This window comes from Falco cherrug, chromosome 2, assembly GCF_023634085.1.
Source record: "Falco cherrug isolate bFalChe1 chromosome 2, bFalChe1.pri, whole genome shotgun sequence".
NCBI classification, from domain to species: domain Eukaryota; kingdom Metazoa; phylum Chordata; class Aves; order Falconiformes; family Falconidae; genus Falco; species Falco cherrug.
In genome coordinates, this window is record NC_073698.1 from 74,488,077 (window position 1) to 74,768,718 (window position 280,642).

The 280,642-nt window shown below is 41.4% G+C and overlaps 2 protein-coding genes across 5 annotated transcripts; both read right to left on the reverse strand.

Moving 5' to 3' along the window:
* Positions 1 to 13,469: 13,469 nt before the first annotated feature.
* DHRSX (dehydrogenase/reductase X-linked) lies at positions 13,470 to 183,018 on the reverse strand. 2 transcript variants are annotated; one of them, XM_055701347.1, is made up of 7 exons: positions 181,232 to 183,018; positions 143,570 to 143,677; positions 129,291 to 129,359; positions 110,819 to 110,926; positions 75,447 to 75,548; positions 60,600 to 60,807; positions 13,470 to 13,931 (listed from the first exon to the last, which is right to left on the reverse strand). In XM_055701347.1, exons 1-7 carry the CDS (start codon positions 181,548 to 181,550, stop codon positions 13,820 to 13,822), a joined length of 1,026 nt encoding a protein of 341 aa, XP_055557322.1. In that variant the 5' UTR covers positions 181,551 to 183,018; the 3' UTR covers positions 13,470 to 13,819. The 2 variants fall into 2 exon arrangements, with proteins under 2 accessions (XP_055557322.1, XP_055557321.1); XM_055701346.1 differs by lacking the exon at positions 110,819 to 110,926 and adding an exon at positions 43,795 to 44,002 and having other exon boundaries at positions 181,232 to 181,556.
* ZBED1 (zinc finger BED-type containing 1) lies at positions 168,919 to 228,600 on the reverse strand. 3 transcript variants are annotated; one of them, XM_055701345.1, is made up of 2 exons: positions 228,580 to 228,600; positions 168,919 to 173,886 (listed from the first exon to the last, which is right to left on the reverse strand). In XM_055701345.1, exon 2 carries the CDS (start codon positions 173,833 to 173,835, stop codon positions 171,748 to 171,750), a length of 2,088 nt encoding a protein of 695 aa, XP_055557320.1. In that variant the 5' UTR covers positions 173,836 to 173,886; positions 228,580 to 228,600; the 3' UTR covers positions 168,919 to 171,747. The 3 variants fall into 3 exon arrangements, with proteins under 3 accessions (XP_055557320.1, XP_055557319.1, XP_014134925.1); XM_055701344.1 differs by lacking the exon at positions 228,580 to 228,600 and adding an exon at positions 180,527 to 181,189; XM_014279450.3 differs by lacking the exon at positions 228,580 to 228,600 and adding an exon at positions 180,306 to 180,513.
* Between the last annotated feature and the right edge of the window lie 52,042 nt (positions 228,601 to 280,642).

A 280,642-nucleotide genomic window follows, 5' to 3' on the forward strand; every position in this document is an offset into this window, starting at 1 on the left:
GACACCAGGAGCTCCCTGCCAGTCTGAGCTTCCCAGAGTCCCTGCTGGCAGCACAACTGGCTCACTGCTGTCTGCACCCCATCAGTCATTTCTGAGTACACAATATCAAGAAAATAAGCAACCATGTATCGTAAAGTGTGGGAGAGGAAGAGGTATTTTTATATGAAATCAGCCAAATAAAAATCCTCAGAACCGCTTAACTGAAGTCAGTAGGAAAGCTGAAGAGTTTAACCATGGGAATTTTCCCCAGTTCTTGGAAGAGAGAGCACAGGCCCACACAGCATTATGTAGGGGTGCTAGGGAGCTTCTAGCCACGAAAGACCTGTGATGTGGTCAGGACAAATGTGTCAAAACCTGTGTTGTGTAGACGTGGATTTTAAACACTCAAAACCAGAATCTGAACTCAAAAGAGCTGCTGAACTCAATTGTTCTTACCAGACTCTGCTCCCCCTGCCTGCCCCCCACCTCCTTTTCCTTTCTTTTCTTTTCTTTTCTTTTCTTTTCTTTTCTTTTCTTTTCTTTTCTTTTCTTTTCTTTTCTTTTCTTTTCTTTTCTTTTCTTTTCTTTTCTTTTCTTTTCTTTTCTTTTCTTTTCTTTTCTTTTCTTTTCTTTTCTTTTCCTTTTCTTTTCTTTTCTTTTCTTTTCTTTTCTTTTCTATTTTATTTTATTTTATTTTATTTTATTTTATTTTATTTTATTTTATTTTATTTTATTTTATTTTATTTTATTTTTCGACTGAGAAGAGCTGTCCGTGCTGCTGGGAACACTGCAAGGAAGGTTAATCCAGACACTTGCCACTTAAAAGTTTACAGACTGCTTACATGTATAAGGAATGAAAAATCACCAGAAACAGGGAAACACCCAGCAATCTGTTCAAGAGCAGCCCTTTAGCATGCCAGAGATCAAGTTCACTTGAAGAGAGAGAGAACTCCAAAGCAGCAGTAGGGGATTCCTCGGTTCCCTCGTTATACTTGGATGCTGAGCTCCAGCACAAGCCTTTCTGCTGTGGTTTAAAGCAAGAGTGTCTTAATTGCTTCCTGAATTACACTTATTATAGAAGCCTTCATTAATTTCTCCTTTCTGTTGCAATTCTAGTCAGTGCAAGAAGTCTTTGCTGGTGGCAGGCTTGCCTAGGGCTGTCATTCCTAAAAGCTCTTCAACAGTCTTCACAGATAACCAGCATTCACCAGAAGGCAAACTGCACTGTCTAGAAATGCGTGATGTTAAATGTGTCAAGGAATTTAAGTTTGAATGAAGCTGCTCAGGTCCACTGCTGTGTATATACCTGTCCCTGTTTTAATGGGACTCCAGTTTTTTTTAAAAAAATCAATTTCTTTAATCCCCTTAATCCTGTTAAAACTATTCCTGGGATGTAACCCCAGATTGTAAGAAAACTTCTGTTGCTGTTCAGCCTAATTCATTTATCACTGAATTGTTTGTCTTTGTCCTGCCACCACTTTCTTTGGGTTTAAACAGTCCCTTTTCCCATGGCGTTTGTAGGTAAGAGCTAGAGTGTCTCTAGAGAGAAAGAGATGCTGGGCTATTTTAAAGAGAGACTCCGGTACCCACTGTGCTTGGGATGTATTTAGACACCTAACATTTGGTTCTCACCTGACACAGGTGCTGTTTGTAATTACAGCTGTCTGATGCTCTGTTGGAGGAAAGAGGGGAGGGGAACAGGCGCACACAAGAGTACAATGGGCATCCCTTGCAACAGTTTGGCTTTTGTGTTAGCTTCATGTTTGTGCCAGCGATGTTTCTGTCACTTTGAATTGCTCCTGGTGTCTCCTGGTATTCCTTTCCATGTTCTAAGGAGGATATCTGATGCCTAAGGCAGGCAGGTGCCCTTCAGCCTTCTATCAGCCACTGACCTGTTCTGCTTTCCCATGGGTGAGCAAAGTATCTCAGATCTGGCTGCTCCAGCACTGTGTGCCAGCAGGGCATTCCCCGGGTTCTCCCTAGCCAATGTGAATTAGCAAGGTTCGGATCTGAAAACAAAACAAACACACAAAACCTCTAAAATAAGACAGAGATGAACACTGTAATACCAAAATATCCCACCAAAAATACTCCTGCTCAGGACTCATCTAACTTTAGGAGGGCTTTAACTCACTGGAACCCTTCCTGTCTCACCTGCGGTTCCCTCAGGTGCACAGAACTCTGCTGCTGTGCATGACTGGGACCTTCTCCATCTTGTCAGTTGATGCTTTGCTCCTACATGAACTCTCTTACCTGGGAACTAGGGAGATCCATGCTTAAATCTTCTGACAATCTGAATTGTGTTTTGTACTCTGAGTTCTTGTAAGACCCTCTTGCAGGGCTAGGACCCCCATAACAGGCACTGGGACTGTTTTGTTCATAAAATACCAACCATACTGCCTCTTCAGTGCTAGGGGAGTGAGTCAGGTCGTCCCCCCCATCCTCCCTCCCACAACTAATCTCCATCTTTCCAGGAGTGTAGCACAAACAGCGAGGGATTAGCTGGGTGGGCGGTCTCCTCTTTCACAGCCAGCACTGAAGATCTACCAGGCTGCAGAGAGACACAGATCCAGGAGAAAAGCAAAGCAGCAAGCCTGAGCCTCTGCAGCCTCCTGTACACACACTCACCTGCAGCAGGGAGCTGCCAGCCCTGCTGCCTCCCCCAGTCCCAAGCACCACCTCGGCCCATGTTTAATCTAAGCACGTGCTTACTTTCATTGCTACTAAGAGCACTTGCATGCCACATTGCCCACATCTTGCCCCACCAGCATCACTGTGTTTTTAGAACACCTACAGAGCAGCTTTTAAAATTTTTATTTCATCTGAAGCAACACCCAGGCTGCCTAAATCCCATGAAAACGTATCCCACCCCTTAGTTTCCTCCGCCCAACTATCTCCACCCTCTGGTTTGAAAGTTCTTGCTTTCTTCAGCCAAGAAGACTCCCTCAGGCCCATAGCTGCTCATCAACCTTTCTCTTGAGCTACCTACTTGATAAACAGAATGAATTTAAACCAAGAGCAATTAGTCTTAAGATCAGTACTTGTGTTTTTCTGAGACCCACGGAAGGGCTTGTGAGCCAAAAGCCTGGCTGTTCTTCCAACAGCTGTGCCTGCTGGTCTGGAGACTGACGTGGACGACTCCTGTTTGTGAGCTCCTGACAGCTACAGTGCAGGCTCATCTCAAATACACAAGTAATTGTCAACCATGTTTCATAACTTTGTGTGCATTTTGGAGAAGGTAGATGGAAGAGGTGGCAAGAGGAAGCTATTGTTTTGCCTAGCAGAGGGGATGTGAAAGGCAAGCCAGCTGTAGGTAATCAGGGTGGAAAGCTGCTGCTGTGCCATTTTAGAATTGGCAATTTGCAATTGGGAGAGACAATTTTTCTATCCTGCCAGCTGGAGGCTCTTGGCAAAGTGGTTATGTTTTTAGAAGCTAAACAAATTAATCTTTCTTATTTTTCCCCAGAGTTTTGGATTTTACCTCAAGAGGTTTGATCTAAAGCTTTTTATCATATCTGACTAACAAAAGACTTATTAAAAATGAAAAAGAATGCAAGAAAAATAGGAAGAAATACAAGTGTTCAGCTGTATTCAGCAAATCAACTGCTTTTTGAACAGCTGAAATCTAAGTGGTTCTGAATTTCTTTATTTTCCATTCATGAAAACAAACAATTTTACATTGACACACAGTTACCACTCCAGTTCGTGTTCCTGTAAAGAAGTGCAGAGCTTTGAGTTGTCTTGTAGCACTGTACATAATCAAGTACTGGCACATAAGAGTCATCGTATTTATAATACTCTGACAAGGATATCATTCTCCCATGTCTTCTCCCAAAACTGTTATCCTCAGTGAGCTTTGATGTATGGTTTGAACTTGTGGTATACGACTATTTGTCCCACAATATAGGGTTGGTTTTGTTTTTCTATTTTAAAAATATATTTTAATGTCTCTATTATTTTCCTCTGGAGATTATGCAGACACAACGATTTTTCCGATAAAATGCATTAAACTAAAAGACTTAAAGTTGAAACATATCTTAGGGTTAGTTTTGGTGTTTATGACAAACTGAAATGTGGAGACCATTGGACCTGGTCTTTATTACATATAAATATTAGCCCTCCAGTTTGTGCTGTGTATTATACCTACCAGGGTGTGATTTTAAAACCCTTTTGTCACCTGTCCCACATGTGCAACACATCACACTGTAGCCCTGAGTCGGTAAAGCACGTGCTGAAATGTGAGCACGTGCCTAAAAGCAATTTACTTACAAGAATATGCTCAAGCACACACTATTATACTAATGTGTTTTGCTGAACTGATGTGATGAATAGTCTAACTGCAGTGTCCCAAAACATCTGCTCTCAAGAGAATTAGGTCATGTAGATTTTATTAACTTTAGGGAAAGGAAAAAAGTCAGTCTAACCTATTACCCAGACCTTTTCATTTGCTTTAGAACAACACAGGATAGGAAGGTATTTGCAGCATCAAAACATTCATAAAACTGTTTTGCAGATATTCAGGTTTGAAGGTTGTTGTTCAGATGACTGCGGTAGTCCCTCCTGACCTCAGAGCCTTTGAAATAAAATAAAAATGGTTTTGTAAAAATTTGTCAATGAATTAAGAGGATATTTCTAAAAAGAGCAACTCCCAGAATTCAACCTTTTCAGCTGAACCGAAAACAGCAGCTACTTTGTGTCACCACCGATTGTGAAACTATGGTTGAACAAGCACGGGAACTAAGGTTCTTTCATTTCAGGAGGAGGTAAGTCACAGCTCCTAACAGATGAGACCAAATTTCCCAAGTCCTGTGACCCTGAGAGCTACTCTTCAAGGCCCTGTTCAAAACTGATATGGAGAATCATAGAATCATCTAGGTTGGAGAAGATCTTCAAGATCATCTACTCCAAACATGAACCTAACACCTGCCAAGCCCACCACTAGACCATGTCCTTAAATGCCACATCTACATGTCTTTTGAATACCTCCAGGGACAGTGACAAAACCGGTTCCCTGGGCAGCCTGTTCCAGTGCTTGACAACCCTTTCAGTGAATAAATATTTCCTAATATCCGATCTAAAAAAATCCCATTGAACACATCATGGATATGAAGTGCTTGGTCTGCTGAAGATTTGGATAACTGCTCTTCCATTTTTGCACTTTTGCAATGGAAGTACATTGCTGCTGATTTCCTTCTGTTTTCTTTTCATGCAGCCTCCATATCTGAAACAAGTGGAGGGAGAGGAGACAAAAATTTGAGCAAATGTGCTGTACCTTCCTTTGTGGGTCTTCCTTGGCCACAGCAGTGTGATGTGGAAGGCAGATTTCTGTGCAACAAATCCTCTCTTACAGTTCAAGTCACCAAGTCACCTCCGTCAAAAGAACAATCTCTTCAAAGCACAATTGCTTAAGATGTAGAATTTTATTTTTAGAACAGAATGAAAGACATGCCTTTCACTAACATCCTCTTCCTTGAGCTTGTTTAAAAAAACCTATCTCACTGCAAAATGCTGTCTAAAGTGAAATGGTATGAGAAACACAGCCATATCGATCCAGAACACTTCAATCTTGAATATATTTTTTCTGTTTACAAGGTATTAAAAAAAAAATGAGTCTGCTGCTATTTTTCATGTTCTGAAAAACAGAGTATTTTAAAATTTTGATATTAATATTTCTATTTCCTTTTTAATGTTATCTGAGTTTAACTGTTTGATTAGACCTTTTTGGTTTTCCAGAATAAATACTTCAGAACCAGGAAATACCAGCATCTTGGGGTTTTGTTCAGATGCAGGATGACAGCTGTACTTTTCAGCATTTCCCAGAGAATGAGCTGGTGGTAAAATGCTCTCTGCTCTACAAGAAAACTGTTGATAAATGCAGTAACAGCAATTGTGTATTAAGTAAATGCGGTATGAAATGTGGTTTAGAGTCCCATAAAACAGTTTGTAATGATTCTTCTCCTAACAAGCGGAGATGCTGTGAATTTGCAGCTTGAATTCAGTGTCCAGGAAAATAAGACCCAGCAGCGCAAGAGGGAGTTACCATATTGTGATTACAACTGTTGCGCCAAGCAGATGCACAGAACAAAACCAGTTTCCATCAGCTTTGGGAGAGTCACCTACCTACACAGTGGGTTGCATAGAGAAGTTGCATATGAAAGGTATAGAGAAGTTAAAAATGAAGATGAAGAATTAGGAGTAGATTAAAAAAAAAATATATATCTCTGAGACCCTAATCTGCTTTTCTAAATCACTGCTAAGTTGCTGAAGCTTCAGCACTGTGCTGAAGTGTTGTGTAATTGCCGGGGATCTCTTCACCTCACAGGTGCAGAGCAATATGCATTTGTACAGCTAATCCTGGCTGAGATGAGAAAGAAACGTCTTCTGGGAGATTCTGTCAGAGTGATAAATAACAGAAAATTTTCTAAAACAAAGGAAATTACTGATCTGGTGAAATTAGTTATGTCCTAGATAAGGCAGGTCACTACTTAATACTTTATCTATGGTTTTAATTGCTGAACTATGGCATGTTTTCATGATGTCAGTGCCTTGACTCTTGATGCCTGTTGCACTTCCTGACTCAAAAGCTCCAAAATCCACCCAAGCACTCTTTAGTGCAAATTTAGGGCTTTAAGAGTGGAAATAAATCACAATAAAAGAAGCATTCAGATTTCTATTAGATCATACATCATGAAACAAATGAAGTGGGCTGTATTTATGGGTCTGAAAGAGGCTTATAGAGTCTCCAAATCTAAGCTCCTCTATGATGTTTCAGGGAAGAAGGTCCACATTGCCTTGGGGTGTAGGAACAGAGGAAAAATAAGCTGACTATTGAGGCTAGATCACTTGTGTATATTCAGCTGTTGAGATCTTGAAAGCCGGAGGGAAGTTGAAAAACTGGATGAGATTCACAAAGAGACTGGAAAATTATTACAAGATGTAAAACACAACTTCTAATGAAAGATTTGAAGAACTTAATCAAGCTAGGTTATTAAAAATACACCAAGAGATGACTTCTTCCCTGACTGGCCATCTTCACTGGGATCAGAACACAGGTTCTTCAGCTCAGCAGATGAAAGTGTAACTAGATCAAATAGCTGGGAGCTAAAAGGCTACTCCTATTCAGATGTGAAATAAAGCTCTGGCTTGTAAGCTCAGGGTAGTTTATGACTGGAAAGAATATATCCAAGGTACTCTATGTTTCACTGGAAAATTTTAAACAAGGACTGATGACTATCTAGAAGAGGCAATCCAGTTCAAATCAGAACAAGCTGATCTTTTTGTCCAGAAGATCAAACCATAAGATTGCTATGGTGCCTTTTGAGCTAAGAAAACATGAACGGGGGGGGGCGGGGCAGAGAGGAGGACACCAAGCAGAAAAGGAAACCTTTTTTCTTACGCAGTTTGATTGCATGTAGAGCTGGCTGAGCCAACAAGAGTTGACAACATACAGGCACTGGACATTTACCTGAGACTACTTGTCAATTTTCCTTCTCTGGCCAGAGAGATGCCATCATGACTCATTTCACACTCAATAGGTCAGAGGAATTGTCCCACAGAAGTATTACACTTACTGACCACAGACGGAGCCTAACTGACTGGCTTAAACTATCTGTCCTGCTTTTAGGTGATTTATTTTAAGTGAGATGACTGCTATTCTCTTTTCTCAATATACCCTATCAGTGGAATCTTTAGATTGCACATTTTTTTAGATTAATCTCTTTGAGACAAAGAGAGGGCTTTAATATATCAATAGAAGCATGAAGGCTCTTTTGCTCCAGAGATAATTTTCTCAGGCATTATCAAATTTAAATGATAACAGGTCTTTATAGCTTCTTCACATGTCTTTCTACAGCGATGCTGGGATGTCTCATTAACTTCAGCACATCTGTACAATGTAGTTAAGAGAAAAGTTCTGTGCAAATATTTTACATTAACTTTTGTGAGCACAGCATTAGCTTTCTTGTAAAGAACCAACGTTGTCTTCAATGGAAGTTTTCCCTGAGAAAAGAATGCAGGATTTGGCCTTCAGCTATCCTGTAATTTTTACAAGAAATTTGTTTTTTTCCTTTAGTATTGTTAAAAAAGTCTTAGATACATCAGAGATCTTGAATATATGCAGATCAATATGGACTAAATTACAGATTCCATAAATATGGGCAAGCTGGAAAAAATCTTGTTACTAGTATCAGAAAAGGGAAGGTAAATAATAGATTAAACCGATCCCTTTGTTTGCAAACTAACAGGGATGTTACTTGAGCTCATTTTAAGGGTTCAAGCATTTTAAAGGTTGAGGGGAAGGCCATGTTTGGTGGTCTTTGGTCTCTGCAAAGGACATAAGCCTGTTTACCATCTTAACACGGCTTGCATTCTGTCTGTGGAGAGGTGACCAGGTTTAATATTACTCCAAAAGTGCCATAGCCTGTTTCTGGGCCCTTTTCACTTTTTCTTTCTTTTTTTCCTTTTTCTTTTTTCTTCTCCTTTTCCTTTTCTGGGATTGGGAAATCTTTCACTTTAAGGCAATTGGTTTCAAACTAGACAGCGTTTGTCTAAATAACTGATGATCACTGCTACTTTTTGCCTCTTCCTGATTTCCTGTGTGAAGGGAACTCTTGCCTCAGGTCCATTTCCAAAGGGAGAGATGCTAACAAGAGTTGATGGGTACGGTATGGGAACCACTAACTACCTGCATCTGGAAACAGCACTCTTGGCCACCTGTCCATTTTCCTCCTGACAATGGTCACAGCATTCTCAATATTACCACAGTGGATTGCTAAAACACAGTGGGTTTGCTTTAAAAAGGAATAAAACTACCTTCCAAAAATTGTTCATAATAATGGCTTATCTTGCCTGGCCTGACGTCGTACAATACACTTCACCTTTTGCACTGAATTCTGCAACTGCTGCAGATTGGTCAGTGTAGTCAGCCTTTGCTCTCTTAAAATCATGTGTCTTATCTTATCTGTGACAGATTTCATGTTAACTTCACTGGAATCCGATTTTGTCTTTCCATGGAGGGAGCTGGAGCACAAACCACATCATACAATGACTAAGGACAGCCTAACATCCGAACTGTACAAGAGCCAAAGCTTGCATGTAGATAGCTTATTAAGGATGAGGATTTAAGACTGCCATGTGTTATATTTACGACTAGCACTATCATGCATTTAGAAGAGGCAGTAAGAAGCCTGATGTTAAATAATGAAGTATTTTGTTTCTATGGTATATCACTTCTCACTGTGTACTAAAGTAATTGATAGCTGTGCAAAAATTGAACTATAAAGTTCAGATATTTATAAAATATGATTGTGAAAGTGTGGCTAGAGGTTCCACATTTAGGCTTAACATCAATTTTGAACTGGAAGCAAGGATGTAACTATTACGTGCAAATAACAGTGTATTCACACATGAATCACAGCACTTACTCTTTCAGTACCTAATTAATGTCCCCACAAACCAAGTCTTTTTACAAATAAACTAGTTGGTTAATGAAGAAGTTAACATTTTTTCTAAGAAACTTACGGCTCTTTGTCAGCACATTATTTATTTCCTGTGCAAGTTCACTGTTTAAAAAACGTTGTCGTATCAAATTCCTAGATGACTACATTCATTGCAGTAAGAGCTATACCATTTTTTCTGTGCTATACTTCAAAACAGTATTAATCTTTTTGTCCTTTTTTAAGATTTTTTTTCCCCACAGGAGCTGAAAAAAAACCCCAACCCTTTTTAAAAAAAGAATAAGATATTAGTTTGAAATGGTTTTACTCCTTCACCAAAAGCACTAGTATCAGCCCATGGTGGCCTTTAGTGGATGCTTCTGTTGATCTCAGACTTGAACTGGACTGCAGATCTTGTGTGCCTTTTTAAGACTAGGTAAAGTCACCCAGATTTTTTAATTAAACATTAGCCTGGGTGGAGTACTAGCATGGAAATACCCATTTTAGAAGTTATGAGCAATGGGTCACTCTCATACAAATCAAAATAAGTGCTGTCACTCAGGACATGAGGCAGAATCTAAGTATGACTTCACTGTGACTGACCTACCTTGCTTAGCAGCCTACATGGCCTCCTTGCCAGGTATCTTTTCAGAGGCATCTTTTCTTTATCTTCAGATATCAGGTGTATGTGTTCCGATATGTGGTTACTCCCACAGAGAGAGGATCTGCTTTCATGTTGGAAGGTTAATTTCTCTAACTTCAATTTACAATTATTGGAGCTTGTTTTGCCTTTCTTTGCAAGGTTAAAAAGCTCTCAGGTATTTATTTTTTTTATATGTATAGAACTGCTACAAGGGCTCAGGCTCTCTCTCAAACACATCATTAGTGAAGTGAAACATAGGGTTTCTCAGATATCCAGACATTCTGTGTCCTTAAAATGTGAAATCAGCTCTTACCGTTTCTGTGTGAAGCAAAATAATTGTCCTCTTTCTACATGCTTCATATATATATATTTCCCCCCTAAATAGATATGCTAAGGATTATTTTTGATTTTTGCAGCAGTACCACAAGCAAGCGCTCCCAGTGACATGCAGCACTTTGTGACAACACTGGAGTTTGCTCGAGACAATCTCATGTGCTTATGTGACATTGCAGAGCCGGCACAGCTCTGCCTTTAGTTCCTGAGAGAACTCTTTTTGCAACCAGTTCAAGTTTATCTTCATAGCATTGCACCGCTCTAAAAATCCCTGGCTTTAGGACACTTTTCCCCCTGCTTCATGCAGACACAATCTGTGTTCTTGGTTGTCACAAACCATGTTTTCAGTGTTGTTTAAAACAGATTTCATTGGACTGAGACTGCTAACAAAGTGGTTCAGATTACACTGAAAGTGTGAGTAGCTCTCTTTAGTGTTTGCTATTTTACCAATCCCTATGCCACTTGAAACTGGTTGTGTGAATATTTTGGAGCTTTGAGAGAGTCAAAATTGAAGGTAATTTGGTCCCATCTAGTTTGAGTAATCCTGGACATACTTGTAGCAGCAGTGATGTTCTGTGGGAATGCTATGGCAACATCAAAATGTTGGCTGTCTAGCAGGCTTACTGCATCCTGTGCACAATCCGTGAATAAACAGAGGAATTCAGTTCCCAGAGTGTCAGTCTGGCACATTTCACAAGCACTACGTTCACTTACCAAAAAAAACCCAACTAAAAAAACCCAACAACCTCAGCCAGTCGTACAGAGAAAGTGCTATAGTGATTGAGTGATAAATTTCCTGCTGCTAGCCCTTGTATATACTAACTCTGAGGAGCTAGGAATAAATCATGCATGACTTAATTTTGAGAGGAGATATGCTCTCCTTCAGATTTTTTATTATTTTTGCTCTCATCTGCTTTTCTTTGTTCATACTATGTTTTTTTTGTCTTTGCATCTCCTTGCTAGTTTCTGGACATATTAGCATGCTTCCTTTCAGTTAGATGTGTTCTCTCTCTGAACCAAAGGCTGGAGAAACGGACAGTGAACTACCAGGTTTGAGCTAAAAAGCCCAAAAGGGATATTAGTCAGGGTTCAGTGCACAGGAACATGTTTGTATTGTTTCTAGTCTGCTGCAAATAAGAGCACAACATTGTGTTTGCACTTAATTCTGCCATGCAGTGATTTCCAGTGCCCCAAAGTGAATACAAGCTTTATGTCCACCTATCGGTCTATTTTGCTGTGGCTGTGTCTATCTTCAAAAAGGAAATGCAAGGCCATTTATAAGATTATGCTGGTTTTTTTCAGATGACACCTAAAATAAATGAGATGGGAGCAGGGTAGAGATTACTCTATTAACAGCAAGACTTTATGCTCCCTAGTCACAGAATCCATGCCTGGAAAGTTTCTCTCACTGAGGGAAAGATCATAGAATCACAGAATGGTTTGGGTTGGAAGGGACCTTTAAAGATCATCTAGTTCCAGCTCCCTGCCATGGGCAGGGACACCTCCCACTAGACCAGGTTGCTCGAAGCCCCATCCAGCCTGGCCTTGCACACTTCCAGGGATGGGGCACCCGCAGCTTCTCTGGGCAACCTGTTCCAGTGCTTCACCACCCTCACAGTGAAGAATTTCTTCCTAATGTCTAATCTAAATATTACCTCTTTTAGTTTAAAAACATTACCCTGTCATCCTATTGCTACACTCCCTGATAAAGAGCCCCTCCACACTGGAAGTCTGCTATAAGGTCTCCAAGGAGCCTTCTAGATGTTTTGGGGAGACTTCTAACCTTGACTGAAACTTCCAGGGGAAGTTTCTTGGTAAATTATTCTTGTGGTTTATCACCTTCGCTGTTAGAATGTTGTGTCTATCATCTTCAATGCGCTTTTTTTCTTTCTTTTTTAATTTATTATATTATATATTATTTATATTTCATTTTTTCTTTTTTTCTTTTACTTATTTGAGCTTGTAGAAACTCAGATTATCTTTATATTGCCACATGTCTGTCTTGTTCTTTACTCCATGGATGTGGACATCATCCTTGAAGCTTCACTTCGGCAGACATAGGTAGAGTTCCCTGAACTGTACACACTGAAGCATGTTTGAAACTGATGGTGTCTGAACTGACCACTATGCCACTCAGAAGAGAAATCTTAGGTTTACCAAAAATAGTTTCAGAAAAAATATCAGCTCCACACTCGGAGAAAGTAAAATAAATTTAAAAATAAAACAGCTGTTAGGAATCTGTTAGGAAGTTTTAGGAAAGAAATACAACAAAAGGGAAAATATCCTGTTGCTGCTGTGTAAGTTGGATGAGTAGGCAGGAGCTACTCTTCAATACGGCAAAGAGATAGTTTAACGGGGACATGCTGGAAGTCTCCCAAACCATTAGCAATGTGACAAAAGTGGACTGGCATTAACTGTCTGCTGCCTCTTCCAAACCATGAACTCTAGTTTTTGGATTCATACAAACTAGTTTCAAAACCAATGAAAGGAGGCGATTCTTCATGCAACGAGCAGTAGATGAGTGAATCTCCTTGCCAAAGAAAATGCATGAAGTTGTGGATGCAACTTTACATGGGTCCAGGAAAAAAGGGGACAAGTAATCTTAGCCCACAGCCAAGACAACAGGCCGACTTCATCCTCTGCTGAAACCAGTGTCACCGTTATGATGTTTGATCCCTTCCTTACACTTATGGCTCACCTTCAATGGAGAGCTGCACTCGAACTGAAAACAAATGAATTCAATATCTTGTCTGAAGACCTTATTTACATTTTTTTTTTTGGTTCTGACTTTCAGTTAATACCTCTGGATAAAACTTGACACATAAAACTGATGTTGTGATAGAAACAACATAATCATCATGAATGCCAAATGCCTGCATTAGAACAAGCTGACATTCATTATAAAGAGTCTTAAAGATTAATGAAGCTTAAGGAAAAAAGCTGAAACTTTTAAAACTGATTAGAAATGAGTTAGTTGTATGTAACAAAGGTGCCTTAAGTTCAACACGCCACAGACACAACATGCTCACCAGGGAATGTCTTTTCTTTTGTTGAACAAAAAATGAAAACTCAACTGTGCACAAGGTTAAAGATTGTATTTTAATCACAGACTGAAACATCATGATTTACAAAACTGATGGTTAGATTTAAAACCAACCACTACATCTTTCTGTGGGAATATTCCCCCCACACCCTAGCAGACTAGGGGTTCAAGTGATGAACAGAGCTGTTCATGTTTGCCTTTGGGACTGAACAGTGATTTCCAGGATGATGACTGATGCTGCAAGAATTCACCTAAAATGCTTGTCAATGTATTTCATTTACCCAGCTGGAAGTGGCTTCTTCTAGGGAATTCTGCTGGATTCATCAGAAATCCCAACCATTTTGCAGCTTTCTGTCCAGAGCCTTCTCTGCAGCTCCTCATCATATGCTACGTCAGCAGATTTTGTCCTTTCCTCATTGTAAAGGTAGCAGCCGCCCACTCCTTCCATCTCAGGCGACGCTGCTGCATAGATGGTTGTAGAGGCTCCTTCCTCTGGAGTCTGCAGAAACAAGCAAACAAAAAAAGCATAACAAATTCAGATGAGACAGGTATAATAAAATAATTACATTACACCATGGGACCTTACCAATGACAATCAGCTTCCCTAGTTTTGCATCAAACTTGTAGTTCTTATGCAAACCTCATGGTGGCAATGATAAAAATGCCACTTATTCAACCCGCAAAGTAGACTTTGTTTCCACAACAGTGCTATTTTGAGATAGATTAAAGCCACAGAACAGATATATGGAAAACTCTGGTCCATTTTTTCAGGAGCCAGTCAGGAGGAGCATACAAAATAATTGATTTAGTTTTCACAGTTAGAGCTAATAAACCCAAAAGCAAACACAAATATTATAATCCTAGTTTAATTATTCATTTTGCAGGGATGAAAGGGTCTATACTCTGCCTTAAGAAGATGAAGGCTATGCTGTACGTACAATGTGTTCATTGTTACAACAATATGACACGAGCAAAGGATCATGGAAAGTACAACAGCAAATTAAGATTCCGTAGTTCAATCCCAGCAGGCAGGTAAACCAGGGAATTACATTTTCCAATAGTTTTCATAATTCTGCAGTGTTGTAAAGCAAAATGGTGAAAGATCTGCAATGTCTGACAGACCATGAGTATTAAATGAAATTTAATAGCTTAGAGTGATAACTCCTTTCATCCTGAGGATATGCAAAACATTTCCATTTTGCCTTCAGAAGGATCACACAGCTATCACTGAAATTATTTAATTTTTTTTTTTTTCTTTCATTGAAGGACATATTTAAAACACAATGTTTGATATGTTTCATTTTTATCAGTGATATAATTAATCAACGCCTACTAGATAATAATGTATCATTGTACAGTCCTTGCAGTCATTCTGAGTCATTAACAGTGCCAGTGCTGCTCATAGCTTTGTCCGCTGCACCTGACAGGATGCCTTTTCCTAAAGAACTCACTTGGTGAAAGAGACAGTATTGAACAGGTTACTCAGTGCCTTAATAAAAATACAAATCTAAGTAATTTGAAGCTTTTTGTGACAAGGTTATGATATTTTAAAAAGAAACAACTCTGTTTTCTCACTGTGCATAAATACAACTTACTAAAAATAATTTATTTATATGATGCATCTGGCATTTGGTTTCATTTACAAATAAACTAGAGCCATGTCACACAATCACACAATAAGTCAAGGTTACCCAAACTGCGACCTCTCCAGCTGGTGCCCAGGCAGAGCACCCTCAGCATCTGTGAAGGAAATCCATCCCCTGTGTGACCACAGGCACGTTCCCCCAAAAGTGAACTGCTGAAGCAATATACCCTACAATACGAATGCTCCACTCCATGCCAAGCCCTTGATCAAAAGTGTTTAAGCTGAAGGAAAACTGATGCCAACAGGCTGCAAGGAGTGGTAGTACCACTGTGCTTTCCTTCAGCGGCCACGGAATAGCCAGCTTTTGCTGCCAGTTACCACACAAAGGCAGCATGTCATGTTCCAAATAACACTGAATGAAATAAGATGATAACTCAGCCATCCAACAGGCTGTTCTCTCAGCAAAGCATCAGTCAGTACATAAAAAAAAGTCAGTTCAGGTAACTGCTGGAATATTTTTTATTTTTAAGAAGATGACTGGACAGTTAGATACCATCTAGAAACACAATGTGCCTATTTACTTTAGTTTTATACTCTACTACTGCTTTTTCACCCTTCTTTATATTATGAAAAATAGTTCTATTCCCATCCAGTACATTATGTAAACAACATAAAGATATGTGCGTGCATAATTCTTCACATGATCAGGATGACTCCAAAAAGTTGGATTCCACATGCTCATATAGTGGCTACTATCACAATCAGCTATGCTGCAATATAAAATACCTTAATACTGTAAAGCAGCAGAAAAATGATGAATACAAGCATTCATATTTTATACCACTCACTCTGGATGACAGAAAGAAACCAAAAGTTTTTTTAACATACTGCTGTACTTAAAAATTTAGTGACACAGACAAACCATTAGCTCATGTGATGGTTCACTGGACGTTATGTTCCTGAGTTCTCCAGCTCCCCAGCACAAACAAGCATAAATGTCAGTGTCGATGACTACCAAATCTTAACAACAGCTCAAAACGGAAATGCTTTAAAAAAAATTTCTGTGGGTGGAATTCATGTGATTATGTTCTTATGAGCAGGGCTCTCTGCAGCCTCAGACATTGGTCTGTATGGATCTTCCTACAGCATCAGAAATGCTACGTGCTTTTGCTGATTCAATGGGAAGTCTCTTCTATCATATGCAGTATTTATCAGGTTCTTTATTTTTTGATGATATGTCAGGTTAGCTCCCCACCAGAGGGGATCTATACCAAGAGGGTGGCCAAACACTGGAACAGGCTTCCTAGAGAGGAGGTCAATACCCCAAGTCTGTCAGTGTTTAAGAGGCATTTAGACAATGCCCTTAACAACATGCTTTAATTTTTGGTCAGTCCCAAATTTGTGAGCAATTGGACTAGATAATCATTGTAGGTCCCTTCCAACTGAAATACTCTAGTCTTTCTATTCTATTCTATTCTATTCTATTCTATTCTATTCTATTCTATTCTATTCTATTCTATTCTATTCTATTCTATTCTATTCTATTCTATTCCATTCCATTCCATTCCATTCCATTTCAAATAATATTAAATATTTTAAATAAAAGCAGTGTACAAGTTGAAAGTCAGCTATTGTTTTTATTCATGCAGCCCTAGTAGACCTTTACCAAACCATTTTATGTAGCAAATGTTTTCTATTCTTCAATACAAAGAAAATATTGAACAGGCTCAGACATGAATAAATGCACTTACATGGCCACATTGTGACCAGTCTATAAGCACAGTGACATTGTCACCATCCATTAAGGTCAGCTTATGTAACTTGCCCCAAGATTTAATTTGTTTTTAATCCTGTCCACCATATCTAATACACTGAGTGGAAGGTTCTGTGAAAAATTCCTATTTAGTTTCTATCACCTGTTGCTAAAAGCAATTATCTAAACACATAAGGGAAAAAACCCCACTATAATACATTAAGCAATTAGTGCATAATAATTTCAGTTAAAGGAAAACAATTTTTCCAGTGCAACAGGGAGCAGAGTTGCATATGTATGATTAATTAATTGTCTTATCCCATCTTCTTAGTGCCTAATTAATGCTGAAAGCTTTAATGTTCCATTACTTGAGGATCTCTCTCTTCATTGTTCTGGCGTGTTTTCTGTTTTAATGAAAGTAAAAGGGAAACTCTACACCAGGAGTACCCTGGCCTTCCAGCTGGGTGGATGACCTACCTGTTTTGAGAGGCTGGAAGAAAAGTACTTGCTGTGATTCCATCTCTGGATCATGCTCATACCTACTATGAAAGCACTGTATGTCCACCTGCCCATACACCATCAAGGCTCTTTCCCAAAGTCTTGGATCTACTACACACCCATAGTTAAACTGCAGCCCACAGAGACACACAGACACATCCATACATGTCCTGCCTGTGTACCAGCACCTGAGGACCTCTTGGGAAGAAAGAAGCTGGCAACAGGTTGCAACCACTGGAGCAATTCATGAGTGGACAGGGAGCAGGTTGACTTGTTCCAGCAGTGGCAGCCTCATCCTAGTTGCCAGCTTTCCTGGGAACCCCATAGCTCTCCTTTTACCACATGATAGCCCATCAAAAAATGAGGAGAAACCACAAAGCTCTTGGAAAATTACCACAAGCAGGAGACTACTGTCCAAAGCAACACATCTGACCCATTCTGTGATGCCAATGGCCTTCTAGGAAGGACAGCACCTGATAAGAAGCCAGCGAAATCACCAGCCAGCACTTGAATACCTTGATCTATAAACCCCAGGATGTTTGTCATGATGCTCTATACAAATGGGAGCAAGTTCCCACCTTTGAGATTCTGAAGTATTATACCAAAAGTTGCAGGTAGACAGGCAGTGATAAGTATCATTCAAATCACAGAGGAGGATACTCTACACACTGCCAGAATTAAAAAACAAAACAACCCCAAAAAAACCCAAACCCAAACAATAACAGAATAATATATATACATATACATATATATATATACACACACACACACACACATATAGAATCCGTAACATCATGTTCATGATTTGGCTGGACTTGTCCTAAGACAAGAGGGATTCCCATAAACTGCACAATTCTTCTTCTCTCTTCAGTTACCAACTTATTTGTGCTGAACTTTTTTTAAATTGGATTTTTGTTTACATATTATTGTATTATTAGTATCCAAGCAACTGTAATTGATACCTTTGTCATAGCCAAGTAAAACTGATTTCTGCTTAACTTCTTCCTAATGAAATTCTGCATGTGCAATTCCTTTTGCTTGTTACAGTATTGATCATGTATTTCACTTTCCTTTGCAATTAACTATTTGATTGCAATATCCCTTCAACAGTAAATAAAGGTCAGATTGAAATATTGCTTATTACATGTGTAGGCTGTGGAAGGAGAGAAAAGATAGCATGTGACCAGCTGATTTAAGCAAAATGCAGTCTATGTACACAAAATGACATTATTTCAGTACTACCTATTCCCAAAGAAAGATATGTTGGTTGTTTTTTTTTTACAGAAGCTCTACTAATTCTTTTTTTTAAAATATTCACCAATAGTAAATCATTAATGTAGAATACTTTTCCTTCAGCATGAAATGAAATATTCTATTCTATGAAAGCTAGGACACATACTAAGGGGGTTTGTGGTTTAGTTTTGTGTTTTTAAGACTTGCCAGTTAATGCATTTCGATTAATGCATTTTTAAGTGCCATATAGTCTTGTCAATACTAGGTGCTAATGCTCACAAAATGTGTTAGCCGACGAGTCAGGCCCTATAGCCATGTCTCTATGAAATGTCACATGCTTTTCATTTGTCTACAACACGCGCAACAGCTTAACTCTTTGGAAACGATGCGCCTGCATCAGTTGTGCATTATGGCTTTGTGGCACTTTTCTTATTAATCCAGGTACTCATCCAGTTCCACCTTCACCTGAATTCATAGCTCGGCATCCTGGGTAGACAGTATGGTATGTACATCAGAAACTACAGAAAACTGGAACAGAAACAAAACTAACAAGCTCCTATAATTCCTCTTCTGCAATCCATTCTTTTTCCCAGTACCATCTTCAGTTAACTACCAGCAAACAGTGAGAACCTTGCTGTGTCTTAAACACTGTGATGAACAGTTCACATGGGCAGCATGCATATAATTCCAATTGCATCGGTTGACACAGTTTGCCATATGATTGAAAAAGCAGTAGTGATACAACCTATGGTATCAGAGGAGTTCTTACTCTGGAATAGCTTCCCCTCACCCCAGTCAATCAGCTGATTATACTTGGTTTGTATTTTATAACTTCAGGATGCTGCCATCTTGAGAGATGGTAGGAGAGAAGGTTGGGCAAAGAGGACAGAGCAGGAAGCAGCTGGCAAACCCAAAGACTGAAACTGCAGTTGCGTTTTGAGGGATACGACTGAGGGGTCAAACAGGCAGCTGTGCATCAGGACTGGCTAGTATGCTGGCAAATGGCTTAATAGTGAGGAAGAACATGTTAAAACACCTTTATCCATACAATTTGTGATGGAGAACACATTAAGTGTTGGTGGAATGCCCCTCATCAGCAACATTAAGTAGACTGCTGTAGGAACACTCACCGACACTGGTTTTATGATGGGAAGGTCCTACCTCATGTACTCACATCCATTATGTCATGAACTTGTCAGTTCATATGGGAAATCTGCTCATGGGCTGATGACTTCAAGGAGCTTTCAGGGGTTGGTTTTTTTGGCATGAGGGTGAAGTGTGTTTGCTCTTTAGCCTCACTTTTTTAAATGGATGAGTTTCCCTCAGGCCATTCCTGACTTGGGTAAGGACAAGACATGTCTCTGGCTACCAACATATTTTCCAGGTTCCAACTAGGAAGACACAGTAAGCACTGAACAGGCCATCTGCTGGGCCTGGGTACTCAGGCACTTTTGCCAGCATTCCTTTACTTTTTTCCATGTTAATTATTCTGGTAATGCTTTGAAAATGTTAGTATTCTACTGACTGGACTAAAATCTCTGCATATACAGTTTAGTGCCTTTTCTGTCTTTCTTCAGGGAAGACAATGATCATCTGGGATCCCTGAACAGTACTACGCATATACACAGTGGGGCTTAGCAACAAGAATGAGAACATGAAATTACTGTTACTGGGTACAGCAAAGTCTGTCATCTAATTGCTGGCAGCTAATGGAGGGGGGACACCCAGCCACCCTTGGTGCACTGCTTGACTCTCAAGAGCAAAGGCAAACACAAAGCCACTGCAACACGGAATAGTTTGAAAACTGTCAGAAACAGAGTAGCTGGGATTGTGTTCCCATGAATATTGATGCAAACAACTTGTGAGAAATAAATTACCTGTGTTACAGGGAGCCCTGATTACTATGATCTGTGAACGACCGACTCATTTCAAAACCAGGTTACTTTCTGGTGCAAGACTCTTGAGGTGAAATAACAACAGCTGCTGTAGTGTCACTGCCTGCTGCTGAAGATACGGGCTACATGTGCTCAACACTTCTTGTGTAACTTCTGCAGTGTCTAGACCTCCTGATGTGATCGTTGCTTCGAAAAATTCGGCCGAAAAATGATTAGTTGAAACACTGAGTATGAAAACAAAGGCTAGCAAGGAAACTGTGACGCAGGTATAAGGATGTGTTCGGCAAGCTTTCATCAATGAGGCTGTAACAGCCGACTGTAAGTCCTGGTAAGACCCATGGCCAGGACCAACTGTCAGATCCCTAGGAAGCCAAAGCTGCCAGAGATGTCTGGCAGCACAGCTTGTCAAAGATCTCTGCCTTCTCAAAACTCAAAATCCCCAGTTTCCACCTGGGTTCTCTCTCTTCTCCTATTCTTTCCCATGTAGCTCACTATTACTCTCTTTCTATCCAATTTCTGCCTTGATTATACACCAGAAAGAGATAGAGATGTTTTATTGAATATACAGTTCTCCCTAGAGACTCAGTCAGCACCACCAAATTAATTTCTCTTCAATCCCCAACTCATAGGAAAGAGAATTCTTTAATAAATTCACTTCATAATAAAATCTTTAGGTTTCTTCTTTAAAAGAGACAGCAGCTACAAACAAATGGCTGAGTTAAAATGTGAAGCCTTTCTCTTGACAATGTTGTGGCTACAGAGCAATAATTTCTGAATCAAAGATACGAATATATAATAAAAGACAAAACACTGATAAATTGAGAACAGAAGGCAATTTTCAAACTAAAAAAAATACTAAAATGCTGAAGGGAAGGAACTTTTATAAAATGAATAATTCATGCCTATTCTGGGAAAAAGAGAAGCTTTTCCCTGAGTATCCTTGTACAAGATGCTGTAAAGAACAGAAGCAGAGATAGCTGGTAAACAGACACAAGGAGCATCAAAACCTGGATCTCTTCTTCTCTTTCTATGGAAACCAAATTTTTTTGAATGACCTTTCAAAACAATCCAGCTACACAGAGAACCTGGGAAGCCCCACCTCATCTTCACATCAGCCTCCACACAGGTGGCTGGGAAGCCTATAGATAAAGTAGACCATGGAAGAATAAAACTGTCCCCAAAAGATGGCCAGGGTCAGCAGGTTGCTCAGGGAGCCCAAGGACCATTGTCTGAATGCCTGAGTTCCCATGAGTCGTTTAATGGAGCCAACCGTGGCAGGTTTCGCTTTGCGTTGTGTCAGAGCAATGCCATCTGAGAAACCTGTTTTGCTGGAAAATCACCAAGCAGCTCTACTCTGAAACCCTGGTACGGCTCTTCTTTCAGACTCAAAACATGATCAAAGGTTTACTCTGGAAGACAGCAGCCATAGCTCTGAACCTTCCTCTTCCAAAGCAGCTGCTTCAGACTAAGCAGGACATCATGGGTCATCTCAAATAGCATCAGATGCCTGTGTTATCAGGCAGCTGAATGAGGCCCCTGTTGGCTGGCTGGCTTTCTGGGCCACACTGAAGAGATCTCAATTGACTTCAGACAGCAGCTTCAGCAGCGAACTCACTTGTAGATACTACAAAAACAAATTAGCATGTCTTAACTTCAAACCATCCCACTTAGAAGTCAAATATAACCTCAGTGATTTGAGCAGAAGTGTTTGTGGATCCATACTTTGCATTTTCTAACTGTTGAAATGGAGGACTAGAAGAATGATGTTTAGGTTTAAGCAATTCTCAAAATGGAAACAAGAACCCAACTTTACGTAACTGGATTTAAGCAGGGACTTGAAACTTTGGGTCAAAGTAATTAATCATAACCAAGTCCTTTGTTCATTTTGTCAAGTGCATTGAGGAAGATTACTTTGCCTGAAGGCTGATCCTCATGCCTGCTTTGCAGCAGACAGTGATACCTTCAAAGTCAGAGCTGAGATATCGCTACAGCCACTCCAATTACATTACACTCGTTACCTCACTCAGCTCAGCAGCAGTATGCAAAATTTGATAGACAGGAGGCTGCTGCCCCAGACATTGCATAAACATCCAGCCAGAGACAGTCATTTGCTGGAAGAACATCCAGTCTCTAGGAAATAAGGCAGGCAATAACAGGAGGAGAGAGCTGAGAGAGTACACGTACTTCTCAAAATGCTGAAGCCTCTTCTGGGAGTGTGACTCTCTGGTCAACCAGCCCTCTGGAAACCAGGTGATGTCCCGCAGCTACCGATTGCTGAGGATGCCAGACTTAAACCACTCAGAATTGTTCTGCATATCCTCAAATAATCTGGGATTTTCTGCAACACCTCTATTTACAGACAGGCAAGTGGTTTACTGAAACAAATGCACAGGTCAGGAGAAGAGATGAGGAAAGAATGAGCCTCCTAAATCTTAATCCTGATGCCTTGTGCACTAGGCTGTTACTCCTTTTCTGTGTTTGTAAAAGGAAAATACACAATTTATTTGTTTACTACCAGCTTTATGGCCATAATTACAGTATCATGTGAACAATTCAATATAATCTTCCTCATTCCCAGATACAGACTGATCTATCGTTATGTAAGAATACTCAATTACAGCTGAGTATCCATGCTAGATATATGCTAAGAAACCGTCCTGACCTTTTTATTAACTATGTAAGGCTTTAATTCTACTGAATTAGTAGTTTTGAACTATGACTATCTGAGAAATACCAGTAAGAGTGTAAGACTACTCCTCCCTCCAACAAAGCTCTTCGAGAGGCAACCTCTTTGATAGGTAGTGGCTGGAATATCTGCATCATTTAAAAATATATGACCAATTTTTTTACTTCAAAACACAATTTAAATATGAATCAAAAGGTGAATGGATCAAAATTAAAGAGGACTTAAAACAACAAACATCCATGAAAGCTTTAGAGCTTTCATTCTCTATGCATTATCTTATACCAGTACATGGGTAAGCTTTAGTTTGCTGAATTCTTTCAGATGATGCCAGATTTTGGCAATCGAAATAAAAAACACAGAAAATCACACAGAAGTGTTTGCATTTGAAATGGTAGCTGCATTTTTACCAGCTCCAGAGCAGGAGAAACAGCAAGGCTCTAAGTGCTGAAGAGGATGCTCTTGAGTGCAGGTACTTGTGAACAGTTTATTTTATTTACCTGCCCGTTCACACAAAGTAAAATGTCTTTGCTGGCTTTTGCTGAAAACACATGACTTCAGGCATAAGATATATGGTGACTTCTAACTTGTAGCCCTCTACCATCATCTCTACTCTTTTACTTACTCTTTAACATTTCACAAGTCACGTAATCTTGTTTTCCCTTCTCAGAAAATGGAAACTATCACAACTCCAACTTCACAACTTTCTTATAAGGACTGTTACTGTTTTTTAATGCTTATAAGCACTCAGAACAGGCATGGAACACCTAAATACTTAAAAGATAACCACAATATAGAAAACCTTTATGAACTCCAGTGAGATCAAAAAGCATAAAGACTGTACAGAACATAGACAAAATGAAATAACCCCAAATTGCATAGGCCAGCGGCTGTTTCACAGCCTCTTCTGTTTTAAATTGCTACAACCCCCGTTTTGCACCCCAAAGAGCAGCGGGGTTGTTTCCACATGTGGTCTGAGGAGGGTGGTGGGGCCTGGAGAGGCTGGCTGCCCGCCCAGGCTTCTCACCTGCCCGCTGGAGGCACTTGCTGAAACCAGATGGCTCAGGTAAGAAGGTGCAGATCCCTTCCTGGATCACCAGGTAAGGTCAGCAGAGGACACTTCTTCTCCAGGACTCAAGTAGGCCATGTGACTGCACTAGCAAAGATGGGGACCAGAAACACTAAAGCGCAAAATGACTACAGGGTGCTACATCTCTGCATTAATAGCATGCAAGATGAAAATACACCTGAGAAGATGGGAAAGGTGAAAACAAAAATACACTTTCTTCCAAATATCTCATGGCTACATTGTAGCGGCATGCTAGCTGGGCTGCAACAGCTCCTGTGGGTCTACTCCACAAAAAGCTCCTGCATGGAAAACGAGACACCGCCTCACAGTGCTTATCCTTGCGCTGGGTCTCAGCCTCCATCTCCTTTTCCTTATTGCTGACTCCAAGCCTTTCTGCAGGACTGAAATGTGATAGTCCTGAAGAGGCTGTGCTGGCTGGCTGGAAGACGTTTCAAGCAGATCACCAAATAGCATTTAGCACTGTCCACAGGTCTGGTTTTCTGTTTTCTAGATAGCTGTTGTCTTTAAATTATAGTTTTGCAATATTCCCCAAGCTGACAGGTGAAAGCCCAAACTGGAAGACAGGCAAAAGTGGTGGGGAGGGAAGGAATCTTATTCAGCAAATTTATGCTTCCTTTTATTCTAGTTGCTGGCAATTTCAGCATTTAATCTTGAATGATAAACAAAAAGATATAAACAAGGTCTGAATTAATAAATTAATTCGGGTCTGTCCCTAGCGGCATACTCCAAAGATGGAAAACAAGAAGAGTAGTCTGATTTTCTATAGTTGTTTTAGTGAAGAACAGAAATAGGTGAAGGCAGCTCAGATTTTCTAATCCTATCTTTTCTGATAGATACAGTAATCAGAATTAGTTAATTCAAGTCAGTAATTACAGATTATACATCCTTGGTTTTGATGAGAGAAATGTGCTAAATAAGTTCAAGGTATTTCTGTTTAAGTAATAAAATCTTGTAAAAATGACATTTCCCTTCTTTTTAATTAAACTCGTATTTCATCTCGAAGCAGCTTGTAAAAAGAGTGAAGAAAGAAATTAGTCATTTTGTAAACAGCTGTTTCCCATTTTCTATCACAACAGAACACTAAAGTCATGAAATCACAGATAGATTCTGATTATGAAGCTCTCTAAGTAGCTTATCCTCTCAGTTACCTAACAGAAGTACTAAATTTAAAGGCAAAGGCTACATTCAGGTGCAAATCAACATCTCTCAGTGCTTACTAAACCACCAGAATCAATCTGTTTTTAACAAAATAACTAAAAATGCAAATGCAAAGGAGGATTGAATCTGATTATTCAAATCAAGCTTTTTGTTGTGTAGACTGAAAGTGAGTTTAAGCTCTGTAACTTAAATCCCTTTATTTAAATCAATCAGCCCTGGGGGTCTTTACTGTCCATCAAGGAACCTACTGATGGCTTAAATTCAGAAAAGCAGCAAAGAATATATATATATATATCACTTTAGACAGGCAAATAGTACCATTGATTTCAATAAGATTAGTCATGTTTCTAAAATTATGTCAGACAAGATCCAAGTCATCATATCTTGCACTGCAAAGCTTATTATAAAGCAAACACGCAAACTCTTAGCCACACAAATGCTTCCCAAGGTCTTAAACAGAAGCAAAAACCTTCCATCTTGAAAACAATTACTCCTGAGTTCAATATCATCACATTTAATCTGCTAAATGGTCTGAAAGAAGGGCAGGTTGGTACTTGTAGTGCAGAGGGGGATATTAGCCTTGGGAGAGGTGATATTATCAATTTGCAAGGGGGCAGAGAGAGAAAAAAAAAAAAAAAAGGTGGCAGTTCCTGCCAGGGGAACAGATAAAGGAAAGCAGTGAAGTGGGAGGTACTGAAGATTGTTAAGTCCTAGTACATAGCAAGACCCAGATTTACTGTACACTGAACCTGTCAATTTTAATATACAGGCTGATTTCTAAGGTGTTTTGTAAACCTTCATTAAGGTAGCAGATGGAGCCATTAATTTGTGAATAACATCTCCCCTGCAAAGGCCAGGAGTGGATTTGGTGGCAGGTATCATCCTTCCCATGTTCCTGTTTCCTTTGCTGGATAACAGAAGTCACAGCAAAAGTGTCACGTTGCTGTACAGGTACAGTCCTGTGTGAATGTCTAAACCGACTGCCCTGGTTTGTGTCGCAGGAAGAATTGGTTCAAGTTCCAAAAATTAGGTCCATAGTGATTAGTCAAATCTTATTACCTGAAGGAGGACAATGAAAAACTGGAGAGAAGAAAAACATTTAATCACTTCTATAGCCAAAGTCTTTCCCCAGTCTGCTATTGAAGAAGAAAAAGAAAAAGAAAAAGAAAAAGAAAAAAAGAAAAAGAAAAAGAAAAAGAAAAAGAAAAAGAAAAACAAAAACAAAAACAAAAAGAAAAAGGAAAAGAAAAAGAAAAAGAAAAAGGAAAAGAAAGAAAAAAGAAGAAAAAGAAAAAGAAAAAGAAAAAGGAAAACAAAAAGGAAAAGAAAAAGGAAAAGAAAAAGAAAAAGAAAAAGAAAAAGAAAAAGAAAAAGAAAAAGAAAAAGAAAAAGGAAAAGAAAAAGAAAAAAGAAAAAAGAAAAAGGAAAAGAAAAAGAAACAGGAAAAGGAAAAGGAAAAGAAAAAGAACTTGTGGGGCAAGAATGTAAAAAATCCCAACAACCTTCCTGAACATATTCCTTTTATTTCATTCTCAGATAGCTCCTGTCTCTGCAGAGAGCTTCTGACTGGGGTTTTGATACTGGACTGATTAAGGGCATAGGTAGGTAGGTATGAGCCAGAGACCTACACTTGCAGAACTATCAATAGCCAAAATAACACAGTGAGAATTAACCTTTTATTTTTATTAAGTGCCCCAGGAGAGTTTCTGTTGCACTTGTATTCACAGGGCTTTTTGACTGAAAGGTTAGAGCAGTTGTTTAGAATGAGAAACAAATACCGGGAGGTTTTGTGGTTCGATCAATACATGTTACAGACTCATCTGGTGCTGAAATAATTCACTTTGTTTAGGGAGCTGGTATTGAACTTCGCTCTTTGGCAATGCCATTTCACTACACCTGCCTGTTTGCCTTGAGAGCCCAATCAATGAGCCCTGCCCGCCGGTGCGCTCGCAGAGATACACTGCAAAGAGCTGTGCCCCAGATGATTAAACTTCTGCTTCCCAGGAAAAATTCCTGTTGAATTAATGCAGAACTGTGCTGTGGTTTAGCAACTGTTTTTAACTCGCAAAAGTGCAGGCTGAGGTCTGAGCAGAGGCTTGAGTGCCAGTGCAGGCTGCCTGTCCCAGCCCTCCCCACCGCCTCCCCCGCCCGCCCAGCAGCTTGCTTAAAATTCTGCTCTTTACCTGCAAGTCTGCACAGCTCTCCAGCCACCTATTGTTTTTTAATATGTACTTCACAGTGGAATTGAATTGTTCCAATCAAGATCAGGACCCTGTTTCTCTAGGTGGCATGCGAAGCACATCTACAGTCTAAACTTTCACTCATTTTCTCTGCCTGCCCTTCCACCATGCCCCACGACACTCGCAGATAGTCCCAGCTCTTCTTCATTCCCTTTTCCTCCTGAATTCCTAAATGCCACTTGCCAGGCCCTCCCTGCAACCTCACTGAGTGTGCTGGTTGCTTGCCCCATTGGATGAGATCCTTTTTGCAGCATATATGCCATGTTGAGGAGGGTCTCCTCAGGAGCTCAGGGCAGGAGGGTTCCCAGTGTATCACCGACACTCACCCTCCTTGGCTCACCCATCCATGTCATTGAACCCCTTCAGAAACCAAAAAGGGGTAGAGAGCAGCTTTCAAACATGAGCTCTTGGGGCATGCTGATGGCTCTTACCAACTCTGGAACAAAGGAGCAAGCACAAGCCTTTTGACAGTAGAGAAAGAAGAGGGAAATATTAGGTAAAATCTCACCAATGGATTGACCCAGCCATATCTGGGAAGACAGGAGAAACAGTGGGTCTACAAGCGGTACTAAGCCCTTAGAGCTGGGCAGAAACCAAGGCTCTTCTTGCAGCAAAATCACAAGGGGCATCGAAACGGTGGTGTGACAGCATGTATTGCTGGGTGTGTAGGGCTGCAAGGGGAGGAGTGTGAGTGGGGGTGGTCTCAGGGTGCAGAGGCCACCAGCATCAGCCACAATGCCAGCCACTGCCTGACCCTTCCCAGGGCAGGAGCAGCTCCTGCATCTGGAGAGACAAGCCGAAAAACCCTCTTTGCTCTACAAATGTCTGCTGAGTTGATGTGTCTAGTTTTTAGTCCCTGAGCTCTGTAGGGGAGCCACAATTGAGAAGCAAGGGTTTCCAAAGCAGCACAGTTTTTATATAAAAATAATCTAAATGTTTGGGTTTTACCAATTACATAAATCCTTACTGACCAGAACATAACTGACCTAAACATAACTGACCTTTACTTTTAAATCTGTGTTCAATAAAAGAGGATTACAATTGTTTGTGAACTTTGCAAAGTCTGTAACATGGCTTGGGGAAAAACACCCTTAATTTATATTTGTCTAATCCCTAATAGCTGCTGACAGTCTCTGAAACAAATAGTTTTAATTATTTTCTCCTTGCTGAGTCTTAGGTCTCATCATTTAATCATAAAAAAATAGCACATTACTGACAATTGGGATAAAATGGAGAGTCATACAGTAGGAAAAACAGGAAATCACATTAGCACCAAAGTGACAAACATGTCCTTCTTACTGCAGCCCTGTCCTGAGACAGCAGAACATTTACAACTGCCCCATAAAAAAAAACAAACAAAAACCAAAAACCAAACCAAACCAAAAACCAACCTGAAGAAAATAAAAAGCCCTTCAAACATTTTCCATTTATCCTGAAATGTATGGCTATTAAAAATGTCAGTGTGGTCTCTGCAATAAAGAAAATAGTTTAAAGACTCCTTTCAGTTATTAATGAACAATGTATGGGTCTTACACATTGGTGTAAAATAAGTGCTACTTTTTTTTTTTTTATCAGAACTACTGATGCATGAAAATTACTACAGAGCTAATCAAAGACTAATCAATGACTATATTTCAAGAGTAATGCTCTGTTCAGAGGAAAAAATGGCTGCAATTCACAAACAATTATTGACACCATGAAGCACATGAATCAATGCCCACAAGAGATCTGCACATTATTTAAAATTTCTTCATCAATATTTGCCTTTGATCCTTTGTCCCAGTGTAACTTTTCCTGCCTGTAATACTGTGAATGTATTAAAGGTTAGTGTGAATACATTAAAGACACTAGCTTAAAATGCAAAAGCTAGACTTCTGATGGATACATCTAACAGGCAGCAGTGGCATGACTATTTCTGGAGTGCTGTAGCCATGGGACTCTGTGCAAAGCTCCTTCTTGTACAAGACATTGTCAGCCACAAAACAATCAAGACCTCACCTCTCCTGGGCCCAGTATAACACTGCAGGACATGAAATTCTTAAAGTTTTCCCAGTTTCTTTTTCAGCATGCAATGGTTTACAGCTCAGAGTAAGTGGAAGTACATGAGGTGGCCAGAGCTGGAGGTGATGTGCCTCAGTGCTCACTGAAGTCTCCCAGGGAGACAGATTTATCACGGGCTCCTAAAGCAAACTGATGAGTTCCCATCAGCCCAGTTCTCTAAATATAGCCTTTTGCCTTGTTTTTATCACCACCTCTGTTTAGAGCAAGGGAAAACTATGAACTAGTCCAAGGTACAAATCTGAATTCTCCTCTGTGTTAACACAGAGGAGAGAACAACCATCCATTCTTCACTTGCATAAGCAAATACTGCAGATGTACAGGGAAGCAAAGAAGCTGATTACCTCTGGCTCTCATGTTTTTCTTTTTGAGTTACATATGGCTTGAGGCATGGCTGGTTTATAGCCTGAAATTATGTTCCTTTACTTTAGGTTTAACTGCAAATCAGTCTGCTTAGCCCAGAACAAACATCTGGTCTTTGCTTAGAAAACGAACAGACAACTTCACACCTGCCACCAGAGCGCAGCTACTCAAATACCTGACAACAGTTACCAGCAGCACTTGATAAGAGGGAGAGATTTTTAAAGAAAAAATACCCGGCTGTGACTAGAAATAACCAGATTTGCCTGTCTTACTACAGTTCTGCAGAAGAAAGCAGCAGTAATTTTTAATCGCTAATATAATAAGATGGAGAAAAGCAATTTGGTTCTTGAAAAATCAGGCATATTCCTCTTCTAATCTAAATTAATATTATGAAGAATTTACAAATAGCTGTAGAAGACCACAGCAGAAAAAAACCCGCCATAACCACAAAGAGAATTTTGAAGACAAAATAGCACCAAGGTACACGTTCTTACAGAGAATATTTCCCTAAGCAAAAGTAGATGCCTGAGCCAAGTATGCTCTTTAACTCCTTCTCTGAACATGTAAACTCATTTCAAAAAAGCTCACTCAGGATTTTTTCCTCTTATTTAGGCAAGTATGAGAAATTACACAACAAGACTGAAGATTTTCTTAGCATTCATCTCATTTGCAAGTAGTACAGAGTTGCTCACACTCGTAGTTTGCTTTTTTATAGAAAAGGACACAAAATCTAGACGGTCCTCTGGCCTGCACTAACTGCTTCTATATTAAATAAGTACAAATATAACTATTTTGAAACTATAAAGAGTGAAGAAGGCTCAAAAAAACAGAGATGAGAATATAGCCCAGTACATATGGACATAATTTTAAAATAAACATTAAAAATGTATTTATGAGGTAAGGAGCAGGAAAGGAAGCTGTTATCCCAAAGCTTGTGTGCCTGAGCACACTGGCCTGCCAGCTCCCAGTTTTCCAGTTTCATTTAGAAAAAAGGTTACTATCATCTATCATATTCCATGGGTTGTCAGAAGAGCCATCCCCATGTATTTTTCATTAAGAAGCCCCCTGGAAGAGGTGTTTTAAATGCTTGAAAAGGAGGTTAGCTGGCTATTTGCCAGCTGCACCACAGCTCTGCCCTTTCTTCCAATTCAAGAGTGTATTAACCAGAGGATAATCACAGGTGTTCCCATCCATAATCTACAGTAACAATAACAAACAGCAGGTCAAATGGAAAGGATCTTGCAGTCTTTCAAAATAACCAGTTTTGCATTTTGTTAGAGCTATTTATTTATCTTTCCTAAAAATTCTTAGGTATTGCAGGTGGCTGAAATCAAGAGTGAAAGAATATCGTTGAAAAATACTTAATAATATACATTCAACTTGCAAAGCTAGAGTAGGCTACATTTTTGTTTAGTAAATTATTTAAAAGGTAATTATTTTTATTAAAATAATTTTGTATATAAAAAAAATAATTGAAGGTAAGTGATATTTTACCATGAAAATTGTCTAGTCTCCACAGATTTTAGCAGAGACTCTAAAACATGAAAGCTATTGCAAGCTCCTGCATTTTAGATACATCTGTTTCTCTATGATAAAGGCACTATACAACTGTGATAACAGCATACTTGCAAAGGTCTGTTAATAAATATCTGCTGTTGACTAAAGTTTTACAGAAATACATGTTGACAGTGACAACATATAAAAACAAGAAATGAAGTTACATGCATTTACTTAACAAAAATACTTCCACCTACCACACATAAAAATAAAGATTCTTTTTATGCAAGAAATCTGTTTACATGAAGAAATACCAATTGGTACAAATGACCCAGCAATGCAGTGTTCTTCACCAGAGAAACTACACACTCTTTACTTATTCCCTGAAGCGGCAAAACCACATGCATCTTAGTGACATGATTCATAGACAGCTATTTCCATCATATTTATAAAAATACCCCTATGGGCTGCTGACAGCAATGAGAGGTGAATGAGAGATTACTGAAATACAGCTAAATTGAGGGCAGCTTAAGAGACCTATGTTTCGGTTCATCACACCATTTCTTTCTTGACAGTTCAAATTTTTGGTATAACCCAAAGGATTTATTTTTAAACCTAGACACCCATTCATAATAGAGGGCAAAGCTTTAACTCGGTAATTTGAAGCATCGACACATCTTAGCTATCATAACAGACCCATGATCAGTAGCTTGCAGCAGGTCTATTGCTCTGATTTGAAAGACCCATCCAAGAGAGGTGAAGAACCCAGCTTTGCCCCCTCCTAAATACCACATAATGGTTTAAATAAATAAGTCTACAAAAACGAAATTCAAATTTTAAAATGTACTGTATAATTTCTCCATAAGAAAAATACAGCAAATAGCAGCAAAAGCACCAATTCAGGTGAGGCTGATCTGCCATCACAAAACAGGAAGGTAAGAATACCTGTCTTCCCTTCAGGCAAAATCCTAAACCAAACTCTCTGTTCTGGACATTTTAGGAATGGAAATCCTCATTGTGCAAACTCTTGTTAGTCTACTCTGGACACTGTCAGTTGGAACTCCTTGGCTGCCTCCCAGCATGGCTACAAGCCTCCCTGCAGTTAGTCGTCTCGAAGGTACTTTAGATGCAAACCAGTCAGTCAGGAAGGCCCAAGGCAATGGCTTGGGCTACTTGTGGAAACACAGGAGAAGCCATGGTCTCTCATACATCGGTCATGCTGCTGGCCCTGGCTGCCTGGCCTCTCTGCTGGAAGGGTCTCTTCAGCACTGACCAGCTTCTAGAATTTTGCTGTAACCCAGATTAGAGATTAACTGGACAGCTATGCCAACTATCTCTACATCTCCATTTTCTGTGTAACTTAGCTAATTTGGTTTTTAATGGCATGCACAGATTTCTTGACCAGGAAAATAAAAGATCTCATCTTCACTGAAGGCTTTTCAGTCTGAACCACAGCCCCATGTTCACTTTTCTCCTGTAACCAAAAGCCAGAACTGTTGGAAGCACAGTTCAACACAGCTCATCAGCAAACAACTGGAAAAAATGTTTTCTAGAAAGGCAAGGATGGTGAGTGCAAGAAGTGGCACATCTTCACCAGAGGTTTTCCTAAAGAAGGATTTGCTAAGTACTCTAAAAGTTCAAAATCAGAATTAGTATTTGTTGGGAAATCTTAACTTTTGGACTCTTAGACCGAGTTCCTTTTTTCTTTTCATCATGGGAACAAACCAGATAAACCTGAGGACAAAAAATTGGATTCTAAATACAAAAGGAATTCAGAAGAAATGGGGAGGTTGTAGGGACTCCTTGGAACATCTCTGATCTCCCAATTTTGCAGATATCCTATCAGCTGATATTCTCCATACACCTATTTAAACTCCATCTTTAAAACAACACTTTTCTTATATACTTTTCACTTCCACTCTGTGGAAGCCTTTTCCAGAGTCTGATTCCAATTAGGAGAAAGAAGTGTCTGACTTCTTTCTACTTACTTCTTTCTCACTTTCTCAAAGTAAATAAATTTCCAGTCAGCTTGCTTAAATTCGTTCTTATCTTGATAAAATTGTTTCCTTAAAAGCCACCTTACTCCTGTTTATTTTGATTAAAGGTATTGCTAGGTATTATGACATAACCTGACAATAAAAAGAAGAAAAAAAAAGTTGTTGCCTAGAGCTTCTACAGAGTCGAACTGAAATCGACTCACAAAAGATGCATTGTCTTTATGGTAACAGCAACAGCACTGATACCATCCTTGGGTGGGATGGTACCTGCTTACATCTATGAAGTCTAATGACCCTAATGCTGCAAATGCTTTCTTTCCATCCGGGGGAGCATGGGACAGATTGCACATCACATGTATGAGTGCTGCTTCTGAGAACAGGAGGTGCTTTATAATCAATCCCCTTGGCTCCTCTGAGTAAACCATTGTGTAGTGACCTGGAGATGACAAATTCAGGTACCTGAGCACAAACACATTTTGTATTTTATCACTTTTTCAAAAAGCTGGATACAGATGACTCAATAGCAATCTGCCTTTGACCCAGTGCTGTGATGAGTGGATTGAAACCCTCACAGAAGAAGTTATACAGCCAAGGCATTGGGTGATGGATATACTTTGCAGTTAAAACAGTGGTTCGTATGAAACAGACTTGCCCCAATATGAGGGGAAAATAAACCATCACACCATGAAAACCGAATATGAGCACTGAGTGTGTTTAAAATAATATTAACAGGGCAACTATATTTAGGAAAAAAAATACTGTGTGAAAGTCCCTGCTTCCTGCCTTCCAGACCCGCAATGGATTTCAAGCAATACCAGCTGAATCCAGTATTATGAACATTTGAAATACTTACTACCTCTGGAGATCTGCAAGCCTTCTAAAGCAATTAGGGTTTGGTGTATCTGTGCCGGCCTCAATACACTTCCCCAGATAGTAGGCATATAAAATAGGACACGTGCCACAAACCTAAACCAGGCAAGAAAAATAAAAGGCCAGCCCCAGATCAAAGAGAACCTCTGAGGAGCAGGATCAGACATAAAATGCTTTACATAAGGACAGTGTTCCACATAAGGAATGCGAAGTCAAATCAGATAATCCTTGTTACAAGAATACACAATAAGATTGGGATCTGGATGCTTTTAGGTTTGGGTCTTACTTATTTGTTTAGCAGGTTCTGATCAGCTACACTTGTGCAAAGCCACTGATGAAGTACCAAAAACTTCATGACAATGGAAGTCATCATCTTATATGCAGAGGAAAACGGGGACCTAAGTTGTCATTACTGGTCATGATGTATGACATTGGTGATAATTGAACTCCTCTCTGAGAAATGACCAAACTACATTCCCAGGCTGGGCAGCCATAAAAATAGCTTTTGTACCTGGACAATGTGCAAGTCTTACAGAAAAAACAAGCATCCCGCCCCATAGTGCCTTTTCATTTTTAGAACAGACACACCTGTCAAAATATACTCATAGCATGTAATTTTATTTTCAACACTCTGAGCTCCAAAAACAATGGGACATCTTTTCCCTTTCTACATTTTCAATCATCTTAGGGTAGTATGCGACAAGTGGCAGATGCTGTGGAAGACTACATTTTGCATCTCAAGAGCCTGGCTTGGCAGGCAAAGATATCGAATAAGTCAATCAATACGGTTCTTCCTGACACACATTCAGCCTCAGCATGCTGCTGCCTGCTGCAGGGACGTGAGGCAGCTGGGGAGACATTGCACAACGCTGCTCACAGCAACGCCATGGGAACACAGGGCCGCCAGGCACAGGGCACCAATTCTGGTCCCTGCTGTTCATTTAAGAAATAGCGTGTGTACTAAATTGGATAAACTATTAATAAGATGGTAAGTTAAGCTTGTAGGTTGTTGATGGCTTGCTCCAAGACTTTGACAAGTAATTAAGAGACATTGGGAGCAACTCAGTTTTTCAGACCATGCCTGAGCCTAGGACCAGCAGCAGCACCTCCTTCCTGTTCCAGTGACAGAAAAGTAGGTCAGCATGATGGGGCCACACAAATACCACTATAAATCCCATCCATGATAAGCTGTCCAAGTTCATTCTTGTTTTATTGCACATTGCTCAGGTTTCATTCAAATCCTCTTTTGCATATGTTCTGTATTCCCCACAGAGCGCCTGGTCTGTGGTAACATCACTCCTGTGGTTTCTTCCCCTTTCCAGTGCTGAGATGGCAACAAAAAAATGTAGTAATTTGCCCTGAAGAGACTCACAGACCCAACTTAAAGAGAATGTTTAAATATGTAATAACATATAGACTCCACTAACTCTGGACAGATTGTATTAATGACTTGTGTTTACATCTAGGATCAAGTACCTTCTAGAAAAAATGGGAGCTAGAGCCACTGCACCAAATTTCCTGCTCATGTTTACCTATTAAAATCCACCAAAACCCATGTATTTAGCTGAGAACATAACAAGAACAAAACAAGACATGTGAACTACAACTTGTAGTATCTCAGTACCCTTCCCAAAAATGCAGATATGAATGTTTGGGGCTGGCAATTGTAATTGTTATGGTCATTAGTAAAGCCAGAGTTATTCAAGTGATTTCTGAATTGAAACTTTTCAAAAATCACAAATTTGGTGCTGGATGATCCTGTTATTTTAAAAATTGTATTTGCTGTTTACAGTTGTTCCTCAAATAGTGAGTAATGCTTGCTTTTCAGCTTCTCTCTTTTTATATACATTACACGATTATAAATACATATAGGGAGCACACATAACTACCCATGTAAATGCATGATAATATATATGTGATAAGTAGTGGAAGCACACAATGGATTGTAAACTTATATGAAAAATAAAATTCATAAGTAACTGGGATTGCCTCACCTGTGGCTGCCCATGAACACACTTCCCACTTGTACGGGAAATGGTCTGGTTCTCTGAACTTAGAGCTGCCATTTGAAAAACCAGCTTGAGTAGAGATTACCTGTGCCCCAGACATGTGAACACACCTTTCCAGTTCCTACTCTCTCCTGTGCTGTTGTTTAAAATAAAACTAATTTAATGTCCTGTACCTTGGGATGGGATTCATTTCAACCAACTTCATACCTTTATACAGCACAGACATCTATAGCTGAGCTAGTCACCAGAGGATCCCTTCATCGTACACAGGGACAAACTGGCACTTGAAGGACTTGAATCACCTGGCCAACTGTAGATATTTATCTTGGGATAAAACTGATCCAGTACTAGCAGGGACCACGAGGAGATCACTGGATGAACAGCTCTGATGCAGGCATTCATATTGCAGATATTTATGAACTAGGAGATATGTCAGAGGTGGCTTCCAGGCACAGATGCCTCAGACCACTGTAAAAGGGGTGTTGCGTCAGCTTCTTGGCAGAATTTGGAATTTTCTGTCAACCTTTCAAAGCTCAGGATAACCATTAAAAATTGTGTCTATGTTGTTCGTGGAAGAGCTTCCTTACTTCACATTGAAAGGTTTTTCAGTCTTCTTGGATTGCTGGTAAATTAAGGACTGTCACATTCACAGAGGGGAAAAGGAGTGCCTGTAAATCTCCAAAGCCTCCTAAAGTTAATTTTTCTGTAGTGAGTAGGGGCTTTAGGTGATGGGGCTCTGCAATATAAATGTTATAAGCATTGTTTTGTTGCATTACTAACAAGTAGCAAACGAATAAGGAATTTAGTTAGGTCATCCTCAGAGAAATATTGATTGATCTATAATGCACATCGTACCTGGTGGCAAACTGTCCGTGTGTGTGTGTATATATATATGTATGTATGTATGTATGTATGTATTAATATGCACTTCCACAACCTCCTACTCTGCATCTCCTTATTTTAGTTGGTGGTCTTTCTCCTTAACTCAGTGTACAGGTCTTTCACATGGGAGAGAGAAAGTGCCTGTAACTCCTGTTTGCACCCTTGCTGAATGGGTCATTTCAGTGGGGCTGGGGTGGTCTTCTCTCTTGCTCTTTTTCTCTCTCAAAGAGCTGTCTGAAATATACAACAGTGAGAAAGATTAGTGGCTGCCCTGTGTTCTGCTGCCAGTGGGTTCAAGTTTCCAACAGTGTTGTACTACCTGACTGAAAGAAAATGGAATTATAATTATGTAGTGATGGAGGTAGAACTTCCCAGGCATGCGAGGGAGAATTACAGTAGTGCAATGCTATAACCTCTAACTATAAAGACGATGGATTGAAAGTAAAACACTAATGGTCTAGTTGAAATGTCAAGATTTTCTCTAATTCCCCAACTTTTCAACCTCTTTTTTGAGACCTTTTTATTAGCAGCATTGTGGTTACCTTCTTTTAAACTGACAGTAATCGGTACCAGGTCCCTGGCATGTGTTTGGTCTACGGCAAATTATCTTCTCCTTTTGTGTTTCCTCCATTTTCAACAAGTCTGACTGGGAATAGATTAGCATACAAAGGTATTAACCAAATATATAGGAAAGTACTGCTAGGAAATGTTGGCAAGGAATAAATTGGCTGATGGAAAATGTCTTTCCTAACTAACTCTGTGGGTTCTGAATATGAAAATAGTTGCAGATTACAGGATGATAGGTGCTGATGTGCTAACACTGGTTAGGCTCATATATTTTCACAATTTCTTAACTGTTTACTTACTCTCTCCTACAGCAATACAGAGAATATTTTTTTCACTCTTTTGGATATGAATTGAATTCCTTTCAGATAGAATGAAGTAATCTGTCCGAGCTGTCAAGTTAAATCAACAATCCTACCACACAGGAGTTAGGGCTAAACCCTCTCTTACACAGTACAAATACGTGTTTTCTGCATGTTCCCGGCCTGCCAGCAAAATGATAACGACAACATTTCAGTCACTTATCCAAAATTTTTGCTCCAAAACAATTTCACATAGAGAAAGCATAGGTTTTTACATAGCGCATAGTGCAGGTTTAACCTGCATTTCTTTAGACTATTTTCCAGGTTAAAAAGGGTCAATCCTGCAGGCAGCGTTAGACATGGAGACAGTTTTCTTGTCTTGTGAACTCTTTTGAAAGATGTGAGATAGTCTTCCCATTTCACACTGTCAGGAAAAACAAAGGGGTGCTTTCCTTTTTTTAACCAAACAAATAAAACTGCAGGACAAGGCATGAGATGGATCTCTGACTGCACACACTGCTTTAGTTTTTGCTTGCTCCATGGCTGTGTTTCAGCCTGTTCCAACTAGCACCCTCCAAGAGGAAGCCTGGGTGTGGTTTGAGTATAGATCACACCAGCAGCTGCTCCGAATAGGAGTTGCAAACAAGAACTTCAGCAGCCTTGATTCCCTCTGATGCACTCCAAATCAATCCTACCCATTTTGTGCTGTCCCGTACTAGTAGTATCTTTACCCCTTTGCATGCCGTATACCAAGGCATGAAAAACAAATCCTTCACTTTCCTGCCATGAAAACATTCTCTAGCAATTCTCAATGTGTCTCTTAAAGTAAACATTAAATAAACTTAGACCTGAGAAAACACGGATAAAGGTAACGATATTTTGGGACACAGGGGAACAACAGATTCAGTGGAGACCAGGTTCCAATGCTATTTACGTGTGCACTGAGAATCGGCCTACTGTAGAGGGGTCTGATCCTAACAGGACAGACACAAAAGACTGCTCCAAAGCTTTCTTATTCAGCAGTTAAAATAAATAAAGAAGCCACACTGCATCCACATACCCCATAACAGGCAGGACCTGGATGCCTACCCAAGTCCAGGGACTCACGCAAGAAACACACTCGGATCACCAGGGTTTGGGAGCTCACGAGTAGATTGCTCATTACCCTTCTCAGGTAAGTCCCTCCATTTCCCCCCCTAGAATCATTCTATGGGTGTACGAATAATCAAATATTTATTAGATGGAATAAAAAAAAAGGACCCCTATGGCTCTGAAGCTTAAATCCCTTTACAAATGTGTACAAAAATGGGACCTGTCTAAAGACCTGAGTTACTGGAATAAAGTAGACCATTCCCTTCTCTCTAATTCTGACCAGAATGCTACTTTTGATCTGAAAACCTTCTTGTAAAATTTAACTGTCAATAACATGTTTCTGCAAGGATTTTTCATTTTGTGAGAATACTCCAGACTAGCTTTACATGAGGACCACACACTCACATGGACAGAAGATGTTGATGCTGATGAATTGCTGCTTTCAGCTGTAGAATTTAATTATTCTCATTCTCTACAGCTGGCATTATTGTGCAGTGATGTGTTTGTCTTCTGACACCTCGGGGGGGAGGTTGAAATGAAGTTTCTACGTTCCTAGTGCCAAAGGGACAGTTTGAATAAGAAGTGCTGCAATGAGACCTGCATGACTATGTCCTCTGGCATGAATGATGAATCCAGGTTCTTTAGATTTTGTTTTCCAGCAGCACTTACAGACTGAAAGCATTTCTTTAAAAATGTTATAGGAAAATTACACTAGAGTTAAGCCTATTTTGACAGATGAAAGAAATGAACTAGTTTATACCGGCTGATTTCTAGCCTGTGTTCCTGAAGCCTTTCTCTTCTTTTTTACAGGCTGGCAGGGTCACTAATCCTACTCATTTTCAGTTTGTCAGTCAATAATCACTTACGTGGCACTATGTCTTTGGAAATGACAGTTGAGACAACATGTGATGCGTAGTCTTCCGTCCACAATTCCTTCTTAAATAGCAATCTGAGGTGGCTGAAAGGACTGAATACTCTATATCTGATAATGACACATTCACCAAGCCTGTCATGAAGGTTTTTGGGGAAGTTTACAACACTGCTAAGTGGGAAATGTTTCTAGTATAATGGCATAATGAAGTCACGCAAAGCAGAATAATCCCTGCCCTTGGACTCAACTTTTTTGGTTTTTTTTCTCTAAGGCATTTTAATTGTGTCACAAGCAGAGGCCATCTGGCTTAAGAATGAATATTCATTATCTGTAGCAAAAGAGAAAAACTTGTGAGGGAAATGGTACCTTCCTGGCTCCCAGCTTGTACAGTATGCATCACTAAAACTGGTGTGTTGCACAGTTGGCTAAATTGCAATTTGATGCCCAATGAATGTCTTTTTAGGCTACTATCATCTTACTAGTTAGTTATTGTTTACCAGTTGGACTTCATCTGTTCAAAAAGAAGATCACTTTATGTTAAAAATTCCTAGGGGATAACATATTTCACTGCACTCTGCAGAGCACTATGACAGCTCACCAGCTTTTATTTACTGAGAAGTCACAGGGTAGAAATCTTTCTTTTTTTTTTTTTTTTTTTAGGAATAAACATAATTTCTGTCATGCATGCAACAGGTGCCATTCTTGTTTATTAAAAATGTAGAGAAAACATTTACAAAATGGAAATGTAAAGACTGCGTACTGAAGCAGACAATAAATTTCCTGAGAAAGAATTGAGCTGAGAGGGAATTAAACCATCCCTTTTAAATGGTGGGCATTTTTTTCACAGTTTTATGACTGTCACCAATCCCTTGGCTTGGCCTGTTTTATTTCTGCAGGGGTGCCTCTCACTGCAGCTTGTTGTGGGAAAAGAAACCCCAAACTGGTTTGGCAGAGATTTTTCTGAGCTACATATGAAAAGCGAAAGACAATGTTTCACAGTTCCAAGAAACTCAAGCTGTTAATACTTTGAGCAAATTATATGTACGTATCATGGCCTATTTACAAGACTGTAGTTTATTTGTTTAAGTACCTAAATATCTTGAGGCAGCTCTGAGGTGGATGTTGAGCTGACAACCTTGCCTGCCACACTGAGCTGCCTCAAACACAAGCAGCCCAGAGAGAGTGGGGGCCAGGCTTGCAGTCGACTTGAATGCAACTGGGACCAGTGCTGGCAGAAATGCATTTAAAGGTAGTGGAGGCTCTGCCACAATATTCTGGAATTAAATCAAACAACTCTGGCTCTCTCCTGAGGGAATTTGATATGATAAATCCATGATGCATTTCCTCATCGGAGCTATCTGGGCTGTGTTGGCTCTCATGAGCACCAGGTTGCAATGGATGAAGCAATTTCCTGCACGCGTTTAGAAACCACTCTGGAATACTTCAATGTAATAAAAGTTAGTTGAGCCAATATGATTATAGAGCTATCACCTCATTTTCACTGCATTACTACTGTAATACTAGGAGGAAGATTCATATACGTGCACTCAGAAACGAAATTCCAGGGGAGAAGAAATCCATAATACCAACTATCCGCTAATATTATCAGACAACTGCATTTTCTTGTACTTGCTTTCTTACTTTTCTCAGGGGAAATTTACCCTAGTGCATGAGACCAACACAAGACCCACCTAAGCTTGAACATTGGGTACTACAGCCCTTGGTACACTGCTCTTAAAACTGCCAGGCAGGCTTTTAGTGCCAGCTTGCAGTTCTGCCGGAGTCGAACAGGGCATACCTATGTGATGAAGTGCTCCTGAATGTGAGAAAACAAGGCAAAGTCAGTCCCAAATACATAAACATATCCTAAGCAATATGCAAAGAGTAAAAGTGGAAGCTGTAACTCAGAAGTCAGGGAGAGTGGGAAGAGTGATGGGAAGAGTTTCCTTCTCCTTTGGCTTATAGGAAAAACACACCGAACATTACATAAAAATGTGAACATCTCAACCTGATAACTGAGGCATTCAGTTATCCAAACCTGAAGTTACTTTGACTCAAAAAGCAATTGATGCATTTGCTTTTCAGCAGTACACACATGGTGCTTCCATGCAAGTCAGGATGTCTGTCCCTCACCTGTTGCAAGGTAGAATTCCTTTAGAGTGGTATCTCATCCAAAGAATAGGAAGTGATCAGGAAACGTCAGCAGCATTAGTATTAGAGCTGTAAGTATGAGACTCCTTCTTGTGCTAGATCCAAAGTTATTTGATGTGTGTTCAGTGACATCTCATTCAGTGTCTAAACATGGTCAGTATAATACAAAAATGTCTCCCTGGGCACCAATAAAACTGGGTGAGATTCAGTGCTGGGAACAAGAGACTCAATTCTCACACTCAGACAGAGACATTCTGTCAGAATTCTGTGGCTCTAGAGTAAACGCTGAGCACAAGCTAAATATCTACATGAAACTGTTATGTTAGTAAGGTGAAGTAAGTCCAATGAAAAAACACCACCACCCAAGGCTGATATTTAAAATGGCAATCACAAGAGGCAAAACAAGTTTAATATATACGGTCTGGCAAAGCTGCATTCTTCTTCTTTAAGAATGCATTACATATTATGAGCATTCCTATTACAATTTTATTGCAATATTCAAGGTGTACTCAGAAGATACTATTATTTTTTTTTAAATATGGGTTTATTTGTTTGCATCTTATTTTACAGCCACTCTTCCAGCCTCCAGTTTCATTTCTAAAATTAAAGCTAGTGATATTTCCATATCAAAGTTTAAAATTAATTTGCTTTGTGGGACATGCCCCTTGATCTAAAATACTTTATTTTAATTAGGACATTTAATTTTCTCTAATGGAATCAGGTTCCATTCACTTAGTCCAAAACTCCTTTCTGAAAGAGTTCTAAGCAGTACACTTTCTCAGCACAAGGCCTCCCAAGGCTTGTCTGCATGAGGAGATTGCACTTATGCAGCGAAACTGATTTCAGATTGATCCACTTATACCACTATAAAAAGTTAATGAAGTTAACTGTAACTGGGTCTGCCCCACTTCTGGATCGGTTTTATCAAACAGCTTTAAGTTTCCTGCTGTGACCAGAAATAGATAATAGAAAATCAGGTACCACTACAAGTATGTGTTAGGATGAAAAAATTAAAGGAAAACTGTCCCACCTCCCCGAGCATGAGTCTCTGGAGCCACACAGTCTGGAGTATGGCCACTTCCCACCACCATTTTTATACAGCTTCCTTCTTCCCTTTGCCCTCTTCTCTATAACATGCTGCATACATGTAGACTGTGTAGACAGATCATGTTTGCTTCTCATTAAGAGAACATACAAGACACTTCCAAGGAACATTTTGCATATCCTGGCTCCGAGTTAGGATGGTGTTCTGCCCCCACGCACGCACACAGGCACATGGATAGGTCAGGACAGGGGTAATCAGTGCATGGGCACAGACAGTGAAAGGCATTCCCTTTCCTTACCGTGAGACCTCACTCCCTCCATTTAAAATAAGTGTTTGTTCTGGGAAAGGCCTGTCTTTATCAGTTTTATCTTTATCTTTATTAAAGTCTTCATCTTTATCATAACATGGAGAAATGCAATAAATACTACACATTATGATAAACTCCAAAAAAACTTCAGTTCCGTGCTGGCTACAGCTCTCACAATGCAGGTGCATGGCAACCAAATGATTTAAAAAAAATGCGTACCTTGAAAAATAGCCAGGCTGTCATCCATTTAACGACTTTTACAACCCAAAACACATGCTTGTAGAGCTCAGTATTCACTACTCCAGGGTCTACTACATTAGCAGTCACATGGCTTCCATCTGCAGTCAGAAGATGCTGTAGTTGATAGGTAAATAACACAAGGGCAAGTTTGCTTTGGGCATAGGCTCCATGGGGTGAATACGAACATCTGTATACAGGAGAGAAAGAGAAAGGGAGATGCACATGAAAATAATCAGAAGGAAAACAGAACTGCACAAACATCAAACGTCCTGCATTTTGCAATATCCAGCAAACAAACAGCTGTGTGTTGAGTCATCAGAAGAAACAGCTTATCACTGGCAGGCGTGTTATTTGCTGGAGTTCTGGTGATTATTCCATCAGACACCAAGTCTGATTTATGGCGGGGAAAAAAATTAAAATAACATTACACACTACCTGCCAGAACCTCTATGTCAACCTATTTAAACTGGAAAGGCTGAGGCACCACCCTCCAGGATATCGTCACCTCAAACTACTCTACCCTTCCTCACTGCCCTCTTCCCACACATACATACCCTGTTCCCACCCAGTAAATCCAAGCCTGATCATACTACTCTTGGTTATTATTATTTGTATTGCAGCAGGACCTACTAGTTTCTGGTGCAGGCTCCTGTGTTAAGCACAGTATAAATGAGCAAGGTAATCATTGCACCTGCCCCAGTGACACACCAGATTACACACAGATAAAAGAGATGGATAAAAAGATGGGGCAAGGAGAGCAGCTGCAAGTGTAACCACAGTTATGGCACACACAGCCATTAGAGCAAAGACGGCTGGCTGGGTCTGCACCAAACAGGAGGTGCGACGAAGGCACACAAATGCTGGGAGTTACGGCAAAATACTATCTGTTGAGAGCCCTGTGCACCTGCCTGCCTTTCAAGTCAAGCTTTCTAGGAACTACTGACAAGTTGGGTTTCACTGCATGTAAGCAGAAGCATTTATTTTTTATTTTTTTTTTAATAAGCAGGCTAGTTCCAGGGCAAATTAGCAGGTATGTCGTTTAAAATACTCCTCCTGACTGGGGCCTTGGTATCACTTCCACAAATTCCTGTGCCATGACAGTTCACTCTTGTAATTACTACAGCCTCTCATCTAACCTTTTTTGTGCTTAGCAGAACCAAAGGTAATTCCTGTCATTACAGACAGCTCATAGGCAAAGCAGGCAGGAGCCTAAAGCAACGGGCTCCTGGGGGCAGCAAAACTGCTCTGGTCCCCATCCCATTTGCCTCTGCCAGAACCTGGGGAAGCAGCACTGATTGCTGCTGCTGCTGCCTATGGGGATCAGGGGTTAGGGTCCCTGGGGCAGCAGCTACTGCTGCTGGAGGGAGCTAGAAGGGCACCTACCCAGGAGCAGATCTCTCTTTCCCGTCTCTCTCCTTCCCTCTAGCTGTTGTCCTGCCTCTTTGACAGCTGCAGCTACAACTCCATCCTCTACACCTTCACCCTTAGTGCAGCAAACGCCCATGCTGCGGATGCTCCCACTCTGCTGAAAGCTCGCTTTTGGTTTTCTGCGACTGCCACTATGTGCAAGGCTTTTATTTTTAATGAATAGCAAATATATCTCAGAGTTCTTTTTGTTATCTCATTCTCAATGAATACCTTATTTATAATATCCTGTACACTTCACCACAGAAAGCCCTGGCTGCTTGCAAACAGACTGACTCTCTGCAGAGGTATAAAGCTACTAAAGCAATGTAACTGTTTATGTTATCTGAAAGGACTCAGAGACTTGGAGACACAATGGTAAATCATACAGCTCAGCTACAGGAAATAAAAGACAACAACACTGAATCTCCAGTGTATCTTTTTCTTTTTCTTCTTCTTTTTCCCTGCTCTATTGTTCAAGCAAACCACAAACAAACAGGCTACAAAAGCAGTGTATAAATTGAGAGAGAATAAAAAAGGACAGCTGATCATAAACAGCCCTTCCACCAACCAATGGCCTGAGCTGTACCATGCTGGATATTAGCTCCATCACCATAAAGATATCACCTGCGCCTTGGGGTAAAATGGACTATTTTAAGAATAAAGAACAATCACTGCATGAATATAAAAGTGACTTGGCATCATTACATTTTAAATTCAGTAACGTCCGTGCTCTGATCTGAGACACTCAAAATGTCACCTTATGCTTCATGCATATTTCAACCCTTTTAACTTGAAGGACCAGATCCTCAGCTGATATGAGCTTCCCATTGTGCAGCCATGCGGGGCAGAGCTCATGCTACCCATGGGAAGATGCACTCACATGAAACCGCCCCTGCAGCCAGCTGGCAGCTAACCCTGGCACCTGTCCATCAGTGCCACCATTCCCCCACCAGTAGAGAACACAAGCTGGGGCACAGGACAAGCTTCCTGGGTTGAATTAGAGTGATCTTGTCTGGCAAGCAGCTCACAGGGAAGTGGTGCTGGGAAAGACCATGACTTGTTCTGCTTGGGTCTAGTTGGCTTTCAGTAACCTTCAGATGCCAGATAGGAGGATGGTGAATGCTCCCCATGACTTCCCATTCCCACATTTTGTGCAAGTGCTGTTTTGACTTACCTTGTGGCAATGAAGCATGAACTACAAGGGCCGGATCCTCAAAAGCCTTGTACTTTGCATAGATATCTATGTCAGAGAAACATGAGCACTGAGAAGATATAAAAAACTATCCAATCAGTGAGGAAGCCTTTTATATCACAGTGCGGAGATGCAAATGATTTGCAAGGCAGTGGGTAATCAGACTTCAGTAACACACTACAGATATGAAGGATATAAAACGGGATATACAGAGATACACTTTTGGCAGAATCCCTGCAATGATTACCTGCTCTATTCCCATTTTCTCTGCGTGTGCTTTTTGCTTTCCAGGAATCTGACATCAATGGACTACATAAGACAGAGGAATAACCTGTGATGCAGAACTGACAAGGACTTTCACTGAACAACTGTTTTGTTTGTGAGACCCCATCTTATTAGAATCATTTTGTTTAAATGACATACTGGGGAAAAAAATCAGCACTGCTTACTTGATTTTGTTACATCCAGTCTTGACTTTACGAGTCAGAAAAATTGGAGCATGTAAGCTCCTATACTTGTACCACAACTGCATCTCCCATGCACATACATGTAGAATCACAGAATGGTTTGGGTTGGAAGGGACCTTTAAAGATCATGTAGTCCAACCCCCCAACCTGCCACCAGACCAGGTTGCTCAAAGCCCCATCCAGCCTGGCCTTGGACACCAGGGATGGGGCATCCACAGCTTCTCTGGGCAACCTGTGCCATTGTCCCACCACTGTCATCATAAAAATTTCTTCCTTATGTCCATCCTAAGTCTACCCTCCTTCAGTTTAAAACCATAAAATGTATTCATCCTATGTATGAAATTAAGTGGCTTTAAAGCCTATGCATCTAAATCTAGCCTCTCTTGGTGCTCTACGCTCTGTATGTACATTTTCTACACTGAATGAAAGTATAATTATGTGTTAAATGAAATAATATTGGCATTATGCATTTCCACATTGCTTTTATTTTCTGGAGACTCTAAAACCTTTCTGAAATGGAAGTGCACAAACTGTGATGGCACACCAGTGCACGTGAGGTGCCTGTGACACTTGGACCCCTGAGGACACAGGGTATCAATGCTTCACAGCAAGGCAGGCAGACTCTCAAGTAGAGAAACCCTGCCTCCTAAGTGGCCAGTCAGGCAAAAGACTGGTAGCTCCCAGCTCCCAGTGGTGTATACGCACTGGCCAGTCAGCTACAGAGCTAGGAGGTACTGGTGTTGGGACTGCCCAGGGATCCATCCCAATGAATACTGCCCACCAGGCTTGAGCCATGCCAGACAGCAGGTGCTGTGGCATGGCAGGCCTGTGCATGGTCAGCAGCTAAGAACAACGAAGCAAGGACATGGTGGGAAGAAGTCCAGTGGGAAGAAGTGGTGTTCCTTGCATTGGTAGCTTGCAGAAGTTCATGCTCACCCCCTTTTTTGAATGGGGCTGTCTGTGGACTATTCTTCCTATCATGGAAAAAGTCTCCCCTGGGGGATGTCCCTCCATAGCATTTTGCTGAGTCAGTGCCGATAAAATAGGGCAATGCACAACTCACTAAATGGAAACTACAGGAGGAGTTAAGGCAGACAGAATTTAATTAGCTTCTTTGAAATCCAGCCAAGAAGAGCAGCAATATACAAATTCTTCTCCTTCCTTTTAAAATACTGTTTTATTGATTATATATCAAAGAATAAAGATTCATGATAAGGCAGGCTCTGCATTTTCTGTTTGAATAATTTTTAGCATAAATTCTTATTTTTGGCTTTAGATTTTTTCTGACATAGACTGACAAGTTTGAATTGTCATTACAAAAATTAGGAAGGAGAAGAGAAAGGAATTGTTTTGTATTTTTGCCAAAACAAAACAAGTAAGTATTCAATTCTGGGGTTAGTGAGTGCTTTGTGGTTTGCTGATATTTTTTAATTTTTTTTAATTATTTTTTTAAAATTATTTTCCACCAGAAGCTGATTTTACCACTCATCTCCATGGTGCTGTCTCCAGCAGCACTCTCCCTAGCATGCTGGGGCAATGCTTGTAAAAAGTAATGAGAAGCCAAATTTCAAACTGGAGCCTGCAGCAGCTAATTAGGTGTTTAAATATGGACTCAGCTGCTATCCAAGTTTGAAAACTGGATCCATGTTTAGCACTTCCCTTGGCAGCCAGCCTTACTCTGGTTTCTTTTCTGGCTGGCTTTAGTTGGTCTATGTTCTGTAGAGGTCTCCCATTTACATCCAGTGATACCATGCTTCGTGAAGAACATAAAGTCTGCTCAGGGTACCCACTGGGTAATAGGTGAAACAAAATTGCTGCTCTGCAGAGACCACTTCCTCCACACCTCCTATGCACAGGCTCTTGCATCGTTCTCTGGCTTCTTCTCTTTCATTAACGGTTGCTTTTGCATTATGCACACATGTGGAGGAAGCGGATACAGACAGACTGAAAGAAGCACGCAGTGACAGCACCCTTTCCCGTCCCTGCCACATCTTGCTTCAACAAAAGGCTCAGAGGACCTGTGGCCATCCTGACCAACACACAGCTACATTTAACCTGGCCAGTGCTAGCGGTGAAGTTTTCCTGACATGAACCTCTTTCACACTGCACTTGTCTTGCGCATGTCATCCTCCCTGCACCCATCACCACGCTCCCCAATTTCCAGTGTGTTAATTTGCCTGGAGGGCAGAGTGCACCACGATCAAACTGCGGAACAACACGATTGCTATGTGCTCCATTAAAAGACAAGTGATGCAAAACGTGGGTGACATGCTGGGGTTTTTAATGAAAGGCCACACAAAATTTCAATGTATGCCTTAGGATGAATCAGTGAATTAAGCAAAACACAGACTTGCTGTATTAAAATGACTAAAGTTTCCTAATGATTTATGTATTAATCTTGCAATACATCATCACCATTGCTTATTCAAGAATATAAAAGACTATTATTAAACGCTCATGAAGCTTTCACAGTCTTAAATTTTCTTTCTCCAGGGAATGCAGCACAAGATTTTTCAACATCTTTGATAGATTTTTGCAGTTTATTTTGAAGCAGCTACAGAAATATATTACAGAATAGTGGTAGGTATGTTTTCTGTGGTTATCATAAGCAGCTTCTTTCTCTTTTCCTACGATAAACCAAAGCCTCAGTCCTAAATACTGCTTATTAGATTTAAGCATACTTCCTGACAGTACTATCTGTATTTATCCCTTGAACACATTTGCTAAGTCTCATCAGTTGTGATTTTCCCACAACACACAAAAAAGGAAATACTGTTGGAGAAATTAGAATATATATATTGCCACTGAAAATTAGTGTTTTTCCAATTGAAAGAAACAAGCATATGCAATAGTAAAACAAAACTTAAATCTAAAGTCTTAACGTATCTAATTATTCAGATGCTGTTACAGTTGTTTTGTACAGTAGCTGTCCTGTTACCAACTACTACTATAGGCCACTGTATAGTCACCTGTTTCATATACAAGCCTGGGTGTTCTGGGTGTTCACTGAACAACTATACTTCTTCATGTACATTCCTTTCATATACTTCATATGTAGCCTTTTTTAAAAAAAAATAAAATAGTTATAAATATATACAAATAACAGTCAAGGTGGCCTTAGCGTACCCCCACATATTTGAACTGGAATACACCGGCAGCTGCAATTTGAGTGCATAAGGATGCAAGCATTAGGTACTCCTGAAGCGCCCTCATGACCCTGTGTTGGACATGCTGGAAAGGAAGGCTACAAGACTGATAAATAAAATCAGGGGTTCTACCCAAGCTGAAAAGCAAATCCTTCGTGTCCTAATTGGTCGCACAGGGGTTACTTATGCAGCCAGAGGCAGGTGGCACTTTCAGAGCAGCCCACCTTGCCCTTTCCTTCTGACTCACTAAGACTGACCAGGTCCCAAAGGTTCCCCCTTTCCCTGCAGCGAGCTCCTCAGTGCCATGTGCTGCTCATGTACAGCTCTGGCCAAAACTGGGCTTTGTCTGATATCTTTCAACAGTGGTAAAATAGCATTTTTCTTCCTAAAATTAGGGGAAGAAGCTCAGGGCTGGAAGGTGCTTGCTCTCTCTCCGAGGCAAAGCATTGGTAATGGTCTCAGTGGCTGTGTCAGTGATTCCTGCCTTGTGTTTAATCCAAAATTCAGTAAGAACCACAAGCTGGTTTTGGGTTGTTTTTTTAAAGCTGTGCTTTCCAACTTTCAGCAGTTTACTGTATAAATCCATAGCGTTCAGTAACTAGCCCCTTGTTATAGCTTGTAGGAAATGCAGAGGGAACCAAAATTAACTGACTGTCTTTGGAGGACTAAGAGGACTACATTCAGTGAAGGAATTTGGAATGTCTTTGTTATAAAAATATTTATGAAAGGCGAAATAAGTAGGGCCTTGTCAACCTGGGCATTACTGTCATCCACATGGAATGAACGCATCATTTTTCATTTGGCTGATCCCTCCTCCTGATGGCAGGAGGTGAGATGTCAAGAGCCCTCCTGCTGTACTGATTACCCTGCTGTGCGCAACTCCATTGCTGTGTGCTCAGCACAGTTCTCAAATGTATGAAACACAGACTCAAAGGCTGGTCTTCTCAAAGTCTCACTAGAATCAGTATCTTTTAAAAAAGTCTATTTTTTCTGTTTGTGTACAATTAGTGTTAATTTCAAATGTTTTTGATGATTTTAAATACTGATGGCAAGTTCAAATTGTAATTACTGTAATTCCATTCTCCCAGGAAGTATTTCTTTTTATAAAGAATGATATAAATTGCCTCTTCTGAAGCATCATTTTTCTAACAGTCAGTTCATATGATACACTGTTAAGTACTTGCTAATATTTGAAGCGGTGTTTGAGCATAATGGTGCCCCTTCATTCAATTAAAAATCTCCATAAAACAAATCAATGAGTAAATAAATAGAAGAAAGCATGGTTCTGCATTGCTGCAGCTAAGAAACAGATCAAGGATCCAAGACCTACATTCTATGTCCTTGTGGTGACCCTTTTGAGTGGTGGGGAAACACCATGGCCACATATCTTTTTGTATTATCTCTTGGATAGTCTGGGTCTCAGGTTACTAAAGATTGTCACACATCTTTTAAGATTATCTCTTGGATGATAATAAGAAGAACTCTAAGGCTCTCTCCACCCACTTGTGGAAAGCTTCTTAACTCTCCTGTAACATGGTTTTTAATTTGAAGGAAGCAATGAGTCTTATGATTCCTTCCCTTCCACCAGAACACACAAAGGGCCATAAAATGGCCCAGTAATAACTTGAACAATCTGGGACTGAAAGGGAATGTAGGGTCTGGTTATGCACAGTAAAGTGCTGCCATTTCAAACCCAGCGCAGTGCACCAAATGTGGTTAGCAGATTTCCAGTAGACTACATGAAATGTGTTGGTGTATACATGAAGATAATGTAAGTTTTCATTTTGTGGTGGGCTGAACCCACTGCACTGCCTTAGAGTTAAGGAGGTGCTGAATGTGTTCTGCAAGTGCAAATGTTCACCACACTGAAGGACTGGTCTGTCTTACCAAGGGAAACATGGTTTGAATGTGCACACAGACTGAAAACACCTTTCTCCTTCAAGATGTCTATAAATACTTTGCAGAAAATCCTGTGCCATCACTCTGTCCACAAAAGCAATGCAAAATTATCAAGTCTGGCAGAAGAAAACAATTCTGAAAATCAATTTTTTGTTTGTTGAAACAATCTAACAACTTCTGCTTTTTCAAAGTTTTCTTAGGTAGCAAGAATATGAATATCATGGTTTCAAACTGAGAGGTAAAAGTGAAGTAACTCCCAGTACATGAATTAAGACAAGGAACAAGCTCATAAAGAAAGACAACCATCTGTCAACAACAGTCACGAGAAGTCTTCCCCTCTGTTGGGAGACCTTTCTAGGATAAAGAAGAAATACAGCTGAAATGCCAACAGATACTGGAGAGATTAAAATGTGGAAGTTTTCTGCACCCATGAAATGACTTATAGTCCAGACACAGCAGGAAAGGCTTTTGTTCATGTGACACCATACATCAACAGCGGCCCTCTGCCACTGTCAGAAAAGATGCAGGATTTAAATAAGCATAAAACGGGTCTGTGAAGAGGCAGGGTCTTACTTACGGAACATACAAGCCAACTTCAGCAAACAAAAAAACCTTCAAGAAACAAGTAACACAGGGGCTCAAAGTGGTCCATAGCCAGCACTGCAAAGTGGTTATTGCAAAGTACCATAAGGGACAGTGGCAGCAATCACTTTCTCTTCTGTTTAGGCTTAGAGTTGGTTTTGGTTTTGTTTGATAAATTTCCCAGTACTGTGTCACTTTGGAACACTGTAAACAGAGATCTGTAATGGAAAACCAAGCATTTCCTAAGAAGTGGCATGGCATGCCCTGGGGCCAGAGCGCATGAGATCTCTTCTACTTGCAAACGTATCAGAAGCAAGCGAAGTCAGGCAGGTTTGGCTTTCCAGGAAATGACAAGAAGTTTCATGCCCAAACCCTGAAAAAACAACAGAGTCACAGAGCTGCCCTGCCCCAGCTCTCACTGAAAAAACAATTAAAAGATACTGTTTCTTTGGCAGACTGATTGATTTTTGGTGGCAATTCAGATACTGAACACCCCCCAACTTTGAGCCGAGAACAAAAGATTTCACACAAAACTCATAATGTTTTAATTTGAACATTTTTGCAGTGCCATGTTAGAGCTAGTATCACTGTTAAAAGCCCTTGAGCTTCTCAGAAAGCTACTGTGAGACACAGTGCTCTTCGGTCCCTGTTCCTTTTGGGAGCCTGGGATGCTGCTGTGTACAGCGACTGTCCACCTCCCACGACAAGAAGAGCAGGGCAACCACAGCACCTGACACATAACGAGAACAGAAGAAATGGAGCAATAGCACTACAACTATATAAGTCTGGCAGTATCACAACTCCCAGGGGCTAAAATATTTTATTTTTACAGTGATTTATTTTACTTAGAAAGTATATTTTTCATAAAACTCACATTTTTGATAGAGAACTCAATTTAATCAAAAGACCAAATTTTCTTCACAGGTTTAAGTATTCAAATGCTTGGTTGGCTTTTGAACAGATGAAGTTCTCCTTCACTGAAAAAAATAGGCTTAGGACAGGGAGTAGAGAAAAGGTTAAGAGTTATTTGTAATCGCAGGGGCAGAAATCTGCCTTTGCCTCCCTCCACTACACCTTGTAATCCTTAATGCACTGGCAAGATCAGGAATGTATGACTATGAAGAACCAGAAGCAGCAACAGCGCTGAACCCAGAGGGGATTTGTGGAAGGTGAGCTGATCATTTTGACCATTTCTCTTAAGATGTTATTCCAGGGATTTACAGACATATGTGCCAGCCTTCCCCAGCTATGCTAGGCAGCTCGAAGGACGACTCCACTGAAAAGGTACTGTAAGGATGGCTGTAGTCAAAGCAGTTGAAAGGAATGCTAAAACCATTTGAAAAATCACCCAGGACCTGAACTCCAAAGCTTTTAAAGTTCACTCATCCCTAATAAGTCTTTTTGCTGACAGGGAGATTTTAAACTAACCTTCTCCTCTCAAGGGTGCCAAGCTCTCTCCACTCCGCATTCTCCACAAGAGTCTTTTACCTTCTCTGTCACATGAGCACAGTACATCAGCTTTCAAATTACCATTGAGCCATCTTCCCATTTAGGAAACAACACGTTTATGATACCCACTGTTCTGCGTGCCACAGAAGGTTCACTTCTCCCACCCAACCCACTGCGCAGGGAGAGGCTGAGCAGCAGGAACACCCATATATCACGTACCTCCCAACAAGTTGCAATTTTGAACTGGTTCAGAAGGACTGTGTCCTATTAAATCATTAACCATTATTACGAATCCTTTGTTAAGACCATTAATCCCTTTTAGACAAGAAGGAATTTAACATTGTGACATACAAAGTAGCTACATTTAATTTCCCTGAACACATTAAATCTGGCATTACCTTTGTGCTAGTAGTGTTACACTGTGTTATTATTCTTCAGAAACCAATGAATCCTAAAAGTATTTTCATTAGACAGAACAAAAATACACCAATAAATTTAAAACTAAAACTTTCCAAAGTTGGCATCCTACCTTAAATATTTCCCCATTATAGGAATGAATAGAGATAACCTGTGGCCTGCAACATGGATAAAACACTGGCTGTATATGAACTAAAATTCTGTCTTTTGGACTGATGAATTGGTCTGCTGGTATAACAGCCCATTTATTTTTTGTAATGAATTCCTAGAATTTGAGATCTGTGCCTTCACCACTACATTCACTTTCCAGGCCAGCAAGTCAATTTTTGCAATTAACGGTAATTGCTGCCAATGCAAGGGATCATTTTACAAAACAGAAAATCCTTTTGCATTTATACAGAAAGCATTTTGCAAAGAAAGAGAGCAATACCCCTATGTATGTGCATTAAGCATTTAAATATGTATCATCTAACTATAGACAGGAAAACTTTGTAACGTGCTGCTGGAAGGTATATACTGAACACAGCAGTGTGTGCAGTTGGTATCTGGTCCTGTCAAGGGAATATGACTTATCTTGCAAATAGAACCAGATTATGCAATAAAAGTCATTGTGGGGAAGCTGCTTAAACAAAACCATCTATTCCTCGAATAAAATAAAATCTATAATAACATGTATCTGTCTCGAATAATCTTTTATGGTTCAATTTCTGTAGTTTCACAGCATTATATCAAGCAACAGTCCAGTGACACATTTTAATATGCAACTGTGATAGACTTCCGTACTGACTAAAATGGATTAAACAAATAGAAGGGTAATATATAAAATCCATCCTCCTTCCTTTTACAAATTTTCCTTTATTATTTTAAAATTTGGAAATAAAACAATAGCAGTATGCTATATCAGCTTCATGTTTGGTTTTGCTTGAATTTAAGATATTGTACATCCCGTAAGTTCTGCCAATGATTCTTCTAAGTCAGAGATTCTTCCATTCTTCTTCTCTCTAAGCCAGAGAATTAAGTGACAGATCAGTCACAAAAAGGCACTGGAGGAACCAATTGGAAAATTTCAAAAAAGAAAAGCTTTTAATTGTAAAAAATGTTGACTCATCAAACCATTCCTAGTATAAAAATATGTTTTAAATAAATGTCCAGCTTAAAAAAAATAATTTTAAACTGATGGATATACCTTACTTCAACAGGATGACTTTGAAATTGAAGGTTCAGTGTTTCAGTTTTATCAATATTACACTTCAAAATATGAATGACAGTGTACTCATAAGGATAATTACAAATAAATCAGAAAGAAAATATTCTAAAATCAATGAAATCAAAGGTTTTGGTCTGAAAAAATTATTTATATTTTCCAAAAGTAATGTGACATTTTAACACTTCATTGCTATTCATGGACATTATTTTCAAAGTCTCAGCAATGCTGATGGGACAAAATACTAAGCTTTCTGCCCAAACTTAATACAACTTCATTTACCAACAAACATCGCACACACGCAAGAAGTGAAGATGCAGGACACCACCCATCCAAGAACAGGAGGTCTCCAGAGACTTTGCTTGGCAGATTTTCCCAGCAGTACACGACACCTCCTGTTACAGCCCTTATGAACTGCCTAACGAGATTAACTGGAGCTGCCTGGTCTCCCCAGCATCTTCCCAGGTCCTGGGCAGAGCTGTTTAAGCTATTTTACACCAGCCAGGATGCATATGTGGCACCCGGGATTTTTGCAATTCCTTTCATTCAATCTATTTTGTCTCTGAGATGATTCATGCTCTAGGGCTAAAGGGAAAAAATACAGAAATTATCTGGGGACTGTACCAGCTTGGACGGTTACAAAACCCATCCGCTTCTGTAGCTGGAGAGCAGAGGAAGGAAAACAGGGAAAGTGTGACTAACTGTTCTTGAATATACAGGAGACATGAACCAGAAAAGGAGTTGTGTGTGGCTGGGGAGTTCATAGATTTGTGATTCACAGCATTACAGGGCCCATTTGGCATGCAAAAAGAGAGGATGATGAAAGGAATAGTTAGTCATGGAGAAAAAGCTAGACAGAACACACAAAGATGCTAACCCCTGGGAAAGGGAGCATATGCAGGTGTGACCCACAGCCTGGGAAAGGGAATGATGTCTTCTTTTCTTTATTTTCCTAAAATTCCTTCTTACTTCAGTAGGTAGAGTACTTGAAGGGGTGCCCCACATCTCAGTCTTGTAAAAGCACCATGAACTCCAGTGCACTGTTTAAGCCTATCTCAAGCCAAGAGGACGGCACAATGTTCTTCAAGCTTTTGCTAAAACCAGTCAGCCATATCCTCTCGTGACCATATGTTTTTTCCTCTTGTCACTTTAGAAAGTATTATTTAAGGCAGGCAAGAGAGGAAAAAGGACATTCTAGCTATGCTGTTAGAGTGCACAGTGTACTACCCTCAGCACGTAATCGCTGCAATCACCACTGTTGAAACGCGTACAGATAGATAGCGTTTCTGTTAAACTTTCACCTCCTTGAAAACAGTCGTATTCAAAGTAGGGATGAAGGAGAATGATTTGCCTTAGGGATCCCCTTGTCGACTCATGTGATTGCTGTTGAAAATGGTCTGGATCTAAAAGACCACAAAGGTGTTTGATGTTCTTCATATATCCTTCAGCAAAAGAACTGGGAGAACAGTCATTGCTCTTGTGCGTTTGCATTTTCAATAACACACATGAAACAAGCTATGCCCTGCCAGTTTGGAACAAGCTCTGTCCTGCCTTGATGTACCCATGCTGTGTCTCTTTTACTGGTGTGTGTGAAGAGATTGCGCAGTAAAGGGCAGAAATGACATTCATAGAGGAGAAATAGGACTGGGGCTAGGGGGAGAAGATAAGAGAAAGATAAATGGGGAGGAGGAAATTAACTGGTGGGCAGAATTAAGACACCACCAAAAAAAAGGAGGGAGAAATAGGAGGGAGGGAGGGAAAAGGCAATGGAGGGAAAAAAGCTCAAAAGACACAGATGACGACGAAACTGTGAACAGAGAAATCAAGTAAGCAAGCATGAAGAGAGAGATAACAAAAGAAGAAAAATAATGTAAAATGCAAGGAAAATAAAGAAAAAAATAAATTAAGCATGCTGCCAACAAGGAGCTAAAAAGATAAATCAGATTGGCAAGATGGCAGAAAACAAACCAAAGAGGAAATGTGGAAGACAGTAACATTTAATACTGTTCATGGGACAGACCGTCCAACAATTACTTGTTATGCTGTTGCCCTGGGGTCACTGTGATATGGATGACATCTGGCTTCAGAGCAGATCTCTGAGCAGCAAGCACAAGCAGTGGGGAGCGATGGCCACAACAGTGACTGCCAACCCAGAGTCTCCCAAGTGGGAGAATGATCCCATAGAAAAATCTGTGGTTAAGCAGAGAAGAGAACCTCAGTTTACCGTCACCTTTGTGTCAAGACAGGCTTCTGCCTTTACTTCTCTGTCATGTTTGGTCGATGAATGCCTCCTCTGCATGATCAGTGACCTCCAGTTTGGACACTAGGCCAATCAAAACCCAGGAATATTGGGACAAGAATACAGTAAACAATACAGTCTGCTGCCACCAGTTGATTTTTCCAGCACAGAGTAAAGCCCCCTTTCTCCACTGTGAAGAAATGACTCCAAATTGGTTTGGTGCCTTCCTGCAAGGTTACGACTACCAGCCAATCACAGAACATAGACCCAAGTTGTGAAATTAATTAAGGCCAGCTACTGCAACTAAAATAAGGGAAAAGCCAATATTAAATTTTTAGAAAGGTTTCTCATTCACACAAGCAGCAAAAATGAGGGATGGCATCACTGGGAAACTGTGGCAATTCATGGAACACTATCACATCACAGTGCTTACCATGGGTGTCTTTACTGCCTCCATTAAAACTCTAAAACGCTGCTCTGAATCACAAGGTGTCTCTGAGGCCCTATGGTGTAGGCAATGCCTGCGCACGGTACCCCACAACAGTCCTCCACAGGGCTGCCAAACCACCCACTCACGCCGTAGGCACACTCTCGAAGTGCCTACAGAAGTAATCTCACTGTTTTTAGCAGCACCGTTTATGCGATAACTATTTGCACAAGTGGCATCTTATCGGCAGTTAAGCTAAAAAAAAACCCAACAACCGAGGAGTATCTCCTTCGACCTGAACCAAGAAAAGATTTGGAGCTGAATCCACAGTCCCCTCTGGGTCCCACCCATGTGCCTGTGTGCTCAGAAAGCAGGCGCCACTGCTGTCCCTGAGCGATTCAAGCATCCAGGTGGGAAAGAGCAGGCAAAATCAGACACAGCCTGTCATCCTTTATAATTCTTCTTACACTAATAAAGTTGAAATATAAAGAGCAGGGTTTGGTGCAAAAGCTGCAGGTAAATCTCACTGGTATATTATTATTTTTTACATCAGATTGGTCATGTTTGTGCTCAATCATAAGTTTCCTAACTGAATCATTTCTGATTCCTGTAAAATATGACTTAATAATAATTTCTGGTTCCTTTAAAACACGAGTTAATAATGATGAATCACAGGTAAGGATGATCCTAAATTGAAGAGGCACAGCACAAGGCTTTTCTATAATCAATGCTTCTATAAACAGTTCTGTAATCACTGTTACCTAGAGACACAGAACAGCCACATTTAACTTTGCATTCTGCACTTTAGCCTGAAGAAATACTAATTACACTCCTCTTAGTCCCCTTGCATGGTGCCATCCAGCACATGTCCCTCAGAAACAATGAACACATACATCAAGTGAAGAGTAAGGGTAATTTCCTGTGGTTGTTTTACAAGCAAGAGATTAAACTTCGACTACCTTGCAAAATTTAAACAAAGCACTTGTAATAAAACTGATGCCGTAGTATGCAATCAGAAGTCAAACAGAAAGCTTGACATGCTTAATGCAACATTCATACTTAAATTGTCTTCAGTGGAAAGAGCCCAGCCCTCTAATTTCAGTCTTTGTTCCAAAATACAACCTCGGGCCAAGTGGCTCTGAACAGGTGCTGAAGTCCCTGTCAAAGGACAGGAACAGAATTTCACCATGGAAATGACACAAAACTCAGACTGGCTCTGTACAGGCAGAAACTCTCTGGAGCCCATCAGAAGACAGGTTCTGTTTGAGCCTGTTAGTAAGTGCACAGTTGCCGTACGCGACTGCATGGGGAAATTCTGAAATGTATCTATCTCAGTTATCCTGCCCATTCTTCAATTAACTAAACAACTCTGCATGGTTCCTGTGTGACACCAGAGATATTTATCCGCCTCATCCAATGTCTTCCTAACGTTAGAAATATTCCTCAGACATTCACCCACAGTTTCTCTAAACGAAAATAGTCACACAGAATACAGATACACATTTTAACCCATTTCACTGTTAAAAACACAGGATGGCTGTGGATCTCGGTAAGCTCTTGGGGAAGCGCAAGGGGTGACACAGATGAAAGCGGGAGCTCCAGTGTTTGCAGTGAATTGCCGGGCTGACTTGTGAGAGGGCAAGCACCACAGGGACAGGGGGCATGATGCTGCCCAGCGCTGGGAGGCAGGTGAGGGAAGCTGGAGAAGGTGGGGGACTGGGACGACAGGAGTAGCGCAGGACAAGGGAGAGGCCAGAGATGGAGGGAAGGGAGGACATTGTGCCAGGAGCTGCAGGCCAGTGGGCAGAGCTGCCAGGGAGGAAGGAGCGGCAGGCAGCGTGTGGGCTGGGCAAAGCTGTGAGGCAGCTGGGCAGGTGGGGCTAGTTGTCCTCCCAGAGCAAAGTCAGCAGCCCCATGCCCAGCGGGCAGGGAGCTTGCAGCCATAGGCATCCCTTTGCACCCATCTGAGGGCTGGGCGAGGGCCTCTACACATGCATTCACTTGAGGAAAAGGCCTATTAGCGTTCACCCAAGCCACTTTAAAACATCCCAGTTACTGAATCCAGGCTCTCCACCACAACCATCACTGCAGTAAAAGCATCAGAAAGGAAAGCGAGGCTTTCACGGTTCAGAATAAAAGACTTGGTGCACAAGCTTATAAATTATTTGTATCTTTGACTGAAGGCTGCAAGCTTTGTTCAAGCCTGAAAGATATTAAGCAATGGCTTGAGAATCAGCATTTTAAAAAAAAGGCAACAAAAAACCCCGCACATTCAGTATTCAGTAACAATTCTCTTGGAGTTTAATCTGCACACCCTTACTACAGATCAGTCAATACCAAAAAACAGATCAGTACCTGCTTTGTAAGTCGCTCAGGTGCAATTTGGCTACGTAATGGGTGGCTGATGAGACAGTGATGATCCTAGCATTGTGACTGTGCGTTCCTGATTGCTTCAGCGTGTCCAAGAGGAGGTTAGTCAACAGGAAGTGTCCCAAGTAGTTCAAGCCGAAGTGCTCCTCAAACCCATCCTCCGTCTTCCTTTCAGGGACCAGCATCACCCCAGCTAGAGGAGAAAGTAGAGGTAAAGCCTGTTGATTTATTTCAGAGAAGCAGCAAGCTAGAATGAGCATGGATCTCCTGCTGCAGAGTGTAAACATGGCATGTAGAGCAATGAGTGATTGGTGATGGCATCTGAAGTGTAAAGCAGACACTGATTGATTCCTGCAGAGAAAAATGTCAAAACCCCCACTTCAGTTCCTTTATCCAGAAAACAGGTAGACTGACTCCCTCCCTCCCTCCTTCCCTGCAGGACTGTGGGGATAAATGACTTCATTTGTGAAAAGTGTTTTGAAGACATTAAAAGTTGAGTTAACCCATTGCTGGCATGCCAGAATGCAATGCTGCAGATCCACAATAATAGTTAATCCATCTACAATAGGTGGGAGCTGGGTGATCCCAACAACATTCCCTCCATCAAAGAGCTCAGAGCAACGAAGACAAGACCAGGCTGAGCAGCAGACCTGCTCTCCCAGACGGCTTTCTGCTGAGTCCTGGCTGGAGTTTAAAGATCTGTTGAGTCTTCCTCTGAAATCTGCAACTTCTATCTCACTGGTGTGGTTGAGAAAAGATGTAGTAAATTTACCCAATATATCTTAATTACCGTGCTTACAAGCAGCTGCATCTTGAAATGAGTTTTTGAATGCTTATTTTGGCAATATTTTTGCATACATTTCTACAAACCACAATTTTCAAACTCATTGCCTAAAATAAGTATCCACATCCCTAACATGCAATGTTAGCATTGATTTCAGCATCTTGCAGAGAATCCTGAGCTCATGCATAAATTATATTGTGTACTGAGGCTGTGTGGGGGATAGCTATCCCTCTCAATTATAACGTGGAATTGCCTGTTGTAAATTATTCTTATTTTATTAAAATGTATTTATTGTACAAGTGGACCTCACCTTTGTAATTTAAATGTAGATGGACGTGGTTCACGGAGAATAATGTTGCAGGCCATTCATCTTCCCTCTACAACCCATGAATATGATACAGTAGAAAGGCCACCTCTGCTCACAGACATGAGAGAATGTCAGCTTGTTCCTTGTGCTACTTCACATGTCCATTAAAGTCTTTAACATCTCATTTCTTGATGTCAGCCCAATGATGGCATATTAAATGACCATTTTAAATTGCACATGCCACACATCTACACCACTCCTTCTCTGGGGGGTCCCGCCACCTGACAGTTCTGCTTTGTTACTGCTGCTTGGACTGAAGACGAGGCATTTTCAGGATCTTTTTAGCATGGCCAGCACCCACAGTGGTTCACTTATGGCTGCCTACTACTTAATGGAGCAACTGGAGAAGCAGCATGGGGGAAAGAGACGAGAAGATGACAGAGCAAACAAAAGGTTTGGGTGTAGCACAGCATACCTGCCTACCAAAAAGTTAAGACTGAACAGGAGAGATGCTTTCTGATGGTATGATGAAAGAAACACAACATAAATTACCAGATGGGGCTCTACAAAAGCTCTGATTGGTGTTTCTGTCCCTACAGCCACTATCCCAGATCCCTCAGAATGACAGGAAAACCCAGCTGCTGGGTGTGGTTTCTCTGCACGTCAAATCTCAGCTTTAACAATGGGAAGACACAAATTAGAGGGTGTATGGTCTGGTGTCCCATTGTATTCTCCTTCCTCAGCAGCACTTACTCTGATGTGTGATGCAGCTGCTCGCAGCTGGAAACAGATTTCCACTTCCTCTGTAGTTTGCACATTGGCATATAAATGACATTCAGAGCAGTGCCTGGGTCTCAGTGCTGGTATGAAGGTCATGGACAGACATAAACATGAGACAAGCCCTGCTGAAACCTTTTCTTGTTTTCCTGGGAAGAAGGAAAGGGCAGGAAGGACAAAAAAACCCAGTCTCCCAGACCAACTCTCAGCTTGCTACAGTGCAAGTTTTAGCAATGAGAGATTAGCACGAGGTGTTGGAGGGCAGATGGGATGCAGATTGCTGCACCTCTGAGCACCAGGGCTGATACAAGGAAATGATCTGCATCTTTCTGAGGCCATGTCCTGCCCTCCACAGCTCTGACATGTGAAAAAAGGCAGGAGGAAGCAGTTTTGAAGAGGTCTATTTGCAGCAACACTGGTAAAATGCAAGCCCAAGAGAAGGCAACCACATAAACCAGCAGCCCTGGCACAGCAAAGCTGATGTGAACCCCAACTGCTGCTTCTGCATCTGCCAGGGCTGCTGCAGATCTCACTATAGGACCCCTCCATTCACACACACACTTCTGTTAGCTAAGTCAGATGGCAGGATGGAGGAATTTCTCTGGAGAGAAGTGCGGTAGATGGCTGCTAAATCCATTCAACTTTGCATCATGACCAGCAGGTAAGCCCAGGGAGGCTGTCACTGCTCACATCAGCCCCAAGGATGCCTGTGCTACAACTGCCCCCTTGACCTCTGGAGAGGCATGGGATTTAAGGAGCACATAGAGGTGTTGCCCTCCACCCCAATTAGTCTCCACCATCTGTGCTGCATGTCCTGGAAGCAAAAAACAGATCCGGGCTCAGGTCAGGAGATGGGAAAAATTTTCACTCATACACTGCACAATTGTTAAGACAGACGTTCCTGAAAATTATTTTGCTCATTCTTCAGGAGCTTCCTCTGAGAAACTGTGGTAAAGCCTTTGAGCAGACACAATTGCTTCTGCTTGCATTTGTTGCTACTACAATTTCCTTTTTGTCTTCAAGAACTGGTCAAATAATATTAATCCAAAACACCTTTGAAAGACTTTTTTTTTTAAGGCTCTCATCTTTGAGGCAGTTCATAACAAGGCTATCAAAAAAATTTGCCCTGTAATCTGAGGGCAGTTTCTCTTATTTGAGGAGAAGCATTTTAACTCACTGAGAGCGAGCATGCAAAGGAATACCTGACAGGCAACTGAACCTGGCTGCTTCTCTAACAAAAGGGAAAACCTTGTAAGCGTAGCAGCAAGCTCTCTTTTTTAAATTATTAACTACCTAACATTCAGTAGATACTAAAAGTGGCATGCTATTGATTTTCTTTTGTCCAGAAACATCACCAGCTTTACTCAAGGGCCCCAAAGTAACTCAAAGAACAAAAGCTGCTTCTATTTTTAATTCTTTCCATTAACCCAATACTACTGAAACATTTAAAAATGCCTTTTGGGGTTTGTTTGTTTAGGTGTTTTTTTTTTTTACCTTACCTCTTCATTGTAAACTAAGAATGATGTTGGAATCTATACAACTCCGCATCTTTATGATTTTAATTATCAGTAGTAAGCTTCCTCAGTTTTTTTGGAGTGCATGTGAAATTTGGAGTGGCAGGACACAGAGCATTAATGTCAAACACCTCAGTTCTGATACAACTTTCTTACACTTTTTTCCCTCTGATTTAGCTAGATTGTTTCCAGAAGGTTTATTTTTAAAAAATGTCACTGATACCAGCATGGCATTAGGAAACAAATTAATAAGTAAGTTGCATTAGCTGTTATTGGAATATTCAGGCAAAAGACTGACAGTATGCATGCAGAAAACTGTCTAAACAGAACATCAATGTGTGATTTTCAAGAGCAGAAATAGAATAAGGAAAATATTTTGCTGCATAACTATGCTGAACAACTGTTCTTTTTACAGATAGATGAATATGTTCCAGTGTGCTGCAGTTACGCATTTATTGTTAATACCTTCAAATTATACACATCAGCTATTAAGAATAAAAAAATATATCCTTTTTTACTTTTATGACTAGTCAGTAGTCATATTTTTCCCTCAAAGAATGAATACACCTCAAGAGAACTGTCTTTGTAAACAGTCATTTATTATGATTTTCTAGAAAAGTTTGTAAAGAAACTCTTGGTTTGGGATCCATTAATGAATTAGTCTTATGTAATTTTAAGAGCATAATGGATCTGATACTGCACACAGCATTACCAAAAAGTTTATGACAGTTGTAAATATTACAGGCCAGGCATACCATATTTTTATTGTATAACATAGGAGAATTTGTACCATGCCTGCTTGTACTGCAGATCATGGTAAACATTGCTGTAATTCCTGTACCTCCCCCTGCAAAGACATCTTTCAGCTCCATTACAAAATATGTTTTAAGAGTTTGAAAAACACATTTCACTCATCTGACTTTATATACCATGAGCTACTTGGAGGGTTTTAAAGGTAGTTCTCTCAAACTCACTACAAAAGAAAGATTTTAAATCTCTTTTTCACATGCAGAACAAAATGTCATCCTTCCCAGCCAGGCTCACGGAAGAGGGTTCGGAGGCAGTGCCCCCACATGCAGGTCCTTTTATCCCCAGCAACCCAAAGACTGGGCAGACACAAAATGTCAGCCACGTACACTTACATGTAACACCTTCACAGCAGTAGATGAACCTATATAATCACATTCACCCAATTCTTGCTATTCACAAGGAAGAGACACATAGTGTACCAAAAAAGTTCCAGGAAAAATTAATAGAGACAGTAATTCTTTTCTCCATATAGGCTTTGTACTGGTTGGCATAGCTGGTTCATTTAGCAGTGTTTTCCATCGCATGAGTTACTTAACAGAGTGTCAAAATCACTCTGCTCTGCACACCTATACACCAAAAGATCTATGGGTGGATCCATCTATGTATAAAATAGTAGAGCCCACTTCTCTTCTGAATAGAGACAGCTACAGCGGAGTGAACATCTCTATAACTGTATAGCAGCATCCCCTGGCTAGGCTGCCTATAATAGATTGCTTGTTCCACTTCATTCAGTTGGGCTATGCTGCCCCAGAATATGCCTGTCCTGTGCATCTCCCCTGGCTAGTGAGCAATGAGAAGGTGCAATGCCTTATTAGAATTGTCCCCAGAAATGCCTACTGGAGACACAACTGTGTCCACATAACTGCTTTTTACAGATATGCCTTGTCTGGGCTGCGGAGAGGTGAATTTACAGCACTGCTGCAAAACACTGCTTGCTGAGCTACATACGCATCCCAGAGCCCAGTGCTACTGGTATGCTGCACCTACTGGTATCCCAGTAAAGTGTTCTGACTCAAGACAGGATGACGCACAGAAGCTAGATTAACAGTATATAAAAGCTGAAAAGGCAAAAATCCAAACAGTTAAGAAGAAAAGCACAAAACCACAAATGAAGCTTAGTATGGCTCTCCAATGCTACGGTCTTATTTTCTGTCTCCCCAGAGGGAGTTCAGGCTCTTGCACTGCCTAGTACCTTCTGCAGCTCTGTATATATGTATATGCAGGTTTCTAATGCAGTGTGAGAGGAAACTGAAGGAATTTTACCCCATGGCGTAATGATGACACCTCGATGACACGTAAAGTCCACACCAATGCATTTGACCCTTGGGGAGATGCAATGACATCTGCTGTCAGCCTGTCTGGTATCAGTGGCAGGTCAGTGTCCTCTGAATGGACCTTCCCTGGAGGCGACTGGCCACCACGGAAACAGGTTTGATAAAGAGCAGGGCAGCACCAGGACTCAGCCTTAGGCTGTAGAAGAGACCCATCTCCAGAGGGTTTGGTCTCTCTTGCCTCTTTGCAGAACAACTCCTCCACAGGAGTCTGCCTGAGCTTCTGCTCCAGCACTGAGCAAGTTCCCACTAGCTCCTGCCTCCCCGTTCCCTTGCAAGGGGCTCTGCACCACCCATTGCTCTTTTCACATGCTGGCTTTCTGACAACTCCCCCAGCTCCCTGTGCAGGCCAAAACGCAGAGCCCTGCTGAAGCTGAGGGCACCATGCTGCTCCGCAGCCAAAGCGCTGGGCTGCGCTCCCCTCCCTGCCTTACACCCAGCAGCCGGTGACCCAGCGCTGATCTTATCAAGGAACAGCATGTGCACGGGAAAGAGGGGAGAGGCTCAGCCCCAGACAGGCATATCAGCTTCATCTGCCTCTCTCCTTCCCTTCGAACAGTTTGTTCTGCCTTATTTTCTTACCCAGCCACTCTAGTTCCTTTGTGTCTGTATCTCACAGATCTCACCCTGCATCCTGCAGGCATCTGCCAGTCACACGTCTGGCTCGCCCTTCGCTCGCTCCTGAAGCTGGTTTCCTTATGGGGCCATGATCCATGTCTCTAAGGCTCCCACCAGCTTGCCCATTCCCTCTTCAGTGTCAACCAGTTGTGACACAGGGATAGCTGAGAATTAATTTTTACAAGTTATTTCAAACTTGGCAGCCAAACAGAAGAGAGAGGTTCCAATCACGTCCCCACCAGGAGGGATAATTTGCATCACTGTTAAACATCAGTAAACTCACAAAAAAGAGATCAGTCAAGAACTCCCTCACTGCAAGGAAGGGCTCAATCAGTTTGTGCACAGAAGAGACTGTAGTCCTTGAGAAAAGGATGCAATCCTCATGAAAAATAAGGTGTCTAAGCACTTGTAAACTCTGACTCAGACCTCTCCTGCAGTTCAGACATATCTAATGACCCTCTTCATCCTCACTACCCACCCCAGCTCCCTCCTCCCATACTTGCCCTCTTCTGAATTCCCTGATATTGAACAAGAACATACGCTACATTCATAGTTTGATTCCATTTAAAAGTCTTTCAGCCAGCAAACTCAAATGTATAGCCATCAAGTTTTCCACCATCCTAATGATTCCCACCAGACAGTCCTGTTCTCCACCATCAGCTCCATCTTCTGCTTTCTCTCCCTTATAAAAGCCCAGCCTTAACTGCCTCTCTTCTATTTCAGTTCTCCACAGCCAGGTTTCTTGTATAGATATACCTCTCTTGGGGGTTACGGTCTTGTCCCATCTCCATTCATACCAGACTTCTTCCCATTCCACACTACAGGTTTTGTCATTGTGCCTAAAAACACAAGGGCCAGCACTTCCAGAGAGATGTGGTCACTGGCCAACTGAGGTCACCAGCTACATCAGCTCACCACCCATGTCTGGCGAGACATTTAGGTTGTAAGTGTGCTGAAAACATGTCCCAGCTCCACAGTCATTTTCCAACTCTATGTCAAGGTAGAAGCTAGGCACCCATCACCTGCCATCCACCTCTCCCAACCCCATAGTCTGCTTTTCATGGCACAGAAACTTGTCACACAGATCACGGAGGACCCAGGCCCCTAGTCTGGACAGTGGAAAGACCAGAAGGAGCCTGATGTGAGCCACAGCTCAGAGGCAGCCACAGGGAGCAGACAGGATGCTGGTGTGAGCCTCAGTGACAGTGCATATGCCAGCACATAGTACTTCACACCACAGCTCAGCACTGTGATTCCAGCAGAAAGACCTGCTCAGTCTTGACTCAGGACATGCTTGGTACAGGCAAAATCTTTAGCAATAAAAAAGTAAAAGTTGCCTTTGAAACTGCAATGCTTACAGGCTTCTGACTTGACCCATCATGGGAATATTCCATGGGTGGCAAAAGATGCAACCGCCTCTGACAAAAAGCCAGTATCTTGCTGGCATTCCAGTCCCCATTCCAAACCATGATAACACCAGAGATTTTCTTATAGAAACTTGCCATCATTTTTTCAATTAAAGAAACCCTAAGATGTTTTTCTTATCATTGTTGGAAACAGATAAACTCTTTCATCTGGAATTACAAAAAACCAAATACAAATAAATTAGCCTAAGGCAAATACTTGGCAAAGAAACTCTTAGCCCAAACATTAAAAGTTTGGCTAACTAGTGAGGAACTGAAAATTGAGTAATGTCTACTGCTAGTGCTCCCAGACCCACCTATAATGCCCACAAGGGAGAAGTGGACTGTATTAGCTATGCAAAAGAAGATAAAGCGGTGCATATTTCCAGCAAAGACAAGCTCTTAGTTCATCAGTAGATGAAGAAAAAAAGAAGAAAAAAAATGAAAAAAATACAGACAATCCACATTCAAGGACTGTGAGAACAACCAAATCTTCACAGGTTGAACAGAAGACTGAACAGGCTGCAATATCGCCTTAAGAACAGACTAATTTTCTGATTCAGTGTCACACTGCTACATAGCAAACACAGAAAGCACAAGCTAGTTCCTTGGAAAATGTGTTGGTTAAAAAAAGAATATACAATCCATAACTGAGGTTTTGTTTTTACACTAAAATAAGTCAGAGCATTCATAACTGGGTCTGGCTGGAAAAAAAAAAAAAGCTTCGTTTCCCAAAACCATGCTCAGTAGCTGTTTGTTTGAGTTGGCACAATGGTGAGTTATCCCACTCACAATCAGAAAATAGGAAAGTCAGTCACAGCTTTCAAACTCAATAGGAAGCTCTCTTAGAAGTAAAATACCTTGTTTTGCAATTTGTATAGAAAGTATTTTTACCTAAAAGGTATGAAAGGATTAGGTAAGAATAAAACATGGCTCACTCCAGCCTCTCAAAAAAGCCACTGGCAAATGTTCCACACACTTAAGTAGAACTGGTTGGGTTTCCTAATCCATCAGCTGAATTTTCTATCTGTCTTCCACTGATAAAACATTCACATTCAGGACATAAAAGCAAATGGGTCAAGAACCTGCAGCATGTGGAGCTTGAGATATTTCCCTTTTCACAAAGCATTTGATATCACAGACAGAGAAAAAGCTTTGGAAATAATCAGAAAGACAAAGATAGTATCAAAGAAAAGTCAGGATTTTCATGAATGAAATTCTTACAGTTTGAAAGTCAGATGTAGCCTAAAGTCACTCTTTTAACTTATTAGTTCTTCTAACAAAAAATAAACCTATAACAAGAAATTTTATATCTTTATATAGGATACATATTCTGGCAGACAACAATGCTATTGAAGTACAATAAAAGCTCTAGCTGATGAGCGCTGACAAAAGTCTGGGTGCTAGCTAGATGCTGGCATTGCACAACCTCGGTTCCTCTGAACAAGCTAGGTTGGATACCATCAGCAGTATCATGGTGCTCCGACTCATGTGCCCAGACAAGTTACTTCCAGCACCCAAGGCATATAACACCTGTGAAGAGCAGTGTGTGATCAGCCATCATCCCCATACTTTCCATCTCTTATAAAGATGACCTCTTCTGAAAAATCTGAGTATGCAGCACTAGTCTTCAAAAAATATGGCTCTGAGAGTATCTTCTCATTTTAGAACACATTAATGCTACGTGTTAGTGTCCTTCTGAATCTTCTAGTTTTCTGTCCTCCAAGGAATATTCATTTTAAGACAATCTCCTGCACCACCTCAAATTACCTTTTCCAGCACGAAACATCTCCAAAAGGCTCAGCTCTCCCATGATATCTAGTATTTATCATCCATTTATTACCCATGCATATGGGTAAAGGGTCACTTGCTCTTCTGCTTGTCCTCCCTCTTTTTCTCCCTGTTCTTCTATACCATTTAAATTTCAGCTTTGCTTACATACTGATCTACTTTGTTTTCAAGGAAGGATAAGGATGAAACATGATGCTGCAAGCAAGACACTGGAACAAGATTCATATGAGATATCAGATCCTGAGTTCACCACAGCCTTCATGCGTGGCTGGAGGAGAAGCATTATTTTTGATGAAATCCAAATTCCACTGGAGCCAACAGCAATCCTCCTCACTAACTTTCCCTCAAGGCCTTCTCCAGTGAATTTCCACTTATCTGGGGTTTCTCTCCTTTTCATCTTAAGAGTCTGTGTAGCCTGCAGCTGCTGCAGGGAGGGGAGCTGGCTCTTACCTAATCCAGTGAGACAGGATCTTTTCGTAGATCCCACTATGATATTGTAACTATTGTTAAACCTAAGTAATCAATCATGCCTGTGAATAGGCAACTGCCTATGAAATTGTTTGTATTTGATATATCCACTCGTTCCCACCCCTCAAATCTCTCACTTCTGAAGATCTCAGCCTGCAAATAATCAAACACAAGAATAATCTAATATGTGATCAACCATGACTGCATCCATGGGACTATGCAAATGGCTCCCTGCGAAGGGTTATGGTTGGACTGCACATGGCTGGACTGTGTGTAGGTAACACAAAGAAATGCATGTATTTCATATACCTACCTACTGACACAGCTTTTATTGTGCCCTAAAAACTAAAGAGGAAAGCTTACAGAGACTTCATTCTCTCAAAAGAATAAGGTTTCTCAGATGATCCACGACATACAAAATATGAACATCTGAATAAGCCAGCAGTTCAGAAATATTGATTTTAAATTGGCTTACATAGGCTTCAACCTGAAATATATTAACTGTAATCTGTCTACAACAGGCTAATAATATCCTGAAATTTCTTTTTCTGTGTGTGTGTGTGTGCATGCCAAAGGATATACTAAATGTCCTTGTCATTTTTTGCCCCTCCTTTCCTAACCTGTAGCCCAAATCATAAACCACTCAATGTACTGCAACAGAGAAGGAAGTTGGTGTTCCATTGCGAACTTGTGCTTGTTTGGTATCCATAGGTATTCTGTTATCATCAAAGATGTGATTTTGGTGTTAGCTCTTTTGGTTTTAACATCATTAAGTACTGTAAACAATGTATAAGTAAAAACATTACAAGGTGCTGATAAGCATTACTAAAGCACAGAGAAAATGACTGAGTCAGTGACTCTCTGGCATGGAACAGTGACTACTGCTTGTGGAATTTTATGAAGTGTTTTACTACCTGTCCCTTTTGCAACCACAGGAAGATAGTAGATTTTCTAATGTGCCTTTACAGCAATACCATTTTAATGAAAGTATAAAATAATTACACTAGTGTACATGCTGTAATTTGCTAAATGCTTTTCAGCTGTACAAAGACACAGTTCTTTTCAAAAATAAAACAAAAAACTTGGCAGCCAATTGCTAGTTAGTGGACTAGAAGACATATTCTTCTGACCTTCTGTCAGATTAAGTTTTCTAAACTGCCTGTACTGCATCCATCTTTCTGTGGCTCATAGTTCATCTATGTAGCATACTACCCACCCACCCCCCCACACACAGAGAATTTTTTTTTCTGTGTCATAGCATTTTTCTTTTTAGCACTAGCATTATATTTAAAAAAAAATGTTTATGTAATACTCTATTTGCATCTTTAATATGTTTTGTTTATTTCAAAAGCCAAGAGCTGAGCATGCACATTACCGATGCAGAAAGCATAGCAATGGAACAACAGGCCTTTATTTGTCAGCTGAAATAATGCGTGCATTCAACCAAATTTTTCCTTTTAAATTAGAAATTAGAAAGTTAAATGTATATGCTAAAATCAGCTATAACAAAAAAAGAGGAGGTGACTGTAGTCCCCTAATCTCCATTTTGAATGCCCTATATGTTCACGTAAGACTTCTTAAAGTGTCTGAATTCATTGGATACGTAAACCTTACCGAATTTTTGTGGGACCTAGGCACCTAACTCTAGAAGAATACGTGAAACTGAGGATTTTAGTTTAATTTAATTTCCAGCTGCATCCTTGAGCTAGGCAAGTGATGGAGAGAAAGTGATGGAGATACATTTTTTAAAAAAATCACCAGTGACCCAGAAAACTGCTGGATTTCATAACAATCTTGGGTCAGACATTGATTATTTACCTAGTACAGTAATTCATGCCAAATCATCTGTCTTTAATAATATTTCAATGTTAATTTCATAGTTTGTACTATTGTATAACGTTAGAACTTTCCTCAACTCATCCTGAAATGTTTGACTTTTTGATAAGTTCACACAAGCCCAAAACAAATATCATATGATTTCACATACATACAGGATACATATTCATTGAGATAAGATGTGGAATGATCACTAATGCATAGACATGATTATATAAATCAATTTAAAAGATTTTGATTTAAAGTAATTAAATAATACTAACATAGTGTGCAAAAATGCCATGTAACAGTTCTTGGCATTTTTACAGTAAATGTAATAAAAGGGTACAGTCCTTGACAATAAAACACTTGGTTCTATGAAGATAGAGCAGAAAATTCTTATTAGGTTGCTGATGGTCTGATGCAGCAGAAGTCATGGGACCCACGCGAAGTCTGATTTCCAAAACCTAATGGAGACTTTCCATTAGCCCAAACAGACTTTGGGTCAGACTCAAAAGCATATGACTGCTCACAAATGCATTGTTCAGATTCCTGGCCCACAGGCTCTTCCCTATATGCTAGAAAATAAAAATATCTCATCATATCAAGAATACCACAGCTTCAAGATCTATAAGAAATAAGAAAGTACTAGGTGATACTAAGAAACCTACTATTCTAGATGCATACACTGAGACATAAGAAAATCAGCCATGTCATTTTGAGATGTCCTGCAACACATCTAATGGTCATGCAAAATGCCTTCCTATTGACAAAGGACTTTTCTGACAGAAAGCATACACACTCACTGACAACATGCCCAACAACTCATTCCCATCAGACATTTAAATATTGCAAGCATTGCCCTCTTCCAGGCACACAAGATTGTGTCCAGGGTATCACATCACAAAGGCAGTGGAGCTGGCCACAGTGATGAGGCTTTTTAGTGAGTAATGCCTCTAACCCTGCAGTCCACGATGGACTTAACCTTCCTCTTTAGTGCATTGCATTACAGTGAAAGCAGTGACCAAAAAAAAAAAAAAAAGATGAAGGGGAAGGGAAAGGGAGAAGTCCTACCAGTTAGCCCGAAAATCAGCATTTGTCTTGGATATGTTCAACACTGATGGAAATCCAAGAGAAGTTGTTGAAAAGTTTTTGCATCAGGCCATTTCTCCTCTGTTTGGTTTTATTCATTTTCCTCTTGTGTACCAAGAAATCACTTGGGCTTTCACTATGAAACTAGTAACAAAACTATATGCTACAGATTATTTTCAAGAGCAAACAAAAAAGATCGGGGCGGGGGGGGGCGGGGGGGGGGGGGGGACAAAACCAAAAAAAAAACATGGGAAAGAGCTTTCAGAAGTGGAGGCTGGTGACTTGCCAGGTAATGGTCAGAGACTAACCTAATTATACAGGAGTCTTTATAGCAGCCTTGGACATGTTTGCTTCTGTGATTCTGTTAAAGATTCAGCAAAAAGCGGAGCTGAACCACTCATTTAATTGTAGTTACTAACAGGATTCTCAAACAACAGATTTCTCTTGCCAATTGCATTTGGTAACCAAGTGTAAATGAAATTAAATGTCTTTCTCGGAGGTTGTGAAAATATAGACTGATTCAGGCAAATATTAGTCTCAAGCTTCTTAAAAGAAGTTTTGAGCTTACACTTTTTGGTCTCGTATCATAATAGGCATGCTAGGAAATCTATTTTCATATAACTTTGTTTCTGAAAAGACATCGTTAGCTGCAGTTTTCATCCATCCTGCTTCAGCAGCAGCTAGGGTAGAACGATATCCTTTATTCAGGAGGGCTTCTCAGCTATGCTGTTGCTTCAGCCCCATCATTTTTCCCCCAAGCTGCCCCCAAGCTCCTGCTGCACAGTCCTGGCTTTGCTCGTGCAGAAAACCAATGGAGGGCAGAGGATGTCTGACAGGTGTATATATCTCAAAACCTTTTTTTCCACAAAATGCTGTTTTTTCAAATAATGTTGTTCACATCTGTGTAACAGTTTGTACTCTGCATCTTTAAAAATAAACATGTAAAACTGGAAAGATTTTGTAACCACGATTAAATATCCACTAACTTTAATTATTGTACAATTAAAATAATAATTGCAGGCTTTTTTGACTAATCAAATAAAAATGAACATTTAATTAAACATTTCATGAATGTTTCATATCAATCAGGAAATAAAAAACTCTTGAATTTTTATTGCAATATTTGCTTGTGTTACTGAGAGCTCTTTAAGTCATCAACAAATGTAACAAACTCATGTATTTACAGTACATTTGCCCTTGCTGGAACTGAAGGGTGCACAGGAAAAGAAAATGTTCTTTGGGATGTCTTAATAAAAATACATGCAAATAATTGGGAAAACAAGAACAGCAGCATATAACAGCAGAAAACTTCTAAAAGAAACCTAAATTGTTGCTGGCGGGTTTTTCCCCTAGTTAAATAGACAGGTGAAAATTCCCCTTTAGGAAAGTGCATGCATAGCATGCAAGGTTTTTGGAGGAAAGTTATTGTATGGGCTGGTTTCCAAAAATACTGTGGCTATAAAACATAATTAGATGGCAAGTATGTGAATAACAAAAGTTAAAATCCCTAAAAGTAATGAGATTCATTTGATAATTGTATGAATGCAAGACAAATATTGTCCTTTTAATTTGTTCTCTGACCACTGAGGATGCAGCTTCATGGACAACTTTCCAGTAGCACCTTGATCTAAGCAGTGACTGCTCTGAGGTTGCTGGATAATTTGCTAGGTTATATTTCAGATGGATTAATCCCCCAACCCAGCTCACCAGGCAGCCACAGTAAACAAATGTGCTCATACAGGGAAAATATAAGAGAAAAGAAAGTAAATAAAGGTGAAAGGACAGGATTTCTACAGACATAAAAACCAGGTTCCTTTCCTTTTTTTTTTTTTTTTTTTAAATTATGGATGCTTAGATTCTTGTGCAGTCACATGATTTTTAGTGCTAAAAAGCACAGCAAAGGAACAAGACTTGCAATAGCATCACAAGTCAAGGTGGCACTGAATGGTTCAGTCTGCTCAGCTGACTCACTCTGAAAAAATGCAATTTAACTCCTAGAAAGACATCCCTGTTAATGCAGTCATATGGTTCAGATAATCAATTTGAAATGCGAAATGATAGATGAGAGCCCCATTTGTTACATCTTCCCTGGCAGATATGTGAAGAAAAAAACGGAACTCACCATTATTCACCAGGACATGGAGTGGACAACTCTTTGCTCTAAACCGCTGCACAAATTGCCGTATAGACTTCATGGAAGCCAAATCACAGTATAAAAACTCCACTAGGAAAGAGATGAAGATGAACAAAAACAGAGTTAAGTCAGTTACAATCATATTAAAATACACTTAAAGAAATCAACAAGGAGAATGTGATAATATCATCAGGAAAGTAAAGACTTTAAAAATAAACCAGGTTTTGAAAATTATAGTAAAGCTGGTCTCAGAAGGTTCCTTTTTTCTCCTTCCTTCCTAAATTTCTATTTTTAAACTATTGATTCTTCAGAGAACAAATATTAGGAATGCTGCTGCCAGGAGGTGAAGAAGGGTATCAAATGGAGCAAATATGTCCCAGTCCTACTGTTATTTTTACTGCTACCATGGAGGAAGAGGGGCTACAGCTCTTCAGCACTGAGATGATCAAGACATGGCAACTGGAAATCAGATGGGGAGTGGAGAAGCCACATCGGGCATCACAATGTCTCCCTGTGTTTCTGATGCCAATACACTGCCCTATGGTTTTTTTCAGATTATCTGCCAAGTGTCTGTCATCTGAACAGTGATGGAGTCTGACAACGTATCATAAAACAAAGCTTTACTGAGGCAGTAGGAAAGATGGTCAATGGCATGCCCATACGGTGACTCATTCGATCACTGATAGCAAACACGGCATCACAAGCAATACCATAGCTCTGGTGGACATCCAGGGACACTTGGTGTCTGGGTCACCTGGCAGCAACACCCAGTCACATAAATGCCTTTTGAATGTGAGTAAGAGTCGTACCATCCCTTGTCTCCAGCAATGGCAGTGTGATTTGAGAGGATCATACCTCGCATGGATACTGGGGAAGACATCCTGCCCACAGTGCCGCTCTTGGTCAAGGGGCAGCGTGACAGGGGGCAGGGGGTCAGCAGTCTGCCTATGCCAGCAACATTGGTCAAGCAGCACAGTGTCAATGTCTCAAAAATATATCTAACACCAGTATGTTTTTATTTCCAAGAAAACATGTCTTCAACAAAAGCACCCTTTGTCCAAAGTATTAGTCAGCCATTGCCCTTTACTAGAGCACTACAAAAGTAACTAATTAAAATTAAAAAATATTACTTAAATGCCCCAATAACTTTAAATCCATCAGGTCTGAAAATTCTCCTCCTGTTGCAGTTGTTCAGCTTTCACGCTCTGACTCACAGCTCTGCTTCATCAGTTGCCTTGCTCTGCATGACAGCCACAACCAGGGTTATGAAGCAAAACCAAGCAGTGTCCCTCCACAAAGCAGCAGCTATCCCCACAAAAACTATCCACATTCTTTAGAAACTTTGCAAAGGGGTGTGGAGGGGTGTGGTGGGTTGACCCTGGCTGGACGCCAGGTGCCCACCAAAGCTGCTGCATCGCTCCCCTCCTCAGCTGGGCAGAGGGGAGAAAATGGAACACACGTCTGGTGGGTCGAGGTAAGGACAGGGAGATAGATGGCCCAGCAATTACCATCAGGGGCAAAACACACTTGACTTGGGGAAATTAGTTTAATTCATTGCCATTCAAATCAGAGTAGGATAGTACAAAATAAAACCAAATCTTAAAACACCTTCCCCCCAGCCCTCCTTACTTCCCGGGCTCAACTTTGCTCCCGATTTCTCTACCTCCTTCCCCCCAGTAGTTCATGGGGACGGGGAATGGGGCTACGGTTAGTCCATCAGATGCCGTCTCTGCCAGCTCCTTCCTCCTGAGGGCAGGAGCTCCTCACCCTCTGCCCTGCTCCAGCCTGGGGTCCCTCCCACAGGAGACAGTTCCCCATTAACTTCTCTAGCATGAGTCCTTCCCACAGGCTGCGGTTCTTCACAGACCGCTCCATCATGGGTCCCCCATGGGGTCACAGGCCCGGCCAGCAAACCTGCCCCAGTCCTGGCTCCTCTCTCCATGGGGCTGCAGGCCCTTCCAGGAGCTGCTCCAGCACAGGCTGCCCATGGGGTCACAGTGTCCTTTAGGCACATCTCCATCCTCCAGCTTGGGGTCCCCCACAGGCTGCAGGTGGACATCTGCTCCCCCGTTCACCCCCATGGGCTGGGGGCACAGCCTGCCCCACCGGGGGCTTCACCATGCACTACAGGGGAATCTCTGCTGTGGTGCCTGGAGCCCCCCCTGCCCCTCCTGCACTGGCCTGGGGGGCTGCAGGGCTGTTCCTCTCACATCATCTCACTCCCTTCTTTGGCTGCAATTTTGTTGGGCAGATTTTTGTCCCCTTGTTAAATACACCATCCCAGAGGTGCTACCACCATCACTGATGGGCTTGGCCTTGGCCAGCGGCGGGTCCATCTCAGAGCCGACATGGGGGAAGCTTCTAGCAGCTTCTCACAGAAGCCACCCCTGTACCCCCACCCCGCTACCAAAGCCTTGCCACACAAACCCAATATAAGGGCGAAAAGAAAGAAAATTGTGACCTCATCCACCTGTTTTAGCCTTTTAGAAAGTATACATATTTCATGCCAGGCTTTTGGTCTGTTTAAGCATCAGCTATTTAAGCAAGAAAATGTGAATCTCTAGCGCAGATGTTATTCTCTCGTCTAGCTTGCTACATATCATGGTGGGGCTCCAAGTTAGCTAGATGTTGTCAGCTCCACCCCAGCTAGACCCAGTACACTATAGCTTTGAGGTGGATTTGCCCGAACCTCTTCCATAAAGTGAATTTTCCAAGAAAGACCAAAAGGTTTTTCAATGTGGGAAAGCCAGACAGTACTGAGCAACCTCCAGTGACTAAGTCCAGCAGCAAGAAAGGTGAAGGCTATGCAAAGCATGGTCCCCTTGTTCAGTGTCCTTGCTGGGTGAGTCCTTACTCTCTGGCTTGATTTCCCAAGCTGTAGCAACCTCTGCACAGATGCCTGGTCCCCAGGATGGCTTTAGCCATCACAGTGAGGACTGGAGCTCCAGATCTTCACTGTGTTTCCCTCTCTTCCCTCCACCCTCCCACTCTGCAGCCTGAGGGCTGCTCCCCTGTGCTCCTCAGGAAGGCACAGCCACCCCTTCCTCGCACATGGTTTCCCCTACCTCTTCTTATGAAAGAAACAGCCTTTAAAAGAAGGAGAAATTAGACACACAGTTCTTCACACAGGCTAAAGAAATCCTTTCTGACAAGAACATTAAACTGTTGGGTGAACAGGCTCCTACACAGACTGCAGTGAGACCTTTCCTCTTACTTTTTTCCCTGGTCCATCAGTGATGTTCACCAAACTACTTCATCCTGTCACAGCTGAGGCCGTGAGCCATAATGCCTCTTTATAGTATGTCTGTACAATAAGAATTTCAGAAGGCCTGCAGGCACAACAGCAAGATAAGTAGCAAGAGACCATCACATCTGTTATTAAAATCCTTTACAGGAGAATAGTTCCTTTAGTTCCCTTCAGTTTTACAGTATGGGGCTTTAATAATCCTTATATACTTTTGCACCTAGACAGTATTAGTCCTCTGAAATTGACTTAGTGGCCTATTCAGTTTTTAAAAAAAAAACACAAAAGAATGCTTAGAATCCAGTTTTAAGAGGGTGCAAATGTATTTTTTTCGGAATGGCTGTAAAGTCATACCATTTCAACAACACTGACCCATGAATAACACTGGACAATTTCTTGAGCTCCTTACAGACCTTTAGGAGGTCTGCAATTTTGTTTAATTTTGCTGATGTCCTGCATCCAGAGGTGGTAAGGAAATGAACAGTTATTAACTCCTGTAAAAGAAGAGAGCTGTTCAGGTCATTCCTCTTGTGGCCCTGCAGCTATATAAAACCACATGAATGGCACTGTAATTACTCAGATATGCAAAATCTGGTAATACTAACTTATTAGTAACTAGCACAACAACGAATGAAGTAAAGACTTAAGTGAAGCTTTATGCTGACTCTGCTGTTGCTCTACTTCTCCAGGCAACTCATCAAGGACAGAGATTAGGGAAAGCATCATCAGCTTCATAGAAGGCAGCCACGCACAGTGGCAATGGAAGATTCCCTTTTAATACAAAATATTCATCTTGGCACAAAGGGCATTGGACTTTCATTAGCTGCAGTATTTTGTGGCACAGTGCAGGGTCCAACCACTTCTTCACCACCAGTACTAACTGCGGCAGCTTTACTGACTCTCCTGGATTTTGCTAACACCACTGCATTACAAGAAAAGCAGGCCCCTGAGAACGTTCACTAAACTGAATTTTAATCTCTCCCCTCATCTGACCTTGAAATTGTCCTTTTCTGCATTGCCAACAGCAAAGGTGGTTAGAGAACCAGTATGCCAAGGCAAATGCTTTTCAGCCCAGCCAGTGCACTATTATTTGTCCTTGGAATTAACTTTTTGTTACATGCATCTGATTTCCCCTCCCTTAATTTTTTAGTTTTTCAGAGCTAATTCCGTCCTTCATTATGACTGTACCATGCCCAGACTAATGGCATAGTAGACTAAGGCTATCATTACCATGCTTATTTACTTGCTTACTTGGAAAGCGTGTCATCATATTAGTATTTGTACAGCATTTGCCATCCGAAGATCAGAACATGCTTTGGAAAGAAAAACAAACAAACAAATCAACACCCAAAGTTTTCTTTTTGCTCACAAGGCAGAAACATTAATGGCCAGAGTCCTTGTTCATGCTTATTCGTGCATGGCAGCTCTTTGCCAGGGAGGCAGTTTAACTGGTGTGAGTGCTGCACCAACCAAGGTACTGCTCCACTCAAGAAAGAGTGCCAAAACACGGCTCCCACTCATGTGCTGACTCGGTGGCAGTGCTCTGAACAGAAACTGAGTTTCTTCATTGTCCCATGGTCCGAGCACTTAATTTTTTTTTTAAATCAGTGTACCAAAGAATTACACAGTTGCTAAGGACAATTGTTAGTTTCTAAAATATTTTGAAATACACACAAATATACTAAGCACGTCAATTTTTAAAATGTCTTAATTAATATAGACCAGTGTTTAATAATGTGAGCAAATGGCCAAACCTGAACCTGAAATAACAATGTGACTTGAACCACTTTTTAGAAATAATGTTGGCAAAAGAAGATCTGCAATAACAGCAAGCAAACCGAAACATGCCAAAACTAATATTTAGATATGTTACTTCCTGTCTTTTTGGTTTGTCCGCCAGTATACTTTAAATTATTCAAGTACCTAATAATTGACAATAGTGGTCATTCTACTTTTGAGTTTAATAATATAATAGGCTTTCAAAAATAACTGGTGCCTTTGGTTTTCTGTATGCTATTGAGAACAAAAATGGGGAATAGAATCTACATACAGAATATCTGCAGCTAATGCTACTGAAATATTCTAATTTCTGACTCTATCCCATTTTATCTCTTCTTCTTCTACACTACTTCTTGCTTTCAGGTACTTCTATAATGACAGACATGCTCACATTTCTTTCTTCTACTATATGTGTCCCTTGTTCTTTTCTAAATAACCTTTCCAAAGAAAGCAAGTGAATACATTACTGTCAGACACTGGCTAAAATTGTCACTCTTAAAAATATCTTACTATTTACTATTATTGTAACTTGATGACTCTGTTGTCAGAAAGTTATTAGCTAATAAAATATAAAAGGAGCATAATTTCCCAAAAGAGAGAGAGAGTTACTTATGCCATTATCCACATATGAATAGATATGTATATGATGGTGCTACAATTGCTGCTTTGCCTAATTGCTTTCTTTCATGCGACTATCTACCCGGTGCTGCGCCTTCTCAGCAACAGAGAAGTTGGTACAATGTTTTCTGGCTGCTCCTCAAGAAGGCCACATGAATCACAGAAAGCTATGCTGGCTGACTGCACAGGACACCACCAAGCACCTGCACTGTTCAGTGCCTGTTCCTGCACTGTGCACCCTCTGCTCACTTGGTCATGGTAACCAAAGTCAGAGGACCTGAAGGACAGGCATTTGGTGGCTCCTGGAGAGCTTTCTGACACCATGAGCCCCATGGGAGCCAGGAGAAGGCCCAGTGTCAGGAGAGCCTGACAGAGCCCCTGAGTGTTCACGTTCCCCTGAGTTTCCCACTTGGGGTCAACTTTCCCATTTCTGTCCATCTGCTTCTTCATATTATTAGCACACCTTTCTTTTTAACACCTAGAGTTCCTCTCCTTTGCTTTCCATGCCAGCACAGTTGCCCCTGGTTGCACGTTTCTTCTATATCTGTATCACAGGGCATAAAAAGCATGAAATAGGAATTTTGTTCTACTATGGAAGGAAAATTCAGAAGCAAAAGGAATGGTCAGATATTGCAGTGAATGAGCGGGGAATGTAACTTTTGAGATATTCAGTGATCAGCTGAACACAAGAAAATGCAATGTTTGGGCTCCTGCAAAGGCTATGTCACTTAGGTTTGATTTAGATCAGATTAAGATGAGATGGAGGCCACCTACCAACTACCACTCTTTCTGCATTCAACTCTAAATTGTCATCTAGCAATTATTACGGACAGCTACAGGTCCACTTCAGCAGAAATCGTAAGTCAGTCAGCTTTCTTCTATTATTTAGTGCCAAAGCAGGTTTCCATCATGCTTTCACTGTCTTTGTGTTAAAAACACAAGCAGGGGGTCCATTCCATTCTAGGGAAAGGTGCAACTCTGCCCAGCATGGCAGGGAGCTGAGAGCTCATAGCTCCTCATGGTGGAAAGAGGACTACAGAAAGTATCGCTTTGACTGTTCCTGCTTGCCACCCATCTGTCCAGTGTCTGAAGACACCAGCAGGAAGAGTTACTCCTCCAGCAAGGCACAAGGAATGGTTCCTAGACAAGATAATATGAAGTGGTGCTCAGTAGTCACATACTCGTGCCCAAAAACATGTGCCAAAGCTCCACACAAGGTGCATTGTTCTCTGACTGCCGTATCTCCACAGGGGGCACTGAGGAATTTGGCCTTTCATCTGTTACTCTGCCTCACAGAGTTGTACTTTGGCATCTGCACAGCAGCACAGAGAAACATTGTCCTGCTCATGAAAGAACTGAGTATGCTTCTGAGCACCTGGAGAGTGCAACGGAGCTGCTGTTTACCAGAAAGCACTCTTAATGAGGCAAATACTTACCATCTGATAGATGCTGCATTGCAGAGCTAGAGAAGCTCTGTTAGCAAGGTGGCAGGTGGAAATGAAGTGGAGCAAACTCCAGGAGATAAAAAGCATGAACTGGGAGGAGGAGAAGGCATAAAACAGTCTGACAGGAGCCTCCTTCCCTTTTGTCACTGCACTGTCCTTGCTGACACAAAGAAACAGTGGCTTTGGCTGGTCCAGTCTTCAGAGACAAGCTTGGTATCTCCTTTCTCCTGTGGTGAAACTTCTCTCTCCCCGAAGTACGGTGCCCCAGAATCAACTCATTTTTTTCAGCAAGGTTTGCTCATCTGCTTACACATCTTCCAGCCAAAATAAAAGCCGTTCTCAATTAAAACACGGCTGCCAAGGGAGGGGAACAAACTTCTGGCCAGCTGGAAATTCCAGCCAGCTGAGCTCAAAACTGTGGCCGCTATAATGACAACACTGAGTGGAAAATGCAAAAGTGGTTCTAGGCTGCTAAAACAAACCTGTTGTTTACCACTCTGCCTACTGGGTGTGTGTGGAAGCACACAAGCCCCCATCTACAGAACGTAACTTCTGTTAACAGAAATTTCTTCCTACATTGTCCAAGACTAACACAAGGGCTGTGGTGCAAGTTCTGTGCAGACGTGCATGATTACAGAACACTGCATGCTATTCAGGATGCTTCTAGGAAAACAAAAACAAACAAAATCCTACAGGTAAATAAGGTGTGTACCAGCCAAGCACAAGTTGAGCATAATGAGACAGTCATCACAAATGCAGCAAGCACAGTATCTCCTGTTTATGCCATGCTCCTGCCCTTGTGCACTTGATGACCTCTCTGACTTCTATACCACAAACACTCCAGAATCTTCCCCATTCTGCATCAGCAGCTGATATTCACAGGAATTAAATATTAAATTGATTAATGCACAGAAAATCCTATTTGCAATTGTACTTACGACACTGGTTGACCCTTAATTTCAGCCGTGGTTATAGTGACAATTTGCAGAACATTGGCTCCTAATCCTTCAAACTTTTAAGTACGTGACTGTGAACTAAAATGCTGACTGTTACGTGTTGAGCATCTTACAGGTTCTATCCTGTACTGTCCTCTGTCCTTTATTAGTCTGAATAATGTTGTGGCGCTTTTTCAGATCACTGATCATTCATAGACTATTAATAGAAATAATAAACTATGGCTAACTCCAGCACAGATTTACTGTTCAAGCTGATGCTTGCGATATGCCATTGAAGAAAAAGACAGATGGAACACATCCATCTGGCAAAGTGCGTGAGCGCAGTGCCACAGATCAAAATAGTGAGCATATTTTAAGACATACGGTTTGGGTATGATCATTAAAAGATACACTCACAACTTTAGTTAGCCTAGTTTGTCTACAGCCTTCCAGCAGGCAAGAAAGAGCACTGAAATTCAGCTGCTTCTTCTCTGAGTCATCCATTTGAGTGCCACTAACTTTAAAGGCAGTTTAAAGAGATTAGCTTCCTGTGCCTAATGATAGGCTTTGTGAACAGCCTCTGTGTGTCATCCTCCAGCCTATTCAGTCAAAAAAGAGCTCTGCATGGGTGTTCACAACATAAACAGAAATCCACATTGGGCCAATAGTAGCAATTCATGCTTTGTTTTCTTCCTCAGCATGGTTTGAACATTGTTGCTCAAAGAGCTATTGTAAAAAAAAAAAAAAGGCATTTCATGGTGCTATTTCTTAACCATGTAGCTTTAACATACTGTACTAAGACAAATGGGGAAAAATGTCTTCAGCTTTCTGAGAGATGCTTTCTCTCTCAGAGGTTGGAGAGTAAAATAAAAAAGGAATTTGTTCTCAGGATCTGAGCAATCTTGCTTAACTTCTTTCAGCTTCCACAAGAGAAGTGTGTGGTCTAGTCCAGTGATCCTTTAATTTGCTGAATTCGACAAACACCCAGTAGCTCTTGTGTATTGGTTAATCAAAATAAGCAAAACTCCGGGGTAAGAACAGTGTTTCAGTTCCATCACAACCAGCAGCTCCCCTTAGTGCCAAAATATCAGCTCATCACAGGAAAGCCCCCTGAACAGCTTCACAGATCGTTTTGCCAAAGCAGTGGGATGTAACAGCAGTAGAATAAGGAGGTAGCACATTTAAAGCAACAGAAATGCCCATGCACGACTCTGCTAATTGCACCACCAGGCAGGATGTTATTTAAAGATGCTACCATTTTCGCACAGTTCCTACAGACATAGCGTGCTCTGGGTTTTCCAAACATGCAAGTAGTACTTTGCTGTATAATATTTGACATTTTCTGTTCAGCAGAGACAGGGCCTGAAAAGAAATAATCTGCTATCAACTTGTCAGAAGAGTAACCTTAGGAGGTGGTGGCAGCAGGACAAGAGCAGTGGGATCCAATGCCAGCTCTCAGGGTGAGAAAGGTTATCTCAGTTTCCCGTGGATAAAATTTCCTCTAGATTATTGACTGGGGAGGCTTTATTATTTTAGAATGGCAAATACAATAATAGATACATACAAAATTTCATCATACACTTGCTGGAAATTAGATGTCATCTCCCTCCTCCTCCTCATGAGTTCAGGTGCTCATCACCCAGGTTTCTGACTGCAGAGAGACGAAGTCCTCTGATATCCTCCTTTGTTGCTATGGGAAGACTGTTTTTACCCCACTGAACAACTGTTTTGGGAACCCTCTCTGTCATCATTTCTAGTATCTATGGGTGTGCCTTTACATAGGCTGAAAGGAAATATGATTTTGGCTCTTCATAGGACCATTTAGAGCCCTGTGGAAAAATGGTGGGAGACTGACATGGCCACACCACTGGTTTCACTCTGGGGCTGATATCTGGGAAAAAAAAAAAAAAAAGCATTGCAGTGGAAATGCCTCTCATAATTCTTTTTGAGGATGGAGGAAGGCAGCCTTCATCCCACTCACAAATAAGTATGTTTTCTTCCTTCCACAGGGACCAGAAACAAGAGGACAATAGGACAATCCCAGGTAAATTCCCTTTGCCTCACGGGGACAGAAGAGCTCACAGTGAGCAAGTGAAGGTGCATCGTTTGTGGACAGAATGGTTTAGAATACCCTCATTACTACTATTATTACCCTCGCTACGTCCCTTCCAACCCAAACAATTCTACGATTCTATATTCTTCTATATTTTCCTCCTGCTCCCTGGTGAACAGATTTTTATATTAAATTTCATTGCTATATTTTGTGAATTGCAGATATGTTTCTTTTTCTTCTTGGGTGACATTTACTCCTTATAGTGGCTTAGCTCAATACCGTGACTTAGATCTCATTTAAAACCTCAAAATATATGGCACATATGTGACACAGACATTACAGTGTCCTCCTATTAACACTTTCCATCAGGAATGAAACTCAAGTGAAGAGCTTTTTGGAAGTAATACAGAGTCAAGCTATTAAATAACATAGAAGTTAGCAAGGCTTTTACAAGATGACAAAAGGAAAATGTACTTCAGAGCAAGCTAGGAGCAGGAGTCTTCCGAGAAATGACACCGAGTCCTCAAGTGATTTAAACTGTTATAGTTCTGCAAAGTATATGGAGTCATCATTTGTTTCCAGTTTTTCAACTCTGGACTTGTACATTCCCAATGCATTTTGGGTTGCTAGCTTAAAAGATAAGATACCTACTCACTTGTATAATTTGATGATCAAGGACACATACATGCACATGAAAGAGTACCAGTGAGGACACAAAAAGGCCCAGAAATCTTTTGCTGGAAGCCTTCTTCTTCAGAATATTTTATCAGACATGTATCCTGAATAAAACATGCACCAGCACACCTCTTGAGCTGTTCCCCTCTTGACTTGCAGAATTTCTTTCCTATATGAGCAGCTTACTGTTCACAAGTAGATGTCATTTATTTACTCAAAAAAAATTTCTTCAAGCTAGCTAAACCCTATCAAATTCAATTTAGTTTCAAATAAGCAACCTTGCTTATATCTTTACACTCCTAAATCTTGCTTTCCCCAGCCTCCCTAATTTATTTACTTTTAATTGTGGAAGTCTACTTTCATCACCTTATAAAATAAGAAAACCAGAAGCCTTCGCATTCCCAATGTATTCATCTTGGAGAGAGAATCAACATGAGTTTCAGTAAAGAAGAGGCTGTTCAGAAAGGCAGGCATTCACTAAAACAGGGTTACCTTAATTACAGGCACTCCTAGATCCATAATATCTGCATAACAGACTTTTGTTTTAGTTGCTCCAATAATGAACCTTCAAATCCAATTAGCCTGCTTTTGGACTGAAATAGCTCAGTGCTGATGGTACCCCAGTTCTCACAGTGGCCCAGAACTGAGCTGGGCCACTTGGTCATCATTGGTGCAGGTCTGGCTTCTCCTGTCCTCTTATGGATGTAATTGTCTAGAGATGTGAACTGGCTTGTAACCTTCAATCTTCTAAATTTTACCCGCTATTACTGATTTTTTAAAATAGATCATCAAGATCTTCTGTGCTATTTTATGGCAAGTATCAAAGTCTTCAGTCAAAACTCAGAATGCAACCAGCATGTCCTAGTCTACTACGCAGGAGCTTCTTTCCATAAGCCAGTATCAAGTATATACTTGGAGGTATGGAAAAAATCCCTTCCAGTAGGACTGTTTGTTAGTACACTGTCTAGATATTTCATACATGAAATCAGCTTTCAATTAATGGCTAGACTTTAATACCAGAGAATCATTATGTAATGGCAAAACAACTCTCCCATTGGCTACATTTCCTGAAAAGAGCATGCATTTTCTGAGTATAGCTGCTTACCATTTCAAAACCACTAAAATAAAAAACTCCAGTGTGAAGAAGTATGTTTGTAATAAGCTTTGGTATTACTGTGAAAACACCTCAGCAAATAATTCTGCTCCACACCCTCTGAGGTAACACAGAGAGGCTGATAATGTCTCTGCTTTGTAGTACTTCAAGGACAAAACCCTTGCAAAGTCAAAGGAAATAAAACAAAGAAGAAGGGAATAACATTTCCAAGCTCCCGGCAAGAATAACTTTGAGTTGTCCGGAATACAACATCTTTTGCTCCAGACATAAGAACTACCCAAAACACATACTTCTGCAAAGACTACCTTCCTTGTCACCAGAAGTTTCCTTTTTCCCCCCCATGTCAGTTCTAGCACCCATGAGGCAAGCTTGAAAAAATCAAATTTTTTCCCTCCTTTTCCTCTTTTTCTGGAGACAGTCTTTGCACCGATCAGCAAGTCACTCCTCCCCTGTGGCAGCAGAGGCAGCAGGGCCGTCTGAGGTGAGTGCAGCAGGAGCAGGCAGCCCGGGTGGAGGAGAGAGAGGCAAGAGCTGCTCCTTCCACCAGCAGTGCCGCCTTAGGGCCAGGTTAGTCACAGCTAACCTGTTTTCTGATCACACGGTGGGGTGGCTGCTCTCCCCTCACACCCCTGCCCCTCTTTGCTTCATTCACACAGGTTTGCTGGTGCAAGTGCTTCTCCTGGCTCATCCAACTTGTACCTAGGATGTTACCTGGGTTATGGTAAGGGAACATAAATAACCTTGGGTAGCAATGCCGTCATCCTTTCCCACTCCTCCAGGAATCAGGATGCATAGGATTACTTTTCCCTTTTCTCCAGATCTGACACTAGGCTGTTTCTCTTTCATGCTTAAGCAAGCTTAGGTCTGTAGAGGGCTTCTAAGATATGATTCATCTGACCTGTTTCACAAATCTAGTTTAAGATGAGATGAATCATGTCCTACAACTGTTCATTCCTCTCCACAGACTGCAAAGGGAGCTTGGGGACACTGACTCAGATTTAAACCTCTGCATTATAAACCTCAAAAACTAGGTGATTTGAATGGCAGTGTTCAGTTTCAACTAACAATGAACAAAAAGAATGACAGAAAAATCAGAGAACTGGGCATGCGTGCAGATGACCCAGTGTTATTCATCATACTCAAGATTAGGAAAAAAAGAGTGAGAACTTCCAGGAGGATCTGGCTAAAGGCTCACAGATGGGTGGGTAATACAAAGAAAATTCATGCTGGAAAAAGATAAGGACTCTTGCAGGGAGTGTTTAAATTCTTTCCGTACTGTGAATGCCTCTAAAATAACTGTGACTTCTCAACAGAAAAACTGAGATATCATTGCACACTAATTGACGAATACATCCTGAGAGTCATAGAAGGTAAAGGTAATTGTAGTGGTTGGGTTTGGGGTCACTATGTATGTACATGCACACAGCAGAGACTGAGCTTAAGCAAACTACAAGACATTATCATTTCTAAAATAACGACAGTATAAAAATGCATCCCAGGTAAGAACTGACAGTTTTGCTGCTGCTCTAGAAATCACATAGTTCTTGTAGCTACTAATCTGCTGCAGAGATCTTACTAGCTAGCAAAGTGATAAGAAAAAGAAGTGCAGAAGAATAAAATGCCAAGAATAGAACCAGAGTCTCTTGACTGCTGCTTCACAGGCTGCCCTGTATGCTAGATTCCACCTCCTTTCTCTTTTTACTTCTGTACAAATAGGTATTTCTTCTTATTTTTAGGAAAGTATTCATGTAAGAAAGGTTTTGGGTTTTTTCTTTCAGATGGATTAATCTTTAGGAAACTTTAGATCTCTCATACATACGCACAAAATCATTTTTGTTACTTTGCTATTCTTCTCTCACCTCCCTTGCTGGTCCTCCAGAACTTTTAACATAATCACTCTGATGCAGTGTCCCTATTCAGTGACGGTGCTTTAAAGCAACTATCTTTCATAGCGATTCCCTGCTAACACTGACCTGGAATTTCAGGCAATGTAATCCAGAGCCATTGAGCAAGGACCCACAGAGTTCATCTCTGTCACAATATTCAGTGCTTCAGGTATTTTCATTCTTCTTGAAATCAAACTGACTTTTGGACATCTGTGTAATTCTTACTCTTAGGAATATGCATTCTGTGTATTGTCCAGTATCAACTAATTCTGACAAGCATTTTCATTAGACAGTTTGTGGAAAATCTTCCTTTCATTAGCAAAAATATCCCTGGGAAGGCTATGTCTGGCTGGAAAGGGTATACTCTCATTTGGGAAGTATTTAGGAAAAAACAGATACTTCTAACAGCATAAACCCCCTTTTTTCAAGAAAAACAAACCAAAATATTTTTTTATAAAGGTACAGCTTGAGTAAGGTACCAGGTGAACAAAAAATGGATACTTAAGCCTTTCTTCTGTTCAAATACCTGGCTTGTGCATGACAGTGTTTGGCACTGCCCTTCACGCCAGCTCTAGAGAAAGAACTACCTGTACAGATAAGTCTTTGCATTCCTAGTCAGTCTTTGGACTTTCTGGAGAAACTTCATCAGCTAAACTAATTTTAGAAAAGTGTTGATGAGATATTCCTCCAGGTCTGAACTTCTCACATGCAGAAGGGGCGTAAGGTATGCAGCAATGCCTCAGTGATACTGCAGTGATGGCAGCCAAGCTTGCTGCATTGGTGAAAAGAGATGTATGGCATTTTTAAATGCATATTAAGTGTATGAAACTATTTCTGTATGCATCTGCTCTCTAGTTAGTGGGGAGGAAACCAGCAGTAGAAAGAAGGGTCTGTCATTTTTGAAGCAATAGTCACAGCACTGCTTTTTCCTTTGGCACGCACCCTTCAGGGACAAGCCTTTAAGAGGGGGCAGAGAGAAAATAGAATCTCGTTAGTCTGTTTATACCCAAATATAACTCAAATATAGGTAAACTGGATTTTTTTCCATTCTTTTATCTAAGAAAAATAAACTCGGAAAGACAAACCTTTTAAATTTTGCATCCTCCGCAGGGAATCAATAATGTATGAAATTATTCTTCCCACACTTTCTGATGTATTACTGATGTTTGGCTAATGAAGAAGCTAGAAATTCTCCTCACTATAGATTACTGTTTCTAACATGGCAATAGCTGTGATCCTGACACTATGAAGAATGGGAGCAGAGAACTGCAACTGGCAGGATACTGGATCTGAGGACTTAATGAAGGTTTTTGATTTCTGCTTATTGGTAAACTAACATTTTTGGGGAAGATAACCCCCCACATATTGGGAAAGAAATCAGATAACTTTAATGCAATCGAGCATGCTATTCTAGCAGACTACCTTTAACACAGGTCTGGATCTGAATGCTGCCTTTTGAATACATTTTGAATTGCTGCAGAGCCCCAGATTAGCAATGCTGCAAGATCAAAAGGCTGTAATGCAAAATTTTGGTGCAGCATGCCGCAACATATAAAAACCACACTGCCTGTTTTTAGCAGAATCTCACCCACCATAGTGCCTCCTTAAGTCTGTGTTTAGGGCTGAGCTCAGCTCGCACCTCTAGAGGGCTGAATCTGGCCTCCAATGCCATGGCGTGCACAGTACAACACGCCCTGGCACTGGGTAGGGTGGTGGGTCCCCTCCCGCCTCCCCTCCCTCATCCAGGAAAGGGCAGCACAGATGAGCTAGTGCCCACCTGGGAAAACATGTCAGCTCTGCCTCAGGGAAAGGGGGAAGCAGGGCTGCAGCGAGACTCAGAGCGATGACCCAGTCCCAGCGTCTTGTGCCAGCACAGGGGCCGTGTGCTTCCTCTGGTTGCTTCAGAGAAGTGACACAAGTCACCTCAGCCACTATTTCTGAGGCCAAAGTAAATTTGGTTAGCTATGTATAAAGCTGTGGAACCATATATTTTTAAAGGGCAGGTAGAGTGCTAATTTAAGGGTAAATTACATATTTGGGTTAGCAGCTTGGTTGCTTTGTTGTTTGGTTCTTTCAGACTACTTGGATAGCAGCCATCAATGCTCTGTGATTTATCTCTATTCAATTTTTCCACTTTTTCAGACCCTTGGCTGTTGGTAATTCAATTTCTGGCAACTGCAGACCTTCACTCCCTATTACAAGTCATACCCTGAGGCAGACATACCGCCATCTGCGCTGTAACGGTGGTGGTAGCTAGTGGATGCAAATAGGCAAATGTCCAGATGCCACTTGGGCTTTGAAACAGCTTTAATATACAAATTATGCTTGGATTAGAAATACCCTCTGAATCCAGATACGAGCCTTTCATATTAGGTTATTAGGGTACTCTCCCAAGGGACCTCCTCTACCCTGTACTCAATTTCGGCATATTGCTTGTCTCAACAACTTTCATGTATGTAGAAAACTAAGTATTTTCCTTTGCCCAGCCTCCAAAATCATCACAGAGGAACTAATCTTCATCCACTCATCCTTCACATGCAGTCGCTTCACTTCCCTCATCTTCCCTTATCCTCTCCTCCCCATTTCTTCTCCATGCTCTCCAGAAGAAATCTTCTTTCAGGAGGTTTGCATTTATAGCAAACCATCAACTTCTGCTCTCCTGAGAAATACATCCTGTTCGCAGCTCTCAGCAGCAGCTCTCCACAGGCTGCAGGCACAGCACAGTGGCACAAGACACTGCTGCATATAAGAGCTGGGAGGCATCATCCCCTCTCTAGCAAGCCTGGAAACAATACAAGTCTTGACCTGAATTAAAGAGGGATGACTATATTATAGGCAGAAATTACCCGAAAATCATTTCAAAAAGTTCAATAAGGACATAGCCTACAGACAGCCAGGTGGAAAGAAAACATGGGAATGGCTGAAGTATGCCCGTATTTGTAGCATAGGGCTCCTGGCAAGAAGAGGGAGCGTCACCCCATGCTGAGTGTCGCACAGATCAGCACCAGCATAGCCCATCTTTCTGATCTCCTGTGACACAAGGCCTGACCCTACAGTTACTCACTCCTGAGTTGAACCTATAATTTCTTGATGAGCTACAGCACAGCTGGATGAGCTACTAGCTGAGGGAAGCTACCAAGAAACAAGGTTGCTATTTCTTATCCACAGGGCTAGTTATCTTGAGATGTGGAAAACCTGTGTGGCCATGGTTGCATCTTCATTTCCACTGAAGAGAAAGGAGGACAACTGTGATTATCTTGCATGATAACTACTGGGGTAGAGAGTTGTTCACGATACCACTGGAGGATTTCTTTGTTCCCTTCTATGTCTCCTTGGATAAATATTTAGGTTTATAAACTCCAAGTTTACTGATATTTCCTAAGCAGAGATTGACCTGATGTTATCCAGACAGAGTTTCATTTGTGCCTACTCAAATGGCTCAGTATCTGTCTAGTAACATATCTTCAAAGTTTCTGGACTTGACAGTGAGCAAGTTGTACTTTTCTCGGTTTTGATAGGCTTGGCTATCTATAGTACATATCCAAACAGTCTGCGTGGATGACTTCCCACAGTATTCAGCCTTCATTTATCATTTAAAATTACCTTCCCAAAGAGAATGACGTGATGCAGAAAGATGCTTACTAAGATCTATTGTCTATTAAACGGTTCTGAAAGTCATGAAGAAAAAGGTAAATTGATCATGAATATTTCCTGTCCCTATTTTGGGAACAGCTGCGTTCTTGTTCTCTGAAGACATCTCTTCACTGTTGCCTCAGCTAAGTCAATAAGGAAGAAAGGGAAGTCCGAGCCAAAGAGAAGAGAGAACAATTTAAGACATTTGGGCAACCTGGAATGTAATTTTCCTGGAGGGCAATATGCACTTTCCACATAATTTTGTTTTTATGGAATAAAGGACTTGTTACAGCTTGGAAATGCTTTTTAGGAGATTTAAATTCCTAACAGAAAACAAACCCTTTAAGATGCTTGACTTGCATTGTTCCAAATTACTACATTCTTTAGCTCTAATCAACTCAGTTTTGATCATTGCTCTTTTAAGATATATTTTCTTAACATTAACAGAAATTACATTGTCTCTGCATAAGCTGTGACTCACAGTTATGATTTTATGCTACTTTAATGTAGGACTGTTTTCAAAATTCACTCAGAGAAACTGTGTATGCAACTAGTACATCAGCAAAGATATTCAAAGAATTAGATTTTTGTTTGGGTTGGTTTGAATTTTTTTTCTTTTTTCTTTTTTTTCTTCCAGAATTATCAGTGCCGACACCTATTTTATCACTGGCAACTATGGCTACAATATCCAGTGAATACTTTTTTCTTACCTCAGTCGGAGTGAGCAGCAGCCATTAAAAGGCAAAGAGCGTGCAATCAAAGTATGTAAGCAACCACTGATGACATTTCAAAAGTTACAGGTTATGTTTCACCGTGAAGCTGAGTAAAAGGCATTTGTACTCCATGCTTGTAGCATGCTAGAGTCCTTCCACACTCCTCTAGATTGACAGGGTTAGTTTGCCCACAACACGAGCAGTTTCTTATTCCCCTTTGCCCTTCGTTTCCTGACTACTATGCTTTGCAGCTGAAGTGAATCCACTCTTAGGAGGGGCCAGTTTATGCAGCTCCTTTTTTTTCCTAAGAGTAGGGTCATGGTCCATTTTGCATAATACCTGGCAGGACGTCTTAGCGTGAAGCAGAAATCCAGGGCAACATCTTTCCTCCTCTGTGTCACTTTTCTGTTTCCCTCTACTGCAGTTGCATTCTTGCATTCTTTCAGTCCCTCTTCAAAATCTAGTTTTGCTTATGGTAAAGGAGGGTGTAAATTACACATCCTTCCTTACAACTGAACTCTGCCTTCTGGAGTTTTTCAGTAGAAGGAGGGGGAAGAGGATGCATCTGGTACTTACAAAACAGTGGGAGCAATCCTTCTAGTGGCTGGAAATACACACCTCAAGAGAAATGTGTGTCATGCAATAATTTTTGGCAGAAACAACTAATCTGTCACTTTATAAGATTTTGTTTTAATTACAAGAGGGGAAATAAGACTAAGATATTAGTGGGAAAATGACAAAACCGATGACTGACAAGAGAGAAACTTCTAGCTGGTACTTCTACAGTTTAAAGAACATACCCCTGCTCTCTCAGAGGTTATCTGAGTAACTCCTGTTATAATATGGTCAGCTTGTGATAAAGCCACCTATTAATAACAGTCAGACTTGGAATACAATAATGTTTTGTATGTAATGATACTTTAAAAAATACATAAATACAAGTGGTATTAATTCTGTAATGTACCTTGAGTAAAAAAATCTTGAAAGCTAAAGTGCTCTGCAAAAGCACAAGCAAGTTGGAAGAAGGAAACTTTAATTCAGAATAAAAATCCAATGGCTTAATACAAAGTTCTACCAACGTAGCTCCAAAATCAAATGCAGGTCAAACACTATGCCTTGTTTAGTGGAAATTTAAAAGTACACTGGGTCACACAAAGACATTCCAACTTATTTTCCTTAGGATACAAATCAATAAGAGAAAGTTTTAAAAACCATACTTTTCTCAAGATCACTCAACTACTTCTAGAAACAGCAGGAAAAGCTCTAATATTGTCTAAGTGACAAAAACTTACCATTTTCACATTTTGAGCATGTCTCGCTCCTTCCAAACACTCAGAAAGAAAAACACAGACTGCAGAGCCTTATAAGGCACAATTCTAGAAAAGCCACTAGTCATGAAAAACCCTGACCTAAGTATGCAGGTGAATCAGGAGTGATTATCATGCAACATAACGTACATATTAAAACATTACAAGATTAGAAGACCTATAGAAAAAGGCATAATTTTTTACACAAATAGCAAGATTCCCACAGGCCCTTATTGCAGTTAGCTTAGTGGGATCCCTTTGAAGCAAAAGGATGAGCTACCATGTCAGAACATTGAAGTAGGCAAATAATGACACATTAGTGTGGCAATTGAGATGACTTCCAGTTATCTGTTCACAGCTCTGCATTTCTGCAAGGCAATGGGGACCGCATACCAATGTGTACAGGGATGGCCTGACAGATAGGAATACTTGGTCCGTGATGATAACAAATGGTAAGTCTAACAGATTAACAACAAAGCGTGAAACTGAAAAATTTGTAATTCAGAGTTCATATCACATTACCCAATCTACCTGAAAAGAATGCAGTGGGAAAAACCATTATGAATTTTGAAAAAGCATTAAAAAATCATCAGACCATTCAAAAGACATCTCTGTAACCTATGAGCTATTTCCTGGCCACTTAACACATTTATTCCCTCAATCTCTGTCCTCAATCTATTAAAATGTAGCATTAGCTGGGGAAAGCGTTCTCTGCTGTTTGAGTGGTTGAGAGCTGCTTGAACCCAAGGTTTCAAACAGTTTTGTAACCAAAATTGCCAAAGTTTATCAAGAAGGGCAAAATACAGTAAAATATACATTTGTAATTAATTCTTTCTCTATGGAAATGCAAAAACTGATCCGTGACAAATAATTATTAAGAACTCTTAAGACTGCGAATACAATGGCAGTTTTCTAAATTAATTTAATGGTTGAGTTGTTTTAATTAGTGGTAAATTATTTATTGCAAGTTCTTTAATCACCTTCTATTTACACAAGGGAGCCCAAATCTTGGTTGAGCTATAGAAATCAGTGCAATAATAAACAATAAAAGATGTTATCTAATTCTTATGGTTTTGTCTGGGTTTATGGAAGAGAGGGCAGAAGAGCTGGAAGACTATGATTTTTATTTTACTGTATAAGGTTACATACAAACAACCCATCTGCAATTAAAGTTAGGAAGCATGGAGTGAGCAGACCTTCACAAATCATGGGTATATCCATGCTATGTCACATCCCTTCATAAACTTGTCAGCTTCTACGTGAAAAACATCTTTCCTCTGGTAATTATGCTAAGCCTGTTCCATAACCTCATTTCTCCAGCTGCTGGGAAACAAACTTCTAACCTAAACCTATTCATGGCTAGTTTAAACCTCATTGTTTTTGTAAATCGTCTTTTACTCTAAATTTACTGTAAATTGTACTGGTTTTAATATTTGCCTATTGACATATCCAAAAGCAGCAAGATTAACCTCTCTCACATTTAATTTGTTCTGGACAAAACCAGCCAAATCAATTTAGTCTTTTTTGTTGTTGTTAAAGCAGACCTTTTACCTCAGAAAGCCTTCTCTATTTCAGTTTGTGTTCACTTTATTGAACATGCAGAGCAGGACAGTAGCCTGTATATTAGAGGGAATTCAACATAAGATGGTACTGGTATTTCCCAGCTTCCTTTGGGTATACGCCACCAAATATATCTTAGGATCATTTATCTTTTTTGCATATATATGAAAGCCTAAGCCACTACAGCAGCAGCTTATCCTTGTCACCTTTAGTCATCTTAATAACACTGAATCCACTGATGCCCTCTTTTTCCTCAGTTATTTTTAACAGATGAGCTTTGAGTTTATAGCTGAAAACTTATTTTATGTTATGGCTCAGGGAAGCCTTTTCATACCAGACAGACAGTCAAAGAAGCATCTCAGTATTAACAGTTTGTAGCTTATTAGCACAGCATACTTCTGCTGAATTTCATTATGCCACACAGAGCTTCATTTGAGATGATTAAAAGTTGGTATCAAGACACTCAACTAAGCCGTGCTGGAAAATCTGCCATTAAAATTCTTTTAAGTCTCATCATACGAATCCAGGGAAAAATCATCCATGGCAGGCTTAGAAAAGTTCATATTTAAATAATGCTCTTTGTCCTCCATACAGGGCATATAGAAAAAATCAGCACCAAATAATACAGTGACTTTTTAACACACTACACCTTCTTCTTTGCTAGATTTTTGGGGGAATATAGGAAGCAAAATGGGAGGGCAGAAGAAAGGGAAAGATTTTGAAGTAAAGGTTGCTGATCTCACCAAATGGAAAAAAACCAGATAAAACATGTCAAGAATGCAAAAGAGAATTAAGACAGTTTTCATAATATATGATAAGCTACAGTAAGTGAGTAATACAACAGTTACTTGGACTTGAATTAGTTGGAAGAAAGTAAATCAGATAGCAAAGTTTTGAACAACTTTTTCTCAAAAATGCTTCAGTGGCCACAAGGAACTATTAGAAAAGATAAGCATGAAGAGGGTTGGGGTCTGGGGTTATTCTTTTTTGTCTGCAATAGAGATTTCTTTCTTTGTAGTTGTTTTGTGGTAGTTTGGTTTTTAGTTTTGTTTTTTTTGGGGGGGGGTACTTTTTCTAAATGGTAAAAATTATTTTAAAACTTCCTTCAAGTTTTGTCATGCTATAATATGTAAATAGCACCTAGCTCTCAGAGGGCTGCATCTCTATTTTTGACTTGCATTCTAATCAGAGGAATCAAAGTGTTCCAGATGCACTGTCCCAGCCACAACCAGCATGTTGCAGACCTGTAGCTGCTCTGGCCTGGCCACGTTCCTGGCAGCAAATTCCACCTCTGGAACTACGTAGCCATAAGAATAAACCTTACTTTCCCGACTGCAAACTTCCTTATTATTTGATATTATTCCTGCACTCCTGTTTGATAAACCATATTAATACAAGCCTATTTAAAATTCCTACATATTTTTTATATTTTGTTCTTTGTCATTACTGTACATTGTTCTACCAACATGTATGTTCTATCACAATTTCCATTGACACATCATATCTCTTTTGACTCGTGACTTCTTTTTCTAGCGTCCCATCACACCCTTCTCTACCACACTCTAAGTTACACTGGGAGAGTGAATCGGCAATTCAGTTCCTCTGCATTATTCCTTCGTATTTTGCCCTGCCACTGAAAGATTTTTTTCCACTGTTCAGATAATTCGTGCACTGGTGCTCTGCAAGCTTGCTCAACTTTACCTGCGGTGGGTAATTGAAATCCATCTGCCCATGACTGATGGCTACATCTCCACCAGCAACTCGGTAGCTTGTGTCCTACTTCCTCCAGCTATCTGTAGGGACAGATGACCCTCTTTTGGCCCTAGTCTCTGTCCTATTATTTAAACATACATCTTGCTATACATTCCTTCTCCAGCATATGCCAGCCCTGGGGCATCTTACAGCAATCAGTGGAACATTAAAGAGGTCATCCTCATACTATCAGACCTGTGACCAGTGGCCAGGATAGACAAGCTTGCTCTAACCCTCCCCCAACAACGTTTACGAATCCAATCCTGACGTTTTACAGGATTCACTGTATGCCAGTGCTGTCACTTGTGAATATATCCTTACTGTGGCACAATGATTATGGATTTGAAAATGCATGGCATGTTTAAATAGATGAACAGCAAGTAGGTTGTGTGTGGGTTTTGTTTTCTGTTTTTCCCTCAATAAAATTCCATTATGTTGGAAAGCATTTTAATGAAATGCATACAGGAAACAAGCCGAAGTTGCTTGAAAATTAGAGTTAATTATACATTAACTGCAAGTTTTGTATGCATTGGTATGAACACAATACCTAACACATTTATCATCAGAAGTTTAATGATAAAAATGAAACAAAATGCTTTTGGTCCTTCTTACGGTTGTACAAAAGCATGAATTAATTGGCTTATTAATAGGTAGAAAGTCAGTGGGGTAATAACATTTGGGTATTCTTTCTGCCTCCCACTTTAATTCATTTGGAGTACTTTCCCAATACACACACTGCTGGCATAACTCTGTTCCCACAGAAGTAAACAGATGTTTTACAGGATAGAATGAACAGATATGGACATGATAAGAAAAATTACAAGGAAATCTGGGGGAAAAAACAGAACACTTTGTTCTCTAAAGAGAAGTCCATAGCCCCAAACCTACACATCCAACTTCAGTGCTTCACAGAGGCACTTTGGTGGGCTCTTTCAAAGGAAGCCCTGGAAGGCAACCTTCCTTTACTGACTGTATCAGAAATACGGGAATCTGAATATTTGCCTAGATCATTACAATAAATAAGTATGACAGGAAAACAAAACCATTTCTATTCCCACTTTTTTCAATCATAACTACTAGCACTTACAAAGAATTTATGAGTATGAAGAAAGCCAATGAGTTACCAGCTTTGCATTTGCCAGAGGTATCTTGAAGAGTAGTAGCTAGCAATGTTATGTCTCCTGTAAAAGTGGGTGTCCAGATATAATGAAAATCATCCATGTGAGACTGCAGTCTTTGCGCCTGTCATTCTACTTCTACTATGATGCTGAATAATGAAACTGATTTACCTGCTCATATATCCCAGCTTTTGTCCTTTTCCTAAGAACCCACTGACCCATCTAACTACTTTCTTATCCACATCATAACAGTTTTCTCAGAGAATCAATGAGCTCATTAATTCATATTTCAGAACTAGAAACTCTTCTTTCAAAAAGGTAGGTTACTTTAACCTAAGCCTAGACAGATGAAAAATCCATCTTTTCTGAAAATTTATATTCTATTTATTTTATTTTATGTTTTATCACCCTTGTTATTAAAGCTCATTTCTCATTTGACTTTGTGTGCCTTTAACTGAGGGACATAGGTCAGATAACACCCTCCCTGCCCCAAGTTTTCAAATCTAATTCCAGTCTTCACAGGAGACCACACATCATACAATCACTTTTATAACCATTAAAACTGTCGTATTAGGACTAGTTTTCAGGTCTCACTAACATGTTCTTAATTGCTTTTGTTATGCCTTTTTTTCCTCCACTGCTGCTAACAGCCCTTTAGTTTTAGTACCTTTTGCATTTTTTCTCTTAAAATTTATGACAACAGACTGTGCTGTTCCAGGAAAAATCTACAGGGTCAGACAGAAACTGAACACAGATTTTTTGCCTCAGGTGTAAACTGGCAGGATGCAAGCTGGCTCTGGTCTGGAATTTGATGTAGAGCTGTGCATAAGCAAATACACTTGGCAAATACTTGGGTAACACCTAAGTTTCCCTCTAAGGCACTTTCTCCAGTTGTTCAGTCATTTCCTTGATCCACCCTTACACTTTCCCCAGTTTTTCCAATACCATATGTGTGTGTATGCAGATATGTATACACACACATATATATTTTGTTGCATCATGTCTGATTTTTGGAGTGGCATTAAAAAGGTAAGATACCTTCACAGTTAAGGGTTTTAATGTGCTACTCATTCTTTTGATTTTGCACAGCATTGCACAATGTATGCGTTCTTGATTTCCTTGATCTAGGGTCTTCTTTTTTTTTTTTTAAGGGGTTGGAGGGGGTTTATAGGAAAAAGGGGATTGATGTGTACAATTAACAGAAGTACATAGAAAAAGAGCCAAGACAAGTCCTTGACTTGCCTACTTACTTTTGTGTGGCCTATGGGCTATCCTAATTTACTAAGGCTAACAGTGAAATTATTCTAATGCAAAGCAAGCAATTTAACAGGTATGTAATTTGAGGGGGGTGAGATTTTTTTTTCTTTCTTTTTGTGGCCAAACTGGTGCCACCTCCCTCTCCCCCCAGAAGCCAAACACTTCCAATGAAGCATCAGGAGAGATCATTTTCTAGGCAGCGCTTTGCATCAACACCATTCATGCAGCTCAGAAGCAGCTAAGCAGATTTTTATTTTTTCAAGGTTTTCCAAGTAATGGACCTTACATGACATCAAGCACAAAGAAGACACGAAGCAACTGAAAAGGAGACGAGGTGACGGGGATTCAAACGGCAAACAAGTCAGCATTAGTTCCTGTGGAGAGGTGTCTCAGAGAGCTGCAGCATATTTCAGTTTGGAGTGCCTGGATGATACCTCCTTCCACACCTGGTCTAGCAAGGTTACAGATATTATTTATTGAATATTTTCTGAAAAATGGGTTTCTGCACCCATATTGAAGATGCCTGCTGCCCGGTTGGGCGCGTGTGCCCACTGCGCTGCCCTGTGCAGCTGCACCCTGTGCTGCCCAATGGCTCGCTGGGTGCTGCCCAGCTGCGTGGGCCAAGCACCCTGCTTCTGCTGTGAAGGACTCTTTGCTCCTTGTGTCAGCAGGTATCAAACATGTCAACAGCCTCCTTTGCCCTTAAGACACCCAGACAGGGGAAGACCAATGCAGGCTGTAGTGCCTGCACTCAAACCAGTGCTTTTTAGAAACACTATGTTGTTCCAAAACAGAGCAAGAACCTAATTTTCTAGGAAAATGAATCCTTGTTAGATGAAAACTACGATGAAGTAGCTATGAAAAATATGTCAGAGATGTACTGCAGGGTTTTAGTGGCATTTTCCTCATTACTGAAATTAATTCACACGTCTTGTCACGATATGCTGATAGGATACAGCTGTAATACTTTAAGCTGTTGTAGAGTTCAAAACATGACAATCAAAACAGTTCTCTTTATATACGATTAGAACATTTATTTGCTTGTTCGATGCAAAATTAAGTATTAAAAGCAACCAGGACCTGGGAAGGCAGCCAAGCAATAAAATTGATTGATCGCCCAAATACACAAAAATCATATCCACAGCTTTCAAACATTCTCTCAAAAGCAGAAAGTCATCTCTTCAAGGTTACTGAACAACCTGGTTAGACAGGATGGTGAACTTGCTGTTGAACAGAACACAAAGTTCGTCCGTGAGGTGTAACTAATACAATTACTGGTTGCTCAAAATAGCATGCACCTCCGTAAATCTGTCTCTGTTTAAGATAATTACCAGAAATTATTCAGCAATGTCATTTTTCTTGATTCTTTGATTACATCAGATATACAGTTGTGTGTTGAGGAAAAACATACCAGTCATATAATCCATCGGGGGGGGGGGGTCAGAAAATATACATTCTCAGACTTCATTTTGCTTTTCAACTGCTTCTTCCATAAGATTACAGATCACTGCACCACAGCACGTAAATTTTCTTTTGTTCATACATTACAATCCACCACAAAGGGACCCAGCTTTCAAATTATATCCATTTCTCCTGCACTGTCATCATTCTCTTAAAGTCAACATTGATCAAATCATGTATTAAACAAGTATTTATAGTAAGAGCAGAGTATAAATTGCAGAAATGGAACCAAGTTTGGTACCCTCACAGGCAGACTTTTCAGTGAAAGGCTGGTATTTTCAATCTCTAGTTGTCACCAGAGGAATAAGAACTATTTAAAAAGTGGGAAATAATATCTTACAAATAAAAATATCTGCATTAAGCAAATTAGCTCGTTTTCCATTGAAAGAAATCCCAACTAAGAAATCTGGATTCAGCCTCACAAAAGGTGCTGAATACAACACCGCATTCCAGCCAGACCAGGGTCAAAACATGTGTCTTATCCCCACTGGCTGAATCAAGGCCACACTTGTACATGCCAAATTCACTTTGCTCTTCATTATTATTGCGTGTGACAGCTTTAGTCAATGTGAAGGATCAGAACTCATGGCACATGGCATTCAGGAGGATTCAATTTCTCGCTCTGGCAGGAGCTATTGAAAATTCAAGCCATAAATCTGCCTTTGCAGGCCCTGATCAGGAAAAAAGTACTGCTGACAGGTCCCAAAAGTTGTTGAAATTCTTTTCACAGGAGAAGTTGCTTATGAGACAAAAGGATGTCATTCCTTAACCCGTACAAATAAAATCTAACAAATATATGGCAATAAATATCTTCAAAGGCTTTTGTAAGTATTAACTAGCCAAAATTAATTTCACTAAAACTTCTCCTTGACTCTTAAGTGGTTGGTTAAACAAAACAGCCAAATAAACCTCCTACCTGCATGCTTAAACTAGAGAACGGCTTCTGAAATAGATTTGATTCACATTAATTACTTAAAATAATAAAGCATCATGAATTTTACCTACATATATTGAATGGACATTACTCAGCAATCCCTGAACTGTAAGAGTTGCAATAGTCCTTTTGGTTTTCAAATTGTGGTTCAGTTTTCCATATCATTGTAATTACTGCAGCTGCACTGCTGCCAACAAAATCCTAGACTCAAAGCTCTTGGCTATGACAGCACATCTAAGTAATCACCATGGGATACTGGGCTAAACTCAAACAGGTTTCTTTTTTATGAGCTATATACATGAGCAAAAGCTAGAGCATGTTTAAACAAAGCAATCAATTCAAGTCAAGCCTCCTTACTTAATAGATTCACACAGCTTATTAAGATGAGCAAACATGCCTCAATGAAGAACACCCATCTTCTAAATGAGAGAAATAAGGCCTTGGTTGTGCTATTTTGGCAGGGCAGGGCAGAGCCCCAGTTTCAGGCTGTCTCAGTGCTCGGAGAAGCAAATCCACTACAAAAAGAGTTCACTGTGGACTTTGCACTCCTCTGCCCGATACTTTTAGTCCTGCTTTGCTACCTAGTAGAGCTGTTGCGGTTATCTGATGACTCCCCAGTGGGCACATCACCCTTTGCAGGACAGCAGGAGTCACGGCTACAGTGACTTCACGTTCAGCTGGGCTTTTCAAATGACAGGACGGCTTCTTTCACTTCCCCTTCTAGAAAAACACCAAGTGCTTCAGAAGCTCCTAAAATGTAAACAAATACTGGCTCTAAAGGAAGATTTAGAGTAATATCATTAGTCAGTGGAAACTATCACGATCATTTCCTATAATGAAAACCCTTCCCTTCATGTATTTTCTTCTCACCCCGGTACAACTTGGAGAAGTGAAGTTGGCCAACAATTGTGTCATCCTTGGACTGTGCCATCTCAGATGCTATAGGCTTTTTCCTGTTTTCAGTTTCAGGGAAAAACTGTAATGGCTCTTAACTTGTCCGTGAGGCAACCATTGCCATGCTATGGCCTGTGAGTGGTGAATGCTGCTTAATACTATAAAAGTTTTTTTTTAAAATGTACTCAGACACACAAATTTGGAGGTAACAGTTCCAAACTGAGAAATACTAGCCTCCTTACATTACACCATACTTGGGTATGAATGCCGTCAGGGTATTCTGCATTATGTCTTTGACAAGACAGAGTTGCTCTGCTTTTCCTTGCATTTTTGTACCAGTAGTTGTATAGAGTATGGACAGCACATGCAATAGAAGCATCATTTTGATTTGTAGCACTTAGCGACCTCTTAATCACAGTAAATTTGTCCAGACGATTGACCAAAGCTAACTGGAAGGCTCAGAGGCTTCAGAACAGGAACTGATAAGCTGAGAATTTCATATCAAGGGCACTGGGCATGGGTCCATGGTTCATATACAGAAGACACACATCACACTCATAAATGAGCTACTGAATTCATTATGTACATTTTTACAGCTAATTGCAAAATACATGTTAAGGAGTGCTTCATATTCCAAGGGATTTTGATGATTAAATATGGAATCGGTAACTAGAGTCATCATTTACTGAAAAATTAAAAAGTATAGGAAAAGGAAAACAATTACTATCCAACCTGTGGCTTCATGCAGAATCAACTCAGAATTTCAAATAGAAAGTCCAGTTTGCCTAGAGGTTTTCCTGTTTATATTAATTTTTAAAAATGGCTATTTGACATCATCATTTACTGTGCACAGTACATCTTGCATTCGTATTCCATCTCTGCTTGTGTCACCTCTCTGACCAAACGACCTGAAAATATATGATTATGTATGAAGAGAATTCAAATGGATAAAATGCTATATAAAGTGGTATTGAATGACATTAGAAAGCTCACCAACATTACTGAACAGATTAAATTAGCATTTTTCCACAACATTAAGACTCTTATGGAATGCATCTCATAGTACATGCCTTTCTCTCTCCTTTATTCAGATGAATTCCAGGCTTTTCCTTACTTTGTGGCTTTATTGTAATGGAGAATTATGGCAGAGAAGTCAGTTGTTGCCCAGGTAATATCACTTACAGGAATCCTGAACCCCACCAGGCAATCAAAATATATATTGAATAAATAATATGGTATCTGCCACATGAATGACTGGTTCTGTCACGCACAGAAATATCTTCATACTTTATTTTCTTTTCCCCTCATCAGTCAAGAGATACTCTCTTGAGCTGCAGATACTTGTGGTTTTGTGGTTTGAGCAGTATTTCATCATAATCTACTACATATAATGCATCCATAGGCCATGAAAAGAGAACTTTTCAGGTACACATGTGTTGAATGAAAAAGCTGCAGAAGTGCTATGTATTATCTAATGCACAGACCCAGCTTCGAACTATTTTATTTTAACAGGGACATGTCACACTGTGGTATCAAAGTATCTTCCAGTCAAGCATTTTAATACGGTGTCTAAACATAGTTGTTATCACTGGAATAGAAGCACCACATTTTTACTTGATATATGTTTTCCTTTAGGCCTCCACCTTCAAGAAGATTTGAAGGGAAAAGCAGCTTTTTCCCTCACTGAGTGTATGTACATCAGTAAGCTAAATGTCATTTCTTACTGACATGTTTCTTCTTAGCTAGATTTTTTCCTTATTGTGACTTACATTTCCTCTTCAGACAGGAATTTCTCTGTAAATTCCTTTATGCTTTTGTGCAATATTAGCACCATTAAAGAAACACAGGTTCACAAGCAGAACAACTCACTTATTTGTCTCCAGATATTACATGTAAGATATCATCTTCCCTCCCATGAAAACATGAAAGCTGGATTACAGTTTGTCTTACACGTTCCCAGGTCAGATCTCCCTCCACATTTTTATCTGTAGTGGTAGGGCATTCTTTCAGAAGAATTATTTCAATATGCTACAGTTAATGTATCATATCTGAACCGCAAATCCTGCATCTCTGGCATACTGGAATTTCTTTCATAACACAAAATTCAAGCTTTCAGTAACACTTCATGGTGTTATGATGACACTTTATGGTGGGGAAAAAAAGCTAAATTAAAAGCTCCATGTTATAAATTTTCATTCTTTTATATATTTTCACTCTTTTATAAATTTTCATTGACATCAGGTGGTCTATCCTCTTGGTTCTGAGTTTCCATGAGTAAGCCCAGGAGAGAAGCAGCATGATCAGAAGTATTTACAAAGTAAAGAACAAACTAGTTCAGTACCACATATGCAACAGTCCTGCAGTCACACATGTGGAGCTTGATATTCTTTGTGCTGAAGTCAATGATTAAAAAGTACACTTACTTCAGTGGGAGGCTTTAGAAAAACAAAATGAAAAAAGGCGGGATAATGATCAAGACCGTCGAAATCACAGAGGACTTGTGCCTATTGACCTAGACTAAGGCTAGGTAATGTAACAGGATGTAAGAAACTAGGGCTTAAGAAGAGAGCGAGTTGGATAAGAGAAAAGATCAAGCAGGCAGACAGGAGAGATCTTTGAAGGGAATTAACAGAAAAATTTATGACACAAAAGCTTAAAAGTAGAGGCAAATATGATCAGAAACTTGGGAAAAAAAGATGACGGTGACAATCAGCAATTTAGACAAGCTCAAAGCAAGATAAAGCACAAGACTTGGAAATGAAATGACTGATATCTGAAGCAGGTGAAAAAAACAAGGAAAAAAAACCAAGAGAAGTTTCCTATATCACTCCATTTCTAAGCAGAGTACTTCTGACTTAGTAGTATCACAAAGTGTTGAATGAAGTTTCTAGAATATCTGTACATTTTTTAGCTATAACTACACCTCCTGAATGTAGCCAAATCAGAAAGAAAGAAACTGATTAAAAAAATAAATAAATAAAAAGAAAGAAAAATAAGATAGGAAAAAAGATAATTTGGAAGAGCTTTTGGAACAAAGCCTCCTGCTGAAAGACATGAAACAGAGTGTGGAAAAATATTTAGCAGACAATGTTTCTGCAGGTTTCCAATAGTCTGTATCAGAGCGGTGGAGATATTTTGACACTCTATCTCGTCAGTCAGTCATGTGAGACTGAAAATGGAATTCGACCAACTGGAAGCACAACAAAGCAGGAACTTTACTGACAACAACAAAAAATGAGATGAAAGGAGCTGAACAATTGCATTGAGTGCCTCCTTCAGAATTGTAACAGGGGAAGAAGAGCTGCTGGGGAAACAAAAGAAAAAACAGAAGGTTTCTGTTCTGGACTAGCAAGGACAGAGAAATCAAGAATGCACTCAGACTAGACTGCTATTAGGAAGTAGCACGACAGGTCTACTGTGCATGGTTTCAAGAGGAAGGATCAACATTGTTCAATACATAGCATTTCCTTTAGGAAGGAAGGATAAAAGTATCTTTGTGCTAGGCAGAGAAGCATTAGTAACTGCCGTGAGAATGGCATTATATTGACATTTGCCTTGCAATGTCCTTTGGAGACCTGAAAAGATGAAGTGTCTCCAGAAAGCTGAAAGCTGGGAGTAGAAAGTAGCAAGATGAACTAAAGAGTTGCACAGAAGCAGCTAGAGGAAGACACACAAGTGAAGGCTATATGGCTGCCCCACTCAAAGGTAACACACAGGAAATAATTCAGTGACTATAAAGCAGAAAAACGTACCCTGCTTTAGATTTAAAATAAATGACAGTGGAGTTGCCTTTACTGGCACTGAAAATTCTGTGGGCTTACAGTCATTTATGCATGGCATTTCTGCATTCTCCCAGAGCTCTGAGCTGGATCCTGCACTGTGTCTGCAAGCACAGTCAGTAATTCTTGAAAGGTGCACTAGGAATGGGACCCAAATACCTACAACAACCACCTCCTTTTTACCTGCAGGTAATATTTCAAGAAAACAAAAGTGAGATAAAGTGGAGTAGTGGAGTGATTAGATCACTTAGAGAAAGCGGATTTGCCTCACTTGGTGAAATCTATTTTCTTGTTGCTGGCCAAAAGGAAAGAAAGCGGCTGAGTCAATGAGCAATTTTGTTTCTAGAATAAACTGCCTCGAGTTGGTTAACATCCTGGACAGTACTGGAGAGGTAAATAATTAGTATATGATATTTTGAAATATTACCTTGAAACTTTAAGCATATGCCCCAATAATCTGAGATTAAATCATTCAGCTATCAAGATGTCATTGATCATGAGTAAAGATACTGAAGTTTAATTGAAATACCTAAATTATACTTTACTTTCAAATTATACTGCTTTTACAAAACATACATTGTAGTTAAAAGTAAAAACATAGCTTTGTTATGATTAAAGTAATGTTAGTGGTAATTTTGGCACCACTACAAAACTATACTAAAAGGATTTGGTTAAATGTAATGTACAGCACAACTAGTAAAGAAAATTCACCAGCACAGGTGCTCCTAAAAATATATCCAGCGAGGCAAATAAGAAATTTTAATTTGCTTTTAACTCTCCTTTGTCAATAATACAGTGTATTGTGCATGCACTTTTCTACTGAAAATTCACTCTTATTTCAGCTTGTCTCTTTGGTTGCAACCTGAAGCTCTATTATGTCATTCCCATTCAATCAGTCTACTCACATTGACTTTATGAAGAGAAAAGTACCATTCAAGCAATTTGGACACTGAGTATATAATTTTAAAGAAAGAGATCAGACGTCCTGAATTAACGTTTCTCCATTCATCCATATACAAGAGTGCTATTGTCATAGATACAGGGTATTCAAGGACAGTCATCCCTATCTAATACTGTATTGAGAATATTTGGTATTATTTATTAATTGAATCATTTACTTATGTAAAAGAAATAATGCATACATCGGCCATACTTTTGATCCACAGACCTTCTACACAAATCATAAGAGGTTTTCCAAGACTGAATTTTCAGGCTCCATGTATTACCAGAATAAGAGCAGTAAAAAAAGATGCTAGAGGCATTTGAAGAGCATGACAGCTCACAGAAATAATCTGCAGACCATCTATATGACACAGCTAGAATAAGTCCAGGAGTGTTCACCCAGCTGCAGCCTAAGGGATCTGCCATGCAGCCAGCTGCTGCTGCTATTTGACATGTGGGATCTGTAACTGGCATGAAAAAGAAAAAGAAAAAGAAAAAGAAAAAGAAAAAGAAAAAGAAAAAGAAAAAGAAAAAGAAAAAGAAAAAGAAAAAGAAAAAGAAAAAGAGAAAAAGAAAAAGAAAAAGAAAAAGAAAAAGAAAAAGAAAAAGAAAAAGAAAAAGAAAAAGAAAAAGAAAAAGAAAAAGAAAAAAGTAGAGAGAAAAAAAGAGGGGGGGAAGAATTGAAGAGTAATGTGACGTTAATAACAATAACAACAAAAATAATCTCTCTCTCTCCCACAACGCTAGTGGTATTTCTAAAGAAAGAAATTCTGTTACAGGCAAAAATGAACATGGAGCCTCTGTGTACCGCACAGACACATTGCACAAATGAAAGGTGAAATAAGCCCTGGCATGTGAGTGTAACACAATGAAACTATTAGAGAAACACACTAATATTGCTAAAAGCAGCACTGCATTGCGAAGATTACCATTGCTAATTCATGACGTGGGGACGAGAGCGCCTGGGTTTTAACGCTGTCAGTGGTCTCAAGCATTATGCCAAGGGAATCCAATTCTCCACTCGCAGAAAACCTCAGCCTGATTTCCCCTGCCTGCTCACCCGTGTTTACTGGGCATGGAGAAAAGTGCAGGCAGGGAATTGACTTGCCTGACAATACGCAGTGTGCTATTGGCAGAGCTAGGGAAGATGAAACCAGCCTGCCAAGGAAATGCCCCTTGCACAAAAGCCTGGATCCTCCTACCACACCAGGGACCAGGTGTTTGGTGTCTGTGTAGTAACGCAAACTCGTGTTTTCTGGATTTCAGTGCTTTGCAAATCTCCATGAAACACAATAAATCTGGCAGTCAGTACATCCAGATTACTGCACGGATTTGCTGATAGGCTCCCTTTCTACGGCTTGTACACTTAATCAAAGGTTACTCTATACGTCTAGATACCTTCTCATCCTCATGTGACCCCCTCTTCCTCTCATGATTGAAAGTATTTGAGATACGAGTGATTCAGATATGCCTGACACAAACTCCCAAAAGCTTTACCAAGTGTAATTTTACAGAAGCAAATTGCCTGCTTCTCTGAACTGGATCAGCAATGTTTCCCCTTCTCAATCCGCAATGCTAGTGAAGCTCTGAACTGCCGCAGTCACTCTCTGAGTCAGAGACCTCGCTGGGAAAGATCATGGGTGGAAAAAAGACTCCTATGTCCCTGCATGTGTTTCTGTGGCAGTTTCTATATTTACATTTTCAGGGAACTAACTCTGGGCCAGATTTTGTCACTTCTATTCACAGTGAAGAGTATCTCACTGCACGAATAGTCCCAAGGGGCTACACTGAGGCAATCTGGATCATGCTGAGGAGCTCTTTCCACTGGGAGCAATTTATTTTTCTGTCTGGCTTAAAGATGGCTTCAGCTGAACTATTCATAGATGAAGAAAGTGTTCATGGTGGTGGCAGACTGTGACCTTTACATAGGAAGGAACATTTCAGCAAAGGGTTTTCCACTCATGGGAAGGGCAGATGGCACTGCTGTGATCTCAGAACATCTGCATGAAATTGGGAGTGAGGAAAGTGAGGCACATCTGCGTTACAGTGATGCTGCTCATAGGCACCCCACCAGCAAGTACAGACACACACAGCACTGTGCAAATCCCTGTAGAACAGACAAAACTTACATTTTGGGCAATGAAGACTTGGCCTTTGCTCTTGGCATCAGACAACTTACAGTGTTGCGCTAGCCTGGAAATTACATTTCTGGAAGTTATAGAACTGACAGCTACATAGATGTTGATACTGAGTGCACGTACTAGGAGTGTGTTTCTGAACGCGGCTTTGATGCTGGAGCCATGGCCATCCACCCCAACAGTCTTTCACCGAGGTCAAGGCTTCTTCCTGAGGCAGTAAGGAAAATCCCACTGCATGAAGCAAACACAATATATCGATACATAAGGTATGACTAGGCATGTTCACAGATAACAGGTAGATGAACAGATCAACCACAAAAGTAACTCTTGGAATTATTGCCTTTCCTCTTCAGTTTACCTATAAGCACTTCTTCAAAGTCCTAAATAGAAAAGCACCTAACTGATTAATAGCTACTATTTGGCACAGCTGGAAGGCAGTTTAGGATCCCAAAGACTTAACTGTGTCTTTAACTTAAACAGTACACAGGCAGAGGAACTGAAAAGGGGAAAATTATCAGTTGTTTATGCTGGGCCTTGAGACACAACTGTCAAACACAAAATTTTGGATCTTCAGTGCAGATGTTAACTCCCAGATCATGTACCCTGGCACTTCATGCCAACCAACATCACAGAGAAAAGAAAAGGTTCTCCACTGGCTTATTTCAGAAGCCCTATGGGGAGCTAAAAATATTCATCAGAAACACAGGGAAGTATAAAACACACTGTGTAATTCCAGTACATTCAAGGGAAAAAAAATCACAGAACTCACTGATGTGTTTCCGTTACAGAGATTTAAAGCTGGCAAAGTTATAGAAAAATTCTGATGGGTCCTTATCTAAGCCATTTAATCCATAAACAGCATAACTGATTTCATGTCCTTTACTGTTTCTTTCAACGATCCAAGTTCCCCCCCGCCCTTCCCCCCCAATAAACCAAGAAACTAAAAAAAGAAAAAATCTTAACATTATAAACATTAAGCTTGCCTTTCTGTACCTGTGATGAATAACGCTCACGCTCTGGAGAACATAAGCAGAGAAACCTACTCTCTCTCTCCTTATGAATGATGGCTGTGTTTAGTTTGGGCTCGAATCTTGGCTGACATGTCTGAGTCCCTACAAATTTCACCCAGGCCTGGAGCATAAAGGACTGGATGAGGGCTGACATGTAACACACAGAAACTGTAGAACAGGAAAACTCTTTGGGTTTGGGGATGGGAAAAAGTTTTCCTGACTGGTTCTGGGTTGGGGCAGGAGGGCTGGTAAACATAAACTTGAACCACACTGTAGCCTTTCCCTTGTGGGTCCTCAAAAATTCCAGCCCAATGGGCTAAATGAACCAACACACAGGATCAATGCCTTAAAAAGCATAAGGAGGGGGAACTAAGCAGATTGCTTTTTGTTAGTTACCCATGGCTAATGGCTTTGCTGGGCTGAGGCCAGCTACCATAACATGTATATCTCTAGAGTTTGTCTAGAAGTGGTAGGTATATTATTTGTTAAATTACTTTCTTCCTTATCTCATGTAAAATAAATAAATAAATAAATATTAAAATGTTCTTTTACTACAAACAGACACAAACTGCTTTGCAGCAGGTTGAAATGCTTCAATACATATCTTCCTGGGAGCCTTTAAACTGTTGTTTCACTAACTCCAACAAACACTTTTCTTCCCTGTAAAGGAATGAATTATGCATAGCAGCAAAGGAACAGAAAGAAGGGAGGTGATCTCAGTTAACTACAGCTGCCTAGATGTTAGCTGCCTAGCTCCAGCTAGTCATTTATGCTGTCCCCCTTAAAACAGGTGTCTGAGGTGGGGAAAATTGCCTTTTAGATGTGCCAGTCTCTCTCCTGTCACGAGTGAAGGTGTTTGGGTGAAGAGCTTGAAGGACCCAACCAACTCTCAAATGGCTGAGGTTGGCTATGTGAGTCACGCGCTGCCAGGGAGCACCGGACAGGAGTAGAAGAGCCCAAGTTCAAGCCCCTAACCTTGTCCTTGACAGCAGCACCAGTTGCCACTTTCCTTATTTCCTCATGGCCTGACAAAGGGCACTCCAGTTCCCTAGGATCGGGTCTGATGAGTCTCGTGTACCAGTCAGCTGCAGTAAATGCGTGTGAGAGCCAGTGACACAGAGGAGCTGCTTTCAGCATAGCGGGTTGCTGCCCAGACCAAGCAGGAGGAGGGCTTCTCCGGCCCATCAGTTATTGCTGCTTCCCACAGCATTTCCCATCACCTCTCAGCCACCACTGGCTTAGAGATGCTAACTGCTCAAGCTATGCCTCAGAGACATTTCAGCAAGTGAGAAGACCACAAGTTACTCACCACCATCCACAAAGGCTTTCTCAGTCACTGACTTCAAGCAAGAGTGTAGATGAGGTGAGATGGACTGAACCAAGCACGCCCAGCATTAGTTATCCCAAAGGACTGTTTCTCATAAAGCAGATAGCACGCTGAGTAATGACAGGGCTTGCTTTTTACAAGGAATAAAAATTGCATGAAGTATGCTGGAGTTCCTTCTTCGCAAAAGGATCTGTTGCTAAGCGAATAGGGTAGAGTCCAGGGAGGAGATCCATGCTATCTGTCTCCTGATGCCTTGGGAACAAAAACACCCAAAAATGGAATCTGGAAGATCTCATTTATAGTCTTTACACCAGATGAGACTGACGTTTTGATACAGAAGCGTGGATGAGATGCCCTGTAAAAACCTCTACAATATATATCTCCCTCTAGAACCGTGTTGCTAGCTCTAGAAATCTCTGACTCTCTGAACGCTGAAATAGGATGTTTTTTCCTGCTTGAGCACCAACTGAAATTTTCAGAAAACCAAGGATCTCAATAATACTTCATGAAACATATATTAACCATATTTTATCCTACCCTGCAGAATAATTAAAAAACCCACCCATGTTCCTAATGGGTTGGACTCCATAACCCCTTCCAAATAAAGCAATTTGGTGGGACCATGCTGTAGATTTCCTATTCACCCAGAACTTCCAGAGCATTCAGATTTCCTCCCTGCAAAAACAAAGGTGATGGTCAGCATTGATATGTGCCTCTGTCTCGCTTTAGTACAGGGTGAGGATGCCACCAGTCAGAAGCACCTCCTAGGTCAAGTACTTTACACATAGCTCTCCAAAACCAATTGGGACAGATTATATTTCTCATCCCAAAGAAAACCATGTGGATATATCACTCAAAGTCGTGACATGGGCAGGTACTACATAACAGGCACCATAACTGAGCTTAACACAGTCTGAATATTTCTACGTAAGACCAAGGCTCTTTGATCTGGGAGATAAAAGAACAACATGATTCAAAAATGGAAGGAAGATACTTCAAAAAGCTGTAGTTAGGCCTGGCAACAGCAGGAAAATTTTTAATAGAGGTAATAAATAACCACTTACTAATGCACATGATTGATAGATTTTTCCTGAGTTGCATCAGATGTAGTTTTGGGGCTTCTTTTTCTCTTCCCATAAAGATCTACTGAAGGTCTGTTGACCACCTTATCTTATATCTCATTGGGTTCAAATTTTCAGTACATTGGATGATTATTATTTATTTATTTATTGCTTAAATACTCTTAAAATTTATTACTTTGCTTATAGTGTACATGAAAGTTGAAAGAAACAGCTCAGATCACTTGTTTATTATGAAACTATTTCACTGTCACAACTGCATTGTTTTCCTGCACTTTGCTGGTGCCCCTTTTTCCCTCCTACACAGCTATACTCATTGGTCTGTTATGCCACTTGTCTCCACATTGCTCAGTATCCTGTCACAATTTATCCCTACTTGTTAGGTATCGATGAGTGGGAAAGCAGCAAGAACATAGCTAGATGCCCACTCCTTTCGTTAGACATTTTAGCATCTCACAGCTTACATCTGCTGTATTACTACTGCAGTTTGAAAGGCTCTACTTAGAAACTACATTTGAGTTAAAAAGCAAACCATCACTTAGGTAAGTATCTGTATTTTCCCTCTGTGTGTGGCATTGGAAGGGGGATACATAAGGACATAGAAGCTCTAAAGCATGTTAAAGGCTCTTACTTGCCATTTCCTCCAGACCCCTGCCCTTCAAAGTCTTTCTGCAAATCTGAAGGAAATAAGGCAGGAAAGAATACATTTTCTGGGGCACAAGGTGTGCGTAGAAACATCGCACCTTTGTTCTGAAGCCACACCATGAAGAAGTGGGCATTGTTCAAGCATGGCAAAGATGATTAATATGCTGCAACATCTTAGGCAGGAGAGCTTATCCTACAGGTGGATCAAGGAGTCCAGGTGTTTGGAAAGCTGTCCCTTGCCTCCTCCAAGGATTCCAAAACCGCATACTGTTTTTGGAGCTTTTTCAAACCACCGTGTTAAAACACCTGGGCTCTCTCAGCTCCTTCTGCTAGATATTGCCATGGGGGAGTATTACATATTCCATATGCATGCCTTGATATAATTCATAAAAATAAGTTATCAATGACAATGCGAGAGCCAGGCATTCTCAATTAAGATCATATCAGCTCAGAAACAAGTAATTTTTTTTTTCATTCCTGCCAATTCTTAATTAAAACAGGTAAGTAAATACATAAGACTGCTGAAATTGAATTTGGAAAGGCTGAAATTCCTGAAGACAAGCTGTTATCGACGTGTTAATGAAGAAACAAAATATTATTCACTTTGTGAATCTTTACTTTTGGCTTAAGAAAAGATTAATTTCTAGCCAAAATAAATCTTAATTTATAGTTCTCCCTGAGTCACTTAGTGAAATTAAGCTTTTAGACTTTCACTGTAACAATAAATAGTACATTTTAAAGAAAAAAAAGTCCAAAGCACAAAGCATACTCATGAATTCAGAGTCTGAACTGATTGTAATTACAAAGTCCAACCTTTGGTCATCTTTAGAAACCGTTCCTGCATCTCACCTACCCTTCTTCTCTGCTTTCTGCGACATTCACAAAATGCACTGAAGTGACCTTTCAGTCAACAATTTAAATCACTCTTCATTTTGAATATGGAGATTCAATACAAACTAATGTTTATATTGAAAACTAAAACAGGTGAAGAATCCATGTTTATACAGTTAATGTGTCCAATATAGCCATCGATACTCCAGCTGCAGTTGGAATCCCAGTCATCCTTCAGCTATTACTAGGTTTTCCACTATTACTGCTTCTCAGGGCTTGGATTTTTTTCTCAGACCTGTCCCTCATGAGATAAAAATCGCATGTCCTGTGGAAGAGCAACTCAAAAATCATGCATTTATCTAGCATTCTGTGTTCATGCTAGTATCTGCATCTCTTTCAGTGCAACATATCTAGGCTAAAGACACACGGCACAGTATTCACAAATGCCCTTAAAAAGCCTTTCAGGTGTTCTTACTGACAACTCATGTTTCCCTGACTCCTTCTCTTACTACAACAAAAAGGAAAAAAATGTTTCCTAATTTATCCATCTTTTTTCTACATATTTCTTTACTGCATTCACTTAATTTTAATTTAGCTGCAATTTCCAGACAGGGTTTCTGATCAATCAACACAGCATTCCCATTGCTCTGTATTTAACCACTTGCTCTTCCAACTTCCCAGTGGACTTGACACCCACACTCTGAGGTAGCTACTACACAGGAGGGCTCCTGAACAAAACACCCTCTGTCCAATGATGCTACACAGCAGCAGCTTGCATCCTAGTGTGCTGCTGCTTTGGTGTCTTCAGCACCTTGCTCTTACAACCTACAAGCTTCATTCCCCACTTCCACAAAGTTCAGTACAACTGTTATTACAAGAAGGGGTTGATTTGAGGCAAAGGTACCAGGTATTTCCAAATCATGCTTGTTTGTTTTATCAGAGCATTTTCTGTTCTGCACACATACCACTGGAAAAAACAACAAAAACCCAAAACAGGCCAGGATTTCAGTGCCAGGTTTCTTTGGGCCCCAAGGAGAACCCTTCCCTATGCACCTCAGTCTAAATGGCCCTGTTCATCAGGAGCAGAGTCTTTTGCCTCTGCCTGCTGCCAGTTCTGAGCACTCACAAGAGAAATGTAGTGGTTCATTTGCTTCGTACCCAGACAAGTGGTAGGTGCCAGGTGTTAACGAATTTTTCTGTGAAACAGGCTGAACAGACAGGTGGTGAATCTTGCTGACAGCACAGAAACATTTAGCTTTACACAGGCTTGGGACGATCATTAGGAATTTCCTGAAAGACCAAGCAAAAGTACACAATTATGCAACGTCCAACTGAGGAAGGACTGCAGACAAGTGCAAGGTGTTGCAGGAGAGCTGAGAAAAATAAACAACGTTCTGGATGAGTGTGACCTCTTCAAACTAAGAAGCTTATTAAATGAAGGACTGCAAAATGCCTGCAACTGGGTATGGCAGAGGGTATAATATAAAACAACTAAGATCCTTGACTTGTCTGTAAGTACCATGCATAAAAGATAATAGCAGTTATAGAGACTATTTTTGGTTTGAATTCATCCTTAATACAGAAAAGCCTGGTTCACACTCATTGCACTGGGAGTGCAAGATACAGAGATTCCAGCTCTTTGTCAGGCAACCCGTAGACAAAAGGTGACTGAATTCAGCTAATGGCCAACCTTTACAGGCTACTCTAGCTGCAAATTGGAGCCCAGTGCTACCTGATTAGCATATATGAACTCTAGCATAGACAGAAATCACACCACTATTCAACGCTATACAGGCTAAATAAGGCTTTAGAAGCCTTCGAAAATCCTTGCAATTAACTGTAAATTCATTGAAAACAAAAATATTATAAGGTATGCTTTTTAAAATGTGTAGCTGAATTACAGTTCTTACTGACTGAAGAAATAAAGAAATATCGTTTGTGGGGGGTTTAGTAGGGAGTGCATACATGCATGGCAACAGCACCTGCATGCACACCTACCGTGATTCAGATTTGAAGGGCCATGAGACTCGATGCCTCCCAGCACAAATCGATGACCAACTAGGTTCAAAATTCTGGCTTTCCTGGGCTACCTCTGAGTAATTGTCCAGGTGAAATATATTGTACTGTTCAAAATTATGAGGTAGAATCCCTGATTGCGTTCAAGTCAATGGAAAGCTTACCACTGCTTTCAAAAGGAGATGGAATTACAGCTTCTTCATCCTTTTCTACTCCTTGCGTAGTTCTTCTCCTTAGTCTCACTTTCACTCTTTAGTATCTCTCAGCTTTGTTGACCTTAGTAACTTGTATGTTAGTATCTTAACTGTCTATTCTAGATTAAATTTATAAACAAATTAAAAAATTATGGCCATTCAAAAGCAAAATGGAGTATGGAATGTGGTTATTTAGGTTGTGACTATTTCTCCCATCATTCTATCCTCTGCTCTGTTTCCCTTTCTTCCCCCATTTTCTCCCATTTTATCTGTCCAATTCAGCTTCTTTTTGAATACATGTGTATATATTCCTTTGTATAGCATCCACTGCAGTAGGATGCTGATTTTTATTTAACACAGAGAGTAAACTACATATTTAAATATTTATCTGAAATTAATCTTCAAAATCTGAAATTAATCTGTAAACCAAGGGAATTTTCATATTGGTTTAAAAATAAAAAGGATCAATAAAAAATAAAAAAATATTCAAGTCAAGGAATAATTTACTTCTGGTAGTGTAAATTTATACAATCCCTCTGAGACTGAATTCTCCTTATATCATCGGTTACATATAACCTTATCTGATGCTAAAAAGAAATTGAAGGGAAAACAGCACTAATTTTTATCCTCTGTGACTACCAGAAGATGGTGTGCTTTAAAAGGTCTCTCTGGGTAGTTGCGATGGCAGCTTGTGGAAAGAGCCCGTGAAGCGAGACAGCAGATCAAGCTCCGCTCGGGTCCATCCCCTGCTGAGCTGCACTGGACAGGCAGCAGGCAGGGACAGACCCACAACCCCCAACCCACTCCTCACACAGCTGTCCCCTGCGTACCACCGTGCTGCATGTGCACAGCACATGCTTCTTACCGTCAGCTGAAGGGACTTAATTGAATTCCCCATCCTGGCCTCATTCTGCTGCCTTGCAAATCCCAAAACTTGGGTCTGGTGGGTAACATCCTTCTAGCTCAAGTGAGGAATTAGCCCTTTTGAATCCAGCTTCTGAAAACAACCCCCATGTAAACACTTTGGAAGCACAAAAGCATGGCTTTATTTCAAAAAATTATCTCCAAAAAAGACAGTAAAATTACATTTAAGAGGCTAAGGATATAGCTGCTAGATTTTCACGCAGCCTAAGAACATTATTTCTGGACTACCCATGTGAAGTTAACTTTGGCACCAGCTATTTACATCATCTGATTCATCTAAACAGAAAAACTGCGAAGTAAGATCTCTACCACAGACCCCCACTAAAGGCTGTGTACCCATGGCACCAGGCTGAGACACTGGACTCTGCCCCAGGCTGCTGCCTGGATAACCTGCCCACCAGGAGGCAGGAGGCAGACCTGAGAGGTCACAGGGGATGAAGGCCCTCTCAGCTCAGCTCCAGCTGTCTCCCCAGAGCTGCTCTGGCTACATCGTCCTGCCTGTCTCCATACACATGCACTGCTGGAACAGCCAGTGGGAGCCAGCAGAGTCACTGGGTCCCTAACGCACCTTGGGGCTCAAGTTCCCACCAATAAATGCAAACATGGGCCTAAAATCTCTACTTTTGACTTCACTGAGATGGAGAAAAAGTCTGCGCAGCTCTGCTCTGCCCCACACAGCAAATGTAAGTTGCTATTCTGTGATGTCCTTTCCTTGGGTACCATGCAGTAGATACCATATGCTCCGCTCACCCACACCACTTGAGGAGGGAGCAGGCAGAATTATACCCTTGGTGATGTCATTTTCATTACTCAAAACTCAAGATTTTTTCAGACTTAATGTCTCTATATATACCCAGCCTGGTTAACGCAAATGCACCGATTTTAATTTCAGATTTATACAAAAAGTCACTGTTTGGCAGTTGGATAATATGTGAACACTGCCACACATTGTCCTCTTTTGCAAGCAAAGGCAAATATACTATTTTATCCTGCTGAGGGGACACACAGAAAAGGATGCTGCTTTCTGAATAGCGTGATTCCAGAGATACAATTCAAGCAAATAAAAAAAATATTTAAAAAAAAATAATCCATGTTCTGTCTGTAGGACCAGCTAAAAGGGCATCTGGAGAGGCAAACATGATGTAGATATACATACGACCAGTAGTTGTCAAGGTAACTACAGGATTATGATACCAGACTAAAAAATCTTTTCATATATCTTCTAAGATAGTGGTCTTCAGCCAGCCATTTGAGAGCATCTTAACTGGAGGAAGAGCCTGACTAAGATTCTCAGGAGAACTGCTCACTACATCAACATTGTAAGACACACACTGGTTCTACACAAAGTAAGCACATTTTTTACACTTTTCTCTATTATCTGTGGCCTATGGTTTCAAAGCTTAAGGTTTTCATCACACTGGAGATGTGCTTTGCCTTCTGCTTTCAGAAACAAAGTCTTGAAGGAAAACCCGTTTGAAGATTTTACTTAGCCTGGACCAAACAATTAATTTTGCATCATCTCAAAGCGAAAAAAAACAACACACAGATTGATGGAAAGTAGGCTCAGACTCACATGGAAGAAAAGTTTTCCTTCGGACATTTCCATTTTGTGGCAGTTTTTAAACAAAATTTTGTTTTAAGCAAAATCTTTGCAAAATTCTCTTTAAAAAAAGAAATTCCTTTATAGCATGTACTTGAAAATCAACACAAAGCACTGATAAGCAGCAGCTTATTAATTCAAGAAGATTTAAAGGTCTAGAATCTAAAAGAAAGATTGCCTTTGTTAGTACAGTAGTCTGGGACATAAGAAACCCAGAACACATTGGGATGAAAAGCTTTTGATCTGGATTGACCTGAACACAAACTACCACATTTCAAGTTAATCCGTTCTACAGGCAGCAGCAGCGGTCCCTGCTTCATTCTGCAGATAAGAGTGCAAAAATGTTTCTCTTTCACCAATAAACACTCCCACCAAAACAGACACTTCTTTAGGAAAGATTCTTGCCTTCATGAAAAATTGTTCCAATTAGGGCCATGGGATTTTTGCATGGACTGACTTCCACTTGTACAATATAAGCTAGGAGAAAGCCTGCAAAATAGTAGTTTGGAAAATGAACTTTCCACAAACCCCCAGTTCAGAAGGCCCCAACTGCCACAGCAAAGTTTTGAACAGGAGAAATTGCTTTTTTTCCATGTATTATTTTTTCCTTTCCTCCCCTCCAAGACATACATCTCTTTTTTTCCTCACGGTATGCCATCAAATTCCTAAAGAGAAAGAAGTGCAGACACTGTACCATTTAAATGAGGTCCATCTTCCAGAAAGTTTAGTAGCTGTAAATTATTCAAAAAAGCACAAATGTGTAAGCATAAGTGAGACCGGAGTAGAATGAAACACAGAACAGCAGATCTTGCCCATAGCCATGGAGATCTCTCTCCCACCACAGGCCCATATATTTTCCGTGCTTGGGAAGCAAAACACTGGCAAGAATTATTTTTCAACTAGGTCAAGCTAAACGTTGGAAAGATGATTTGATTTATTTTGTCTCCTCAAGTCACACCTGTTGTGAAGAACTACTCCTTTCAAGCAACCTGAAGTCAACAGTTATCTTGGTAAGAGAAGACAGTGGTAGACATGTTAAGACTAAAAAAGGACTAAAACACAGCTGACCGTTACCTTGGGGAAATTAATCAGGTGCTGGTAACAGTTCACATCATCTTGTCCAGAAACACCGCCACAATTTAAGAGGAAAAATGCAAATCCAGACATGATTATTAGACATCTAATGATTCTCATGTTAGCTGTTTACCAGTCTCCTTAGGGGTGTTTGTTTTTCTTCTTACAAGCAAGATCTTCTAGCACCAAGTACCAGAAAAGACTATAAAAAATGCTGGCATTACGCATTTCCTGTAAGCCTTTACACAGGCAGAGAAGGGTTTCAAAGTGCACGTGACCATGCTAATTTCCACTCAGATTGTGAAAAACGTGACAGTGATGTCAAGAGTCATGTCATCTTGAACACATTTTATTTGAAACTTAGATTTTAAAATTTAGGTCTCAAAATAAAATATATTAGTATACACCTTGCATAGAAAAAAATAACAAGAAGGGCAAGCTGCTCCAGAGTCATGGGCAATATTTCCTGGCCTTCTCACACAGATTATTGCTCTCAGCATCAGTGTTCCTACACTCCTTCCCTCTTTTTCCACAGAATGGGGGTTTTTACCTGCACAGATGGGTTTCTCAAATACCCATTTCCTAAGACTGCATTATGGTCAAATTACTGTTGCTCTTACCTCTGTCTGTGTCCAAGAGACTTATTATGGGCACTGTATGAACACTGATAAAATTCCTTGAAGATCCTACAGTCCAGAAATCTGCATATTTACAGTATTTGTATTCAGGGCTGGAGAAATGAAGCAGATAGGATTTTGTGTGGTTTTCACTGCTAAAATTTCAAAGACTCGCAGTTACATGGTGGTTGAGGCTGGAAGGCAGGTCTGCAGATTGTCCAGTCCCAGTCCCTGCTCAGGCAGGAACCTGGAGCCAGCTGCCCAGGACTGTGTCCAGATGGATTTTGAGCCTCTCCCAGGATGGAGACTCTACAAGCTCTCTGGCCAGCCTGTGCCAATATCCAATAGCCTTTACGCTAAAAAAAGTTTTCCTATTTTGAAATGGGATTCCTTGCATTTCAGTTTGTGCCCACTGCCTCTGCTCTGTCACTGGGCACCACTGCAAACGGCCTGGCTCACAACTCATTTCAGAACTGGGACATCTGTTCAGAGCTTTGATTCTTTGCCACTGAAAAATGTCCCTTGAAACACAAGGCAAGCACGGACACACTAGTGTTGGCCCTTCAGAGGTGCAGAGGCTTCACTCTGGCTGTGCTGTCTCTGGAGCCTCGCTGTATTGCTGCAAGGATGGAGCTGATGAGGGAAGACCAAGCACTGCCTGCATGCTCAGGTAGACCACAGCCTGTCCTTTCACGTCAGCTCACCCCTGGAAGGTTACGTCCACAGACTGTAAGTGCTTCAAATATAGGCTCTGCTTTTCCCGTGTTTACTTCAGGCCGCAAGTTCTCCATGCTCCTAGCAGCTGGATCCCTAGCATAGAAGGCTTGTGTTGCCATCTCCACAAAACATATTCTACTTCTTACAAGGAAATTAACTTATAAAGCCCTACATGTAACCCACAGAAGCTAGGACTATATAAAGTAGATCTTGGAAGACAGATATGAAAGCATTTTAGAGAGAAAACAAATTGCCTTTTTCTTAGCTTTATCTTTCAGTAAGGCAATTTTCTTGAGAACAAACAATGTCTAGAAAATAGCTCATACAACCTGCCTGCAACTATTGCTCAGGCTGGACAAAATAATGGCATACTATGGGAGGTGTCAAACCAGAAGCACCTTTATCGGGCCACTGCTTGACATCATGGCTCTACAGGTACATAAAAGGATCAAAATCCTGGAAAAGGGTGAAATGGGAGCTTTTTCAGGCCTTGCAGAGGCTATTTCATTTTGAAATTCCCTTTCTCCACATTGCCTTCAGTAGGGCAGCACTATCAGCGAAATCCTATCCTCGGAGCTCTGGTCCCACTAGTCTCACAAAGTTTTGGTGATTTACCGTCAGAAAATCGTTTCAAGACATCTGAAAGGACTTTGCTGTTCTGCCTACAGCTACACCTGTGCACTTCTTTGTCTCTAAGTTTCAATTAGAAATAATTTGAATATGAGAAAATCATGTTTCCTAGTGGAAGAGCCTGTTAATGAAATACGTTTCACATTTCCAATGGAAATGGGAATTTAGGAAACAGGCAGAGCTTGTGCCTGCATTATGAATACATTTTATATTTGAAAGACTTTATCTCCATCTCCTATCCAGATCTGCAGCTCTTCTTTAGTTCTGTGAACCACATTCATATTGTTCTTAATGTCTGAATTGCCACCCTGTTAACATGACAGCTCAATTTCTAAGGTGTCTTCAGAAACACAAAAAATAGGGGAAACTATTGTTTTCACTGTCTGCAAGCACTGAAGGAAAAATCTCGTAACATGTTACACTGAAAGTCAAAAGTTCAACACAAAAAAAACCACAAGCAAGCAGGATTTATGAATTTAACCATGTTTTTGTATGAAAGTATTATGTAAAACAACAGAAAAGCAGGACAACTGACTTGCAAACTTTTCCCCTGAATTATTGAGAGGGCTCTGGAGATAGCTTACTGTGGAATAAAATCTTCCCTACTTAATATGGAGCAAAAAGTCACCAACTTTACTGGGTAAGGGACGGAAGTGCTATGAGTGCAGAGAAACTGTATTAGCCCCTGCATGACTTTCTTAGACTCTAGAAAGGGGTCTTCCATCCCTTAAGCACCTGGAGGATCCAGTCCTTACAGACTTAGGTGAGGTTTAACATATCCAGCACTTTTCAAGGTTCAAATGTTTTCATATGGCTGGAATATACTTGATATAACCGTAGATGAGGCTACAGAAAGAAAAGGAAGTTAATGTTTAGGCAAGGTTCTTATACCCATCATCAAATGACAATGCAGAAGAGCTCCACAGTTCCACACAGGGCCCTACATAGATCGAGACTTCTTTACCCCTCGCTCATATCACCACCCTATCTTCATAGGCCTGGCGCTCAGTTGTACAACTGTAACTGAGGGCAGTCCTTGGCCTGCCAAAGCTAAATACTGGAGGTAATGCACCAGCATAAAAAAAAGAAACCATGCAGATGGAAATGGCACTGTTATTGCTAGGAAACTTTTTAAACCAATCCTACAGATCTTCCAGCATTGGCAGTAGTAGAGAAAGGATATGCCAATGGCAGGATGTGGTAGAAGGGACAAAGTAGCCCCATTAGGTCTTGCCAGAAGCTCAGGATGTTATGCTTTTACACCTCAAAACTACACCATACAAAGCAATTCTGACACAAGCAAGCATAAAGTCACACATGCATAAAGTGCACTTATAGAAATACATTTCGACCACAAATATTTTCTACTATTTTTGACCACTTGGATGATCACTTCCATACAGCCATCTTTGACATACCATGTCAAGGAAAAGTCCTGGGTGACACTTTTGCACATTTTGTCAAGGCATCAGTCTTTGCTGAACTGCCTTATGCAACTCTGGCCCACGTGCTGCGAATAACACAACTGACTCTGGGGCATAAACCAATCTAAAAGTTTGCGAATTTGGGAACTCTCAGCAGCTGACTTCTTCTAGCCTGCAGGGAAAGCCAAAACCAAACAGAGCAGAAAAACATGGACCGTCTTGTTAAAATTGGTGCCTGACATACAGCAAGCATCAGCAGGGGAACCACCCATGAGTTATTCTACAGTTATGCTTGGTGCCTCTCAGCTAGATTACCCCTTCTTCTTTTGGGTTAACTCTTCGATCTCTAATAATAAGGAAAATATCCTTGCTCAGTAGCAGGTTGTACTGTAAAAGGCAGCAAGAGACCTTGTCATCTCCTTATTCCTTGGCTGAGCCATATGTAGCACAAACGTCCCAAGAGAAAGCTCTGGGGAAAAGCCAGGCTTGTTGAATGCATGCGAATTGCAGTGTTTTTAAGGCAATATCATTCCTCCTACTGCTTGGCCCACAGTCTTGATGTGGGTCAGACTGTAAATGACAAATTTGGTTACCACCGTGCTAACCTCTGCATTCCTCTGACTCTGAGGGAGAAAGTCTCTTCTTCCTTTCTCACCTGGCTTCAAATGGAAGTCTCATGAATGCTGCGGATTTAGTGTGTAGTTTTATAATTGTGGTTTTATTTGAATTGCCACAAAAATGTTGGGTGTGATTAAACACAGGCTTCTCCTTTTGAAGGGGTCTGTGCTTAATATGACTTTTACACCCTGTTTTCTCACTGACTTTGAATTTTTTTCTCCTTTGAGTCTAGTTGCAACTCCAGCTCCTACACTGTAATTGTGAGAGCCTTTCCTGGATACTGTGCTAAGTGATATTTATGCATAAACTTTTGCTAATTGCTGATTCCATTGGCATTCATGAACGTATGCTGGAATGAATGAAGCTTTCATTCATGTTTATATATTAGTTTCCAACATTTGTATGTTTGTAATCACCAGGCTAAAACCAGCTCTCATTTGCAAAGATGTAAACTGAGGGTAACTTAATCAGGAGATATACTCTGTTATGTACATGGAAAGATTTTTTCTAGTATCTTTGAGAGTTGATTTTATCACAGAAACTTCCCAAATCTATAATTCGATATAGTTTGTAGACTGGTAACTATGATTATGGCTACATTAACAAGCGGTTTGAATCAGTCTAAGTTAATCTCTAGGGGGACCTGACATAGGGACAGGTCACGGGGACTCCTCGTTCAGATAAGCTGCAGGTTTGCTCCTGTGCACTAACAGTCTGTTACTGCTGCAGCTCACCTCCCAGCCTAGTGCTGTCCAAATTGCATCCAGGTCAGGACGTGCGGTGCCCTTCCCGATGCAAACCCGTGCTCAGCAAGCGGGCAACAGCTGAGCATTGCCTGGAAAGCGTTCTCCTCATCTAACCAACAAACACACTGACACAGACACACCCTACGCGTAAATTAGAGACTTACACAATTAGAATATCTCTGTGGCAATCCCTCGCCATCTACAATTTTCCCAGCCATATAATTGCTACTATTAACAGCACAAGTTCCCAATTGAACAAATGGAAGCAAGATAAATGCCCACATCATTCTGGCTTCTCCCAGCTTTATGATTCAGAGCGTAGCAATCTGTTGCCCTTGGTCTTTTGGAAATAGTGACTATGTGATAATTTTAATGACAATGCAGCACTTCTTCTGGTCTGTTCTGGATATCTGAGGGCTTTGATTGCTTTATCATGGAGGAGGTTCTGATGGTCAAGCGAATTGTGTCTATCATGCCCCAAGGACCTGTACCTTATTCTCTTTCACTCAGCTGCCCACGTCCTTCCTCACTTTTTAATTTAGCAATAGGTAACTCAGCACAGAGACCCAAAACTGAGGACACCTAAACAGTCTGGAACCAGCATGGAGAGGAACCAAGGACCGTGGGAGAGGATGGGTGGTAGGAAGAGGTGATGTGATACATTGCTCAGATTATCTGTGTCCTTTAGCATTGCTGCCTTGTAGAGGAATGGCTGCAACTGCTTTCCTCTCCAATACTCTGCCATCTTTTGGCACTGGCTTTCATTTGAATGCCTCCAGCATGGGAAACCAGGCTTCCTGCCTCCCTTATTCAGAAATTTTGTCAGTCCTTTCTTCATGTCTTGCCATGCTGCTGCAATAAAGCATCAACTGTGTGCACAACCTTTTTATTATTATCCTTTATCTTCCTCTGAAACTGCTAACATGTTATAGCTCATCAGCTGTTTCACAGGAATCGCTTTTGTACATGCTCTGACTCTCACTTGTCCCTGAAGTAAGAGTAGATTATGTCAAGTAAAACTACCTACCTTTAGATGGCAGACAGAGCCCCAGACAGACAGTGGGACAAAACAAAGAAGGATGATACTGCCTTAAAAACACTAATCACATGCATTCAACGAGCCTGGCCTTTCCCAGAGCTGTCTCTGGGGATGTTTGTGCTATGTATGGCTCAGCCAGGCAACACGGAGAGGACAAGGTCCCTTGCTCCCTTTTGCTGTCTAACCTACTAACAAGCAAGGAGATTTCCTTTTTATTAGAGATCTGAGATCTGAATAGCAAACTGATGGCACCCACTCATATATATTGCCCATAGTAAAAGAAGGATAACTATATTGTCCCAATCCTTGATCACGCTGTGCCCAGCAACATCGTTGTGAGTAGTTCTTCCACAAGAGTCCCTTATTCCACATAGGAACAGTTTCTGCAGGCAGTTTTTTCATATGGGCCATGAAAAATGCTCAGAAATAGGGGGGGGAGGGGGGCAGGAGGGTCAACATTACTGATAATATTTTTATGTAGTGACTAAACAGATACTGAACTGCAGCTTTTGAAAAGGTGATACATTTGCACAGCCTAGTCTTGGTCACAGTATCTACACACACATCCCATTACAAAGGACAGTGCAAATTCGTTGATAAGCAGTAACACAGGACTGCTGTTCAGACTCCCACAAGCCCTTTGTACAGGTTAATGCACTTGCAAACAAATATCCCTCAGCCAGTGAGAAATTCTGTAAAGGCAGTACTTTTCCAGTTTGTTTTTAGGTCAGCCCTGCCAGGACCTGAGATTACTAAAGCTTCCGTCATTATAATTACAATGAGGAACAGCTTCAGTCAACTTTAGATACACTTTCAGCTTCCTCAAACTGCCAGTTGTATCCTGACAAAGTTTATAACTGAAGGTTACAGCTTACTTCAAGCAGAAAAATCAAGAAAGACTGGGGTGCTAGAAAAGCTTGTGATCACACAGACATGAGAAAATAAGAAAGACACTGGTTTATTCAGCTTCACCAAGGTCACATGATGTAAACAATTCCAAATAGTTTTGGTCTCTGTACAGAAACTTCTAGCAAAATATTTAAACGATGTAATAATTACCTTTTTCCTTTCATGATCCTTCTCACTATGCCTTAATTTATGATGCTTTTAACTAGCATACATGTGTCCTGAGGCTATGGGCGCACATTTATTTAAGTCAAAAGATAAATCTTAATGAAAGCGTTTTTTAACACAATAATTAATGCATTTTGATGATCATAACAGTAATTATTAGAGGCACAAAAACAGAATTACATCTCAGAAGAAGCCATGAAGATCCTAAATAGGGTGGAGTAGCAGCACTGCCCTGTTATTGTGCCAAGAAATGATACATCAAAGTGGCAGCAGTGAATCATCATATGCTGCTAGGAACTAGACCCAAGTGAATCCAAAAGATGGAAATATTAGATGCACTAACCTCCATCATAAATTGCAAATTATAATCACACAGCAGATAATGCACAATATCCCTTTTCTCATAGTCATCAACCTATGCTCTCCTTGCCTCCTCTGACATGATCACTCATCAGATTAAAAAACCCCAAACAGCAGAACCACAAAAACATGGGAATTTTGGCTTGATATGAAAAGTCCATCTATTTTTAAGGAAACAGTTTTATTTTGTGAAGGACTATAAGCTCTCGACATGGGTCAAATAACCCAGTTGGGCATCCATGTTCTTTTAGAAACCTTTTACCCCAAAAAGCACCCACTCTTTTATGGGATTATAAACATGATGGGAGGCAAGACCAGCAATGACAAAGAGTACACCCACTCTTACCTGCTATCATGCTCCCCTTAGCAGAAATGACTAGTATTCTGATTTTCTGCCCAGCTATTAAATCATTGTGCCCATACACACACGCAGGCAGACTGTAAGTTGCAGGCAGCCCTTTTGCAATGACACACAGTAAAGAAATCAAACAAAATTTAAAATATCCTACTCATTTTATCCCTGTTGTCAGTTTTACTTTAAGAAGTAGTTTTCCCAAACTAAAAAAAAAAAAAAAAAAGTTTAACAATGAACAAGGGGACCTCATATAAAAGAAGATGCCAGCAAAAGAGAGGAATAGAGTTACTTAAAGAAAAGGATATAGTATGGTACCTTTTCCAGTCAAAGTTTCTTCTTGTATTTTCCTCACCGCTGCTTGGCCCTCACTCTCACTGTTTCCAGCTGTTACAATACAGAAAATGGAAGATTAGCAATGCAATCAACTTAAGGACAGTGAACATAAGCATGTCACCATGAAGTGTTAGCCACAGTATAAAACCAGTATGAAGTTTTAGTGAAAAGGCACGATTTGTGACCATCAGACAGCAGAGGTTTTCGAAGAGGGCTGTACAAACGCACTGCTGTTCACACAAGTTCTGCAGGTTTGTCTCACTTATTCACACAAGATAGGACCACCTGCTGGCTGGCCCAGCAGAATTGAGACAGGAATCTGTGAGCCAAGTGAACCGTTATCACATCCAGATTCTACAAAAGCTTCACTATAGGTTAGAGCAGACCTCCCCTCACTCTTTTTCTGAAATGAAGACTTTTACAGCTGGAGGAAAGGCCTCACTACCCTGGCTCAAATGCTCAGGAAAGGTTTTACTAGCACTAGCATAAAATATGAGTAAGCATCAAATAAATGCCTTTTGTTCCATACAGCTTAGGTGCACAGTTAATAGTTGTCTGACTTATGTTTGGCAATTTTTTTTATAACTGCAAAAAACACAAGCAATTTTTTTATAAGGAAAAAATACAAGCAGAAACAAAATATTCTGCTTGGTAGTACAAGTTACATTTTAAAAATTAAGCTTAACATTCCATTTATCCATCCACAAATGCTTCCCATATCATGACACATCAAAATACCTATTGTTTATTATCTAAGTTGGATACAAATACTGATATCTCTTATGAACTTCATGAAGTTGCTGCCTTCTTTTCTGGATGATATAAACCTCTGCCTTGGTTTCTACACAGGCTTTATCTTGTGCCACTCTACAAGTGTCCCATCCTTTCATTCACTTGTGCAGCAGAAATTTCAGGCTCTCCACTTTTTTTTCTCACTTGTTTTTAGTAACAGTGAATCATCTCTGTCAAAGACAAGGAAAGAATCACAGCGTCACAGAATAAGTTGGAGATGGAAAGGACCTCAGGAGGTCATCTGGTTCAACCTCCTGCTCACGTTAGCTGGTACATGCTCGTATTTACCTTAAGATGTTAGAACATGCTTTATAGTGCCATTAAACTGGACTCATTTGATCTCACAGAGAATATGTGCAAAGAGTGGGAGTAAGCTCTTTGAGACAGATCATGTGTCATTCATCGGTTGCACTAGCTGAAGGCTCACAGCACCGAGTGGAGATTTTTGGTACAACCTGACCACTTTGTGGAGGTAGGCTAATGCATTCTGTTGAGGATGGAGTTTTTGCTGTGCTTCTGCAGTAAAAAATGACTTGCAACTCATCTTTGTTTTCATAATATGCAAGAAGAGTCAATATTTACATAAATACAGCCAAAATAAAGACATTTAGATACTGCAGAGAAAATAATTCTCACATAAAACCTAGAGTTATACCGGTCTTGTACTGTTCTGTATAAATTCCATTAACTATGGAATTACATTGCTTAGACTGACCAAGAAGGGAAAAAAAAAAACCAAACCCAAAGCAGACATTTGCAGTATTTCCTTCTTGCTGTTGTTCTTTTTTTTCCCCTTTAAAACCATCCAGCCTTGCACAGATCAGAAACACCCAGCTTGATGCTAATTTCCAGATATAGATGCAGCATCAACAAACAAACCCTCCAGTGAAACTGATGTTTATGAGGAAATCTGTGTACAAGGGTTATGGGCAAGAGATCAATTCTCCTCATTGTTTCACCTCAAGTGATGTACTTGAGTAAGATTTCAAACTCAGTGTGTTATTATATAGAGTTAGGCTAGAAACAAAAATACTTTGGTGCCAATTCTGTGCAGGTCTTGTTTGATTCCTCCTTCATTCAGCACTCCTCACGCAGAGAACAGGCTTACTAAAGCCTCCAGTGTCTTGATTTAACTCTCAGTATGTTCACTTAATTTGTCCTTTTAAAAGAGCTTGTGTTCACAACAAATTTTAATTTGCTTTATTTTGCTGTTATATAAATGGTTATTCATTAAAGCTCAGTGCCTTCCAAATGAGCTAATTTTATTCATATTTGCATATTTTTCACTCTAGACCACTGGGAAAAAATAATTATTTTGCTAAACAGTCACTTCAGATGTCTGCTTCCAGCCTGATTCAACAGAGAGTTTGAAAACCAGATTCTGGAGGCTGGAGTATCACAAAACTGGAAAGCTACTACTGTAATAGAGGCTTTTGAAATACTTCTTTCAAAGAAAATCCTGTAAGAAAGAATAAAGACACTGAACAAATTACCAAAATCCTTGCAAAAAGTTCAAAGACACATATATCAGAAAGATACCATAGGCCTGAGAGAGTAATCTGTGCTTCTGAGTTAGCTTAAGGAGAACAGCATCCCCTTGCTGAGGATGGGTGGGAGAGGAAAGGGACATTGCACTGTTGTACTGCTTCTCTTCCACTGCATCCTTCTGGGATCCTCTAAGCAAAGTGAGTGGTAAGCATCAAAAAGAACAGCCTACTCTTACGTGCTACATTAATTATTCAAAATTCAAAAAACACTTGTTAAGTCACCGAGCTAACACAATCAGCTTTAGGCGGGGGAAAAAATCAAAAATAATTTGTAATAACAGTCTTGATGAGGATGGGTGGCTAAGGGGCACAACCTTCAAGTGTACTGGAGTACAGCATTCTAAACTACGGAGGGGGACAGCTGACTACACAAGGGTCAAATTCTGATCACCGGCTGGTTTAGATCCTCAGTAGCATATTTGCAGTGACTCTTTAAAAACCTTTGTGATACACAGGAGAATCCTCTGGCTGGACTTTTTGCCAGTGATTCACCATAATTTTTCGTACATTCAACATGCCAGAATTTATCCATGCCAGAGTTTATCCATTTTAAGCACTATTAGCAGTGTAAGATTTGCCCACTCTGGAGTCAAGTGGTTTGGAGGGAAGGATAAGAAAAGGAAGGCAGACCCTGTTTTTTATGCAGTGAGGGAGTCTGAACAAAAGCTTTGAGAAAAAGGGGATTCAATGTCTTGAGAGCTTAGATCATCAAAGTACCCAAAACTGTAATAATCTTGCTTTTCATGCTAATTTAAAGTGTCTATTGGGAACTCAAAATAGATATAGCTGTCTCAAGAACTGTTTATGCAAGCTGTTCAGTGCCCTATCTGATGTTTTTCTTCTACTTGGCCCCAGCAGAATAGTGAAAAATTCAGATGAGACTGATTGAATAACAATGCTGACTACAATCAATTCTGAAAATAAAACTAATAACATAAAAATAAATTCAAGTCTGAATGGATGCACCTATATAAAATAAGATATCATTTTAATGGCATGAAAAATTATAATTCTTAGTAAAATACTGAAATTTATGTTGGAAAAAAAAAAAGATGGAAAATAGATTTAAATACAACCTTTAGTCAAAAAAATTGATTCTCCTCTTCAACATTCATCTACATAAATGCCACAAGTCAAAGCATGTTGATCTAAAGCTGCCACAGAAGTACATAGAAAAAATCTTATCAGCAGCAATAGGCTTTGGATCTTACCCCAAAGGTCTGGCTCTTTCATCTTAATCACTTAAGCAGATGCTAACTCTGAAAGTTATTTCAGGGATTTCAGTAGGAATATCACAGAGGATTGCTCAGCCTGAATAAGGATGGCAAAACCACAGCCCACAGAAACGCAGCACAGGAACCATTTACACTAAAACTAGTTAAGGGTTCCTGATAGATCTACATGTATTCTTCATACAATATTTTTGATTTCTTTGAATGTGAAACCCTCTCCAAAAGAGTAACTGCTACTCACACTCATAATTTATGTACAAAATTGATCTCAATAAAAAAGCAAGATCTGTTCCAATGGGTGTTTTGCAAATACAGGAATCCACAATCTTGATATTTCAAGGGAACATACTGTGGGGCATTATAAAGAATTTTAAAATAGTCTATAAACAACTATAAACAAGCCTGTAAAGCTTAAGGTTGCCTGGAGAGAATAAACCCACAAAAACCAAAAAGCCCTTGCTTACCAAAGTTAGCAGGGGCAGAATTTCCTGACTTTCAGCAAGACAACACAAAACTGAAACACAAATAAAAACTTTTTGAGATGAACACGAAGAAGATGCAAACCACACAGGATGTGGTTGGTGGTCCAGAGGAAGACCCAACTCCTCCAGCCTGAAGCCCAGGAGCCACCCTGTGCACCAAGATACCCCTCAGCCTGAGATAAACCCCAGGAGCGGAGGCAGGGTGAGCTGCCCACTGCCAGCTCATCCCCTCCCCACACACACCCCAGCTGCTGCAAGCATGACCCCCTCGCCACCAGTGCCTGGGGAACCTGTCTGCCCGAGACAAACACTCCTCCCTTGACTTATTTAGTGATAATGACATATCAGTTAATCCCTAAAACGATGAACAGCTTTCCAGGGTTCACAGGCTGCTCCATGGCCCTCCCAGCTCCCTCCGGATCACTTCAAGTAATCAGAGTTTAGAAGTCATGCCCATAAACTCTAATGCACATGTGCATTTCCAGGAGAACCTTGGTGGTATGGTAATAAATTCTGTATAAATATATACCATCCGATTAAGGAGTTGCAGAGGGTGATGGTTTGGTGTCTTTGTGCAACAGAACATAAGAAAGATTCCAACTGGAAATTTTAATTAAGGTGCCTAATCAAACTAGCATAATCCTCATTGTGACTGAAGTGGAACTGATTTCACTGGAATGTCAGCCTGAAGACAGGGCTTGCAAGGGCACCCAAAGCCTCAAGAGAAAACCAAAGTCTAATCAGCTGGTGTTATAAGGATTATGATTTTGTGAGGGTGGACGGCACTGTACAACAAATAATATATGGCTAGGAGAGAGGAATGAATGCCCCTGAAAAGCTCTGAGGATAAGAAATTTGAACTCAGTACTACAATATGAGTGTTTTTTAAAGGAATCTATAATGTCTTCAATTAAAATAAATAAATAAATAAATGAACAAAATAAATAAAAATCTTGTTTAGGAAAAAGGAATATAGATCTTGGGTCTCACCCATAAAACTTGCAAGTCATGAATTTCTTATTCAGTAAAGCTGGATATAAGGATGTGGCCTGGTGTAAAAAAACTTTGAGAAAGTGATGCAAAGCTCCCTTATGCCTAAAGATACCACACATCTTTTGCCATTCTGTTCATCATACAGCAGTCACAATTAAACACATGCTTTTTTGACATGAAAGGAAAAAATACTGTTGTAAGTGTTCCTTTGAGAAAAGAACCAAAACTGGGTAAGCAGGAAGATGTCGGCTTGCAAAGAGAAAAGACATTACCATTCTTGCCCTAGGTTTCAGCAGCCCACCTTTTCCAACAAGTTAAGAACCAAACCAAAGATACACCTAGACAAGTGCCCTGTTTCCAACACTAACCTGTAGCAGGTGATTAAGGAAAAGGTGTAAGTGACAGCAGTAAGTCTAGGAATGGCATTTTCCAGTACACCCTCGGTGGTGGAAATTTATTAAATAGATTACTGCTTACGAAAAAGCCTTTGTCTTTAACTAGGGATCACTTGACTTGAACAGTGAGTTCAGGGAGCTCAAGGACAACTTCAATGAGCAGGTGGTGTTTGTCTTGAGCCCCCACAGAAAGCAGGATACGAGCAGGAACATCCAGACGATAAATACTGTGTGCAGCTGTGTCATGACAGTAACCCCACCGCGCTCAGGCATCTGGCCAACGTCCCTGGCGTATGTGAACCTTACAGATCATGAGATGGTGCACACCTGCACTTAACCTAAACTTAAAAGTTTGCATACACTAGGTGTGTAAACTATTTTTGTTTTTCACTTAGTATAAAGGCAGGCAAGCTCCAGGGCCGGGCCAGAAGCCTCACCTATGGACGGACGCACCATGCAGGAATTTTCCCCATTACCAAGAGACTACTGGCGCCGACTGCAACGGGGCTTCCCAGCTGAAGTGTGGGCCTGGATGGTGTTAAGGTGGTAAATGGTGATGTATCCTTTTCTTAGTCTCTGTAACACTTTGCAGTAATGATCTGATGCTTCATTCCTGTTGCTTTTTCATCATATAGTGCATAATAACTAGTAGTTTCCTTTTATCATATTGCATGCTATTTTTTTCCTTTATAGTGTAATATAATAAACTGCATTTGTTCTTATATTTGATTTGGAATTCACTTTTGCTCAGTATTCAGCCAGTCAGCAAAACACCCTCCCAGTAGCAAGAAGTTTCAAAGATCTCCTGAATCAAAGCTCACAAGGTCACACGGAGCCTCTCAATGAACCTGTTCTCCACTACTTCATCTAACTGCACTTTCAATTCATTCAAGCACTTGGCCACCAAAGGGTTCTGGGATAACAGGCTCTGTCATTTAATGACACTGAATTACATGAAAAAAGTTGCACTTCAGTGGTTTGTTTGTTTTTTATTTTGACGGATGTTCTCTACTTTGTGTACAATAACACAGGGAATAACCACTTCTCATTCACTTTCTCTATACCATTCATAATCGTACGATATCACACCTGAGTCATCTGTTTGCAAGTGGAAGAACCTTTGTTTATTAGCCCCACCTTGCACAGAGCCATCCGTCCTCCTCACCATCCCTTTCTCGTTTTTTCCAGTCCTACCAGACTCCTTTTGAGTATTCCCAACAGGATGGACCAATGATTTCTACAAAGGAAGAGGGACAATTCCTGTCCTGTTTTCAACTTCTTTTCTGCTAAGTACTAAGATTTTATTTGCCTTTATGAGTGGCATTAATTATCAAAGATGTTGTGCAGGCAGCTTTCAACAGTAAATCACAATTTTTAATTTTTATTATTTTCTTTTTTTTGAGTGGCAGTAGTGAATTTAGATCCTGTTCTTGTGAAATATATAGGTGTGGTTGGTTTTCCTCGTATGCAGTATTTGCACTTACTGATACTATATTTATCCATCCTTTCAAAACTGAAACATTCAACTCTGTGAGATCATTCCCCACTCTTCACAGCAGTTAAGATTTCACAAGGCACCTCTGGAGACCATCCAGTCCCACACCCTGCTACAGCTGGCTGCCCAGGACCATGTCCAGTCAGGTTTTGAGTATCTCCAAGGATGGAGACTCCACAACCTCTCTGGGCAGCCTGTGCCAGTATTTGACCACCCTCAATATAATAAAGTGGTTCCTTACACAAAATGAATTTTCTTGTGTTTTGGTTTGCGCCCATTGCCTCTTGTCCAGTCATGGGCACCACTGAGCCGACCCTGGCTCCATCTTCTTTAATGTCTCCATCGGGTATTTGAACACATGGACAAGGTCCCCCTGAGCCTTCTCCTCTCCAGGCTGAACAGTCCCAGCTCTTTCAGCTTCTCCTTGTGTGTCAGAAGGTCAAATCCCTTAATTACCAAAAGTCGAATTAATTTGACCATCCTAAACATATTTGCAAAAAATGCATCATCTCACTGTTCACCCTTTTTTCTGTATCTATCTTTTATATATGTACTGAACATACACCTATGGGATCAGGGGTCCATTTACTCCGTCCCAAAGCTGACAATTCCTAAATATCGTTTTCTATCTCTTAATCAGTTGCTAATCTACAAGAGAACTTTCTTTTATCTCAAGACAACCTAGCCACTTTAAAATCTTTTGGCATGAACCTTGCCAAAAGCTTTTGAAAATCAAGGCTAAATTAATTCACACAGTTGCTGAATTCTTCAAAGCATTTAATAAATGCTCAATTAACAAATCAAACGTCTAGAAAAACCGCACCGACTCTTCCAAAATTTATCATCACATATTTAGCCCTATTTTTTTTATAATGCCTGACATTTTTTTTCAAAATAAAATTCACACTCACTGGACTATGCACAGCATGCTTTCTAAACCTGCCCAAAACTCCTATTTGTCCACCTTACACTTTTCCTATACTAAGGGGGATTTAAGGTCCTATGCAGAAGATGCTAGTCCAGAAATGCTATGCTATTGAGGAATTTTGGTTTTAATCATAGTGGCTTGGTTCAGACTGTTTTAATTTATTTTCTGATGGGTGGTACTGTATTTATACTGAGTTTGGAATAATCTCCATATCTCATAAGCACTGTATCTTTTTGCTGCTCATTTTACATACTTCTTTTAGAAGAGACAGTGAATGGTGGTGCCTCTACAGAACAGATTTTCAGATTGAATACTCCAAGCCCATTTGGTTGCTCCTTATAAGGATGCTTCTCCACACTCTTGTTAAGCTCATTTTCCTCTAAACCCTTTAAAATTTTATGCTATCCATTTTGAAATAGGCAAACCAGAACTAAAAACAGCATTTAAGGTGCTGGCACACCAAGGATTCATAGTTGAATCAACGTATGTTGTCTGTTTTGTTTCTTCCTCTTCTAATGATTTCTAATATTTGGTTTGGGTTTTGGAAGCTCTTGAGCATATTGAGTTTTCATAGAATGATCTACTTCAACCCCAAGATCTTCCTCCAAAGTGATGATGGTCAACACAGAACTCATCCTTTCTTTTTCTGGAGTTTTTTCTGGATTTTTCCTCATGTCCATCACTCTGTATTAATCTACATGGACTTGCACATGCCTTTCTACACTCAGCTTCTTATGGTCTTCCTGCAATTCTTCACACACATCCCTGGTCTTTATTACCCTGAATAATTTAATACAATTTGAAAGACTTGTCTCTTCACTATTTGCTCCTCCTCTAAAATTACATGTTGAACACACATATCCCTGTTGAACTCCTGTGGTAACAGCCTCTACTAAGAAAATAAACATTTATGTCTATTTTCTGTCATAACATGCAATTTTGTATGAACATAATGGCATTTGTACTTATCCTTTGGGCTCAGCAGTGTCCTTAACAGCCTTAAGAATTTTGCTTTAAGCTTTCTAGAAATCCAAACAAACCATATAAACCCAAATCTCTCTCATCCACATGACAGTTGAGTTCAGTTAATCAAATCATTTTACTATGCAATTCACCTGCACAGTTGATTGACTTATATTTCTACTTGAGATTTACTGCCCAAAAGAGAATTCTTGTTCTCTAAGTAACTTTTCAGATGTTTGTCACTATTTTAATAATAGTATTACATGTCCAAAGGAATGTTGCAAGGAATTTGTTAATAAGAAGTCTTAAACCACTGCCAATTATAAAAGAAACTTATAAAATTTATAGGTGGAATGTTCAAAATTAATAAACATAAACAAATACATTTTTTAAAAAGGAAAAAGTCTTTAAAGCAAGGAGAGTGACAGTTTTCAAATAAAATTAGGAACTAAAGTGTTCAACAAAATTCTTATACATTTGGAAGGCTGTGTGTGGCTGTGCATGGCTGTGTGCACGTGCGTCGTGTACGAATAACAGACAGCACTGTATGTACAGTTCTTCATAACCCTGATTACAGTGTACTGGTAACTCTAAAAACTTAAGTAAATGACAATTATAAGGCGATCTGCACACATTTACTTGATGTCCATACCAGAAAAAGGAAACAATTACCCACTTTTAAAAGGCTGGTAACTTTCTGGCACTTCCTGACTAACTCTATAACTCATTTAGGCCAAACAATTAGGAAGATAAATATTTTTCTAGAAAAAAATATAACTCAAGCACCTCATACATCTATGTATAGTGAGAAAAGACTATTAAACTATCTCATATAAATTTTCAGTAATAGAAATTAAATCAAACCGTCTTTGAAAATGAAGAATTGCACCATCTTGAGAGGGTTTAATTATCCTTCTAAAGCCACTCTGCAGTGTTATTCAACATAAGAATTGTATGATTTATAGCACAGAGAGTCCAGTTTGAAAATTGGAACCGAATGTGAATGAAAGAAGTGACAGAAATATCTCTTGCTTGGTGTCCTGCAGGGCTTACAGAGGTCACACAGAAGTGCTGAGTCTGGTGATGGAACTACATTTATTTATTCCAAAACCGCATGGCTCAAATAAGTCCCTTGAATATACACGCATATATATAAATATAGTGAGGCTGTTTCCTTCAGAATGTGTGACTGTCTTAGAAAACTGTGACACTGATATACTAAGACACTAAAGATTGATTACACTCTCCTGAACCTGGTGTTTTATACCAAGCAGCATATGCATAACATTATCAAGCTGGAAATCTTTCTCATTCACCATTACCAGGCAGGATTATCAAAGATATAGATTAGTTATTATATTTGTCACTATCATGCATATTTTCCAGCCTTCTTTTATTAATGTACTGAGAAAAAAAGGAAAAATCAAACTGAAGGTCCCTTTTTTAAAGACAATTTTAACATGCACTCACAGAATTCTCTTAAAATTAAAATGCAGTGGTGAAAGACGGAAGGAATATGAAGAGTTTACATTTCTAATCAGTCTAAATTCAGACACAAAACGTTGGCCAGCTCTGTGAACCAGAGCTGAGCCTACTGGGTTTTATGACTGTGGGGTCATAAAAATGACCAGGACGCCTTGATTTTCAACATCCTTACTCGTAAAAGCATATTTATTTGTAAGTGTGCACAAAACACCATCTTCAATATCAGTCACTGGTCAGTGACTGCATCAAAAGAGTGTGTCATTTACCTTCTTTCTCTGAAAATGAAATAGCAAGTTTATTTATCAAGGAGAATACTGCATAGGAGGGAGCAGGAGCTGCCTGCTGGCTTGACTCTGAAGACTCACCACTGGCAGTAGCTTTCCCTACCAAGAGTCTGCGGTCTGTCATGAGATTTTCCTAAAGTAAAAGCCCTCTTGCCTGTAAGTAATGCTATTGCAGCCTGGCAGAAAGTCTCAATGAAATCTATCAAAGAAACCCATAGAAAATTACTTCCAGCGTTCCAGCCTACACACCAGCCTTTTTCCCAGCGAGAGGCTGAGGGCAGGGCGAGCAGCATGCACCGAGGGAGAGTGCCAGTGGGAGAAAGGCGTCTCATGCACCAGTGCTGGGACTGGAAAGGAAGGAGCTGCGAAAGCACTATGCAACGGCTTCCTGAAAATGCCCTGAGCGAGCACACTGACCTCTCATACAGTGCCTATCCATGTTCCACCAGGTAACAGGCTTTCTGCTTATTTGTTTTCCTCATTCCATTGGTAGATTTCATCTAAAAGTAAGTTACTTCAAACATCTACTCCTCTAAAATGTCAAACAGTGTCAAAATCACATCCATCACAAATTGTGAATCATCTTCACATCAGACATTCAGGTCTGACTCATTTGCCCGCAGCAGGGATAGCATTCTTTATCGCCAAAGTCCCTGTAATGGGAAAGCCCATCAGTGAATGGACAGGACTGACTGTGAGCTACGCATAAGTCTCCCTTGCAAGTCCAAATTCACCTAACATCCACACTTATTTCAGAGTTTATGCCTATATACAAACATAGGGTGAAAACATTTCTAGAACAGAGCACACTTGCCGTCAGATTTTTGAGGCTTAAATCTTTGCTCGCGTGGCCTGAAGCGGAATGTGCCAACACATCCCTGTGTGCCAGCAAGTATTTTAAGCTTACTCTGGACACTCAGGAGCAACAGTTAGCAACAAGGATGGAAGGTCATTGCATTTAATGTGCTTTTGAGACTGTTTTAATCTTGCAGTTGGAACAAAGCCTGAGATGTTCCGTTCTTCTGACAGGGCCTCTGCTCTGAAGAATTTCACAGGCAAAGAAGATGGCTGTGGCTCACCAGGCTCAGTGTTTAGGTCAGAGTTTACCTGAAATAATTGAATCAGTTGAAAATCTTATTTATCAAATGCTTCCTATAATTAATTCCATTAATTTACATTTGTAGACATTCATAATGCAAAGATTAAGGTTGGTACGATCGAAGAGTGAATGGAAGTGTTTGTGTCTGTAAGCACCAGAAGAAAAAGCAGACCAAAGAGCTACAAGAATCCCCCTTATTGAAAATAAAGGACATTTTTCCAGGACACTGTTCCTGTGTTGTTTATGTCAAGGCACAGAGGACTTGCCAGCAGATGACTATGCACTGTGCCACCAGGAGGATAACATCCAGATTGCAGCATATCACCCATACCATTACTTTTCCCGTTAACCCACCCAGAAAATAGGATATAGGCATAGCCTATATACTCCAGACAAGTAAAAACATACTGAGAGCTGATGACTCCTAAAGGGCATAAAAGATCTGTCCATAAACTAGCCTGTCATCTCCAACCAAGAGGAACCACAGACACAGGCTAAGAACTCAGTAGCTGTCATACCTTTTCCCACGCTGCACACCAGTGATGCTCAGCAGAGCACGTGAGTGCACACATCTTCGTGGTTGTGAGAGCATGGGTGTGTGAGTGAATGGGATGTATGAGGGGGTGACTGTGAGCTGAAAAAAATCAGCTTATTTGGAGATTTTGTAATTAAATATCACCTTCCCTTTCCCAAAGATCTCACATTGAATTTTGCTGCATGAAATACCCTAAAAATTAAGTGGTATAAAATAAGTCTTCAAAAAAGCAATGTTCTATGCTTCCATGACCTATGCAATTGCCTTTTTGTTTTCCCAAGTACATTTTTGCAGTCCATCTTAAATATGAAAAGCAACTTCTTTAGTGAAATATTAATGCTGACATCATTAGCTATGTCTAGCTACATTAGCTACATCTAGCATCTAGCTACATACAGCAGCATCTGCTTGCATTTTGCAGATGCTTGGTTTTGACACATCTATTAAAATATGCATGAGTAAGCGGTATTCTGCATTACACCTGTATGATTCCAGGGCAACTCCATTAGTATTACTGACTGCACCAGACTAAAGATGCTATGGCTATCATGCTCTTGTTTCTTGTTTGTTGTGGGTTGTACTTTTTTTTAGATGTGTATACAAAATCTTAGAGAGCGCACACTCTGTATAAAAGCTAAATAAAACGGCATCACCACCTTGCTAGTCTACTATGAAATACCAACCTTCAGTGACCTTATGGTATAAAAGTTCCAGTGGTTTAGGTAAAAAAATCTCGTTAAAGAAAGACGAAGGGAAGAAAATGTAGCATTTAAACATATGAGTATTCAAGAAGTTACAGACAGATTTAGTAGACACATTAGTGCATATATATAGTACAGAAAGCTTTAAAAAATAGGAAAAAAGTCTCAATAATATTGTCTGTAGTAGAGAGAAGAAATTGTGAAATCAGGACATTTTTGAAGTTCCTACAGAAATTCACCTATCCTAACGTTAGATGTCTTAGTCTAATACCCAGAGAAGGGCAACGGGGCTGGTGGAGGGTCTGGAGCACAAGGCTTATGAGGAGCAGCTGAGGGAACTGGGATTGTTTATTCTGGAGACAAGGAGGCTCGGGGGGGACCTTGTTGCTCTCTACAACTACCTGAAAGGAGGTTGCAGGCAGGTGTGGGTAGGACTCTTCTTCCAGATAACAAGTGACAGCACAAGAGGAAACAGCCTCAAGTTGCATCAGGGTAGGTTTAGATTGAATATTAGGAAAAATTTCATCACTGAAAGGGTGGTCAAGCATTGGAACAGGCTGCCCAAGGAGGTGGTGGAATCAGCACCCCTGGAAGTGTTTAAAAATGCATACATGCAGTGCTTAGGGACATGGTTTAGTGGTGGACTTGGCAGTTAATGGTTGGACTTTGAGATCATCTTAAAGGTCTTTTCTAACCTAAATGATTCTATGACTCTATACACTCTATATTAGGAATGGAGGAAAGCAGGCACCTCCAGAAGGTGAGTTGTCCAGCCCATCTTAGACATGAACCTCTCTGGGTATTTATTTTCTTGCCTTGCCTATAAAGGTCCCCTACAGTGACAAACTGAGAAGTAAATGTGCAATGTTTACATGGATAAAGTTATAAGGGCTTCCTCTGCCCTTATAACACAGATCACCCCCCACAACACATTGGAATACTCCTTCAAGGCTTTCATTAGTTTTCCTCTCAGTGAACATGTGTACCCTAATGTTGAAGCATAGTCCACCCCCAGTAATAAGATAACAAACTATTTTTGTAATATCCATATTTTTAAGTTTTTTTCATGACCTTACTGTTTACTTCTTATATAAGGTAGTTCAACTCTTCCAAGTTCTGCAGAAAAAAAAAATCCTATCCACTGTTCTTCAAGATCTTGCAAAGCAAAACATAAATCAAACCTTTATTTGTGCTAAATGCCAGCAAAAGTATCTCTTACCTTCCCCTGCCATATCTTTACTTATGCTGGAATGAAAATAATCCTTAAAAGAAAAAAAAATTACTTTCCAAAACAAAAAGTATATTAATATTAACAAAATAATGACTTTACCTATTATAACGTGCATGCCAAGTCTTGCCAAATGCTTCACAGTTTGGTAACCAATTCCTTTAGCCCCTCCAGTCACTATAGCAACCTTTCCATTTTGTGTAGGGAAAACTATATGAAGAAAAAAAAATAACAAACAAAAAAAAAGATTAGTTCACAATAGTAACGCAATTAAGAAGTTAAGAAGTATTTTAAAGACGTATATACTTAGCAGACCACTCAAGCCAGGCCAGTAAACAATCTCAGAAGCAGACTCTGTATGGAAATAAAAACTATTGAGCATCTGCCATTATTTACTGCGCTATAATTTTCCAGTATTAACAGATCACAAAAGACTGAGGTTGATGACACAAAAGACAAGCACCCAGTTTAGGAAGTTTCCCATTTCTATTTGCATGCATGTCATCATACTGCAGCAATCTGGCCTTTAAAATTTTCACCTTAACTTTGTTACAGAGCAAGGTGACAGCTGTTACAAGTCAGCTCAGGGATGGTTTACTCCATGCATACAGGGAAAAAAAATTAATTATCAGCAGCACGATATCCTGAAGACTTCTTAAATGATGAAGGACAGGACAGTAGCATCAGGGAAATAGCAAACAGCTCAGCCACAGATGACATCTCTAAAGGGCAGGAGCCAGCTGACCTAATTTACCTGCATAACCGAGCACTCTCCCCATTGAAAATCACAGGGTCCTGCCCCCAGATAAGGAGGGAGCAACTCTCTGCATGAAAACCCCCAACAACTTTTCCCACCCATCCCATCCCTCTCCTGCAGAAGCCAGCACCCCTGATGCCCGCAGTCGGCCCCAAACCACCTGCACCCCAACAAAAGCTCCTTAACCCAGGGCAACGTGCAGCCCAGCAGGCAGGGCTCATTCCTCAAAGGCCCTCTGCTAGGGGATGCTTAGACCTACGGCCTGTGTCCCCAGGCAGCCCTTTGACCACCAAATGAGCCAAAAAGTGGCTGGGATGGCCCCAGCAGGGCGGCCACCATCCTGACTGTGAGCTCTCATGTCAGCTGTGGGTTGCCCACCGCATCTCTCCAGGATGGAGGGAGCCCTCCCACCAAAGGAGAGCAAAGGCATTTTAATCTAACTGCTTGTGGAACGCACAAATTAGGTCAAATATCAAATATGATTTTTTTATGAGGTGGCGAATCTTTCATGTGAAGTACCATGTGGTCTTCAGGTGACCAAGGTGAATTTCTGTTTGCTTTTTAGAAGAAGCTGCTAGGTATCTGTACGGAGAAAACGGCGCTGAATATTTTATCTTGCCATGGTGCAGTGTCCATAGGCAAAATTACAGATAAAAAAATGTTAAAAAGACTTTCATCTATCAAAGGACTTTCAATTTTGATTTCTAGGTTTTTAGGGGATTGCTTTGTCATACAACATGAACTCATATTTTACATGGTTATGAAAGACAGAACTGGTGCTGGCACAAGCCGCTTCCTTCACAGTAACTTCAAAAAGGACCCAGATTTCACCTTTTCTGAAACACATAGTTCTTTCCAGCACAATTCAACATGAATTTCTGTTCTCTTCAGGTAATGACGTGATTCTTCCCATCCATGCAGAGTGAGAATTGGTTGCAACTATCTGAAAGTTAATTCCTGTTACAGTGATAGACATGCATGTAGGTTTCCTCATACATATAAGTTGAGCTAAATAAAACTTTCGCAAGAGCTTTCCCAAAGGGCTTCAGTTTAGTTACAAGCAGTCCGCAATTTCCACCAAAAATACTTTTCATAACAAACTCTAAATAAAATGCCCACTTTCTTTTCAATAGTTAAGCCTCAAAACTAAAGCTAGACCTGACACTAAACACTTGGGTAAGTCGTCCACTCGGGGTAGTATTTTTTAATTGCTTATTACTTTACCAGACTCGGCCCTTTTAGATTATGTTTTCCTGGTCTGTTCTCTGTCAGTGAAGCAGAAAACAAAAGGAAAAAAATACATTTTTGGAGTTTTTGAAAATGCAGACTGGAAATAAAGACTTTAAAGAGGAAGAAAAATGAATGTTCTTAGTGTGAAACAAGTTGTCACCTCTATGTGAACAGTCTTTGTGCCTCAGCATGACCAAATACACTTGAAATTTGTCAAGGACATACAATGTCAAGTCCTTTCAGCCATGGAGTGAAAAATCATTGCCTGAATGATTTGCGTTCATAAAAAGGGGGACCAGTACATGCCCACTGTTCAACATTTTAGAACACATGAAAACAAGAGCACATTGCCTTGTACCAAAGGTGAATTGAGAGGAGACACGACTGTCTCATAACGGGGAACACAGCAATACTCTGCAAGACGGCAGACAAATCTGAAACAAACTATTTTTTGAGCTTTTGTTAGGTCAAAAAGTTCAAGTTAACATTTTTCTAGTGAAAAATGAATTCTTGCAAAGCAATTCCCTCTTCACTCAGTCGAGCCCATGCTGCAAGAGCCATTCTAAGGCCTCTCCCGAGGGGTCGAACAGCTTTAAATCTATACAGGGAGCACTGGCATTGCCTTGGTGTTAAAGCGGGAAAGGCCATTTCTGGCCATGACAGATACTTGTGTGAATTTTGCATGTGACAACTGCATATGTACTTGTAAAGAAAACGTCAGCTAGAAGGCGAAAATGTGATCTGAAGTCCACTAAGCAATTTTTTTTTAAAGTTTAGTTAATCCAATCATAAACTACATTGAAAATTCTGCTGATACAATAACGCGAGTTGCACAAAGGAGAGGCTTGCTTCCTCCCCAGAACTCTTTCTCCCCATTTATCCTTCATCCCCTTTCACCTGTGCATTTCGGTATAGAATCTGGAGAAACAAGGAAAATGAAGTCATTTCCATTTTTGTTTATTTCACTATAGCTGAAAAAACATACTCCAACACCAACAAAAGGAATTTGTTCAAGAGAAATTGCTTTCCTTTAGGCCTCTCACCACACTGCCAACCTGACATTTGGATTTTGCATGTTGCATACTGGTGCTGCCACTCATTTCCATTACTGCACCACTATAGCTACCTATTGAATAAGAAGTGACATTTCAGTGCAAAATTAATTCACTTAGAAGAAATGGATGAAAGAAAAGGAGAAAAAGAAGTCAGGACTGGGGAAGGCGCAATAACACGAAGGAAAAATGGGAAGTCAGAAGAGCAAAGCGGTAACAGGTACCACAGCGGTGAAATGGCGCTTAGCACAGGACAATGAAAGAAAATGCCTGGTCCTACCCTGTCCATGAGGACTGCAAAGAACAGGACAATTTTTGGTCCCAGCAGCCACTCAAATCAGGTACATTACGAACCTGCAATGAAGAGCAGGACAGATGCACAGACTCCACTGCAGAGATGCATTCAGCAAGATCCTATATTACAGAGAGCTTTAAAACAGGCCTGTTTGTGGCAGCTAGCTCCAACGGGCTAAGGAAGCACCCAGGGAGGGAGAAATGAGGGCTGCAGACACATAGATGAATGGCCAGTATCCATTTTATTTACAGCAGGTACAGTATACAGCTTCTACATAGCATGGTTTTGAATAGACACAACACTGCATGTCACATCTCAGTGTATCAGCTCACTGCAGCCAAACAGGAAAGACAAAGAGGAAAAACTGAAACACATCTTTCAGAGCTGGGGGCGGGGGGGAGGAAAAAACAAAACAAAACAAACAAAAAAAACCCCAACAAAATAACCCCATCAATTAATTCTTAACTTTTATTTTTATTAACCTTAATTTTAATCTGCATAAAAGGTGTACTGTTTCCACCGAGACAAATACCTTAATGTAAAATGAATCTCCATGAAAATGAGACACTGTTGGTTCTTACACCGATAAAAGTGGTCAAGATCAAATCCAGGCTGCATGTGTAAGCCAGCGGCAACTACAGTGAAAGGCAGGCTCTTGGTGCCCTGTTCCCACTAGAACTCTGCTGTTGGGTAGAGTTTGCAAAACACTCACCTTTTCAGTGTGAAAACACCTCTTCCATGACGAAACTTAACATCGAACTTTCAAAGCAGACCTGGGCTCTGCCTGGTGCTCCAGCAGATACTGTTTATTTTGGGTGAGAGGTTGAGGAGCAAGCGTGGCCGGAGGCTGAGAGCCCTCCAGGCAGGAGGCAGCGAAGACTCACTGGCTTTGCCACACTGGGGATTTTCCCTCTGGTGCTTCTTGCACCTCATTTAAAACATCCTAGCTCTGTCTCTGCCTCTACTCCTGGTAAGTAGGCAGATACTGATCTCAATTACACAGGCGTAATGCCAGTGCTCTCACCGTGGGACAAGAGAACCGTACAGTCCTGCTGCTAATGAAATCCCATGACCAAGCTGTTCATTTCCCTTTGTGTTCGGCGAAGCCAGCCTGCAGTCCCTAAGTGCTACTTTATCACGCTGAAGTCTGAGAGAGGCTTCTCCCGGGGTGCAGGTTCTGCCTGTATCCCAACATATTTGGAAGAAATAAGCCTGTCTACTTTGCAAGCGGATTAAGCTAAAGCAGAAAAATAAGGCAGATTTAGTCTGTAATAAATATGTCCAGATGTAAAGCTGTTTTAAAATAATTGTTGTCCTTTTAAATATACTTCTCCTTAATCCAAAATAACTTCCATGCACATCCTAGCACAAAGCTGAAACTATGAAGAATTTAAGGCAATTCTGTAAATTTTTACAATAGCAATTTTTAAGGGGCTGTCAAGATGTTCCTGCAACTGCCAAGACCACCAGAAATAAAACAGACCGTAGGCTCGTATCAATGACCACCTCCATATCGATGACCAGCTCCTGCTGGCAAAACTTCAGCTCTGGGGTAGGGATGGGGTTAATTGAAGTAGCCAAATCAACACAGGCATTAAACGTTGTTCTTCGCAGAAACATACCATGTGAACACAGACAATGCAAAAGCTCAGAAGAGCTCCCCTTAAGAGCTGCTTGCTTTGGCATTCTGTGATCTTTACAACACAGCCCGGTTAAGGCCCAAAAAAGGAAGAAAAAGGTATTATTAAAGCTTTATTAAAAGTAAATGACATCAAATTTTTACAAAGTTCCATCTCCTACCCTATTAATCTAGCATCTGCATTGTGGAACATTCTGAGTCACATGCACATTAAAATGTAATATCTTTATATTATTCTCTTCATCAAATCCTCTTTCTAAGACATTGGAGGCCAAAGGCAGAATTTAGATTGTCTGAATCAGTCTCCAGTCCTCATCAGGCAAGAAAGACAAGTGCTGCTGAAGGCATCCAAAGAGCTGGTCAGAGGAGCCACCCAAGAGGCACCACACTGGGACCTGCCTGCACCTCCCGAACTGGGCACACAGTGTAGGGACTTTGGTGCCATTTGCACTGAAGAGACCCCTGCAGACAAATCCTACCAGTTAATTTTTTCCTTCCTCCTATACCTGAATAATTTACATGCAAATATTATGCCTGAAGGTAACGGGGAGAACCACAGGTGGGGGGAAAAGATATAATGAAAAAAAGAAAAGAAGCCCCAATGAATATTTAGTTTGGTGACCGAACAACAAGAGCCAAGTTTGGAGCTGTTCCCATACAGCAACACCAAGTGAGAAAAAGAAAGCAAACTAATTGTCAGTCCTCATCTAATGCCACAGGACAAGGCACCATCGAGTTTTTATAGTTGGCTGAAGAATTCATATAGCTCAGTCTACCACAGAATTATTCTCCACAAAAATCTCTTTTTCCTTGATTTACATGGTGGTGATGCTGAGATTATAGCCATTAACATCCCTTTCAAAGCAAATGTAGAAAAATGATTCATTTGCTACTCCAAGAGGCAACCAGTAGACTGCTGGGGAATCCACGCAGCTTTCAGCAACAGCCTTCAGTGTGTTAGATGTTACAGTCACATCTCTGTAAACTTCTGTTTTGGCAGAAACTGGGTAAACAGAGCCCAGACTCAAAAAGTCACCCCAGCACTATCCTAACAGAAGAAAATTTCTGGTACTCAAGTCCTGAGGAATAAACCACACAATGTTTTTTCTCATACAGCACCAGCTTTCACCAGTGGAAAAGCTGCATGTCCTAAGCATGTCGTAAGCCTGTGCAGATGATCTTTCAATTGCAAATGGTCTTTCCAAATTTGCACACCAAAATATTTTCTGCCTCTGCTGCTTCCTATCACTTTCCTAAGGAACATCAAAATGCAATCAAGATGGAAGGCCTTTGAGGCTGGAAACCAGGTAGGTCACAACCAGCCTGACTTGTCCTTCTGTGAAGAGGTATCCTGCTGGTTTCAGCAACTGAGGCCATCACACCTTCACTGATGAACAACTGTCATGTGCACATGCAGATCCACTGGCATATGACCAACAGGTCCATGTACCTCAAATCCTTGGGCACATTGTGTAAGGGTGATTTATTTGCCCAGGGAGAGCATTTGTTCTAATTCTGCACCAGCTAGGTGATGAGCCTCCTAGCTTTTGTCTTACTTTACTTCTGTAGAAGTGGAGTCGGGAATTATGAGCAAATGGAGGTACCAGAGACAGGATGGTCCTGGAATCACTCATGGGAAGGGAAAGGTGTTGAAGAACCAGAACAGCAGGAGAAACCAAACCATGGAAATGTGTCCCTTACCCTACAAACGCATAGTATCTCAAGGTGTTATTAATGGAACAGCAGCAGCCAGATGGCTGTAAGAATTTCAGCAGCCAGGGGAAGACCTAATTTAAGAAGCCTCCCACACACCCATCAATAGAGAAGACAGATTGTTAACAACCACTCGCAAAACCACAGCAAAACCCCTGGCATCCGTAAGACCAAGTTTTCTGTTTAACCATTGCATAAGGTGCACACAAGTCCTAAAACACTGCATGCCAACAAACAGTAGCTCACACTTACCCACACTGGAAATTCATAGAAGCTCCATCCCCTGTATTTCAGGCAGGGATATCCAACACGGGAACACACATGCAGCCCGTGCCTGTGAAGCAGGCATTTCCACAATACAGCAGAGCTCTCACACACACGCAGCATGGACAGTCACTGGACCAGCAGCAGCAATTTGTCTGGGCTCCCTGGACACCTGGAAACCCAAGCAGTGCCGTGACTCAAGCCAAGGCACCACATATCTAGCAAGCCTGGACAAATGGCTAAAGTGTACGAAGGCAGCAAATGACACAAAAGCAGAGGAGCTGACAGCTACGCCAACAGAAAAGCAGCATACTCACACAGCCAAGGAGCTAATGTGTATCCTCATCCCTTCCTGGCCTCATCAACATAGGAACAAGTCATATCTCTCCAGAGTTAGCACTAAACATCTGCTGAGCCAGACTAATGATTTTTTTTTTTTAATTGCCAATGAAAACAATTTTAAAAACGCCAAACATTTAATTCTGCTGTAAGTTTATAGCATTTGTTTAGCTTTTTGAAAAGCATGCCAGCTTGCTTGTAGGGACAAAGTGATAACATTTGCAGGCAAGATGTCAAGCCCTTCACAGAAGCCAGATACAAGATCCCAAAATCAATTCCAGGACTCATCCCCAGATATCTCATTCAACACAGGAGAAAGTCATACTATAGGATTAATAAGCAGAATAGCTCCTCCTCCTCTTATTTTTCAACTCATGAACACACTGGGGAGCCTTGGGAGGTATTAGATAGCAACAAGTATTATTAGAGTTCACTATCCCCAGACCGAAGTTCCAGTATCCACAGCAAGACCTAACTATAGTAGAAGAAATTCACATATTAGAAAAGATGCAAGACAACCTGGTGCAATATTAACAAGAAAGATGTGATGGCAGCATTACAGTACTGGAAGAAATATTTTTTTGCTAAAGAAAAATAATGACACTCTAAATAAGGCAGCTTTTCAGAGCAACAGTTTTTGGCACTCAAAAAGCCAGGTCCTGTGATAAGAGATCTTTCTTGCGAAAATGGGAAGCGGGGTGGAAAGCTGCATTAAAAATCTCATTTGCAAGACACATCTATCTGCATTTCTTGTGGTGATTCCTGGAAAGACAGGATAAATACCGATAAAGGGAGAAGTGGGGGGGGAACACAGGGTGTGGAAGGGGAAGCAGAAGAGAGTGTTAAGACTCTCAAAGACACAGGAAAATATTTTTATTGTCAAAGAGGTTATTTTTGAATGCTTCAGCCCCCCTCACCCTCTCTTCGCTTACCCCCCGACTTCCAACTATTTAGCTGAAAGAGACACATCACTAAGCAACTTAAGACACCTGAATCATAAATCTTTGCATGGTGTTATTGTCCTCAAGGCAAAAAAAAGTCCAATGAGGTGACCTGCACAGACAGCTTGGCCTCCTGCTACTTATGGGTGCAAATCAACTGTGGTTTGGTGCGGGGAAGATGGTGTAAGCCAAGGCACTGTAACCACAGACTGGTAGAAAGGTAAGCTATGGCTACTGCCAAAGTCATCCGAAAAATACTTCCTCTGCGCTTGCTCATGTATTTTCAGTGCCCTGTTCTCTAGAGTGTGTGACTGGACTTTGCAAGTGAAGAAGTCCTGCCTGGTTATGAGAGCCAAGGGAAGCTGCATTTTCACACATCTTTCGGCTGGACCCTGAGTTCTTTTGGTTTATTTGTCAAATAGAATCCTCAGTAATATTGATCCTGGGCTTTGTGATGCTGCTAGACTTGGCAGAAGAGCTGCACAGACAAAAAGGTAACTGCAGTTTTCGAAAACAATATAGGTGGCAATTTTCTGAACTGGTTTATGCTGTCTTTGCTCTGACTGCGAAGAATCTCTTCCTCCAATAAACCCGACACAGACCTTCTGTATCATGCCCATTGACCACACCAAAAAAAGCTGAATGTTGCCCCCCGCCCAAGAAAGCAGAGGCTGAGAATGGAGAAAACTAAAGAGGATGGTTAATATGGGAAGATTTCTTGCCATTTCTGAATTGGCTTTCTCTAAGACAATGGGAAACAAGGCTGCATTGAAAAGTGGTTTGATTAAGTATATATCTGAGCTTTTTACCATACAAGTTCAGGCTGATTTTGACAGAGAGATATTAGGAAATTTGATCCCAACGAATATGGAGCTGCCCTAAGGTGAAAGAAAGCAAAAGTAGAAGGGAGGGTGCAGTTCCCGAGTCCTAAATCTCACTTCTGGCCATGTTTGCCATTCTCGGGTACTTTGTTCCCTTAGCCAAAACTCATCTAAAGATAAGAGATTTGAATCTAATTTTGATGAGTGCCAAACAGATAGATTGAACACACCATTATACAAATCAGACAGTTGGGAAATACCACAGTGCACTATTAAAATCTACTAAAAATTCATCAGGAATCCAGGTTTGCCCACAATGCGCTCTGGGAGTAAAGTTCCCAACCAAATGTATAGGAATAGCAGAGCACTTGATCCCTGGGAGGAGCTGGAGAGGCAGGGGTTAGAGAGAAAGAAAGAAAAAAGAGATGGAAAAGTTGCTTTAGATCTACAAATACAAATTGTATTAATGAAATTATGACTCTGCAAGTTCCAAACGGGCATCGAGCAACTTCTGCTATCACACACTGATCCTTATCTTAAACATCCTTGCTATTCTTGGCTTGAGACAGCTTTTGCCAGAGAAATACAAGTCTCGAGACAAGGATATTTCAGATAAAGGCTGATACCACATATAGACAAACTTGTGCAAGAATATTTGACACCAGACTACCCACTGGCGTTACACCACACATGGCATTTTTTACTCCAATATGCAATCATTCTGTCTTGGGGAAAGATGCCAACTAGGGCCTCGAATGAGGCCATGAAACGCCGCCTTCACTTGGAAGGGAGGGCTTTGCTGCCGTGCAGCCAGGTACGAGAGGTGTGCGGGACACCGTCGCGCTCCGATGGGAGCGGCGGCTGAAGGGCACAGCACCAGCGGGGCTCAGCCAGGGCGATCGATGCATGAGCGCTCCTGGCTTTGCTCGTAAAAGGCACTTCACAAAATCTAATGCAGGGCTTTCTGAAATAAGGACAAGAGGGTTGTTGCAGTCCTATGAAGAAATTCTGGTAATTCCTTACAGTATAGTGGACAGCCACAGCCTGCATGTGACAGATTGCTGGTCCTGTCAAAAATACCAGGAGAAGAAACTCGACACAAGCTCCAAGAGGAAAATAACCATCCTTACATATGCATATATTTAAAGGAACCATTTACCCATCTCATTTCTTACATGGGAAAATACTATCACAAGAATAGAGAAGGACATATTTCCATTTGTCATGTATTCTCTGCCCTGCTTATCTTTCATTCCTTTTATATATTTACCTATTAAATCTTACTCTTTGGCTTTCTTCTCTTTCACTCCAGTCACACGAAAGATAGGGAAGTTACATACAGGTGTATCTTCAAATCAAGAAAAAGCATCTGGTTATCTTTTGAACAGATTTACTAATACTTACTCCCATACTCCCTCCCTCTGGGCAAATGTAACTGTACAATACCTCAGGCAATGTCATTTTATGTAAAACTTCCCAATGCTCTTCAAGTCATGTCACCTTGTAATTATATTTTTTTCCTGTTGTGAAATAAGAGATGAAAAAGAGGAGCTCATCCCAGGAGATTTAAATAGGGGTAATGGAAATAGCTCTGCATAGTCTAATACCTGCAGAATGAACTTTCCCATCCTGCAAAAGTTAAGAGACATTAGAATTATTTTTTTTTTCATTCTGTATCAGGAACCAAAGATTATCCAGGCTTCAAGCTTTTACAAACACCTAAGAAGTAGATGCAGCTCCGTGTCAGAATGGTTTACATTCCTCAAGATGTAAAAAAACATTTCAAGCCCTTGCCCTCAGTCATACCCCAAGCATACAAAAGCCTTCCCAGCATAACACCCAATCTAACAGCAGAAAGTTTCAGTGCCACCAAACATTTGCCATTTAAAGACACATTTCCTTCCTCCGGGCCATGCTCAGAAATCCAGTGACAATTTGTAAGAAGCCATAAATAGAAAAGAAAGTGAAATGTACGTAATGCCAGAAAATGTCTTCTCTCAGAAAGACCACGTCCCAGCGATCTCAAACAACTTGACAGTTAATATGCAGGCACTGTGGCACAGAATTCCTAAGGATTTAAAATTTCATATCTACCTGTGAAAAATTAGCATTTAGGTTACAGTTTTGACCTAAAAAACATGTCAATGGTTTGAAATGACAGTGAGTTTGAAATGCTAAAAAAAAAAAGAATCGGCAAAGAGTGACATGCCTGTTACTCCATTATGACCTGAATAAATGTCACAACTGGCTGCAATGCAGAAACTTCATTTTAGATGATTGTAAGTGCTGGGCTGGTTGTTTCACAACAAAGAGACCTCAGCAAGGGGAAAAAACAAACAGCACAACAAAAACCCTGCTGCTACTCTTGATTTAATCCCAAATAAAGCAGAAATCAACCCAAGCAGGCAAGCCCCCACACCTTCCACAGAAGAAAGGCTCTGTCACAAACCTTCGAGTCTGGAGAATATTTACAGTAATCAAAGCTCAGAAAATGCTGAAACTCCAGATATTCATCAGCACTTTCATACGCAGAAACTGAAGCAGAGAGTGATCTTACTTACAGTCAAACTGGAAAGACTGATCTACTTACAGTCAAACTGGAAATCCAAACCAAAAGCGAAATAGTTACCTACTTTTTAGCATCTCACCACAGGAATTAAAAAGCCAACAGAAAAAAATTTATACTTTGCACTATGATCTATACTTTTCAAAAGACCAAATATTTTATTTTCAATTTTCAAGATAGTATTGACAGTATTATTGTATTCCTAGACAGTACAGGATATTGTATCACAACCCCCAATATCGTCTTTACAGCTTCTATTTGTACCGCTTGTGAATTCCAACACCTTTTGTTATGACCACATGCTATTAAAGGATTGAATTAATCATTCCATCACTTCTTGCTCAGAGCGCAGATGGAAAGATACAGCTGGGCAACCAATAGATCATAAAAGTTGATTCTTTAAATATTCCCTTATTATATTAGACTGGGGGGGAGGGGGGAGGGGGGAGTTGGCAAGATCATTAAGAGTAGTTTAAACTGCATCTCCTCTCTTCCCAGAGGCAGAGAATGTAATTTCCATATCCCAATCAAGCTTAAGAGCACCCAGCTGAAGGTCACATTCAGATCTGCCTCTTGCAGCCAACAAAATGCTCTGCTGCCACTTAAACAGTCCCCTTTGCTTCCCGTGGCTTCTGCATGACAGTATTTACATCTAACATAAATAAGTAAGCAGAAGTCACAAGTTGGTATACGGAACTTAAAAGGTAATTGAAAGTTTCTGGAGTAGTTCACTTCAGAAAACTCTGCAATCACTTGTGAACTGAAGTGCTTGTTATCATATACAAAGCTCCAGTAATTAGAATCAGGAAAAGAGGTACAAAGCGATTAGAGATTATTGGGAAAAACCTACTTAATAGGACGCATAGCACATAAACCAATCGATACTTAAAGCTATCACGACATACCTGCAATTAATTAAAATACAAAACATTAAAAAGCACATTTCCAAATTAATAAAATTGTCAGAAGCGACCAACAATCAGAAGCCATGACAGCATCATCATTCATGTGAGAAAACCCTCAGGTGCTACTGGCTGAATAAAAAAGATGGAAAATAGCCTCAGCGTCCCTTCCTCTCCCTCTCTGCCCTACCTCCGTATCCTTCAAACCAGCCCCTGGATAAAACATTTATTTCTTCGGCTAGCCAGCACCTGGTGAAGAATCTGGACAGTGGCAAAAGCTGTCTGCAGACCATCACTCATGTGTGCCCATCTGCCCCTCAGTGGATGCACCCAAAGCAGTGGCTCCAAGGAAAGTCAGGCTCACCTTGCTTGTGTGGGACAAGAGGATGGAGACAGGGCAGGCACTTGTGGGGCTGCCCAGCCCCCGGGGGAGCTGCCCCGCGGGGGTGATGCCTGAGCTTGGTGCCCTGGATGCCCAGGGCTTTGAGCTGCCCAACCCTCCACTGCCACATGCCACCTCCCAGGGCCACCTCGCAGCTTCCAGAAGCACAGACTCATGACGGAATATAGCTTGGGGGGTGGGGGTGGGGGGGTATTTTTTAATATTTGTTTTTAAGATGGGAGTTTCACTGAACCCCCCAAGGCCCTGGAAGGAGCCTCTTCTATATGCAAAGCTGCTTAAAAATCAATTCTAACTTGGAACAAGAAAGTATGAAGGGCACATACATGTTTTGTCTTTAAGACAGCTACAACTCTTACTTTCCAAAGACGGCATTTTATTCATTTTTCTCATTTTATTCAGTTTTCACAAGTTACCTGCTTTGCAACAGACAGCTAATTGTTTTGAAAGATTTTTTTTAAAAAAAGTAGACATTTTTATTCCTCAGTGAAAAACTTGCTTTTGAATGAAATTTTACAGGCCATTAATCTAATGCAGACTCACAGAATTCAGGGAACTAGTTAACTTAAAAGAGCAGCTACTGTGCATGCTCTACAATTGCTCTTCATCAAAATTGTCAAAAGATTTTTAATATGCAGTTACCACACAGATTAAAAGCTCTCAAAGTATTTCTCCATATAAGAGGCCACCATTCCACAGTGTCATTATCTGCTATTAATATTTCAATTAGAGAGTATCACACTCCTCTGAAGAAGCGCAACTGCTCGCAAAACAAGTCCCAGTATTGATAATGCTCCAGGAGTATGACACAGACGTCCTATTTTTGTTCCTACATTTAATTACCTCCTATAAACAGCTTTTGAAATTTTTAAGGGAAAAGCTCATTTCACACAGAAACACGCGTTGACTGACACCTCCCAACCACCCTGCTTGCAAGGGGTGAAGGCTGCAGGCACCAACGCCGGCCCTTCTGCACAGCCAGGCTATGACCTCACTCACCACTACCTGATGTTACCAGCCATTCAAACAGGTCAGTCCATCACAGTGCGCCCCGTCAGTGCTCCTAAGGATGTCAGACAGAAATGCCAGCACTTTTGGGGCATCAGCGCTAGCGCAAGCAAGCCTCACACGTGCTTTCTGTTGCATCTGACCACAGGATCGAGCTCAAACCATGTGGCCGTGCAACAGCCCATTTGGTGTGAAATGCTCTTTCAAGGCACAATTCCCTCTTCTTATCTGAGAAAAAGACACTTTATTATGACAGGTCTTACAGTCCCATATTCATTATGCCAAGCTTATAATCAACTTTCAGTGCAGTTGATATACCTAGAGCCACCTCTCAAAGGACGGACCTTGCCAAGCTGATGGACAGCAGCTACCTATCTACAGCACTCATACTAACCTCACATTAAACAACAAAAAGTTAAATTACATTTAATTTCTGTTTGATGCTAAATAATTACAATAATTTGCATGACTTTTTTTTTTTTTTTGAGACGCATAAAGGAATTTAGCATTTAAACATATCAAGGGGAGGAAAAAAGGCTTGAGGAATAAAAGCTTAAGAGCTTGCACTGGCTTATGCAGCCACTCTCTACCATTTCCAATATTTCTCTGTTTAGGGCTTTTTCCATCAACATGCAAGGCTTTCAAGCACACGCTTTCACACTGTGTGCTGACTTCTTGGTGATTTGAAAGATGTAACCCTCAAATGCAGTTATTATTCCAGACTTCAGCCTCGTATCTCCATCAGCCCCCTGTAACAAGCAGTCTGAACAGCCAGCCTGCTCACACTGGCTCCTCCAGTGGAGCTTTGCCACCAGTTAGAACCTCTGTCAGAAAAAATCATGGTGATATAGAAGGTAAAAGGTGCGCAGCTCCTTGCAGGGAGAGGAAAGGTAGTCCTTCCCATCTCTGCAAGCTGTACCAGCAGCTACTTACATCAGCATTCATTGTATTTTATTGCATTTGAAGCTTTGCAACTTTCTGTACAGAAAACCCAGCAGTGCTGAAGGTTACAACACCTTCACTTTGGCCACAGTACCACCTCCCTCCCAAGGCACGCGGGGACATCTGGCTAATGTCTCTGTGCCCTGATGCAGCCTGTGACCAGTGCAGCTGTACCAGCAAAAGCCCACACTCTGCTCCAGACACAGTTACTGGCATTCCAGATTTTGCCTGGGGAAACAGAAAAACTTTGTTTTACTGAATAAGCTGTTCTTCTGCAAGTGTTTCCCTGCTCATGCATGTGGCACCTTTGCAAGGGAGTGCTTTGTCCAGCACGACAGCTCAGCAGCCAAGCCAGCCCCGTGTATGTTCAACCTGGAGAAGACCAGTGTTCAGGTAAAAAAAGCAGTAGCTAACAGTCAAACCCAAGGCAGAGAGGAGTGATGTCAATATGAAGAGGGACACCCAGAACAACTCACCAGGGTCACACCACCTACACCTCAGTGGCAGCAGTGACGTTTCTCCAGGGGGAGCAGGCGTTTTGCCAGCCCTGCCTTTCCCTAGTCCTGCTGCTGCTGCACATGCCAGGGACCAGCAGGAAGAAAAGGTCTCAGCATCTCACCCTCCAAACCACCACTGGCCAAACTAGAGGAGCATGCTGTAAACCCATTTTGACACAGACCCCAACGCATTTGCAAGCAACGGATCGTGCCCACAGAGATGCTGTTGGCAGTACGGCCATGCCAGCCACGCTCTGCCCACTGAGCCACTGCGGTGGTTCCCGCGGCTCTCAGCCTCGGTCCCCATCGTCGCAGCCCTCAGCAAAACCATATGCCGGCTGACAGCCAGATCGCGCTTGTAAAGATGCCTTCTCCTTTACAGCAGAGGGTAGCAGCTTGGAAGAATTTGAACTGAATAAATTGGACCTCATTGCTGAATTACCATCATTTTCTCTATATGTATGTGGATATGTACACGCTTTTCTTTTAAGGAAGAAAAAGAATGCCTTGAAAATTGGATTAGAAGACTGGGAAGTAAATCATGGTTTTCACCTGTCACTAGAATATTTTATGACTGGTTTTAATGAGCGAACATTGAGAAAAAAATTAAATTATTTTAAAAATGGAGATGGAAGAGATGGATAGAAAATATGCTACACTTAATAGCAAAAATCCCAATAAAGGTCATTAAATCAGTGTATAAACAACTAAGACCATATGACACTGTAGTAAAACCCTAACGGCCATGCTCAAGCTGAAATCCAGGCTACCCCATTGCCCACATATTTTGTTGTTTTACACGCTCTTCCCTGTATCTTCAAATATCCCTTTCCTCCCTGCAGTGCTGGATGCTTTCACATAATGACTTCAAAAGATCAACTGCAAAAATAAACCCATGAGAAACTACAGGCAGAATAAAGTTACACGCCTACAACCACACGCAAAGAACTCTGCTAGCACCTACCAGGCACTACCAATGGCAGCATCTGTAGCTCTTGAAACTTACTTCTGATTCCAGTTAGTTGCTCTTTAAATATCTCTATCATATAATTAGGAAGTATAGCATCATTGAGAGAACGTGGATTTTGCATTTCTTGACCTTTTCCCTACTAATTTTCAGCAGACTATTTAATGTTAAAATCGTATACTGTGCAGTGCAGCGACTCCAGTTATGAATGCGCAAGTAGGACTGGCATATAGGTGGTGACGTTAATTAGCCCAAAAGCACTCCAACAGGCAGATTAGATGATATCTATATTCACACTGGATGGCTTTATTCGTTAACAAGATGTTATTTTGAAAAAATATGTCCAAAAAGCCCTTGTATATCTGCTGTAAGAAGCATTTCATAGCACAAACGTTTATTTTTCAGTTATCCAGGTTATATTCAATTGCCAAAAAGCCAGCATTTACTGCTTGCTCTACAGGCAGCCTGTTCACTGGGATACATTCAGTAAAGAAATTACAAGCTCATCTCTTCACTGCATTGGTCCTGGTTTGCAGAAAGTGTAGTGCCAGTAACAGTTTATTTTGAAAGTCACCTTGATTCTGTGTAATTCATAGACTGTTGCATCCTTTATAAGCCATTTGGAATGGTACCACTGAACTTATTTTATAGAACGAGGTCTGATGCCAACTCATCTGTGATTTCCTTAGCCAGGACAGGTTAACGTGCTCGTTACAATACTGCCGTACAGAACTATCGGTTTCTGCTTTAAAAATAACCTGCCTAAGGCAGACAGCATCTTCTGGGTTGGCTTTGTAAAGCACTTGGCGTACGGGCCCTAATTATCAGGTGTTTTAGTACAAATCGCTAACAGGGAGCATCACCCGCCCCCTGCTGCAGCACACCATGCCTGGGCAGCCAGAGGTGGCAATCAAACCCTTGCCCGCAGCACAGCAGATTAAAAACTTAATCCCAAATTCATTGAACGCTCATAAGGCTCATTAACTTCAACCCCTGGTTTGTGTGTGAGAAACACTGGCATAAGATGCGAGGTCAGGAGGTGACTGAGCTTTGCTTTCATCTGGCGTAACTTAGTTTTCTCACGCTGGTGAAGCTCACGTCACAGAGGGTAACTCAGTGACCTAGGAGATGCGCATTTCCTCGTGGAGTTGGAGGGTGTTTAGTTACATCACCATGTTACCAATGTGCCAACAAGGAAAAAGAAAAACAAAAGGTTTTAACTGTTCCCTCAAGGTCCTCCTTCAGAAACAAGTTCAGTGCAGTTTTTAGGTCCAGCTTTCCTTTTTTTTTTTAACCCAGTCTAACTTAAAATATCAAGTAATGTTAGTAAACATGGTTAGACGTTCCCTCAGACAGCGAAATGCCAGTCTCAGAAAGCATACTCTGTCAGAAAACAGTCAAAGCAGAAGCATAACAGAGCCAAACGCTCTTACTCAGCCTTACACAACTCAGATGGTGTTTTGGGTAGGATGGGGGATGTAGTTTTCTTGCCTAACGCATTTTCTGTGAAACATCAAACCTCTCTTAGCAGAGCACAAATACAGTGATAGGAAAGCAAACGTCAAAGGTTTATTACAAAACTATGGCACCTTTTTTTCTTAAAAGCAATCCTGATGTAAAGCAAAATATCATCACTTTTTTGGTTATTTCCTTTAGCAACAGTAACTGTCAAATATTTTCTTCCCTGGATGGCGATAACCCCATTTAAACCTTGCTATGTTCCATCACATCTGCAGCTTTAATGCAGTATTTCGTACACTACGATAAAGCCACAAACACGAAATCACTGTCTGTAATGGCATCTGTCATTCAGAAACTGCAAAGATGGGAGCCTTGAAACTGGCAGACAAGTTTCTGGGAACACCAAGAGGGGACTGCATGTATGTATGTATAATTATGACATTTCTACTCTGTTACTGCCCAAATCTTGACTCTTTCCCTGTCTGCAAGGCAAGACACACAATCTTAGTGACACAAATACCAAAATATTTCATAAGACTCTATGTATTCAATGCACTAAAACCTTTACCATAACTGAGCTGAATCAAGAATTACATGTCAGTGCCCGTGTATCTCGAGTGCTACTCCAGCACTGAGTGTGGGAGCCCCAGGTAAAGTGTTTGTGGTGGGACAGTATCTGCATGGTCTAAGCAAACTAACGTAATATGACTCTACTACAAAAATATCTCTGAAAATAACATCACTGGGTCTATGCTTACTTCCCCCTGCCTTCCGGCCTTGTGAAACTTTTTGAGACTGCTTCAGCACTCACATTGAAGACAAATAAGATTTCTGGTTGTGCAACTTGTCCCACGCAGGCAGCCTCATGGTGGAGTCCACACAAGGTACTGCATGACTCAAGACCTCCACCCATCCAACTACCCTGGCAGTAAAACTCTATGTTCCTCAGCTGAATTTCTACAACCTTTGGTGCCTTCAACCAAAGCGTGACTGAGTGGAATTTGGTTACACAACTCTTTTTCTGATGCAAAGGAACAATTACATTTTATAGCTCACTTTCTTGAGCTGCAGCATCTCTAAGGCTAACAGTTTGCTCTATCACCTAACGAGCAGATGCTACTCCAAACAGCCCCAAAAAAGCAGAGACACAGACTGACTGCAGAAGTTCCCAACTGCACAACCAGCTAATGCTCCGAGTCAAGTATCACATTGATTGGCATAGTACTGACCTGAAAGCAAAGGCCACATATCCTTTGCAAGGTACCATCTGCCCATCTTTAGACCCAAATGCCCCACTGGCACAAACACAGCCCATCGCCCGCCTCTGAAATCCATCAGTGCTTCAGCTGCGTGAGCACGAAGCAAACACCCAGCCTGCCACCTCTAACACTGCACCCCCATTTGCCTTCTTTCCTTTGTTCTACATGAACAAGGAGAAAAAGTTCCAATTTATCAAGGAAGGAAGGACCAAGCAACAGAAATGCTTATGCCCATCTGCTAAAACTGTTGAAGTTATGCTTGTTAAGACTAAATCATCTAAACGAAAACATCCTCACAAGTAGAAAAATTACTAAATAAAAGAAGGTTGTTCTTTCACTCGTACGCTCACTGATACCGTGGGTCTCGTTCCATATTGCTACAATGCAGATAACAGAGCAGAAAATAGGGTGCTTACACTTAAGCCTTTTACTCTCGGAACTTTACCTAAAAAAAGTGAAATTATTTACATTTCATGTTCTTCCACGCTTTTCTAGAACAGAGTTGCAACTGGCTCCCTCAACACAGAATAATTAAGACTTTCAGCTTATAAATTGTGGGTGAAAATATTTCTCTTATTTCTGAAGCCCATCTACTTTCGTGACCTAAAATGTTTGAATAGATCACTTTAGACATAACGATCCTATGGATACTAACCTTTGAAGCACAACCAAAGACAAAATGGACGTGTAGAAAATGAAAACTTATGGTTTGGATTTTAAAAAGTTCTGCATATACATCCCACTGCAAAATACCATTCTTTAAAGGATATTTAAAGAGACACACTTGCGATGCCTGCATTTCTAGTGGTTCTGAAGACAGAGCATGCAAAATGGATCACTTTTAGAGATTAAATCCCAAATCTATATTTGGACGCCTAACTCAAGGAGTTAGTGCAGAGGGTCTGAAGGCTCCTTTTTAGGCCACATTTTATATCATTTTCATCTTAGCCTAAAAATAAATGTAAAATGAATGAATCATTTTGTAGTCTTGGTGTTTGCAAACATCATCCAGCAGTGTTACCTTCTGGACGATCCTCTTCTCAGGGTGGTCAACCAGCCCAGGGAAGGAGCAGGATCAGGGGAAAAGCCCTGGCCCATTCCCTTCCTTCAGGCACTCGCAGACCAGAAAACAGCCCCAGCAATACAAAAACACCAGGAAAACAATCCAGAGGAATCGGTTTTCCCTCTGCAGAGTACAGCAACGTTCCTGAACAGCCTAGAGAACGGGCAGAAGTGCAGCCGACAGACCAACACTGCAGGCTGAGCTGAACCCCTCACTGTAGGAAGAGTTTACCAGTCTCTGCGTACGACAACCAACTTCAGACGTGCATGGATCCCATCCCTGGGTAAAAAAAGAATTTTATGTTCCATCAGCTCTAATATGCATTGCCAAAAAAGGCACAAAAAGTATATGCAACGGTCCCAACAACCGACAAATATTTTCCAGCATTATCTGTGAATTTCCATCTTCAATAAGAACTGTGAAATCTTTGCAAACATCAGCCAAAGGAATGAAGAGGAGGTGGGGTGGAGTGGGCAGGACATGAACAAGGCAGTTAGTCTGTTTGCAGGACAACAAAAGAACCAGTTCATGCGAGCACTTTAAGTTCACCTGGGGATTGCATCATACCTTCAGATACAACATGCACACGGTTGCTCTTTACCTATCTCATTTCTCTGACCAGGCACGCAGAAATCTCCCAGCAGCAATGCCAGTCGCACATCTGCAACACTACAGGGTAAACGAAATATCACCCTCAACCTACTGCTCATGCAGAGCAGTCAGCAAACCACATACAGCACAGGTGAACTTCTGCCTACTTTCACTGCCTCTTGAAAGCACGCAGGTGATGTTCTCCTAGTCTTACACTTCAAATAGAAGAGCCCCACAGCAAATAACACAGCGAAGATCAGCACTACTGTTCACGCGGCTGGCACAGGAAAGAGAACGGGGCTTAAAATCAGGGGTGCTAAAAGATACATACCACACACAGAAGGCTCCACTCATCTGCAAGACTCGCTCTTTCTCACCACAGCACTAGCTCCTTTGGGACCTGCCAGATTTACGATCAGTGGCAAATCCTTGGATTGCATGTGAATGTGTATCTGTGGTAGACCAGCGAGGCTGCATCAAAGTGTCATTCAGAAACAGCCATTTCAGCCCAGGCTCCCACATGCTCCAGGGACATTACAGTAACAGCTTGTTCTTCCTCCCTGCCTTGTTACTGAAAACTCTTCCTTGGCCATTTGGGAGCCCAGGGGTCTGCAGCTAACAGAGCTTACCCACCAGCAGCACAGAAACATCAACAAGTGTGTAAATTACTTGTTTCACAGCATCTGAAATGTCAGATTACTGGAAGGTTAATCATTTAGTATTTTTAAATGCTGTCAGGAATTCAGACAGGAATTGCAGGTTCCCGTTACAATTTCAGTAGTTTTCCTAGATGGACCCACTTCTTCTTTGTTCTCATCAATTAAGCGATTGCATTTTGCAGATTTAATTGTCGCTAAATTCCTTCTGTTCATAGAGTTCTGCTGTGTGCTCAAGAAACTTGAATTCGGTGCTAAACCAGAGTGCTTCCCAGAGTACAAACTCACAGCAGACTGAACTACCACCATAAAACAGAACTGTGCGTTGTTTGCAAAAGCACTTTATTTCTCGCTCACACACACACCAGAAAGCCATGTTTGAGAACGTGAAGGTTTCCCTTGGAGCAAAGCATTCCTGACACAGGACAGGATGTTTCTGGCATGAGCTCTCCTGATGCTGACTTGACATCTTCCTTGTTATGACTGTAAATTCCTATCACTGTAAACCTCACCAATGACTCATGAGAAAAAAAGCACATTAAAAAAAAAAAAACAAGGGAGAATGGAACACTTTTAGTGGTGGTGTCTGTAAACACAGAGTGATACACAGAGACACAAAATGTCTCAAATTCAAAAGCAAAGCAGGGCCCATTGCAGAAATAAAAGATTAATTTCTCATTCCTGACTGCAAGTATTTGGGGACAAAGATGTATGCTGAAAATTGTATGTAATCAAAGAAATCGCCACTTTAAAAATAACTTTACTGTGCATTGTTTGGGGAATCACTGTTGAACAGGATATCACGCGCATGCAGCTATGGACAAATAGAGTCACACCTTCAGTGTACAAAGTAAACCAAAGGGATTAATTCTCTACAGATATATCCAAATAAAGCATTATACTATCATGAAGATTTACAGATGCATTTTAATTAGTCTTCTACCTAAAAGCATTAAAATAACAACATTTCTTATTTATTAGAAATGGAAGTATCCCCTCCTGCCTCTGCTGTACTCAAAAACAGGACTATCGTACCGCTTCTGACAGCTGAATGTGTGTGTACCTCTGGCCACGGTATTTATACCTGTAAAACCACTGTAAATGCTATCCCTCATCTCCAAAATATCTATCAAATAGGAACTGCAGCTTTACTCTTTGTAGAAAACCTTTACTTGAATGCCACAGAACACTCTTTTCTATGTGAGTATTAAACACGTAACTATTTGAATAGTTCACAAAAGTTCCCAGGCACAGCTTCAGCCTAAAGCACGAACTAGTATCATGTTAAGGTATTTACCTTAAAAACCCAAACAACCAGAGCTGCACAGATCCTGTTTCCATCCCGACATGCAGTAAGGACCACTGCTGTTTACTATGTCTTTGACTCCAAGCTTATTTTCCTAGCTGTGTTGAGCCCAATTCCGCAGCATCTTCCCCTGCCACGTAGGCAACTTTTGGTACAACTGAGCGATGTGCTCAACTGTACACCACCCCGGGGGGAAGAATTGATGGCTCTGCCTTTTCACAGCATGGCACAGGTGCTGTAGCCCCAGTGGACAGGAATAAGGAACTAGTTTAAACCCATTTTAAACCGAGGTTTACCTGCTCTCCAGGAACGGTCTCTCTGCAAGAGAACCCCACACTGGGGAGCAGGGCTTCTCCCACCCAGCACTCTGCCCAGACAGGGCCAGGGAGAGAGACAGGACAGAGGAACAGGATTTTGCAAATTCAAGTCACTGGAAAAAAGTCCTAATTGTAAAGCATGGAAACCAGCACACATGTGCAGCAAGTACCAGTCTTTTCAACATCTCTGAAAAAAAATACACCTGATCCCGACTTCAAAGCATTGCAGATGGCAGCATCACTTTTATGAACACTAACCTTTTCTTCTGGCAGAAAGGTAAGTCAACAGCACCTTGTGCATAAATGTCAGTGTAATGCTCAAAAATCGTAATATTGACATCTCTGAGATTGAGGACTCTCATTTAAAAATCTTCTGCAACAGCCTTTGCATTTTTTATAAGTTATAAATCGAATTTTATCTCGTAATATTGACATCTCTGAGGTTGAGGGACTCATCTGAAAATTTTCTGCAACAGCCTTTGCATTTTTAAAAAGTTATAAATCAAATTTTATCACTAAAAATGTTTTTAAAACACAAGGCAAGCTGGAAGACGGTGTTTTGCTTTGGGTTTTTTTTTTATAGTAAACTCAGTTCCCTTGTGGCATTTTAACCCAGCTGCAGGGGCACTGAAAATGACTGTAGAAGCAGTAAAAATCTATTTAATTGATTTTTATTGTTCAACCTAAAGAAAATGCTTTTGTATGTAAAAATGACAGCATTATACAGCAACTGTAGGGATGTTTTGAAATTCAAGTTTAAATAGCATAAAGCCATTAGACATTTTACTTTACTGATTTGCTTTTAAGGCAGACATAAAATTATACTGTATCTTCAAGTTCTTCCTACAGCACCAAATAATGTTATTTAAAAAGCAAAACCAACTTCGTTAATTTCCCTACATCCCCTAAAAACAAACACATCCTGAATTTAGCAGAAGACTAGCAATTTGTAGGAAATATGGTGAGACAGACAATATAATCTTGGCTTAGGTAAAAACAAAGAAAAATAACAAAAAAACCCACAGAAAAAAAGAAATAAAGAAAAATGGAAAAAAAATTTTAAAAGCAAAAAAATGAAGCTACAAAACATAACAAATCAGAAGCCAAAGCAAAAGAGGCTTCTCAGCATAGCCAAAAAGACCGCCTAGACTTTTTTCTGGTGGTGCATAGCACTGCACCACCAGAACCCAGATTTCCAGACCTTCAAAAAGACATCATCCCCTAAAAAGGACACTCAGAAATGGAGACCACTGAAAGGAGTATGGTGTGCGGAGACTAAAATGCTCCAGTGCAAAGTTTCCTATAGCCAGTTGTTATGGAATATGTAAAATATACCACTTCTGTGTTCAAATCCGTACGCTTCCCCTCCTTCAGAAATGACATCTTCAGGCAGACCCTTCTTTTTAAGCTATCACACAAAAAGGACAAGATCATGAGCTACATGCCACTTTTCAGAAGTACTACAAAATATTACAAGTAACCAATTAGCGTTTCTTTTGCTTTTAATATTCCTGCCTGCACACAATGCTCCTTTAAAGCTAATTGGACCACCATGACATTAATTAAGAAAACCCTCTAAATTAATCTAACACACTGCTGTGATAGAAATTTAAAATAATGCACCCTTTCCACAAATAATCCAGAACTTTATTCCATCCATTTAAACCAAGGCATCTTAGACATGGTTTTCTGGAAAAATTCACCTTTTCGACTTCAGTTTGGTTTGAGGTTTTGGTTTTGTCTTCATGGTAATCTCTGACAGCAAAGAGGCAAAATACCTGCACAGAGGTTGGTCAGTCCCACAAAACTCCCTTTAGATACGTTGTTAACCCTCAGAAACCTTGCCTACCCCACTGAATATTAATCCTGAATTGGAAATACTTAGCTGGTGGCCAAAGGCAATTCTATTGGTATAAAGTACGTAGTTTGAGAGCCTGTTTAAAAAATCACTTTTCCAGCATGAAAACACACAAAAGCTGTAGTTCCTGTATCGTCCCTCCAAAAAGATGTCTCAGCTGTACCGAAGAGAAAAGGAAACATTCGGCTGTGCATTCAAATTAGCTGTCAAGAAACACAAAACATAAATCTGACTTAATAGCATAATTTGGAAATGTGTTCTGGGCCCACCCTTGGCAATAACACCAGGGTTTAACTCACGTTGTAGCAATATTTAAAACAGCTCTGCAACTTTGGTTCTCCACCCAACTAAACAACAGAAAATTATGTTGTTAAATGAAAAACACCACACGTATTTAAGCGAGAGAAACCATCTAAACTTCTGACATTTTTCATCTTCATTTTTTTTTAATCCAAAAGATTTGTACAGCATTTTTTTTTAAATAACTTACAGGATCAAAAGGAAAATAAATGCATAGCTTCAAAACCTTAGAATATAACCTCCCCTTGTTGCGGAAGAGTTCAAAGTCATAAAGTGCTGCAGATATGAACACACATCAGACAAATAATCTAGTAACTAACTTATTTTTCTGGTTTATTTAACAATATTCCAGGCTTAGAACATTAAATAAAAATCTCACAGACAATGGGTAGGACTAACAATGGCTTTGTTGTTGGTTTTTTTTTTCCTTTTTCTTCTCCTTTTTTTTTTTAAAAGAACGCTGACACACATCAATTGAACCGACTACAGTTTTATTTTGGATACCAAAAAATAAAAAGAAGCTGGAAAGAAAAGAGTAGTGCATTGCACCGATCTCGGTAAATCTGCTTGTAAGCATCACTGCATATGTTTAGCCCTAGAAGGACAAAGATGCAAACAGGAGATGGATGCTGTTAAGAGGGGCAGGCTGAACACAGACCAGGGGAGCGGTGCTCTGGGCTCTGCCTTGGTTGTGAGGGCACGGCTTTGAATTATGCTCACGTGAGACAGGATCCACACACCTCACACTAACATTTGCGCAGCTTCTTGAGGGCTAGCAGCAGTGGTAGCAGGCGGAGGTGGTGTGAGGGGACACAACTGACACCAGCTGGTACTCAACGGATGTAAAAACCAAGAGGTCTTCCTGGCAGACTGCAGGGGTGTCACAGGAGCTCAGGTAACATCAAAAAGGGACCTCCTGTATCTCGCTCCCTTCCATAACTTGATTATTCTACCCTCACGGACAGCCTATATATCTGCGAGAGTTTAGGCCAAGCCTGTGTTTTGTACCTTGGGCAATCACATACACCTCCTCAGTGGGTGTGGAGAGTAGCAAGATCCAACGGGATGCACTCTGTGTGTACTTTGTGCAAGTGCAAATTAATTTTCAGGGGGCTAGAGAGTGAAAACCCAGGCCTACTGACAGCCAAACACCGGCCACAGCACCTGTTAAATGCATTTTTCTCAGGATTAAACATGCCAGGTAGTTCACTGCTATTTACTTCAGTGCTCCTTTACTCTAACCTCTGTCCTTCCTCCCCACCCACCCACCCCTTCCTACTACCTACAAAGAACACAAGGCCTCAAACTTGCAAAAACTATTAAACCATAATATAAACAAGCAGTCTGGCAATAGATTCAATTCTATCACAATTCTCATTTTTCTGTGCTCCTCCTGGCTGGGCCCTTTCTACAACCAATTGTCTATGGTCACCATCATGATGAAAAAAACCAACTTCTTCCTCTAGAAGAGTACTGGCCAGTCTTCAACAGACCTCTCTGGAAAGATTGTGCTTGACAGTCATAGACTATAGCCAAGGTGGGGGGCGAGACACCAGTAACAAAAACAAAACCCCAAAAACCTTTTGACTGTTAACTGGAAAATGCCAAGATGTCCTCCTCTGCACCTCAGGGAAAAATGCTGGCTGCTATCCCACTCTGTGCCAAGCGTGAACTCTACTCTTGTTTATGATGTGTATTTCATAAAGAGATGGGGGGGCTGGGGATGGTTTTCTTTCTTTTTCTTGTTTGCCGAGTTCTCAAAAAGGCTTAAAACACTTAAGCGTAGAGACATGAAGGAGCAATTACAATACACAACAACTAATCAGAAACAGTACTCAAACATTAGACTGGACGGGACTAAAGTCCACTCTACAAACTGAACCAAAAAGAGGAGAAAAAAAAAAGATGGTTTAAGTGCTAACGCAATAAGAAACAATCCTAAAGACTCACTAAATACATGTGGGGAAATGGAAGGGTCCCCTTCTTTTAAATATATTTACATAATAGTAAAGCTTTTTATTTTGCTTTTCTTGCCAACAAAATTTTCTAGCTACCCTGGGCGAAGTCCCCATTTAAATTAAGAGGTTAAGGATTTTGTAACTTAGACAGAATGTTAGACCCGCAGCCCGTACACGTCTCCCCAAACCCTCCTTCCCTCCCTCTCTCCGCCACTGCCGCTGAGGGGCCGATACCTTGCCCGCTTCGCACCGCATGGCATCAGCCAGAACGTAACAAAGCCAAGGTAACACAACGCCACCTCAACCCTGCACACTTTGTCACCACTTTGTCAAAGCGCAAGAGACTACAATCAGGGCTTGCCTAGACACATACACACACACACACAAAAAAAAGTTTTGCCATTTAGCTGCTGCAGTTAAATGGTAAAACCAGACTAACGTGGACACAACAATACCAGTTTAGAAGTGTTTATACCATTTACACCGCACTGGAAAGGAGAATAACTTATCCCAGTATAAGTGCATCCACACTACAGCCTATGCCAGCACAGTATCAGTTAAAATAAAAATACATCAGTCCCCTAATTGACAGAAATATACCAGCTGAACTTTTCTGGCATAGACCAGGCCTAAGACATGAGGTAGTGAAAACAGAAAATCAGGCTCAAGATATTTTTTTTTCATTTCATAGCATTGATACACTCTAAAAATATCCACTGCTCAGATTTATGGATTTTAAAAATGTTTTAAAATCCAAAATTTAAAGCTAACATCCTGAGTCACACAGGATTCACAAACAGAGGCATAAATCTTAAAAACTCCCTTGCTGGGGGTCCTAATTCAAGAAAATATTTTTGTGATAGAAAGCACATAAGCATGTGTTTGTCTCCCACTGAAGCAAGTGGAAAGGAAACACATGGGTAAGTGCTTTCTGAAATCTGGGCCACAGTCAGAAATCACGGTCTTTGTAGAATTTATTTCCTCATTCATTTCAGTGCTGTTTAATCACAAGTCATTCATGTTTTAAGACAGTGGGGAAAACATAGACAATGGAAGCTAAATCAAGTTTGTTACAACTGTTCAATATTTACAGCATTCAAAGCATAAAACAGAAGTATTTTTGGTAACTTAAGACAAATACTTTTTTCTTTGTTATTAACTGTACCGCAGCAGTCCTGTTAAACAAACCCACTGTCTCTGATATTAAAGAAATTGTTGTTTACATTTACCGAGTCATTTAAATTAAAAATCTGTTCCTGTTCCAAACCCCACTCTCCTTCGTCTTCGTCCTCCGGTTCAGCCTCAGACCCATTCCGACTGTTTTCGTACAAAAAGATCTGCTCATCCACATGAGCCGGCGCTAACCGGTTTCTCTTTGCACTTACAACATTAGCAGATGAACCAAAGAGGCGTTCAGGGAAGACCCTTGTGGCCAGAATACACCAGTATTTTTGAAGAACCTTTGGTAAAACTGGAAATAGCGCTAGTCTGTCAGACCACCACTTCAGTGGGTCTTCATTTAAACCGAGGACCTTTTGTGACTTGAAGTTGCTCAGCTCCTCAACGATTTGAGCATGCCATTCCTCCTGGTCTTCCACACCTCCTGTCTGGCAAAAGATCTCTGCAAGCATGTTGTTGATGACACTGGTAGGAGGAGGAGTAGAGGAGATGATGATTTTTTTTACAGGGGGCTCTTCTGAAACTGTGAAGAATTTCTCTTCAGTCCTAAAGGTATTTTCTTTTACTTTCTCCAGCAGGCTTTTTGCTTCTTCCACCACTCTGTTTTCAACCTGCTGCCGCTCAAAGGCTGAAAGAAAAGGCAGTTTTTTGTAGCGAGGATCCAAGAAAGTTGCAACATTGAGGAACATGTCTATCTCAGGGGTGTGCTGGTAGGTGGTTGACAGTTCTTTAGCAATCACCTCCTTTGCCATGCTGATTTCCTTCAAATCATTCTCTTTGATGTTCAGGGTAGTATTCAGAAGCATGTGGAGAAGTGGCTTCACCATACTTATCGTTGGGTACTTTGAAGCAGACATCATCTCCGCGACCTGCTTGAAAGGCTGCAGCAGCTCCACCAGCCCTTCAATTGTATTCCACTCACTGGATTCCAGCATGAGGTGGTGGTTGTTGCTGTCCTCCACGAGAACAGCCGCAATGACAAACTGCTGCTCCTTGAGGCGCTGCAGCATAGCGAGTGTGCTTCCCCACCAGGAAACCCGGTCGCTTACCAGCATGCAGTGGAGGATATTCTGCTGCTTCTGCTTCTCACTCAGCATGTACATCGCAACTGTAGACTGCTGAAAATACTCCACCAGTTTTCGGCACCTGGCAAGAAGGCTGCAGAGTTTGGGGAGCTGAAAAGCTTGTTGTATTCCTGCGTTAAAAGTGTGCCCCAAACAAGGCATCTGTACGGGAATATCTAGAAGGGAGCAAGCTTTCACAATGTCTTTACTATAATCTGTTGTAGCACCAAAGACTTTTGTATTGATCCCCCACTCAATGAATGTTTCATAAAGGACTCTCGTAATAGTCTCTGCAGTATTATCCTCAGGTACTTCAAATGTTTTTAAACACCGCGAGTTCACAGCCAGGCAGTTGGCAGGACTGCTGCTGAGAAAGTGAACCGCGACAGTTACATATGACCTGTTCTGGTTTTCACTCCTCCACATGTCTGTGGATATGCCACACCATAGAACCTCAGTGAGCTCTTTCAGCACAATTTCTCTAATGGCATTGTACTTTTCGGGAATAGCTTTTGTACAGAAGTACTTCCGGCTCGGAAGTTCATACCTGGGGTCTGCTGTTCTCAAGAGGGCCTTGAAGGTGGGTTCATCCACGATAGAGGCAGGATACATGCCCTCACAAATTAAGCTGATGACTGCAGATGTCAGTTCCTGATGCTTTTTGTTTTCATAGTTCTGGTAGGTCTTCATGATGAGGCTATCTTGCACAACCTGCTGTGATGATTCCGGCTTGATTTTTGAAAATGCGGTGGCAAAGGCTTCCCTCATTTGCTCAGTGTTACTTTTCACAAATTCGCAGAATTCATCGGGGTGATTTTTCTCAAGGTGGTAGGAAAGGTTGGACGTGTTTCCTGAATAGGCGATCTGTGCCATGCAAATACGGCAGTAGATCTTCTTCCACTGTAATATGCATCCTTCTGCATTGGTATCAAACCCAAAGTACTTCCACACTTTACTCTTTGCTCTCGGGTGAGCCACTAACTTTAGGTCTGATGGGGAACCTTCTAAACTTTTATTCTCCATTGCTTCTTGGCCACCGTCCCACCTTTTGATCCTTCACTCATTAATGAGTACCTGATAAAGGCAGTAAGATAAAGATACAATGAGAAAGCAAAAGTTTGACCACACTTAACTATGTGAAATTAACGTTTCTGCAAACGTATCAAGAAACCTACCTTACTAATTACATTTGCAAATTTAAAGATGAGATTTGCAGGAAGTGTGATCTACAAGAAGCCCATCAGAATGTCAAGAATTTAAAAGATTTTTAATATATCACATTCTGCTGTGAAATTGAGCTAGAAGACCCGAGTAAATCTTGCTTCTCAAATTACATAACTCTGGGTAGAGAAGGGGTACCACCACAAAGCTGACGCACTACTGTCACACAAACTGGTGATCTGCTATAACATTTTCCTGCCTCTTAAGTTATAGTTAGGGCTAGACCCACATCCTCTTGCCTAAGAGTTACTAAACTTCACTGTTAACATTTATTTCAATTGAAACCTGATACTGAAGGAGCAAAGGTTTTATTGTTTGTTTATTTTGAAAGAAGTTTTGTTAGTTGGATCAAACTGTTCCACCATTTGCTTAAAAAAAAAAAACAACAAAAACAAAAAAACAGAAAAAAAACCCCAACTGTGATGCAAGTTATAGCATTATCTGCTCTTCTGAAATGTAAAAATGTTTTCTTACTGAAGTAAAAGGAGTTTGAACCTACATGCAGATCAACAATACGCATCTGACACCTTTCCTGTCCTCTTTCTGAAATCAAAGCCATCTCCTGAACTACTAGTTCACAATCATGGTTCCTGGAATAACAGTGCATTATAATTACAGGAAAAGCAGACATGGAAGCACTAATAAATATTATCCACATCAGCTGGAAAATAATTTTGCTGTATTTTCTTCAAAAGGCTGCACAAGTCAGGAGGGGGTAACACTCTAGATGAGCATGGCGATAAGCCAAGACTTGGCAATCTGTACCTCAGTATCTGCACAGGAAAACATTTCTTGTGCAGTCATGTGCAAGCACTACTTGAGCCCTACAGCGCCTCTGTGCACAGTGCTGGCAGCTGGCACCCACTGGAGCTGATTTTGCTACACCAAAAAGCCAAGCCACAGCAAAGCATGACTGCATGCTGACGCTTCTCCATTTCTTCCACGCCACCACCAGAGCGCCTGTGACAACAAGCCCTTCACCAGGGGCCTGGCCAGGACTGGGAAGAAGGAAGTAAATCAGTTAAACACAGATGCAGCCCCCTTCACAAAAATCCAGGGAAAGAGAGCAGAAGAGAAACATTGGGAGCATCCCTGCAGCCAGCCTGAAAGCAATGGCATTGCTCCTTCTCTGCCCATCAGGAGCTGCTCCTGCACCCAAGCCCAGAAGTCCCTGGGTGGTAAGACTGGCTGGTTGGAGGAGGAAGAAACAATCTGACTTGTTCGTATTGCTGCAAGGGAATATCTCCAAAAAATACGTGTGCAAGCTTCGCTGGTGTGCTTTCTGCTGTTGATGAATATTCCCAAGAAAAGCTATTTTCTCTCTGAACTATAGTTGGTATTTTGCAGCACTTTCTGAATGTCTTGAATGAAAAACCAAAGACAGGTTTACCAAGACTAAGCATATTCATTCAAACATAGCTGTTGGTTTAGAAACAGAACAAGAGATGCAGGGCAAACATTTTACCTAATTTGTTCTGTAGATTTACTTCTGGGTGTAGACCTGGGGTTTTTTCCCCTGAGGGGGGCAATGTTCTGACTGCCAGCAATGCCCTCTACAGTGATTCGTTCAGTGCCTTTTAAGCTGCCAGAATAAACTATTGATTCAACGTGGTAATGCTCCCTCATTCCAAAGATGTGCCTATCAACAACACCAAGGTATGCAATTCCACAAAAACTGATGATTTTGAAAGACAACGTGGCGTAATGTACAATGATGTAAACCTGCCACAGCATCAGACTGTGCATTAACAAGATATATTGTATCGGTATGTAGTGTTACTGTTTTTAGATCACTCCATTTCAATCCATGACCTGGTATCTTGAGGAGTATAGAGGCTCCCAGAATTTCACTAAATCCTACAGTTTCCTTTGCAGTTACGTGGCAGTTCCTAAAAGCAAGGAGGAAGCCACTGTAATAAAAGAGCTGATGCATCTTTAATATTTAAAATCAGTATGACACACCTTGGATCATAAAAAGTTCATCACACACTGATAAAATACAAGTTATTTTAGAGCAAGGGAGTGTTACAAACTCACCCCACCTTTCATTCTTATGTATGTTACAGCTTTGCCATCGTTGAGCTGGATCTGGCACTTGGCAATAGTGGCACAGAGTAGCATTGCCACAGTTAAGGACATGCCAACATAACACAGCCTTTATTATAATGCTGTAAACCACACTTCAGCTGTTGTAATAGCTCAAATATAAACTGCTAATCATCCCTGTCTCTCCTCCAGTGTTACACAGCATAACTGGTACTATGAAGGGGAAAAAAAAAATGGCAAAAACCAAACCAAAAAAACATACCTCCCATTTTTCTATCTGAAAAGGTAAATTTTTCCTCTTTTGGTGAACAGTGCTCATAGCCTAGGCTTGGGAACATCTGGAGTAGCTTCAACTCAGACCCAAACTGGACACCAGCACCTTGCAGAATGAAATCCCTTGTGAATGAAGCACCTCACCGCCTTTGGGAAATCCCACAGCTTGTTACAAGGGCAGCTGAAGGAAATGCTCTCTTTCAGCTTGCTGAACTTTCCATGATAAAAAAACCAGCACTACTTTGGTTTGGCGAAAAACCCTTCTGCACACAAAAGCCTCCAGGCTAACAAACGTGCCTCTTCCTTTTTCCCTTGAATTCCCACCCACATTGAAACACAGTGCAGGTTTGGAGAAGCTGCTGTTTTCCTCGCCATGCATGCCTTTCCACGCAGCTGGCCAACACCACCAGCTGGTACCAGGGCTGAGGCTTTTAAGAGCCTGCAGACAGGATCCTCTGCTGGCCTCGCAGCGGGCTTAGCTGCCACAGGAGGAGGAGGAGGAAGAAAGGCCCAAGTTTCCTTGCCCTAGCACCTCATCTCTGCTTTCCCTGGGGCAGGTTGTGCTGCCTCCTCACACCTCTCAGACCCCTCTTCACTCTCCTAACACAAACCTGTGACTCCCCTCGCCAGGGCAGGGCCGTAACATTGAAACACCAGCAACTAGATACGTTGCAAAGGGCAACAGTGCTACCCCTTGCACCAGGCAGGGCTCGGTTTCCCCAGTGGCAAAGAAAATACGTTCAAAACCCACACGAGAGTCACTCGGATTGTGAAACCAAGCATGGGAACGTGAGGAAACGTGGGGCGTGTAGCCACCGTGCAACCTTAGCTCTGCCCCCTTGTGCACACACAGCGATGGCACCCTCCCTAATTACACGGTAGGTATCGTTGTAGCACAACCCTTGCCTCATTCAGCACGGGGGCAACCATAAAATGACTGTTTCCTCACTTCTGAGACTATCTAACTCTTAGGTGCGTGCATGGGGGAGAGGGATTAATTGTTAGATGCAACTTCATTTTTGCCTGCCGTCAGTCCTTCCTACCTGGTTGATTCTCTACCCACCTCTGGATATTTTACAACCTAGCGCTCATACAGCTTTGACCAGGAAGTGCTCAGTCTATCATTATACTTTAATCATTAAAAAAAGCCCTCGATACGTGAATCAAATTAAAAGATGCATGTTCCCAAATTATTTCTTCACAATTAATTGTAAAGAAACTTGGTACAAATTATGATACTGAACAACTAGAAATTGGGGCAAATGAAAAATATGTATGAAATTTCAATCACTTAAGGACGGGAGTAGTCTTTAAGGCCTTCTAAACTTCAGCCACATTACCACCTTCTTCAGAGCCAGTTCTCCACACATCACAGGTACCAGATTTAACTACAAAGACTTCTAAACTACAAAACATTCAGCATTTATTCTTCCTCTACCTCAAATTTCAATGAAACATGACCAGCAGAAGAGAAAAATGCAGGAGGAAGATGCCAAATAAATTCCTTGATAAGCTCTTAAAATACCAAAAGAGACTGTATGACCATTTTTGTTATCAGTAGGATGACTTTCAGTGACCACATTTCAAGTGTTAATATCCTGGTGTCACAAGTAATACTAATTTGACTTTTACTAATCCACTGATTAGATTTTTCTTTTTAAAAAGCTGTTTATATCAGGATCTTTAGTCATGCAGGGCTTTTTTTTCCCCCCTCAAAATAATTAAGATTAAACACTGTAAAAAAACTAAAACAATACAGGCAGTAATTTCTAATGAAACTAGTAATTATTTAGACCACTGAAAACTAACACAGTTTACACTATGTATCAGCAGTTACACTGTCTGTGCAATTGGTACTTGGAAAAATGTTTTAACATAAGTTAAACATAAGTTCCCCTTTACTTCTGCTGATTTTAGTTAGCGAAGCAATCACTGACTGCACTCCGTTTACCCTCCCAGCTCTGTATTTCCGTTCCCTGAGCTTCAAGATCAGAATATCAGACCAACTTCCAATACTCTTTATTGGGGGAAGGCTCACTTCGATAGCAACTATTACTAATTTTTCAGTTTGCAACTTGAAACAAACACTAAGTTTTTGCAGTGAATCTAGATTTCAGAGCTCAAACCACCCTCTTTCCCAAAAAAACTGTCTTGAATCCCACATATAAAAATTAGATGAACCCCCGGTAGGATGTGGCAAAACAGATGGTCACTTTTAAAAGCCATGTGAAAGCCCATGTGCTGAGAGTGTGCAACTCTAAGCTCGGGTAAAGAAAAAGAAAAGAAAAACAAAACAAACTTGGTTTAGTTGGATTGAAATCCACAACGCTTCTTCCTGGCAAGTGCAAGAAAGCAAGCTTTTCTTGGAAAATTTGGAGGCCAAAGGGCTGCATCAACACCAGACCCCTTTGCTCACCCGCAGAGTTCAAGGACGAGCCACCAGGCATCCCTCTGTTTTAAACCTTCCATGGGAGAGCTGCACCACGGGCACACGAAGACCGGGAAACCTGACAGGGGAACTGGGGCCAAGGAGATGGGATTGGAGGCCTGGATGACTGCTGCCCTGCTCTTCCCAGCCCCATTTCTTCCCTCTAGGCTCTCCCAGGGAAGGCACCCCGACGATAAAACACCTGTACTTGTGAGAGTTACAGACTCCCTTTCAAAAAGATACAGAAAATTTTAAACATACGCACTTTTCTAGATTACTATCTGGAAAATGTACTTGATGTTTTCTTAGTGCTAGTGTAGTTTACTGATCCAAGCTTTAATTAAGCATGCTCTAACCAACACTTTTGCTTTTTGTTGCACTGCAGTTGCTATTTTGAAGTTATTATGGAAACAAGGTTAGTCTGCGTAAAAAAGTTCCCGTTGACAAGCTGATTCACTTTTTTAAGCAACGGCCGGACACAGCAAGTCAAAGCAAGGCAGCAGGTAACTGCCAAGGGGCAACTCCAAGCAAACAAGTATCCTACAAGGAAACTACTTGTCCCTGGAAGAAACCAAGTTAGGGCTGAAAGAAAAATTTTCACAGCTGTCAGATCTGCCCTGGTCCTACTCAGGCAGCTGACATTTCCCAGGTTGGATCTTCACTGCCTTCCTCCAGCACTTCCAAATTCAATACTTTTTTTTTTTTTTTTAATAGCTAAGAACAGACTGCAAAAAATACTCGGGTCACATTTTTGTCATGCTGTTTCTCTGTAGTTCGAAAAAAAGATTTGGAAAGTGTTACACACCCTAGGCACAATACCCAGCTTTGCTCTGCCAAGAAAAACTAACGCTAGAAAAATGCTCAGATGACTTCAAACTGTAGGCAGATATGCCCTTTCTGTCACTAGGGTTCTCTCATTTGTTTAGGGGTTTTATCACTGTCTTTTGAGAATGAAAAAAAAGAATCCCGGCCTATCACAGAAGGATCAGGAATTAATAAAAAGCAGACAAAATGCTACCCAAGGATGCCATGAGTGATGAAATGCACAAATATGCTCTTGCTGTGTAGTGTACCTGTCCCACCTCCTCTCCAGTACTTCAGATATTCTTTAAAACAATATCCTCGCCTGCTTACCGAAACACCATGCTCTCCCAAGACTTTTTTTTCCCCCCCTGTTCCACTGGTTAAAACTACTGACAGAGCCACAAAGGCTCACTTGCTGCCGAGCAGAGAAAGTTAAAGGCACTGACTTGTATGCAGTTGTACGCTCAGCTCTGATGATACATTGCGCATCCGTCCGGACACATAGTTCGCTGTAAGTTTACAAACTCGGAAACATTTTAAAGTTTTCAAGTGTAACATGAGGAAAGAGGAAACTCAGATCTCTTGTTTTCTGGCAAACTAAACCTTCCCCTAGCAAGCATTAAACATGCTGTTGACCCAGATCGGAAAAGGGCAAAACCGTAACTTCTCCATCAAATGACGGATCTGAGGACCCTTGGAGAAAACTACAAGTGTCACTCACCCGTCAGCTTGAAGGCTGCGAGCGAGTGACAGCCGGTATCGAAGTTTAAGCTTCCAGAGCGCGGGTGCGCGCCCCTCCCGGGCGGCCGGGGCAGGGAGGTCAGGGCCGGCGGTCCCGAGGCGGCGGGGCGGAGGACCGGCCGGCGGCGGCGGCAGGAGCGCCCGGCCAGCGGCCCGGCCAGCGGGAGGCTGCCCGCCGCTCCCCGCCTGCCAAGCACCTACCTGGGGCCGAGGGAAGCTGCGGCCGCGCGGCTCTGAGCCGAGGTCTGAGGCGAAACCGTCAGAAGGCAAAAAAGAGGAAGAGGAGAAGTGGGGACCCCCGGCCCGCGGAGCCCCCACGCCGCCTCCCGAGGCCGCAGTCAGGCCGGCGTGCAGCCAGCCGCCCGTCCCGGGCCCGGCCCCCCGCCCCGCCCCGCGTCCGGGGCGGCCGCGGGCCGGGGGCCGGACGGGGCGGTAGGGGCCGGGGCCTGACGGCCGCCGGCGGCGGCGAGGGCGGGGCCCGGCGCGGCGGGGGCGGGAAGGGCGCCCCGCCAGCCGCAGCCCCCCCGGGCCGTTGCCCTCGGGCGGCGCGGCGGGCCCGGCCCGGCCCGTGGAGGGGGGCGGAGGAGGAGCCCGGCGGCGACGCCCGGGCACGGGCCGCCGCGGTGCCTTAGCCGCTGCCCCGGTGCGGGGGGAGCGGCGCGGCCCGGGCCCCCCTCCGCAGCGGGCCAAGGTCGTGGCAGTGCTGTGCTGTGCGGCCCGGGCAGGCCCCGCCGCTCCCCGGAGGTGCCGGCCCCGCGCTCCCGGGCACCCGCCGCCCTCCCCGGGGCGGGTGGGGGAAGGTGCGGCAAACTTTCCCCTCTTTGCGGCGGGGGCTGCCGCCCCCGGCCCGGAGCCACCCCCCGTCCCGCAGCCGCCCCGCCCCGCGGCGCCGGCTGCGATGCTCACCTGGGGCCGGGGGGCTGCGCGGGCGGAGGCGGCGGCGCAGCTGGTGCAGGATGACGAGGAGGCCGATGCAGTACACCCGGAGCAAGGGCACCAGCGCAGACAATAGCGACATGGCCGCCTCCCGTCCCGCGGCAGCTGGCTCGGGGCGAGGCGGGGAAGGAGCTGGCCGAGCGGCCGGCCTGTGCGTGGCACGGTGGCTCGCCACCGCCGCCGGGCCGGGCCGGGGGGGCGCGGCGCGGCCCCCACCCAGCGGAAGGGAAAGCGCCGCCGCTGTCACAGCAGCGCCGGGGCGCGCCGCGGCTCCCGCCCTTCTGGGCATGTGCGGCGGGGGAAGGGCCGCGCCGCGGCCGGCGCGGGGAGGGAAGGGGCGGCGGCGGGCGGACCGGCGGCCGGCCGCGGCGGGGCGGTGGCTCGGCCCCCGCCGGGGCGCCCGGGGAGCTGGGGAGGGGGCGAGCGGAGCGGCGCGGCGGCGTGACTCAGCAGCGAGCGGGGGGGGGGCGGCGTGACTGGCAGGCGGTGTGACAGGCCGCCCGGGGAGGCGGCCAGCGCCGGGTCTGTTACAGCAACGAGCGGGGCTAGAAGCGCCGGGGCGGGGACGGGGCGGGCGGCTCCCGCTCGAAATGCCGCGGCTGAAGGCGCCCGCTGGGCGGTTGCAGGGTTTGCCCTCGCTGGCACAGACGAGGGGCCGGGGCGGCTGCAGCTGTTGCGGAACCCGCAGGCACCGCCGGGCCTGGGCGCGACCGCTGGCACCTGGGGCACCCGCCGCGCGTCCCCCCGCCTGGCCGCGGCTCTGGCAGGGGCAGGTCCGGCCGTCGCCAAGCGCCGTGTACGTACGGAGCCTTCCTACCGGCCTGACTGCGCGCCCTTGCAGTCACGCTTGGCGTACCACGCGGTTTATTCCGAAGGTTTATTGCTGCCAGTTTAAAATCCTCAGCCTGACTCTTTAAGACGCCGAACGCCGGCGACAGAAGACCGCGTCCTCCCTAGCGGTCCCTCCGGTAGGTGGCCGGTTCCGGCTGCGGGCAGCGAGCCCGGGCCCCGGCGGCGCGGGCTTCATTCACAGAGCCGGCGGCTTTGCATAAACGCGGATGAGCCCCAGTACCGGGGCAAGGCAAAAAATGGGAGCAGGCCTTCCGCGGGAGGAGACGCTGACCTACATAGTCGGTTTCAAATCCTTCGGTAAGGTTTTGGCTTGGGGAGCCATGCAAAGTTCTGGAAGTGCGTTTGAAACGCAGTCTCCTCCTCCCCTTTATAAAAAAGCAAACGTACTTCCTAGAAAAAATACAATTAACGATATACTTCTTCAATGTCAGATTAGATCGCTCAGCAGAACTGACTTTCTGTCTTCTGTCAGAAATATGCATACAGTAAAAGCGGTGTGTAGTTGCTCCAGGACAAACCCAATCATTTAATTTTATGTATCTCTGGTGAATGTTTTTTTTTATTACTAACGCATGGAATTATGCAAATGTAAATAATTAACATCATGAAGTCACATCAATAAAGGATTCATTATTAATGCATATTCTTCACAACCGTGCGCGGAGTAGGTAGAAAGAGCATCACATAAAATGACATGAAAGAAGAAACACTATCATTTAGTAAAGTTGAATTCTTTCAGCTTATCTCAGTAAAAATCAAATCTCTACTCCTTTATGTTGTTTACATCCTTTTCTCAGAACTACAGCATTAATGAAAACCCTTTGCAACATTAAACTGAAACTTCCTACAGTATATTTACACAATCTGTATATAAATAATGTAATTGCTTTCACACGTTTTCTAGAATAAAATCAATTGATAAGGCGATAAATACTCCTCTACCTTTTCTCAGATGACACTATCCAAAGAGTTGACTAACTGGGGAACAACCAATGGGTTAACATTATGGTCTTATTGGTCCCACTACTTTTTCACAAGGTGTTAAAATTTTCAACCCTCTGTGGTTCATGAGTACAGCTTCACAGAAAGGATGAGGAAAATTTGTTTCAACGCTCTGTTAATGTTAATTATTTTTTCTAAAGCCTGATGGGGCACAGAGGAGAAATGAAAATATTAACAGAAGACTGTAGGTCTTTTGATTCTTTTCAAATAGTGTGTTAGAATACATCCTAATTTAAATTGATACACCCTTTAACTTGATTTTTCAATAATCACCATCTTATTGATACTTTGGGTTTTTTTCTTGCAATCGTTAACAGAAACCTCGAGTATTTGGGCTGGAATCTTGTCCATCTACTTTAAATACTTCGCTGAGGCATTATTACCTCAATGAAATCTTAACTGTCTGAGCCCTGCAAGGGATGAAAGGAGCAATCTAATTCCCTCAGCTTTGCTGTACAGGCAGCGGACAGAGAGGCGCTTCTGAAGACCTGCAGAAGATGATGACTGCTTCCTTTGAGGTGCTTACAGTGCTTCCTTCTTTCCACCGACTGCAAGTGAACTCACAGTGCCAGCAGGCAAAGCCAGCCTGCGGTTAGAGCACAGATACCCTCTTGCAAAGTCGTTGGAAGCCAGTAACCCCATCCATACTTGCTCCAGCCTATCTGTCCCTCCTGCAGGACTGGCGCTAATGAAGCAGTATGTGATCACAGTGCTTCCACCCACACTTTGCATAAAGATGCATAAAGCTATAAGAAAGGAAGTGGGTGATGTTTCTAGACTCTAATTAAGCCCTGAGCTCAAACTTCCCAGCGGAATGGCATAATCAGCAACCATCAGGTAGCGTGGATGGTAGGTGTTGCAGCTGAGAGCCTGTGCAGCTGGGAATGCACAAGACATGGGGCCACATCAGAGCAGACAAAAGGGAACCCAAGGTTAGCCTAGCAGTTCAGAGGCTCTCTGGCACGGGGAGGAGGGTTATGAGGTTATGCCCTATTTTCCTTGTTTGTTCCATGACAATCTTCTGTATAACACATGTTTTCCAAGTATATGAGTTTGCTCCCCTTGGTTTTGCTCCCCAAGAGAACTTGGAGCCAACAACTCCTCGTATCCACCATGCGGTGGTTCCAGTTCAGTAGGAAAGGTCGATGCTTTTTGCCCAAGCATGACATAGTAGTTGGGGCAGTCTCCTAAGATGTCGACACTGTCACATCAATCCCTCTCAAACAGTAAAATGTACACGTCCACTCCTGTGCTTAGCTTGAGACGTGCTCTCTGCGTTTTGCACGTATGTCGAAGCTGATGGCCCATGCCGGAAGAAGCCAGACATAATTCTGACTGCTGCTAATTTTTCAGGCTTCTAAAAGGGATTTAAATGCCTGTCTTCCTAAGCTGGATTGCAGTGGGACTTGAGGCAAGAGATAAGTGCCTATCTTCCCAAAACAGGATCTCCTTAACATGTGTGGGTGAATAAAGTTAAACGCCCGAGGAGCTTTCAGGTTCAGCAGGGAGGTGCTCACAAGATTAAGCAGTGCTGGGAAACAGTCTGTTGGGGTTGCATCTGGAATTCATGTGGAGTTTTGAGCACCTGCAGACAATTTTGACAGGCTGCATATGGGTTTTTTTTCCCCCTCTGCAAAAAAGAGTCATTTTAGGTACCCCTTAGAATAGGCAGCATCTTGCCTAATGCTGGGCACTTGGGCATAGCAGGACCATATGGAGCAGTAAGCTCTTAGGCATCCTCAGTAGTGGCCTGGGGAGGGTCGGTTAACTGGAAAGGGAAAGAAACTTTGCCAAGCGGAGAGGTGTCTGCAAGCTATGCAGTAGGAAGTCCCAGGGAGCGAGAGCAGGCTCCTCTGCTGAGGGCAACCATCTGATGGGACACATTTATTTTTCTTTAGTGGGACATAGTAGATGAGTGTAAGACCACCAACCTTCTGCGTAACAGAACTGGTACTATAGCATTTGCCCATGAAGGAGGATGGCTTTTGATCCCTCCCAGTCTTTTTCAGATATTTCACTTTTCAAGAAAATCGTGTCATTGGGGAAAACTGACCCTTGCTGGTGTGGCTGTAGTCATAAGGATGTGAAGCCCAGGAACACAGTAAAGAAATCTGAGGGGTTTTAGCCTAGCATTTAGGTTCAAGGGATCAAGGGGACAAAGTTCCAGTCCATATTCACTGAAGAGCCTATCCTTTTTAGACTAGAGAAGAATAGGACAAAATACAGACTAATAAGTGCAAATGGAGTCCTGGAATAGGGATGACTTTCCCTCTTCAACCAAATGCTCAAACCATTCAGCTATAATGAAAGAAACATAGTGTGCCTATTACTGGTGCTGAGCGTTTTGTTTTTTTAAAGCCACTGTCTCTGCAGCAACTATTGTATTTGTACATCTGGGTATTCAGCCTGTGTCACACTTTCAGGATGTATCTGGTCTGGAAAGCCTGAAACATGAGTAGCTGGGGCTGGGGCTGCATCCCCCCCAATATACTCATACTTCATATCAGGTAAGATCTGGGCATCCCTCCTGCAGTTCAGTCAAGACTCAGAGACCAAAAAGTCAGAAGAAGGCATGTAGATAAAAGCAATAACAAAAAAAAAAATAAAATAAAATCTCCAAACGTGTTTACATACAAAAATTCTGCAGGAATATAAAGCAGGTGAGCTGCTAACAAAAATATACAAGCTTTTGTTAAAAAACAACTTCTGTCATAAAACACTTAAAAATAGTAAATCTGTTTAGAGTTCAGTAAGAGTATTAGCAGCCTGCAAACTGTACTCGGCAACTTGATTTGGTGAATTGGCTGAAAGAATAACAAAACATCTGGAAATTCTAGATGTAGCAAGAACTAACCAGCATTATTTGAGCAGTGGGAAATCAGCTCTCACATAGTTCTGGGGCTTTATTTGAAAATGTCTGTAAGTAGATAAACTTATTAACATACATGAAATTTCAAAAGCCCTTTGACAAGACCCTGCACACAAGGGATGCTAAACAATCAGGGGATAAGACCCAGCATATTCACAAAACAGAAGAAAATAAACAAAACCCCATGCTAAAATGAGAGCGAAACAAAAGTTACTGATACTCATCAGGAAATCAGAGTAAAATAAGAGCAGGGTGTCAAGCTTCCATACCATATCCAACCCCGATAATACGTTGTAAATATCTTGGATGAGGTAAGGGAAAAGCTGTCGCACCAAAATGGTGGTGTTATTTCTATCAGTCAAGGTGGGAGAGGAGGGGTGGAATTTCAGACAGGTTTAAACAAGCAAGGTGGAATGGCAATATTCCAACACTGATAATATAATGCTACTGAAAAAAAAGATTAATTATGCCCACTATAGCAATGGTTTTGTTGACAGTTAGTTAATTTGTGTTAAAAAATATCTAGTGTCAATAATTGCCATGTGATTATTTCAGTGTTTGTGCAGTTATGTCTGCAAGCACCTGTGGCATACCCTGTGCAAAACTGCCAAACCCACAGCTAAGAGGATTTTGTTAGGGTTCAGCAAACAACCAAGGTGATGATTATGGTCCAAAGCAAGAGTTTTCCATAACACCAGGTCCTCCATGTATCTGTGATTTCCTCCTTAGCCACACTGTAAGATAAACACATCTTTCATCAGAAACTTGGTTAGCACCAGTCTAATGTGAAGGAAATAAAAAAGCAGAATCGCCCTAGAGGTGCATTGGCTTTGGTTTAGCTTTGATGAAAAATGGTTCACCTCACTGCTAACCCGGATCACAGCATGCAGCGGGAAGGATGAACATGGACAATTTTCTGGTCTGTAGGGTCAGAATGTCTGAAAGCAAGTGGAGCTGAAAAGCCCAGTGCAGTAAAAAAGACAGGGCTGAGGCTTGCTGCCCCATGCTGACCCCAGGAGGAGGTGTGCTTATGTGGGGTGTGGGGAGGTGGACCAGGAGCAGAGGTGGATCCTGTACCGTGACCTGAGCTGGGAGGTTCCTGAAGCCTGGCGTTACCTTTCTCCATTCTAGATCGAATATACTGGGGGATTATCAAGAGTCAGAGGTGGTCCAGCAATTCTGTAAGCCTGCTCTGCAACTCTTTTTATCGCTTTCCTGGCACAGCTGCTTTACGCTCCTCTTTGTCAACGGGTCCTGGCTCCTGAGTCTCCCTAGGCACTTGTTAGTGCTTCCCTCTAAAACCCCCCAGCAGCCTTCGCACTGTTACTTCTCTCTGTCCTGGAACAGATGATGCTCTCTCCCATTTTTCCCAATTCCATCTCACTTTACTTTCTTATCACCCAGACAAACCTGTCTCTCTATCTGCCTACAATCACTGGATTCCCATTCTCTTGATCACACCTGCCTGTCAGTCATCCAAAAAGATTACATACACTTTGAATTTTCCACTTACTTTAATAAATGAATGATTGCAGCATTATATAACTTGTTTATGTTTGGCTTGTGCAGTAATGGTTTGGACTTCGGCTATTCTATGGCAATTCATTAATTTACTAAGCACAAAGCAACTCTGTAAAAAAATTAGCAAGGCCAAGAAATGAACAGACTCAACATTTTAAATTTAAAGGGAAAATTTAAACAAATGAATAAAGAGCTCCTGCTATTCTTGAGGACAAATTCATGTATGACGTAGATAAGGCAACAGGAAACGTGTGAAAAACCATTTCTCATTCCTTGTCCTTGGGGTGACCCAAGTCTCTGTAAATACTGAGCTTTATTTTTCATTCTTCATCTCATTTTTGTCTGTATAAAAGCAAATCATACTGTGATCAGTGCCAAATTGCCTTCAGAACAACTGCAGAGAAGATTCAGCCAGGCTCAGACTTTCTCCTCAAACACTTGCCAGTGAGGAAGCATAGAATGTTCCAGGATTGTAGTTTGACCCCCTAGAATATATGCACTAGAAATTATCAAAGACAATTCATTTTGCTGATAAAAATAATCTAAAGGCTGGAGAAAGCCAAAGGCTTATCCTGACAGTTGTTAAGAATGCACTTTCAGATTTGGTTGGTCGCTGGAACAGGCTCCCTGGGGAAGTGGTCACAGCACCAAGCCAGTCTGAGTTCAAGGAGCATCTGGACAACACTTTTAGTCCTATGGTTTAGCTTTAGTCCTGCGAAGAGCAGAGAGTTGCACTCAATGATCCTTAGGGGTCCCTTCCAACTTGAGATATTCTATAATTCTATGTCTGACTATGATCATACATAATATCATGGCCCTCATAGTTTTCAGAGGTAATAAACTATTCTGATTATACATAATACACTACTTGTGACAGTTTAATTTCTGAGTCTATTAAGACAGCAGTTTAATTCAACATCATAGAATCACAGAATTATAGAACAGTTTGGATTAGAAAGGACCTTACAGATCATATGATTCCAACCCCCTGCCATGGGCAGGGACACCTTCCACTGGACCAGGTTGCTCAAAGCCACATCCAGCCTGGCCTTCATCATCATCATCATCATCATCATCATCATCATCATCATCATCACCATCATCATCATCATCATCACATCCCAGTCTGCTGAGACAGTGCAGAGTGACAGATCTGCCATTTTTTTAAATCTTTCACTAGACACTCTCAATTGCGTTACAAAGTAGGTATTTCTCAGTCCTTCAGCTGCCCTGAGAGCCGTGATTGCTCAAGCCTGATCATAACTTGGATTCCCACAAGGTGCAGTGGTTAGAAACGGTGCATTTCAGATTCTGGATTCATCCTAATCTGCTGCTGCTGTTTCAAGTAATATCAACTATTTACATTCAGCATTTAGTGATGATAAGCCTTACATAAAGGATTTAGCTATCACTGCTTGTATATATTTTAGGTAAATTTTTAGTTTCTGGGTTTGGCTTGGTTTTTTTTGTGAAAGTGTGCTTTTAAGTACCAGCATGACATAATAAATTGACATAGGTAGCTCACAAGCATAAGAAGCTTTTAAAACTAAGATGTAAGACTGTTTTATAGCAAGTATTTTTCATCTAGTAAAAGGCCTTAATCCAAACCAACTAATAATTCAAGTGAAGATTTGCAGTCCTTAAAGCTACTTCTTAAAACTAGGCTGTTGGGGTGTTTTTTTTCTAGAAACTCACAAAAAAACATCACCCGGTGATCTACTACATGTCACTATGACTGTTAATTGATAAGTCTAGGATAAGCTGCTTTAGCATTGCAGAACATTTTATTCCACAGTCCCAGCTAGGAGATACTTTTCTATCCCTCACTTCACTTCAAAGCAGATTTATCTAAGGTTGAGATTACTAAACTGAGTTTAAACATAATAAAAAAACAAAACATACATTTACATTGTAAACATATAGTTTATAAAGGTATATGCACATTTATGTATACAGACAGATAAAATAACATTGTGAAATTTCATTAATCATGTGGAAGGGGAATGAAATTTCCTGCGCCCAGGAATTAATAGGGAAGTGTTTAAAGTGGTTGGTTTAAGCCGTTACTTCTTTCCTCAAAAGAGTAGGGATCTTTTACTATATAAATTACATTACAGCATCATTACTACTTTGAATAAAAAAGTTATACTGGCTATAACTTGCACTTGTTACACAAAAATTATAGGTGGACAGCAGATTCTCCTGTTAACCACATGTTTAAGTTGCAAGCCTTAGCAAACAGGTTTTTATCTATCAGAAGTGTAAACCCAGGAGCCTTTACTACTGTTCCAAAGTAAAGAAAAGCAAGCAATGAAAACCATACATTATGTACAGGATGAGCAGCTTTATGCTCATGATTTCACTGGCTGGGTTTCTAATTGCAAAACAAGGGGGTTTCCTGCAACTTGCATGTGGTGTCTTGCACCCATCTTGCTTGTGGCCAGCCTGTCTTTCATTGGGGTTTTGCTTTGTAATAATGAGATTATTAACAGCCAATTTGCTGTATTTAAATATTTTTTTTCATCGAGGAATCAAGGTAAAATCTGCATTTTGCATCTGGCTTTTCCTGTTTTTTGTTTGCCACAATATCAGTCCTGCCTTTGTTTTGCATTTGTCTTTGTCTTGCAACGAACTGTTTACAATAAGCCATCAATAGCAATCAAGGATCTGATTCTATCTCTTCTGCTGTTGTTGATTAAATAGGGAGAGTATGAACCGAAAGGGAACTTGACTGCTTAATCAAAATACAGTTTATTTACAGAAAAGGGCATAAATTTTCTGTAGTCAGGCCCAAATAAATGGCTTTTTTAACCTGCAGGTTTAGTTTTCCCTCTATTTAATTATTAACTGTACCTGCTCTAATCAAAATGTTAATAATTTAAGTCATGATGTTATGAAAGAAAATTTTACTCAGCTTCAGAAATACATATGGATGAATGCACGATCTGTAGTTCAGGGATGAGATCAAGCACTGAACAGCCACATTGGATGAGATGAAGATCAGAACAGATTTGTATATATCTGTTAAAATGACGAGGACCAGATATCTCAGAGGGAAGTTTAAAATCTTGTCAGCAGAAAACCTCCTACACGGTAATCTCCACTTTACTTCTCATCTCCACCTATTATACTGATACTTAGTAATGGTTGTTAAACTAAAACTCTTTAAGATTTCACATCCATTTTTTTGTCTTGCTGCCATTAATTGTCTCTTTAGATATATTTGATATGTAGATGATTCTCCAAACTATTTTTGAATTTTACTCTTCTAGTTGTGCTGCACTTCATGTATATGATTACAAACAAATGTCACAAAATATTTTAATTTTTTTATAATTTACCACCTTCAAATTTCATTGCATAGCCCTTTATTTCTGTACTATGAGGCAGGAAAGCAAAATTCCCAGTCTATCTTTAAACCACTTATTATTTTATATACTGCTGCTTTGTCTTACTCATTTCCTGTTTACTGTAAAAGATCTTTTATGTCTCTTCAGAGGGAGTTCACGATACAACACAATCTGTTAACTTTTACGTAGACACCTCCTGTTCAAAGTGTCTACGGAGTGTCTATTAATGTAACTGAGACTGACATATGGAAAGAGGTGTCAGTATAAAAAGTAATTAATGTATTTACAGTGCTCAACTGCAAGTGTAAACTAGGCAAAGATTAAATATAAGTATTAAGTAAGTGAACCACAGACAAGAGATGTTCTTGTTAAGGCCTGCACTGAACTGGCTAGTCATACCGTGCCGTGCTCTTCCCTATTTTTAACTGTGAGATATGAAAATATAGATGACAATGGCACATGATGTTTTCCTAAAATTCAGCTTGCAGGCTTTTGGCTGTCTCCAGCACTGGTGCGCCTCATTACAGCCATCCAGCCCTGGCTTTAGAGAGTGAGATCTCTTCACATGCTGAGAGTAACGAGATTGGTGCTGCCGATGGAGAGGAGCCAGAGCCTTATCTAATGCCACAAAATGCCTTTGACAGCATCTGCTCTCACATCAGCACACAAGAGCTCCCCATCTGTGCCATTCTGCAGCCATATTCTGGGACTGCATCGCCCCTTCACCAGTCAGGCCACTATGCTGCTAAGAACAATTTGTAAGTAACATTTTTTTCTGCACTTTCTTTTCCCAATTACTATTGTTTGCCACTGAGAGAGGGAGGGAGAGAGGAAAAAAAGAAAGAAAATAGAGGTATTTGCAATGAGTTCTTGAAACATTTTAAATATAAGACTTGGTCTCAGCTTTTCCTTTTTAATTATTTGCTGCTGCTACTTGGAATTTTCAGGGCTGTTTGGGCCTGTAGTAAGTTGTTTGGTTTACAGTTACAACAATTTAATCCTTCGGGGGGGCGGGAAATATTCTGATTACTTCTCTCTTGTTTCTGCTGTGTCATTGTCTATGCTCATAATATGTATTGCAATGATTTTTCTAAAAAGATAAAAATCTATCAATACAATTTTCTAAAAGCAAACACTTGATGTATACTTTGATACACAAGCTGCAAACTATGTCGTATAGGAAAATGAACACACCTGTTGAGTGTAAAGACGCTTCATTTTCTTCCCAGAATACATTTTTCCATATACCAAGAATCAAGCATGTTCTCTCTTACTTTCTTGCTTACATAAAGCAATCTATTGCAATCTATTATCTTGTTTGCTTTTTTTGCTGTGCACTAGGCTGCTAGTTTCAATGATTTCCCCTTAATAACCTCAAGCCGTTTTTCTGATCATTGCACTGGATGATGGCTCTACTAAGTACATATACTTTAGTTTGGACTTTTTTCCTCCCAGACTAACCAGTTCCCATTTATACATTCTACAATGATTCCAGTGGAAAAGCCAGCCAACTGGATGTTTTTATAAATGGTTGATTTCTGTTCTTTGAATGAAATGCATTCACCCCTTTAGAGAGGGCCAAGAAGTACATCATTTTCAGTGCTCGGGAGGTGATTTTTTGGTGCATTTAGGCCTCCTGCACAAAGGGGAACTTTGCTCTTCTTTCAGTATTAGCATTGTGCCTTCAAATAGAAATCATTTTACCTTGAATTAAGCTTGCTACGCATCAGTGGCACACTACTGACTTCAAGCTTATTCCACATTTACAAGAGAGAGAACAGGTTTCGTTGCCCTGAAGATACATTTCTTGATAACTTATAGTCACTAATCAAAAACTAATCCAGATTATTAGTGACTAAAAACCCCATGCATCTGAAATGTGGAGTGATTTAATCATCTCTGCCCAGCGTCTCCAGAAATTATCATTAATGATGATAGGAAATTGTCTCAGGGGAAAATGAGCGAGCAGGTAGTGATAACGCACACAGCCTCCTCCCATCACCTCCACTCTCTGCGGTGCATTAACTCATTTTCTTGTCTAGGCACTGCTCCACTGATTGACCAGTTCTATTTACCAGCCTTCCTAGGCAGAGCTTGGAAATGAGAAAAAAGCATGGCACCTCGCCTACCTAGTCATTTATTTATTACATTTCATTTATTAATTTCCTTGCTTCGATCTACTCTCTGAAAGCTTTTGTTTATCTTTCTTCTTTGTCTTGTACCTACACTTTAAGCGTAAGGCTGCTGCCTCTGACATCTCTGCAGAGAACCTGAACCTGTGCTCCCACTTCTCTGTGCAGGGATTCTTCTGAGGAGCTGGCTGGGGAGGGAGGATGGTCACTACCAAGCACTCCTGAATGCCAGCTGACTGGCAGTACCACTGGCAGTCTGGAAAGCAGAAGAAATCCTCCCGTAACAATTTTGTAGTACTTAGTGATTCTGCAAAATTTTAGGCTTTCCCTATTTTTCAGTGCCCTTTTTTATTTGCTTATAAAATAAACTCACTGAAAGTATTCAAATCTAAGAAATAAGCCCTAGTATGCATCTAGAAAGAAATATATCTATTAAGATCAGTGATAATTACGTTACAAAACCCCTATGGACTCATTAGTAGAGTCAACAAACAAACATTGCTTTCCTAACAGATTTTTTTTTCTGATTTTTTTTTCCCCTCTGATAATCTGCCAGTTCCTTAAGCTTATTTCTTCACCCCCTAATATTCTGAAAGGCACCATTACTGTCTCCTGCATCTTTAGCACCCACCAATTCCAATCAAAACAGCAGCAATGAAGATGGATACTCCCTGTCAGGCATTGCTTCGTCTCCTAGCAGAGCAAGGAGGGTGAAGCCAGTATCATAAATCACTTTCCTTAGTGGGTATAGTCAAGTGACAAGAGAAGTTAAAAGCTTAAAATGATGTTTCAACTTCACTTGTCATTTTCTATGTCACAGAGGGGCAACACCCCAGCAGCGGATACATTCCAGCTCAAGGAAGGAGAGAGGGGCTGCACGGTCTCATGGCCCATACTGAAAACTATTTCCATCAAAGACCTGGTGCTATGGCTAGGCTGCAAACCTTCTGTCCTTCTGTCAAAAGCTAATTTGCAGCTGTTAATATCTTTACAAGAAGTACAGAAAATACTCAGGCTGAGAATTTCCTCTGGTAACACATGAAGGGCACGACTTGAAGCCCAGCAAGTCCATGAAACACATCTTGGTAGGCTTTGGTTCTCTTTGGACATAACACCCAACTGCAAAATGAAAAGCAAGGGCAAAGCTGGGCAGAATATTCGAGAATACCGAGGAAGGAAGGCTGGGGAGGGAGGGGTGCCTGAAAATACCCAGCACCCTTTCAAGTCTGTAACAATAGATGACAAACAGAAAACAAAACAGCAGCTGAAATCACCTTCCGACACAAAAACGTTACTTTCCATCGATCGCAGAATCATTTAGGTTGGAAAAGACCTTTAAAGATCATAATGAAAAGGCCTCGTTTCTCTCCAGCTGTCTCTTTGAGCAGCCTGGGAGCTGATCCTCTATTTTCTAAATCCTTGGAAGCTTCTTCAGCCCTCAGAGTGCCCAGCCTGCTTTTGGGGCAGGTTTCCCTCGACAGCTAAAATGTAATTGCTGTAGAGGATCTCTCCTCCCAACTGGGGTTGTTCTGCTTTATCACTAATTTCTGCAACGCTGCCTTTGAGTCTCAGATTTATTTACTGACCACAGTGCCCCTGTAATTAAACTGTGGGTTTGCTTCAGAACCTGACCCTAGGAATAAAAACCGAAATACAAGCACGGTGTGATTCCACATAACTGCAGGCCAAATGACATCCTCAGTTACCCTCGCACAATGCTGTAACTGTCAGTGGGGTTGCAGAGGTGTAACTGGAAGGAGGATTTGGCCTGCGGAACCGTAAATCCCATGGGATAGCAGCTAGAAAAATGCTGGTCAACTTGCATAGCCCAAGCCAAGCTGCAGAGCTGGCGGGTACAGCTAAATCACATTGTAAATGTACAAAGTGGAAAAAAAGGTTCCAGATGGCGTGTTCTTCCCCTTAAATCCTCTCAACTCTCACCTGGGGATATGAATATCTCTAGACGGAGTCATACACAGAGAGGCAATGCTGAAGAAAAAAGTCCTGTATACAAAAAAATATCTGACCTCATACTTGAGCCGTTTACTGGAAAAATCTTAAACTTTCTGTATCTATTTTTCTTTGAATATCAATAGTCTTTTTTTCTCTACTTTCATAACCGAACCAAGAAAGGAATAGGTCAAACATATGTTAGCTTGTAAAATTAGAGAGTTTTTATGCTTTGCTAAGATCCCAGTGCTGACATGTCTGATGTTAGAAACAATGGAGCAAAAGATTTAACTGACTGAATAAATGTGTCTTGCATAAGTCACATACACAAGAAGAAAATAAAAATTAAGGAAAATTGCTGAAATGAAAAGCATAAGCTGTGAATATCAATAGACTACAATATGTAGGCTTGCATATTCTAGCTGCCATTGCTCTGTTTGGCTTCAGAAACAAAATTATCTAGAATAATTATAATTTACAGCTGTTAAGAATCTCCGTGCTCAGGGAAATGCTAACACTTCAACATTTGTTTTCATGCTGAATCAAAATTAAAAAATTCAAATTCCTCTCAGAGAAAAATTCTCAAAAATTATGTTTCTTCGTATTAAATATAGATACTCTCAAAACACTGTCCTACATATATCACTAACTGCAGCTTCTAGTAGGAACATATTGTAATATTTGATTTGGTATTCCAGTATGATTACAAAGTCAACATGAAAGGAATAGGAAAATTAAACACTTCCAATTCACAAAGCAGAATATTTTGATGTTGAACAAGGATGTTGGGGTGAGATTTTCAGCACTGTGGAAATGTTTGCATTTTGGAGAAAAAAAAATTATTTGCTGACAGTAAACTTTTTCATCCACTATTGTTTTACTAGCTAAGTTTTGACACCTCACTTCTCTTTTAACAATATTCTGATCATGCAGTTTGTCTTTCCTTCTTGCTTCCTTCCTTTCTTTCTTCCTTTACATTAGCATGATGACAAAGCAGCTTTATTACTGTATTTGGATATTTTTTTTACAGTACTTAGTTAAATGGAAACCTTCACATCTCTGGACTAATGTGCAAAATTGAATCCTTGTAAGATCCAAGCAAGGTGAGTAAGCAGATAAAATGATGGACAAAAAGAGGTGTGCATTTAAGGGGAGAGCTAGGATTAAAGGCAGCATAGCCCTGGGTCTTACACTGTGCTTCAGACTATCATGCCTCTTGAGAAATGGCTCAGTGCGTCAGCTCACAGAAGAGATCAGCCAGCTGAAGCGCCATGCGTAAAACCAGATTTCCAGTGTATTTCTGATAACACAATTCATGCACGTGGCAGTGCAGGCAGCGGGTGGTGCACCTTCACAAGTCTTTTAGAAGTTCAGACAGATCAAGGAGCATTCCTCTCGAGGCAGAGCTCCTGCCTGTCCTAGCAGCCTGTCTGGCTTGCACCCCAGAACCATCTGAGCTGTGGCAGAAGAGGCCCTCCAGGAGACGCTCCTAGGGTGTGAGGTATTCAGGCCATGCTGTCAAACTGGACCTGGTCCCAAGTAAAAACCCCTGGAGTACCAGCTCCTTTTTCCTCCAGTCTGCTTCTGCTGAGCTAGTGCAGACGAAGCCAAAAAAATCCACGTGCCATCCACTATATTTGGAATCTTCCTGCAACTGTTAGTTAAGATCGGACCTTTTTGAAAGTATTTGTGAAGCATAATCCTTAAGAAATGCAGTTAAAACACTATGGAAACATACAAGCCCTATGGTGCAGCACAGAGTGTAGGGTAGGTGCACCCATGTTATCTACCCATAAAGGCAATGCTTGCACTGAGAAGTGCTCCTACACTCCCTGACCCATCTCTGTAAGACCTTGAGCTGCTTCTCCATGTCTGGAAACCAGGTACTGGGGGAGGATGTCTTCTGTGATGCCCTCATGGGAGATGCCTCAGCTGAACAAGGAGGTAGCCAGCTCTCCTGAACACACCAATGCCTAGTTCATTGAAAAGTCCAGCTGCAGCACAGAATATCCTGCTACTCTTCTGACAGGGAACGGCATCAAAAGCTTGGCTGGAAAGGGAGAAATAACATTTGGCAATGACATGTCTCCCACCCAACAGCCAGAGCCGCAGTTCCACAGCCCGGTGCTCGCCCTGCACCCCCCATGAGCAGGCTGGGATTGCCGGCCCCAACCAACGTGGTCCCCAGAGGGAAAGCTGCGGTGTCTCCTCGCACAGCACTCGGGCACCTCTGCCACTGCCGCCAGAAGCCTGCCTGCGTGGTGGCCCAGCAGAGGACTTCCACAGAGCAGCCTCCACATCCAGGCACCTGCGCTTGGCGCTGAAAGATGGGTACTGCAGGAATTTGCTCTTTGCTTTTCTTTTCAGTAAACTGCCTCCAGTACAGGCCTTGGCTTTAGAGTCAAAGGCCTCTGGAGTAATGAACTGTTATTTCTACTACAATGGGATTGTTGTGTATAATGGTATCCCTTAACTGCCACTGCAGTGCAAATTATGAAAAGCAAGAATATCTGAATATAGAGACACTTGGCCCTTGCGACAGGAGATTAAGGTCTGTTCTCCAACACTGCTGCACATCCTGAACTCCAGCTCAAGTCAAAATTAACTACATACATGCAATACTCCGAAAAGCAAGCTCTTAGCCTTTACTAACAAATGTGTGTTCTGGATATCCCTATAAATATCCAACGCTTTTCAAGATCCTACTAATCTCCTGTGCATCCTGGTCCCATCAGAGTTAATGGCAAAACTTGGCTAAAAAGATCGAAGTACATTTAAAAAAATAATTAATAAATCTGTGGGTGTGTTATCTTTTGAAGTTTTAGTGGGTTTGATTGCTTAATTGGTTATTTTTTTACTGAAAAAAAAAAAAAGGCAAGGAAATGTTGTCATATCATCCGCAATATAAAATCATTCCTCTTTCTTCCTATTTTTCATGTCTTGAGAGTCTACCATTTTCAGCCTCTTGGATAAAATCTTCTTCAGACCTGTTCATGCTTTGCTTTGGTGTTGTACTCCTTGGAAGCAATAATGACCAGAACAAACTCAGGCTTCTGAGAAAGAGCGTGTTATTTGTACAGTGGTATTTTAATATTCCAAGAATTAAGAGTCTAAATATTTAATCTCCACTGCAAACTGTCTGAAAAGCATGGTATTGTTAAACAATAGCGGTAAACTGCTGAGGAAAGGTCCAATCCTTTTCTTACTGATGTCAGTGGGAATTTTGCCAGGAAGCTCAGCATGAGCAGGGTATAGCCCAAAGTAATCAGTTCTACAGATGATTACATGAAAAGCCCTTAATTATAGCATGATGATTGAGTATTATTACAGTCATGAGACAGAGGCATCTTCTGGAACCAAAACCAAGAAAAAGAACGCATTCAGGCTATTCCTCCTCTGAGTTGTGCCTCTTTGGCAGCAGCCTTTTATCAGATGACTTTTCACATGTTAGCACAGCTACTCTGGTTTTGGCCGCAGCCTGACATGCACAGCAAAACGAGCCCAGATTTCCTGTTCCACAGTTCCTCTCTGCTAAAGGTCTCTCAGCCCACAAAGGCTGCATCATTCAGTAAGTAAAACGCTTTCGGCAAATGCAGGAAGCACTCTGCTCTTTGTTGTCCATCTTCTCACTTCAGTTGAGAGGCACGTCTTCCTCCATAGGTGCCTCTTCCAGGCTGGGGAAGGGCAAGTAGCTGATGACCGTGCGTGATGGCTGCTGTCTCCATGAGGGAAGGTTGTGGCGCAGACCCCCACAGCCAGATGCCTGCTTCTGCAGCCTCGATCAACCTGCCGGGTGCTCGAGTTGAGAGCATGAGGAAGCAGGTTGTGGCCGTGAATTGGGCACTGAGGGCACAGTGATGCGTGCCAGCTAATGGCACGCCTCTGCAAACACGTTCAGGATCTTTACGGTTCTTCATTTGTTAGGCAGATATATGGATGCTGTTTTGCACAGTTCATCTGAGAAAGTGAAGCTTGCACAGTACCCTGCAAAAGCAAAATCTGTGTGAAGATGGAAATATGATTAGACTTTGTATGAACTACGGATTAAAGTGTTTTATTATTATTTATAAGGAAGTTCATTTTCTCCCTGTTACTTGGAGGTCAAACAGAAGCTTGCCCTCCCTACTGAAATCAGTAATTTGGCAGCTTAGCAAAATCTTAATAAAAGACAAAACGCAAATATTTATAAAACATGCATCACTCAGTGTTACTAAATCATCAACAGTGTTTGCTTCTGGGTTTTATTGTCAAAGTCACAGGAAGCTGCAGTGATGACAGTGGGAAAACACACGTCCACAGCAAGTTTTAGGTACATTTTGGGGGGGATTTTCTTCACTGCCTTACTTAGGAGAGAAGTTTTTACGTTGCATTTTAATTTATTTTCCACATTTGTATGTTGCTTAAGTTTCTTATCTGAAAGGAACTGTGAAACTCTCCTACTGCTTCCTGCCTGAAATTGCTCTCTCTGGATGCAGCTGCGATTTCCCTGCCATGATACATGTTGTCAGGCTTTGGTTCCTCTTGAAATTATCATTAAAATGGTATACTGGCAAGCAGTACCATTTGTAACGGTGCGGGATTCTAAAATATTTTCAGGTTTTTTCGTAATAGCAGTTGGTAATTTCCTGAAGCTATGCATTCTGTTTAAATATCTTTTCTTTCTGCAGTCCTCTGAAGCAGCGGTAAAAAAAAAATCATTTCTATTTCATTTTAACCTCTCAAGAGACGAACAAAAATCAGTTGCCTAGCAAGCAGAAGTACTGTTGCCCGTGGTAAAAGGTCAAGACAAAAAGGTGCTGAAAACTTTTTGGATACTTATATAAAGAGATGATTTATGACTTGGGAGTTGTTTATTGCACAAAGGGGTCTGTATTTGACCCTGTGCATCCTGCTCTCACATACTTAATGCCACTTAAAGGAGAGGAGTATCAGTATTCCACAGACAAGCTTTCTGACATTTCAGAATGATAACAGCTACCTCTCAGCTTAAACAAACTGAGAAATATGCCTGGGAAATAATTTGTCATCAGCTATAGAAATGTCAGAGTTCCAGTTTAAGTAGCAGAGGTATTAAATTCTTTTCACTCTTTGACCATATGCTAAAATAACGATCAAATGAAAAGCCTTTGTGTTTATTTTCTAAGGGCAGCCACTGTATGTGGTAATACTTTCCACAAGAATCCATCACACAATATACATATTACAGTTCCGAATATTCCACCTACTCTAAACCTCTAAACTCTACTATGCTGCAGTTCTCGAGATCTTTGTATAGAGCAGCTCATGTGTCACACAGCAAACATGCTGCACGTGCCTCTCAGTTGGGTGGATGAATTTCTGGGGTGCTACAAGCTCAACTTATGAGAGTGCAATATTCATTCCATAATGTCACTTCAGAAGTGACAGCTCGATCTGGTTTTAGGCTTTGTGCAGACCTAAGTAGGAGGAAGTACAGGGAATTCATGCGTTTTACACAAAGAGGCTTGGCACACCTATAGTCCCTACACTCTGGAAGTGTAATAACCACCTGGCTACCAGTGTTCTTAAGGGACAGGGAGGAGATGGAACCACAGCTACCCTTCCTGTGATTTGCAAGGGACAGGAAAAATCTCTAGCAAAAGCAAGCGAAAAGATGTCCTGTCAGCCACACAGTACACCAGAAGGCATCTTTGCACCCCACGTCTTCTATAGTATAACCAGGAAGTCTGACAGACAAAGCTTTCACTTTATTGCTCACATTCAGTAAGAGATCTGTCTGGACTAGGCAACCAGGGTGAAGTGAAATGCCTACTCCTTCCTTATCTGCTGCTACGGAGGCATGAAAAGTCAATTCTACATTTTAGGAAGGAGAAAGAGCTTTTTATCTCCTTCAAACTTTCAACGTCTACCTCCGAGTCTCCAGATTCAAAATATTCCCTTTCCACTGCAATGTGTTGGTACAAGAGCTCCCCAGTGATCTGAGCCAGGGAGCGTGTGAGCTTTTTCTGCCTCATCCATCTCAACCCAGACCACTAGTTAATTCAGCCCTCGGTCCTGCGGTGGGCTCCGGTGGGCTCCGGTGGGCTGGCACAGCCTCTGGGAGCAGCTGGACTCCAGTCAGGTTCAGCATCCCACCTGCAGGGACTCTGTGGCAGGGTCAGGGCTCTGGCAACCGATCCAGAAATCAAAGTGCCTATGAAAACTTATAGAATGCTTATAGAAGCATTAAAATAACATTCCCTTTGTGTTATTTATTATTCTTTCCCTCCAAACTTATCAGTTTTATCAACCGTTTGTTAGATCAGTGTTCTGGAAGCAAATGCACTTGCATTCTTGCAGAATTTTCTTTAAACCGATGATCTGTTTCAAAATGCTTTTCAACTTGTTAAAAAAGAAAGCGAAGAGGGGATTATGAGCTAATATCCTTCCTAATAACCACAGAACCCAGAATCTTCTGAGAAAATTAGCATTTATGTCTTCCCTGGTGTAAATCACTCTAACCCACTTTCCCAATTTGCCTGATGGTGAGGGATTTCTAGTCAACTCCACACTTGCTGCCACTTCATGACCATGCCGGTACCAATTTTTTTGAGGCCCACACTGAATTTTTTTCAAAGATTATGTTGCCATTTAAAATTAAGAGCATTTTAAAATACTCAGCTTCGTACTGTGATACTAGCTCTTGCTTAGTCTAAAGCTGCATCACTATGGCTGAATATTGGAGCATCTAAATATTAAGAAGTAAAACCTGCCATTTTCTTCAGTGGTATAATGAAGTAAGGCATAAGATCAAGCCTGATTTTAATTATAAGGTGTCCTTTCTCTTACTCTGCCTGCCTTCCCCGTTTTTCATCCCAACAGCAACTGTTCGATTTGACTTGAAGGAATACCGAATAACTAGCCTGAAGTAGCAGATGAATCATTCTAATATCTGTTAACTTTCCCAAATAAAGACAGCTCTCTCCAGGAGCAAATGTCAGTCTCCATCACTTAACAAGCTTATCTGAGCCAATATAGTTAGCAGGGACACACTCACACTGAAAAGCCAGTTGCTGATGGTTGGATTTTCAGTGTGTTGCCAAACTGCCGAGTAGGACAGTGATATTCCTGATTTCCAGCCAAACTTGAGCACGCAGCCTGTGCCTGAGCAAGTGCTGAAGAATAACAGATGCACGGCTTATTGCAAAAGTTTCCAACCACACAATCCCCAAAAATACAAGGTGCTCCTCAGCAGGTCACCACTGGTGCTGGGACACCTCCTGCCCTTGTTCTGCTCAGGCGCTGCAGGGGTCCCCTTCCTGCAGGCACTACCCTTGGAGTCTCATCCGGACACTCAGCTCCTTCCAGGAAATTACAACTAAACACGTTTTTTCATAAAAGTAAGCACTTCAATACAGCGCAGAAACCTTTTTAATGCCAAGTACTTCATTAAATTGCCAACCTCCTTGCAAACGGTGCTCGGAGGAGCAAGAATGCAAGCACGGGGGATAAAATTCACCAGCGACGTAATGCCGGTAAACCAGGACTGCCGCAGCCAACTGCTCAGGGCAGTGAGTTAAGGCGGCACTTGGCTTGCACCCAAACCCCAGGAGCCTGGTGAAGCCCAGCACAGAATCATGGAGCACCAAGGTGGTGAGTTCACTGGGCAGCATCTCCCTCTGGAGGCTCTCCCCAGCTCCTGCCTCTCACCACTGGCCCTGGCTGGGAAGGAGAGCCCACCCCAAACCACCATCTAGACCTCAGGCTTGGGTGAGCCCAACATCTTTTACGGCATTTTAGCAGGCACCTGGCTGAAAATAGTATGTTTAACCTAAAAAAAAAAAAAAAGAGCATTCTTCAAAATCAGTATTTTAGGGATTTTGTTTTTAAATCTGTTACCTAGACTGTGAACTTTTCAGTACAGTAAGATGCCACTTCTTTTTCTACAATCCCAATGGTTAGAAAAACGCTCCTCCTGAAAGTATGGGGAGGCTAATGTAATCAGATGTAATTAGAAAGTCAAAGTTGAGGATTTTAAGAACAACAGAATCTAATCAAACATAATCATGACAGTTGTCATCACTGTCACAGTACTTACAGCAACTTTCCTTTTAAATTATCCATGTGTTTTCACCAACACAGAGGCTAGTCATTCAAGCCATTTTAATTTCTATATCACTGTCTCATTTTTGTATGGGTTTCTTCTTTTTACTAGGTCTTTGATGGGGTCCACACACACCAAGGTTTCTCACAGTGCTCTGAAGCTACAATTGAGTTATCACAGCTTTCAGAAACTTGCAGACAATCCTAAGAAAACTGAAAAGATGGAGCCAGAGTTTTCACAGAGATCCAGTGACTTCACTAATGCTCAACAGAGCCCCAGGGTCTTCCTTGTCACACGGGCAGCAACAAGCCACTTCATTATTTTTATTTTTTTTTAAGAAAACCATGGAGCACTCACAGGCATTCAGCATGACAAAAGCTCGAAAGTGAAAAATTTCTAGCTGGCTTCTAAAATGTCAGGTAAAACATCAGTTAGCACTGTAATAAAAAAGGAAAACCTAATGTAAAAGAAAAGTACTCTGATTAGCACGTTGCTTTCTAATAAATGTTACACCTCAGCAAAAACACTGGGCTTCAAAAAAGTACTTCAAACAAAGTACTGACTGGCTGAAAAAAATCACTGCAGTTCACTGGTAACTCTCGTGAACACTCCTTTATGAAGTGAATCTTTTATTTGGACACTCCTTTAATTGGACACATCTTAGGACCAAATTCTCTCATCAAAGGGTAGATATTAAGCTCTCACTAAAGTCAATGGGACCTTTATGCATCCCAGAAGACAACATGGCATTCATGGGTGTTCCTCTAGGAAGGAGAGTAAGGAAAAAAAAAATTTTTTAATTAATGTTGTAAAAGAAAACTGATATGACAATTTGTGAAATAAATAAATAACGCCATATGATTACTGCAAATTGTTGCTATCTGTATGATTCCTTGAATTCATACATCTCTTAACACTTAAAATCTTGTACCAGGGGGTACATTTATTTTGTTCTGGTTTATCCTCCATTATGTTCATATTACAAGCTTTTAAAGAAGTTTCACTTTAATTCAGAAAATATTTTTTTTTATTTTTCCCTTTTCAGAAAAATACCGATTTGAAAATTCGTTTTCCTAAAGATTATTAAATAAAATAGTACTTCTAGCATTACTGAACCTTTAGTTGCTAGAATCAGAAATCACAAGTCCTACCAGACACATAAAAACAGTAACAAGTAAATCTTTATTTCAATGGAAGAAAAGGTCAGAAAAATCAGCTACCCTGTATGTTAAAGAATCATATGAAGAGCAGAAACAATTCAGCTGTTGACTCGCTTAGTCTATCCATGTTAAACCATAATTATCCTTCCTCTGTATTTTTATTTCTGAAACAAAGAGGCATGAAGGAAGAATCTGTCCTGTCGTAGACTAGCCAGCTCCCAACAGCCTTCTATCTACTTGCTCGGCTCAGACTTCATACTGCATAACTCAACGCTTGTTCCACTGCCCTTCACGGATACTCGCCATGGTTTCTCAGTTGTTAAACACAGTCCTTTGAAGAGGAAAGAGTCCAAAAACTGTCACTGCCTTCACTGTTCTTCATACTGTTTGAGGCAGATGATTTGTTCAGTGTATTTTCAGTTTCTTGCCAATTAGCTTGACTACGCATTTAATATATAAATTTATGATGCTGAGACTTCTATAGCTTTTGTATTACTCCACATACAACTCTGATGGAATATACTTGGCTTAGAAACCCTGATGACAGCCAGTTCCTCAGGTGGGCAGGTGGTACTGTCAGGGTCTTCAAGAAGCAGCCTTTTGCAGACTCCAGACCCTGAGGTAGGATGTCCAGGCCATGGAGGCATTGGCAATTATTTTTTTTCTGTGCCAGACAATTATCACCAATTAAGAGTTTTCAGTTTGGACTTTTGCAGAGTTGATATTAAAGCCTTTGGAACTAGAGAGCTGTTTGGGTATCTTGTTCATTTGCCAAGTCACACAATAATGTTAAGTCATTACCATTTTCTGCCCCAAGTCAGTTTTGTGCTCTTCTCACTCACAATCCATAGGGAGATGCTGCTGTTGAAACATTCCAGGTGGAAGGTACTGGCCACTTGGTTCAGCAGGCATTTGGCATTCATTTAGTCATTAAGGAACTGCTGGCAGTGCACCACTACCATGCAATACAGACACAGCTCAGGCACTGCATCCTTGGATTGTTCCAAAGGATTCCAAAGAATGGCAACTGAACTAGACGGTGGGAACAGCCTCCCTCTCTGGCTGCTGTACTGAGTACTTCCAGAGGAGAGTTTCACTTCTGCTGGAGTCCAATCTACTACACTAGCTTGAGATACCAATACCCTGGAAAAATTTCTTTCCACTCTGCTTGAATTTAAGGAGTTGATAAAATTTACATTTTAAGGAAGCTTAAATTTTGCTGACAGTACTGCTAATCATGGAATGATTTGGGTTGGAAGGGACCTTACAGATCATAGAGTTCCAACCCCATGCCATGGGCAGGGACACCTTGCACTAGACCAAGTTGCTCAAAGCCCCATCCAGCCTGGCCTTGAACACTTCCAGGGATGGGGCATCACAGCTTCTCTGGGCAATCCGTTCCAGTGCCTCACCACCCTCACAGTGAAGAATTACGTCCTTATATCTAATCTAAACCTGCCCTCTTCCACTGTAAAGCCGTCCCCCCCCCGGGTCCTACCACTACGTGCCCTCATTACAAGCCCCTCTCCAGCTTTCTTGCAGGCCCCCTTTAGGTACCAGAAGGCTGCTGTAAGGTCCCCCAGAGCCCTCTCTTCTCCAGGCTCCACAACCCCAACTCTCCCAGCCTGTCTTCACAGAAGAGGTGCTCCATCCCTCTGATCACCTTCGTGGCCCTCCTCCAGATTGCTCCAACAGCTCCATGTCCTTCCTATACTGGGGCCCCCAGAGCTGGATGCAGCACTCCATGCAGGGCCTCACAAGAGTGGGGAAGAGGGGGAGAATCGTTGACCTGCTGGTCATGCTTTTTTTGATGTGGCCCAGCATACGGCTGGCTTTCTGGGCTGCAAATGCACACTGCTGGGTCACGTTGAGCTTCTTGTCCACCAACACCCCCAAGTCTTCCTCCTCAGGGCTGCTCTCAATCCATTCTCCAGCCAGCCTGTATTTGTGCTTAAGATTGCTAAGACCCACTTGCAGCACCTTGCACTTGGCCTTCTTGATCTTCATGAGGTTTGTAGGGGCCCACCTCTCAAGCCTGTCAAGGTCCCTCTGGATGGCATCCCTTCCCTCCAGCATGTTGACGACATCACACAGCTTGGTGGCATTGGCAAACTCCCTGAGGGCCCCAGGTCTTCTTTTTTTCCTCTTTTTAAAAGCAGGGGTTATGTTTCCCCTTTTCCAGGCAGTGGGAACTTCACTGGACTGACACAAGTTCTCAAATAGGATGGACAGTGGCTTAGACACTTCGTCCACCAGTTCCCTCAGGACCTGCGGATACATCTCATCACCTCCATGGACTTGTGCACCTTCAGGTTCTTTAGACTGTCTCAAACCGGATCCTCTCCTACAGTGGGCAGTTCTGGAGCACTTGCTGGTGAAGACCAAGGCAAAAGAGTCACTGAGTACCTCAGCCTTCTGCATATCCCAGGTAACCACGTCTCCAGTTTCCTTCTGGAGGGGGCCCACATTCTCCCTAATCTTCCTTTTATCACTGACATACCTATAGAAGCTTTGCTCGTTGCCCTTGACATCCCTGGCCAGATTGAATTCTATCAGGGCTTCAGCTTTCCTAACCTGGTGCCTGGCTGCTCAGACAATTGCTCTCTATCCTCCCCGGCTACCTGTCCTTGCTCCCACCCTCTGCAGGCTTCCTTTCTGTCTTTGAGTTTGCCCAGGAGCTCCTTGTTCATCCGCGCAGGCCTCCTGCTGCTTTTGCCCCACTCCCTCTTTGTTGGGATGCATCGCTTCTCCCCTTGGAGGAGGTGATCCTTGAACATTAAACAGCTTTCCTGGGCTCTTCTTCCCCCCAGGGCTCTATCCCAGGGTACTCTACCAAGCATATCTCTGAAGGCCAGGGTGGTGAGCTTGCCGTGTGCCCTCCTTGCTGCCCTACAGATCTCAAAATCCACCATTCCATGGACACTGCAGCCAAGTACAATTACTCTATATCATTCATTAGAAACATATCCTGATGATGTTTTTTTCTGTATGCTCACAATGTCTTCCTTTTATCTTCACCAATACCAAAACTTCATTAAACTCCCATACAGTTATAGTCCCTATTAAGTGTGTCAGAATGGTATTACAGTACAAAATAAAACAAAGTTATTAGAATGGACATTGATTGTAAATTTAGTTTTAAGCCCATTTATACATACATGTCTCTCAAGGGCGGTGATGATGGTATGTTCAGAAATACATTAAATTGAAAGAGATATATATGAAACATGTCATGCAAGTTATCTAACTATGTCATATACATATTGCATAAAGACCACAACTTAATGAAGATCTTTTTTAATTTTTGCTGCAAGTATCATGATCAGTTTGTTGGGTATTCATTTAATAGTGTTTACAGCGCATGCAACCTACTACTGAAACGGATATTGAATAGCAAACAAAATTTTCTTCACATGTCCAGGTTTACCCCAATATGCAATAAATATGGAAGAGGCTACTCATACAAAAGGCTGCTGCTTTTTTGTTGTTCCCCCCCCCCCCCCCCAAGCCCTTGGTACATACATTTCCCTGTTGCACACAAACCTAAATATTCTCTCAGGCAGGCTTTATATAAAACACCGTAATTCCAAAAAAGCATCATAATCATGTAGCCGGTTTCACTGTGCGTAAGTTTTAGCACTCATAACTTCAGGGGGCAGAGGCCAAAATCAGCTCTCCAGAAGGCCAGGGTAGCGAGCTTGCCGTGCGCCCTCCTTGCTGTCCTACAGATCTCAAACTCCACCATTTCACCAGCCAAGGCTGCCCTTGAGCTACACATTCCCCACCAGCCCTTCTGTTGATGAGAATGGGTCCAGCATAGCACCTCTCCTCATTGGCTCCTCTGTCCCAGGAAGAGTGGTCATCATAAAAATCAGCCTTTATAAATCCCACCTAATAGATCCAGTGGCAGAGTCCCCTGAACATTATTAGAGATGATCCTAAACAAAACTCTGCACAGAAAAATTTGTCTTGCAAATGAGGAAACTAAAATCTGCAAAAAACATCCTTGACTTTGTAATCAATTATTATTACCACCCTGTAACCAAGGGAAGTCTACTACAGAACACAGTAACACAAGACAAGGATGTATTTTGCAAATTTCCATTTCCTCAGACCACTCGTAAGATGTTAAATAAAGTATGCTCTGTAATTTCTTTCCAGATACTTACTGAAAATGTTTCTGTCTAATTCCTAACACCTGCCACCTTTCATATGAGCACCCAGTAAGCTGTTTGTCAATGTTGGTACAAGTGTTCACTGTACTGAAACCGATGTTCTATTTTTCAACACAGTGCTTTTTGAGACACAGTATCAAATGTTTTATTACGCTCTAAACATACTACAATCTCTAGTAATTCTTATTTTAAGAAATAAAAAACGTATTTTCTCTAGAAGAATATGACATTATCTGACATGATTATATCTTTGGAAATTCAGGTGTGTGTTGGTCATCATTCTCTCTTACTTCAGATATTTAGAGACATCCTTTCTACCATTCGTATCAGTAATTAAAAACAGCCAAACACACAACTTGCTGAATGGTAATGGTGAGATTCCTTGCTTCAATTTTTTGAAGAACTGCATCCTTGCTCCCCTACACCTTTCTTGTCTATTCACAGATCTATCATCTCTTTAGCTAGCTATACAAATATTTGTCTTCAGCCATTTCCCAACTGGTTACAACTTTTCAAAATCTGTTGTAGGGGATCAGATCATTCTTCTGACCTATAAACTATTTGGGCCTAAAGATTACATGCAGCTCTTTTGTAGTTAATTTTTTAATAATTAGATAATCTGACACAATTTTTATGCAGTTCTGTTGGTACAAGATTACCCCACTTCTTTACTCTTATTGACAGACCCTTGAAACACTCCATTTGAACTCTCAAGAATTTGGTGTTACTGCCCAAAGTGTCCCAGGCATCAGTTTTCTTTGAAGTTCAATGGGACATGCACAGCTCCTCCCTTTTGCATCTTTTCACAGCTGCACCCACAAAATATTGTGCATTTGTAATATAACAATAATCATTTGGTGGAATAACAGCAGTACAGAGGATACTTCTCTCTAATGCTTGGCTACATTCAGTGAATATTTTGAACACTGAATGATTGTATTTGATCACTGAAATAGAAAAATGTTGTATAATGTAATGGAAAAATTCAAAGTGAAATCTCGGACTAATCTGAGTTGATGGCAAGTATCCAGCTGCTTTATAGATTAGAGCTATGAGCTCATAAAGAATTGCAGAATTATCTATATCTATAATGACTCAAACTCCAAAATTATAAGAACACAAAAAACCCCCGCATTTTAGTATTTTCCTGATACTAACCTTAATTAAATTAGGTTTTTTTACAGCTACTGCTATACACTTTCAGAGCTAAAAATATTATCAAGTACACAATGTTGCTAGATAAGGAACAGTCATCAGATGCCTCATAAAACAGCCATGAGAGTGAGTTCCAGTTGCAGGTACACAGGCTGCGCAAATATCACAATGAGAAAGAGCTTACAGGTGAAGTTTCTGGAGACCATCAATGATTGCCTGAGACAGCCAAAAATTCTACACAACATGGGGAAAATCACTTCTATGGATTCAATCCTAAGCATCATTTTGGAGTCAGGTCAGAGCTAGTTAGAGCTTGAAGCACTTCCAGTTGAAGCTTTTGGAAAATTCTGTGACTTCCACAAGACAGCCGTATTTTTCTGGCAGCTGTGTGTGACCAGTAGCACCAGTAAATGACGGCTGGAGCACATCAGGAGAGCTCCTGGACTGCATCCTGTGCTGCCCAAAGAGAATTTCTCTCACACTAGCCGGGGGAGCTCTGTGGTAGGAAACAAAATCTGGGAAGCGGTGACAACCAGCAGCCCCATGTCAAAAGCACGCTCTTGATTCAAACCAAAACACTAAAGTAGATGCTTTCAATTATTCCCATGGGGTGGTATTTAAGTCCTGCTACTACAGGTTTTCAACACTGGTGCTCCAGTTCTTCCTACCTTTTATCTTCAGCAGATAAAATAAAATTTAAGACACTAAAAAAAAAAAAATACTGCTTGAAAGTGGGAAACAGATTGTTGAATAACCTGAAAGTGCAATTTAGCTTTCTGGGCTTTCATCTTGAAATGTGGGGTTTTTTTTTAAATAAACAAGAAAAAGAAAAAAGAACCTTTGCAACTAAACTCAAGCATTTCACAGAACTTGAGGAGGAGTGTGCCAATTAGGATTTGCTGTCTGTAGATAAGTACAGCTGGGGAAGGGAAGGGAAATCATAGATTATTTGCTGTGAATTCTGTGCTGTTTGTTACCTACCTCAGCGTGTTTGGTATCATAAAGCTGCCAAGTGTGACATAGCTTTCACACATCTGTCAGGCAGTTGTGTTACAGCTGCTGCCTGTTCATGTCCAGTGCCACAGCTCCAGCGGGGCTGCAGCCCAAGTTCCTTCTTCAGTCTCCTTAGAGTCTGCTGGAGGAAGGTAGGTACACTGAGAGGTATATCGATAGACAGACAGATGCTGAAAATTCAGTGGAGCTGGGCGAAATGTAGATCTGAGCAGGGAGAGCAAAGGGCTGAGTAATATTAGTTTCCTTATGTCCTAGCCCTCATGCATGCTCTTATAGTCCACCCTGAATTTCCCTGGCTTTGCTGCCTCCTTGAAACAGCTCTCTCAAGCTGTGCAATGCTCTTTTGCCTCCCCAACAGTCTTCTCAATTTCTCCCATCCAGCTACCCTGCTCCCAGACTTCAGTACAGCAATGAGTACACTACCGTGTCAGCTTCTCAATGGCTGTTATTTGCTAGCTTGTGGAAATGTCTATTCACAATTTTTCAGTGGGTATTTTCAATGGCAACAAATGAGTTGTCACTGAGAAGAACAGAAGCAAAAGCTAAACATCCTCAGATCAACCTCTTCACATTAAGAAAGAACCTTGGCTACATGTTACAAACTAGATCTTGCAATTGGCAGTCTCATAATTTCCAGCAAAATGGTGTAATAGGATACATGTAATATATAAGCATAAACATTTTCTGTCATATGTTTCTGTATGTTTCCACCTATATTTTTGTACGAATAATTAATGCATAAAAGGCTAATTTCCCCATAAAATACAAAACCAAAACCTAAAAATGCTAGCTGTAAAAATGCAGGCTGCCAAGTTAACTCAGGAGGTAACTCTTCTTTAGGATGGATTAATTTGTTCACGATGCATTATTATTACTAATTTTGCAGGAACCCTAACAGATAAAAACTGTTCCAAGAGCTGTGTTTTCACTGTCAGTGATGCTTGTGCAAAAGCAAAAAAATACCTTGGCAAGACAATAATACACCAACATAAGCCCAAGGGTATTCTTTTTCTACATAAATTTCAGTGTCAAAATGGTAGGAAAACGAAAATAATTTTCAAGCTGCTAGAGGGTACTGCCAACTCTGAAAAACAGAAAGAAACTATAAACATAATTAATCAAGTGTGCCCTGTTAACTAACAGGAAGGTTTTGAAGGGCTAGCACAGAATTTTCTAAACATGTTTTTTCCTGATAAGCAAGACAGACAGATAATAAGCAATTAAGGTGATTTTCTCCTTTGCAAAATAGCTTACAGGGGCAATATTAACCAGGCTGAATTGGTTCCCAGCAGAATGCATGTGGAGGGCAAGTTCTGATGGAGCTTTTAATTCCATTTCTGCATGATGCCTATTAGATGTTTTGTATGGCAATACCTTCTGAACCACTTGGGATCAAATTCTAATTATCACTGAAGAATCCACTGGAAAATCTGCAGGGCTGAAGGATGACTATTTGGTTCTCAGGCATGTAAAAGAAGAGGTCTTACATGCAGTATTTTTCCATTGTAGAAAGAAAGAGAAGATTCCCAAAGGATCACTCATGTGCTGTCACTAGTCTGCAAGCCGCTTCAAAAGGTACCTGCCTTGGAAGAGAAAGGTGCCCATTGCTGTGATGGCACCTGTTACAGCGACTGCTGCTGCTCTTCCAGGTACATGGCAAGAGAGGGCAGTGGAGCACAGTGCATTTCAATAGATTAAACTAATGATCCCTACAGATCTTTTATCTACATTTCTTTGCTGCAAAAATTATTACAATACCTAAAAAAGCAATCATGTTGTATTAAAAATATCCAGACAGTTTGAACAGAACATCTCTTAAGCTTTCATTGAAAATGGCATTTCTGTCCTAGCAAGCCTTGTAATCAATTGATTGAAACCTCCTTAAATGTCATACGTTACTTTCCAAATCTCCTGTCACTGGGGGTATTGCATTTTCACTCACTAATGGGATTTCCCATCTTGGTTTCATTTGCATCACCTCCTTCACACGCACTCCAGGGAAACTGGCGTTCCTGCCTATAACACAATTCTGCAAGTTTAAAAAAGCCAACAGTAGTCCAGGTGTCCTTATACAGAACGAGTTTTATTTCCTTTCCTATGTTACTAATAACAAACTATGTTGTTTTTGCCAATGTGCCATGGTCAGTCATTGCTTATGTTGGGTGCTTTCTTAATTTATTGGGCAGTTCTGCCTTCTGAATCCTTCCCAAGTGTTTTTAGACTTCGCCTGCACCACATCCATCTCTAAATGTGTTCATTCATGCAACTTTAAACATTCAGCCACACCAACTCTTGTTCCCATATTTAAGAAAAGAGCTTGAAGGTCAGGTATCTTCAAACATCTCTAGTTTTACATTTTAATAAAATCAAATCTGAAGTTTAGGTTTGCTTTTGTTTTTAATTGGAGCCTGGGATCCTGTTTCTTTTCGCTGAAAGCAGCAGTTCCCACTTCTGCATAAGCTGACAAGGATAACATGTCATTAATAATAATGACGTTATTTAAGAGGAACGGTCACAGTGAAGAACCTGGCCTCTCTACCCAACAGCCTTCTTTCATCTTGTCAACAGATTTTAGTCTTTCTTTAAAATTACAAAGGTTTCCAGTGTCAATATACTCCTTTGACTGTCCTAGGGATGGCAGCACTCTTAACCAGATTTACTAGCAAAGCTCTCACTTTCCCATTATAAGTCAGTCTGGCACACAAATGTCATTCAGTTCAAAATCCTGCAGTTTATTTAATGGCTATAACTGTCTCCAACACTCCTTTGATGTAAAAAGACAAGGGGATGTGACAAGATATCTTTGATGTGCTGCATCCAACCTGGAGTTTGAATTATTTATAAATGTTTGGAAAATTACATAAAATGATAGTGTAGTGATATGTAACCCATTACCACTACATTCTCAGATCAAAACACAGTAATCATCAACATCATTATCTCGTTCCAGAGCAGTTTCAAGGGTAGCTTACTGGACTGAGGAGTGCGGAGTCCACTTATAAGCCTTGTTCTTCCACGGTCCAGGTGGTGAATTCAGGAAAGTCCCCACAGCATCCTTGGCTTTGGTTTCCTCTCCTTTAAAGCAGGGGGGCTAACATCCATCTCTTCCATAAAGTGTCTCAACATCGCAGTGCTAGTAGTTTTTGTATTTACAATACAGAGGCCAGATATTATTCCTGTTACCAAAGTTCTTGTTCCATTTTTACGGTGATATTTTTCCTACTACTACAGTATTCTGCCTCCAGGGTGTTGGGTCCTGAGCAAACACAAATGCAGGCTGGTCAAAGCCGACCACTGTTTACATTTGAAAAATGTTTTTGAAGTGTAAGAGCATCCTTTCCACACCAGTGCACTTAAATTTATGGGAAAATCAGCAATTTTCTCTACAAATTGACTAGGCCTTTTCCAGTAGGTCTTGCTCAGTGTAAAAAGGTACAAACCATCCTCAAATACAAAAAGAAAAACCTTGCCACAGTGCTAAACCCACAGATGCTACTGTAGTTTGTTGGGGGGGGGGGTTGTGAGATGTTTATAGAAATACTCACGTTTTAGCTAACTGAGACAGAGAACAGCAGGTTTCTTAATGGAAGAAGTATTATTTATTCTTTACTTTTATTTACTCTTTTTGTCCTTAACTTAATAATAAATCATTGTAGTATTTTAGTTATGTACCAAATAAGCAAACTCAAATTAATTCTTCCTTTCTCCTTTCCTTAATTAATTCCTCATTTTCTGATTTATGTTTCTGTATAGCTGTGTATTTAGATTTATTTTATACATAAAGCTATATATAAGGATTTTATCATTTATATTTTATATTAAATTGTAAAATGTATATAAAGATACATATACATATCACTATCCAAAAAAGTAAGAGCTGAGCATGTCCAGGTCAGGTGAAAACCAAGAGACTTTCCAAATCTGAGTGTTGGCAGTTACAAGACCACGGGATCCCCATGGCACTTCAGCACTGATAGAAGGGCATTCCACTGCCATGTGCCGAAGCTGAGGATGCTCTTGAAAAAGAGAATCCTCTAACCTAAGGTGCCAAGGAGGAAAGGAGGCAGGCATGGACGGGTCACCATCTTGACCAGAGATTAAGTCCATTCAGAAGTGCTTTTAATCTGTGAGAGTCTACTTTCGTTCTCAGTCCTGTCTTCACTAAAAGTTGACATAAATGTAATGGAAATCCATAGAAACTTCAGACTGTCAGGAATTCCAGGAGCTGCTTTTGCAAGCCAAGTGGTCTCACCCTTCATTTCTGGGGCACTGACCCAGCCAACGTAATAAACCGTGCCCTAAAACTAAGCAAAACAAGGAAATCAAGGTCTGTTCAGTGGAAATGGGCAAATGAGAAATGACCACTTCTATTCCAAGCATCATCAATAATAAATGTGTGTACATAAGTGCATACGTGTAACATCTCTTTAAATTCATAATAACAAATCATTTTGGTGCAAACATTAATGTAATACAGATCAAAGAGAACGTTTCAACAAACAGAACCATTACAATTGGTTAAAAAATCCAGCAAAATGCAGGAAAAGAATAAGATTTGCTTGTGCTTTTATTATTTAAAAAATCTGCTTCTTACACATGCAAAAAAACAAAACCAAGCTTTCCTCAGCAAGGACCATTATTCAAAGGACAAAGTATTCTGGGCCACAAGTGCCATCTGCTACTATTACAGCAAGAGAGAAAAACGTAGTCACTTTCTGCACAGAAAGCACTTTATTTCTCCTATGTCATGGTGCATAAAGGTGATGGTAATTTTGCATTTTCTAGCCTGTCCCCTATCAGGACACAAAACCCATCGCTACATGTTGAAAGGGAAATCCAGCACAAGATTTCCAGCAGAACAGCTTTGGTGGGCTGAGGCTGGCAGGTGGCTGTAGGGCTGTATGTTAGGATAAAGAAGCGTGAAGATACTGTGTCAGAACCTAAATCAAGAGGTAGACACCATTCACCTGATTAAGGGCGCAACATCTACACTCTTACAATTTATATAACTAAAATATTAAGAGAAAAATAAATGGATTTCACAGTTCAAGCACCTGTTCTGCTCATAAAACTGTAGCTCAAAGATAAATGAAGTTAAAGTACCAGTGCAGGCATCACAGGAATGTAAAAGAAAGGTTATTCACAAGCTTAATTCAACCAACAGCTATCACAAAAATGGAAAATTAAGAAATACATCTCACTACACAGATTAAAATGTTATTTAATACAATACTCATTATCCACATCAATACATGCCCACACTGGGTCACAACATCAGGTTGTTAAGGCACATCACTACGTATTTCGTATTGTGCATTTGAGCTTGTTTTCCAGCCTGCACCAAAGGCTGACTGCCACAATACGGCATGTCCTGAAGTCACGGTCTAGCTCTACACTTCCTCTCCTCACCAGATGCTAGACAGCGCCTGTAAGGGTAGACTCATCTCTGTCTTCAAAGTGTCTCCATGTGAGAAATGCATCGCAAGGCCTGGCATTCCCAGACTTACCTGGGGTTTGCAAGTTCCCAAACAATTTGCCTGCCATCAGTCCATCCACGCCATACTATATGCCAAACTCTCACTCCAGCTATTAGTGAGGTGTCCTGCAAAACTTTCCTCAACCCCTGAAGCACAGCTACCACCAGTACACCCCATCCCAGATGCTGCCTGTCCTGGTATTGGCTGGGATAGAGTTAATTTTCTTCTCAGTAGCTGATGCAGTGCTGTGTTTTGGATTTGGTGTGAGAATAATGTCTTTGGTTGTTGCTAAGTAATGTTTATACCAAGCCAAGGACTTCTCAGTTTCTTAGGTCCTGCCACTGAGAAGGTTGGAGGGCCACAAAGAGTTGGGAGGGGGCACAGCTGGGACAGCTGACCCCAACTGACCAAAGGGATATTCCATACCATATGGCATCATGCTCAGCACGTAAAGCTGGGAGAAGGGCGGATCATTCAGCATCATGGCATGTGTCTTCCCGAACATCCACTACACATGATGGAGCCCGGCTTTCCTGGAGATGGCTCAACACCTGCCTGTCATGGGAAGCAGGAATTAATTCCTTGTTTTGCTTTGCTTGCATGCATGGGTTTTGCTTTACCTATTACACTGTCTTTATCTCAGCCCACGAGTTTTCTCACTTTTGCTCTTCCAGTTCTCTCCCCCATCCCACCAGGGGCAGTGAGCGAGCGGCTGGGTGAAGCTTAGTTGCCGGCTGGGGATAAACCACAACACTGTCTTCCAGTTAGCCCTCTCCTTGCTGAAACTCAACAGATTTTTAGTTATTTTTACAGTTATTGCAAGAACCATTCAACTTGCCAATCATCTAGAGGACCAAACCATGTATAGTAAGTTTAGTTTGCCTAGCTGGCATTCATAAAACAGCAGCAGCATAGCTACAAGCTTAACCAGGAATGACTCCTTTTTGGTAGGTACAGAGGCTCTTTTTGGAGTGCTGATTCTTTTACTTTCTTTCATGAAATCTGCTGAATCAAAGGCATGCATTACATACCTATATTTTTCAACCATATAGCATGAACAGTTTTATCTCGTGAGGTAACAGTTTGCCTTTATAATTTAGCAGCTTTTTATACAGAACACACATTACACATTATTAGTAAACATTACTATCTTTAAGATCTGTGTGTCACATCAGTCATTGCAAATCAGTTTTTTTTAAAAAAGGGGTATTTGGCTACATGAGCTGAAGAGTGACAAAGGTGGCTGGATGTCATCCTAGCTACATCACTTACTTGGCTGCTACTGTCTGCAGCCTGAAGAAGGACTTCAACCCTTCATTAATGCATCCATGTATCCTCAGAACCAAAGCCTTTGCTAACAGAAATTGGCACCGCTCCACTAAAGTCAGCTGATGTTTGTAACAAATGAACAGCTCCTCCACAGCAAGCAAAATTTTGCCTTTATGTATCATCCCACATGCATATAGGATTTTGCCTACGTGATTAAAAGAGAATGACTCACGATAGCAGCTGCGGTGTCTTCCAGGCCTGTCCCAGCCTCCTCTGTTGTGCTCCACCTTCCAACTGACCTTATTAGTGAAGCCAGAAGTAAGAGAAGAAACCTTTGGCTGATAGTAAAGGTAATACTATTTCATAATACTGTCACACATTTACCCTTGCAATCCACAGCACCCCTAACACACAGACTAAAGTTAAATGAATTTGGTGTCAATGTCTTGTTCCTGGGACAGGAATAGTCAAATATTTAATTCCTAAAGGCAGTAGGTTCATAGAAGTTCTGGAATAAATACATTAGATATACTATATGTAGTTAATTCACCCGAGTACTCTGTAAGATCTTAAAAAGGGAGTAGTTATGTGAATTTAATACTCAGTACAGGATCTTGCTGCTTCATACATAATTAAGTTTTAGAACTAAGAGAGCTTTCATAAACTCATCTAAAAAGCAAGTTTTCTCTTCTCTTCCACCTTTAATTTAAAGTCTCTCCAGGCTTGTAAGCCCACATAAGAAAAAAATTGAAGTCACTTCAGGAATTTCAAAAACAGTAGTTTATGCATTCAAATATGTGACATTCTGGGTATTTTTCTAGGCTCAGAATGTTTTTCATTATGATTTGAAATATCTTCAAGTAAAAAAAAATCAAACGAGATACACAAATGTGGCTTTCCATGAGTTTAGTAAGGAGGTGGCAGTGAACCTGTGTACTAACATGACAGAATCAAAGTTTGAACCCCTGACACTAGACGCACTGCAGCTCTCAGTTATTTTGGATTTGCACTGAAAATAATTACTTTTGATAGCTTAGTCTTGTAATTTCGGGATAAACTTGGGTGTCCACTGAAACATCAGAATAAAGCAGGTCCACTATCACCTTATGAAACTTCCTTGCTCTCACCAGCACCTGCCCACCACCCAAAACATCAGGTAGGTGTCACGGCACCACTTCAAGTGCCGAGGAGAAGGCTTTTTCTACCTGGGAAAAAAAGGTACAACAGCATTAAGTACTTTTTCCTCCAGTTAGTATTCAGTTCTCCACCTAAATATAAACCATGAGTAGCCTAGGTATGAGATGACAGGTTTGATGCTAAACCACACAGTTCCCATGGGACTGCTTTTCTATTCAAAGCCGTTCACATTCAAGCCAGGCAATACCTGAAAATCCTACTGGATCAGCTACCTGTATGGACATTATAGTTAATGTAACAAGCTTTGTACAGCTGAAGACAAACACAAAGTGAAATAAAAATTGGACAAGATTATGGAAAATATTATACTGTACAAAAGTATGCCCAGCATGATTATATTCTAGTCAGAGTGATGTAACTGAATTTATTTCCAGTTCCTAGAAATGTGCTAGAGTCCCCACAGAGGTGTAAGAATTAAACAGGCTATAAGTGCATTGTGGTTTTTGTCTTCAACCTTCAGGCGACTATCATCTGTGTTGGCTTTATTCTCCATGCACATGTCAGCACAGTGGTCATTCTGCTCTAGTGATGCGCTGCCATGTACCACTTCAGCTCCAGACCATGCCATACCCAAAAGTGTTGTGTAGCAGCTATAGGTGTAAAATGTAAGGATGACCAGGGTTACTAAGAACAGATCCCCACTCTGACCCAGCCCCAGTTCTGTGCCTCCATCTTTTTGGCTTACCTAGCTAGCACATATTAAGAGAGAGAGTGCATTACAACAAGCAAGCCAGTAGAAGCAAGCTCATTTCAGTAGGAGATTCTCAGGAGTACATGGTTCATAGGATCCTACAGTCTTAGGACAATTCAAGTTGGAAGGGACCTCAGGAGGTCTGTAGTCCACTCTTCTGCTCAAAGCAGGGCTAGCCTTGAGGTCAGACGACCTTGCTCAAGGGGTCTTGAAAGCATCCAAGGATGGAGACTACACAACTTCTCTGGGCAACCTGCCTGACTGTGCTCATAGGGAAAAAGATTTTCCTTATATCCAGTACAAACCTCCCTTCCTTCAATTTATGACCATTGTCTCTTATCCTCTCCCAATACACCACTTTTAAAAGCCCAGGTCCATCTCTTTGGTGACTTCTTCTACGGACTGCAGGCAGTGGTACTATTAGGTGCTCCCAAAGCCAACCCTTCTCCACACTGACCCAGCCCAGCTTCTCCAGCTGCTCCTCATAGGGCAAATGCTCCAGCCCCCACTGCCCCCTCTGCTGAGCCACCACCAGTTTGTCCGTGCCTGTCCTGTGCTGGGAGGACCAAATCCAAACACAGTATCTAGATGTGATCTAAAAAGTCCTGTGTGGTCCCTTCCCTCAATCTATGGTCTCTGTTTCTGTTCATACAGCCCCAGAGGCTGCTGGTTGCCTTTGCCTCCAGTGTCCACAGCTGGCTCACGTTCAGCTCACTGCCCACCACCACCGCAAGGCTTCTTCCACAGAACTGCTTCCCAGCCTATCCATCACCAGCTCGTGGTGCTGCAGAGGCTCTTCCTGCCATGGTGCAGGACCTGAAATTTCACTGTTGAGTTTCATAAGGTTCCTGCAGGCCCTGCCTAGGTCTCCCTGAAAGGCAGCTCTGCCCCTGAGTCTGTTGGCTGGTGCCCCTAATTTGGCATCACCTGCAAACATGAGAAGAATGCACTCTGTCATCTTTAACAGGAGAAAAGCAAGTGTTTGAAGATTATCCCGTATGTTGTCACTGAACTGCTAGGTGGCTTAAAAAGTCACTGGATCCCCCCATAACTTTCTTTCTTTGTACCTAAAATGCAGATGACAGATCGAGAAACCCCTGGGCAGTACCCTAAGAGCCTTGGAAGAAAACATCTATTCATATCTTGGTATTATTACTGTGATTATTATTACTTTCTGCCTGAGGTCATATGTTTGTGCCCTAGCAGGGGTTAACAGGACTCACAGGAATCCACAAGGAATACTCTAGTATGTCATTGTAAAGATGTGTTACTTTTGTGCCACAGTCCTCAAACTGAGGTGAATGCTCAGGCTGCAGTGGACTGAGGGCAGAAGTTGACAGATGCAGTGATGGGCCAACTCCCTGCTTCATTGCATCAATGAATAAATGCATATTCCTTATCTCTTAACTCACATTACAGTTCATAGCATCATACAATTGTAGAATGGTTTGGGTTGGAAGGGACCTTACAGATCATAGAGTTCCAACCCCATGCCATGGGCAGGGACACCTTGCACTAGACCAAGTTGCTCAAAGCCCCATCCAGCCTGGCCTTGAACACTTCCAGGGATGGGGCATCACAGCTTCTCTGGGCAATCCGTTCCAGTGCCTCACCACCCTCACAGTGAAGAATTACGTCCTTATATCTAATCTAAACCTGCCCTCTTCCACTGTAAAGCCGTCCCCCCCCCGGGTCCTACCACTACGTGCCCTCATTACAAGCCCCTCTCCAGCTTTCTTGCAGGCCCCCTTTAGGTACCAGAAGGCTGCTGTAAGGTCCCCCAGAGCCCTCTCTTCTCCAGGCTCCACAACCCCAACTCTCCCAGCCTGTCTTCACAGAAGAGGTGCTCCATCCCTCTGATCACCTTCGTGGCCCTCCTCCAGATTGCTCCAACAGCTCCATGTCCTTCCTATACTGGGGCCCCCAGAGCTGGATGCAGCACTCCATGCAGGGCCTCACAAGAGTGGGGAAGAGGGGGAGAATCGTTGACCTGCTGGTCATGCTTTTTTTGATGTGGCCCAGCATACGGCTGGCTTTCTGGGCTGCAAATGCACACTGCTGGGTCACGTTGAGCTTCTTGTCCACCAACACCCCCAAGTCTTCCTCCTCAGGGCTGCTCTCAATCCATTCTCCAGCCAGCCTGTATTTGTGCTTAAGATTGCTAAGACCCACTTGCAGCACCTTGCACTTGGCCTTCTTGATCTTCATGAGGTTTGTAGGGGCCCACCTCTCAAGCCTGTCAAGGTCCCTCTGGATGGCATCCCTTCCCTCCAGCATGTTGACGACATCACACAGCTTGGTGGCATTGGCAAACTCCCTGAGGGCCCCAGGTCTTCTTTTTTTCCTCTTTTTAAAAGCGGGGGTTATGTTTCCCCTTTTCCAGGCAGTGGGAACTTCACTGGACTGACACAAGTTCTCAAATAGGATGGACAGTGGCTTAGACACTTCGTCCACCAGTTCCCTCAGGACCTGCGGATACATCTCATCACCTCCATGGACTTGTGCACCTTCAGGTTCTTTAGACTGTCTCAAACCGGATCCTCTCCTACAGTGGGCAGTTCTGGAGCACTTGCTGGTGAAGACCAAGGCAAAAGAGTCACTGAGTACCTCAGCCTTCTGCATATCCCAGGTAACCACGTCTCCAGTTTCCTTCTGGAGGGGGCCCACATTCTCCCTAATCTTCCTTTTATCACTGACATACCTATAGAAGCTTTGCTCGTTGCCCTTGACATCCCTGGCCAGATTGAATTCTATCAGGGCTTCAGCTTTCCTAACCTGGTGCCTGGCTGCTCAGACAATTGCTCTCTATCCTCCCCGGCTACCTGTCCTTGCTCCCACCCTCTGCAGGCTTCCTTTCTGTCTTTGAGTTTGCCCAGGAGCTCCTTGTTCATCCGCGCAGGCCTCCTGCTGCTTTTGCCCCACTCCCTCTTTGTTGGGATGCATCGCTTCTCCCCTTGGAGGAGGTGATCCTTGAACATTAAACAGCTTTCCTGGGCTCTTCTTCCCCCCAGGGCTCTATCCCAGGGTACTCTACCAAGCATATCTCTGAAGGCCAGGGTGGTGAGCTTGCCGTGTGCCCTCCTTGCTGCCCTACAGATCTCAAAATCCACCATTCCATGGACACTGCAGCCAAGTACAATTACTCTATATCATTCATTAGAAACATATCCTGATGATGTTTTTTTCTGTATGCTCACAATGTCTTCCTTTTATCTTCACCAATACCAAAACTTCATTAAACTCCCATACAGTTATAGTCCCTATTAAGTGTGTCAGAATGGTATTACAGTACAAAATAAAACAAAGTTATTAGAATGGACATTGATTGTAAATTTAGTTTTAAGCCCATTTATACATACATGTCTCTCAAGGGCGGTGATGATGGTATGTTCAGAAATACATTAAATTGAAAGAGATATATATGAAACATGTCATGCAAGTTATCTAACTATGTCATATACATATTGCATAAAGACCACAACTTAATGAAGATCTTTTTTAATTTTTGCTGCAAGTATCATGATCAGTTTGTTGGGTATTCATTTAATAGTGTTTACAGCGCATGCAACCTACTACTGAAACGGATATTGAATAGCAAACAAAATTTTCTTCACATGTCCAGGTTTACCCCAATATGCAATAAATATGGAAGAGGCTACTCATACAAAAGGCTGCTGCTTTTTTGTTGTTCCCCCCCCCCCCCCCCAAGCCCTTGGTACATACATTTCCCTGTTGCACACAAACCTAAATATTCTCTCAGGCAGGCTTTATATAAAACACCGTAATTCCAAAAAAGCATCATAATCATGTAGCCGGTTTCACTGTGCGTAAGTTTTAGCACTCATAACTTCAGGGGGTTTCTTTCCTGCTTTGTACTTAAAGACTTAAGTACTAAAGATGTATTACCTGAAAGATTTGGACTTTTGTAAGGAGGTGTTGGCTATTACTGTTTTTAGCCAAGATATTACAGTTCTACTGTCTTCTCTCTCAGATTCTCTTTCCTCAGATATATTTCTTGGTCGTAATAGGTTAATTACTTATGCTTTTTCCCTAATACATGAGGACTTTGAGGTCAGTGGAAAAAACAAGACACAAAATCTATGTTATTAATGTATTTCTTCTAGCCCATAAAACCTGAACTCATTTTTTTCCCCAAAGTGAACAGAGTGCTAGCATTTTCTTTGTAGGAATGATCCATTTATAATTTCAGTGTACAGAATCACTCGTGTTTGACCACAAAATCCTCAAGAAAGCATCTGCAACACTATCTGGTTTTAAAGTTAATGCATATTGGGCGATAATAGAGCCAGGTTTCAAGGATAAAGGAATAAAATCATGCATGTAAAGGTTCTCAGCTTGTTCTAGAGATGCAGATTTCTAATTTGATCACGCAGATTGTACATAGGAATGTGCACATATACACACACGTACGTATATGTGTGTGTATATATGTATATATACTTTCTGTATAGGAAAATGGCAATTTTTATTCTATGAGCCTAGCATTTTACTCCACATTAGCTGTGGGTTTTAAAATTTGAATCTTTCACATTGATATAACATTCTTCGTTCTTTCTTTTCCCATTCTTTTCTTGTTGTTAATCAATAACAATCAATTTTTTCCACACCTTTTTTCTCAACCATAATCCACATTCATAATATATTCTACAAAGAAACTATGAATGTCACCTTATTGGTATCCTTTACATATGATTTAATTTAATGGTGACTTGTGAAAACGCCAGCAAGAATCTTTAGTATTCCAAAGTAGTGCATCAAAACATTCAAAATAAGGATGTAATTCTGAACAGCAGCCAGCATTGTAAGTCACTCCAATCTGAAGCTCAAATTTTCTCATTTGGGTAAAATTCTGAAAGCTATCAGAATGCCTCTAACAAGAACAGATGCTGCTGCGCAACTATATGAACCATATTAGCTATGCATATTAAATGCAGCACACTAAAATTTTTTAAAAAAGGCTATTTTAAAAGACATTTACTTGAAAAACCTAGTTTAACGTATACCGACAAATAAGCAAGTGTGTGTTGCTTTCTAATGCACTCATCATTTTGTCAGCCCACTTCAGGAAAATCAGTTTGTGCAGTTTGCCTACAAATTGTGTTATGGACTAAATAGTCACAGTTCAGAGGATTGACGCTTAAGAGGAAAAGGAGAAAACACTCAAACACCGCAGAATAACTGGGGGAAAAGTCATCTGTTGAGAAACGTCAGTGGAATTTTTCCATATATTTTAATGTCCAATTGCAGCCCTGAAGCAGTGCCGTGCAGGAGGGAGGGAGCGCGTCAGGCTAACGTATAATGGTCCATACGTACCTGATGTAGGCGCAGAGCCTGCTCTTTAGGTGAAGAGCAAACACTCCTGTTCTTTAGAACTCTATTACACCACCACCAGAGTTTGCATTAACATTACCATGCAAGACTGTTATTCTAGCAAAGAAAGAAGATATGGCCAGCTCACGCTGCAGGTTTGATACACTTGTTACAGTGGCACTGTATTCCCTAACACTGCCCCAAAATTTTGTCATTTAAAGGGCCTTGCCAGTTTCAACTGTTACAATCATGGCATAAACCATACAATTAATCCTCACAATCCCACCTCCAAGGTGTTTATAAACATAAAAATCATAGCGAGTGCTTGTCACATTACCAATAATCAAAGATCACGGATTTTATAGCCATGAGGAACAACTACAAAATCGTCGTGTCTGACCTCTTTCATGAAAGATGGTAGAAAATCACTCCTGCATCAAGCCCTCTACTAGACAGGGCTGGAGCTGCGTAGGGCAGATCGAAGTGTCCTGCTCGACAGCAGCCTGAAGGTTACTCTACACTCACCTGGAGTGGAAGGACAACGAGGATGCAGCCTTGGCCACCCCTGAACCTTAGCTAACCTTTCATCTCTGCAGAGACCCTCCTACGCTGGAATGATCTTCAGTGCTCATTTTAAGCCTGTTTTAGGGAAATGGTGTAAGATGCACAGAGGGCATACCGTAAAGACACTGACTCCTGTTAATCCACTTCATGAGGAAGGAACTAGAAAATAAGCAAACCTGTGATACGCATTGTCCAGTTACACTTAGGTGCCACTTCCAGAAAATATTTAATAGACCTTCAGGGAATTTGCCTGAATAGGGACTGAGTAGAGAATGATTTTATCCAGAAACATACTGTATGTTTAAGTCAGACGTGACAGGGTTCCTGGGACCCAGCTATAGCATGCTGACTTGCTGGAAGAATTAATCCATAGAATTCATTACACTTCTGCTGATGAAGCACTGGTAACTTCTTCACAGTCCTTTTCACACAAAAAGGAAAAGCTTTGAAAGATCCTTTTACACAATGCTTGAATAGCCTATTAAATTGCTTTTGGACTAAGAATACACTTTCAGCCTATGACACCACCAACTTTTGCAGTATCGCAAAGATTTTGCTCAGCTCAAGTAGGAACATGATAACAAATTGTCTTTGCCTTGAACAAAGGTACTACTCATGATGTTACAACCCATCTTATGGCAAAAAATACTTACAGGTAATCTGCACATAACTGATGCTGTCGTACTTTGGATCTCAGTCGCAGATTATATTTCAGCTATCACCTTTGAAACACTACCATACATTAAGAGAGAGCAAGCTGGTGAAAACTGCTGAGCTGGGGTAGGAGCACCTAATAACACTAAATACAAATAAAATTGTCACCAAACTTCTAAGCAAGCAAGTAAATAAATGTAAAAATAAGGTTTGTAGGCACTTCACTGTAAACCAGTTTGCCCTTGTTTACTCTTTCAATAGTTCTCACAACTTCAGTAACGACCTGCTGTTTCAAATTCACATCAAATCTGTCAATATTTTTCTGACTCCATCAAAACAAACTAAAATTCCACACTGATTTCAGCAAGGCCAGGATTTCATCTTCTTATATCAGGCGTCACAGCAATAGGAAAGGTGGGTTTCATATATTTAGGGCTTTGCATTTAACACACAACAATGAACATACATAGTATCGATCCAAAGCCAACAAATCTCTGATTTCAATGATAAATCAAATGTGATATTGCCAGCCGCTGCTCCGCTTATTTTTCAGTTGTGCTAGGCTAGAAAATACCCACTAGTGTTTCTACAAATACATATATACATATTTCTTTATAAACACATATATATTTACCTTATTTAGAATAAAAGCTGATAGAAAAAAATATTTTGTATGCCTTGTCTCCTAGAAACGATATGCTTAAAATAATAATGAGCCAGTTGGAAACACTAATGCTTAGACAATGACTGAATGAACTATTTCACAGTTTCTTCAAATATTAAGCTAATTAACGTTAGTTATGATGGGTACTATAAAATACATTTGGTCATATCACATGCACACATATCTGTCAGTATTTCAAGTTTCGTGAAAACCATTTTAATTTGCCATGTTCTGTTCAGTTCTGTAACTAACAGTTTGAAATACTGATTTACTGTGAAATAATTAACACTAAACAGCAGAGCCCCTATAATCGCATCACCTACTAGCTCCTGCCAGCTGGAAGAGGGGTAGAAGGTGCTCACCGCTGTTAATTCGGAAGGGAACATGTGACACAACCCGACACGCCAAAGTGTGAAGAGGTTTTTGCCACTTAGGTAAAACATGTTTACTGACTGGTGAAACTGGGGGGGAGGTGGGGGGGGTGGGGGGGGTGGAGGAGAGGACTTGGAGGTTTTTTTATTTCTACATAATGAAACATGTAAGGAAAACAGAGCTATGACCATTTTTAAATGCCTTTAATAGCTTTCCCCTCCTCCTCCTCTTTTCTTCCCTTGCTGTTCAGAGCTGTTGGGTAACAGACATGTCAGAGTGTGCATGGGGGAAGTAAACAAATGCATTGCTACTGTAGTTGCAGGGCAAGGAAACATCAATGTCACTGCTGCTATAATCACATTAGTAGGGTGCGTTAACGGTAATGTCATGTTTGATCAACTAGTCAGGTCAAAAGCCCTTCGAAATACAATCTGAACAGAAGCACAAACCAAAATGGCAAGAGAACTGACTTCCAAGTGGGTTTCTTACAAATTCAGACCCCTGTTGCAAAGGTGAGCTTTCTTTGGCCACCAACACTCAACGTCAAATCATCCTGGATCACACAATTGCAGCTCACACTCGCTGGGTCCCCATTCCCCCCCTTTAAACCCGAATTTGATTTTTCTCTTATTCCCTGCTGCGTATATACACCCGCACCCTGCGGCGTCCAAATACATCCCTGCCATGGATAACGCACGCAGCTGGAGTTTGCTCCGATTCCTGACAGCTTGTCTGTCAAGACAGAAGCATTCACAGCCAGAGTGTTCAGGACCGTTTTTTCTTTCAGTAGGTCTTTTTCACTTTAAACACGATGTGTTGCTGTCTCCCCACTTCAACACACAATATTCAACACAACCAAACAGTAAGAGCAGAAATAGCCAACAACAAATTCTCTCAGGTGGGAAAACGGCTGGGCAGGGTACATCTCCTTTAGTGCCCGACACGTACATGTTCATCAATTGCAAATTTTTATCAACATTTTCAGTCATTGCCGGGCTTGGACATGTGTTTAACCCTTGAGTGTTAACCCTTTTGCGGAGAGGTAGGAAAAGCAGTGTGGGTGAGACCAGGCAAGGACCGCTGCCATCCAGAACTTCCCATGCACATTTCTCTGCCACCTCCCCGCCTCCTTCCACCAACCTGCCCCTGGGAAGGAGAAACGCACCCCGCTCCGCATCCCCTCCCCGAAGTCTGCCAGCTGCTGCCCGCCGGGTACCCGACATCTTCCCCTGCGTTTTCCGTTACTTCCCCGGGTTGCCCCCGGGCTGACAAAGCGCTGGCTTCCCCCACCCCTCGGGCTCACCTTTCGGTCTGCCTGGCGGCGCAGCCACCGCCTGCATACCAATGTGGGGCCGCAAAGGCAGCGCGGCGGCCGCCCGCCGCTCCTCCCGCACCGCACCCGCACCGCACCCGCGCCCGGCCCCGGCCGCTCCCGCGGGCGCGCTGCCTTTTGCGCCTTGTCACCTCGGTGGATTTAAAGCGGGGGACACAGGGGGACGGGGGCAGGCACAACGTACCGCGGGCAGCGGGACGGGTCCTGCTTGTCCCCTGGGGACACGCATGCATGCGCGCAGCAGGCACCCGGGCGCGCACATCTACCGGTGTGTGCCCGCGTGTGTGCGCGGCGTGGGGCGCCCGTGCCACATCCGTGTGCGTGCGTGTGTCAGTGTGTGTGTGTGTGTGTGTGTGTGCGCGCGCGTGCGAGGGGCGCCCGTGCCACATCCGTGTGCGTGCGTGTGTCAGTGCGTGTGTGTGTGTGTGTGCGCGGCGTGGGGCGAGCGGCAGGCAGGGCGGCAGGCAGGGAGGGAGCCCCGCCGCATCCGCGCATCTCCCGCGCCGCGGAGAGCGGGGACTCACCGGGTCACCCTGGTCTCTGAAGGTCAAGCTCAGGTTGGTTCCTTGATTGCAGTTGTCCTCCGGGCGCTTTCGGCTCGGCTCTTCCTTTTTTTTTTTTTTTTTTTTCTCTTTTTTTTCCTTCCCCTTCCCCTGCTCCGGCCGCGGTGGCGGCGGCTGCCGCCCGGCGGGGCTCCCGCTGCCGCTGCCGCTCCCGGCCCCGCGGGGTGAATCCCGGCTCCTAAGCCCTGGCCCCGCGGCACCGCTCAGATCCCATGGTCGCAATCCACATCGCGGCAGATGTACCACAGAATCACGTAGAGGATCAGCAGGATGGCGAAGATGAACAAAGCCACCAGGATAGCCTTGGTCACCGGAGAGATGAGGGACTGCATGTCACCCGCGGGCCGCCGCCGAGGACACAGGCGACTCGGGAACTACACGGGGGCAGCGAGCGCGGACGGATCCCGCGGCCCCCCCGCCGCCCCCGCCGCCGCCGCCGCCGCCAGCGACCCGGCGGGCAACGGCGGCTGGCGCCGAGCCGGTGGCGGTGCGCCGGGGGCTGCCTCCCTCAGCGCTCCCGCTGCGGCGCTCCGGCGGGCGCGGCGGCTCCCGGGCGGGCGGGACGGGGCGGCGCGCACGGACACCTCGGTGCCGCGGGACGCCCGGCCATGGGCTCCGCGGCCCCCGCCGCGGCTTCAAGCCCGCCCTGCGGAGGAGGGCGGCCGGGCGCCGGCCAACTTAGGCGCGGGGGCGGCCCATGGGGGACAGGTGTCAAGCGCCCGGCTGCCCTGCAGGTCTCCGACGAGAGCCATCCACGGGGGAGGGAAAGTTGCGGGTGGGACGCGGCGGGCGCCGCCGCCCCCGGCCGCGGGGGGAGGGTGCGGGGGCAGGGGCAGCCGCCGGCAGCGCGGGCAGCCCGGCCGCGGCAGACTGGGACCGCGCCGGCCGGCGCGTCCCGCCCAGCCCAGGTTTTCCCTCCCTTCGCCGCCGCTCGCCCCCTGCTCCCTCCTCCTCCGCCGCCGCCGCCGCCTCCCGCGCTCCCGCCCGCCCCCCGCCGCCGCCGCGCCGCGGGGGAGCCCCGCCGCCCGGGTGTGCGCTGTGGCTGTGGCTGTGGCTGTGGCTGTGGCTGTGGCGGCGGTGCGGTGCGGTGCGGTGCGGTGCGGTGCGGTGCGGTGCGGTGCGGTGGGGTGGCCGCTCCCCGCCCTACCGCGCCGCCCGCACTTGGCATCTCCGCCATCCTCGCTGCCCGCTGGGGACCGGCCGGGCGCGGGGCCGGCGGCGGGGAGGGCGGCTGAGGCTAGTCCCCGTTCCTGAAGCCGAGAGGGCACCCATCCCCGGCTCCGACATCGTTAAAAGGCTTTTTTTTTTATTCCGGCAGGTCGGCGTGGGCCACAGCCCGCCAAGAACCCCCCCGCGGCTCTGCGGCCCTTGGTGTACGCACCAAAGGCACCACGGGACAGGTAGCGCAAAACTAGGACAGGACGATGGTGTCAGGCGAAAGACCATCACCTGCCAGCTCGCCCCCTGACAGCAGCTCCGGTGCAGCTTTCAACTCGCCTCAGAGTTCTGCAGCACCAGAGGTGCCCGTACAGCATCACATCACAGGCTGTCAGCCTCGGCACCCACCGCCTGACGTGTGCCCAGACACCTGCCTGCTGGCCCGGCACAGCGGGCCAGGACCAACCGCCCCGCCAGGCACGTGGTGCCCCAAGACCTGCACTGGGAGGCAAGCAGAGATGCACGCACCCTTGCCTCAGGTCACCCATGCAGGTGGCCAGCAAGGGCGCCCTTGGTGGGGTGCAGGCTGCTCGTATGCCGCTTCTGGTGCAATGCAAGGAGTTGTCACCTTGGATCTCTCATGGGGACAGAGCCAGGTGTGTTTTCACAGAGGGCGCTAGCTGGATTTCAGTTCTGGGTGCAACCATACAAAAAATACAGATGCACAGAAGAAAGTTGCGGAACCATGTAAGATGAGGGTGAAAGAAACCTTGAGGAGGTATCACACCCCCCCATCCCAAGAAGAACAAGAGCAACTTTATCCAGAGGGAGAAGGAAAGATTAGCACTTAAATAAATATAGACTGGATAAACAAAGGATAATCAACTTTGAGAGGAAGAAGGTAAGATAATTCTGTATAGGTATTCCAGGCATAAACACCTTAGAGGAAAAATTCTTACTAATGCTGAGCATGGGGATTTACGAAAGGGCAATGGAGAGAAAATATGAAAGAAATGTTAGACTTCTAAATAAGGAGACTTCTGACACAGCGAAAAGAAGTCTAAAGGGTATGTAATGTCCCAAGAGAATGTGTTGCAGAACACATTACCCAACTTTTTGAAAAAGCTCAGCTTTTTCCTCTGGGAGAAATGGTGAGTTCTTTAGGGATGCCCACCATGCTGCCTCTGTCTCTAGCATTTTCATTCCTCATCTGCAATATGCAGATGGCCGTATTTCCTTCCTTTTCCTTTTGGTGTGACCACCTTACACTGTGAGATTTTCACTAAACGTTTTTCGTCTTTTGAAATAGTTCCAGCTTGGCTGGAGCTGTAGTGCTAACTGGGGTACAAGTATCAATTTCCTAAAACACAGCTTGGACTCCAAACAGCAACTTTGCTCCTTAGTTTATCCTCCCCACTTCAAAGGAGTGCTGGATTATGGAGGCAGGTGGTTAGGTGCTTACATCAGATTCTTTCAGACACCAAAACCGACATATTTTTTCTAATCCTTTTACTGGACATTAGTGTTTTCTTTGTAGGAAGATGTCATTCCACCTAGACTGGTTGTTCCCCTGATTCTCACACTGGGGCATTCGTGTGTTGCCATCAGACTTCATTGGCTTGTCAGCTCTGGAGAAAGTGGTACCCAACCTAGCAGTGTCAGACACAGCAGTAGCAATGGCACCACGCTGTACCGAGTGATGACTGGTACCGCCGTACTTGTCAGCATGAGAAGCAAAATAGTGCACCACCATTTCTGAGCCCAAAATGTGACTGATTGTGTAACATGTGCAATCTGTTCTGAAGACATTTTGAATTCTGCTTGTTTAATTTGCATGTAGTTATGCACAAGGGCATCCCTGAGTAATTAAAAATATATAGCCTCTCTGTTTGATGTTCTGTCACTGGTGGAGTCTAAGCCAACACAAAAATCACAAGTTAAAAAGCAAATGTATTGCCAAAGCTGTCCTTACTTGAGAAAGCTGATTTAAACAAGGAAGTAAACATAAAAACCATCTTAGTTTTCAGATGTCTTATTAGTAAGCAGTGGGGAAGAAGGAAATCGATCTTTGTCAAGTGAAGAGAGATAACAGTGACAGAAAAATCATTTTAATTTCCACCTTGTAAGCTGATATTAAATTAATCAGGAATACTAATACATGTAGCTTTTAGTTTTCTCTTTCTCAATTCGCTTTGAAAATGTGCTGCAGCAAATACGCATTTCCAAGGAAGAACACGCACAAAAGATGGGTGAAAAGACCCACAATCACGAGCTAATGCAGGCAGCTTTAAATGCCCAAATTAAATCACATGCTAATGTACCGAATGGTTATGTGACATAGAGGGCACAAGGAGATCTGGCTCTTTCTTGTTAAGCTCACAGGCAACCTTAGCCAATATGAAGTTATCACCGCTCCCCGTCAGCTCTCCAGCCCTCCTGCCAGGGTGTTTATTCAGAATCCATTGGAAAGGGAGGGTCAGGTTTATATTCCCAGGCTTGGAGTTTATGTCACCACAGATTCCCCTATACAGAAGAAATCCTGCCAACTCACAGCCCATCCCTGGTCTGGGAAGGGATCCAAAGGCATCAAATCCCCAGAAGTGGGCTGTGGTGTTTGAGAAGGGAACAACCAGTGGTCTGTGCTGGTGCTAACAGGGTTGGCTGCTTGGAATGAGTCGTAACTGCTTAATCCTCTCTCACGGTAAACCTGAGACCAGCAGGAATGCAAGCCCAACATATTTCCCTCTTGCAGTGAAGACTAGGGGAAAACTGGGCAGAAGACTGATGAAGTTCAGGTTGAAATAATGTTTTTTAATTCCTTTACTGATGAAAATATCTAGCCAGCCAAGCCCCTTGCTTTTTTAGGGCAGTTGCTTTTGCATATAGGTTCAGGGGTGTCAGTGAAAGGCTTGTGATTTACACTGGTGTTAGCTGGAGGGGACTCCAGGGAGTCAAACACAGACTGAACATTTCTAAATGTGATCTTCCATTGCAGGTCCAGTTTTCAGTGGTTTCACAGGAATTTTAGTTGCAAAAACATGTAAGGATATAATTCTGGTTTGTTAGAATGATTTTAAGACTTGCAGAACAATTCCTTGGAGAACGAGCGTCAGAACCACGTGCAAGATGCCCAGTGAATGCACGTGGCCCACTACTCCTGGAATGCGTCTGCACTAAAGAGGGCCACACATGTTAGAAATACTAAAGGCAACTGTCAACAAGCAAGCTTGAGTATGGCAATTAGTCTGGCATTGCTGCATGGTGCTCAATGCATATTAATTTAGCCCAACTCTCAGTGTATTGTCTTAAAAATAGATACAGTAGATATTTTTTGCTGTAGGAGTTTTATCACCAACTTCAAAACCCAGAATTTTACCAAATTCCAAGAAAGTACAATGAAATTAGTGAAAATCGAAGCCTAATCTAATTAAAGAGTACTTGACTATGAACAGTGTCATAGGAAAACACGTTAAGGGACTGATGATGTGTTTCAGAGCTTTCCATCTCTATAGCATCTTTCAAACCATTTCCAAGCCAGAAGTGACCACGAGCATGATGGAACGACTGCCTGGCAGCTGACACTGTAGCTTTAGTGATTTTCTGAGTGGGTGTATGTCTATATCATAAAAACACTGATGCAAGTGGCACTAATTAGATTGGACAAATCCATAGATTAGATGTCAAGCCTCAAATACTGCTTTTTAGGCCAAAATGTGCGGCTGCCGAGACAGTATCTGTTCTGTGAATTAGAAGAGAGTTATCAGTCATCTCACATTGCATGATGATGGGCACAGCATAAAAGCCTGGGCAGACGTGAACACACGGCATGAAGAGCAATCAAACAAATAAAACAAATCTCCCTCTCAAAAGGGAGCCAGAAAACAAGCTCTGAATTATCACTGATGTGAATTAATGGACCTCCCTCTGGTCAGCTATTTGGATGAGCCAAAGTCATGAGAAAACTCAAAATATAAGAGTTCATAATCCATCTGCATTATTCAGAAGACGCAGCTTAACATAAGGGGGTATAAAACTTTACATTTTGGGAGGTTTCACAGCAAGAAGAGGTACTGAGTAATGGTCATCTGTGGGGAGAAAAAAAGAATTATTTGGTACAGTAAAGAACAGATTAAATGAGTCCTCGGCACAACACAGCTTTGAAAAAAAGATTTTCTTTATCGACTGCTCTTGAGTAGAAATGCAGGAAGGAGACAGGAGTTACATATTGTCATGCTGCATCATGTCAGTAATACCCTCCCTGGGGTACTGGAGTTCCACTTTCCAGGTTAGAGTGTTTGAGAAAAGAAAGGCAAGAAAATGCAACTAAAATGACTCAATGCTGTAAGAGTGGATCGTTATCAAATCAGTACAGAAAATCAGGTAGTTCTGCTTTTACAGACTCTCTTGAAGCTGCAGACCCGAGCCCTCCTGCCTTGCCATGGCAGATGACAGAAGAGGATGGCCAATTCTGTTTGCCTTTGGATTTACTCAGAGGCTCCCCGGGCATCTTGCAGGGCATCATCTGGCATCTGGCGCAGGCAACTACATTTGGGGCTACCCTTGTGCTGCTCCTGATCCAAACCTGACACCCCATCCCAGAAAAAGGGGGAAGATGGTTCATGTGGTGGTGAAGGAACTAGCGTGGCCCGGCCGTAGGGACTGTGTTCACTCTTTTCCCCAGGCTGAATTTCATCCTGTAGCTGTAGCTAAGGCTGTGGCTGATGCCAGCTGGATTTATTCTTGATGTCGTTGTCTGCCAGAATGGCTCGTGGCATTACTAACAGACCACGAGAGCAAGTTATATGGCCCTGTGGTTATGCAGTGGGGTTGAGACTTGGGAAAGTTCAGTCCCACTCCTGCCTGTAGCACCAATTCGCCATCCAAGTTTGAGTGATTTATTTAAGTCTTCTGTTCAGGAGGAGTAGAAAGTGGATACAATTGCATTGCTGTATTGTTGTGCATGTGACTTTGCTAAATACTGCATGTTCTTGAATATCAGCCCTTTGCAGTCACCTGTTATTGGAGCTCAGGGAGGAGGAACGTGTGGTTTGACAGATAGGATTCCCTGATGAGAAAAGACATGCTGTTTAAAGGATGAAGATACTCTTCAAATTGCCACTTGCGCAAACCGCAGCTGCACTTTTGTTCTTCAGTTTTATCTACAGGAATTTGAAAACATGGTATAAACTCAGCAAGCAAGTAAAGGAAAAGGAGGGGCAAAGGAGGCATCTCTGACCTAATCATCCATCAACACTTTTGATATGTGTCTTTTGGATCAGAGGACAGAGGATAGCTTATATTAGGCACATGTCCATCCAAAGAGGTAGTTAATATGGCTCAGCTGTTTCCATCATATTTCAAAAGAGAATTCTTTTCATGCCTTCTCCTTCCTAGCTGGTATAATGGTGGAAAAGTCTATAAATAAATATTTTTCTGTTTGACTTTTTTCAGATATGCTAACCAGTCTTTTGTCCTTAAGTGCAGGAAGGGAGAACTAAACTAAGTCAACCCTTCCCTTCCCAACTTGACTCATTCTACATATTCCTACATGAACGTTCTACCGCTGTTATTTGCACTAAAGTATAAACTGTCCTTTTATACCACACATTTGGAATGAAAAATCTCTGCTGAGAACCAAAACCAGAGGGAAGCTATTCACAAAACATCTAGGACTTGCCGACGTTGTACCAAGGAGTTCAGTGGAAGAGCTAGGGGTGAAGCCTTCTGCTCTTGCATGCACCTTCAGAGAACCATTTTCAAGGTAAAGATTTGGATATTCAGCATGAAATCTGAAGCCATTCAACTTAAAATCATTTTCTCTGGGCAGTGGCCACACAACAGGACTTCAGGACTAATAGCTCCACTCGCCTGTAACACTAGATAAACAGTTTTGCTGTGATGGAGATAGGCTCCAACAATCAAGCTGTCATTTAAAGAGGAGAAAGATGTCCTGAAAAAAAATGATAGCTCATGTGCAATGTGAAAGAGATAAATATGACCAACAGAAGGCTCTTCTGTGGGTTTAAAAGAGTATTTTGCAGGGAGTGAACTAGTTTTGTCTTCCATCTCTCTCTTGCTAATAGTAAAGAGAGGGTAGACATGGTCACTGTGAAATGCTGTTACCATTTAATTGCATTTGTATTTTCTTCTATAGATTTCTTCATTTTGGAAGAGTCTCATGTTTATGTTTGACTTGCCTCTCTGTTTCTGTGCTGTAAAATGTCAAACTGGCCAGCTAAGAGAAATGAATCCCAAGCGCGCTGGAGGAGCAGTAAAATACCCCGGTTTTGCTGGGTGCTGGTGGTGCATTGTACTGTCTGCTCTGTGTAGCCGAGCAGTGTTGGTGTTCCCTCCTCAGGGCCCTCGTTGTTTTGAGCATTTTGCAAACAGATAGCAGAATGCAGACTGTGTTTGAAGTATAGTTGGAGGAGAGCTGGAACATGTGTGCAACAAATAAGGCATTGGGGAAAGTAGGTCAGGGCTGGTCATGACAGAACCACTTGTTTAAACAAATGTGCAGGATTACCAGGTTGTGAACAGATCAGTCCTGAGCGAAGCCTCTAACTCGGCTGGGAAGCTTTGTTTATCACAGCATCTCAGGGTCCTCCCAAAGCACCTAGGGGATGCACAGCCATTGTCAGGACGAGGTCTTAATGAAGCTTAATAGGAGACTATTACTAAATAGGAGAGTGAATTTATTCAGAGCAAACAAAAGTTTGGTGTTAAGAAGTATAATGAATTCAGCTAATTGATTTTATTCCCACATAATTACTAGCAGAAATTTCTAACATCCTATAACCTATCGTGAGACTGGGAGAAAATATTTTTTAATGATATATAGAAGCCTTTCAGATACAAGTTTGACTCAAGTATAGCACTCAGAATGCCTGATCTATCTTTAAGGGTTTTGTTATTATTCCTCTTCATTGCTATAGGCTGCACTGTGCTGCAGTAGGGGTGTGTTTTCTGAAATAGATATTAAAAAAGAAACCATATTGGGATACATAGTACAAGCACTGAGCACTCTTCCAGAAGGATAGACAAAAAAGTCAGGAGACATGCATTTACATTCTCTTCAAAGCGCCATGTTCAAATCAGGGAAATGAAAGCAAGAGTGGTGCAGCATGATCAGTAACAGATCAGGATTTTGGTTGGGTGTTTCCTATGATTTTTATAATCAAGATCACACTGTTTTTCTTCTGAGCTCTGAGCACCTGCCCTGGCTGTCTTCTCAGGCTCTCCCTTTCCAAAGGGCAGCTCAGCTCTGGGCTCTTGGGTCCGATGCAAGCTGAGGAGATACAGCGAGAAGGTTCGTGTGCCTGCAGCCTCCTGAGAAGCAGCATCCTGCTATTCCTCACCAGCGTTTTGTGAAACAAGCACATTTTGCTGCACAGCAGAGCTTGTCACCCAGATTTTGACAAAGCTAGTCACAATAGCTTGACACTTTTAATTTAACTGTATTGAAATTTCTGTAGTTAAGATTGACTTTCTGTCTTTTGATCACACTGTACTTCAGTGAAATACTGAATCATGGATAAGAGAACATTCTCACCTATTGGGGGCATGGACACTGGGAAGCTGGAAAGGAATGAGGGGGGCATACAGCAGATAGTTGAGAGTTTTTTTCTGGAAAAATTTCCAGTGAGAAACACTCGTGTCCTGAAAACAAGCTCTTGATGGAGAAATTTGAGATTTAGAGAGATACCTTGTTTTACACAGGAAAATAGGCATGATGGTTCTGTCATGGCTAGCCAGGTGAATCTGACCAGCTGTGTTCTCTGCCCACAGGGCTTTATCAGAGGCTTACTGTATGGCACCAAGTGCTTGAGCTCTCCACCATCTTAACCCTTCTCCTGCTTGCTTCTCTCCAGTATCCGGACAAACAGGGTAAGACTGCTGTAACTTTCTGACCTATAGCACCTTTCTTATGTCAGTGGCCGGTTTGGGGTGGTTCCTGTGGGGAAAATTAAAAGCTTAAAAGATCATACTGATCACAATACATTCCTCTGGGGAAATGTGCAGAGCAGAAGAATGTGGAAGTGAGGGAGAAATCTTCAGTGCTGGGGAGAGACACTCTTCTTACACTGCAGCAGAAAATACTAGTAGGAGTTTGCCTTCTACATTGGTGAAGCAAATCTAGAGTAGTGTGTAAAACTTAAGACTATCAAATAATGAGGCCAACTGATTTCAACATAGAAACGAAGTTGCTAGTTCTCATGTCTCACAGGCACTGCATATTATTTATTTTAGCACAAGGTGCTAAATGGTGTTTGCTTTGGGAGCAAAGGAGTACAGGTTTTTAAAAGCCTGAAAATGGTACAGACTTTCAGAGTGATTCAAGTGTCTGCAAAAGGTTTTGTTGCAAACCCTGGAACTAGACAGATGATATTCAAGCACAAAATAAAAAACACCTTCCAGCATCATACCTCAACAGTCATGGAATAACCATCTTTTTGTATCAAGGATAAATCAAGGAGATAGGCTAAGCTTTAGTGAAATGGTCGATTACAAAGTGTCATGTGTGCCTTCATAAAAGAAAAAACTAGCAAGGTTTAATTACAGTTGAATTGATTAAATTCAGGTACTCTTTTTTCTTAAATAAGTTGTAGAGTCTTACAGGAATGAGTTCAGGCTTTTTCCTTCCATGTACGTCTGGACAGTCTCTTCTAACTTCCGCTAATTCTGGTAATTGTCTATGTAACATTGTTTTCCTCTTTCCCGTTTTGCCAACCACAGCCATGTATTTGGCAAAAATACTGATGTTGCTGAGTTACTGCACACAATGAACAATGGGTGTAAGAGCCAATAGCCTTGAAAATATGTACCCATCATTCTGTCCTTTGCCTTTACAGTGCTTTAGACAAGGTCATCTTCGTCCTTCCCCTTGTGTAGGAATTGGGAGAGCTACCCCAGAACTTTGTAAGCATGTGTGTCTAAAGTACAAAATCAAAGCAAGAGTAGAAACTAGACCAGAAAGTGGCAGAAAATCAGGTTACAAATGTTTTGCCATTTCCATCTGTGTTGTACCTTTGTGTCTGCATGGCCAATTTTTCAGCTGAATCCCATGCCATTGATGTCAGTGAACTTCTATCATTAATGGAAGGGAGATCAAGCACTTGCTGGAATTTTCTGATTTTTATGTATTGCTCTTAAAGTCTTTATCTGCTCTGCTTCTCTATTTCCATAATTATTTCTCTGTTGGTCTGGTTATTTATTTTGACCCCACTGATAGAGCGTTCAGCTACCTCCAGAGTTTGCAGCTTGATCTCGGTAATGTGTTAAGCTAATGAAAACCTAGTTCTACAGGCAGGTTGCTGAGTAATAGTGGTTTTGAAAGCATGTAATAAGCTTTCTAGTTGGTTACAAATGAATTCTATCAAGAGGAGAGAGCTCTCGGCAGGGAAAAATACCTGCATAGTACAGTACTAATAATTCCTAAGGGTGCCTGCTGTGTTGGTTTTTCATGCGTTTCTTCTTGTCTGAGAGCTCCACCTAATGGAATCGAAAGGAAGGCATCAACCTTTCAGATTTTCCATTAAAATCCCTCTTTTTATTTCTGTGCTGGTGTTTGTGTGTCTTCAGGAGGGAGGGTGTGGGGAAAGGTGCATCTTTGACTTTTGCAGTAAAGGACAGTTAGTGAACAGGAATTCAGCATTACGTTGTCTTCTATTTTAATAATGCAGAATTTCAACATACTGTGATTTCTTTAAAGGCAAATTTAATACAGATTAAACGTCTCCCAGTTTTTGCACTCGATTTGCTTAGCTGCAAGATCTATTATCTTCCACAGACAGGGCTTCTTACCTGTGCATACCACTACTGCATATCACTGCAGCACTCTTCATGGGTACAAAATACAGCTTGCAAGATCAGGGTCCAAATCTGCAGAGAGAATAAATTAGACTGTAGGACTACTCTTATTCATGCAAACTAATGGGGGAATGGTATTACTACAGTTCTGAGGACATCGGTGACAAAGCATTCCCAAAGATGAAATTTCCATAGGTATTATTGCCACCTGCAAACATTCAGAAATAATGAATGTGTCCCCCTGCCCCTGCCAAAGTGATGTATAATTATAAAAATAATGAGCCTGCCTTTTATATTAAATTGATTCCAGATTTCCCCTTTTCTTTTTTTTTTTTCTTTTCTTTTCCAAAATAATGTTTTCAAGCTCATCTTTGCAACAAGAAGGTGTAGAAGTGCCCCTTTTTTGCAGTGAAAGCTGATATCCCTTAGATCTTGGTTACTTTAACAGCAGTAACCAAGATCTTTTAGTATCCAAGACCTGAGGAACGTGATGTACTACACCATTAAACTTGCAACCTATAAAAAACAAGGCAATTGTCTGTATTTAATATCATACATTACTGATGAGATATTATTTTGCCTCAGCACAGAGAAATTAAATCAAATGGAAGATGTAACAGGGTCAGCAAGAAAAGCAATGCAACATGAATCCTTGAAAATGCAATGAGGATGCTGTTCGTTGGGGAATATACCCTTTCTGATACCTGGCAGACTTAAGAACAATTTACTTTTCAAAGTCTAAATATAAGCCAAAGGAGGATGCTAGGCTAGAAAGAGGGCAGTGGCAGTTACCTAAGGAAATAGAGAAAAAGTGCTATGAGCAGGCAGACAGTTTCTCCTGGTGTAGAGAGAGAGTAGCTGAGTCAGATGCTCTGTATTCTAGGTTGTAATGAATGGCTGGAGGTCAGGTAAAGGGAAATACATCTAGACACTTCTGTTGTTTTAAATATCATATAGGTATCCCATGAGTCATACAGTAGCTGTATTGTATTGATATTTTTACAGAGATTGATTGCATTAGAAGCCCTGATAAACTGCCTCAATACAACAAGAAAACAAGCGCTCCAACGGAATCGCTGCATGGCTTGGTAGAAAAGGTAAGAAGGCCACACTATTGAAAATTCCAACTTCTGAATGAAATGACTTAATTATGGGGATGTATGAGAGGAAATGTACTGCAGAAAATGGTAGGCTCGCATACTTACCCTGAATAGTATACCCTGCTGCCACTGCTGGGGTCAGAATACTGGTTGGAGGGACCATTGGGGTGATGCAGTAGGGTGTTTCTTACACCTGTTAAATCTTGTGGTTTGTAGCCACGGAGAAGTGGATAAGTAAGACTTTGATGTGAAGGTGTTCCTTATGTGTCTCTGTACATTTGCCTGTTCTAGAAAACTCAAAAATGACACATATGGCCATGCTTGCACTTTTAATATGGTGAAGAAGAAACCTGAGGGTGAGAGTGTCCCCCAGAACACCAATGCTTGTGATTGCTTCTTCCCTCAGGCTGGGGCTGGGAGCAGCTGCTTGGCCTAGCCTTCCCAGACTGAAAAGCTGTGAGGAAGCAAAAGGCTATGAGGACTGTGAGCTTTCTGTTTGGCAAGGAGGTGTAGCTGATCCCTAGAAATTAGTAAACTGACACCTACTTCTAGCAACAGACAAATTTTGAACAATCCTGCACCTCCTGTGCAGCAGAACCAAACAAGCTAGAAGGTGTTTTGCTTTCAGTTTTTCCAGTAGCAGTCTTGGAGACTGATCCCACAAATGCTGCTCTGGGTTTCAGGTCTGTAACTTCCATCACCCAGGTGCCTTGCTTTGCAGCCTGTAAGTGTTACTGAGTAAGATAGTGGCCTGAGTGATACATATCACAAACATAAATGTAAAGCTGATTATAGAGTTTAAATGAGATCTGTATTTTAAAAGTTTAACCAAGTAATCATTTTTGGCTAAAGATAAATCTTTAATCCCATAACTTAAATACAGCACATTGCATCTGAAAGGAATGGTTATAGGCCTGAACAGATTGACGGTGTTTCCTGAGGAAATTGATGGTTAAACTGGGAAGTAATTACATGAAGTCTATGTTACATCTCATGATATAGTTGTGGCACATCCTGATTTGTCAAGTGGACATTTAAGAGAGATACTACAAATGCTAGTATTTCATTCAACATTATTTAGTAGGTGAAATGAAAACTGAAACACTATGGGAAATACAATGCTTTTTAAAACTTAAAAAAAAAAATATGTTTGTATTAATTCAGCTGCAACACATCCTGGACGGTGATATTCTCATTTCTGGATTACTTTATTCCATGTATCTATATATATCCATATATAGAGTAACAATGACTGGGCTTCACCTCATTAGCTTCAGGTGTCTGTAATATTGTGACCATGTCTGAAGCACATCTGAACTCCCTTTGTAATTAACGGAGGGAAATAGGCACTTCGCAGTATTCCATTCATTTCAGAGAGCAGCTTTAGCATAAGGTGAGTCACTGGGTAGAAGTATCTGTTTCAGTAAATGATAAATGGAGTCTAGACAGCTAGTTTGGATGTGTATGTCCACCCTTGGTCTGATGAATCACGCTCCTGATACCTGCACTAGACTGCCACATATAATTGGAAGAACAGCATGGCTATTTCAGGTGGCTGACTTCCAGTTGGGTATAATTGAGAAGCCAAGGAATAAAGCAGTCTCCGCTTGGGAGGGAAAAAGCTATAAGAATCTGGAGAGAAGGGATGGTGAGTGAAATTTCTGTGGTTAAGATCCCAGTTCAGTGTTCCAGCTGGAGTCCCATAGGGCATGCATTAGAAGTGATAGATGATGCAGAACTTGTTTCACGTGATTCCTGTCATATATCTACTTCAGTGTAGCTGATTTGTGCTGTGTTATACATCTTGTTTTCCATGCATTTTCCTGCCCCAGCTCCTCCTTTTCTCAATGTTTTTCTCCACTGTACTGTATAGCTGCCTGGTCTGTGCATCGTTTTACAGGGCAGCAGAGTCTTTCAGGGTTGTGCTGCAAGAGGACAGCCACTGAAAAATGGGAATTAGCAGCAATTCGCAGGTACAGTTTTTTATGGATCTCAAAGAAAAGATTATATCAATGTGCGCAGATTTTTTTACCTGCTTTTGTTCTACCAAGCATCTAAAATCAGTAAATGCTGTAATCTTTACTTAAGAAGAGGAAATTAATATGAGTGTGAAGTCAAATGAATTGTAAAGATTTGACTTGTTCTTTCGTCTTCACATAAATTGCTCATCTGCTGTTGACTGACATGAAAGTTAGTGTAGCTGTACTGCTACCCCTAAAGCTTCTTCTATACTAGTTAAATGTGCAGAGGATTATTCCCTGGCAGAGGCCAGCTGGCACTGAATGCCTGCACCCATTGAGCTTGCAGACTCTGACAGCAGGGCGGTTCCATGCACCGGGTGCATTTGGATGGATCCATGGCCAGTGCTGACCCCTGAACCATGCCTGCAAATTCTTTGCACACCTGGTGAAGCTAAAACTGTGCCCTGGAACACTGAAAAAATTTAACAACCTAAGCAACGTCTTGTAACATTCCCAAGGTGTCTTTAATGCAAACAGCCTAGATGTGGCCTCAGTGTCCAGCCCAGTGTGACTGTCACCCGAGGGCCCTACTGCAGGGTCAGGCAGTAAAGGGGTGTCTGGCAGTAAGCAATCATGGGGAAGATAAAGCTGTGTAGAAACTATGCTGAATCCTGAAAGCAATTGTTATTGTGACATTCCTCATCTTGGCATTCAGTTCGTGAATTATCATGAATTCAAAATTTATGAAAGTTGAACCTTTATAAACAAGTGACACTTTAAACTGAAGAATAAATTGTGAACATTTATTTTATATTGATCAATTTTACAAAATCACCCAATCTTATAGTTAAATTTATAAGTCTCTTGGAATATCTGCAACAAACGATGAGCAACTCATACATTGTTCTGCCAATTATTTATGGAAAAGGCAGATGTTTGGAATTATGCATCTGCTCAGATAAACGTTATATGTATTTCATAAACTTAGAATTGGAAAAAAATTGTGATTAAACTGATTAAAAGCAACGTTACTGCAATACACTTCTGTTAATTTCTTATTTCTTCTAAGTCAATAGCTTTGTAGGCTGATTGTTTTAACTATTTGGAGAATATCAAATATGCCGAAGACAAAAATTGTCTGCTGTGAGAAGTTGAATTATTTCCCTGACTTAAGTCAGGAGACAATATTGCAAGGTTGAAACATGCAGAAGAGTTAGTGAGCTCTGTGCACCACCCCTCTTGAACTGCACACTGTGATCATCTCTAGGGAGAGCTCCAGGAGCTTTTGTACGTGATAGCAGGGGGAAGATGGTCTTACATACTGTCCCATGAGGACTGAAGAGGTTTTTATGAAGCTATACACTGTCTCTAACTGCCAAATCTGACATATTTCAGATGGTCACCTATGAGGTTTGCTTAGCATGTATGAAAGAGTTCAAATCACAGTCAAAATTGAAACAATTTTAGATAAAACTGAGGATTCTCCTGCTTCCTGCCAAATTAAGTGTTGAAAAGAATATTGCTGTGTGGGCAAATGACACATTTCATTTAGAACAAAAGATTTCATTGGTTTCTGGGACATTTCTGGGGAAGACAAAGGGAGTTTTATTAAAAACATAAGTAAAATTCAAAATCAGCAATTTAAGGTGCTATATTGTATGCATATTGACATTAACCAGAGCACTGAAGTCATTGAATGAATCGAGTGATTTGTCCTCATGGGGGTTATTAAAATGCATACGGTCTAACATTCTTCCCATGTTGCAGTGCAGGTTACTTTGAAGTTTCTTAAATTTCAGGCCCATTCCCATGTATTTCTTTACCAGAAGCAAATCTGTTCTTTGATGTGAACCTCCATGATTCCTGAAATCAATAGTTCTTTTCCTGCCACTGTAGCACATCATGAAACACGACCAAAGATCTCATTTTACTACCATTACCTTCCGAAGCCTGTCTCTCCACTGACTCTACTGATAGCAAGTTGAGATGTTGCTGCAGAACACAAGATTCTCTTATGAAAGCAAGGCATGTGCTGACTTCAATGGAAAATTTTCCTGCTAATGGAGCAAGGACTGAGTCCAAAAAGATGACTGCAAGAGTGTGTTTATCACCTTGATGGAATAGCCCTACTTAGCTCTTCTTTTGTAAATAATTTCCGATACTGCAATGATATTTACGTTGGGAGTATAATTTAGTAAGCCAGAAATTGTGAAATGTAACTATTAGAGCCTGATGGTCTGATTTGCTTTGAATGTATGACAGCAGTCGCCTAAGCTCTTTGAACCTCCTAGATGCATCAGGAGTGCTCTTAATTACATTTAGTCTTTAAAATAAAAGAAATAAGTCTTGTCTAGTTTTGTAGGGATATAATTTTAGTAGCTAGGTGATCATTAGATATTATTCATACTGGCAGTCGTATCATTCTTAGCTTTGGGATAAGATCATGGGTTCATATGCCATAGCTGTGTTTGATAGTTACTTGCTGATGTTACTGTTGTCATTATTAATAGATCGGTAACAGATACTGCACTGTGCAGTAGTTGTATGGTGTTCTTAGAAAAGCCTTCTGAATAGAGACATGATGCAAATATTTCTCGTTCCTGCCTCAACATGAAAGAGAACAGCAGAATCTGGGGCAGGGGAAAGACTGAGAAATGGATAGGCCCTGGATGGTATACATTCCTCTACTATGGAAGCCTGCAAGGTGAGAATTTCTCAGGGAAACTAACAGGATTTCACCAGTGGCTTTAATAGATTAAGAGAAAAGCCAACAGCAACCGCTGGAAGATACAGACAGGGGAGCCCTGCCAGCTTTGGCTGAGCCCAGCATCATGCTCCCCCCTCAGCCGGGCATCCCCCTGGTTGACTCCTGAGCCACATTCCCCAAACCCATTACACACAGCTCTCAGCAGTGGTTTCTTTCCTGCTCCATGGCTTGAAGCTGCTGCTGTAGGTAGGTGTTTTGACCTGCTGTTCAGTCATACACAGCGTCTCAAGTCACAGCTCCCCGCTTTGGGCCCTGCCCCGGGTGGCACATGCCCCAGCAGCAGCAGAGCCCCTTTCCCTCGCAGGGGGACACGATGCAGGAGGAGCAGCTCCTGCAGCAGTGCCTGCCTCCTTGGAGAGAAGCGTTTCTCAGGCTGCAGCAGCTTCAGTGCATGCAGCAGCTGCTGCATGTGTTGGTGGTAATTCAGTTCTGCAAAAGGCTTTGGTCTTAACTAAACTAGGCATTAGGTCAAAACAGAAGATGGCTGTGGCTTTGATGCAGTAGGTGGCATCTGTCAACACGAGGAAGGCTCACGTTTGTGGGACTGTATTTCAGGGTCATAGGTTTTCAGCTTCAGCTGAGGTGGGCATTCTAGTTTTAATGCAAAAGCACTTAGATTCAATTAGGCCAAACTATAGGAAATCATTAAGAGCTCAAAGGTTTCTAAATTAGATCTAGCTGGAGAGTGGAATGTACATGTTCACATAGCAGGCACAGCGGCTGCCAGGGGAGGTCTGGTGGGGCCATTCCAGTTCCCTGCTAGTAACTCCCTTCTGACAGGAGGAAAAGAAGTTTAGCTGGCTTGAGGCATTATATAAGATCAAAAATAGGGTTAGAATGAAATTACAATTACAAAGTGCTAATTGAAGCACAGGCACAGTGACTGCTAGAGCTAATTAGAAAGGGACAGGATGCCTCTGTGCCAGTCTCTCAGGATGGAATTTGCCCCAGTTCGGGTTCTTCGCATCGCTTGATTTCCACTAAGAGCAACTACTGGCGGGTGGAAAGGTGTTTGGGTAATGCAATTTCCCATCTTGGCATTAAAATACTTGAGGGAGAGGTGGGCTTACCAACATGCAGTACTCTTCCGTGAGATTGTTCAGGTTAAAACACTGCTTTATTACAATTCGGTGCCAGGTGAATGAGAAATGTGCTGCAATTGTACATAGGCACATCAGAGCTTGAATGCTTCCCAGAGAAAAGAAACACAAAGCAAAAAGGTTGTTGGCCAGGCAACAATTGAAAAATATTAACAACAATATTAAATAATGATTCCAGCTGTACCTAGTATGGAGAATTAAGCTTCCCTTATTTTTGTATATACCTTTAGTAGATGTTAGTTCTGTTCTATATAGTATAATATACATTAAACAACAAAATAAAAAGTGCTGCAAAAATTGTTACCTTTCTAAAGCTCTTTTTGCTTTGATTTCTCTTATAATGTAGATACTGTAAAAGATAATCATATGCTATTATGAATGATTTATTCCTATTTGTACAGCTCTTTAAAAAGGTAGGAAATGGCTCTTACCATTGCACATTTTGGCTATTTTTACTATTCTTCTACATTTGTCAGTTTAGCACAGAGTAGAGCAGACAAAGGCACTAGCTAAATCACACCACCTCCCTCTACTAAAAGCAGGAAATGGGAGGAAGGAAAGCTTGCATTAGGGGACTAGCTACTGAGGAAACAATAAATCACATCACAACTTCACCCACTATTATTTAGTTTGAAATAAAACTAAAATCCTTTACTATTTCTAGACCAGTAGTATGTATACTTACTTAAGTATATACTTAGTTTTGCACAAAACTGAAGTATGTGTAAAGTGCCACTGCCTGAGAATGAGACCTATAAATATCAACGCCTATTGACCCTGACTTGGAGGGAGGTGAAAGTGGGAGGAATTTCACTGCCGTCGTCATTAACTCTTTTCCAGTTCGGTAATGTGAAAAATGTTAGACAGAACAGGAACATGCTAAATACTTGGTAACCATTTACACAATTTCTACCAACTCATTTTCTTTCAGGTATGACAGTCTCCATCGGGTTTTTTTAACATGTTACCTATAATTATAATTTGTTTCCATCCCCCCTTTTTATAAATCATGCTTACAAAGCCAAGGAACTTACTATTATCCTCTTGTTGAAATTATGTGGTTTAGAGAATGAAGATTGCTTGTAAAAAGGGTGCTAGGAATTCAAGAGGGGAACGACCGAATGGCAGAATTACATTGATACATTTGCCAACACAGTTTTTATTTTCATCAACACTGGTAAATATTAAATATTTATAAATTATTAAATCAATATTGTGAAGAAAAACCATTGTGCAGCTCAAGGAAAAATGAGAATAGCTTCTTCTATCATAGGCTGATTTAACATAGCACCGACCTATTGCAGCTCTTCCCAGGAGAAGAACTGGGTATAATGATGTAAAGTTGGTATCAGAGGCACAAGCGAATGAATTTTCCTAGATAGGTATCTTTAACAGCATCTAGGAGCCCAGGCCACGGACCAAACTGTGACTAGATTAGGAGCTGCAGAGAGTTTGAAGACTGTTCCTAAACCGAAGAAATTAGGAAATGTATATGCTAGAAGGGATACAGCACAGCTATTAGACGCAAATAGACCTTTTTATGGAATGCCATAAAAATAGACCTTTTATGGAAAGACAAGCAAGTGAGAGATACAGTTTTTCAACTATGTAAGGCCAAAAAGAGATGACAAAGGACCAGGCAAGACAGATGGTGGAAGGAACAAATGCTGCTTCCTGCAGGAGAAGGGGACCTTGCCTGAAGACTGGAGAGCTGGTCCTAAATGCACAGGTCCTTCTGAGTGTTTCTGGAAAGAATTTTAGGAGTCTTTTCTACAAGAATAAAAGTAAAATAAATTTTTTTTAGCAAGTTTCTTTTAGGAAATTTAATAATGGTAGAAATTCAAGTGTCATCAAAGTATCTCAGCATAATTAGCTGCCCCAAGACCTCCAGAATTTACTTGCTTGCCTGTCATAACTTCCAGAAAGATAGGAGAAAAACCTGGCTTGTTTAGGCCAACTCAAGCAACACTAAGTAAAGGAAATGTTAGGCAGAAGTGTAATTATGAACCTGATGATATTAGTCCAAATATACACTGATAAAAATATGTACAGTTAGAACTGGAGATCAAACCAGGCCAACAAAATAAAACAAATATATAGGTAAATATGGTTGCTAATGTCCTCACATGTTTGTAAGAATTATAGATTTCCCTTTTGTCCTATCAGAAAGACAAATTAAAAAAACTAATACTCTTAATTTCATCACCACATTTATGAGATATGATTTTAAAGCTTATAGTTTTTCTCACAAGCTGGACAGTAAGTTGAATAACTGGATGGCATGGGAGGATTTGGCTGTAAACACCAAGTAGTTTGTGGAGCTGAGGGGATGATGATTTTCTGAACCTTCTTCCTTTGTATCCTGTAGTATTCTCTTCCCGGTCTCTTTTCCTGTAGTTTTAATGCCACCCTATGTACTCCAAGCAGTGTTCTCAGTATCTGTAGCAAGACCCTGGAGCATCGTGAAGTATTTTCAGGTTTGATTTTTACCAAGAGATGAAGCTTTCAACCTTTGACAAGGCTTTAATGGGTTGCCCCTAGATGGCACCCTGTAAGGATATAACTATAACCAATTACTCCAAACTTGTTGTAAAATGAGGACAAAATTACAATTTCTTTCCTTGGCAGCAATAAGAGATAAAGACAAGGGGGAAAAATCGTGTTCCCAGTGCTTTGCACACCAAATGGGGTTGGAAATTTCTGCTTCCCAGGTCAGTTGGGAATAATCTTTGCTCATCATCACATGATCACTGATCACTCCTTTCTTTTTTTAATCTTTATTTACAGATGATTCCTTCTGAATAGTATCTTGCCGCTGGCATAACTGCAATATGTATTGTTGAGCTATGTTTTTGTTACTGCAATCCCATAAGATGGAAGGAAAGCAACTCACTAACAAAAGTGTCCTGCCACTATTGTGTCATCTTTTCTTTGGAGAGATAATATTAATAGAAAGGGATGATTGATTTCTTGTTTCTGACACTTTACCAGCCCCAGGAGATTTTTTTCCCAGCGGTGAAGGTGTTACATTTCTATGAATCCCCTCTCCTTCATTTTTTGATCATCCTCTGAATGCCTAGCTGTCAAGCAGCATGCCAGACCAGCATACTTCCAGCCTAAAGGATTAAAAGAGGATGTGTTTTTTAATGTTCAGCCTGAATTTTGAGCTTAACCTTGAGGGCTATGTGTTGGACTGCAAGTGCATCCTCATGCACTCTTGGCTGCACCTCCTGGTACCCAAGGTAATACCCCGAGTACATGGGCTGTTGGGGGACAAGCAGGCTGCAGGGGTGCACTGCTGGCACAGTGCACTCACCACTGCCCCCAAAACCCTCACTCAGAAAAGTGTAGTCTGCAAGATGCCTTCACAGCTCATAAAATGCAGCTCGCTCATGAGTAAAAGGTTCATAGGCAGACATGGCAAATAAACAGCAAGGTCTCCAGAAATCTAGAGTTCCTAGGCTTATTTTCATTAGCAGGTTCTGTAAAAACAAACCTGAATGGTTATGCCCAATGGCTGCTCTATCTTTTATGCAATATAGGGCACAGCAATTGAGAAGAAAAGGAAGGAAACAAAGCCTACCATTCCTAGCAAAAATCTAAAAGAATCCTTATTTGCAAATAAGTTCACCCAGTGGTATTCTGGCGGCTAGAAAGGAACACAGCAGAACAGAAAGCAGCAACTGTGACAATTGTTTGTCATAATCTAGCAAAAAAGTGTCAGAAGGAGAATCCCATTATGAAAGAGTGAAAGGTGGATGTAAAATGGATTTTTTTGAGTTCAGTTTACTGTCAACACAGCATGGGAGTTTCACCAAAACCAGGAAAAAAAATGGTGTCTCAAAGCCTGGGCAGGATCTCTAGCACTCCAGAGAGTTGACCCACACATCTGCCATTGGGTTCATGATGGCAAGGTGCTTCACTCCTGGCCCTCTGACCAGAAGTCCACATGGCCCAGAGGACAGCAGGCTATTGTGGGCTATTCTGGGATGGATTTTGCATAGTTTTTCACATGCAACAAGGACAACTGTTTCTAATTTCTCAAGAATTGCTAAGTATCTTATAAACACTTTTCCGCTAGCAGCTCCTGACACTGGGAACCACTAGGAATCATCAGCAGCTTTTGTCAAAACAGGGAAGGAGGAGGACAAGAAAAGACAATAGGGTTAAAGGTACATCAACCAAATGGAAAAAAAAAAAACAAAAAAACAACATGAACAACACTCCCAGATTTAAAGATTGGCCCTCAGCTGTTTAAGTCAGTACACAGGCTCTGAAGATCAGGCCACTGAAAACAAAGACTAGTGCAGTGATATGTTTAAAATAATTGAAATACGCTTAAATAATGGATGTTCCAGCTTGTGTATTGCACTTGATCAGCATATTTTTCCTCTTTATCACTTGCAGCAAGCCTGACTCCTGTCTCTTGAGAGGCAAATAATTTAGACTGTTTCTAGGAGAGCTGAGATCTAAGATAAATAGCTGTCATCAGTGTGATAGAACCTGAGACAGCATGGCACATAAGTCAGGGAGCTTCATAATTGCAGTCTGATTATTAGTTTGGAGACTTACTCTATCTGTGCTAGCATAAGAACAAATTTCTATAAATATGTGGTAGAAAGAGTGTAATTTGTTCTTCATATAATACCTGTTTTACGCTCTAGTGGAGCCAACTGAGTCACTGAAGTATCAATGCACTGTTACAGTGCTGTTTTTAAAAAGTGTTTCTACAGAATCTGAAATTGTGTATGCCTGTAATTATTTTATCATCAAAATTTCTAAGTGAATATTAAAACCCTGCTTCTTGCAAACTGGAGCTGAAAACCAAGAGCTATTCTATGAACTTCTAATGTAAGTTGCTCTCAGAAAATCAGGTTGCAGAGGTTTCAGGCTGGACTTTCCAAAACAGTGGAAGGATTTTCCATGAGTTCCTCTGCCTCTCAATTTCTTCTTAGTCAAATGGAAAGGGTACCATCTCCCTCTCCCACAGGAATGATGTGATGGTGCATTCATTCAGTCTCCTCAGGCACCTATATCAAGTAACACAGAAGGAAGGAGTCACAGAGAACAGGTACATCATGCGAGCTGGGCAAGATGACCAGTAAACAAGGCAAGAGGCCTCGCACAGAACAGCACAATGACAAGGAAGGAAATAGCTGCTTGGGAAGTAACTCCATCCCCCCCGGGCACAAAGTGATACAGCAGGACCAGTGGGGAAAAAAATCTTTTTGAGACATACATCACACTGCAGATTCACAAAAGGCACAAGACAGCATTTAATAGCTGCAAAAATGTGCACCTCCACTATATCTTTACTTTTGAGACAGTGATTTTGTAACCTTACCAAAGTACCATTCACAATTTGGTTAATGTTACTGAAAAAGTTTTACTTACACAGACAAGACAAAAGAAAAACTGAAGCCTTCTTATACTACAAAGATGATTCACCTCATTAAAACAAACTGTAACTTTTCAGCTGTGTTTATCCTGCAAGTCCAAAAATAGGCATTTTCACCTGTTAGAAAGATGCTCACAGCTTTGCACTGAAAAAAGCTGTGCACTGTCTTGTGCTGCTCTGTCAGTATTAATATAAGTGTTTGAAGACTTTGGATACTTCCAAAGGAAAATGTGGTAAAATACATTGAAAATTTAGCCAGTTCCCAGCTTTTATCTATATGCTTTCCCATAGTGAGTGAGTAAGGGTCCCTTTTCTGTCTTGCATCAAGGACCAAAGGAAATTGTTTTACAAAGAAGAGGAGGAGAATGGCAACTGTGAGTGGCACTACAACAGGAGACATCCATTATGTATAGCTCTGTCCCATTATTGGTGACAGTAGAGATCCTGACCCAACCACCTCCATCTCATTTTCATCATGACAAGGGACTTAGTACTAAAAGCACACAAAACATGCCGTTTCTTTTATTGCTTTTGCTGATTAATGGCATGCAAAGGAGTATCCTTATTAGATATTCTTACAAATGCCTGTATTGAACAGTAGGAAGGGAAACATTCACAGAGAACTTAATGTAATGCTTAGTGCTGCCTGTGCTCTCCCAGCTTCTTCAGAGGGAATAAGGAACTTTGTGGTACCACAGATCCCAACGTTCAAAGCACAAACATAGAATAGACTTTGTCTACAGGGAGATTCAGGCAAGTTCCTAACTCTATGTGGATTTATTTTTTTCTCTTTTTTTCTTTAACTAGAAAGGCTTTTGGTGCCTTTAAAAGGAGAAGAGTGAGTGTAAGGTAACACCGTTTCTTCCTGGAGTTACCTACTTGATCTACAGAGAGCTCAGGTCCAAAAGTCCTTGTCACAACACTCATATCCCAGGAGTGCATCCTGGCCAGTGAGATATGCTCATGTAACATTCTCCCAAACTCCTGCTAAAGCTTATTTAAAATTTCACTGGATAAGATCGAGAATTAGAGCTAGAGTGATGCAGAAGCCTGCACACTGCATCTGTAGGACATACATAGGCTTTCTTTTCTGAAGACAGGGCATTTTCATAATTTCATATAAAGTAAAAAAACCACAAGATGGCAATGAGAGTGTCAGTATGAAAGAACAGCCTCCTGTATACCAATGAGAGTTTTACAATGCAGGTTAGAAATGTTGGTTCAGCTTCCTTTAAATGGTCATCTTCAGACTGCCTCATAAGGAAAGTCAGAGAAGTGATCAATCACCAGTGCTTTTTCTTCTAAGGTTTCCATTATATTAAAAAGCCAGTATGACAAATGCTCCATTTCTGGTAGAAAGTGTTTTTACTTTTTCTTTTGTTGGCCCACACTTCCTTTGCTTTCCTGGCATATGCTGAAAGGCCAAGACTGCCCTTCTGCTTCAGTTCTTGGATCTCTCCCTGCTTTCATCTAACATCTGCAATACTTTTATGCCTCAGTTTAACCATGTCAAACGCTGTCTCAAGCTATCAGTAGCTATGAAATAAGAGGAAAAGAATGAGGATACAGGAAAATGGGAGAGTTGGCAATTTACAGGAAGATGGGAGAGTTGGTATTTCTGGCAATTTTATTTCAAAGCATTATTAAGAAACTTCCCCGTCTGTCCAACTCATTGGTAGCCCAAAGGAATACTTTGAAAAAGGAAGGTATTTTACACATAGAATATAAAGTGTGAGGCCAGCTGGGAAGAGGTATCTCTGTTTTCTTGGCTAAATACAAAGAAGGGAGAAAGAAAACACTGCTAATAGCAGTTAGCAAAAAATTAGCTACAATAACAGAGTAGTAAGTTATACTGTTTGCAGTGGCCTAGACACATCTTTTTCCACTGGAACTAGAACCATTTTTTTAAATTCACCATTATTCCAGTCAGAAGCAGGTGTGTTTGGAAGACTGGAAAAACTACTTTTGGAAGAAAGAACTGTGAGTCTTTGGCACGAAGCCAGTTACAGTTTGGAAAGCAGAGGCTGAATTATGGCAGAAGTGGGCTTTTCTTGCTGTTACTTTTTTTCATTTAATCTCCAATGTGTAGAACTGGATCAGGGCAGCTACCACCCTAAAGTGTCCCTGAAAATATGGTCGAGACTGTATACATTCTTGCATGTGGACATCAGCTTCCACTGCTAAGTTTCTACTTTGCAGCCTCATCATAAAATTTCACACTGGGTTAAATTTTGGCGTAATTCAGAGGAAGATGAGCCAGGAATTAATGAAAAGAAAGATTCAGCAACACAGTAATGGAAAGCTAATGCTGCTGCTGTTTGAAAAGCTGGGGAGGGGAAAAGAAGAAGAAGGGAAATGATGTCAGCAAAAGACATTTACTGTTCTTCATTTCTTCACAGAGCTACTCCTTGGAACTGCATTTCTCCAGAGAGATCTGTTGAGCACTCTCCATTGTTGTCAAAAGACCAGTTGTATCAGTGATTTTCTTACAGTCTAGATATCGAAAAACTTGTGAGGTTGTTCAATACCAATGGCTACCTGGAACCAAGTTTTGCTTATAAAGTGAATTAAATTATAATGCCAGATTCAAAGGCTGAATACAGAAGAATTTGTATATCCATAAGTTCGGCCCATCCATAACAAATGTTAGTAGAGCAGATCTCATTTCCCCAACTGAGGCATTCACCTCTGTTAAGCTCAAACTAGCTACATCTCTGCCACAGCTGGATAGTATAAAAAAGAACTCTTAGAAAAAAAAAAATGCAACAGTGCTTCCCTTGGCAATATACACTCATTATAGTGCTTGCACAGAACTCTGACTATGTGTCCTTTCATTCTTTACTTGTTCTCCAAGGAGTTAGGATTAGTGTTAACATCGCATCTCAGCTAGCTCAGCTGCTAGTCCCTTATTACAGGGTCTGTGCTGCAGCTGAGGTGAGACTGCATGTCTTGTTAAGTGCTGGCCTTGTGACATATGCTAGGAAAGTCATAACTTTTCTGTTTATGAAACAAAGAACAATATCATTATCTTGTCCTGGAGTTCTCTCATAACAAGGTTTTGCTGTACAAAATTCTAACTTATTTCTTCCCTCCATCGCTCTTCCAAAGCCTTACCTAACAGGCCACTAAAGTGATATGTTTCAAACTTGTCAAGAGTTGTTGCCTTGCTCTGATTTTCCTTTCAGGGCTGTGGATGGAATAACTGTCTCTAAAAGAAAAGCAAATTAATCATGCTTATTTTTCAATGCACCCTCACTCTTCATACAAGCCATCATTAATTATTTATCATGTAGGCCCTACAACCACCCATGGTGACAAATGCAAAGACAATGAAGTAATCACCTAACTTTTGAGGTCTGTTTACTTCTTCAGCTCAAGGTAAAACTACCTGGCTGTAAATAGAAGGTTTTTTCATTTTATACATAGGACGGGCAGTTGTAGCTGCCTTTGTTACAACAAACCCTCAGGGAGGATACTAGCTTAGACACAAGCATGGGTCCTTTGTTACCCCTAATGATGTTAAAACACTTATGTATATAGTAATACCAAGTAACAAGTGAACATTTCTGCATACTCCGTGCTGAAGCAAGAGTGCATGCAGTAGTGTTTTTCATCACAGTTTTAGATACTCAGGCTCTGCCTGTTCCGGTTGTTACAAACTACTGTGTACACTGTCAAGTTTTGTGACCTCTGTACAATGGCTGGTTGCTTGAATGTCTCCGTTATCTTCAACATTCTTAAGGGTATTTCCTGATTAGAAATCTAACATTCCCAGCTGTGGCTTCCTAATAACCTCAGCATGCTCCAGGGTCACCTAACAGGTCACATATACATTCTACATAGCCACAGCTTACTAGCAAATTTCACATCTGTAATGCTTGTTGCAGCACCTTTTATTAATATATATTTAATTGTGGCAATGCTAATGGTAATCTCTTCAAGTTACAAAGTCCTGACCGCATAGTGTGACCATAAGTACATAGCGTGACCACAAATGTAAGGGCCCTTCAAGATCTCCCCTGAAGAGCTGTGGGGAGAGAGGGAGAGTGTTACTTTCCTAGTCTGTTTCTCCACTGCCTGCTCTCTGAAAAGAGGTGGAGTGGAGAGGAAACTGAAGCCACCCATGTCCCACATGGGACACTTGCCATGTCCCACCAGTAGATCACAAGTCACCATCTGCAGCTCCACCTCTAGCTTAGCCACATCACGTGGCTCCACAAATGCCAGCCTCTACATGTGACTGGAGGCCCCTTCCTTCTCCACCAGAGACCCAGCAGAGTCTTGCATTCACCTAACAGAGAGATCAGCAACCGGCTTGTACGCAGATGACTCTCATGTGAAGGTGGCTTCGGTCAGAGCACAGTCATATATAGTTTCTGCCACAGCCAACTGTCTTCCCTCTGCTACAGCAGAGATCAGAACTGCTCATGGGTCAGCTCCTGAACAGCTGCAATTTGCAGCACAGATTTTTATTTTATAACCAAAATCTGTCACAGTTTTTAGGTCTCGAAAAGGCAAGACAGGTTCAATGCGCCCACTACATCTAACTGCAAGATACCTGATGAGAGACAAGGACACAAGCAGCTCACTAATCTTTCTCTCAGGCTCCTACTTCCAATTTGATCACTTCTTCCAGTCAGATGGAAACAAGATGAAATTTTGGAAGACTCAAGTAATATTGAGCAGAGAAACAGGGCAGGAGCACTGCCCAGAGGAGACACAATGGGAGGTGTCCTATAACTGGGAGATGAAGAAAAAGAGCTTTGCTCAGCTTCCTTCCTCCTTTCCATGAGGCTTCAAGAACGTTCCTCAAGATTTACCTCTATTGGACTAGTTATCCTTAATAGGAAAAGTGAAGGACCCACTCCAGGAATGAGGTCACACACTCCAGCTTCCTGGCAAGAAATAATGGGAAAGGATCTGACTGAAGGTATCAGTCAGCACATCAGTGTGTTTTCTTCCTTATAGCCAGGAAGTCCAAAGTCTATTTTTTCCCACTACCCAGCTCTTGTGATTTTAAGTATCTTGGCACCTTCAGGAACACTAGGAGGCTATCTTTTAATTCCACTTGGCAGATTACAAGTTTTATTTTAAAATTTGACTCTTAAAATTGAAGGGTTTTTTTTCTGTTAACTAGTGTCCATTGGTTACAATTTCTGGTTGTCCCCATTCATTCAACTCTGACACAACTGTGTCTTTTGGTCAACGTCCACTTTCTAGTAGCTAATTGACTTTTACTTACTAAGTTGAGATTTTATCAAGACTGGGTTTAATATGGTTATTTTCAGGAAAAAAAAAGTGCAAATGTTTCAACAAATATTTATACACCAAACACAAACACCCCAAAATTAAATCCAAATTCATATCAGCCATCCTGGGCACCATGAAATATTAATTACTCGGTGGCCATTAGTCTAACTTTCATCTGAAGCATGCATCTCTGCCCCCATGTGTCCTGGTGCTTTTACTCTGCCTAGAAGCCCTCTTGAGGTTATGTAGCTCTACAGCACAGTCACAATGAGAGGGCTGCAAGTAGCACTGCAAAGAGATTATGTAGTGGTGCACTGGTCCTGTAACAGAGCTACAGAGAAAACAAGAATATTTGCAGATCATTCACTTATATCTCTTTTCAGTATTGTGGAGTTATGAATTAGAGCACCATGAATCTGGAGGGATTTTGTTTGAAAAAAGCTTCACTGAAGTCAGAACACACAGAAATTCAGGTTTTAAAAAGAGGAAACTTCTAGAAGAAGATATATTCCTCGAAACAAAGCCCAAGATAAGTTGTCCTGGATTTGCAAATAAATAGGAGTAGGAAATAATGTACCAGAAGTAAACCTGTTCTTAGTAAGAAACCTCCTCTAGATAATCTTGTAAAGTCAGATCAGGTTTACTTTAATAAGGCATAAAAAGCTTTTTTCAAAATTGGTACCATCTCTTGAATAGGACCTACTAGGAATCTCCATTGATGCCTACTGGCAATTGGCAATACAATGTGAGATGAAGGAATTCATAGAAACCATGCAAACTTTCAAAACCACTTTGGCTTTCTCAGAAATGACAAGGTATGTCTGTAAAAAAGTTAGAGGAGCAAACCTGTAAATTAATTATCCTGCAGCCAAACCAAGCCACAAGGTGATCTTTGGAAAAAAAACCAAGCAGCTAATCTTGGGGTTTTACCTGTTCATCTCATTCTAAGACCAGACCCTTTGGTAAACCTACATGCATCATGCCTGTGACATGACTCACACGAGGAGGAAAAATTCTCCTGTCTCAGCAGTCTTTATGGGGTATTTAAATGAGTAAGAACAGATGTTATTTTAAAAAACAAGCTAGCAACTTCAGGGTGTGGTACATGTAAACAAGGGGGTTGAAATTACAATTATGACAAACAGGAGATGGGTATGAATCATTGAAAGTTATGTGATGGAAATGCAGATGGCATAAGCAAGAATTTGAAGCTTCCAGAAGAGCAAAGCAAATAATAATTATCAACATTTTAAGGTTTCAAAGTTATTCATCAACATTTCCCTCTCCTGTACTGTGTTTGAAGCAATCAAACCATATCAAGAACAAGTGGAGTGAACCTCTCCTAAAAAATTCACAACGGTAGCAGAGATTGGCTGTGGCTTCTGCCTAACACAGTTGCTAGTTTTCATCCCTGAGCTGAGGAAAGCCTGAAGAAATTATTGGTTATAAGATTCATTTTATTGACAGTCCAGGTAGTTAATTCATAACCACTGCTCTGCTCAAGTGCTAGCTGTTAGTTCTGCTCTCCACAACTTTTTGTGGAGGCTAGAGTAGATGGGACACTGTAGCGTAATTCAAAAATCTCTGTATATATTTTTTGTCTTAAACTTCAGCTCTTGGAACCATGTGATGAAGGGAGAATCTCTAGGTTTTTTTCTTCATTACAATTCTTCATTGTAATGGTTTCAGAGAAACATTTGAAACAGGAACCATGAATGATAAGTACAGAATCCAATAAGACAAAACACATGACTCTAAGTCACTACCATAGTTTTTTTAGTAATCCAATAATTATTTGATGATCAGAATGAGGCTAGTCCTAAGCAGCCCGCTCTGACTGACTTTGGTTTAGCAGAGGGGGTTGGACTAGATGATTTCACGAGATGCCTTCCAATCTCAACAATTCTGTGATTCTGTGTTTGCAATGTCAGACACTTCATTATAATTTTAAAGGGGTTCATCTTAGAAACAGTAAAGAGACCTATTGTTTTCTGTTACTATGTGCTGATCATTTCCCAATTGCTTCCCCCTGTGCATGAGTGCATGCACGCACACTCTCCCTCACATACACACACACAGACGGTCCTTGCTCTTATCTAATCTATATGAATAATGACTTGGGCATAATAAAAAGTACAACAGGAATCTCTTTTAAATGCCTGTGCCAGAACAATAATGTGAGCCAATATGAAGATGGCATTTCATTAGATGTGTTACGTCAGTGACAAACATGAAAAGTATAAATGTGCCAGTCTCAGAATTCTCTCAAGCCGTTCATTATGCACCTCTGGTATGTCACCTTTCCACCAAGGAGGCAGTGAGATCTGAGAAATAAGTTTTCACATGGAAGTCTACCATCTCCCATTTCCACAGTGATCATTCCTCTCTGTGGATCTGTGAGTGGCACAGTATTTCAGAAGACTTTTATGACACTGGCATACGATTTAACTCACCACTTTACCAATCAGCCATGTGCTGACATGAGTAGATCACCTATAAAGCCTGAGCATTGTTGAACCTGAAACACAGTAAGAGATCAGTTGATTCAATTGCACTATGCACTATGGGAAGGATAAATCATACAATACAATTTGCATTTAAGGCAAGTAATCATGCCTTTCCATTTTTCGAAATATCTCCATCATGGTGTCCATTAAGTTGCTGAAATCAGTGGCTTCAGAGCTCTAACAAAAATGTAAACAGTGGCCCGCCAGGTACCATTAGCTTTAGGGCAACTCTTTGCAGTATTTTCTTTCTGCTCTGAGCACCATGGGACTAAGAAGAACAGCCCACTTATCTTTTATTGGTCAGATTGCATTTATTTTACCAGGAAGACTCAGTATTTTTTTAAAAAAATATCAGACTATTTTATTTGTAAAACAGCTGAGTGTTGAGGACTAATGAAGAATTGCTCTGCCAGAACCACAAGCCTCAGGAATGAATGGCTTGCAGGGAGGGGCGAGCAGTAGCCAAGAAGCTGGGAGGAACACTTTGCATTTGCTGATCACCTTTAATGAATGTATTTTACCCCTTCTCCCATTCAAAACCAAGGACACTATTTCAGATTCTCAAGGTCCACTAAATAACACACAAAAAGAAATGTTACAGCCTGAGACCAAATGTCAGCATCCTTCAGCATTTCCACTAGCAGTTCTGTTTATCTGAAAAGCTACTCAAACCGTTTAACACAGCTGCTTGCATTAATCTTACTTATTTCCTTGCTATGTATACTTAAATGCTCCTTGAAGTTGGCCACAAAAATATATGTCTATGGATAAAGGAAACAGTCCTTAGTTTATAGACTGAGTATTTGCAAATGAATGTGTATCCGAGACATCAAGACTAACATTCCCCTGATGTATTATGCTGTGCATTGCAGTGCTTCAACATCGAAAGTATACAAACCTCACTTAGCTGGTACCTCAGCAGCAAGTCTGTGGCTGTAAATGCTACATTTGTTGAGCCTTCCAATAAGCTTTTTATATTTAGCATCTGGAACTGCATCAGCTTCATCTGGCTCTTCCAATAGCAATCCAGCCATGTGAATGCAGTAATCTTTCTGAAAACCATAATCTGTTAAATGGTAGGTTGTTTTACTTGAAACATTCAATATATGCTTATGGAAAGCCTTACACTATGACATCTTCCTAATTTGCCACTCAGCTAATGAGAGTGTTCACATGTTATCATTTTACTGAAAATACAGAACAGTTCTAGCTGCAAGGATAGCTTGTTGCTCTAAACTGCTTAAACTTTGCATCCTTTTTCCTTGGGAAAACAAAGTAGTGTAAATGAACAAGGACCACAAGATTAAACAGAACAACCAACATTTATCTCTTGTCCATTGATACTAATCAAATGTTAACAATGCATTCATAGTAAATATTTATGGAATGACTTCTCTTGTGTCCAGGGAACACACTGTAATTCTCAACATATGGCTAAAAGCCAAGTGTTTCTCTCAGACACACCACCATACTACTAAATAGTATCTGTTCGCTATATGAACTCCAATATGTTCATTATCTATGTATGAAGCGACATTTTCTTTCTGTTAAACAAGACTAATTAATAATTGATAATAATTATTGATTATTAATAATCACTGCTGGTTCTTCATACAAACATTTATTTTTCTGTGCAATTGCAGCTGTAGAATCACTGGAAGATAGCTGTTACCTCTACTTTTACAACAAATTCGTTTATATTTCTGATCTATTGACCACCTGAATACACAGATTTCTATTGTACAGGCCAGCTTCATGAAGAGGCATAAGCACTATTTCCAAGAGTCATCCTGCATTTTACCTAGTGACTGCTTCACACAAAATACAGAAACAGGACAAAGAGGAACACTGAGACCTCCCCTCCAGGCTAAAAGGTCTGAACCCACTGACACATCCCTTCTCTATCCCTTCTACTTCTTATTTCCATGACTGTTTTGTGGAAAGTTTCGTTACAAAGCCTTGAAATGTTCTTCTTATCCGTAGAATCACAGATAGAATCATAGAATTGTTTAGGTTAGCAAAGACCTTCATCATCAAATCCAACCATTAAACTGCCAAGTCCACCACTAAACCATGTCCCTAAGCGCCACATCTAGACGTCTTTTGAATACCTCCAGGGGTGGTGACTCAACCACTTCCCTGGGCAGCCTGGTCCAGGGCTTGACAACCCTTTCAGTGAACAAATTTTTCCTACTATCTAACCTAAACCTTCTCTGGCCCAGCTTGAGACCCTTTCCTCTTGTCCTGTCACTTGTTATCTGGGAGAAGAGACCAACACCCACCTTGCTACAACCTCCTTTCAGGCAGTTGTAGGGAGCAGTAAGGTCTCTCCTGAGCCTTCTACTCTCCAGGTTAAACAACCCCAGTTCCCTCAGCCGCTCCTCACAAGACTTGTGCTCCAGACCCTCCACCAGCTGTGTTGCCCTTCTCTGGACACGCTCCAGCACCTCTATGTCCCCCTTGCAGTGAGGGGCCCAACACTGAACACGGCATTCGAGGTGCGGCCTCACCAGTGCCCAGTACAGGGGGACAATCACTTCCTAGTCCTGCTGGCCACACTGTTTCAGATATAAGCCAGGATGCTGTTGGCCTTCTTGGCCACCTGGGCACACTGCTGGCTCATGCCTGGTTGGCTGTCAACCAGCACCCACAGGCCCTTTCCTACCAGGCAGGTTTCCAAGCCTGTGTCGCTGTGTGGGGCTGGTGTGACCCAAGTGTAGGACCCATCACTTCTTATTGTACCTCATACAACTGGTCTCAGCCCATGGATCCAGCCTGTTCAGACCCCTTTTTAGAACCTTCCTACCCTCAAGCAGATCAACACTTCTGCCCAAGCTGGTGTCATCTGCAAACTTACTGAGGGCGCACTCAATCCTCTCATCTAGATCATTGATAAAGATGTTAAAGAGAACTGGCCCCAGTACTGAGCCCTGGGGAACACCACTTGTGACCAGCCACCAACTGGTTTTAACTCCATTCACCACAACACATCGGGCCTGGCCATCCAGCCAGTTTTTTCCCAGCACAGAGTACACCCATCCAAGCTGTGAGCAGCCAGTTTCTCCAGGAAAATGCTGTGGGAAACAGTGTCAGGGGCTTTACTAAAGTCTAGGTGGACAGCATCCACAGCTTTTCCCTTATCCACTAAGTGGGTCACCTTGTTGTAGAAGGAGATCAGGTTTGTCAAGCAGGACCTGCCTTTCATAAACACATGCTGACTGGGTCTGATCACCTGGTTGTCCTGTACATGCCACATGATGGCACTCATGATGATCTGCTCCATAACCTTCCCCAGCACCGAGGTCAGGCTGACAGGCCTGTAGTTCCCTGGATCCTCTTTCTGACCATTCCTGTAGATGTGCATCACATTTGCTAACTTCCAGACAACTGTGACCTTCCCAGTTAACCAGGACTGCTGATAGATGATTGAAAGTGGCTCGGTGAGCACTTCCACCAGCTCCCTCAGTACCCTACATCAAGATGGTGAAGACACAGATTATGAGGAACAGCAGACATACCATGCTAGCTTAGTACTCCTGAACAATTTTAGAAGCAGCACTGAGCAATGCACAGAAAAAGATAAAATGTAAGAGTAAGTATACTTTATTACTCTGTTTTCTTCCTCAACTAGTTAGCAACTGGCATCCATGCTATTTTCTCTAGAATTAATTTCCTGCACAGAAAATAAAATTAAGTCTAAAACAAGGTGTCTACATTATAATTGTGAAAACCTCTTATCAATGCATACAAATATTTTAAGCGTGGGTGTCAAGAGGATGGGGTCAGACCCATTTCAGTGGTGTCGAGCAACAGGACAAGGGACAATGGCCACAAACTGCGACACAGGGAGTTCCATCTGAATATGAGGAAAAACTTCTTTACATGAGGGTGAGAGCACACTGGAACAGGCTGCCCGGAGAGGTTGTGGAGTCTCCTTCTCTGGGGATACTCAACACCCACATGGACATGATCCTGTGCAACCTGCTCTAGGTGAACCTGCTTTAGCAGGGGGTTGGACTAGATGATGTCCAGAGGTCCTTCCCAACCCCAACTATTCTGTGATTCTGTGATACTTTTTCAGGGCAGGAAGGAAATGGGATGGTCTCCAGACATCTGTGTGAGTCATAGCATGCTAACGGAAGACAGATGTGCATGCTTATTTGCCACAATGTTTTTCACTTCTTACTTGGTGTAAGTATTTTCTTAGCTTTTTCCTTAATTACATTGGCATGAGGTAAAAAAAGCAACAGGTCCCAGGATGTTTGACTTCGATTTGCTCTGATTTGTACAACTGTAACAGACAAATATTTCAGGATTTCAGAGGTTAGAACCACATAAAGACAGATATATAAGCCCATGTTTAGGACTCCATTTCCTTGAATCATATTTTAAGAACATTATCTTGAGATGGGGTCTAGAAAAGCTTGGATTCAGTGCTGTTAGTACTGAAAATCTTCTAAAGGCTTGTCTGTCATTGTACCTTCAAAATATATTTTTAGTACTGTGTTTCACTAGCCTTAACCATATCAACACACCAGAAAGCTGTGCATGCATGGAAGAGCTGGAGGCCCAGCAATAAGGTTTAAATGTTATTATTTTCCATGAACTGAAAGAGGATCTGACCAATTCCACTGCAGTGGAAATGGGCTGCTATTGCTAATCCTGCCTCAAGCACCAAGTTTTCAGCTTGCCAATGCTACTAGGAAGCTAGGCTGTTACTTGATATCCTATTATCTAAGAGCAGCATTTCTGTATTCTGCCCAGCGTGCTGCATGCTCCTCCCAGAAACACAAAACTAGCTCAGCTCCAGTTTGAGAGAAGAAAGGCTGTATCATACAACCAGAAGTCCATTGGGCAACAGATACCCTTCCTTCAGTGGCAAGTCTGTATCTGGACACAAATGTTTTTTGATTTTCTTCTAAACTCGTTATCTAAGGGAAGAAAGAGAAGCAGGAGAAGAAGAAGAGAAGGAGGAGAAAAGGAGGAGAAAAGAAGAAGGAAAACTGTGATTTGTCCATGCTGTCAGGTGGTGATAAATTGATTTTGTTATCTGGGTGATGTCTGGGAAGAATGAAAACAGAAAGCCTCTGCACTGCAGTTATGCTGGTCTTCAGCACTCAGAGGGGCTACTTGCAGCAGGGCTAGGGACTTAAATGATGCTTTACAAACCATCAGTGCTGCAGGAGCTGGAGCTTTGCCATATGTAAATACTGCAGCAGGGAAAGAAGGAGTACTAGGCTTATTCATTTGGACTTTGCTGAGTGTACAGTCTTAAACAAATGGTCCATGAAGTCCATTTATCTGGTCTTTTTTAGCCTCTATGAATAAATAAAACATAACCCAGGAAAATATTAGCAGCTGTTCTCATTGCTGATAAGACAGAATCTAGTCGACCAGTGTAGTATTCTAGGTTTCTGCTAGTTAAAAGCCTCTCAAAGACTTAACATTGATACAAGATTAAAGTATTATCATCGCATAAAGGAGCAAACCTCCTTCCAGGGGAATAACAACATAAACTGTAGTGCTTGGCATTGTGCCATTCAGCAGACATTTAGTCAGTACCAGCTAGGATTCTGGGAGTATTCACTCTTGACTGAGGTTTTGAGGTTGTCCTCTGAAGTCTTCTACCAAATCCAGAGCATGCAGAACCTCTGTGAGAAGTTAGGTCCTCCACACCACCAGGAGAACACATACTCCAAAGTTACTCTTTTGCTAAGCAAAGGTCTGTGGAGGAAAGGAGGAGAGTTCAGCCTTAGTTTGGCCAGAAGGTTCAGGCCCACAGACGCAGCTGGGGGCTGTGCACTGCCCAGCGCCCTGCCCCGCACAGCTGCATCTGGCCTAAGCAGGCAGCTGGAATCTGCCGGGGTGCGTAGCAGGAGCAGAAAATACCAATGACTAACACTTGCCACTCGCACCCTTGCATTACTTCCAGTTTGACTTAAACAAGACTGCCTTTTTCTGATATTTTGTCCTGCCATACCCTCACTCACTTCCAGAGGGTAATTTTTCTGACATGTTGATTTTTCTTATTTAGCACTTGATCTTTTGACAAAAGTCAGCATTTAGGTCCCCAGCAGGCAGTTTTAGGACAGCTGAAGGGCTGTCTTAGCAAGCACAGATGATCTGGTTATATCCCACAAAAGCCACTTTGTGTCATGACTAATTTCAGATCCTCCCTATTTCTTATGCAGAGTCCAGCCTTGTTCCCTTACACACAGAAAATTAAATTCTGTGCCTGTATTTTCTTCTGGATTTCCGCTGGCACACAAACTTATTCAGAACAAGCAGACAAGCTCTGGAGGCAATGCAAAGATACCACCAATAGCACTTGCTGCCACCCTGCATGGCCCCTTTGCATTTCACTGCATGACTGTCCCTAGCGCTGAAGGATTACAAGAGCAGATCTTCACATAACAGCACCCCCAGCCAAGGGCCCTCTGTTCTTCTCCCTTTCCCAAGGCAATTTTCCTGCTAGGACAAACCCTGGACTGCGCTTTCCTGCCAACAAGGAATTTTTAACTTTCTGTGGGTTTCTGCATGTTTTGGCTTTGGTAGGAGAAGCAGCACTTCTGTCAGGTGTGCGAGTATCTCTACAAATCTGTTATCTGCAATAGTCCTAGGACCTGCTGAAGGATATTCCTCTTCACAGGTGCAGCAGGTGGCATTACAGACTTTTATCTGGCCTTTGCACTGCTGTAGCCACATACATGCAAATGGCTAATAATGGTAAAACAAACCTCAGAGGAGGTAGAGGTAACATACAATTGCCTGCCCTATTTATAGGCTCGTCATTCTCTAAGTGAAACTAATGTATACACAGGTGTCCTGTTCCCAGGAAGCCATATTCATTATAAAACACAATTCAAATACGAATAATTAACATCTTTTACTGTATCTGATTTGGGGCAAAACAAGGCTACAAAGAAGAAACAAATGCCAAACGAATACACACATCCTGCTGAAAGAAAGACTTCACTTTAGATTAATTCCGATGGGACAGCTGTCTTGCAGCTTCTGCTGCTGTAAGTCAATCTGGCATGCATCTCCCTTCACCGACAGAATACTGCTTTCAGAAATAAAACATCTTGCTTTGGTTACAGCTCACTATTCACATGCTACATTGAATATTTTATGAAAGGGACATCAGGTGTGTCAAAAGGCACTCTTTATGGCTGCCTCTGTGACTACAAAGCAAGTCTCCTAGATACTATGTTCTTCTTACTTGTGTAGATGGACTCCTTACATAATAACCATGCTCTCAATTTTTAGGCATGTGTGACTACATTTACCTCAAAGGACAGACATATTCCACAGCAGGACCTCCACATCAAACCAGCTGTGTTGATTCCCAGTCACCCTGATTATAGGACCTCTTGAAAAACCCTGCAACTATCTCCCATGCCTCTTTCTAGGAGAGATGTGTATCTGGGATGGTACAAAGTGCTACATCTGAAGCCAAGGGCTGGGCATCACTCCCAAGCTCCCCTGGTAGAAGCACAGCTTGGGAGACTGTTGATAAAAATATTTTCATCTGTTTCAGAAGAAGCTTCTACAAGTAAAGTGGTTTTAAGGAGTTACTCCCACTGCTCATCAAGAAGCGCATGTTTTCATAACAATTCAGCTATGTTTCTGTTGTGCATATCTCTGTATTTCTCTGCTTTCCCAAACACAGACAGCAAAACTAGCAAGATGCAGTCTTTTAATTCTAACTTGAGAAATTAATACTGTTTTTCACCATGAACACTGGAAGAAAATTCCTTGCACTCCATCTATTAGATATTAAACAATAAGGGATAAAAGTGCTGAAGAACCTTAAGGGTGGTTCCCTCTACCAGTCCCTTCCCTGGACTAGTTTCAGTTTCAGTCCAGTTGCCATTACTCTAAATTTCCTCAGATTGCAGCTCCATAACTCCATTGCCAGTGGTCCCCATTTCTAAAGAAAACAACAGCTTGCCTTGGCTTTGCAGGTGGGCCGTCAGCATACCACCTTAATCCAACACAAGGGCTGGCTGGCTTCCTTCCCCAGTTCCTCAAGAACCAAGTGCCATGCCCAAATTGCTTTCAGAGCCTTCTTCCAGCATGCTCTTTAGTTCAAATAAAAGCTGGCATTGAATTTTTCTTCCTCATCTTCCTCATGACAGCAGAGGCCAATTTCACTCAGCCAACAGCAGGAACCCTCCCTCAGCTCTGTCCTCCTCTAAGCAACCAGTCACCTGCTTTGAAAAACTGCACAACGTGAAAAGCAAAGCGAATGCTTTAAATTCTATGCTAAAGCTATAATCAACATACACAGTCATCTTCAGCATGACTTTTAATGTGCTAGAGAAAAAAAACCCGACAAAATTATAGATATTCTAGCACAGAGTTTGTAAGTGAGATACAAACAAACAAAGCACTATGGGACTGGCCTTAGAGCTAAAGATCTGAACATTTTTTTGTCTTCAAACCAAACATTTTATAACCAACCGTTATTTGGGACTAGCTTTGTTAGTAAGATTCACAACAATTTAAGAACAAAGGTGCAATGGCCTGAGGCCGGAATTGCCTCTTTTTGTTTTTTCTACAGTTCCTTTTTCATACTGCATTTAGTTGAAAATTACAAGTCCAGTAGAAAAAAAAAAAATCAAAATTTTCAGCTTCAGTTGTTCACAGCACAAACTATGCTGACCTTTTCCAGACAATTACATAAACCAGCAATGATAAGCAGTAGGGATCCCTATTAAAATACAACCCACAGCTTTTGTATGTGTGCATGCCTTCTTTTTGGCCCACAGTTACTGGTTACACTGAAAAAGATTTTATGAAGAAAAACAACAGATACGATAAATTCCAACAGAAACCAGCTTCCAAATATGAACAGCAAGCATAACCACAGCTGAATCCAGCATTTGCTTAATTCACTAGGGATGGTCTGAGACATCTTTTATCCTTTATACTCAACTCAAACTAGGCATGCTGGTAAACCCCCATTAATCTGTTTCATGAGTCATAGGCATCTTTGTTCTGTGCGCTTTGCTGACTGTTTCCTTTATCTGAGGGTGGAGAACGTGCTTTGTATAAAGTTTCAACTCATGTGTAAGTTCTTTCGGGTACAGTACATGTGCCCTACCCAGGAGACTGTGTTTTCCTTTACCGCATATTGCTATAGCTGAAATCAGCTGAAAATCTCAAGCAGGAAATCCCTTAAGGTGAACTACAGAGCTGTGCTTGGCTAGTTTCTATAGACACTCTAGGTTACAGCTTCCCAGAGATCCTATTGCTCACGTACTGTGCCCACTGCAGTTTCTGTTCCTTTTATCTGTCTTTGCAAAGAAATGAAAAAAAAAGAAAACTGAGCAGGCCTTCGGTTGCTTGGATTTTAACCTACAGGCTAGACAGTTGTATTTTAACAAAGAAAGTAAATCTAGCATCTGATGTTTGCTTGTTGGATCACCAATACATTGACTGCAGTTGGGAAAAGTTATACTGGATTTTAGTTAGCAGAAGGAATTTTCTATGGAAAAGCGATGGCAACCTTTCCTACACAGTTTGAAGGGGATCAGATTTCAGTTCACTGCTACTCACCTTGACTTCTCCAGCAAGAGCAGGCATTTCTGGGACATTCCCCAAATAGTGTGTGAAGATGGCAATATGAATGATTTTTTTTTTCTTGAAAACACTGGAAGACACAATCAGTAATGCATGCATAGCCACACAAAAATGCATCTGCCTCTCCTTGCCCAAAGAAGTCCTACTTCAGCTTCTGAAAGAACACACTTGTGAGAATATATAGTTAATGGTTTTCTTCCACTCTTCCATTCTCTACTAAAGAATGTTTCTGAGCTTTTAAATAACTCCACCCAAAATTAATGCTGCTGAGTAAATCAAGGCTTTGCAAGCCAGATGCCTGAGAATTTGACCAAGTAATCAAGTGCTGATTTTTACCTTGTATGATAAACTAGAGCACTTGAACAAGGATTTAAATTTAAACATTTAGATCTCTGGTCTTAAGCTGAGTAACTGACATATATATCAAATTAGTTGCGTGTATCGGTTTCACCTTTTATACTGTAAAATCCTTTATGTCATTATACAAATGCCTCACTGAAGAAATGCTGACAGCTGGGACAAGATAATTTATGGTATACTGTGAGTTATGCCAGTAATTAAACATACCTGGAAACTCACGGGAACTAGGAATATGCTAAATGAAGAGTCAAAAGGTTACAATACCATTAATTTTCTAAACAAATAAATGCTGCAAGTCACACAACTATCTTCAAGAGTTGTATAAAAGGTTAAAATTAGTTACATAAATTATTATTTGTAAATAAAGATGAAGAGGCATGTGCAAGAACAGCACAAACATGACATTCAGCTGTTGCCAAGTGAGGACAATAAAACAGTAGAACTGGTTTGCTGAGCTGATGTTTTCTTTAAATCCCATTGTGTTGTTTAAAAAGTTCACTGCAAAAGCACTGGGCCAGAACAGAACTTGTCAGATCTAATGCATGTTTGTCCAGTGCTTCATCCTCCTCTTGCATCCCCTCCTGCCCAGCATTACTTCTGAAGCAGAAAATTCATTGCCATATGACAAATAGATAAGCAAAACTTGATTTTTCCTCCTCATTAGCCAGCTTTAGGATGTGAACACTAAGGCTGAGTAGAGTTAATGCAGCAGTGAAAATTACTGTGGATCTGAAGGTGTTTCAAAAGACTTTCAGCTGTGCCTAAGACAGTAAGGAAAAATATTTTCTACCTGCTTCTCAGTGCTCTTTTCAGCTGCACAGAAGAGGAAGAGAAAGTGGGCTAGGAAGCTGCTGCAGAGGGTGGCTGCTAAGGGGCGGAGCAGACGTGATGCCTCTTTTGTACAAAGTGAAAGCTCTGAAAATCAATAGGTTGTTGTTGCTATGTCAGAGAAACAATCCGTTGTAAACATCTGGTTTTCCTGGCGGTGTCGGTTTCCTGCCGCCCAGTTCCCCCAGCACTGGAATGTAACAAGACACAGCTGAGGCTCGGTGAGCTGCATGCTCCTGCTAACTACACAACCTCTGCAACGATGTTGCAATGGAGTTTTAGTCACTTTTTTATTGTTTCAGTGCTAACTTCAAGGTGAATGCTGAAACATCGCCTTCCTGCTTCTGTATCCAGGACAGAACTGACTTTTACGCCACCTGTGGTCTGCTGAAGTCATTAACTGCATCTGTGCTGGCCACATCCAGTGATTGCGCCTGGAACATTTTAGCTTGTTAAAAAATTTTGAGCTAAAATTTGAAAGTTTCAAGGGTGTCAGTCTACTTGTAGAGCTATGGAAAGAGAGGAAGAGCATGATGTTTTCAAGATCACAAACATGGAATAGAAACAGAAGTCTCAACTGCTAAGCTCCCTGTTTGCATCAGTAAACAATCATTACCTTTGCTCAAAATGTGAAAAGTCCTCTTTTGAGCTCTTACACAAACCAAAAATCACTTTGTGCATCCTGTACTCGAATATGAAGGCAGTGGCACTCTGAAGGACTCAGCTATTTTAATTGTAAAAGGACAGCTCATTCCCTGGATTCACACTCCCTTACAGAATATTCAGAGAAAAAGGCTAAGCGCACCTTTCTACTTTTCTGCTAAAGTTCCTTTAAATCATAGGCGACATCTGTACCTACTGTCCCATTACACAGTAGTCTCCTATAGGAACCCATACAAGTAGGATGCATTTGGAGGGAGGGGACTGAGGTGGCAAATGTGTATTTGTTACTCAAAGCACAGAAGCGTACACACGATTAGTTCCTACTAATGAACAGGAAGAAAGAAATTACAGATTTCTGTAGTATTTTGTACATTTAAAAAGATTCCCCCTGGAATTTTTATCGGCAAATGTCAACTAGAACTGGGGACCATCTATTGTAAAATATATCATTATGGTAGAAATGCCCTGGACAGATCCATAAACTTTACCTCTCTTCTGAGATAGATGATCAACATGATATGTTCCACTTTCTTAGCTGCTTTTAAAATACTGTAGTCACTGCACTCAACCCAGTGCAGACTGAAGCATAACAAACCATCTTAATCATTAGGGTTTCACCTGATTTTGCACAAGAAATGAGATACAGCGCAGTCAGTAGCAGTGCAAGACCTCATTGATACACACATTAGTGCTTTTGATCCCTCCTCCACATCTGGTATCACTGTGTAGTTTTACCTTCTTTTAAATGTTGGCAAGCATAAAGCCTCAGATTTTACATTACAAAGGTGTGGGGGAACAGTCTCCACACAAGTCTTATCTCAGAGTGGTGTCTTCTTTGACTCTACAGTACTAGACATAGTGGGGAGTGCTTGAAACTAAAGCTGAATGCCTTTCCTGGCTCCTGTCTAAACCACTCAGCAGACAGCATAGGCAAGCTTAAATGACTTCTCCAATGACCCAGATACAGAAGGAGACAAGGCAACAAAATGGAGCAGTATATGGGGGAAAGAAGGTGAATCCATGATAGGAAAGGCAAGCAGTGATAACTTTGAGATTTTGAACCTGGAATAATAGGGCCAGCTTTTCACACTTGGGGCTTTATCAGGACCAGTGAGACCTCACTCCAGTTCCCCACTCCACCTCCACTAAAAAAAGGCAGGAGGATTTGCTCTCATTTGTTTAAGCTTTCTGCTAGAACTCCGGGCACTTAGGAAAAGAGCATTGTAAAAATAAATGAGTCAGAAAAATGGATGTGGGAATGACGAATGCAGGAGCTATTTTTCTCAAGTGATGCTTGCTTTCCACATTCCTTAAATACTATGGAGAAATTATTCATAGCTAGTGTTCTCAAGGCAGGTACAGTTACGCTAGCTTGTTTTGTGAACTCAAATTTTATGTGCTTAAATGTAAAGTGCTGTATCGTTTGACTTCATGATTTTTCCTAGACTACAGGAAAAGGGGGTGTTCCAGCTGTGTGGTATTTCACATACATACTATTTTTCCTTGTATTTCTTTTCTTTTTTCCTTAATTTTGCAATGCAGTAAAGAAAAAAAAGACAATCATGAACATTATAAGTTTACTTTAGTAAGCTGCATTTCTTTATTTTTTCCTTTAGTTAGAAATAGAATAATATTAGAAGAATGAGAAGTTGCGAATGTTCTTGCTCAGAATTACACTTTAGATCTACCCACCTAGACCCCAGCATTAGGAACAAAATCACATACAAATTAGTAAATTTTTATTCGTAAGATGTCTTTTAAGGAAATAATAAAAGAGAACTTGAATTATTTAGACTTACTAAGCGCCTTTCTGTTGTATATGCTTTTTTTTTCTATGAAGGCAGGAAGGCAGAAGCTGAAAAGAAGCAAATAATTAATAGAGAATTGGAGGAAAAACTATTTCCTTCTGTAGTATGAGAAAAAAAAACCTACAATGTTACTCCTGCCCTTCAACTGACTTTAAATCACCAGTTTCAAAAAAAAAAGTCCAAGTATGAATCAACTGATTAATCTGTGAAATATATTATTGCTCACTGTAAACTGAACCATTGAATAATGTAAAGTGCTCTTGGTTTCTTCTCAGCTGGACCACAACATCGATATCAGCAACTCCTCAACTTTTTGTTTTTTTCCACCCAGACAAATACCTAGGCTTCTCCACTGTTACACCCTTGTCTCTGCCACTGCTGTACAGACAGCAGCAAAGGAAAGGATACTAACAGTCATCTTTTAGGAACCAAACTCAGGAAATCAAGTTTGTTCACCAACAAAGTGCACAAGGACAGCCACACATTTCTGCATCATGACCCACAAAAAACTCTACGGGCTGAGGAGAGAGCCTTATGAGCCGGCTAATTGGCATCATTGAGCACAAATACAAAGAGATGTCTCCTAAACAGATGACAAGATAAACTTCAAGATCCTAAAGCAGGAAATCATTCTAATGCTGGAAATGATTTTTTAAAGAAGAATTTTAAAGTTTTCAAAGGAAAATAAGAACAATGGTTTCCTACCTGCCTTTTTAAGCATCCGTCCATTAGAGGGGCATTTGCCTATTTGGACTCATTTGTTCCTAAGACTGTGCATGACTAACACCACATTTAGTTCTCCAGTACGTGAAAGGAGACTGATCCTGGGTACTCCCATATTTAAAGCATCGCAGGCACTCCACTGCCATGATTTTGCATTCATTTATATACTTCTGTCTTTTCAAGAACAGACACCTGTTCTGGTGCACAGGCACCAAATTGAACATCTTTTCATACACACACATGACTTAGTGACTTGAGCTACTTTGGATCACTGAGTCCATAGCCAGGCTATGCAAAGATGGAGGCCACTCTCTTTCAAACCACACGTGGGCCTGAAGCATAATTTTAGAAGATTTAATAGAATCACAGAATGGTTTGGGTTGGAAGAGACTTTAAAGATCATCTAGTTCCAACCCCTGCCACAGGCGGAGACACCTTCCACTAGATCAGGTTCCACTAGACTACACGACTACACTCCCTGACAAAGTCCCTCCCCATCTTTCCTGTACGACTCCTTTAATGCCAAGTGCAAAACAGTACACGTCATAACACACTGGAGCAGCTGCTTCTTTTATTCTGCAACACACAACCAAAATAGTTCATGCCTGTCTTAGACTGTAGATGGCTGAAGTTACCAACAGCATTTGCCATAGCATCTTAATGAAGGATTCTTATATGGAGATCTAAGTGAGAAATACAGGGACGTTTTTTGTTTTATCAGTGCACCTCAAGATTTTGCCCTGATGTGATGCATCTAGTATGCATATACAGAAATCATTATGAACAGAATGCCTTCACAAATGGCTGCTAAATTCTTGTGTCAGATCTGCTGGCCTCTTTAAAGAATCCAGCTACGCCCTCACTGTGTTTATGAAACTGAGCAGTCACGTAACCTGTGCTACGTAACAGAAGTGGAGATACAGAAGACAACAAAGCATGGAAGAACAATTAGCTCTCATTAAACCGCAGCTTTCTTCCTTGAACTAAATCAGTTCTTTCTAACCTGAGCCCTTAGCAGAGCACATAACCTGGGGTTATCTCATTGGATAGCCACTGAAATGTCTAAATCCTGGTCATCTTAAAGTTCATGCAGTTCAGTGTTTAACTGCCCCTCAGGGCAACTGGTCCAGCTCACGTCTGTGGTGCAGGTGGCCTTGTGGCCCATGGTGCAGAAGGTTTCAGCTGAATGGATCAGAGGGCATGCAGGCAAGCAAGCCCTAGCTACCCAGGGCTGCATTCCCAAGGAAAGGAAGGGAAACACATGCAGTGACACGTATGACTGCTTGTCCTGGTTCCAGCTGGGATAGAATTAATTCTCTTCTTAGTAGCTGGTCCAGTGCTGTGTTTTGGATTTGGTGTGAGAACAATTGATAACACACCGATGTTTTTAGTTGTTCCTGGGTAATATTTATACTAAATCAAGGACTTTTCAGTTTCCTGGGCCTTGCCAGCCAGAGGGCTGGAGGGGCACTGGAAACTGGGAGGGGGCACAGCCAGGACAGGTGACCCAAACTAGCCAAAGAGGTATTCCATATCATGGGACATTATGCACGTATATAAACTGGTGGGAAAAGAAGGAAGGTGGGGACATTTGGCATTATGGCGTTTGTCTTCCCGAGTACCCGTTAGGTGTGATGGAGCCTGGCTTCCCTGGGGATGGCTGAGCACCTGCCTGCCCATGGGAAGCGGTGAACGAATTCCTTGCTTTGCTTTGCTTGTGTGCGGGGCTTTTGCTTTACCTATTGAATTGTTCTTATCTCAACCCTTGAGCTTCACCTTCCTTTCCGATTCTCCTCCCCATCCCTCTGGGTGAGGGGGGTGAGTGAGCAGCTTCGTGGGGCTTGGTTGCCAGCTGGGGTTAACCCACAACAATCCTTCCCCCAGATTTTACAGGAAAGAGGTTTTTGAGAAACTTGTTTCTGAAACAATAAGACATGCAGACTTGAGCTTGAAAGGAAGATTTTCAAGAACAGAGGAACCTTCTGCCTTTTTTTACTGTCTGGACAATGTCAGTACCGGGAGTGTCACAAACATCACTCTGTGGCTGAAAATGAAGGGATTCCAACTTTGGTTTACTCCTTGTGAATACAACAGTTTATGAAAGTCAGCTACTTTTACTACAAGGAGAAAATACAAACAGCAACTCAAGTATTAAATAGGGTATGTTTAGATAATATGGCAAATGGCAACAGAACAACTAAAACATATTCACATGTTCCTGTTTTATAGAATAAAACACTTCTAATACATGTTGGGAGTGTCAAAATTGCATTCATTTAGACTCAGAAGGATGCAGTTTGATGAAACAAGATAAACTGCATGTGGCACCTACCTGTTTAAGAACTACTTCAGGCAGTTTTCTCCTTCTTTCCTCTCTGAAGAGCAGAGACAAACAGAATTTAATATCAGGGAAAATAACATACAAACCCAGCACTATGTTATGATCTTAAAATTTAATTATTTTGTTCTTAGAAGAAAAAGAAAAAAAAAATGACATCACAGGTTTTTGAAAAGGAACAAAAAGTTCATTACTGAAAATGTCATTTTGCCAGAAACAGAGGAAACTTATTCCAGGTTTTCTTTTCAGTAAGTCAAATATTTACATTAAACCAAATATTTACATAAAAATATTCAAAACAAAGTTTCATGGTGAAATGTGGATACAGGAGAAACAGGTTTCAAAAGACATGTAGTGAACCATGAAACCTGAATCTCAGTAGTTAAATTACAAAGGCAGATTTATACAGTTAGCAAAAAATTTAAATATTACCAGAGGAATCAAGAGCTCCTATCAGCAGAAGACCTACTTTACTTTCATTAGATACATCTACATCTTAGCATACCTTACAAGACTTTATCTTTTAAAAAAAAGCTTTTCACTGTAATTGATAAGTCTAGGTAGAGTCTATACCATATACTGCTACAACCAGATTTCTTTCAGCATTTATACTAGAGTAGATATTTCTAGCCCATACTATTATGAAGGCAAACTGTTATAAACAGCTCTCTAAACAGCACAAAACTCAATATACTAGAAATCAGTGAAGATACTACAGTCTACTGAAACAAATATTAAATAAAATAAATCTTTAATTGAAGGTGAATGTAAACAATTAATAATAACATTTTAACACACTGGAGTAACTGTAAAAAAAAATGTGTTCCAACAGAAGAGGAACCCATAAAAATACAAAATAACAATTTACCACACACACATATTTGGTATGCTTATCCAAAAAATACCACAAAATTATTTCTAACAAAGAAGACCTCTTAATGTCCTGCCTATTCTGACATCACTAGATCTCTCAGAGGAACAATTAAAACATGTTGAGAAAACCACTGCTTATGTATAAGTAATTCAATACCCTAGATGATGGGAAGCTAGCTGTTTAACACCTGATCCTAATAAAAGGCTACTTGTTCCAATTCTACTGGTGTGAGTTATTCCAGAAGAAAACATATTTGGCTTTAAGGGAAAACGATTGCAGTTGCAGGTATTAAATAAGTAAACTCCTAAGGGAATGGTAGAAAAATAGCAAAGAAGACCTTGCTCAGAAAACTAGGAAAGTTAGTTCCTCAAGATCTATGTATTCATTAAGAAAAAATACTCAGAAAGGAATTAGCTGTGACTATCTACAGTTATAGATATTAACATACTTAAACAGCCTGTGTATATCTACCATAAATCTGGTTGACAACCTTCCTGTATTATACAAATTTATGCATAAAACCATAGTTAAGCCTCCATGTAACCGAGGAAGAACATGTTAAAAGTTGTTGCTGCAGGCTGTATTTGCTTGAAAGGAGTTATGCTGGAAATAAAATATCCCTCTGTTTCTGATACAATGCAATAATGCTAAAAAAAAATATTGTTAGCAAAATAAATTATATCATTCATCAATAAACTGCATGTTCTATTACGGAACTAATAGTGGCATCCATGTCATATAACATACAGCTACTTTTTAAACAACTTTTCACCTAATGTCTCTTCAAATGTGGATTAGTATACAGAAAAATGATGTATAAAATCATGTTTCTCTTTATGAATTGTTATGAAAAACCATAATAGTCTTTGGACATAGAAAGATCTTTGGATAGTCTACAGGAGGAATAGTCAAAGTATATACAGCAGAAGATAAAAAATAACAAAAGAGAGTATAAAGCTACATGGAAGGAATCTGAAAAGGAGACAATACCCAGCTGATCGTTATAGCAGGAAAAATCTCTACAGTAGCAGAAATGAGATGACCTTTAAAGGAAATGGGGTCTCAGTTGCAATAGACCGTGATGCCTCACTACCCAAGCTAGTGCTTTAAATCATGTAGGCATACTGCAATGATTACTGCTACTGGAAGGGAACAAGTGCTAACAACAGAGAAAGGGGCATTTACTCTTAATAAGCTGAGGGTGGGTAAGACCAGGTAATTGGCCTTTGCAGAGGTCATTCGGGATCGACACATCTCCCACAAAAACTCCTTTCTGAAACACCCTCTTACTCAACAGGCTGGCTGTAGAAGAATCGAATCTGTTTCCTTAGGATGAGATCCTTACGCTGTAGTGTCTTAATGTCTCTTCTGTCCTGCAAAGCAGAGAGCATCAGGAAACAGCACACAACACAGGAGCCAGCAGGGGCTACACAGCAGATACTGGAGTCTCTTCGGACTGGCTCATTCTGAATATACCCTTCCAACTCAAAATAAGACTACTGCTTCTTTAAAAAATAAAACCAAAACCCAAACACATCTGATGCAGTTTTTATAATCTTTAACCAAAGATCACATGGGGGTTAACTATGTTCGTAATACATGCTTTATATTTCATCCTTTTAAAAAAAACTTTGATTGTATTGACTGACTATACCATATCAGTTTGTTTGTGGCCCTAAAACTTCAACTTGCTGCTAAAATATGATGTGTATTTACAGAAAACTTTGCTGGTGGAACTAGCCCTTTCTCTTTCTCACAGCTCAAGTATGAAAATGTTGGGAGAAAATAAAGTTTCACACGCTTGACTTTGAAATAAAAATGAAGACAAATGTGAACCTTTATACCCTCACAGCAAGAAGAAACATAAAGATCAGAATCCATGCTTCAGTGGATGCCATGACAGAAACCTGCCCTTCAGTTTGATTTCCAACTGATTAAAAAAAAATAAGAGATGCTTCTGGCAAATAGCCCTCCAATACATTGCTGTTAGATGGGGCCACAACCACAGCCTCAACACACTGAAATATACAACTTACATGAGTGTTCTTGGTGTCAGAAAAATTGCACCTGAAATAAAAAATCAGCACAGAGTATTGCTAAATTCTGGTGAACAGTTAAAGCAAAAAAGGCCACATCATTTCCAGGAGTATTTTCATCCTCATACCAGCTTTGTAACAGTAACCAAATGCGTGTGTGCATCAAAGAGTGGCTTTTTACCGTTGCCAATACTGCCCATGTCCTTTCTTCTTTCTCTAGTACTATCTTTGCCCATATGCTTCACCACCTACTGGCGGTGGCTGTGGCCCTCTTCCAAAAGGTGTCCTCAGGGAACAAAGTAGTAAGGTTTTAGCTGGTCCACAAAGATTTTGCTTTTGGCAAATGAAAATATGTCTTCCCTTTTGCTCCTTTGTGTATCTGGAGAGCTATGCTGTTTATGGCAAGGTTGAGAGTTCATAAGTAAGAGGGGCAAAAAGTTATGCTGAGGCAGGAAAAGAGCTACAAGGATCTCACTTCAGAAGAGGAATTGGAGGAAACTGAGAAGAAAGAACATTTATCTTCATAGCCCAACAACAACTACCGAGACAGCTCTTTAGCTGAACACATCACTGAGTTTGCTCAAGTTTGAAGTTTCCTCTGGGTTTACAACTCCCAGCCTTCATTGTGCTGCTTGGGAAGTCACATTTTTTCTTTGGGCCAAACCATAGACCATACATGTCTTTTGAAGATCCTGTTCTTTAGAAGTAAGTCTTAAGGTAACCTTCTTTCCTTCTAAGGCATCTTCAGATCAGGCAAATGCCCGAGCTGTTTGCAGAGGCTTCCTGGTAGAGGCTATGGCCAGGACACAGAGTGAAAGAGCTGCTAGGACAATCACTGCAGGTTGAGTGGGCCAAAGATAGGTGCTATCAGAAGAAGTGGGGCTCAGATTATGCATATTACTCACACAATCAGATTACCGGCCCTAGCACTAAATTATTTTTATTTTTACAGATCAGTTGGCTTTACATGTGAGATGACAAAGCCTGGGTTTTTTTCTAAGTTCCACACACGGAAGAGCTGGTAACCACAAATAATGAAACTCATTTTCACAAGGTTATCAGTGAAATCTTCAGGTCAAAAGATTAGTAACACTGAAAAAAATTACCAGATATTCACAAATCTGGAAAACTTACTAGCCATAAAATGGCTAGTGCAGCAAACTGCCCCTGCCTCAAGGATCAAATCAAATGGAAACCACTAGCTCTAGTTATCTCACATCTGTTCTAACAGGAGACTGCTTTTACCTCATCTGAAGACAGTAACTGTGATGAAGACTAATTCTGGAAACAGGAAGCTACAGTGCCCTGACGTGGTAATTCCAGGGAGTTAACTAGGCTTTCTTTATTAATTCTGCAGTCCTGGGTGAGGGAGGGGAGCAGGGGAAGGTATTTTAGTATGTTGTGATTTTGTGATTAAAAGGAGAAGCACACAGTAGTCTAAGGAGTATTGATTCTTGGTTTTTTGTCAAGACAGCAACTTCTTTAGATGATGCTTAACAACAGCTATAAACACTCTGTTAAAGGACATCCTTTGAGCAACACCAATAATTTCCTGTGTATGTGCACACAGCATTAATGACTACATCCATACGTGCTGGATTACACAATGCATGTGCATATATTCAATCTTACCTTCTAGGCTTGGAGTCCTGGAAAAAGGAAGCTGCTAACAACGGTGTAGCGATGACTCCAGTACTGCTTCTGCAAAACTCGGATATTCTAACGGAAAAGCTTACCCCTAATTTGGCATGCAGC

Coding starts and splice junctions, on each gene's coding strand:
- DHRSX (XM_055701346.1), bottom strand. CDS start 181,550: ATGCCCAGAAGGGCGGGAGCCGCGGCGCGCCCCGGCGCTGCTGTGACA. Junction 143,678..181,231: donor GCGCAGCCCCCCGGCCCCAG/GTGAGCATCGCA, acceptor TTCTTCATATAG/TTTTCCCTACACAAAATGGA. Junction 129,360..143,569: donor TGGCATGCACGTTATAATAG/GTAAAGTCATTA, acceptor GTATTGTAACAG/CTGGAAACAGTGAGAGTGAG.
- ZBED1 (XM_055701345.1), bottom strand. CDS start 173,835: ATGGAGAATAAAAGTTTAGAAGGTTCCCCATCAGACCTAAAGTTAGTG.